This window comes from Prinia subflava, chromosome 22 (genome assembly GCF_021018805.1).
Source record: "Prinia subflava isolate CZ2003 ecotype Zambia chromosome 22, Cam_Psub_1.2, whole genome shotgun sequence".
NCBI classification, from domain to species: domain Eukaryota; kingdom Metazoa; phylum Chordata; class Aves; order Passeriformes; family Cisticolidae; genus Prinia; species Prinia subflava.
In genome coordinates this window covers 5,061,069-5,340,515 of record NC_086268.1, presented here as the reverse complement: position 1 = coordinate 5,340,515, position 279,447 = coordinate 5,061,069, and the positions used below count along the sequence as shown (strand labels likewise).

Here is a 279,447-nt window from a genome sequence, read left to right as displayed (position 1 = left end):
AATGGGATGGCATGGCATGGCATGGCATGGCATGGCATGGCATGGCATGGCATGGCATGGCATGGGGTAGGATGCCTCAAGATGAGATAGGATGTTATGGGACAGAACAAGATAGGATGGAAGAGATGAAATGGGACAAAACAGGATGGGACAAGACAGGATGGGACAAGATGGGACAACCCCCTTTGTCTCCCATGTTGTCCCCACACGTACTTCTTGGAGGGTTTCCAGCAGGCACAAACTGTCACCAGGGTGACAAGAAGGAAGATGCCGCCCGTGGACAGGATGATGTAGAGAGAGCTCCGGCCTGCATGAGAGGAATGAGAGGGGACAACCCCCCAGAAATGTTAGCTGAAAGCATCTGCAAGGAATGGCCAAACCTGGGAGTGAAGGAGGGGCAAAGGAGTGGCTTACGGTAAACAGTGAGCTTCACGGGGATACTGCGGCCATGGCTGATGGGGTTCTCCACCAAGCAACTGTAGACGTCATCGTCAGCCATGAGAACACGGGTGATGGTGAGGATCTTCTGGTCAGGGGAGAGGAGCAGGCGGGAGTCGTTGCTCAGCGGCCGCCCATCCTTCAGCCACGTGTAGGTGGGCTTGGTGCCATTCTCATGTGAGCAGTTGAGGGTGAAGAACTCACTGAGCTCCAGCACCGTTGAGGAAGCCACCAGCACTTGTGGCTTTGAGATGGGAACTGTGGGCAAATAGAGGAACCACAGTGATGCCATGTCTCAGGGGACAGGAAGAGAGACATCAAAACCCCACCAACTTGGCTACATAAGGTGGTTGAAACCCCCCAAACCACCTCCCAGTTGGAGAAAGCCCTCCCAGTATGTGGTCAGGGAAGACATCCCGTGGATAGCCCAGTCTCCACTGGATGTCCTTGTTGCCCTTACTGTCCACGGTGAGGTTGATGGTCTTCTCGCCGGTGAAAGTGTCGTCGGTGATGGACACCTCCACCTCGTACGCGCCCTCATCAGCCAGCTGCAGGGGGCTGATGAGCAGGGAGCCGTTCTCCAGCACGCGGATGCGGTCGCGGTAGTCGGGCCGTAGGTTGCCGATGATCTCGGTGCCGATGGACTGGACCACGGTGACGGGTTTGTCCCTCTTCAGCTGCCACTTGACCACCGGCTTGTCGGCGCTGGCGCTGGCGTAGCGCACCGACAGCAGCGCCGCCTTCCCCGCCGTGCCGCGGACCAGGGGCGTGGGGCTGGTGATGTTCACCCCTGCCAGCAGACCTTGGGGCGTGGGGAGAGACAGTGGGGTGCCGAGCGTGGAGAGAACAGGGAAACCCCAAGCTGGAGCTGTGCTGAGCACCCCCAAGGTGCCCAGCTTGGTTCCACAACCTTTGCAAAGATGCACGCATGACCCCAAAAGTGCATGAGGGATAGGAGCCTTCCTGCACTCAGATCGATGCAACGTGTGGTAAAAATCAAGGAATCGCCCCCCAGATTGCTTTGGGCATGGGAGGTGGGTCAATGCAACCCCCTGCAAAGATGCATTATCACCCCCAAAGCTGCATTGGGGGTGGGGTGCTCCTGCAGCCAGGTCAATGTAACCAACTCTTTGCAAAAATGCATGCATCACCCCAAATATGCAAGGAGGAGGTGTGGACAGCATACCGCCTCTTCCTGGGTTCTGCAAAAATGCATGTGGTGCCCCCAAAATGTGCAGGGCTTGGGCAGGAGCTCTCCTGCACCTGGGTCAATGCAACGCTTTATGGAAATTCATCTATCACCCTCAAAAATGCAGGGGGAGTGCTCCTGCAGCCAGGTCCTTGCAACCCTGTGCAAAAATGCACACATCACTCGTAAAAATGCAGGGGGTGGGAGGCAACCCTTGGCAAAGTTGTATCATTGCCCTGCAAAAGCTGCCTGGGGAGTGAGAGGTGCCAGTGCTCGGATCAGTGCAATGCTTTGCAAAGATACCTTAATTACCCCCAAAATGGTGGGGGGGAGTGTTTTGTATCCCACCTCCATCTCCACTGGATGCTCCTGTCCAGACAAAGCCCCCTCAGATGCAAAACTGCATCACGGGAGTCTGTGCACGTGCATTGCTCCTCATCATTGGTTTTAAGCCAAAAAAGGCAGGGAAAAAAGTAAAAACATGATTTTCTGGGGGAGGAGACTCCCCAAAACATTCTCCCTCCCCAAAATACCTCAGCATCCCCCACCTGACATCCCAGAGGTCCCATCCGTGAGCCCCTCATACGGATACCATCATCGACAGCAAACAAACCCCATATTGAAGAGGAGGGGAGAGTGGGAAAACCAGCTGGGCAGGGTGAGGCAGGAGCAAGAAAGGCCTTAAACAAGCCTGGAAAGTCATGGGACCTATTGGTATGCAGCATCCGTCCGTCCGTCCTCCCCGGCAGCGCCGCGCGCAGCCCCACAAACATGCCCTGACTCGCCAAATTTGGGGGAACCCTCACTTTAGGAAAGCCAAGGCATGGGATGGGGATGTGGCCTTCAATGCATCCTTGCCCCCTCCCTGAATCGCCGCTCTTTAACTCTTTCTTTCCTTTCTTTAACCCTATTCTTAATTTTTTTCTCCACTCTGGATGAAAAAAATTTGGGAGTTCATTAATAAATCAGGAAACGTTCCGTTTTCCTACAGCGTATTTGGATGGAGATCTCCCAGCCCTTTTCAATGGCTTTTGTTGAAAAAAGCCCACCAAAAATCCTCATGTTCACACTGTTTTGTAGCACAAATCCCCCCCCCCCTTTTTTTTTTTAAAGCCCTGCAGTATTTTTGGGGTGTCCTTGCCATAGCCCTGGCTGGTTTTAGGGTCTAAATCAAAGCCAGTTGGTTTTGTTTTTCATCCATCCTCCTCATCTGAAGGGAAATAGGGCCTCCCCAGGGCTGCTTTTGGGTGCAAACTTTGGTAAAACGGAACAAAATTGTTGAACAAAATTTTCTGTGTTGCCGGAACTGGGGTGGGGTGGTTTGGGGCTCATTGAATTCCAAAATGTGAGAATTTAGAGAAAAAAAGATGGAGAAAACCAGGGTTGCAGTGGGATGAGGCAAGCCCAGAAATGCGATGAAAAACGGCTTTTTAAGGGAAGCTAAGGAATGGGTAAGAGAAAATATTTGGAGATGCTAAAAAATTAGGAAAAAATGGGGTTCAAGAAAGAAAAAAAAAAACTGGGGAGAAGCTCAGGGTGGGGGCGGTGCCAAATCCTCCCCCACATCAGGAGTTGCTTGGCTCCAGAAAAGTGTTTTCCCCAGTTTTCGTTTCCAATTTTACCCCCTTTTTTCCCAGCTCCCAAGCAGAGGGTAACGCTCGACAGCGCAACAACCCTCCCTCCAACCCCCCCATAGGGTATCACCACCCTCATCACCCCCCCGGCCTTCATCCTCCCTCTGGATATCCCCAAAACCCGCGGAAAAAAACGGGAAAACCGTGGAAAAACGGGAAATCTCCCTACCTGCATGCAGCGCCAGCAGCCAGGTCACCGGCAGCAGGCAGGGGGGAGCGGGGTGGCCCCGCGGGGCAGCCGGCGCTCCCCACATTTCGGGCAGGCTCGCCCCCCGAATTGCTCCGCTTCCCCACTCTGGGCACGTCCCTCGGAGCTCCCGGCTTGGCGCTTCGCCCGGCTAATTTATTTTTTTCCCTTTTTTTTTTTCTTTTTTTTTTTTTTGTTCTGTCCTTTCTCAATGGAGCCCTGTGTCCTGGTGGCTTTCGCCTCCTCGGCGGCCTCGAGCTGACATTTATTTGAGGGAAAACCACTCAGATTTGCAATTTTTCCCGGGTTACGGACCCCCAGTTCCATGTTTTCCCAGTCCCCGGGACACACTTGGGGTGGGGCGCATCACCCCATCGAGCCCAACCGAGGTTTGCCATCCCCTCCGCGGACAATTCAATGGGATCTTGAGCTCTGAACACTGCACTAATTTAATCTGGGGCTCTCATTAGAAGGGCTATTTTGCAAAACTGAACCCCCACCCCAAAGGAGCTCCCCCTGCTTTTTTTTTTTTTTTTCCCTCCTCTTCCCAGGCTCTAAATCGAGGCCCGGTGGCATCCAGGCTTCATTCCAACTCCATGCCAATTAGCGCTAGTTCCCCGGCATCGCTGAATAGGGCAGCGGGATGTGAGGCAGGATGCCCGGAGCCATTTCCCACCCCCCTCCCGAGACCTGCCAAGCTCACCATCCCAGGGACCCATCGCCCACCCCCCCGGAGGTTTCCTGGCCCCCAAAAGGGGTCGATGCCTCCAAACATTCGGACCCAGAGGGAGGGAGATGCTTTGGGGGAGACGCGTTTTGGGGAGATGGTACCGGGGAGGGGTTCGGGGCACTTTTGGGGAGGACGCTACAGGAAGGTGCTACCGGGAGGGCTGTGGGGGATGGCACAGAAAGAGGCTTTGAGGGAGTTTTGGGGCGACCTTAAGCGGGAGCAGACTTGTGAGGCAGATGCTTTGGGGTCACACTATGGGGAGGTGCTTTGGGGGGGGCCTTTGGGAAGATGCTGTGTGGAGATGTATGGGGGTACTCGGGATACAGGGATGCCATGGGGGGACACTATAAGGATATTTGGGAGCGACTTGCACGGGCATGCTCTGTGTGGGGTGTTTTGGGATGCTCAGGGGGCAGTTTCGGGGATACCCTGAGGCAGCCACGGTTCCTCCACCCCCGTTCTACCGGAGGCGGGACTCGAACCGGGGACCTCAAAACCCTTAAGGCGCTGGGGGCGGCCTGGAGTTGGCTATGGAGGGGCGGGGCTTGAGCGAGGAGGGGCGAGATGGGCGTGTCCGTCTATCTTGGGGGCGTGGCCCGGACCCTTGGGGGTGTGACCAAGGCACGGTCGGGGCGTGGCCGGGGCTCCAGGGGCGTGGCCGGGGCGCGGCCGTGCGGCGGAAGTGGCGCCAGGATTCAAAGCGCCGGTGGCGGCGGAAGTGGCGGTTGGTGCGGCCTGAGGGCGCTCCGGGGGCCCGGGGCCGGCGAGCGGGGTTACGGGCAGTGAGGGTGCAGAGCCTACGGAGGCGGTTCTGCGGGGGGATACGGGAGGATACGGGAGGATGGGCTCGAGGCCGTGGAGCAGGGCCCAGGGGTGGGTGAGAGGATGAGGGTACGGGGGCACAGGGGAGTCCCCAGGGGGTGGGGGCGATGAGGTGCTTGGGGAGGGGCTGGTTGGGGTGGGGGGCTGTAGTGGGGGGGGTACAGGGAGATCTGAGCACGAAGGGCTGAGGGCCCCGGGGGGAGCGGGGAGCCGAAGGCGGGGTGCCGTGGGTTGGGTGGCGGGGCAGTGGGGCGGGAGGGGGCAGTGATGGGGGTGGAGGGGGCATTCGGCCACGAAGGGCTGGGGGTCCCCTCAGAGGGGGGAGCTGCTGGTGGGGTGCGCGGGGGCTGGAGAGCTGGGCGGGCACTGCGGTGCCCCGCGGCTGAGGGCAGGGGATGGGGCAGGGTGCGGGTTGGGGTGCCCGGGAGTGACACCCTCACCTCTGCTCGCCGTCCCCAGGGCCGGGCCCGCGGCCGTGCCGCGATGGTGCTCCTCTCGAAGGAACAGCGCCGGGGGGCCGAGCAGCCCCCGGGGAGGCTCCAGGCCAGACCCCTGCAGCGCCGATGGCGGGTTCTGGCCGAGAGGAACCAGAGCGTGGCCCCCGTGGGCGCCTGGGTGGAGAGTGCGCCAGGGCAGCAAAGCCCGGCCTTTGTGAGTGCACCGAGGGCACCATCTGCCGGGGCAGCTCCAACCCTTCAGCCTGCCAGTAAAACTCCCGGGGGGGTCAGAGCCAAAAGTGATCTTTTTCACAGCCTGAGGGCAGCCAGGAACATGGCTCCTAAAGATAATAATTTGTTTTAATGTGGTTTAGCGGGGTCAGAAGACGCTGTTATGTCCATGTAGTCTGGCCTGTCCTTTGCACAAACCCACAGCATCTCTGTGAGTTGATCCCCCTCCAACAAACTGTTTTTGAGGAGAAATGCATCAATTTTAAACACCAGTCAGGTGGGGAACCCAGCCAGTGCTGCTTCTCACTTTCCTACTCATCCCTAAAGGATGTCAGGGAGTCGAGATTTTATTCTGTGTCGCTGATTAAAAAAAAATTAGGCTGAGTGTTTCAGGGTCTGGAGCAAATCTCCACTGCACCCCTTTACAAACACTTAAGGAAATCTTCATGGATGCTTATCTCAGGGATTTCTGTTTTGAGGGTTATTCTAAGAGGACTAAAAGTGCATTAAATGTTGGATGATGAGTTCAGTCCCCTGTAATTAATGTCTGAACATTATAGAAGCTCCTGCCCTTCTGAGATGATTTATTTCTATATTGTAATTTAAATCTTGAAAGGTTGAGATAATTGATGGAAATCAATCATCTCCATATTCCACAGGACTTCCATCTTGGCACTATGAAACTTCTGGGGGAGCTGAACTTTTCCTGGCAGCTTCAGGGGGCCTGGATGCTCCTGGGGGCCCCCATGTGAGGCTTCCAGAGGTGAATGAAGCTGCCCAGGGTTATCTGAGCTTATTTAATACACTTCTAATTAATCCATAGTAATGCCTCATGCATCAGAGTAGCTGCTGAGGTGGGCAGTGGGTGAGCTGGCACTGGGCTGTTCCCTGGAGCACTGTCTTGGTTTCATCCCTAGCAGGGTGGATTTCTCCCCAGTTTGGAGCTTTGTTGGGCTGTGCTGACCCTGCTGTTCCACGTTCATCTTTGGCCTCACCCCTTTCCTCCATCCCTCCAGTCTCTGGTTTCTCTTGCTGTGTTGGCAGCCAGGAGAGCAGTGCTGTTTTAATTTAAACCATGGTGGTGCTGCTGAGTTGCTTGGCAGAATTGAAAGGAGAATAAAATGGGATTTTTGGGATTTTCACATCATTGCTCTTAATCTTTCACTTCGGATGGTGGAAGACATTCCTGAGCAGTGCTGTGCTCTGTGAACTGCTTCCCTGGTGTGCTTCCAGCCTTGCAGAACCCAGAACAGTAACAGGACGAGGGGCTGGCCTGTTCCTTTGGATCCAGGCTTTGGATATTTGGGCGTCCTTTCATGGGAGCAGGAGCTCCGTGGGTCTCCTTTTCTTCCCTTCCCTGTGTGTTGCAGAGAGGCAAAGGCAGAAGTGTGCATGCTCTGTATCTCATTCCAGCCCATAATAAGCCAGTCGATGTTATCCAAGCTGTTACTCCACTTATTTTGAAACAAAACATGAAGTTTGCTCTGGATGCTGCTTGTCTCCCTCCAGACGGGAGAAACAGGAATACAGGGCTACAGGCTGCTCTAATGCTACAGTGTAGCAGAACCCCGGTGAAATCTGCTTCCACCTCTGGCAGGCTGCAGCGTTCCGCGTGGAGGAGGAGCTGAGGGAGCAGCAGCGGAGGAAGGCAGCCAGGCTGAGGAGATTCCAGGGCGAGGTGAGGCAGCGGGTGAACCGGCAGGTCAGGCTGCGCCGCGGGCACGAGCTGCAGAAGGCCCTTGAAGCAGTAAGTGAGGCTCTGTCAGGAGAAACTCCTCCAAACCCAACATCAAATGGGAAGAATCCAATCACTGAAGCATAAGCCAACACCTGAAGTCCAGGTGTTAATGAGAAAAAAAGAGAAAATCTGAGGTTCCAGGCCCTGTGGTGACAAACGATGTCAGTGTGACTCTTTGGCTGGTGCTGGAGGTGCTTTGAAGCCTCCCCAGGGAAAGGTTACTGACTCCCTCAGGCAACAGCAGAACACGATTCTGGAGCTCTCTGCGGAATTGCCTGGAGTAAAAAAACAGCCAGGCAGGAGTTGGGGATAATATGGATGTGTCCTGGCTGCATTTGAAGCAAAGCAGTTTTTCTGTCTCTTTTCTGATCCCTCTTCCAGAGCAGCCAAGTAGTTTTCAAACAACACTTTCCCTCTGTCTCCACGTTCCCTTTTCCCCCATGGGCTTGTTTTGGATTATCCTTTGAATATATTTAATTCTTTCTATTCTCAAGTGCTGGGGAGACTTGCCAGGATCTGACTGTGGCAGAAAAGAGAATGCACTGACATGTCACCAGCTTTGGCCACCCTTGGGGTGTTTGGGCTGTTTCCATGGCTGACTAGGGATGTCCTCATGTAGCTCTGCCAGCTCCAAGCTGGAAGCCCGCAAATGCCCTCAGCCCCAAAGAGCCTGATGGTTCTTTGTATTCTCCCAGCATGGAGAGCCAAAACCTCCCTCCCAACAGATTTCACCCATGGCTGGTGAAATGTCACCACGGTTGACATCTTGCCGGGTCGTGGAGATCCCACTGGCTCTTTCCTGGCAGGCGGAGAGGGAGAGCTGTGTGGCTGCGCAGTGCTCGGCCCCCTGGAAGAACACGTGCCTGTTCCAGAGTCTCCCTGCTCCCATCATCTGTGGGCCCCGTGCTGGCTCCGGCCCAGCCCAGCCGCAGGAGGAGCCTGGGGAGCCGTTCCAGCAGCAGGCTGCCGAGGTGAGCCTGCCCCTCCTGCTGCTCTGGCATTCTGGAGGTGTCTGAAATGGGGAACGGGCCGTGTTGTCTTTTTTTGTTCTACAGCATATCCCTAATATTTGGGTTTGATATTGAATGAAGCCTTAGCACTGTCACCCTGTGTTGTTCTCAGAGCATCCAGCTGGGTGCTGCTTGTGCTGGCAGGGACAGCGTTTCCCAGCCCTGTCCTGGCGCAGAGGTGGCACTAGGTGGTGCCAGCTCATTGCAGCATGTCTCGTGTAGACCAAAATCTGGGAAAACCTGCCTTCAGGAGGCAGGTTTAAACTTTTTTTCTTTTCCTTAATGGTGATGTTTATGGTGCATTTGGTGGTTTAGAAAGCCTGTGTGCTCACCTAGGAGCTGGAGTTATTCCAGTTGAAGCACCATGGGATGCATTCCAGTTGAGCTACCTTGGGGTGGAAAATCACTTCTGGCTGGTTACCAAGGAAGAAAATTTGAGATCTGGCATCTCAGCAACATGCTTTGGGAGCAGATGAGTTGCCTGGATCAGGATTTCAGTACCTTGGGGCAGCTCTGAAAGACCCTTTGCTGATTGTGTGTTGGGTGGTGCTGCCTTGTTGGAGCTCCTTGGCCGGAGCAGACTGGCTGGGAGATGTCTCAGTGCATGAACCTGTCCTGTGTTTTCTCTGCCTCTCCTCTGGGTGCAGCTCAGCAGGGCTGTGCAGCAGGTGCGGCGCAGGCTGGCGGCCTGCAGGACCGTGTGCCCCGGCGCCTGGAGGCAGGAGGTGAGTGAGGGCTGCCTGGGCTGAGGGCAGAGAAATCACCCTGCAAACTGCTCTGAAGGTTTGGCTCTAATTAGCAAATCCAAAGCATAACTCAGGAAGTTTCTCCAGCAGGAATGAAATAAACTGTGCTTTCCTGACATCACGTGGGTAACCCATTTCAGAGAAGGCAGCAGGATAGAGTGTGTGAAAACATCTCTGAGATGAACTCAAGAATGCAAAAAAGACTTTTAAAGGTTGAGATTGTGATCTGGGTGTCTGGGAGGAATGTGATGACCAGCCCTCCCTTCAGGTGCCTTCATTTCTTCAAACCTCAACAGCTCTTTCCATTGCATCAATCCCTTGTTTTGTGTGGGTGGCAAAGATCTGGAGGGTTTTTCCTTACCTGGGGCTGGCTTCTGCTAGAGAATGATTGGCATGCAGCTGCTTTCCTCAAAGCAGTGCATGGAAGGTCAGTCCCACCTTTTGTTCTGCTGCATTTCATCCTGCTTTTGCTCCTTCTGCTCTCAGGAACACCTTTGTGTTGTAGCTATTTTCCTGGTCTCTGTGCCAAGACCTTTCTTAAACTGATGTACTTTGGAGAACACCAGCAGCAATCCAGCCTGTTGTTGTGTGTTATCGGCTCTGGAGCCAGTTTCCTGCCCATCCTGTAAATCTTCATTCCCTTTTCTTTCTCAGGTTCACCAGAGGTGAAGTAGAGCTTTGCTGATTATCTAGAAACTACCCTTTCTAGAAGGGCTGGTCTGGCTCTTCCTCTTCTTTGTACCCTTGGATTTCTGATGAGTTCTGATGGATTTCAGCTCTGCAAATAAGACTCAGAGAAACACAATAATTATGGTCTCAAAACCCTTGTTACCTGTTTCCAACAGCAAACATCCTTCTTGTTTGAGCCATTTGTGCTTTCAGTGAGATAAGTTGATTCATGACCTCAGATAATAAAGCCACTGCCCAGGTGAGCCAGAGGGTTACAGGAGATCCGTGGGAGTCCTGAGCAAGAGAAACACTGGGAGGGGTTTGGGGCCATCCTCCCTTCCCAGCCTCACTGCAGCTACTGTTAATCTACATAAGGAAGTTTAACAGCTTCCTTGATTTATTCTGGGAGGAATATATTGATTTATTGCATTGCCCTGTTTTATTACTCCGAGATATATGAGGAGAAAAAAGCTCCCATATTAATCTGGCTCTCTCCCTGTGTGAAGGTTTGGCATGTTCCCAGCCTGGCAGGACAGCAGCATGTTCCCTTCTCTTCAGGTGCAAAAGGCTGCTGCAGACATATCCATGGACTTAACCCCCTTGTAGTGCTGCCTCTGCTTTTGTGCTCCCTGGATTTCTCTGTGCTTTGTATTGTAGCCTGTTTCTTCAGTTTGAACCCAAGGGTTTTTCACCCAATACTTCTACAATGCAAGTGGGGTCAGTAGCTTAATCAAGATGCTTCTTTCTTTCTTCATCCAGGCTGATAATCAAATCCAAGAGCAGAACCCACCTAGTTCTTACCCTATTTCTGTGCAGTGAACTCCTGAGACCAAATCTGGGCCATGTTTTTAATCAGTTTTGAGCATCCCACATCAGACTTCCATCTAACAGGTTTTGCTTTACCCCAGTGTTGAATTAGGCCACGTCAAAAGCTCAGCTGAACCCCAGAGTCTTCTGCTGCTCTTTGCCTGAGGCCTTTTCCTTCTATTGTAGGAGACATTCAGCTTAGCCTGACCTGAGTCACTCTTGACAAATTTATGCTGGTTTCTGCTTATCTTGTTTTCTCCTGGCTTACAGACAGTTTGCAAGGTGATTTCCTCTTGTTTTTTTCAAAAGTCACAGTTAAACTCTTGAGGCTGAAATCTTCTATTTGGTATTTCCTTTTCCTCTCCTTTAAAGAAAGAAAGACACTCATTGTGCCCTTTTCTGATAATCTGGACCTCCTTAGATTTCAGGGAGCTGTTTGCACTTTAGGTGCTGCTCCTGGCAGCAGCCCAGGGCAGGTCCATCCTCCTTAAAAGCTTCAGCTTTAGTAATAACCTGACTTTTTCTTCCCAATAATAGATCTTCCCAGCATTTTTGTCCCTGCTGCTAACTCAAAGGAAGTCTTTGACTGATTTTTTTTTTCCTTCAGTCCTATTTTCTGCATTTTTCTTCTTCTTTTTCCTTTCTCCCTGTAAAGTGTTGTATTCCCTGTGATCAATAATCCATGTTCCTAAAGCTGTTGCTCTTTCTCTCCCTCCAAGACTTCTGAGGTTAAAAGCATACAAATTAGTGGATGCATTTAATTGCCTGCTTTCCTAAGCAGATACCAGCATGGTAATTGGCTGGAAATGACCTGTCCAGTGTTCCAGCTCATCTTGTTACTGAGTCTTTGCCTTCAGGCTTTGGTGGACATCTGTAGCTCCCCAGCATGGCAGCACCCAAATTCTTTTTCCCAGTGTCTCATTCCACCAAGTTGGTGGTGTTTTTCCACAGTTTAACGTCTTTCTACCTTCAGTGCTCCAGAGCAACCTTCCAAAGCAATAACCCTTCCCCTCTATTCCCTTATCCTTACCAAAGCAGCTGTTCTGTCATAATGAGGTTGATGGAGTCATTCCTGTGCCTATCAAATAATTGCATGTTCATACTGACTCCAGACTATTCTCTGTCCTTCCCAAATAGTGGCAGAGCCTATCAAGGAATTCTTGGCATCACGTTTTCTCCTACTGATCCCTCCTTTCCCTCTGTCAGCAGTCCTGTGCTTACTTTCCCACCGTGCTGAAGGAAAAAAAGAAAGCAGGGGAAAAAAATTTATCCTGGCTTCAAGCTTGCGTTTGGCATTTTGATTCTTTAGTTTGTAGGAAACAATCTGCTGCCTCTCAAAATATTGTGGATTGCCTCTGGGGAGCCTGCCCACTTCCCATCTGAGGGAGTGTGCTCTGTACTTGGGTGTCGCTCAGATCCCCTGCCACTGTGAAATAGTGCCTGGAGAGGTTTTTGCCTTGCCCTCCCTTCACCCCACACGTCTGTCCTGCTGTCTCTGCAGTTGGGGAGGGCACAGTCACAGTCACCCTGCTACATTTGTGTTTCCCAGCTCTGGTGGCCCGTGGTGCTGCCAGATCACATCCAAGTGACAGCACACACAGCCTCCTGTGTGCTAAAGCTGCTCCAAGGGTGTTCAGCTTTCCCTTGGCACCAAAGCAGCCAGATTTCAATTCCATGTTTACACCCATGTCCTCCCTTCTCCAGAAACCAGACCCTTGCCTGGCAGCTGCAGTGCCCGTGGAGGAGAGTGAGGAGCTGCTGCTGGCAGGACACCACGATCTGCCTGCTGAGCTGCTGGGGCAGAGCACAGCCGCAAATGGCGCTGAGCAGGATGATGACTTCTACATCAAGATTGAATTTAAAAAAGTAAGACTCGTGCAAGGTTGGTCTTAGGAGGTCTGGATCATTAGATTTATTTTAGTGCCTGGAAGAGCCTGCTCTTGGAGTAGAGCAGTTGCTCCCTCAGGCCTGCTTAACTCTTGAGCCTAGTGTCCAGTTCTGGGCCCTCAGTTTAGGAAGGATGTTGAGGTGCTTGAGCGCATCCAGAGGAGGCAACAAGGCTAGTGAGGGGCTTGGAACACAAAACACAAAGTGAGGGAGCTGGGGTTGTTTAGCCTGGAGAAAAGAAGACTTAGAGGTGACCTAATCACTCTCTACAAGTCCCTGAAAGGTTGCTGTGGTCAGGTGGGGGTCGGTCGCTTTCTCCAGGCAACAGCTGACAGAAAGGGAGGACACAGCCTCAAGCTGCACCAAGGGAAATATAAGTTGGATATTACAAAGAAGTTTTTCACAGAGAGAATGATAAAGTGCTGGAATGGCCTGCCTGGGGAGGTGGTGGAGTCACCATCCCTGGATGTGTTTAAGGAAAGACTGGATGTGGCACTGGTGCCATGGTTTAGTTGAGGTGGTGTTAGGGCATGGGTTAGATTCGATGATCTTGGAGGTCTCTTCCAACCTGGTGATTCTGTCCTCCAAGCGGGCTCAGGAGCAGTACTGGAGCTCAGTGAGGTCATCACTGCTGTTCCCTGCTTTCATGTGCAGTTGTGGCCTTGGATTCCTGCCTGCCTGTGATGGCACTTGGCAGCTGCCCAGGCACAAGCTGAAACCGAGGGCGTGCAGTCACATCATACCCAGAGCCGTGCTCAGACCAGGATGTAAGACAGAGGGTGGAAGAGATCAAATCAGTCAGAAACCTCCTTGAAAAGGGGAAAAAAAAGAAAAAAGCTTTGTATCAGGTGAAGGAGATGGCTGTGGCAATCCTGGTGCCTGGGGGTGGCAGGCCCTGCCCTAGGAGGGGTTGAGGAGGGCTTGATGTACTTATCCTTCCTCTTTTGTTTTCAGGCACCTTTTTTTGAGCATCTTGGGGGTGGAAATGGTTCATCCTGATTACCTGGGGTGGTTGGCAAAGGCTTTATGGCTGTGGCACTGTTTGCCCAGCCTTGGCTGGGGATTAGTCTAGCTTGGAGCAGAAATACTGGCTGGGCAGATAGGGACACAGTGGAAATTCACCCTGAGGTTTACACTGAGGTTTTGGGAGATGTTAGCTGTGGAATTCCCCTTATATTTAGTTATTTTTTTCACACTTCAAGAATTTCATAATAGAAGTTTGGGATGGGGAGATGTGCATCCAAATTTAAACTAAACCAGAACCCTCCTCCAAGGATATCTTCAGGGGTGTTTTGACAAAGCTTTGGTGCTCAGACTCCTATGTTGAGATGTGGTACGTCTCTCCTGTTCATGGCCAACCTGTACCCAGATAAAGCCCATTTCCAGGGTGGGTCATCCCATTGAGGTCTGGAGGGATCACCCAGAGGCCCTACCTCCAAATAAGGAGCATTTTTCTGGGGGAAGATGAGAAAGAGCTGTGGTGATGCTGATGCTACTCCCTTCCATTGTCTCTCAGGTCTGTGATGGGTTGGTGAAGGACTCGAGCCTGCCTGGGCCTCCTGGGAGGCCACACAGTGAATGCCAACCTGCCCTCAAACTCTGGGCTGGTGTTGACCAAGAGGAAACCAGGAAGCAGGTCTGTCCAGGGGAGCCAAGCCCTCGTGGTTTTGTTTCACAGGGGTTGGGTGTTGGGAACACTGCTGGCTCAAATAAGAAGCCTCAGAGGAGCTTTGATGTATGAAACCCCTCCTGGGTTTAGTTTTTTTGTTTCTGTGGTGTCTCAGGTCTTGAGTGAAGCTACCAGGTTATTTTTTAAAATCTGTTGTGACTAAGTGCAGCTGTTACCTACTCCTCCTAAAAAATCTGGGATTTCAATAACAGCAGAGATTTGAAGGAAAAATAGGCTTCTTTCATTCTGCCTGGCAAAACCAAGGGGTGTGCTTGCTGTAGTTGCAGGAAGCCCAAGAAGCTGCCAAAAATGCTTAAAAAAGAAAAAAAGAAAAAAAAAAGGAAGAACAAAGCCAACTCTATCTTGTTTAAATACAAGGCTGGAATATAAAGGTTTCTCTGATTTTGGGAATAGCCTCAAGCCCAGCCTGCAGGCCAAGTGGATGATTTCACAGTGAGGGCTTACAGCCTGTGTCCTGGACAGTTTGGCTCATGCTAATCTGGGTGATAGAGAGGGATGATGTTTGTCTTGGATGCCTAAAGCCAATGACTTTTATTTTCCTGGTTCCTCCTGCCATGAAGGGGAAAATTTCTCTCTTTTGTCGCCTTTCTTGCAGCTTGCAGTATAAAATTCTGAACAATTTGCAGATTTTTTGTTTCTTCAAGTGTTTTCCAACCAACTGATCCCAAATATGGTTGTGGTTTCTTGCCAGTGTGACAACAGCTGGGGCTTCTCAGGTTGCTCCTCCTAACCCTGCTGTTCCCTTTCCCCTTGCTTTTAATCTCCTTGGCTCTGATCCATCCGAGATAACTGGTTTTGCAGCACTCTGCCTGGGGTTTTTCCATCCGGTTTTCTTCACTGGCAGCCTGGTGATCTCTTCTCCTCCTCCTTTATCTCCAGCTGTGCTGGGCTCTCTCTGCCAAGTGGGGTGGATGAACTCAGCCCAAAGGTTTTGGCGTTCATGAGGAAAAAATCTATGCATTAAACTTTTGGGAATCATGGAGCTCAAACTATCTCTGTACCACACAGCAGGAGGATTTTTGATGTGAGCTTTAGCCAGGAGGTTTCCCTGCTGGATCTGTGGGATGAGCCAAAGCCCAGACACTAAACATTCAGTATCCATATGGGGGTTCTTCCCTGCAGGGCCTCTGGATTTGTCTCAGCAGTGGTTTTGCCACCTCTGTGGTTCTCCTGCTCGTAGAGAATCCAGCCTGGTGTCATATGTTCATCTTTTGGAGGAGATAGAGGATTCCAGTGCACTGCAGGGGAGCACCAGTGTCCAGGTGGATCCAAATTCAAGCAGGCTGAAGTTGGAATTGGCTCTTTTCCCCTCAGCAGAGTGAGAGTTTAGGAATTTGCCAGGTGGCAGAACTCCATCCGTAAGCAGCTTCAGTGGAGGGGTGCCAGTACGGAGCTGTGCAATGCTTCGAGATGATTTGGTCTTTCCTACCTAAGTGCCATCTCTCCAACTTCCCAGTCCTGGGTCAGAGATGTTTGAGAGCCTTTTGGGGAACCAGCAAGGTTCCATCCTCCAGAAATGAAGCTGAGCACTGCTATGGCTCGGTGTTTATCCCAGACATCCCTCCCAGCTGTCCTTGTCCTGTTCTCCGCAGCGGCAGAGGGAGTTCCTGCGGTGCCGGCGCCTGTTCATGGCCGTGGAGCGGGAGCGAGCGCGGGAGCGGCAGCGGCAGCGAGAGAGGCAGCACAGAGTTGCCCAGTGAGTCTGTGGGGTCACCTCCTCCATCAGGGTCCTTCAAAAGGTTGCAAAAGTCTTGTGAGCTTGTCTGGTGTAAGCCAGGCACTGATGTGTAACCCATGATGAGTCCTTTAGCACTTCTCTATCTAGTTTTGAAGTCCCTGTGCAGCTTTTTTAGCAGTTGGGAGCCAAATCATGGGGCTGGGAGAGGTGCAGTGTCCCAAACCATAACTCTGGGAACCTAAGCCTGTGTTTAGAAACTTTGGGGTGAGGTTAAATCATTGTGCTTAAGCTGTGACTATCCCTGGCATTTTTAGTATCAGACCCTTCACCCTCACAGCCATAAAAACTTATACAGTGTAATAAAATTATTTCCAGGCATTTGTCCCAGAGTTGAACGCTTGGTATCTGTGTAAAAGTATCAGTTGTGCTGGAGTTTCTCACCTTCTCCTGTGAAGGGATTCACTGAGGAGAAGCTCTGCAAATTCACAGCCAAACAGGAAAGATCCTCTAATTTTTGTTTTTTCTGTGGCTTTCCTTTGAATGAACTGACCTAAATCTGACTGTCCTGGCTCTTCTGTGATCAGGCTTTGGGGGAGTGGGACTGGCACCACAGGGCAGGATTTTCATGGGCATTTTTTGGGGAAAAACTGCCAGTCTAAAGCTCCTTGAGCCACATCCTGACATTCCAATGGCACTTGGGAGCTTGGGAGAGCTTGTCCTACCCTGTGAATGCTGGCAAGGCCCCAGGGACTTCCTAGTTAGTGTGATACCTTTTTATTATTATTTTTTCCCTTGAAGTGTGTGCAAAGAGGAGCTGGGTTTGTAATTACGGGGTGTAAAGCCCCGAGCTGGCCTTGGCCTCAGTTTCTGGAGCAGATTTATGGTGCTGTATTTAAGGTTCTACATTTCATTTTAAAAACATTTCCAAGTTTATAACTCAACCAGAGAAGTTCGACTTTAGCACTTTCCTTCTGGATGTAAAGGTTTGACCCCCTACATGAAGTAAGGTCCAAAATGTCTTGTCCTGGTTTCTTCCCAGCCTTGATTTTGGTTTTAATGTCCCCTAGTGAGGAGTGACCTGGGACACATTGTTGCATTTGGGAATGAGATGTCAGATGCTTTGGTGTAAAGTCTTTGTGCTTTGTAATTTCTGCTTGTCAGGGGAATGGGTGTTGTGTTTGGTGGGAATTACACAGCCCAGGTCCCACTAAAGGGCTGGAGGGCCACGTAGGTGATAGGGAGACTGAGGAGATAGTGGAAAACTTGGTTAAAAGTACATCCTAAAGCCTGTTTGGGAGTGAAGAGTGGGATCCTGGAATGTCTCTGTTGTACCCAGCCCTGTCACGCTGCCCTGTCCTGGAAGGTGCTTACAGAACAATCCAAGCTGCCTCATAGTCAGAGGCAGTGGGAAGTGGGGAATGGGCAATGGGAAGGTGTTGGTCCTTTCTGGGGGGTATTAAAGAGCCCAGCCTACATGCTTTTTTTAAGGACAGAAGTGCAGCTTTGGGGAGCTGTGGGTGAGAGGAGCACGTGTGGATGTGATGCAAGAAGGAGCTGGAAGAGGAAGTCCGTGATGGTGAGAAAACAGGCAGGCAGGCAGGGTTTGAGGGCAGGAGAGCATTCACAGGCTGGTGTTGCTGTGTGGGGGGAAGAATGGAGGCTCAGGGAGGTTTTTTGACCATTCTATGTTTAAAGCCAATATATTTGTTTAGATTTATTTATATTTAATGCTGTGATTAGTGCAGAATTACTTTTGCCTTTGAAAGCAGCAGCAGCATCACCCAAATTCCTGTGCCCTGACCTCACAGCCGGGGACCAGGCAGGAATGGAGGCTGGGATGGGGAAGCTCCTTCTCTAAGCATGTGTGTTCCTGCAGGATCAAGAGGCAGAAGGAGAACCAGCGCTGGGCAGAGGAGCAGAGGATGAGAGACACGGCTGAGCAGCGAGAGTCCTCCCTGGCAGAGGGAGCCTGGGAAGCCCTGGCCCAGCTCCACCTGGAGGAGAGGAGAGTGAGGGACAGACAGCAGCGGGATAAGGAGCACACGAGGTACAGGCAGCCTGCACTCCTCGTGCAGAGCCAGGTGTCACTGGCAGAGGTGAATGTTTGGTCCCTTGCAGGTATGTCGAAGCTCTGAGAGCCCAGATGAGAGAGAAAGTCAAATTCTGTAACATCGACCTGCCCCCATTGTGTTCCTGTGGGTCTGACTTCTGGGATTCCCACCCGGATACCTGTGCCAATAACTGCGTCTTCTACAAAAACCACAAAGGTAGGAGCTTCTGCTTTCAGAGAGGAGACATCTGGGCCTGATTATACAGGGAGAAATTAAACCAGGGTAGGAGTTTCCATGCTCCTGGGCTGCTGTGCAGAGATGCTCCTCCAAATATGCTCCAGAGAGGGCAAGTCAGGGGCTTGGCTGCTTGACCCAACCTCTGTCCCTTAAGGGAGTGCAGTGGCAGCCTCAGCAAGGCACCAGGCCCTACAGTGTGTTAAATAACACAGCTGTGACACAGCTACATGTGGTTATGGACACAGCCGTGAGGAAAATGCTGCAAAGCATCTCATTAGGGACACAGAGCCCTCTGCCTTAAATGCTGAATCTTCTGCTGGGAGGATGCACGAAGGTGTGCTAAGGGCCTTCCTTAGGTGGTGGAGTGCTCTGACATTAAACACAACTTGGAGGAATACCTGGCTGGGCAACTGTGAGTCATCTGGGAGGGAAAACAGAAATTTGGGTTCATAAAATAATCTTTGGCTTGTGTACTGCTTGATGTTCGGGAGCATGCAGAGTGTGCAAACGAGCGTGTGTGGAAAACTCCAGGCATATCAATTTACCTTAACCCCCAGTGTGGTGTGTGTGCTGTGGTGAAAGGCTAGAGCCAAGCCCAGTTTGGGGCCATGGGTGCAGTTCCCGTGCCCTGACGGTGTTTGTGTCCCCCTCCCGCTCAGCCTACAGCCAGGCCCTGCACTCGGTGATCTCCTCCTGTGCCGCAGCCGCGCCGCCCCTCCGCGACCCGGCCGCTCTCTGTGCCCGTGCAGGGAGGAGACGTCTGTGACCAAGGCAGCGCCGTGTCCCGGCGAGCCGGGAGCGGGGCTGCGCCGTGTCCCGGCGAGCGGGGAGCGGGGCTGCGCCGTGTCCCGGCGAGCGGGGAGCGGGGCTGCACCGTGTCCTGGCGAGCGGGGAGCGGGGCTGCACCGTGTCCCGGCGAGCCGGGAGCGGGGCTGTGCCGTGTCCCGGCGAGCAGGGAGCGGGGCTGTGCCGTGTCCCGGGGAGCGGAGCTGTGCCGTGTCCCGGCGAGCGGGGCTGTGCCGTGTCCCGGGGAGCGGAGCTGTGCCGTGTCCCGGCGAGCGGGGCTGTGCCGTGTCCCGGGGAGCGGGGCTGCACCGTGTCCCGGCGAGCGGGGAGCGGGGCTGCACCGTGTCCCGGCGAGCGGGGAGCGGGGCTGCGCCGTGTCCCGGGGAGCGGGGCTGCGCCGTGTCCTGGCGAGCAGGGAGCGGGGCAGTGCCGTGTCCCGGGGAGCGGGGCAGCGCCGTGTCCTGGCGAGCGGGGAGCGGGGGCAGTGCCGTGTCCCGGCGAGCGGGGAGCGGGGCAGTGCCGTGTCCTGGCGAGCGGGGAGCGGGGCTGTGCCGTGTCCTGGCGAGCAGGGAGCGGGGCTGTGCCGTGTCCTGGCGAGCAGGGAGCAGGGCTGTGCCGTGTCCTGCCTGCGCCTCCACTCCACTGCCACACCGCTGTCACCTTTGCTCTCCCGGTTTGTGCCGTGCCTCTCCCACTGCTCCGGGTGTGCAGCTGGTCGGGGTGAAGGGGGCAATTGCTCTGTGGGGTTGGTTTATGGCAGGCACTTGCATTCCAGCATTTGACTGTGAAATAAACTGTTTTCAAGGATTGTTTGTCTTATTTGAAGTGTGAAAGGAGGAGAAATGAGGTGCCAGGGGTCAGTATCTCTTAGGGGAGGATTTCTAACCTTTCCCTGCTCCCTTCTTGCCCTTTTCCTAGGGGTTCTGCCAGCCCCTGCCACTTGGTTCACCTTCCAGAGCAAGATATTTATTGTTCCCTCTTCCTTTTCTGTGTGAAGACCTCTCTTCCAGTAACACCCTCACAGCTTCCTACCTGAACCATGCTCCCATAGCCTCTACTTTGTTCCTGAAAGGAAGGAGCATTTTTCTAGTAAAAAAAAAATCTGCAGGTCTTTGCAGGAGTGACTGGAGCAAGATGGGGTTTTCCCAAAACTGCCTGTGCTGAGGTTACGTGGTCCTGGGCAGAGGTTACTCCATACCCTGTCATTAATATTTACTCCTTGCCCTCTCCAATATTAACCATGGCAGGAAGGATGGGTGGCCGAGCGTGCCGGATCATTTCTTTTCCCTGTTCCCATCCCATTGGGCACAAAGCAAACCCACCCCTGGTCCAGAGGTAGCACAGAGGCACAGAGCCAGGGCCTGCTCCTCGGTTCCCCCTGGAGAATCATTCACTGAGGGATCCGTGGTGGCTGATGCTGTTTATTAACAGCCGCTTGCGTCAGGGGAAGGTGCTGCAGCCCTAATTCAGGGTGTTGGAGTGGGTTTGGAAAGGGCAGGGTCTGCCCCGTGAGGGGCCAAGGAAGCAAAGGGCTAAAGCTGCAAATGGGTTTTTTGTAACTGATTTCAGCTCTAGGGCAGCTGAGGACAAGCAGTTCCTTGGCAAGTCTCCAAGGAACTCGCTCAGGCCCTGGGAACCCCTGTTCCAACCTCTCTGGAGTGATCCCCAAAGGGGCTGGGGCTGAATCGGGGCTTAGTCAAAGGAATAAATAAAGCTGTTGCTGCTCCTCATCCTCAATCTGCCCCTAGCAGGATGAATGGGATACTTTGAAAGGGGGTGGGGGGGAGAGGAGGACTCCCAAAATCCCTGGCAAGAACCCCAAAGCATGTCTGGGGTAGCTCAGTCACCATCAGGGCAGTGAAGCCTGTTCGGGAGTTGCTGGGAATGGGAGTGGAAAAGTTAAATCCACTTTTTTCTGCTCACAGAGCCCCGGGGGCTATGAAAAGGGCTGGCCGCTCCCTTCGGGGCTCTGCCGCCTCCCACTGCCCGGCGCGGCTGTTCCCTCGTTCCAGCCGGATTGGAAGTGGATTTTTGCTTTAGAAGGAGCGAGGACAGCCTCGCTCACCCCTCGCGGCCGAGGAACCGGGGCTGTGCCCGGGCAGGGCCGGGGCGGGACCGGGGCTGGCGGGGCGGGAGCGGCGGCCCCGGGGGCGGTGAAAAGGAGCCGGGGGTGCCCGAGTGCCGCCGCCGCCGCCGCCCGCCATGAGGGCAGCGCTCGCCCCCGGGGTTCGCCTGCTCCGCGCCCTCCCCCGGGACAGCCGGTGAGCGGGAGCGGGGAGCGGGACGGGGGAACAGCGATCGGGAGTGGCTCTGGACATAGGGACCGGGATCGGGACTGGCTCTGGACGTAGGGACCGGGACCGGGATCGGGACTGGCTCTGGACATGGGCACCGGGATCGGGACTGGCTCTGGACGTAGGGACCGGGATCGGGACTGGCTCTGGACATGGGCACCGGGATCGGGACTGGCTCTGGACGTAGGGACTGGGATCGGGTTCGGGACTGGACCTGGACATGGGGACCAGCATCGGGATCGGGACTGGACCTCGACATATGGACCGGGAGTGGGACTGGACCTCGGCATATGGACCAGGATCGGGACTGGACCTGGACATAGGGACCAGCACCGGGATCGGGACTGGAACTGGGATAGGGACTGGCACCAGGCAGGGAGGGTATCGGCACCGGGATAGGGACGGTCTCTGGAACAGAGCTCGCTCTTTCGTGGACCAGCACTGGAATGGAGACTGGCCCTGGACACAGGAGCCTGCACCAGGATAGGGACCAGAACCAGTGCAGGGGTCAGCCCTGGGTTAGAGACTGGCCCTGGGCACAGGGACTGGCCCTGGGATGGAGACTGACCCCAGACTGATGCACTGGGACCGGCACCGGACAGAAGACCACTTGACTGGTCTGGGGACTGACACTGGGACAAGGACACTGCGGTGGGGACATGGATTAGTGGTCACTGTGCCAGGGCCCAGCATTGCCCTCAGGCACTGGAGCCCCTGTGAGATGGGACCAGCCCACACCGGCTGCAGCCCAGGGCTTTATGGAGCAGGGGGGAACCTCGAGATGGGCAGCAGCACCCAGCAGCCTCCAGATGTCCCAGGCCCTCATACTCAAAACTTGGTGGGACGTGGCCAGCACAGAGACTTCTGCTGCCTTCTCTTTTAACATGACGGGACTGCTGCCCATTTAATTTCAATTAATATTTGGATTTTTTGGAAGCCCCTTGCCAGACACTCCCCCTGCTTTTCCGTCTGCTGGAATTTTCTCTGCCAGAACATGTAGGGTAAAAAGAAAAAACCCGACACCCAAGTGTCTGGCCCAGAGGGGCACTGCATATGAAGTTTATCTTTCCCTTCCCTACTGTGGCCTCTCTGCTCCTCTTGGATCAGCCCTGCATTCACTAGCAGTGATTTTGGGTGGTTTATTTCATTTTCTGAGGTGGGGAGCAACAGTTTCTCAACCACAGTGCAGCCTTGGAGCCAACACCACAGCACAGAGGGTTGCCTGGATTTGTGGGGTATCCATCATTGCTGCAGCTCCAGGGAGAAGTGAAACTGCAGAGAGGAGCAGAATGGCCCAAACCACAAAAAAAATATTGGTTTTTTTCTAAACTTGGAGCAACCCTGTGACATGTCTGTGTGCTACAGCTGCCTCTGACCACTTGCATCCTCTGTACTGCCATAAACCCCTTCCTGAAGGCAAGATAGCTCCCTCAGAGACACTCATCTTGCTCCAGAGAGTGCTAGATCGACTTGGGATTCTCCAGGCTTTGTCTGTCAGCTCTGATGGGTGCAGCATCCCCATTTCCTGACCCCAGACTCCCCCAATTCCCTGTGTTTTATCCAAGCAAAGAGGATGAAATGGCTTTTTGGTGGAGGAAGGGGAGCTGGTATTGCCTAGGGCATCCTGCCCCCTGTTTTTTTTTCCAGCTTATCTTTGATTAACCCTGGGACTGAGGATGAATCAGCGCAGTTTCCACTCGTGACACCAGGAGGGCACTTGCTCACCCTGTGTTTTGGTGGGATATAACTGCTCGGGGAGATGGAAACACTGCTTGATGCTCCCCACAAAACTCAGCTGATCTTTTAAAGCCACATCCTGGGCTTTTTGGGGTGGTCTCATCACTTCCTGACCAGCTCAGCTGAGCTGATTCAGGTCACCAATCCAGCAGAGGAGTCCCATTGCGTGCTGAGGCAACCCATCCCTGTCCCACAAACCCTGACCTCTCTGCTTCCTTCCTCCCACAGCTATCGGGGACTGACTCTGGTACTGACCTTCCTCTCCTACACCAGCTACCACCTCTCCCGAAAACCCATCAGCATTGTCAAGGTGAGCTCCGGCCTCACCACTGCTGTGGGGACAGGGAACCTGGAGAGAGCACGTGGGGAGGGGGCTGCAGACAGCACCTCGATTTCACCCCTCTCTCTCTCCCTGCAGAGCCAACTGCACCCCAACTGCTCGGCCTTGGGCCCAAACCCCCACAATGACTCCAACAGCTCCACATGGTGCAGCTGGGCCCCCTTTGGTAAGGCTGAGCCCCCCGAGGCACCCCAAACCCCACACTCCTGGCAGCCGAGCTGGGCTCCCCCCATTCCCTGAAAGCAGGTGGTGGCCAGGGTTTGGCAAAGGGCCAGCCACTCATTAAGCACCCGGAGGTAATTACTGATAAATAGCTGTCCCATGCCCCTGGGCCGAAGGGCAGCAGTGGGTGGTGAAGTCCGGGACAGGACAGGACCAGGTCCCAGTGCTGGTGGCACCCGGCCATGCCCCCAGAGGCTCCCATGGAGACCAGGCTTTCAGGAATGGGGGACAAGACTGAGCCAGCAGCCACGGGGAGGGGGCACAAGGTGGGGACCAGGCTGAGGTGGCCCTAATGTTTGTTTTCCAGATGGAGACAACTACAAGGAACTTTTTGGGGCGCTGGATAACGCCTTCCTGGTGGCCTACGCCATCGGGATGTTTATCAGGTACCCACGGCCTTTCCCTCCACTCACCAGTCTGGCGGAAGCTGGTTTCCATCAGGATGGGGTCATGCTGACAGGAAAGCAGCCAGGGAAATGCTCAGGATTCGGGTACAGGCTCAGTGTGATAATGCCCATTGCTGGCATCACCCCTGACAGCCTCTGTCGTGCTCTTCCCTCTCTGCAGCGGCATTTTTGGGGAGCGCCTCCCTCTGCGCTATTACCTGTCAGGGGGAATGGTGCTGAGCGGGCTCTTCACCGCCCTTTTTGGCCTCGGCTACTTCTGGAACATCCACGTGCTCTGGTACTTCATCGTCGTGCAGGTGTGTTGTGCTGGAGGACACCCAGGCTTTATCACCGTGGCCCCATCCCAGTTTTCCAGTGGCCTTCAGGGACAGGGGTGGCCCAGTTTCTGAGCAGGGGAGCACTGAACGTTTCCACTCCCCGCAAAACCTGGCTGTGCGTGGCGTGGGCGTCGAAACCTCCGGGTGTGCCCATCTCTGAGCAGTGCAGGCAGCTGGTTTGGCAACACCAGCCACTCCCAGGTTAGCCATGGGAGCGATGCAAACGGCTCCAGGATTGCCCCAGCAGGGAAAAAACCAAACAAACCAAGTGCTTTCTTAACAGCTTTGGAATAGGGGGGGCTCGTTTTGAGTGCAGGGGCTGCATGGCTGTGGTCGCTGCTTGCTGGGTGATGCTCCCCATCTCTTGCCAGGTCTGCAATGGGCTGGTGCAGACGACTGGCTGGCCTGCTGTCGTGGCATGTGTTGGAAACTGGTTTGGCAAAGGAAAGTGAGTTTTTCTCCTGTGTCCCATGCCAGTCCTGGTCCCTGTAGAGCCTGGCAGCCACCCCAGTGGCACTGACCCGGCGGTGTCCCCACAGGAGAGGTTTGATCATGGGCATCTGGAACTCGCACACCTCCGTTGGAAACATCTTAGGGTCGCTCATCGCCGGTGCCTGGGTTTCCTCTGCCTGGGGCCTGTCCTTTGTCGTGCCTGGCATCATCATCACCATCGTGGGCATCATCTGCTTCTTCTTCCTTGTGGAGTGTGAGTGTTGTGATCTGGGGTACAGCAGACAACCAGTGTATTATATACATTTTCCATCTTGCCCATCTCCAAGCATTTTTGGCAATCCCTAATCTTATTTCCAACCTGTGGCTAGCAGGGATGTGTATCTGACCACCAGCATCACTGAGGTTGTCCAGGCAGGCTCACTCCCCATACAGTCACTTGTTTGAGCCTGTCTTTCTAGGAAATGCCAGGGAAGTCCTTTGGGTTTTTACTGGGGAAGAGGGTACCCAGAGATGCAGCCTAGACCTGAGGGTTCCCAGCCCCTGTGAGATGCTGGAGGGAGAGCAGGTGCGGTGGGGTTGGTCCAGGCTCTCCTCACAGGGTGTTCTTTCTCCCTGCAGATCCTGAGGATGTTGACTGCAGTCCACCTCTGCATCACGTGAGTCACACCAATTCCCAGTGGGCCTGTCCTGGGCTGGGTGTTGCTCAGGACACAGTGAAACCACTGGGTCATCAGGTTGTAACGGCAGGAATTAGAGCAATGCTCAGTTGTTGCAGGGGGTGGTTGTTGCTCTTCCACTGGGAGCATTGTCTGGGTCATGCCCCAGCAGCAGAGCCGATGTTTCAGCCTTCTCCAACCATGAGAGCCACATCTGCTGCTTTTGGCTTGATTTTAGATGGCCTCCAATGAGGATCCTGGAGGAGTGACCACCAGTGAGAAGGATCCTGAAGCAGTCACCCCCAACGAGGGCCCACTCAGCCTCTCAGGCCAGAGCAGTGTGGATCACTCCAACAGCCCCAAGGAGCCAGCTGAGCAGCCTGAAGCCATCAGCTTCCTTGGGGCACTTCGGATACCTGTGAGTGCTGGGGTGGAGCAAAGAGCAAAGCCAGAGCAGCTCAGAGCATCCACAGGGCAGAAAATGGGGAAAACCCACCATCCAGTGGAGGCTGAGGGAAGGAGGCTCCTCTGATGTCCCCTCCTCTCCTCCCAGGGCGTGGTGGAGTTCTCCCTGTGCTTGCTCTTTGCCAAGCTGGTGAGCTACACCTTCCTGTACTGGCTGCCCCTCTACATTGTCAATGTTGGTGAGTTTTGGGGACAGCGAGGCGGGAGTGAGCCTTGCAAGGGAAGCATCTCCTCACCCCTCTCCTCTCCTCCACAGCTCATTTTGGTGCCAAGGAAGCTGGGGACCTGTCGACCCTCTTTGATGTCGGGGGTATTTTAGGTTCGTCAACATACCAGGGTGGAGGGGGTGGATCAGGAATGATTTAGGGGCAATTCTGGCCTTGACCAGCCTTGGCTGGTCCTCCCCACAGGCAACACCATCTCTTTCACCCGAGAGATTTATTCAGTCTTCACAGCACTCAGCAGGCAGCAAACACCCCTCCATTTTATTTTGGCATCCATTTGTTTTGATGACCATCACAACCTCTTTCCTCAGGTCTCGCTTGCTCAGGCCCTCTTTTTCCTACAGTTTGCAAGCATGGAAGAGACCAGAGCAGAATGAAAGTGCTGAGAAACCATCTGCAGGGAGGGAGTGGGAGGGATAAATCAAAGCTCTTCACTCTGATATTATTACATTTAACCTTGGGGGCGTACTGGTCAGAAGATGGGGGCTGGAAGAGCATCACATTGGATTTCAGGCTGGGCCAGGGCAGAGCTCTGCGGGGTGCTGTGACTGACACCTGCCACTCTTGCAGGGGGGATCTTGGCCGGCCTCATCTCTGACTACACCGGCGGCAGGGCCACCACGTGCTGCGTGATGCTGGTGGTGGCTGCTCCCATGGTGAGCTGTCACAAGGGCTCCAAGCCCATCACGAGGGTTCCCTCTGCTCCGGCTCCTTTGAGTCACGGCCGCCTTCCCCTCCCCAAGTGCCCGGGATAGGCTGGTCACACGCTCGGCTGGGATGAGAGCTGGGATTGATTCACGTGCCCAGATGTTCCCGGGAAGGATGTCCAGCTCTAGGGGCTGGGAAGGGATTGCAGAGAGCTTGACAACTGAAAAAAAAACCCTGTAGGTTTTTCCGTCCTGCCATAACTCTGCTCAAAGCCTTTGGGGTCCCACTGAGCTGGTCCAGCTTTTGTCTCTCTGATTTTCATCCCAAAAGCCCCCATGCTAACAGCCTCATGCTCTGCTGGAGCTTGGCTTGGACATCCTTCCCAAGCACCTGCACAGAGCTCATTTGGCTTGGCTTCCACAACACGGCTAATTAGCTGTAATCCAATCCTGGCTGGCTCTGGGGTGGGAGCCTCTCCTGCACGCTGGGAAGCAGAGGGGCTGCGTCACGTCTGCGGCCCCCAGAGCACCGTTGGGGCAAATTATGTCTGGCTGCAGCCGTGGGAGGAGCAGAGCCTCACTGGCCATAAATCGTGGCAGCACCTCTGTTTGCCAGCTGCCAGGTATTTCATCATGCCAGTGGGATGCAGAGGTCAGGGGTGCACTCAGCCCCCATCCCAGCCGGTGCTTGGCACGAGCAGTAATTCGGGTCACCACGTTCTCCATCCAATCCCCAGGGTACTGCTGCCAGGAGAACACTTGTAAAACATCTGCAGTAGCCATAACTGGTTCACCTTGTGTCTCTTTTCCAGCTGTTCCTGTATAACCATGTGGGTCAGAATGGCATTGGCACATCAATAGGTAAGGAACTCCATGGTGCAGCCTGGTCCTGTCACTGAAGTGGTGATGGAAGACACTGTGGATTCACCTCCCTTTATTCGACCAGGCTCCCAGGCTGAATTTTGGGGGAGGGTGGTATTGGATGGGTGTTCACTGCCTGCTGGGTGGGATCTCCATGGGAGAATGGAGATGCACAGGAGATGAATGTGTGGGACAGCAATGTCCACACACAGGCTGGGGATGATGGATGCAATGTCCTGCTAAAGATTTAATCTCTTCCCCGGTGCCTCTGCAGCGATGCTGATCATCTGTGGTGGTCTGGTGAACGGGCCCTACGCGCTCATCACAACGGCAGTGTCGGCAGATCTGGTAAGAGGTCACCTCAGACCCCGCCACGCTGCCCTTGCACATCCTTGAAATACTCCCCCTGCAGCCCCCCAGAGTTCCTGTGCTAGCTCAGATCCTGGAGGGCTTTGGAGGAATATTTCAGGGACACGGCAAAAGATTCCAAAAGAGGCTCTAACTCCCAGATGTAGTCCAAGACGTTTATTCCAGATGGTTTCCAGGGGGGAAAGAGAAAGAATGAGGAGGAACAGGGCCTTATCTAGTCTCCTGCTAAGGAGAGATAGTTGGAACTCAGCCAGTAGGGTCAGAAAGGGAAGGAAGGGTTAAACAACATGGTTACAGACTCCAGGGGTCTCTGGGGAGGGAAAAACCATTCCCCAGGGAAATACAACACATCGTGAGGCTGTTCCCTCTATCCCAGAGGCATGTTTTTCTGGGATTTTTGCACTTTACCTTTGTTTTCCAATGCCTCCGAAGTCCAGTGGAGAAGGGCAGAGCTGTCACACCTGGTCCTGTGCTCTCTACCCTCCCTTAAACACAGGGTGTTTTCCTGTTGCTTTTTCACCTTGGCCACATGGCTGTGTTTCAGCTTTGCTGCATCTCCCTCTGAGCACAAGCAGAGTGGAAATATTTGGTGGCAAATCCCCTGGGAATTTCTGCCCACTGTTGGCCATCCAGGTTTTGCCATGGTTTGGCTGCAGGCAGCATTTGAGTTTGGTCTCTCTGTCCATGGCTGGGTCTGACACACAGAAATTGCTGCCTGAGACATCAGCCTCACTCTGGGGTGTGCTGGCCATGCACCCCAAAGCTGCTTTTGCTCCTTATGTTTTACTCCTCCATCCTTACAGGGAACCCATGAATCTCTCAAAGGAAATGCCAAAGCTCTTTCGACTGTCACGGCCATCATCGACGGCACAGGATCTGTTGGTGTGTATGGCTGGGGTCTGAGGTGTCCTGGGCCCTCTCCTGTGTGAACAGGGCCTGATGTTCCTCGTGTGCCCCCGCAGGTGCTGCGCTGGGGCCGCTGCTCGCAGGGCTCATCTCTCCCACGGGCTGGAATAACGTCTTTTACATGTTGATAGCAGCTGATGTCCTGGCTTGTCTGGTAGGTCTCTCCTTGGCAGGACTCCTTTCCCTACCCTGGGCTGTCACAGACTCCCTTTTAGTGCCTGCTCGCTGCTGGAGGACACTGATGGTTCTCAGAAGACAGCCAGGCACAGGGCAAACTGCAAAGGCCTCTATTGACTCCAAGCCTCTGCTTTCACTTGGCTTTTCCCAACCTCCTCCCCTCACAGGTTTAGTTCATATGATCTTTGCTAGGAAGAGCTGTAGAGCTGATCTCCCGCTGATGGAAACACTCCTGCCAAGGCTGGAGGCTGCAGTGCCACCAGCCTTGCAGCCACCCTCTGCCCTTCCTCTTGCAGCTCCTTGCTCGTGTGGTGGTCAAAGAGGCCCGTGGCTGGTGCGGCCCCATGGCGAGGCAGAGAGGGTACGTAGCTACCCCCCCGGGGCGGCCTCCGCCCCCGCAGTGCCCGAACACGGTGTTGGTGCTGCTGCACAAAGATGTTTGTTACCCCTTGCTGTCGCTGCTGCATCTTCGCGTGGGCATCGCGAGGCCGCCTGCCCGGCCTCTCGCTCCTGTGGCCGCAGAGACATTTCCACCTCCAGCCAAGGCAGCACCCGGGGGATTTTAGCCACCTGCGCCTCAAAAAAAATGCTCGGGGTGCTGAACACGGCGTCCTTGTGTCTTTGTAGCTCTAGTGTGCAGCTAACAGAGTCAGTGATGGATGGGAAGTAGCTCGGTGTAAGTATCTTCACTCGAGCCCTGAGGATTAAACGCAAACACAAGCCTGATTCCTTCTGATTCCGAGTTTCGCTTTGCAGGCTCAGCCTCGAAACAGCCACTCCCCCAATCATTTGGGGACGAGATCACGATTTGGGAATCAAAAGATCAATATGCAATGGATGGAGAAGAGTGTGGGAGGAAAGGGGAGAGGGGGATGTGGCTGGGCAGTGCATCCTTGTCTCCAGCTGACTTAGGAGATACTGGCCCAGATGCCAAATCGATTGGGATTGATTAATGCCCTTGAAACAACTGAATTTATAGGCTTTGCCCACCTGTGCTACTGAGCTTGATTACACACAGCCAGGGCTCGCTAATCAAATCTGTAGCTGAATCACTGCAGTGAGTGCATAAATAATCCCCAAATCAGCACTGGCCTGGTTCTGATTGCCACCAAGATCCGCGTGTGACACCCAGAGGAAGGGGCCACAGCCGGTCCTGGCAGAGGGGCTGCCAGACCCCGACCCCCTGCGAACGTTTGGTCCCTTATGTCTTGTGTTTGCAGGTGACAGACCAATAGTGTGGGCCTCGTGCTGCGGTAAGTGTGGCCCGAATCTCCTCTGGCTGCCGGTGGAGGGCTGCCAGGTTCTGCTCTCCTGTGCCGGGGCTGGTTAGGGTGCCCGCTGTCCTAGGGTTGACAGCAGCCGTGTTTGCACCAAATACTGGCTGGTTTCTGCTGGGGGAGGCAGCTGGCTCAGTTTGTGGCAGTCCTGCAACGTCTTGAGGGCTTTGGGGAGTTTCTCTGGAGCAGCCTGCAGACAAGAGGCACAAACGCTGCAGGATTTTTGGGGACATTTCAGCTTTGGCCGGACACAAAACAGTGGCTGGATCTCCTTGTGCCTGCTTCTCCTCCTCGTGGTGCGCATGGGGCTGGGCTTTCCCGGCAGAGCACTTTTCCCTTTCCATCTCTGGCAGCATCAGCTCCACCATCGATCCCAATCCCCGCGGGGCGATGCCCTCCCGTCCTGAGCCCTCGCTTCTCTCCCCGCAGGTTTAAGGAGTTTTGACGCGCCCCCTGCGAGCCGCCCCGAGCCCGGAGGGAGGAGAGGGGCTGGGGCACACCGGGAGCATCCCGGCAAAGCTGCAGCCCAGCCTCGGGCACTGCCCGCGGGCTCACTGCCACCATGGGTTCGCTTCCAGCGGAGGCGGGGGCGAGGAGGTGTCAAAGGGCCCTGGCCAAAAGATTTGCTGGGTCAATTCTTCACCATCGGCCGTTTTATTAATAAAAACATGTAAAATCCGTGTGGCCACTCCGTGCCATGTCCTGACGGGCCTCAGCCAAGTCTGTGAATATTTGGGGGCAGTGATCACAGCCCTCTTTTTGCTTTCCTCCGAGTGCAGTCTCTTTTTTGTGAGCCTGCCCCATGCAGACGCTTGGTATTCCAGGACCTGGATCAGGAGGATGATGCCAAATCACTTTAGGCACCGCCTCCTCAACAAAGCACCGCTTATTCTACACAGGGAACATCCCTGGGCTGAGCCCAAATTAAGCTGAGTTTACTCCTTGGCTCATCCCACTGCAAAAAAAGAGACTAAACCCAATGTTTTCCCTGATTATTAATATTCCAAAATCATGCCATTTAGCTCCAGAGGAAGGACACGCATCCACCCCCACGCGATGAACTGATCACACACACTGTGGCTGCTCTCGGTCCGGCGCGGGCAGCTGATGAGCTTAGTTAGACGCCTCCTAATTAGGAGGAGCCCCAGGAGGTGCCGCTGGCTGCCAGCCCTGCAGGCTCCACGGGCAGGGATGGGGCTCAGAAGCCCCCACGGTGTCAATTGACTGAGAGCAGGGCCAGCTGTGCAGCCAGCTGTGTGCTCCGGGGGGGACCCGGCTTTGATGTGCGCGGAGTCGGGGCGTTTGGAAGCCACGGGATGTGTTTGCAGTCCCCTGGGATGCGACTGCAGTCCCCTAGGTTGTGACTGCATCCCCTGGGATGTGACTGCATCCCCTGGGATGTATTTGCAGTCCCCTAGGTTGTGAATGCATCCCCTGGGATGTATTTGCAGTCCCCTAGGTTGTGACTGCATCCCCTGGGATGTGATTGCATCCCCTCCCCACCCGGGGATCGCTCCTGGGCAAGCTCAGGCACCCGGTGTCGGGGGCTCTTTGTATGCCTGGGATAAATTGCAACACTAATTGACTTCACCTCCTTGGATCTTGACCCGAGGAGAAAACATCTGGGCCTGATGTGATTTTATTAAGTGCTGATTTCATCAGCAAAGGGGGGGGGGAAAGGGTGGGGGAAAAGAAAGGAGGAAACTTGCTGGCCAGTTGGACCAGCTCGCTGTAAACCTCTGAAGGTGATGCAGTGGCACGGGGGATCAGGCAGCCTGGGAGTGGCAGCTGCAGCTTTGAGGTGACCAAACAGTGATGGCTTTCCATCCCCTGCACTCTGACTGGTGATGCTCAATGGGCCTTGGGAAAAAAAGCAGGAAAAATGATGGAGCAAGCAGAGAAAAACAAAATCCCCAATTGCCTTTTTTCACAGGAAAATATCAATCCTGTTGGGCTAAACGCTGATAGAGCCATAGGGAGAGGTGTCACAACAGGGCCTGTCCTCAGCAGAGCCCCAGGGCTGACCCTGCAGCCTCCCCAGGCCTCTGGCTCTCGGCTCATGTGGCCTCTGAGGGCACAAGGACCTTGGCACCAGCAGAGATCCATGAGCTGGGCTGAGAATGGCTCTGCCAGGGCACGTGTGATGCTTCATGACCATTCTCTTGTGGAGAGAGGGAGGGCTCAAAATACCTTTTTAAGCAAAAAATTCTTTAAGTCCTGACACACATGGGGGCTTATTGCAACGGCACATTGGTTTGGGGATTTCCCCTCCCCCTTCTTCCTTTTTTTTTTTTTTTTTTTTTGCCTTTCCCCCCTCCTGCCTGTCCTTTCAGCTGCTTACAATCTTTCCAGGACAAATTTAGGCCTGGGCCCCGTCCCACTTATGTTTGGAAAGTCTGAACAGCCTTGGCTCCGCTGCCAGGAGTGAGGAGAAAGGGCACACAGCCCATGGCAGTTTTAAACTTAAGAGCCAAATGCCAAAGAAAACTCCAGACCTCACTGAGCTTTGGAATTGAAGGATGAGGGGGAAGGCAGAGAGGGGATCCCCTGGGTTTGCCTTAACCAAAAAAACTGTTTAAATGGAGCTGAGCTCCTCTGGGAGGAGTCTGGGAGACAACATCCGTTGTTCGTCCTCTGCTGGGTAAGGAGCTGCTGCTTTTCCTCTGCCACGAGCCCCTTTGGCACTGAGAGCACGGACAGGTATCCACCTCTGTGCTGTGACAGGACAAATCCCACCTCAAACGGGCTCTTTAGGCTCTTAAGCAGCTCTGGTGTTTTTCTCTAGGTGTCCCAGAGCCCCACAGCAATGCTATTCACCAGGAGGCAGATTGGGAAGAGGCTGCCCAGATTTTGGAGGAATGCTGCTGGTCTGCTGGGAGAGTGGAGAGGTGGCTGGGGCACGGTCTGTAATTACCTATGCAAGGAGCAGCTGGCAAAGGCTGAAGGGCTTTTTAATTAGCAGCCAAAGGCAAATCAGGATCCAACAGCGGGGAAGCTGAAGTCAGCAAAGTCAAGGTGGAAGTCTGAGGGCAGTTTTTCCAGTGAGGGTAATTAAGTGCCAGCAGAGAGCAGCGTGAGACATGAGGAATTGCCGTCATTCAAGGACCTTAAATCAAGGAGAGGAGTTTCCCCTGCAGACACTCCTGCTCCTTCCACCTCTGCTTTGGCACTGCTCTCTGCCCTCCTCAGCAGGAGGGAGCAGCTGCCCCCAGGCTGGTGAGCCTGGCACTACCTGGGCACGCTGCAGGGGCATCCCTGCTCAGGCCTAACAAGGCAGGCAGAGAATTTAGGGAGAGAAGAGGGCCGGGTTTCCAGCTGCCCTGAATGCAGCCAGCCTGCCCTCATCCTGGCACACACGGGATCTTTTAGCACAGCGGCTTTCTTGTCTGATTTTGTGCCTGCCTGGGGCTTGCACCTCGGGACTCAGCAGATCTGCTTCTCTCATCCTGCAAGAGGAAGGCTGGATCAGTTTGGGCTGGAGCAGGGTTCCTTGGCTATAACATCCTCTGAGGTCCCAAAATCCTCGAGGTTGGTGTTTAAAAAACCTGCCCTCCTGTGGCACATTAATTCCAAAATAAAGGATCAGGCTGCTAGATGGAAGCAGATGTGCTAGCAAGAGGTTATCCTCCAGGAGCTGGAGCTTTGGGATGGGGATGGAAGCAAAAAATCACCTTTTGGGGCTGGTTGGGAAGCAGCTCTGGCTCATACCAATTCCTTGACGTGGTCTTTTCTTTTCCAAAAATAAACAGGATTCGTTTGGAAAGCCCCTTTTCAGGGAGGAGCAGAACTCCCCAGAATAAATAAATACACAGAGAGCCTGGGTTGAGTTCATCCAGCTGGTGGTTCCTCACTGCCAAGGGTTGCAAAGGATGAGGATGGAGCTCAAAATGTCTCAGTGGGGGTGAGAGCATGTGAGGCTCTTTCCCCAGTTAATGGGGTTTTTGGGAAAAGGCTGAAATGGCCTCCTTTAGGGAGCTGATGTCTCTCTTGAAGCATGGCTTTCTGCTCTCCCCAAAATAACTGCTGCACTCTCAGCCTTTTGACTCATTTTAGTCACAAACAGTTTAAGGGGGCAGAAAAAGCCCTTGTTTAATTACAATTACAGTGCGAACTGGGGAGAAGTTTCACATTTCTGCTTTTAGGGTTGTTTTTTTAGTGCCCCAGCTGCTTTTGCCGTGGTTTCCCTCCCATCTGCTGGACTGAAACACCACCATGGCCTCACTGAGGCTTCCCAAATCACCCCACAAACACAGGGATAACAACATAGAGCTGGAGCTGTCAGACAAACCCCATGTTCATAAATGTTATTAAGACGATGAATTAAATATGAAATTTGTTTCAAGCATAACATCAAAATCACCCAGAGACCCCAATGTGCTCGTGTTGCATAAATGCTCAGCATTTCCTCAGCACGCTCCTTGGGCTCCCTTGGACACGGGCATCAGGACAGGAGGGATTGAGCAGTTTGGAAAGCAGAGATGCCTCTTCTCTGCTTTTTTTGGGACTGTACTTTTATTTTTTAGCTGATTGAGTCAGTGCTCAGGGGCATTTTCTGCCGGGGAAGCATCACCTCCACGCCCACTGGCTCTGCCTTATCCATCTTTCATGTCCTGAAAGCCCTGCTGGGTGACTGACAGCTGTCAGGACAGGGCTGGGAAAAGCCACTTGGTTCTTTAATTTACTGTCTTCAGTTCAAAACAAAAAATAATTAAAAAAACCCCTAAAACAGGAAAAAAATTAAAAATCTGAGTTTCTTCACTCAAGTTTTTGGCTGTATTGACCCTGGCCACTGCTCAGGGCTGTCTCACTGGCTTTGACCTCACTGCAGTCCTTGCTGCTGCTCACCCACGGAATGCTGAGCAGCTCCATCCCTCTGGGGCTGGAGAACACGAGCCACAACAGAACCCACCTCACCCTGTGACCTGGGCACCTGCAGGAGCCTCTCCCCAGTGCAGCAGGGAGGGTAAAGGCTTCTTCCCTGCTACAAAACAGTCACAGGATGCTCCAGGCCACCAAAAATGCTTTTCTCCTGCAATTTAAAAGCCTTTTGAGATTTTTGCTGCCACTGAGGGCACAGAGCAGCAGTGGCTGTGCAGACAGCTCGTGCCACTGCTGCTCACAGCTTCACCTCAGCACAGGCTTGGCTCTGCTTCAGCAGGACTGTTCCAATGGCTTCCCCCAAAAATAGGGATGGAAATGGGATTCAACCCCATTGCTGCAAAACATGGAGCGTTTTCTCCTGCTAGAGGGGAAAAGGGAAGGTGCTGGAGTTGACCAGCAGCTCCAGCAGGATCCAGCTAGAATTGAGCAATGGTTTCAAGTTTTAGGGTGGCAGCAACTCTGAGCCTTTGGCAGCACCCAGGGTGACACTCGGGGCCTTCACAGGCAGGGAACACTCAGGTACCATCAGCAAGGGGCTTTTCATGGCTGGCAGAACTGCTCAGCACAAGGGAGGTCACACACAGCTTTTCCCTCACTCCTGGGGACGGCAGCTTTCCACGTTCCATTTGCTCTTCTGGCATCCCTTTGCATGTTATTCACTCCCCACTCCAAAACCCCCGATTTCCAGTCCAAGGGATCATCCCAAACAATCCACGGCCACACACTGATGTTTGTTTGGTTGGTTTTTTTCCAAACTCCCACATCTGCCCCAGTAAAAGGCAGTTCTCATGGGCACTGTCACCATGGTGTGGCCAAATGTGACATCCCCGTGGAATAAATAAAGCCCGAGTCGGGGATTTCTCAAAAAGTTTTATTAAACCACAGTGAAAAAGGAGCAGTAACAAAGCATCTCTTGTGGGTAACAGTAACAAACCACCTCGGTTCAGTTCAGTGCACTGAATCAGGAGCAGCACCAAGTGCCTGGATCTCAGCTCTGCTGTAAACGAGAGCAGGATTCAGAGGTTCACACACCTTTGCAGGTGCAGAGCCTTGAACCCCCAGGGGTGGAAGGGCCTCATGCTCAGACCAAACTTTGCTTTTTAAAATGAAGCAAAGACTTCACTTGCTTTGCTGGCTCTTTCTGAGCTCAGCAAGAGCATCGTGGTCACCTCCAGAACAGCCCCCTGGTGTCTCTGGCTGGTTTATTCCCGTGAAATCAGGATTTGCTCTTTGCAGAGATTGCTGTCTCTAGCTGCTGTGGAGCGGCTTGGCGTACACGGGCTCCATGAGGTGATAAACCAGGAACAGGAACAGGCACCCGAGGAACACCAGGCTCATCACAGCCAGGAGGATGAAGCGGCCGATGAGGAAGGTGTCCACAATCTGCAGGGAGGAGAAGCACAAAGATCCCTGCACGTCACAGCCCCAGTCTGCTCCAGGAGCCTGCAGGGAGCCCACCACGTCCTGGAAATAAGAACCTCTGGGGCTCCCCCACATTTCTCTACTTGCTTTTCATCCCTGGCCATGGGCACTCTCTGGGATGACAAATGAGAACAAGAATCCCTGCACAAAGCTATTGGGAATGTTAATGTGGAGCAGCACAGTCCTGAGCACAGCGAAGAGACAGCAGTCAAGCCCTGGAGCAGTTCTCCACAGCCACAAACCTCCAGCCCTGATTCCCTTTCAGAAGGGAGATAGTGAGAAAAGAATAAAAATATTACAAAAATAAAAAGCTATGGTAGCTAGGCAAGACACAAAGAGAAGCCCACAGCGAGGAGGCTGATCTGAAACCCCCTCTCTGCTCCCCAGACCCCCCAGAGCTCTGCTCAGCCCCGGCTCAGCTTCATCCATCGCATTAGCTCAGCCCTGGTGCTCCTGCAGAGAGTCTCTGGTGAGCCAAGCGCCGGCTCCTTCTGCACGTTTCACTTTTTAATTAGCCAATTAGCAGAGTTTTGGTGCAGAAAGCCCAGGTCATGTATTATTGATAGGCAGGGCAGGTCCAGTCCAATTGAAGATCCGTAAAAAAAATAAGCTTTCCAATTCCATTTGCCTCCCAGGCAACAAACACGCACTGGGCTGCCCTTCATCTCACTCCTAACCTTCACAGAGCAGGTCAGATGTGACACAGGCAGAAGAAAAGAACATTACAAGTATCTTTTAGTAGGGATTTACACAGAACAAGAAGCAGAAGAGCGATAATTAACATGCATTAATAATAGAACAGAGGAAAAGGCACCTGAAAGGCCACAAAACTTTGTGTATTCAAAGCCCAAAGAGCTCTGGGAGAGCTTGAGGTGGCAGCTCAGACAGCCTGATCCAAAAACTGGGAGAGATCGCTGTGCCTGACAACGCAGATGGTCTCATGCTCGGCAAGGACCTACAAGAGAGCTAAAGAGCTGTCACCGGGCTTTAATCAGAAAACAGAGCTGAGGGAAAAGTGAAAGGCTGCAGAACTGGAAGGAAAACGATAAGGGAATGGCAGAGAGGGAGCAGAGAGCACAGTCCCTGCACAGAGCCCCTGGGGACAGGAGGAGGGGAGCCAAACCCCGCGGGTAAAGGTGCTCCAGTGTGCAAATCAGGAATTTACTTAGAGAAATCAATAGTTCCCGGCTCCACCGGCGACACTTGCTGTGCCAGCAGAGACTGCCGGAGCCCCAGGTGACCAAAAAGGCGCCGCGGGGCAATCTCTGGGCACGGGGCAATCTCTGGGCACGGGGCAATCTCCGGGCACGGGGCAATCTCTGGGCACGGGGCAATCTTCCGGGCACGGGACAATCTCTGGGCACGGGGCAATCTCTGGGCACGGGGCAATCTCCCGGGCACGGGGCTATCGCTGCGCCCATTCCCGGGGCCGCAGGGCAGGGCACCCTGCCCGGGGTAAAGAACCATTCCCAGGGCTGCAGGGTGGCCGCTGGAGCCCATCCCCGGGTCAAAGACCCATCCGGGGCGATCCCCAAGGAAAGGGCCCATCCCCGGGGCCGTGCATCGCTGTCCGGACCATCCCGGGGCACCGCCCGGCCCCTCCCGCCCGGCCTCACCTCCTCAGCGCCGGCTGGGGCCGGGCTCTCGCCCTCCCGGGGGAAGAGCAGCAGCGCGGCCGTGAGCGCGGCGGCTGCGAGCGCCACCGGCACCGCGGCGACCCTGCGGGGACACGGGGAGAGCTCAGCGCCGCCGGGCCCGAAACCCGCGCTCACCGGGCTGGGACCGCCCCGTCCCCGCGCTCACCGGGCCCGGTCTCGCCCCGTCCCCGCGCTCACCGGGTCCCATCCCAGTCCCGCCCCATCCCCGCGCTCACCGGGTCCGATCCCGGTCCCGCCCCGTCCCCGCGCTCACCGGGCCCGGTCCCGCCCCATCCCCGGGCTCACCGGGCCCGGGCCCGGTCCTGCCCCGTCCCAGCGCTCACCGGGCGCGGCCGGCGCGGACCAGCCCCAGCACGAGCAGCAGCGCCATGGCCCAGAGCAGCAGCAGCGCCAGCACCCCCGGCCCTACGCCCAGCGCGCCCGCCATGCCGCGCCGCGCCGCCGCTTCTGCCTAGCAACCGCGCCGCTCCGGCCAATCAGCGCTGCCCGCAGCGCGGCTCGAGCTGTCTATTGGCTGAGGGGCGGAGCGCGGGGGCGGGGCCGCCGAGGTCCCTACCCCGCCTGGGGCTCTCCATTGGCTGAAGGTGGAGGAATGGGCGGGGCTTTCCGCGAGCCGCCGGAGGCGGGGGCGCGCCGGGGGCACCAGGGGCCCGATCCCCGTCGCGATCCCGGTCCCGATCCCGATCCCGATCCCGATCCCGATCCCGGTCCCGATCCCGGTCCTGATCCCGATCCCGATCCCGATCCCGGTCCCGATCCCGATCCCGATCCCGATCCCGGTCCCGGTCGCGATCCCGGTCCCCATCCCGGTCCCGGTCCCAGTCCTATTGAACCCCGGCCCTCCTGGCCCCGCGGAATCCCCAGGATCCCGCTCCAGCCGCTTCCCGTCCCGGAGCTCGCAGCTGCTCCCGGTGGAGCGGGAATCTCCCTCCCCTCCAGGGGCAGACGGGTCGGTGCCTCCTTACCTGGCGCCACCCAGCTCCTGCCCACCCTGCTGCAGGGAGCGCCTCTCAACACCTCTGAACACGCTTGCACCCCAAAACGCTAAAAATTGAGCTGTCCACACCCTCAATTATGTTCAGGGCCAAAATCAGGCAGATTTCGTTAATGCAGTAACGCTGACTAATGGGGACACAGCAGGGTTTGGAACAGCCGTGCTGGGGGTCCAGCCAAGCCAAAGCAGGGAGGTTTGTCAATGCTATAAGCATCTTCTGATATCAAGACTAGAGGAATTTCCATTTAAAAGAAATATTTCAGCCTGTTTATAAATCCTGTCTCTCCACCATCACATCTTGCCCATCAGCCCCAGGCCAATGTGGTTTGGTGAGCGACTTTATCATGAAATCTCAGAATTACACAATAGTTTGGGTTGGAAAGGACTCTAAAGACGATCTTGTTCCAACTCCAGGCACTCCAGGCTCACCCACCAGTTAACCCGAAAAAACCTAAACCTTGATATTTTCTGTCTCAACCGCTTGAAGTGTGCAGCACTTTGGCTGCATAAAATGTCACCTGAGTGGGCGTTTTCTGCCGCCTCTTTCAAGGGGAGGAATCAGGCAGCGGTTAATTATTCTGCCTTTCCCTGCGATGAAATCAGAGTCGCCAGCGTGACACCAAACGCTTCAGCAAGCAGAACACAAACTGTCTGCCACACCTGCCTTCCCTTGGCATGGAGTGCCAGCCGGCTGCCAGCACATTAAAAACGTATGTTGGAGAGCAAACTCCTTCCTGCTCCGCTCGGTGCTGTTAATCCCACCGGGCAGGGCTTTTCCCCCCTGCAATCCCCGCCTTGTTGATGTCCACCTCTGCTGTTCTTTCCCAGTCCTTCTCTTGTGTTGTTCCCTGGGCTTCCTGCTGCTGCTGGAGATGAGAAATTAAACATTTGTGCCCGTTGTTTGGGAATCTCCCTTTGCTTTTCTCTGTTTTCCCTTTTCTTCACATTTTTTTTGGAACCCGGTAGTTTCTAAAACTCCAAATTTCTTATCCATAATGCTGTTTGGAACTGCAGCTTTCTCCTTCTGACATTCCTTTTGCATCCTTTGGCTTTTCATCTAGAAGTTAGAATTTTTATTCATCAGCCAATAATTTTCCTTGGCTTCTTTTTCTCTTGTACCTTTTATCCACAGCTTCTCCAATGGCCTCATTAACCTCTTCCCATATTGATTGGGTTTTTATTTCTCATCTCCACATCTCAGTGCTGCCTGGTAGTTTCTTGATTCTAGCAACAGCAATGTTAAGCCAGTTTAAAGAGTTTGAAGCAGAGAGATTGAATCATCCAGCTATTGATCCTGCTGGTGCAGCACACCACAGCCCAGATATGTGACCAGAAGTTGAAGAATAAATGCAATATACAGCCCAGCAAGTGTGTTGCATATATTACATTTATATACACATCCAATGGCCAGCTCTGGGCCATGCTGCTTGTTGGTTTTTAACCCCACCATGGCAGTAGGGCTGATGGTAACTCAAGCACAACTTTGGAGTTTAAATGATGCCCAAACCTTTCCAAAACACTTATATATTTATCCTTTAATATTAAATGTATTCAATACTTAATAATACATAGAATATAGATTATATTACCTATGATACATAATATTTAATAATATTTATTTGCACAGCCCATATGGTATCACAGCAAGGCTGCAGGTTCCTCTGAGCACAAATAAATCCACAGATAAGGAAAAGTGGGAAAACCAACCCCATTGGTGTGATATTTCCAAAATAAAAACCTTCACCAGAAATTTCTTGAACTCATCTGCAACAAAGCTCATCATCCTAAACACATCCCCACATCCCTCCTCTGCAGCTCAGCCTGCTCCCAGCATCAGAAATGCCTTGCTGGGGATTTGCCTTGCAGACTGCTCTGTCAGCCCATCAGTCGAATGCAAAAATCTGAGTTTATTGCCAAAGAATCAGTTATTGGTGGCCTAAAATGACTTTTCCTTCCAGCTTTTACCTGCTGGGATTTGGTCCCATTTATTGCTTGTGTCAGAGATGCATTGCACCTGGAAAAAAGAAATGACAGAAAGGCAATGCTGGGTATAAAAGGTGAATTAAAAAACATGAGAGAGCGGCAAATATTGAGGATTTTTGTGTTGTTTGCATGACTCTGGGAGAAGTTTCACATTTGTGGTGTTTTTTTCCAGGATAACTGCTGATGTAGGGAAGTTTGCTGGTGTCACACATTCAGATTTCTCCAAGACTTTTGATTTGCACCACGTGGCATTTGCACCCAAACCCTTGTGCTGGGGACAGGACACATCAAAGTGATGACAAACGATGTGGTGGTGATTAATTCCAGCTCCAATATGTTTGATATCCATAATATAGGTATCATAAAACCTTTCCTGGCAAGGCTCTCAAGCAATAATCTGCATTAAATAAGGAAAAGTGGAGTCCTACAGATGCTGTTGGATGCTCGTGGCCTAGAAAACCTGATTCAAAGGATTTATTTGGGCACAAATAATTCAGTGTTGTCCAGTGGATGGGCACTGCTGTCCTGCCAAGGAAAAGGAATGATTTGAAGGATGTGTCATCACCATGGATAGTTTTCCCCAAGGAGGAGATCAGGGAATTGTGGCATTTCTTAGCAAAGGCGTGACAAAGATCCTGAGGCTGGCATTGGGTGAAACAGGCTTGGCAGAGAGATGCAATTAGTGCTGAGGCTAATTAAATGCTTGGCACAGGAGGACGGAGAGGTCACCTTCCTTCAAGGCCTGCAAGACAGGATCACATGTGTCAAAGCTCTTTTGTGAGAGGAGCAGCCCCTGGAAACGAGGCAGGTTTGGGTTAAGACTGCTCCTTTTGGGTTAAAACCTGCAAATCCACCACGCCCAGCTCATCCTGGTGGCCGAAATAACCAACATGGCCCAGTGTCAAACGATAATAAATGATCAAACTCTTGGTGGCAGAGCTGGAAGCGCTGAGGGAACTGATTTAAAACTGCTCGCGCAGTCGTGAGACTCCAGTTTTACGGCTGGAGCTCCCCGGTGCTCCGACATTAGAATTAAAAAAGAAACGGGCGTTGATGCAAGAAAGAAAATATTCTGCTCCTGATTTAAAGACTAGCGAATTGCTAAATATTTTTATTAGTGGCAAATTTGCAGCTTGCTGGAACTAATTTCACGCCCGGTAGATATGGAGCTTAAGCTGGGAATGGCGTTAAATTACTCTCTTGTAAGGGTGTTTAAGCCTTGTGGTGGGGATCTGTTGGATGGTAGGGACCTGTCTGGGGACCCCTTTTTTGGGGAGATTCCTTGTGGGTTGGGAGCCTGGAGATGGTGTTTGGGGAAAAGAGTGTCAGTACACACACAACATTTCATCCTGGGTGTGCTAGGAACCACCAGTCCCCCTCATTTGCATAAATTTGCCTATGGGGTTTTGCTGCAAACCAGCTTGGTCATGAGGCCCCAAGATGCTTCAGCCTGGAAAGATGTTATTTCTATTTTAGGGATATTTTGGAGATCATTCAGGATATCCAGCATTTGGTTGATTTTGTTAATTTTAAAATTTATTTAGTCAATTGTAAAAACGTATTGAATTGATTTAGAATAAAGTTACTTAATTTATTTTAATTGATTCTTTTTTTATTATTTAGAATATTCCAGGTTTAGTTGATTCAAGAGGTGGATAAAGGTTGGAACTGCTGTATCCCTGAGCGCCACTTGCCCTCTGGACTAATTTTTTCCATGTTTTCTTTGTCAGCCAGATGTTTTACAGCTTGCCAATGGTTTTCCAGCCCAAATCCCTCCCTCCTCCTCCTGCAAAGTCTCTGAGTGCACTGGGAACCACCCAGCTCAATGCTGGGGAAAAACCCATCCCGTTTCAGCTGCCCAGATACAAACTGGGACAGGTGCAGGTGGGGGGTGAGAGGATGTGGAGCTGGAGAAAGCAAAGCGAAGGCGCCAGGAGGATCCAATTACTTCTCTAAAAATACTGCCAGGAGGGTGGCAGTGGTAAACAGGAGCTATTTAAACCCCTCAGTCCACTTTCTGTGATGGGGAAAATGAGGTTAAAAAGTTCTTCCTGACATACCTGGAGGATGCTTATGGCTGAGAAGCACTGAGTTGTCTTTTTCCAAAGAGACAACCCCCCAAAAAACAAAGTTAAAATAATAGGAGAGGGTTAGTAATGTCTCCAGTGGGGATAGAGCTCTCTCTCACAGGAACCCACTTCAGGTTATCTTTTTCTAGCTGATGGCGGAAATCAATTTTAATCATCCTGACAGGAAATGAGGATGTAAGACTTCAAACAGAATAAATCCTGCAACATTCAGAAATAATAAAATGGAATATGAAGCCACTTTTCAAATGGAAAAGAAAACAGAAAATCCCATCCCAGCAAGTGGAAATGCCTCTAAAAGGCCCTGGTTGGTGGAGGGAGAGAAAATCTTTCCCACTATAGGACAAGACTGACCCCAGCCCAGAAGAAGGTGGATGGAGGAAGAGAGGATGTCTTTGTCATCACCTTATGATTCCTCTTGTGGTTCACATCACTCCCAAGTGGGAGGAGGTTGTAATTATTTGGGTTTGGTGACTTGTTGTAGTAAATGCAACTTTAGTTCAGGCCAGTGAATGAACAGATTGGTGCAAAAAGGGTTTTGATACTTGGTTCTCTGAAGTTCAAGCAACTGCTGCAATTTGCCTAAAAACCCTACAAAAAGAAAGTTCCTGTAGTTGTCTCCTGGGGATGTTTTAATGCCATCATGCCCACATGGGATGACAAATCCCCATGGAGTCAACATGGGTTGATATTGTGGCAAAATCTGTTCCAACCAACGAGAAGAAGAAGGAGAGAAATGACCTGAGAGACTGAAATTTGGCTATAGAGACCTCCATTAGTGCTGCAAGGGATGGAGAAGAGGCAAAGCTAAAGGAAGGAGGTAAAGAATTCATGGAAAATGAGTATAAGAAGATTGAGGGGAAAAAAAAGACAAAAACAGAGTTTGGGGAGATGGTAACAATTAAAATTTGTTTTTCTAATGGCATTCCCAAAGGCTCTAAAGCCCACAGACAAATGTTTTTCTAGGAAACTTCTATTTCCCACACATTTCCCCAAGAAATGCTATTTCCCACCAATTTTACCTTTAAAGAGCACCTGTGTGGGTCCTCCTTGCATCATCACTGTGGAATCCTTGCCCTTTACCTGTGTAAACCTCCTCTTCCTTTTCACCAAAAGCTTTCGGGTGAGAAGCCAAGGAGCCACTGATAACGAAACCCACAACTCCTCATCTGAAGTGGCTCATCCTCATTAGTTCTCATGGTATTCTTCAAATGGCATCAATCACTGGCCACTCATTAGACTTTAATGTGCCTGTAATAATCATCTGTCATAATTCCATTGCAATTGAGCAGTCAATAATGTCTCAAAACTGGAAGGGGTTGAGCGATGGCAGCACCTGCCCATGGTGGGATTTTGAGTGGCTGAAACCAACCAACAACTGCTGAAATGGCCCAAATTTATTGGTGAGACCCGCAGGACTTTCAGGCAGGTGGATTTTTTGGCAGTCAAACCTGTTTGCAGTTTTCATTTGGGTTTTATTCTTGGCTCCTTGTAACACCTTTGTTCTCCCCCTTCTTCATTTGACACACTGATTTTTTTTTTCCGCTGTTTCCTGGGTTGCAGCTTGGAAACGACGTGGGGTTTTTGTTGCTGTTTTTTTTTCTTTAAATTTAATTTCCTTCCCTTTTTGTGTGTGACAGTAGGGAAATTAATCATGATGGGACCTGGCTGGGCCTAGATCTACGAGGCTGAAGCAGTTAACTTCAAATATCGCAGTGTTGTCCTTAAGTTCACCTCTCCCTGACTCCTGAGCACGTGGGATGTGATTTTTACACCTCCAGATAAAATTTTAAATTTTCACACACCTCAGGGTTGTTGGTAAAAAGGATGTTCTTGTGTATCTGACCCCCATGGTCTTCAACCAACTCATGGCTTCATCTGAGCACCTGTGGACAACTGAAGGATGGAGACCACCCTCCTCCCAGAGGCTTCCCCAGCCTGCACCAACCTCTCTGTTGTTTCTCCTCATTTCCAAACTAATTTTTTAATTGCTGGTGGATGGAAAAAAAAAAAAAGAAAAAAAAAAAAAAGAAAAAGAAAAGAAAAGAAAAGAAGAAAAAAGGAGATGAATCCTTCCTGCTGCATTATGACTTTGTGGTCGTTCCAAAACCCCACCCCAGCTGGCCTGTGTTCTGCAAGGGCACTATTTTATTTCAGCCCAGGGGTTTTGGTCTCAGATCTCAGAGGTTTTCCATCCCAAAGGATGCATAAAGCTAATTTTGCTTTTCTTTGCCTGCAGAGAAGATATTGTGTAGTGGTTTGGTTTTCTCAGGTCCACTGGCAGCTCCCTGAGACAACTCTGGCAGCCAAGGATATGAATCACAGAGATGGTATTTAAGATCCTTCAGGTAACCTGCACAAGAAAAAAAATTTAAAAGGCAGCTAATCAAATTGCTTTGAGGGCTGTAAAAAAGCAGAATTCAATCCCTGCAAACTTTCCAAGATGTAATTTCAGAAGACATCAAAGATGACATGAACTTAAGAAAGTAAAACTACTCAAAATTCAAAGTTTATAGTCCATCTGTCTCTTTGCTTCAGGGACCTGGTATTAAATTTATTGCTAAATAAAACAAATAAGCCTAGGAAAAGTCAGCGTTGAAATCTGCATACTCGTAAGAGAATTAGCAGAGCTCTCTTGTTATGATGGCTGCTTCTCAATTTGCATCTTTAAAGAGTTGTGACCATCTCTCCGCTTCTCCCTCCAGCAGCTCCCGGGAAGCCGGGCTGGGGCTGGCAGAGCTCAGTGAGGAGATGCTGCGGGTGAAGGTTGAGCTCCCACCAGGGCTGAACCTCAAAGAGGAAGAGGAACGAGCGCCAAACCCAGCCAAGGTGCAGAAACATCTCAGGTGGAGTCAAAAATTTAAAAGGGCAGGATCAGCATCCCCACGTCTCCTGTGCTGACTGTCAGGTACTGCAGACATCCAAGGGAAACACAAATCTGAGGGGGCTCAGCCTACTGACCAAGCCTGGCTTGGTTTTTGCAGTATTTGCACAAGGTGTAGTTTTACAATCATTTAGAATTTTTGTTTCCCCCCACTGGTATCCCTCCGGCCCAGCTCTATCTCAATCAGCTGATCCTGCCTCTGGAAAATAGACTCCAAAGCTTGTCTGAGTGATGGAGGTAAGTCCCTTTAAACATCCACAGCTTTCTTTTTTTTTATTATTATTATTTTAAATTTATCCCTGGAAATGCTTGGGAAAGGATCAGTCAGTCAGATGCTTTCAGTAACTTTGCACAGGAGAGCCCAAAGGAGCAGCAAAAACCAGCCGAGGACTTATTATGCCTTGAAATTAAACATTTAAGAGGAGCAAGTTGGCAGCAGGGATTTTCTAATCAAAATATATATAACCTGCCATTTATTCATCACTTGCCCTCTGGAAGGACCCCAAAACGCTTTCCTGGCTCAACAAGCCATCATTAACCCCCACTTAACCAGTGTGAGGAGGGGAGAAATCCCATTTTTTAGATGTTTTCCCACTCAGTCCCAGCTGCTTGGTGGATTTTTGCCCATCAGTTGGGAAAAATCCTTTGTTTTGGCTTTAGCTTTCTTTATTATCAATCCATCAACCTCTCACAAGAAATAAACCTAATCTTATTTAATCTTGCATAGGGAAACCTCTGGGAATGTAGAACCATCCTGGCACTGATCATTTATTCTTAATATATCCTCCTTGTCCCTATGGGTTATTGATAAACCCTTTAATTATATTCTCCCATGTATTTATCCATTAGTTCTTGTGAAATTACATGCTTATTTGTGTGGCTGAGATTATTTAAAATGCGTGGTGGCTTCAAAAATAACATTGTTTTCTTGGTGTTTTAAATCTTTGGGGTTGAGTCTCTTATTATTCCCAGGAAAATCATGTGACAGGGAAAAAGAGGAGTTGTCCTGTGAGTAAGTGAAGTACCAAAAATGGAGAGAAAATCAAGTTATATAGAAATCTTCCATGAGCTAAACAGTTAAAATTTGGGGAGTCCTTTAATTTCATCCCACATTTGGCCCAAGCACTGTTGGGTTTGGACAGACAAATCTCTGTGGGGATGGTCCCTGCGTTGCTTTTAAGGCTGCATTAGTTGATGCTGAATTTTCTCCTCACTTCTTGAAAGTCATTACTGGAGACAGTTTGGAAAGGTGTAGCAAAATATTCATGTCCTTAAATATCTCCTAAAATTCCAGCACAATTTTTAATGAGTGATTTGGGTGCAGCTCCAAATGCTGTGTCAGAGCCAGAGGGGTGAAGGGCTGGTGGGTACCTCTGGGACAGTTTGGAGAAACACCCTGCCTGAAACAAGTCCTAAATTGTTTTTAGGGGTTCCTTTGTAGCATCTTTTAACTCCTGAGGGGTTGGACACCCTCCCTGTAATTCGGAAGGGACATTACACCCCTCCAACCTGCTGCACTGCTTAAGCCAGGCTCAGCCTCAAGGAAATGTCCTAAAACCCAGTCTTGTTTTTAATATCTATCATTGAATAATTTACTGGCTTTTGCTCTTATGCATCTTGTGGAGAATCCCGTTACAGTTTTTCTTAGAGAAATCTGACACGAGCAATAATGCAATCTTGGAAAGAGAATTGAATTATTTATGGAGGAGCAGTGAAATGATGGAGACTAAACCTCTATATTTTATGTAATTTGTTTTCTCCTGAAGCCTGTTATGTAAAAATGTAAATATTGCTGGTTATGTATGTCGCTGCTCTTGCCAAATGTTTAATATTTTATCAAAACCTGTCTCTTTTGGAAAGGACCCGTCCATGTCCTCTGGAATAAGTGCCAGTGAGTTTTTGGCAATTATATATTTACAACACTGACTTCACATGTGCAAAAAAAAATCTCCCTGAGGTTCAGTTTGGGGCATGGAAATGGCACAACCCCCAGAATCTGGGGGAATTTTAAGTGAAGGGGGTTTATTTCAGGGAGGTTTTCCAGCAATCTGGATTGGGATAGGGATGAAAAAGGTGTCTGAAGGAAGGTTTCTTGTTTTTGGGGGTTGGACATCCCTTCCAGCTGCAGTCTAGGGTGGAAAGAAGGAGGCTCAGGGTTTGTAGGATGGGACCTGACCAAAAAAAAGAAATCACTCAGTACTGACCTGTTGCAAGAGAAAGATGCTTTTTCTGGGGGAGAAGAATGATGAGATTGAGTGCGAGAGAATTTTAATTTATCACCAAAAAAAACCTCCAACAAGCTGGATGATGAAGTGGCCAATCCAACTGGGAAATGTATTTTTTAACCAGGGATGATAATTGATGATAATTAACCTCTGGAAAAAACTCTCCTGGGAAGAAGCAGCTTTTGCCTTTGTGAAGGAAAAATCTGGGCCTGGCTACTTCCCCTAGAGTTTAAAAGTGAGATTCCAAACCAGTGCAGGAATTGCTTTGGTGATTGGTAACAAATTGGGGAAGACAAATGAGAGATGCCCAAGGAGTGAATGTGGGATATTAAAGGATCAAATGTGGGATGCTTGAGGAACGAATTTGGGATGCTTGAGGAATGAATTTGGGATGCTTGAGGAATGAATTTGGGATGCTTGAGGAACAAACTTGGGATGATTGGTGAATGAATGTGAGGAGCTTGTTGCTGCTGGCTCCATAAGAAATATCCCTGTACCATGAGAACCCTGAAATTTGGAGCTCTTGGATATTTTTGGCAATGATGTACCTTAAAATATGCCCCACATGTGCCTGCTCTTTTACATCCCTGTTTTCCAAGATGAGATACGGGAAAGATGAGATGCCAAGTGTGGATGATCCAGTGGTCCTTTGATATCATGATGATGGCTTTTCCATCTGCCTCCCCTTCTCTCTCCTTTTCCAATTCTCCAGCTTCTGCAAAATCCGAAATATTTTCTGTCTGGCATCCCCAGCTGGTTGAAACAACCGGCGACAGCTTTATGGCTCCTCATCTTTGCTCGCTTCTGTGGAATAGTAATAAGGGAGGGGAAAAACGTCCCGCTGGCTGATTTACAAGGCAAGAAATTCCTATAAATCATTCCAACATCTCCGAAGGACTGGGGGGATGCTCTGAGTTCCTGCTGGTTTTCTCAGTGATGCAATGCAGTGATTTTTTCTTTCTTTTTTTTTTTTGGAGGGGGGTGGGATTCATCCCAACCACCCACTGCATCTCTCTGTTGTTTTATTGATGGGTTCCAAGCGGGAGCCATCTATTTTCCCTTGCTCTTCATTGGCCAACCCAAAGGACATCAGTGTGTGTTGGAGCCTGCTCCTGAGTAGGAAGTACAAACAGTAGAACAAATATTTTCTGGATGGGCTTATTTTGGGGAGAAACTAGAAGGAGGGATTTAGGAATGCTGAGTTTTCAACAGGCCATTTGTTTGGGAAAACTGAAGAGGAAAAATTAAATTATTTTGGGTTCCTGGCCTGAAATTTAATTTGTTTGTCCACCTTTCCCATTGCATCCCTGACCCCATGGCCATCCCTTACACACCATTTAGTGCCCCTGGCTCGTACATCCCTCTGAAACTTTCCGGAGTCAGTTTTAACCTATTCCTTAACCTATTAGCCTTAACCTATTCCAAAGGAATTCTGGGGCTCTTTTGAGTGACTCCATCCCCCACACATCTTTAGGAAATGGGCAGAAATTCAGCATTTCTTGTTAAAGCCGTTCTTGATGGTAGTTTTCATTAGGGAAGGGGATGGAAAATTGGGAGAAAAAAACTGTGGCCAGACTGATCCAGAAAAATTCTGTCCCTGTGGCTTTTGCAACAAAATGTGGGAAAATTCGGCGGTAGGACCCAGTGCTCCTAATGAATGTGATTCCAGGAAAACTTCATCTTTGGGAGAGAGAAGGGCAGTTGATGTCTCATGCAGACCAAAATTTGGGTAGGGGGAGCTCGGTCAGAAGCCCGCTCCCCCAATTAACAATAATTAATAAATATTTCAAAAATAAGAGTGTTTGGCCTGGGATAATACCACAGGAGGAGTTTGGGGTGGGATTTCACTGGGTGTCCGAAATTTGAAGGTTGTGCTGGGGGGTGGAAGGGTTTGGCAGCTCCCCCCGGGGGATCCTGATGGAGGGGGGACACCGAGGTTGGAGTCAGTGGAGCCCAAGGCCAGCAAGGCTGGCTCTGAATCTGTCTGGGATGGCAAAAGCACTCGGGGGGGAGGAGTGCAGGAAATGTGGAGGGGAGCGGATGCTGCTGGAGGGGCAGTAAGTGTTGGGGGTAACACGGGTGCGGGGCAGTACATTCGGGGAATAAAGAGGGGATGGATGCTGCTGGGGGAGGCGGATGTGGTGCGGGCAGTCTGGCTGAGGGGAGCAGGGGCAGGGGTGGCGGGGGAGGGTCGGGGCGCTGTCCCGGGGACACCGGGGGGGTCCGGAGGGGCGGCTCCGTTTGGGGCGGGGGGCGCAGGACGGGGAGCGGCGCCGGCCAGCAGGGGGCGCTGAGGGCAGCGCCGAGGGGGCGTGGCCGGGGCGTGGCCCCGCGGCGGGAAGGGCCCACAGGGGGCGTGGCCCGGCGTGGGGGGCGTGTCGCTGCGGGCGGTGGGCGGGGCCTGTCGGCGGCGGCGCGGCGGGGCCGGGCGGGCGGGCGGGCGGCGAGCGGCGGCCGCGCTGTCAGGCCGGTGTCGGTGTGATGAAGATTGGCGGGCAGGTAGGGCTGTCACTCACGGCGGGGCCGCCGCGCGGGGGCGGGCGGAGCCGCGGAGCCCGGCGGACAAAGCGGCGCGGGCGGCGGGGCACGTGCGGCGACGGCGGGGACACCCCCCCCCCCCCACCCGCCATCCCCTCCGGTGTGGGAAGTAACTTGCCGTTCCCGCCGTCTCCCCGGCGGTGCGGGGCCGGGGCAGCGCGGGTGTCCGTCCCCGGTGTCCGATTCCCCCTGCGGGCTGACCTCGGGCCGGCCGTGCCACTGCGGTTCTCCGCCGTGACCCCCTCGGCCGGGCGCGGTAATTTTGGGGGGATGCCGCCGCCGGGGCGGGGTGCACCCCCTCCTGCCCACCCCCCGGCCGGCCGCAGCGATCCCGGGGGGGTGTCCGGTGATTGCGGCTTGGGCACCCCCCGAGCGCTCACAGAGCCCCCAAAAAGGTTGCGGCCCCCCCTGACAAGTTGCGGCCGCCGCTGCCCGGCTGCGGAGCCCCGGGAGGGTCGCGGGGCTTTTCGGGGGGTCGCACCCCACGGCTGCCCGCAGCCCCCCGTGCCCGCCACCCGCAGCCCCCTTGCGGTGCCTTCAGGGGGGTTGCGACCCCCGGCCGGCTCCAGACCCCCCCTCCCCTCCCCTGGCCGTGCCCCCGGGGGTCGCAGCCCCCCGTGCTGGCCGCAGGGGCCGCGGGCTGCCCGCGGAGCCCGAGCGCTCCCGCGGCGGGGCCGCTCCAGCCCCCCCGGCCGCTCGTGGTGCCCTCCCTGGGGGCTGCAGCCCCCCCCGGCCGGTCGCGATCCCCCCGGGCTGCTTGCAGCCCTCTCCCAGGGATGCCAGCCCCCCTCAGCCGGCCGCAGCTCCCCCGAGGAGGGCTGGCAGTGCCCCCCAGCTGGCCACGACCCCCGGGGAGGGCTGGAGCCCCCCAGCTCCTGGCGCTTGGTGGCCGCGAAGTTGCCCCCCGGGCAGCCTGGGTGGGGGGCGCTTTATCTGCAGCATCCCCGCGCTGCGGAGCGCCCGGGGGGCTCGGGGTGCCCTCCCGGTACCCCCGGGACACCCACGGGGGCCGGGGAACAGCAGTGCCACCTCGCAGGGCCTCATGCGGGCTGGCCGCCAGTGCCCGAGCGTGGCCCTGGCGGGAATGCCGCATCCCGCCGCCTCTCCCGGGACGAGCCCTCCGTGCACCCCGCTGTCCCCCGGGTGCCACCTTCTCCTGGCGCCCCTCGTGTCCCCCAGGGCACCCCTTCCCCCTGGGACACTGCGCGACCCCCTGGCAGCTCCTCCCCATCCCACAGGGCTGGATGAACACTCCAGAAATCCCCTTTAGTGCCTCTGCAGCAATGCAGAGAGGGCTTCTTCTTAATAATAATAATAATTATTATTATAATTAGAAATTTATCCTCGATTTTTTTGTCGCTTTTCCCTCTGCGGGAGGGCGGCTCCGCCGGTGGCATTGTGCAACTCGGGAAGTTTTGCCGAGGCTTTGGGGTGTCCCTCCTCCGCTCCATCCCAGTCCTCGCCAGGTGTCCAAGCTCAACTTGGGCTCCGGCTCTTTGTCTGGGCTCTTCCCGGTTTTTCTCGCTCCCAAGGATCTTTTTTCCCACTATCTCGCCGCCCACCGGGTAACGGGAAACCCTAAACCCGGCAGGATATTTTCAAACTCCCAGCCGGGGAGATTAGATTGAGGAAAGGGGGGGGATGGATTATTTTTGGCTGGGATGCGGGACAGCTGTCTGCCGGGGAGAAGCAGAAAATAGGAGAGGAAATGGCTTAATTTGGCTTTTTTCGACTGATTTTGCCTTTAAATCCTGCGAGGTTTTGGGGTTGGAGTGGGGAAAAGCGATGTGTGGCTCAGTGGATGTGGCTTGGATGAAACTTTTGGACACCATGCCTCCAAAAGTGCTGACTCGGTGTGGCTGGCATCATCTCCTCGTGGAAAAGCGTGTGCTCCCTGGAAAAAAAACACCCCAAAATCTTTGGGGTCTGATGTTTCGGGGGCTCTTTCCAGCCTCATGTGGATGGGGAGAGGGATTTGAGTGAATCAGTTGGATTTTGGGAGATTTAAGTGAAAAAATAGCTTCTTGTTTTGGGTTTAAGCGATATGGAGCAGGCAGATGATGGGATCAGGATTCCCCCCTATTTTTTTTCCCCTCCTCCCTCCCTATTTTCTTTAACTCCCTGCACTGAGATTCCTTCGTTAGGAGCAAAAGTTAATTGCTTGAGGCTAATTACAGGAGAGGTTAATAGGGGAGCTGGCGGTGTCAGGAAGAGGAGGAGATGCTGGGTTCCTTAGCATCCCAAAATTGGGGTTTTTAAGGCACTTTGCAGCCCTTGCTCCCCAAAGCCAGCCCATAAACCCCTTCATTTTAACCTGAGATCTTTATAATATTAGATATTTATTTACAAATTACATTAAACACTCTCTGATATTGTGGGGCCAGGGATAAAACAGGGAGAAAAGTGATGCTGAGCTTCCCCACCGAGCTTGCAGGAACATATTCCATTTTCCCTCCATTTCTTTTGGGAGGGAGAAATAAAGAGAATCTCATTTTGTATGGAAATCTGACTTTCTTTAAGGAAATTGCCTTTTTTAAAAAGTTACTCCTTTTTTAAGTGAAACTTTTTTTTTTAGGAAATAATTTTTTTTAAAGGAAGTAATTTTTTTTTTTTTTTTAAGGAAATCTCATCTTTTTTCCTAAGGTGTTTTTTTTTAAGGAAATCTCTTCTTTTGGATTAAATGCATGAAGTTTTGTTGGGAGAAGAGTGTTTTACCCCTCTGGCACATCAGGAATACCTGCTTTTCCAACTCGAGGATAAAACAAAACCCTCGTGGGGCAGCTTTGGATTTCAGGTGATTTTGGCTTTTCCAGTGAACTTCTGAATTCTTGTCTTTTTTTCCAAATTGATGGACAGCATCTCTAAATCTCTGAGTGATAACAGGGTTTTTTTGTCCTCCCACAAAATTTAAATATTGGCTTGTTCGTGCTGGGAAGAGCATCCTTGACCCGTCCATCCTCATCCTCAGGGATGCACCTCTGGGTACCACCCACGTCCTGATTGGGTTTGTGTGATGGATTTTTGGGAGATTTCCTGAAAATTTTGGGAATTTCCTGGAGAAAATTAACCTGGGATGTTGGGACACCCCAGCTGGGCACAGTTTATTTTCCTGGGAGCTGCTGTGGCTGGAAGGAATCAGTGAAATGAGGCAGAGGGGTGGGATGGGGCAGGGGAGGGATGCAAGGAGCAACAGCCCACACTTCCTGAAGTCAGGAGGGAACTTTTGCCACAATTAGGGATAAATTAAGGAAGATTTGGCATTGCAATCCTGGTGGGAAAGCCAGATGGAGCATCAGGATCATCTTTATTTTAGGTCATGGGTACTGCTGATGCATCCCAACATTCTGTCCCTGGTTATTCCCCATCCTTGCTTCCCTCCAGCATGTGGAAATCTGCTTTTTGGGGGTGTTAGTGGGATAATTTACTGGATCCAGACAATTCCCAGATGCATTTAATATCCCATGCACTGTCGAATAACTTGATTCCCAAATAATTTTCGCCACCACCAAAGAGGGTGTTAACAAATGCCCTCTAATTAGCCCAAAAATAAATTAATTCCCAGCATCATTAGTCAGATCATTAAGATGCCGGGTCCAAATAATAATCCGGAAGGATGGGAATTAATCCTCAATTAAATTTAAACTCGGGTTTATCTCTGCCTGCAGCCTTGGAAGGGCTGAGGTGGTGCTGCAGGTGATCCCTGTGGGCAGGGGTGGGATGGAGCCGTGTCCCAGTGGGAGGAGGTTGCCTTTGCCCAGCTGTGCTTTGCAGCTGTATAAATAAGGTGGGAATTTGGCCTCAGCGCTCCCTGCTTGGTTCTATCCTCTTTTTTTTGGCTTTTCCTCTTCCAAGCAGGAACACAAGCCCTGGGTACTCCCAACTCTGGTTAGCTGAGTTGCAAAAGACCTTCCAGACCATTGGGTCCAGCTGTGAAATCCACACTAAACCACTTCCCACAGCACCATGGCTACAATTTTTAAGAATTGTTATTTATTACTTATTTTTATTGTAACTTAGTTTTAATTTCACATTATTTAGTGTTTTTTTTTTGGTTTATTTTCTTTTTATTTTAGGTTATCTGGTTTAGTTTTGTTTTTATTCTTGTTTTATTTTTTATCTTTTTTTTTTTTTTTAATTTTTATTTCATTTTTTCTGCTTTAGCACTATTTGATTTTTTTTTACTTTGGCTTTCATTTTCCGGGCCATGCTTCCCCCACCTTTCAGCATCCTGTGCCACCTGTCCCATCCTACAAAGTATAATCCCAAATATCCAGGTAGCCTCACGAAAACCCCTCAGATTTAGATATGCAGCACCACTGATGCTCCCCAAAAATCCAGATTATTTTGGTGCAGGTGGAGGAGAAAGTGAAACCCAGCTTGTGTCAAGAGGGAAAAAATTCCCCATGAATGTTCAATCCGGAGCTTTTGGCTTTAACAAGGTGTTACAAAAACGATGAAAAATGTTATTACTGAACCCACAGTTCCTGGCCAGGTTTTCCCTTCCCTGGCTGTGCCGGCTGCCTGGATCCCTGCCAGAAATCTCAGAAAGCCAATTAAAAATAATCCCAATTTTGGATCAGTTATGGGAAGCTTCTATTTTATTTCTGCCCCCATTTCATGTTTTCTTGGAGATGAGTTTGGGAATGGGAAAATCCCCTCAGCCCTGCAGGACCTAGGAGCTCCTGCAGCCTTGGGTTGGAGCTTGAACCCCTTGGAATTTTTTCCATGTCAGGAAAAGCTGATTTTGTTTTCCTTTTCCCCCTAATTTTCCTCCTTTTTTCCCCCTTCCTTCTCCCCTTTCCTCCTTTTTTCCCCCCTCTTTTCTACCTTTTCTCCTTTTTTTTCTTACATTTTTCCTTTGTATTCTTTCCCCCATCTTTTCTTTTTTCTCCTTTCATTTCCCTTTCTCTGTCTTCCCTTTTTTGTTTCCTCCCTTATTTTCTTTCATTTTTTCCTTCTTTTAAGATCTTTCCCTTTTTCTGTTTTATTTGCCCCTTGATTTTCCTTATTTTTCTTTTTAAAATTTTTTTCTCTTCTAATTTTTCCTTTGTTTTCCTTTCTTTTTTTTTCTCCTTTTTCCCCCCTTAAAAAAGGGGGAATATTTTTTCCCTTTTCCCCTCTGTCTTTCTGACTCCTATTTTCCCCCTTTTCTGCCCTTTTAAATTTTCTTTTTTGACTTTTCCTCTTTCCCCTTTTTCTTCTTCATTTTTTTTTAACTTCTATTTTTTTCTTTACTATTTTGCCTTTTTTCCCTCTTTTTTCCCCCTTTTCCCCCCTTGTTTTTGGCAGCCCAACCCTGTCCAAGCAGCAAACCCAACCCAGACTCTCTGTTGTGCCACGTGCTCTGCCCCCAGCCCAGCAGCCAGGCAAAACTTCACCAAATAATAGGAAAAAAATTGACAATATTGAATTGTAGCAGTTTCTTTGCCCATTACCAGCAGTGTGTTAGTCCCAGGATTATTTGGAGGAGGCAGGACCACCCTTTCCCAGCTCTGTCACTCCCAGGTACATCGAGGCCACTTTATGGCTTTATAAAAACCCTTCAAATGTTGTTTTTTTTTAAACACTACTTGAAGCTTCCGAGGCAAGTTTGAGAATAGCAATTACCAGCTCCCGGATCCCTGGGCGAATTCCCATGGCGCTGGTGGATGTAAACCACTTTAGACATTTTTAATGCTCCTGAGCAATAAATTTAAAAGGGAATTTATTGTTCCAAGCTGCTAATTTCTCCATCCGAATGCCGCTGCCTGTTGCCGGTGCTGGGAGCCTGAGTGGAGATTTTGATGCTATCCCAGAAGAAAAAGTCTTTTGCCTGCTTGATTTTTCTCCTTTTTCCCCTCATATTTTCTATTTTTACCCTATTTCCACTGTTTTCCTGCTGCCTCTTTCCAAAGGGAGGGATCCTGATGAGTGAGCTGAGCCCTCTCCAGGTCTTGTGTTTTATTGTCCCCTTCATCAGCTCATAATTAATAATTATAAATAATTATAAATAATTGGCTCAGGTGTGGTGGGTGGAGGTTTCCCTTCCAGACCATCCTGCATCCCGTGCTCTCCATCCCTCCTCTTGCATCCTGCACCCCCTCCCTGACCTTGCTCACCCTACTGACACCCAAATCAGATAGAATTATTCAAAAAAGCCCCCAAAATCTGGATTCTGAGGAGATGAACTTTGCTGGAGGAGTTAAAAAAAAAAGAAGAAATAAATTCTTATTAATTTTTATCTCAATCCCAGGAAAATCCCATTTATATAAAATGCCTGCAAAGATCTTTTAATGCATTTATGTGCAGAAATTGGTTTCTTTATATCTTGCTGCCAGATCCAACATCTCATAACTCCAGCAATTAATTAATTGCTCTAAAACAAAAATAATGAAGTGGGGCACTTTGTCAGTGGGATGGTAAAGAACAAACTTAACTATCATAAAAAACAAACAATAAAAAATAAATAGTAATACATACTCACTAGCCAATAAAAAGAAATAGTAAATAATTAAAGATAATAACATGAATTAAATACTAAATGTTATCAATGGGTTATTTCCCTATAAGGTGATTTTTAGATTTAGATTTTTTTAGATCTTTATCCAACTTCAGGGATGCTGGTGCCAGTTGTAGGAATGCCAGGGCAATTTTCATAGATGCAGTTTTAGTGATGCTCCTGCAGTTTTAGGGATGCTGCTGCAATTTTAGGGATGCTCATCTACCTTCAGTGATGCTGATCTAATTTCAATGATGCTGCTGCAGTTTTAGGGATGCTGGGGCAGTTTTAGGGATGCTGCTCCAACTTTAGGGGTACTGAGGCAGTTTTAGGGATGCTTATCCATTTTTAGTGTTGCTCATCTGGTTTTAGCAATGCTGCTACAGTTTAGTGGATGCCAAATTTGGGGCTCCTTGTGCAGTTCCAGGGATCCTGATGCATTTTTTACCAGCACTTGTCTTTTCTGGTGATGCTCCTCCAGCTCCTGGCTGTGACTCCCCAGAGCAGGAGCCCTCGTGGGCGGATTCCCCATTCCTGCTATTTTCCCCCATACAAACCTGACCTCACCCCCCCAAACCCCACTGTCTCAACCATCACTTTTTATCAAGTTGCTTTTCACTCTTTTTGTGATTTCAGTGTTTTCTCCCCATACCAGGAGCCACCTCTTGCTGTTGGGGAGCTTTTCCTTCTTTTCAACGTGACCTTTGCCACCTTAATCCCAGCCTGTACCATGCTAAATCATTCCTCCTTGCCTAAACAACCTCCAAAAGGCTTTTTTTTTCCTCTTCCTTCCCTTTTAAATTTAACACCCCAAACAGTGGAGCTGAATGTCCTGGTGAGAATATTTATGCTAAAACCACTAAATAAAGCGATTTAGTAGCATCTTTAATAGCTGAGTACCTGGCAAGTGGCCAAGGTTATCTCAAGGTAGAGACATCGGGGGGGTTATTTTCCCTGCAAGCATTTATCCAGGGATTTGGCTCAACAGGGGAAAAGCCAGAGAAATTCCCGGTGCTGTTATCCCTGCAGGAATGACTGGGAGCATTTTCACCCTGAGTTAATTGTGCCTGGAGAGGGGCTCAGTGCAGCAGGGCTGGGATAAGTTGGGAAGGGCTCAAGGATTGGGAAGGGCTCAGGGATTGGGAAGGGCTCAGGGATTGGGAAGGGCTCAAGGATTGGGAAGGGCTCGGGGATTGGGAAGTGGCTGAATTGGTGTTCCAGCCCCTGGTTTGGGTGCCCTGAGTGCCAATCTGGGAGGCTGAGACCCTCTGTGAGGTGGGATTTAATTCCCTCGGTGACATTCCCGTCACCCGGCTGCTCCAGCCCATCCACCCCACACCCCAGCCCTGCTCTGGGGAGCTGCTCCCCCGTGCCCTGGCAGGGCTGGTGTGGGGTGGGGGCACCCCCTGAGCCCCCTGAGCCCAGCAGACAGAATTCCACCCTTTGTTTCCTGTCGGCCGCCTCCGCTCCGGGAGGCTGGAGCGCTCAACAAGCCCCTCTTTGTGCTAATTTAATTAACAGCCGGGGCTGAGGGCAGTGGGGATGAGACACGGGGGCTGTAAATACCTGGGGGGGGGCCGCCAGCCCAGCAGCAACTGAACCAGGAGCTCATTAATTCCGATTGAATTCAAATCGACTCGGAGCCAAACCCGATGGATTGATTGATTTGTGCTCCAAAGCCAAGGGTTGATTGGGTTCTAATGGCAAATTATCGATGGATCAGCTCGTAAGAGAAAGTCGTGGGTTGGTTTGCTTGTAATAAAAATTTATGGGCTGATGTGGGGTAGAAAATCGTGGGTTGATTGATTTATAGTGGGAAATTGTTGATTGGCTCGTCATAGAAAATAGTGGGTTGATTAATAGTAAAAAATTATGGATTGCTTTATACTAGAAAATTATTGATGGATTTATAATAGAAAGTAATGGATTGATCGGGTTATAACAGAAAATCATTGATTTATAATAAAAATATTGGTTGATTTCTAATTGAAAATTATCAATGAATTGATTGATAAATGGGAATTATTGTGCAGCAGAGCAGCGTGAGTGCTGGGCAGTTTTAGGGGCAGGAAAATCTTGTCCCCCATAGCAAAGTGCAGCTGGTGATCAACCTGTTTGTGTATTCCTAAAGGAAAATAACTTTTCTGATGCAAACTAAACATTCCAGTGGTGATTTCCAGGGGAAAACACCACTTGGATACACGTGCACACACTCCTGGTGTGCCTCCTGCCAGTGTTTGGGTGCATGAGCTTGGTGGATTTTCAGTTTCCTGGAAAATTCCTTGTCCCTGTGATGGTTTTTTCTGTTACAACCCGAATTTCAAACTTTACATTCCATTTGCAAGCGAGGAAGGGGAATAACACAGGAATGAGTTCTCTAAAGCTGCAGCAACGGAGCCTAAAAGAAATTTGAAACTTGCTGCTGAGTGAGTTTTAGCTGCCAAAAGTGATGTTGATCTTCCACAGGAGATGCAGATGATTTTTGCAGCCAATAAACGATAGTTTTCAATGAAGAGATTGGGATATGTTAGCAAACTTTTATCATGTAGCATAAAATATAAAATATAAAATGTAAAATACAAAATTGTATATAGTATATAGTATGCATTATATAGTATATTATATAGTATACAGAATATATTATATATAACACATACGATATTTATATAACATCTAGAATATGTAATAATAAATACAATTAATACAATTAATAGAAATATGTACAATATAAAGTTCTTTGAATGTACAAGGAAATTAAGCAGTGATATGGCTGCAAGAATGGGGATAGTCCTAAATCTGAGATTTTTGGCCCCAAACAGCAAAAATCCCCATTCGACTCTGCACAGTAGGGAAAAAAAACCCAGTGAATAACAATTTTCATCCACATTTTTGCTATTTTGGCACATGGAGCATCACATCTTTCTGCTGCTCTGGGTAAGGAACCCTGAGCATGTCACTAGCAGGGACCAAGTGCAAAGTTTTTATTTATTTGTTTTTAATGTCCACGGGAAAACTCTCCAAACGCAATATAAACATCCACTAAATCCCTCTGATCCAAGCTCTGGATCTCAGCTGCATCTTTGTGTCCACTGTACCATTAATTAACAACATTTCCAAATATTTGCTGAAATCCAAAGTGCATTTCGCCCCCGGTGTGCATTTATTTATTCTCCTTCCTAGAAATAAAATAAGGCAGATCATTAACACAAATTATTTGGGTGCCTGTTATTTCGTTTAAGATTTCTGTTTCCATTCCCTTTAAGAGGGGTGCAGTCCCCGTTTATTTTAGGGCTGCTGTCACATGAAACTGGGGGGAATTATTGGTGAAATGATATCCCCGTCCTAAAATAGCGCCACAGTCCCTCGGGGGATGCTGCAACCCGAGCCCGGGGCACGGCTGGGCCAGCGCCTCCCCCGGTGCCACCCCGGCCTTATTTACATGGGCTCGCTCCTCCTTTTGCTGTCAGGGCATCAAAACAGCTCGAGCCTCTAAGCCTGGCTTAGTTTTCCACATGAACAGCCTGAACCCTTGCGGGAGAAATCTGGGAATTGAGTAGATCTGTAGTGGGTGCCTGATTTTTCTCCTTGTGTGCAGGGAGCTGGAGCATCCCTGGTCCAGCATGGGATGATCCTTGCATCCTTGATCATAAGGAGCTAGAGTATTCCTGGTCCAGCCTGGGATGATCCCTGCATCCTTGCTCACTTGTGCACAGGGAGCTGAAGCATCCCTGAGCATTCCTGATCCAGTCAGGGTGATCCTGATCCCTGTATCCTTGCTCACAGGGAGCTGGAACATCCCTGCGTGTTCCTGATCCAGTCAGGGTGATCCCTGCATCCTTGCTCACTTGTGCACATGGAGCTGGAGCATTCCTGAGCATCCCTGATCCAGTCAGGATGATCCTGATCCCTGTATTCTTGCTCACAGGGAGCTGGAGCATCCCTGGTCCAGCCTGGAATGATCCCTTTATCTTTGCTTGGTGCCCCAAGCACAGAGAGCTGGAACATCCCTGAGCATCCCTGATCCAGTCAGGGTGATCCTGATCCCTGTATCCTTGATCACATGGAGTATCTCTGAGCATCCCTGATCCAGTCAGAGATGATCCCTGTATCCTTGCTCACTGTGTGCACAAGGAGCTGGAGTATGCCTGAGCGTCCTTGTTCCAATCAGGGTGATCCCTGTATCCTTGCTCACATGGAACTGGAGTATCTCTGAGCATCACTGGTACAGCCCAGGGTGATCCCTGTACCCTTGTTCACAGGGAGCTGCAGTATCCCTGAGCATCCCTGGCCCAGTCAGGGTGATCCCTGCATCCCTGATCACTGTGTGCACAGGGAGCTGGAGCATCCCTGAGATTCCTGGTCCAGCCCAGGGTGATCCCTGTATCCTTGCTTGGTACCCCAAGCACAGAGAGCTGGAACATCCCTGGTCCAGCCTGCGATAATCCATCATTCCCATCCTCTCCAGTCCTGAGTGGCTCCTCAACAATAGGAGCATTTTAAAACAATTATTCCCTCTTCTTGGCATTTTCAGGAGAAAAAAAATGGGATTTTTCCCATAGGAAAAAGCTTTCCAGCCTCCTCCAGTGGGGTTTGGGGTTGTTGGAGGGAACCATCCCAAACAGGAGCTGGGAGTGGAGTCTGGCTGTGGGATGCTGGCAGAGCAGCTCTGCTCTCACTCCCAGTATGATTTGGGGCATTAATACAAACCATGGGGTTTTATTGGGATTTTACTGGGATTTTTTGGCTCCTGGGTGGGGCAGTTTGATTGGAAAATACAGATAATTTGAATTTTTCCAAGTATTGGTGACGTCCACTCTCATCTGTGTTTGCACACCTTTACAGAAATAGTTCGCATCCACTTTTAATCCCAGTTTTCCCAGAATGAAAACCTTTGTTCCTACCCAGATTTATGGGCAGAAGTTTTTTGTGTTGCTCTTTTTTTTGTTTGTTTGTTTGTTTTTATTTTTAATGCAAAAGGAAAGTTTGGGATGAGTCTTTTCTCCATCCTTTTAGGAACAGGGATGTTTGTGCTCTGGATTTTTGTTCCAGGGCAAGCAAAAATCACAAAGTAATTAAATTTCTACTGGGATAAAGAGGGCTGGGGAAAAAGTTGGATGGGACAAAGTGAAAATAGGGATTGGGAATCCCGGGATGGTTTCCCACACCAACATCCCTGTCTTGCTGGATTAGAGGTTTGGGTGGGTTTTCCCTGCTTTGTGATGTGGAAATTGTTTTTCTATGGGAAAATAAAAAAGAAAAAAGAAAATTGGTTAAAAAAAAAAGGAAGTAAAGAAGGAAGAATGATAATGAAAAACAAGAAACTGTGGAAAAACAAAAAACTGGAGAAAAAAAAGAAAATAGAAGTAAAAAAAATGAAACTTGATAAAAAATGAAAAAGGTGTGAAAAAAGGGGAAGAAATAAAAAGAAAAGGGAAAATGAAAAAAAATAGTTAAAAAACCTAACAAAGCAAAACTGGAAAAATAAAAGGATTAAAAACAAAAAGAAAAATGGGGAAATATAATAGGAAAAGAAAATTAAATAGAAAAATAATAGGTAAAGAAAATTAAATAGAAAAATAATAGATAAAGAAATTGTAAAGAAAAAGAAAGATCAGTAAAAGAAAATCCAATTGGACAAAATAGAAAAATATTAAATGAGAAAATTGGAAAAAAGAAAAAAAAGGAAAAATGGAAAAGAAAAGGGGTAAAAAGCAGCTATCCCCCAACTGAAGGCAGAGTCCCATCACGGTGTTTTCCAGCAGCGTTCCTCTCCATTCTGCCTTCCCCTGCTGCCTGCAGCATTCCAGGCACTGGGGAGATGCTGCTGCTCTTTCCTCTCACCTCCCCAAACTCTCCTGCAGCTCCGGCTGCCCAGGAGTGACCTCGGGATGCAGCAACCCCCCCCCGGTGTTCCCAGATTCTATTAGAGTTCCAAAGCTGGGATTAAGTGGACATGATTTCTTCCCACAGCCCATTAATTTTGGTTTATTGCTGGCCTGATGGCCATTACCCTTTTTTTTCCCCCCCGCCAGCTCCTTCCCCCATTAGGTTTGTACAATTAGCAAAATACGAGCCATTAACGCGGCGCGGGGGTTGCGGATGGGATTTTGGGATGCTCCGATGCCAGCGAGGCATCCCAGGAGCTGCCCCGGACCCCGCAGGGATGTGCATGACCTGCTCCTGGCAGGATTGTGGGATGCAGAACTGAGGGAGGGATGCAGCCGCGTCCTGCCCTGCGCTGGGCTCGCCCCCGGCGCGTCCCAGAGCGAGGCAGCAGCGCTGTCACCTCTGCCGTGTCTCCTTGTGTCACCTGCTGCTCGTGACCTGGACAGCAAAGGTGTGGGAAATGGAGTTGTAGAGAATTGCAAATATGACTGAATACTTTGGAGAAACAGAACTATGGAACGTGCGTTGTAGTAGGAGCCACGAGGGGTAATTTGAGATGATTGGCTTTAAGGCATCAACAGCATTGTGTGGCAAAAGCTGTGTGCTGGTTTGAAAGCAAAACCAGTGAGACTCCAAGTCAGAAATACAATTTAATAGAGAGAGAACAAACAATAAGGAAGATAAAATAAAAATAAAATAAGATAAATGCAATAGTGCAAAGGAGCATTGACAGAGTCAGAAAGCAAACCTGACACGCTGTTGGTCAGGGTGTTGGAAGCAGCCCGCAGTGAGTCCTCCCACAGTGACAGATGTGGCTCCGTTGGAGTAGAGATGATCCTCAGGAAAGGGTCCAGTCATCCTCTGGGAATCCAGTGGGAACGGCTCCCTTGGTGTTTGGGATTGCTGTTTTATCCCGTGGAAAGGCTTTGGCTCCTCCCGCTGGGTGCAGCATCTCCCAATGGGATGAGGTGATGTTATCAGTCCTGTGAGAGCCTTCAATGGCCCATTCACAGGGGATGTCCCTCGGAGGAGGGTGGGTGGAGGAAGAGATAAGAAGGCCCTGCCTGATCTGGTGTTATCAGGTGTCCCATTAACAGAAGGCATCACCCTCTTTCCCCCCTAGAGTTACAAGAGATAAAGAACAATATCTCCCAACCAACTTCAACAGATGAAAATAGAATACACATTTTTAGTTACATTTTTCAACCCAAGACAAGCTGATAGGTCAAGAAACATTTATAATGTGTTGTAATTAGGAAATAGTTTGGTTTCTGATTGTGATGGCGTGAATTGTGACATCTGTACCGCCTCACCCTTCTCATGAGACTGAAAATGGAATAAAAGTCTTTAAAACCTCTCATTGCCCCATCTCTGGGTCAGAAAAGGACATGATCCGATGAAACGGTGCCACAAGGCACCTGAGACCCCTTCAGGGCACCTGGGGTGGCAGGGGGCATGGGATGGACCCTGACGGGCACAGACCCTCACAGGGCACCCTCATTAGCAAAGATGCTCATAGGGCACAAAAAAATAAAGATGCCAAGCAGGCACCCAAATCAGGAAAGGTCATTACAGGGCCTTGTAATTAGCAGAGAGCGTGGTGTGGCACCTGCAGGGACAGGGATGGTGGCACAGGACCCGAATTAGTGAAGGCGCTCTCAGGGTGGACGGGTGAGTCAAGGTCCTTGCAGGGTACCCAAATTAATGACCTCGACAGAGTGCCCCAATCAGCAGAGCTCCTTACAGAGCACCCTAATTAGCAAAGATCCTGGCACCCTAATTAGCAAAGACTGAGTTGGTACCCCAGTCATCAAGGGTGCTTGCAGGGCACCCAAATTAAGGACTCCAGCCAGGCCCCCTAATTAACAAAGCTGAATTAAAGCCTCCCAGCAAAGTCCATGTAGAGCACCTGAATTCCAGCCCCGTTCTCACTTTTAGCATGGAAATTCCCCAAAACTCATCCAAAAGGAAATTCCCCAAAACTCCACAAGTGTCAAACATCCTGTGCTGCCGGGCTGGTCGCTCCCATCTCATCCCAAAATGGATTTTAGCACATCTGATGCCCACGGTCTGAAATTCCCATCCAAGTTTTCCTTAAAAATAGAACTTTTCACCTTCAGGTGCAACCAGTTTTTAAATAAAACCACTTTTTTCGGTTTTTTTCTTTTGTGCCCTGAGAGTGGGATCTGGTAAGGATCTTTAAAGGATAAATCCCTTTTGCCTGACAAAAATTGAGTGGATTTTGCTCAAAAATCATAGCAAATTGTAGCAGAAGTTGGGCAACAGTAAGTTGAGCTCAAGATGTAGAAAAAACTGATGCACTTTGCAAAACAATTCAAATAATTGTGTTTATTGCAGCCTCTGAAACAATTTTCAGTTAAGGGCAGTGCAAATAACATAGTGTCTATATATATATATGTGTGTATATATATTTATTTATTTATAGGGGAATATAAAATATATAATGTTGAGGAATATATTTAGGAATAGAAAATATTGGGAAATATTACATATATTGAAGAAAATTAGATAGTATATTCCTTGTATATATATTGGGAAATACAATGTTTTATACATCTATATGTATATAAATACAGGATATTGGAGAATATAGTGGAAGAACATATTTGGGAATGTAATATATGGAGAATATATGGAGATATATACATATCCTGGGTCCTGCCAGCTGGGATTTAATTGGTATTTCTCAATTACCTGCTACCCTGTGTGGCATGAGGGGGGTCATTCCTTCAGTATCCATCATCACCCTGCTCCACCATCTCGCTCCCCCTGGAACCTGGTGCGTCCCTGGGGGGTTTTCAGTGAGCTCATCTTCACCCTGCATCTAAAAACTCCCAAATTTCCCATTTTTTTAGGCAGTGATGGCAATATTGCGTCCTTCCTCCGGACTTGGGAACTGGTGGGGGTGGGAATCCTCATTTTAGGGGTGCTCAAACTTGGAGCTGGAGGCTGCTCCTGGGGTGAATCCCTAGGGATTCCTCTTGAACCTGAGATTTATAATTATAGATATAAAATCCATGAGTGTTCTCTGTGCACCAATTTTATGAGGGGTTTTTTTGGGTTTTCTCTCCCATTTTTTAAGACATCCTGCAGGACTTCCTGGCAAAAGAAAGGCTTCTCTTGCCCTGGATGGATGATTTTTACAGGGGGCTCTGGGATAACCTACTAAAATGGGAGGTTAAAAGAACAGCAGGTCCCTTCCCACTCCTCTGGCTGTGTCATCACCTCCGAGGTTCAGTCCCGGGCAATTCTGAATTAGCCCAGCTCGTGCTCTCAGCTCTTTTAGGTTTCCCTGCAGTTCTGAGCTGCCTGAGCAATGCCCTTGGTGTTGTGGCACGTGGTGCTCCCAGGCTTCATTAGGGACCAGTGTGAAAACACCCACAGCTTTAGGGTGAAAACCCCTCCTGTAAGAGCTGGAGATAATGACAAAAATACCTTAAAATAACTTTAAAAACGGCATTTGCATCCCTCAGTGCGCAGTGGTGGGATGCAGGCACATTATCCAGTGGGGACCACTCTGACCCCTCTCAAATTTTGGGGGTTGCTGCGCCAGCACCTCCAAATTTTTAATTTTTTTTTTTCTGTTTTCTGGGGTGATGAAACGAAAAGCTAATTGCAATTTGCATGATGCAATCAAGGTGAGCTGATGAGATGCTCAAGGGCTTTAGAGGCACAGAGGGGTGGGGGTGTGGTGTCCCCCCCATCCTGGAGCTGCCTGTTGGAGCTCTGCTCTCGATTAATGGCTCTGGTTAATCACCCCCCTGTCCAGAGCTGGATTGTCTTACGGATAATTTCGTTTGCCTAACGAGATTTTCACTAATTAAATCTCCTTTCGGTTGGTGAGGTTCTCCCTGCTGGATAAGGGGAAATGTTTGTGAAGCCAGCGCCGCTCCCGGCTAAATAAACCTTTCCACTTGGCTACTGAAAATTTCCCACTGGGAATGTGGGATGCAAACACTGCTTTGGCAAATTAATTAATTCTTGCAACCCTGAAAATGCTTTTCCATCCCCCCCAAAATTTAGAGGAGTTGCTCCCTGCAACATCTTTGTGGTCACACGTTGGGATTCTCATGCATCAAAAAATAGATGGATTTCTAGTGCAAAGTACCAAATTCCTGAGGGTTTTGGATTACCTGGGATTGGCTGATCTGGAAAAGGCAGAGTGGGGTTTTGAGTGCTCAAAAGCAGCCCCAAAATCATCATTGGTGCCCTGTGGTGTTGCAACAAAAGTGGATTTGTTGAAGAGTAAATCGGATTTTCTCAAAAGAGCCCCAATGCCAGGATAGCAGAATCCTGCAGAATCAGGAAATTCAGGAAAATCAGGAAATTCAGGAAGGAAATTCTTGCCAGTCCTGGAAAGTCCTGTCCTCTCCCAAGTTGTGCATCTGTGTGTCAAGGTGTTGGGTTTTCTCCTAAAGATTCCTATTTCTGCCAGCCTCCATGGGAATCTCTGAGCAAATTCACTTTGGATTAAATAGAATGGAATGGACTAGAATAGATCCTTGTCAGTGAGATATTCCCAAATACCTCAAATTATTATTATTTCTCGATATACCTCTGAGATCCAGAGTGGAGATGAGTTCCTTCTCGGGTGTTACATTCCACATTGCTCTCCAATGGGAAGTGATCCTTCAGGTTTTGGATTTTGTTTTTCAGGGTGTCTTTAGGGGCTGAACTGTGGGTTGGGACTTAAAATACATGTATTTTATATAAAATAGGGGCTGAACCATGGGTTTTCCATGCATTACATATCATGCATGTATTTATATAATTATATGATATGACATACAATGTAGTATAAAATATTTGTGATACAGGATATAATAAATATGTGAGATATTGTGGATTGTAAAATATATATAAAATATCTAATATAGCTTTAGAATATAATTAATATGTATGGGAGTTACTGGAATAGATAATACAGACTATAGAAGATAAAAGACAAAATATAATATAGACTGTATAGAATATAGAATATGTCTATTACATGTATTTACATATTATTACATATAGGAAAAGTTTTTTAATTACATTTATTACATTATTACATAAGTATTATTACATATAGGCAAAGCGATGTTATCTCTGTATTTGTTTTATGTGATAATATAGATAATTATATAGTGTGTGTATATAAAAATAAACTATTAATTCTGCATACTATTTATAATATATAGTTGAACATATAGGTAATACATAATATATATAATATAAATACACAGTTATATATATGTAATATTTATGTCTGTAAATTAAAATATAAGATATTATTGTTTTATTTTAGTATTGAGAGAAAAAAGTGAATTTCAGGAAATCTAATGGGATTTTAATGAGTGGGAAGGTGGGGCATGCTCCCAGCTCCCATGCACAGTCCATGCACAGTCCCATGCACACTCCATGCACACTGCCATGCACACTCCATGCACACTGCCATGCACACTCCATGCACACTCCATGCACACTCCATGCACATTGCCCTGCACATTGCCCTGCACACTGCCCTGCACACTGCCATGCACACTCCATACACACTCCATGCACACTCCATGCACAGTCCCATGCACACTGCCATGCACACTCCATGCACACTGCCATGCACACTGCCATGCACACTCCATGCACACTGCCATGCACACTGCCATGCACACTGCCATGCACACTCCATGCACACTCCATGCACACTGCCCTGCACACTGCCATGCACACTCCATGCACACTCCATGCACACTGCCCTGCACACTGCCATGCACACTGCCCTGCACACTCCATGCACACTGCCATGCACACTCCATGCACACTGCCATGCACACTGCCATGCACACTGCCATGCACACTCCATGCACACTCCATGCACACTGCCCTGCACACTGCCATGCACACTCCATGCACACTCCATGCACACTGCCCTGCACACTGCCATGCACACTCCATGCACACTGCCATGCACACTGCCATGCACACTCCATGCACACTCCATGCACACTGCCATGCACACTGCCATGCACACTCCATGCACACTCCATGCACCCTGCCATGCACACTCCATGCACACTGCCATGCACACTGCCATGCACACTCCATGCACACTCCATGCACCCTGCCATGCACACTCCATGCACACTGCCATGCACACTCCATGCACACTCCATGCACCCTGCCATGCACACTCCATGCACACTGCCATGCACACTCCATGCAGACTCCATGCACACTGCCATGCACACTCCATGCACACTCCATGCACCCTGCCATGCACACTCCATGCACACTGCCATGCACACTCCATGCACACTCCATGCACACTCCATGCACGCTGCCATGCACACTGCCATGCACACTGCCATGCACACTCCATGCACACTCCATGCACCCTGCCATGCACACTCCATGCACACTGCCATGCACACTGCCATGCACACTCCATGCACACTCCATGCACACTCCATGCACCCTGCCATGCACACTCCATGCACACTGCCATGCACACTCCATGCACGCTGCCATGTACACTGCCATGCACACTCCATGCACACTCCATGCACACTCCATGCACACTGCCATGCACACTCCATGCACACTCCATGCACACTCCATGCACGCTGCCATGTACACTGCCATGCACACTCCATGCACACTCCATGCACACTCCATGCACCCTGCCATGCACACTGCCATGCACAGTCCCATGCACACTCCATGCACGCTGCCATGTACACTGCCATGCACACTCCATGCACACTCCATGCACGCTGCCATGCACACTGCCATGCACACTGCCCTGCACACTCCATGCACACTCCATGCACACTGCCATGCACACTGCCATGCACACTCCATGCACACTCCATGCACGCTGCCATGTACACTGCCATGCACACTGCCCTGCACACTCCATGCACACTCCATGCACACTGCCATGCACACTGCCATGCACACTCCATGCACACTCCATGCACAGTCCCATGCACACTGCCATGCACACTCCATGCACACTCCATGCACACTGCCATGCACACTGCCCTGCACACTCCATGCACACTGCCATGCACACTCCATGCACACTCCATGCACACTCCATGCACACTCCATGCACACTCCATGCACACTCCATGCACACTGCCCTGCACACTGCCATGCACACTGCCCTGCACACTCCATGCACACTGCCCTGTACACTGCCATGCACACTCCATGCACACTCCATGCACACTGCCATGCACCCTGCCATGCACCCTGCCATGCACAGTCCCATGTACATTCTCATGCACACTGCCCTGCACACTCCATGCACACTGCCATGCACACTGCCATGCACACTCCATGCACACTCCATGCACACTGCCATGCACACTCCATGCACACTCCATGCACACTCCATGCACACTCCATGCACACTCCATGCACACTCCCAGCTCCCATGTGCTCCCTGCTCACTCCTTGCTCACTCTGTGCACATTCCATGCTCACTCCTTGCTCACTCCCTGCTCTCACTCTGTGCTCTCTGTGCTCACTCCCTGCACACTCTGTGCTCACTCCCTACTCACTCCCTACTCACTCCCTACTCACTCCCTACTCACTCCCTACTCACTCCCTGCTCCCTCCATGCTCAGTCCCTGCTCACTCCCTGCTCTCACTCTGTGCTCTCTGTGCTCACTCTGACCTTACTCCGTGCTCCCTCCGTGCTCATTCCCTGCTCACTCCGTGCTCCCTCCATGCTCACTCCTTGTTCACTCTGTACTCACTCTGTGCTCACTCTGTGCTCACTCGGTGCTCATTCTTTGCTTACTCTCTGCTCACTCTCTGCTCCCTCCCTGCTCATTCCCTGCTCACTCCCTGCTCACTCTGTGCTCATTCCCTGCTCACTCCCTGCTCACTCTGTGCTCATTCCCTGCTCACTCCCTGCTCACTGTGACCTCACTCTGTGCTCATTCCCTGCTCACTCTCTGCTCCCTCCTCACTCCGTGTGGTGCCTTGGAGTGGCCACGTAGAACAGAGGCCAGAGAGAGTAAAGAGAATAAAGTGGGGATTTATTAAAGGCCTTTACCAGGTACACCTTGGGCACTCAGAGCCTCCCAGAGGCTGCACCCAGGGTGGACAATGGTCAGGAGTTTTTCACACAGTTATAAGTTTGGTCTATTTGCATATCAGGGGTTAATCCTCCAATTACAGCTTCAGGTAATGAAGTAATAATGAAGTAAATTTACCCCCAGTTTGCTCCTCCCCAGTTCACTTTTGTTTGTACTTTTTGGGGCTGTGATGATGACCTTGGCTCTCAGGTCTGGAAGGATTGTTTTGTCTGACCAAACTCTGAGGAGAGCTCGCTAACACTCTCTGGAGTTCAGAATTATATCCTAATAGGATATAATTTATAACATATATTGATATAACAGGACCTGAAAAATATAAAAGCTAAAACTGAAATTAATCACGTGCACGCTCCCTGCTCACTCCTTGCACACTTCCTTGCACAACTCCCTCTTTTCCTCTCACACCCCTGCCCACACAGGCTCTCACCACACTCCAAACTCCCTCTTGTCCACCAGCAGTGGGCTAAAAAGCTCCAAAATAGCCCAATTTTCCCCCAATTCTCCCCAGCTTTGCCCACTCTCTTCCCTGCAGGATTCATCTGCCGGTACCCACTGGAGCATCCCAGCTTGGTGGTAGAGGCATTTCACAGCCCCTAAATATTTGTGTGGATGGCTTTGCAGAATATTTAGTAAGATCTAGTAATATTTTATACTATTCAATAACATTTAATGTACTTTAAATGATTTTACATAATTTAAAATAATTTAATATTATTTAATAACACATTATTGTGGCATGAGCATCACCTGTGGCTTATGGGAGGCACCAAGGCTAAAAAAGTCACTGGGAGAATTGTAATAATCCCTTTGGGAGCAAAATAATTGGTGACTGAGGAGAAATATGGAAAAGTAAAATAAAGTAAAATAAATTAACAAAAAACCTATGTATTAACGAAACATTAACTCCCAACATGAGCTGACTTCCATGAGAGCTGGGAGTGGGGGATGCTCTGCTAAAAAATCCCACTAGAAGGTAAAGAAAAGAAAATAAAAATGTTTTATCTCTGCTCCCATTCTGTGATAATGATCTTAACGGAGTTGGGAACTGGCAAGGAAAAAAACGTGTGTGGTTTTTAAATGAAAGTCGCCTTTGCTCCAGAGGGCTGGGGCAGAGGTTTGGACTATTTGACCATTTGGGGGATATTTTATTAATTATTCCATAGACTTTATTATTTGGGGAGTATTTTAGTATTTTTGAGTGTAGTTTGTTATTTATTTGGAGTCTTTGTTATTTATTAGGCATATTTTATAATTTAATTTGGGTATTTTATTAGTTTGGGGATATTTTGTTATTTATTTGGGGTATTCTATTATTTTGGGGGTATTTTGTTATTTATTTGGGGTATTATTTTGGGGATATTTTGTTACTTACTTTGAATATTTTATTATTTTGGGGGTATTTGGTTATTTATTTGGAGCATTTCATTTTTTCTATATTTTATCATTTATTTGGAGTATTTTTAATTTTAATTTTTTAATATATGTGGAGGTATTTTATTCTAGTTTGTGATATTTTTGTCTTTGGGAAGGATATTTTATGAATTTTGGGGCCTCTTTTTATTATTTTGATGGGTATTTTATATTTGGGGCGATCCTGGTCAGGGTTTGGGATTGCTCCCAGCATTGTTGGCTTTTCTCACCTCCCCCAGCAGGACTGCAGAGACTCCGAGTAGAACTGAAATTATAACCAGAAATAGAATTCCCCTTGCAGTATTTTTTGTGGGTTTGGGAAAGCCCTGGCTGTGATGGGACATGAATCTATTGCAGCCCTTGGGAATGCTGCCAGGAGCTGGATTTTGTAGCAGATACTGCAGAGGAGAGAGGTCCTGGGGAAGTTTTTTTGTGAAACCACCTGAGCTGAGCCCTTTTTTAGGTGCAAACACCTGACTGAAAATCCTTTGTCTATAAACTCTTATTTAAAGTGGTTTTTGCTGCTGTTTGTGAGACTTTTTTGATGCAGACACCCATTGAAAACACATTTTATGGTACAAGGACTGTTGTTGATAAAAACCCTTTATTTTAAGGGTGCTATTCTGGGGCAAACCCTTTTTTGTGGGAGGTTTTTTTTGGGTACAAACCCCTTTTGGACACCTTTAGTGAAGGACTTTATTTCTGCACAGCTCTGCTTTAAGGACTTGTTTTTTGCTGAAAACCCCTCTAAAAGTGCATTTTTGGGTGCAAGCTCCTATTTTAAAGGCTTTTTGGGGTACAGTTCCCTGCCTGAAAGATCTTTTTTCTGCAAACCATTGCTTTAATGGATTTTTGGGTGCAAACCCCCAGTTTTAAGGGCTTTTTATTCTGCAAACTGTTTTTGAGGAGCTGCTAAAGCAGCACTGGGTTGGGATGAGGACCCACAGAGTGTGGATGGTTTTGCAGGGGATTATTTGGTGGAAAGAGAATTTGGGATTTTAGGAGCAAAGAAAGAACCCACCAACAGCTGCTTGGGTTGGGTTTTGGGTATGATTTCACCCTTTTCCCCCAAATCCACGTCCTTGATGCTCTCTGCTCTTAAAGTTAACGTAAAGAATACAGATTTTGCAAAAATAATTGTATTTTCCATGCTAAACCTCCCTCCTCCCCACGCAATGAGGAGAAATTCCTGTTACCCAGTGATGCTCCTCGATGACGTCCTGTGAGCAAAACCATCTCACCCTTAAGCTTTTTATTTTGGCTTTAATTCCAGCCTGGAACAGGTGATGGAGGAGCATCCCTGTGGACAGCATCTCCCATTCCAGCCACGTTTTTCCTCCTGATAGCTGCGTACAGGTGGGGGAAGCCTTTCCCCTGCTGGTTTTTGAGTAAAAAACCAAAGTTTTCTCCACTTTCCCCCCCTGCTCCTCCATGCCGAGCGCTCGCCACCCCGCTGTCTGTTTTTCCTCACCGAGGTTCAGTTCTAATTATGTTGATTTTCTCCAGCCCACCCCCCTCCTGGCAAGCTTATTAGGGGGAATATTTTTATTTATTATCATTTCGCCCAACTCCTGCCAGCATTTCCAATTACTCTCGCCGCTTCCTTGTAATTGTCTTTCCGTAATGGCTGCGAAACAATTGCGCTAAATGAGGTGGCTCCGGCAAGATGAGGGTTTCACTTCATTAAAGGCTAATGGATTCCCAGCTCCAGCTCTGTGGGCAAAAAAAAAGCAAAAAAGATTAAAAAAAGGAGAGATTTAAACAACTTCTTTTATCTTATTGGGATGGCTTGCCCCGTTGTGCTGGGGTTTTTTGGGTGACCTGGATGTTCGCGGCGTCGCTCGGGTGTTAAGTGGGTTTTCCCCAAAATCTTTTGGGGGTTTGGGAGGTTTTTAAAAATGTTCTTTCCCTAAATTGCTGCTAATTTGCAAAACCTGTCTTCCTTCTTATTTTTCTTTGCTATGTATATAATGATAAAATTTATTTATTGCCATAAATATTATTATAGAAATGTATGATACACAGCAATATAATAACACTGGTATATAACCTGCAATGAGTGACTATAATACACAAATATTTATAAATAATTAAATAACGACATGGCATAATCCTATGTTATAGGAAATGATTAGGATCTATTCACGTTGATATATTTATTTATAATGCTTGATATATAGTGATGTACTGATTATAGAATATGTATTAGGTTGCTATATAATGCTTGATATAATCAGGAATTATTATCTTGCTGTATATTATGGTGCATATATTATTTATAATAGCATTAAGTAGAAATACTGTATATCTAGCTATATTATTTCTCAATATCATCTATTTATTGCTATAAAATATCCATTTCTACTGCCAGAAATTGGCCCCACAGGCAGGGGTAGAGACAAAGCTTTTGGAGATTTTGGTTGAATTTTGGAGTCTCACTGGGTATTAGTTTTGTTCTTCAAGCAGATATTGTATCAGTGTTATTTTTATTTCTAAAAACCTTTGGGTTTTGAAATTTTTCACATTTTTTCCCATCCTTCCTCTTCATTTTCCCTTCTTTTGCTGGATATAGATACTTTGGGTGTTGGGTTGACCTGGGATCCATGTGGGGATGGGTGTCACAGCTCAGGAAAATGCTTTTTTTTAAATATTAAACAAAAATCACCCCCTCACACCTTTATTTTTGATTTTTGGGGGGGTTTTTTGTTTTGAAAAGCAAAATCAAACCCCTGGCTATTGCTCAGGGCTCAGACATGGGAGTGGGGCTTCATGGCAAAGGAAAATTCAGCTGATAACTCAGGGAAAACCCTTCAGAAAAGCAAAATTCACAGTGGGGTGAAATACTCAGAGCCAGAGCCACCCCCACAATTATCAGGTGCTTGTGTGGATGTCAGAAAATTCAGAAAAGCTGGTTACAGTGACCAGTTTGTTTCCTGCAGTGTCACATCTGCTGCCTTTCCAGAAATAGATATTTTTGGCAGCAAGGTGCACCCCAAAATGCAGGGGGAATGCTTTAATGTGGGGATTGCTCATCAGAGGAAAATGCTGATTTTCACCAGTGTGTGGGAGGAGAGAAAGCCAAAAGCTTGAGAAAAGTTGGGGTTTTTTGTGGAAGTTTGGCAAATAAATGAACAGCAGCAGCAGAAGGGGTTAATGCTTATGGAGGTCAGATATATTTAATAAATCTACAGGTTATAGTAGCTCAATTCCATTGTATCCAGCCATTCGATCCATTATATTGGATATTATATATAAATATAAATGTTGGATACACATTAAGTGTGTTGGATATATTACATTATATCCATCTATTGGATGATTATTTTGAATAATATATAAAAATGATATTATTTTGAATTTTTCATTAATAATGTCTATATATATAAATATGAAGGATATATATATATATGTATATGTTGGGTACACATTGAGTGTATTGGATATATTACATTATATCCAGCCACTGAAAATATTATCTGAAGGTACTGCATAAATTATATCCTTATAGCCACACTATTATATTAATTTAATATTATATCCATAGGAAATATAAAGTATAATATAGCCAATATATTAATCCAATATATACATCTCTTTTTCTATATATTCTCTTTATCCTTTCCCCCTCTAATATCCTCTCTGTATGTATAGGATGGGTATATAAATGTTCTTTTAAAGTGTATATATAAATATATATATAAAATTACCCAATTATCCTTATCTTGGATGCTGCTCTTCGCATATTCATCATGCCAGAGAACTCCAACTCTTCTGGGTGTTAAACCACTGGAATATGGATTTGCCCACCAAACCAGGGGAGCAAATCTTGTATTATCTCAGGAAAAGCCCTTTATTTTATTTAAAAATGCCTCTGAACACCTCTTGACTGGCACTGCATCCTTCACTGATTGTTGTATCCCATGGTTTCCTATAGCTCTGCCTTGCACACGTCTGGTGTGTGCATCTCCCCCAAAACTGTCTGTGGTCCGTGAGGAAAAAATAGTAAAAAAGAGAAAATAATAAATTTGGACATAGGAACAAGGATGCCTCAATGTAAATACATTGTTTTCCTGGTAGAAATGGAAATATTGAGCTACACATCCTTCCAGGAGCCATGGGAGATTCCCACGTGCCACTCCCACCCACGTGCTGCTCACCCTTACTCCCCCTAAGAGATAAAAGGAAAGAAAATTCATTTAAAAACCTGCAAATTGTGTCTTTTTGAGACACTACCTCACCTCCAAGCCTTACCTTCCAGCACAGTGTGTGTGTGTGCATTTTTCCTAGAAAAATGGCATTTTTAGGCATTGAAGCTGTCTAAAGGCAGTGACTGCCTTTGCCAAACTGGGGTGACTCCTGATGGGGAGACCTCACGTCTAATTTAATGAACTGGAGCTGCCACGAGAGGCTGAGAAAGCAGAAAAGCACCTAAAACTGGGATGGCAAAACTGGGGGGCAGCTTGGGCTGAACAATGCTTGCAGCCGTGTGTTTCACATCTCATTTGGGGCAAAACCGCGGCTTTTTTGCCAAAGCGGCCGCCAGCTGCTGCTGCAGAGCTCCATTAACCCAGCGCTGGCGCCGCCAGGTCTCGGGGACTTGATTGCTCTTGCAGTCATTGTCACCCTGTCCTTTTGGGGCTCCTGTCACCTGGCACCCGGCCAGGGTGGATGTGCACCGTCGCCTTCATCTTTATTTTCCTGGCATCCTCATCCTCGTATTTAATAGAGGGGTCACATCCCTCCAAGCTTTCAACCTTCCCTATTTCCCAAGGTTTTAAGAGCATCCATATCTTTGCGTGTGCTTTCCTTTCTCTGGGAGTGCAAGCACCATCTTAATCACTGGAATAATTCAGGGTATAATTTTATTATTAATTGGGATCATTTCGGTGGAGAGCCTTGATGGTGCCGGGCTGGTGCAACCCAATGAGCCAAAATCCTTAATTATTGCAGGCGTGACCTTGCTGGGATGAGTGACCAGACGGCCAGGGATGCTCACTTCCCAAAAAAACCCAGGACAGACTTGGTGCAGGGTCTCCTGACGAAGTCAGTGCTTCCCAATTTTAATTAGGCGCCCCTCATTAAGCACGAAGCTCATAGAGCTGTGGCCCAAACTTCCCCAGTGCTGGACTGTGACATTCCAGCACTTTAAATGCATGGAAAAAGAGGCTGGAGGGGTTGCAGAGCATCACATCTCACCCTGCCAGAGCTGCATCCTTCTTAAAGTAATTAGAAAACCGTTTTGCAATTAATACTTTTTTAGGATGCAGCATTGAATGGGGCTTTAGCAACGCTTAGATCTTAATTTATCTTCATCCCAGGCCAGAAAGAGGTTGTAATGTGGGTTCCTTGTATTGAAAGCTGAACAGAGGAATGAATTGCTGCCCAGTTTGGAAACTGGGTGTGATTGGGGTGGGTGGTTGGGGACTGGGTTTTTCCTCCAGCTGTTGCATTGCTATTGGGTTTGCAGGAAATCCACGATTTTTTTGCAGCTTTCTCTTTCCTAGTGTTACTTCTGAGGCTTAAATCTAGCTCAGGTGTGCCAAGGGAGTGGTGAAAAATTTTATGTTTCTAGGAAAAATCACCTGGTTTTTAAAATACAGAAGAATAAAAGCAGGGAACTAAATTTCAAATCATGAGGCTTTTTTAAAATTTTATTTTTGAAGCTGGGTAGGGACTGGATTACTCTTCACTTCGGATGTCTGATTTACCAATACAGACAGTGTCAAAAAACTCCCCAAACCACACAAAAATCTTGAGATTTTCTGATGACTCAAGAGCGAAATACAGAGTTTTGGGCAGGTTTTGGTTGGTTTGGGGTTGCTGGAAACCTTAGTTGAAAGCTGAATATCCCTTGAAAAGAAGCATCAGCATTTAACAACCAAACTCCGTGCTGGGTGCAGAAGTTATTAGCAGTGTGTTTTGCAAGAAATTTTCGATGAAAAGCATTTTTTGACCAAAAATACCACAGAATTTATGTGCTCAAGCTGTGTCACGAGTTAAATGGCAGCAACAAATGATTTTAGCAGGAAAAAACACGCCATGGGTAGAAATAGCCCGTGGGCTTGGGGGGAGTTGAGGTGACTTCCAGGCATCCCTGCACCGTGCAGACAGCCCCAGGAGCCGGCTGGACCTTTTGTGATCCAAACTGTGCCAGAAAATGTCTCTGTTTTTCCCAGCTAGTTCAGTCAGGTTCATAAAAAACCCATTGCTGCCTCGCCGGCGGAGCTGTGGAGAGGTGCAGGACCTTGCCAGGCTGTTGGCAGCCTGGGAGACATCAAAATTAGCATTTTTTAAAAAGTTGGATGGAAATGGGGAGTTGTTGAGCTTTGCTTTAGGCCAGTGGCTTTGCTTTGGTCCTGGCTACATCTTCAGTTTGCTCTGCGAGTGGCCTTGGCTGGTTCCAGGCCAGCATCCCTGGATGGATCCCAGCTGACATCCCTGGTTTGGGCCCAGACAGGATTTTGGTTTAATTTTAACTGTCACAGAATCCCAAAATGGTTTGGGTTGGAAGGAACCTTAAAGCTCATCCAGTTCCACCTCCCTCCCAGGGGCAGGGACTTCTTCCACCAGCCCAGGCTGCTCCAAGCCCTGTCCAGCCTGGCCTTGGACACTCCCAGGGATCCAGGGGCAGCCACAGCTGCTCTGGGCACCCTGTGCCAGGGCCTGCCCACCCTCACAGGGAACAATTCCTGCCCAATCTCCCATCCAGCCCTGCCCTCTGGCAGTGGAAGCCATTCCCTGTGTCCTGTCCCTCCATCCCTTGTCCCCAGTCCCTCTCCAGCTCTCCTGGAGCCCCTTTAGGCCCTGGCAGGGGCTCTGAGCTCTCCCTGGAGCCTTCTCCTCTCCAGGTGAGCACTCCCATCTCTCCCAGCCTGGCTGCAGAGCAGAGGGGCTCCAGCCCTTGGACATCTCTGTGGCCTCCTCTGCACTGGCTCCAGCAGCTCCAGCTCCTTCCTGTGCTGGGACCCCCGAGCTGGAGGCAGCTCTGCAGGGGGGTCTCACCAGAGCGGGGCAGAGGGGCAGAATCCCCCCTCCCCTGCTGCCCACGCTGGGGGATCAGCCCAGCACAGGGGGGTTCTGGGCCAGGGCCTGTCCAGCTCTCACCCACCAGCACCCCCAAGTTCTCCTGGTTTTATTTCCCCATTTCCATTCCATTTCCATTCCTTGCAGACTTCTCAAATATGGTGAGTAGTGGCTCAGCCACGTTCCCTCAGGAAATACATCCAATAGGTGCATCTTGCCAGGTTCCATGGATTTATGCGCCCTCAGGTTGCATAATGGATGCGTTGGATGTTCTTGAACATGACCTGCAGGTGTCGTAGGTGTGGTCTTTGCATCCTCATTTTGTGTTTAGCTGGAAGTTTTAGTTTGATAAGAGCCAACATCCATGGACTGATTCTTGTATCCTTGAGCTAACCCTACCCAGCATCCTTGATTTGGTCCTTTCCAGCATCCCTGGCTTGATACCATTCCCATGCTTTGGTTTCAAACATCATTTCTCTTCTCACCAGCATCCTCAGTTTAAATTAACACAATTTCCAGCTTATATCTGTAAATATAAATATATATGATCTATAAATGGGTTTTTTTTCTGCCCATTCCCATTTTTTGCAGCAGTTTTTCATGGAAGAGCATCCTGGTGAGAGGGGGTACCACTTCCCCAGCTGGTGTTAATGCAGGTGGTCACGTATGCAGTGAGACCCGACCAGGTCAAGCCTAGAGTTTGCTCCTCTTAAAAAAATGAGCAAAACATCACCAACAAGTTGTGTTTTAGTGAGCTGGATAAGAAGTCAGGATGAGCATCCCCAATCCCACATCAGCTCTGCTGTTTTCAGTCCTTGACTGAAAATTCAAGCAGAACTTTGCCAAAGGAGTCTTTTTTCCTGCCTTTTTGGGGATGCTGCAGCTTCGGCGTGGGGATGCCGGCACCTCTCAGCTCCCACATCCCTGGAAAACCGCGGCAGCCGGTTGCATACTCGGGTTGTAAAGATAATTAAGTTGCATTTCTGTGCGTTGTTTACTGTTCCTCTGATCCAACTGTTCCCCTGAGACTTCAGCTCGGGGCTCGTTTTTGTTTTGCAAACCTCCTCGCGAGTGTGCCCTTCACTCTGCTTCGGGAACGATTTTAATTTTACTATTATTAAACCATCCCAGACGTTGCCTTATTATGTGCCTCGGAGCTGAAATTCCTGCAGGAGGGGGGTGAACACCGCTCGCATCTGGGCTTGTTCTGCAGATGTTTGCTCTGCTCTAGGAAGGAGCAGACTTTAAAGCCTCACGCTGCAGTGATTTTGCCCCGGGATGGGTTTGCACAGGTCGGCAGAGGGTGGAAATGGCTTTGGCACAAAGAAGAGCTCCAAAACTTAATTCGTCCAGGGAGGGAGATGGGTGTGAAAAAGATCTTGTCTTGGCTGCTTCGGAATGAGATTAATAATTTTTTTTATCCTGAAAAGAATTATTTCAAAAGAGAACAAGAATTAAAAATTAATTAAATAAGTGGAACGGATAGGAAGGATCCGCACCTGGGGAGCCAAAACCTGAAATTTTGGCACGGCTTCACCATCAAACCCTGTTTTGCACTTTTTAAACTCTGCAGTGGGATCCAAGATCCCCCCAGCCATGCAGGAGTGCAGGGGGTGCAGGGTCTGGCATTCTGGGGTGCAGCAAGGACGCACCTTGCAGTGTTGCTGCGGGTGTGCTGGCCTGTGCATTTGCAGATTTGCATGTGTGTTCGCACATGCGTGTCCATGCGTGTTTGCATTTGTTCCTCGGGCGTTCCTGTGCTCACGTGCATGCTGCCACGTGCACTGGCCTGTTCACAGACGTGCATTGGCCTCTCTGCCTGCACGTGTGCGTGCCCATCCCCACGTGCATTTCCAGCTGCACGCTTGCACACCACGCACACCTCCCCGCTTCCCCCATTGCACATTTGCAATGCACGTGGATATTTGCATATATGCAAACACACACGGGCACATCAATCTGCATAGCAAAAACCCCATTTTTGCCCTCCAAGACCTGGGGAAGCAGGGCTGTGTGCACTGAGCTGGCCGCACGCGTGGCCGTGCCCACATCAGCTCTCCTGATTTACACACCCTCAGTAACTTTCTTCCCATTATGCCTAACCCATAGACTCGGGGAAGTTTAATTTCTTCTCTCTAGTAATCACCATTAAATAGAAATTGTCTTTTTCTGTGTAAACACGTCATTAGCGAAGCTGCTTTCTGCGGGGTCCAGATTTCATTTTTATTAAAATGAAACATTTTTTCGGCTCCTCACTGTGTCCGGAGATGAAGAGGATAATTTTAACCCGTTGGGTTGGCCACAGATAATTGCACCAGCGTTTGATTGGGGCGATTAGGGAAATATCTCCTTTTCATGCAGAATTTGCATTTCTCCCTCTTCCTTCTCTGGAGCAGAATCGCGCTTTCCTACCCAGCCAGTTTTAATGATTGTTATCAATCCTAATAAATAGCTTTTCATCTTCCCTTTATTGACTTCTTTTTTAGCTGGGATGGGCTGAAAACCAGGTCCAGGTAAGAACTCAGGGTGGGGAAAGGCACCAAATTTCAGCTCCTTTTTGTGAGGTTGATGCCCAATAAGGGGATTTTTTTTTTTTAGCACTGAAAGCATCCCTGAAATGATGGAATGGAGTTTTGCAGGGGGAGAGAGGTGGGTTCAGAGCCAGGGGGTGCTAACAGCTGTCAGCATCTTCCCTTGCCACATGTGCAGGGGCCACATCCCCCCAAATCCCTGCTCTGCAGTGCTTTTCCAGTGGCCTCAGGTCCAGCAGGGAAAAGATCTTTTCCCCACTAAATACCCAAGAAAATCCTGAAGCTCACACATAAATAAATCCATCTATTTGATACATCTCACCTCAAATAATAGATGGGAATGATAGATAATATACATTCAAATAATACATAATATATGTTATTCCCATGACATCATAGATATATATCCATGTAAGGAAATATTAGAGACTAAATAATTTATTGATCCCATATTTTATAATAGGTATCATATGATATAAAATAGATTAATGTATAATCTATTATTGGAATATAACTAATACATATTACTCTAATATATTATGTAATAAATATATAAAAAGTAATTCTGGAGAACATTTAAACTTCTATAAATGTAATCTATAACATAAAACATATATAATGTGGTATGTGATATATAATATAAGATACATAGTGGCATTAGGTGATGTGGTGGCCTCCTCCCTCTCCCTCTGCCATAATTGTGCCTTGAATTTCTGCCTGGATTACTAAAAACTCCAAATTAATTCTGAATATACCTATATATGCCATATACAATCCATATATCCATTTATCTCAGGAGCTTTTTTAAAAAAAAAAGATGTAGAAATGGGATTTGTATCTCTTGGCCCTGGCTGATCAACTCCTTGCCCTGATTCCAGGAATTATCCTTTGCCTTTGAAAACCAAGTTCACCTTCCCTGCGCTACCTGGAAAATCACATTTTCAGACAACGTGGGAGAAACAGCTTCCCCCAAATCCACCTTTCAGCACCCTCCCAACGCAGATCCCCTGCCGGGACGGGGGTCCAGCCTCTCCCCCTGCCCCTGGCTGCTGCAGTTTCCCGTATTTATTTAAAATCCCAGCCCAGGAGCGTGGCCAGAGCCGGCCGCTCCGATGGTGTTTGCTCAAGCCCACTGGGGGCCAGCGAGGGATTCTGGGGCGATGGGAAAGCTGCGAGCTGCTCCCAACCTCCTTTTTCCCAAACTGCACCAACGAGCCTGCCTTTTGCTGCCTGCTTTTATTCTCCTTTCCTTGCTTTTCCTTTTTTTTTTTTTTGTTTTGTTTTGCTTTTCCTCCCCCTTTTTCATGCTTTTCTTCCCTTTTGCTTTTTCATGGTGGGTTTTTTTTTTTTTTTTTCTTTTAATGTGGAGGCATGCAAGCAGCCAGGCCTCTTCTCCCAGCTAGGAATTCGTGGTGAAAAACCCCTTTTTTGGGCCCACAGGCTTGTTTTCCCCCCAGTTTTTGGGGTTTGGGGGGATATTGCTGCCAAAGGAAGGCGTCACCTGGGTAAGTAAATTCCCGCGGTCGCTTCTACACCCGACGGGGTGTCCCACTAACATCCACAATGTCCCACTACCATCCACAGTGCCCCAAAATGGAGAATTTTCTCAAAATGTAGCAGGATTGTGGCTTGGTCCTCTAGAGAAACGAAATTGTGCAGCATCCCCCCTTGTTCTGGGAGAACAGACAGTGGAAATTGTTGTTTGTGGCAGCACCAGCGTGCCACGTTGTCTGTGTCACCTGAAGTTTTGCAGCTGGGACTGGGGGGAGTCCAGAGCCTGAATTGTGTTTTAAGGAAATTTAACCCTTGTTACGGAGGTGGTGGAAGTGATTCAGCTCTTCCAAAGCTCCAAACACTTGGGGTGGTGTTGGAAAAACATCCAACAATCCCACAGCACCCCATGGCAAACCCTTCCAGCCCTCAGCACTCCTCTGATGCCTGTATAAAGTAATTTTATTGTTTTAATCGCAGTAACTCTGTGTTTTACTGGGAGTGGATTCCCTCTTCCATTTTTCCTTTGGAAACTCAGGTTTAATGACTGGAATCTTCCTTTGTGATGAGGAATATTGATGTCCCCTTCTCACTCATGATCCTTTTATTGTCATTCAGCTTTCCCTAGCTGACCAATTCCTGTGCCTGTGATCCCAAATTTACTCTTTATTAATGAGTAAAACAAGATTTATTTTTCCTTTTCCCTATTTGGGCTGAGCAATTTCACTCAACACCAACTCCAAAAGTTGCATTAAACCCGTTTGAAGCTCTTTGTGCCACTGAACAGGGGATTCTCTGAGCATCATTAGCGCTGGGGCCTGATTATTATCATTATTATTTAATATTTCTTAACTGATTGCAGTGTATTTTAAGCAAATAAAATTTATCTCAGAAGCTTTTTTTTTTAAAAAAGATGCAGAAATGGGATTTGTATCTATTGGCCCTGGATGATCAGCTCCTTGCCCTGATTCCAGGAATTATCCATGGGGCAGATTCCAAGGCTGGACCGTGAGAGGTGATTCCACAAGCTGGGGCTAATCCTTGTTTTTAATTTAAAAGTCACCTGGATTATTGAGTTAGAGAATAATGTATCTTATTAAATTATGAAATTGCTATTAAATTAGAAAATAATTTATATTTTAAATTTAAGTCTGAATTTAAATTTTAAAATTTATAAATTTATTCCTGGATGCACCCAGCTGCGGGACACTATCTGTAAGGATACTAAACCCTGGCAGAGAAGGTTTGAAATTTAGATTTTTTTTGCTCCAAACCCCTCAAACCCACCAAAACACAGATGCAAAAACAGGGATTTAAGGATCAAAATTAGTGTAAGGTTTAATTCTGGTATTTTCAAACTCCAGAGTTTATGTTCCCATGGCAACCGGTATTTTTATCCTCCTGGTTCAGCGCTTGTAAGATGGATCTGTTGGGAAATATTTTCCCTCCTGGGACCCATGAAGATGTTGGGGTTGGGTCAGAAGAAAAACAGAAATAAATCTCCATCAGCCAATGAGAAGAATATGCAGGAATGTGGAGGTTGTTCCTCTCTAAACAAGCCAGACAAAGACAATTTTGGGGATGCTTCAACCCAACAGTCAATGGGTCCTTGTGTCACTCTCCAAAATACACCAAAACCCCAAAACTTGTGCTGGAAAATCTCATTTTTCTTGCTCTGTATCGCTGTTCGATTCTCTGCTTTGGGATGAGTTTTATGGGCTGAGTTGGAACTGCAGGAATTGAAAAAAGTGAGGAAAAATATCCCAAATTTTAAATGCAGTTACATTCTCTAGACCCAAAAGAGTCTTTTTCTCTGGAAAATTATTTATATTGAGCTGCTTTTGCTCAGTCAAATCTCATAACCACTTATTACCTGACATTGTTCGCTGCCCTGGTGTGTGTTACAACAATTTCTCAAGGTTTTCAGATCTGTTATGCATTGTAATTTTATTTCCCCCACTGGAGATGAGCTACTTGTGGAATTCCTCAAAAAAACAGTAAAAATGGAAAAAAATTGAGATTTTCTGACTTTTCCAGAATTGGACTTGTTGGTAGGAACTGATACCTGTGGATTGTGTTGGCAAGATGAAATGGAGCGGGAGAGAGAAATGCAGATTTTAAGATGGAAAGGACCTTAAAGCTGTAGGATTTTGCTCCTAAACCCCCAAATGAGGGGAATTACACTGAAAAAACAATTCCAGAAATTTAGTCAAAATCTAAATTGGTCAAGGTTACTGCCCTCTTCCCTTCATATTCAAATCCCAGATATTAATTAATTTTTAATGTTATTTTTTTCCCGTGACCAGGGTGTTTCTAGCATCAACTGGCTCTTAACTGTGGGTGAAAACACTGAATTAAGGAAAAATTACAGATTATTGTGCTGTATTTTTTTCTCTTGCCTGACTCAAACAATGCTGTTGGCATAGAAACAGCCTTATGTGGAAAGGTCACCTGTGAGGAGGGTGGTTGAGGTGTAATTCAAGGAGATTACAGGGGATTAGGCTGCACTTATATATATATTTTATTTTATAGAGATAGGATGTGTGCATTTCTTACTGCCCATAGATTCATGGACACCTGCACAGCTACATATATAGATATTTATATATATATATATTTTAATGTGATAAAGGAGCAACATCCAGGAAGGTTTGCTAAATTAAAAAGTCTATGATGAAAGGGGTGGGTTTTATTCCTATTTTTTTTTCTCTATGTGTTTTTTTTCCCCCCGTTTTTTCCCCCTCTCCCTGCCACATGTGGTGGGGCGATATCAGAACCCCGCGCTGCTCCTCTGTGTTTTTCTCTTGGCTTTAATTAAACCTCAGGCAGAGCTGGAAAAATGTGGCGAGACGAGATAATTGCGCTTATTCCCCGCGCGGGGCTGTAGCCTGGGCTCAGGAAAAAAAAAGAGAAAAATAGAAATTTGGAGGAGATGTAAAGGTGATGGAGGGTGGCTGAGCTGTGCCGTCGAGGATGATGGAGCTTTGAGATTCAGAATGAGAAACTTGGCTGATAAAAACTACCAAAACTACCAATTTTCATCCCATTTTCAAACACTGTGTGTTTACACCCTGCCCCTGGAACCAGAAAAACAAGCAAAATTCTGGTTTTTTTTACTGCCCTGGAGTGCTTGGATTCTATTTGCTTTCTTTTCCTATTTTTTTTTTCCGTTTGTTTTTTTGGTAATGCATGGGCAAGGTAGGAATTTAAAAGGTTAGATCACTGGATAATTGCATTTACATTGGATAAACCCCCCACACCCTGTGCACGTGTTCCCTGCAGCCAGCACGAGTGTGGTAAAAACCTCCCAGTTCCTTTTCCTCCCCAGTTCCCCCGAACTGGTGTCATCAGTGCAAAATACAGGGAAAATCCGCCCCAAATTAAAATCCCACCCAAATTAAAATCCCACCCCAGCTCTCCTTTTTTAGAGGAGAAAAACCATCATTTTTTGAGGCTATTTTTCCTGCTGTTAAGGAAAATCGGTGCATTGGAAATGGCTCTGTGTGGTGGAAGGAGCTTCCTGCACCCTGGAAATAATTGGCAAAAAAAGAGTTCAGAGAGGCTACAATATCAAACCTCTCTTCCCATTCAGCTACAACAGACCGTGGTAGCAAAAATTTGGCTCAGAATGCTTTTTGGTGATTACAGCTTGTCAGAAAATATTGTTTGCATCCTAGAGGAAATATTATATTTTAACTTTGTTTTCATTCCAAGAAGTCAAAATATTGATTTATATGTATATATATAAAATTTATATATATATAAATTTTTTTTCTTTCCATGGTAAAATTCCAAAAGCGTTTTCTGTTTGGACACATGGAAGCAAAAAACTATCAGCACCGTCTGCAGACGTGAAATGTTTTGACATTTTAAAATGTTAGTTTCCAATTGACATTTCAGCGTAAAATAGCATTAAAATGGCACCGAGTGAAGCTGTTGATTCAAACCAAAAATTAAATTTCATTGAGGCATTTCAAAACTGAATGTTTTTCTCCATTCTGAGCTAGCACTTTGGGTAAAGGAGCATTTGTTGCTGAAGAAATAAAATATTTCTGCCCAGTTTTTGGTGTTAAATAGTCCTGACCCACTTGGCTGTAGGATGGTGGTCACTGCATTGGTTCACCCTCAGCTTCACACTTTGGTAGGGATGAGACAGCAAAGAGGGGATTTTTCCATCTAAATGCAGTTTTGGATAAATCACCACATACTCCTTACTAAAAAAAAAAAAAATCCCCAAATAATTCACATCAGCTGATAAAAAAACCCCAAACTTGCATTTATTCCCGCATTGGTTGATATCCAATGGCCTTGGAGGTGGGATGTGTCTGTTCAGCGGGGAGCAGCTGTGGAGGAGATCAGCCAATAGCGTCTCATCAGAGAGCTGAAAAGCTGCAGCAACCCTCAAAATCTCTTTTATTTCTCTCAGTCCTTGCAGCTCCCATTTCATGGGAAACCAATGGGGGCAAACTTGGAGCTCTGATAAACCGGCCATGAGTTGATTGTGCGGCGTGTTGACTTCAGGAGCTCCCAATTTATTAATTAACTCCTTTTCTCGTTGGATTTCAGTTATTTGTGTGGCAGGTCGTGATTTTGAGCAGGTTTTGGACATCTTGGAGGATCCTCTGGGGAAAGCAGACATTGGGGAGGGGAAGGCAGGCAGGGATTTGCAAGGTGGGGTGATTTTGGTGTTTTCTCTGATGCTGATGGAGAGGTTGGAGGAAGGTGCTTTCCTCTCACTCCTCTGTCTTGGAAGTGGTGGGGAAGAGTTTTCCAGGGAGGGTTTTGGTTGGAGAATCAACATTTCTGAGTGCCCAAAAGGTGGTGACCACCTGCAGCTGGGGAAGATGGAAGAAGGTCTCACACCTTCTCATGGTTCTTCTTTCACCACCCCAACAAAGAAGAACAAACCCCTCCTGGTTTTTAGGGTTTGGGTCCTCCGGTGGTGCCAGTCAGCATCTCCAGCAGAAATCCTCACTTTTTTTTTCCCTGAGATGTTTTTACCCTCTGACATTTTCTCACAGACTGCTCCTCCTGGAATAGACCTCGCAGCCTCTTTCCACAAGTTAGAACTAAGAAATATTTAATAAAGAGGCAATTTAAGCTTGGGGAAAAATTCCATATGAGAAATTGCCGTTTCCACTGGGTCACACAATGGCTCTTTAGAAAGATCTCAAGTTTGACCAGAATTGATGGCCAAGGCTACAACTGCAGAGTGAGCTTTCCACCCAAATTGCCAAACGAGGTTATAATTAATCTCTGGAGATTTTTTTACAATATCTGAAATCACTTAATAGTAGCATTTGATTTTTATGGCAGTCTTTAGGCAGTTGGCTTGAGTCCTGCTTCTCCACAGCGTAGCCATCAATGCAGGGCTGGGTCTTTGTAGGATCAACAGTTTTCTCATTGCCTTTGTAGTCATTAACTCAGGACTGGGTCTTTGAAGGGTTAATTAATATGTTACCTGGTTAATTAATATGTTGCAACAGTTGCTGCTGTTGTAGCCATCAATGCAGAGCTGGGTGTTCTCTGAAGGATCAATGTTACTCATTGATGTCTAATAACAACTCAAAATGTGTCAGTAAAGGCTTTGCAGCCACAGTTTCTGGGGGAAGTAGAGCATCTGTTTTCAAATTCTTTCCACAATTTGCCCATTTCTTGCTTGGAATTTGACTAAAAATAAGGAAATTCCAAATTGCATTGGAAAAAAAGAATCGCAAAATGATGATCCAGGAATGTCGTAATGTTGAATTCTTGGGCATGAACTTTGTGGCTTCCTTTTGTTTTCTTTCAGTATTTACCAAAGTGTTGATACCACACCAATGCTCCACAGAGTAAATGCCACATCCATTCTTGCTCTTAAACTGCCAGCTTTCATTTTGATGGGAAAAATCCCCCAAACATGCATCTTTCCACGAGAAAACATCTGATTTCCTGGCACTGCATTTTTCATGCAAGACCTCTGATTTTTTTGATGTGCACAGAGCACGGACCTTGGCAGCAACACCTTGTACCAAGGGGTACAGATCACATGCAGCTCAAATCCATCACAGCCTTACTGCAGGCTATTAATACTTTATTAACTCCATTTAAACTCTGCCTTAATGCTCCTGGTGTGACAAGTGTCTCTGCGCAGAAATTATTAAGAAAAGGCGGTTTTTAATCGAATTATGGAGTGGTGCTGGGACACGTGTGCAACCCACACTGTGCCCTGCATAGCCACATTTCTGAGAATGTTTTTTATATATATATATAATATAAAAATATAAAATAAATATGAAATGAATAAAAAAATTAAAATAAAAAATAAAAATAAAAATAAAAATAAAAATAAAAATAAAAATAAAAATAAATATAAATATAAATATAAATATAAACTATTGGGTCTGGGTGGATATGTTCCCAAACTATCCCTGGAAAAGAAGTGCTTCTCAGGAGGTTGTTTCCAGCTGAGCCAACCCAAAGCCTGGGATTTTGCATGAGCAGCCAAAAAAGGACTGAATTTTGCAGGGGTGAATATTTGAAGCTGATAATCTTGGAGTAACTGTGGTAAGGGGAAGGCCCTGAGTTTTAGAACCCTATCCCCACAGGAAGAGAAGAGGTTTTTTGGCCTGTTCCTACCTGTAGGGGAAACTCAAAGTTTGAGGAAGGGCGTAGGGATGGTGAAAAATTTTGCACTGTGGTTGATTTATGCCTGAGAGATGGGAACTTACATTTGCTCTTGTTGCTGCTCCCCTCATTTAATCTCAAGCACTCCCTTCCTGCCCAAACACAGAAAAATACTTCTAAACTTCATTTTCCACTCCTCTTTTCACTTTGCTGTGATTTTTTTTCTTTTTTTTTGTCTCTCATTGGTCCCTGCATATGGAGAGCCAAGCTGGGACATTAATATTGATGCTGACCTCGGTTATTAGGAGCTGCATTTCCGAGTGTGCCGGCAGCACATAAATACTGGTACCGGGTAATTAGTGAGCCTCAAGCTGAGGTTGGGTTGAGCAGGGCTCCATGTCCTACTTTTGGGGTTTTTTTTGTGTTGGGCTGGTGGGGTTTTGCCCCAAGAAGGAGCCAGAGAAATGGAAATGCCAGCTCAGGAGCACCTGGATGCTCAGTGAAACAGAAAGAAGCAAAACAGAGAGGAAAAAATGGATGAAAAAAAATCTTCCAAGGCTTTTCCTTTTTTGAGAACCTCCTGTATTTGAAATACAAAATTATAATTTTTGAGTTTCCTATTAATTTTTCTTATTTTTTCCCTCTCTAGTTGTTTCTATCCTTTCTTGCTGGATTTCTTGGTTTGCAATTTCTCTTCCCATGCCCCACTTTAATTTTACTCTTCTGGTGCTATAAAAGTTTGGAGAAGCTTCAGTGTTGCCAAAGGGCGAATGCAACCAGGATTCTCTGGTGGGATGCACCTGAAAAATGGATCCTCCTTGCATTCCTCACTCTCCAGCCCTTTCTGGATACAGAAAACACTTCTTTTTTTTAAATTGTCTCCCCCATTCACTTCTCCCCAATAAATTCAAGAAGGGTTTTTCCATGCTGACAGAGATGGGGAGACATCCCCAGGGTCACCAGATCCTTCCCTTTACTCCATAGTGCTGCTTTGATTGAAACACCATGTGAATAATTTAGGGGTGCTTTGCATCTTTTATACCTCTGAACTTCCACTAAAAGGGGTTTTGAGTTGCTGCTGCTGGCGAAATAGCGTCTGAAGGTGAACAACCCCTCAATTTTGCATGAGCTAAAAGGGCTGTGAATGGGGAGCTGGGCTTTGCCTCTGAGCTCAGGTAGGTTTAACACATGAATTTCATGGATTAACGGGAGGAAAGCAGTGGCTCCCTGCTTTGGGGGTAAATCACTGCTGTTCACTGGGCCTCGGGGGATCCCTGCAGGGTTTGGCATTACTGCACCTCACTGCACTCAGGGTTGCAGCCCTAACTTCTTGCACTGTGTTGCTGTCCCCCCTTCCTTTTTTAATTGCAGCTCAGTTGCTGGCTTTCCCTCTGAATGGAGATGTTTTGGGTCGAATCATCCCATTTTCAGACCTCCTCACTGGCTGAGGTTTCTCATAGTTTTGCTAGGAGGAGGCACAGCCCCGTCAGTGGCTCTCCAGTGGGAGCATGGCTGCATCCCCCTGCTTTTGGGGGCTTGCAGAGCACCTTAATGGCACTGAACTGAAAGAGAGGAGGTTCAGATATCAGAAAGGAATTGTTCCCTGGGAGGGTGGGCAGGCCCTGGCACAGGGTGCCCAGAGCAGCTGTGACTGCCCCTGGATCCCTGGAAGTGTCCAAGGCCAGGCTGGACAAAGCCAGGGCTTGGAGCAGCCTGGGATGGTGGAAGGTTTCTTTGCCAATCACAGAGAATTGGAAGAAGCTTTAAGGTCCCTTCCAACCCAAACCATTCTGGGATTCTCTGATTTTCTGACTTCTCCTTTCGGGGCTGACTGCCTCCCGGGGCTGTGTGAGCATCAACATGTGGGCTTGACAGGGTGCCTGTGTCAAGCTGCTGGAAAGATTTTAAATTCCCGAATAATTTCTTGGCAAAACAAATGAATCTTCAGAAGGGCCTTTCCTCACAGTTGCTAAGCCATTTAATTTATCTGAGTCATTTACAATTTGTGATGGGCCTGTTAATAGCCTGATGTGGGGATCAACATCACTTAGATGTGGGGGTAATTTTCTTTCTTTTTTTCTTTTTCTTTCTTTTTTTTTTTTTTGGCCTTTTGGGTTTTAATTTCTGGCTGGATTTGCCCCCAGAGGCACAAAGCTGTGTTTGGAAAACGTCAGCTCTGTCTCCCCAGCCCCTTTGTCACGCCGGCGCAGCTCGGGCTGAAAGCGCAAACCGCAGCCCACCCATGGGGACGTGCTGCCCTGCTACCACTTAACTGCTTCAAAGTACCTGTCTGTGATATGAAACATGCCATAAAATGAATATATTCCAGATGTCCCAGGCAATTCCCCTCAGCTCCGCGGTCCACCTGAAGGCAGTCCGCACAGCGAGGTTCCTCGCTCGTCGCTGCCAAAGGGAGCACAGTGTGGCTCATTTGGGGTTCCAGTTTGGGAGGTGGCCAGTGCCAGACCAGGGTGATGAGCCCAGGCTCTGCTCCATGCAGCCTGGGGTGAAGACTTCAGTCACTGATGTCCCAGGGGTGATTGCCCTCCATGGGATTGGGGGAGGTGGGGTTTGCATCCTTAGGTTTGGGGAGTCTTTGTCCTGGAGGGGATTTCTCTCTCCATTCTTGGCTTGGGGGATCTCCATCCTTGGGGTCTGCAGAATCTCTGTCCTCAGGGTTGTGAAGGTTCTTGGGTTTTGAGGCTCTACATCATCAGGGTTGGTGGATCCCCATACTCAGGTGTAGGCGCTCTGTCCTTGGAGTTTGTGACTCTCCACCCTTGGGCTTTGGAGATCTCCATCTGCAGGGTTGGGAGATCCCCTTGTGGTTGGGGGAATTCCCAATCTCTGGGTTAGGTGGATTCTTCCTTGTGTTTTGTGGAGCTCCATCCCTGAGGCTTGAGCATCTTCACCTTCAGAGTTGGGAGTGTATCTCCATTTTTGGGATATGGGGATCTTCTTCCTTGGGTTTGGAGGAAAATTTTCATCCTTGGGGCTGGCAGATACATCTGGGGTTGGCGGACCTCCATCCCTGAAGGTTCTCCACCCCCGTGTTTGGGTGATCCCCACCCATGTCTGTCCATGGAGCGAGGACCTCTGTCCATCCTGGATGAAGCCATGAGCCACAACCTCCTCCAAACCACAGCATCCACCTTGCTCAGGGACTGCCCTTGGACAGGCTCATACCCTTGGGCAGCTGCTGGTTTGGGATGCTGGGCACCTCTGTGAGCAGAGCAGGTTCCCAACCTTCCAGCCAGCTCAGCAAATACGAAATAAATACTTAATTTATTTAAAAGCTTCAGAGAGAACATGTTGGGGTGTGTGTGTGTTTGCTGTTGAATTTGGTATTTCCAGGAGACACAGCCAATAATTTCCTTGGTATGCTCTGTGTAGGTCCTGGCTGGCTGGGAGGACCATGGAAAAGCTGGAATAACAACCATGTAGAAGGCAATGAAGTAGGTACAAAAGCTAAAATTACTATTCATCGCTAATACGTTGCATGGCACTAATTAATTTTTAAACAGCCTCGCTGGGGACCTCATTGCTAAAACATGATGTTTTTTCCTCCGGAACTATAACTGTTAACTCCAAACAAAGCAGGGGAAAGTCAGGAAGGATGAGGAACCGCAGGTCCATTAGGCTGCCTCTGAGTTGCCTGCCCTGCTGGCCAGGTCTGATGGCCACTGTGCCTGGGGGATGCTCTGGTACACCCCTCTGAAGGGATTTTTTTGGGCTGGGGAGTCAAATCCACCTTCCTGGGAGTGCAGAATTGTTGTCTGAGCTGCAAGCATGCAGGGTGGAAAGGGAAAACTACTTTGATTCTTCTCTCACCTGTCTCACTTTACCCCAGCGTGGTTTTCCCTGAATATTTTTAACAGTGTTTTATTACTGGTCTCACAAGCCTCAGACTGGGGGATTGCTGTCATTGCACTCACACACATGTAAGTTATTTAATTCAGTCTTTGTGAGTGTTGAGAAAAGGCTTTCCTCAACATTTTCATTGCTGCTGACATCTAGATCAACACCCAAATTTATTTATTTGACATTTCCCATTTCCAATTAGTCTGTGAAGTATTCCTCCTAAAATGGTCTGAGTTGGTAATGCTTTATCTCCCATTTAATGATTAATTATTCTTTAATTATTTGGACACTTTTCTCATCACCACTTCAAGCCCACCTATTAATTCCATCCTTTTAAATTTCATCATCTCCAAAAGAAGGGAAATTCAGCAAGCTCCTGCTAGTTTATTTTGAAAAATCTGTCAAGTTCAGTAGTTTTACTTACACCTCCCTGTTTACTTCTTTATTTTAAAATTAGGAAACGTGGTGGCTTGGGGCGAATCTTTTTTTTTTTTGATGTTGTCTGGGTCTGATGGTACCAGATTGCAGCCTGAGCCAGGCTGGGTGTAGAAAATGACAATTGCACCATTGAAATGGTGTTTTTTTGCTGTTGGAGGGAGCCTTTGCTGAGCGCCAGTAGCAGCCCTGGGGTCACGGAGGGCTGTGATGAGGGGAGCACAGGCCCCCCCAGACGGGGCGATTTCTGTTTCCATATGGAAAAGGGATGTGGCATCTGGTTTCACTCCCGGCAGCTGGCAGCTTGAAGCCTGTGTTTTGCATGGTGTGGAGTAAAGAGAAAATAAAGTGTCGAATTGTTTGGCATTATCAAGGATTTCTGCTCCCCAGGACTCCTGCATAAAGAGATGGAAATTTTAGCTGCTGGAGCCAAGAAACACACAGAAGTATATGAATTTATTACATTTTATCTCATTCCCTTGCAAACAGCGCTGGAAATGTCAAAAGATCATCTATTGTTTCATCATTTAGAAAGAATTTTTGTTTTCTAGTTGTAATTTCCTTGATGCCTGGCTGTGGGGAAGGAAGAGAAATTGGAGCAGGAGCTGGCAGGGCTGCGGCAGGTTGAACATGCAGGTTTGTCTGGCCATGGAGCTACATGCATTTAAATTTCTCACATCCCAGGTTTTTAATTTAACAAATGTAATTAAGGCTGGGGTAGGTACTCGGATTATTCATTTACTCCAGATGGAAAAAATTAAATTGAATGCAAATTCCGTAATCAGACATGAAGTTGAGGATGTCGGACGTGATGGGGAAGTGTCAGCACATTAATCGGACTGCTTTCCCTAAACAGCACCCAAATCTAAGAGCCAGGGATTATTTGAATAATTGAGGTGGCATTTGATAAGATATCTGATTGCTGATATCTCCTTAAGACGGAGCCCTAATTGTAATTCTCCATCAAGAAGGATTAATCTGTGCAACAGAATGCTCTGGGAGCAGTGTGGTGTCAGCCTCCCTCCCTCGAGTTTTGGTTTTTTATCAAGGGCTGCCATGCCCAGGGAAGGTGCCAAAGTGATTTATCGCTGCTCCTGGTGCTTTATCCATGTGCCAGGAGGTCGTCAGGTAGCACAGCCTGGCACTGGGGATCTGGGCATCCGAGGCTGCCTGAGTCCCACAGCCCCAGGGCTGGCTCTGTGTTTTGGAGGTGCCTCCCACCGTTGGAGAAGGATGCATCTCTGCATCTTAATGTCCCTTCTTCGTGTCCTCAGGGACCCTTTTTTTTTCTCTGGGAAAAGGAGATAAAATGGAGCCAAACTGTCCCAACTTCAGCAGAAGCCCATGCTGCAGGACCACGACCCCATCCACCATTCCAGACATCTGATAGGACCCAGTCCTGATGCTCTTGGGAGACTTTTGGGGGTTGGTGGACACTGACTCCCAGCTCAGTCTTGGAATGGTTTAGGAATGATCCCCCCAATTTAGTGCTTCTACTGAGACTCTACAAACCACTGGATCCCCTTTCCCCTCCCCTTCTCCTCCTGGAGAGGAGAATTAGAGGCATGAAAGGCAAAGATCACCATCAAAAATATGGGTTGAGATAAGAACAATTTACTGGAAAGTGGAATGAGAAAATAAACAGTAACAGCAACAGTATTAACAAAAAAAAAGGGTACAAAAAAAGAGTGATTCACATAAAAAATGCTCACCTTAAGCTAGAGCTGCTCCAGCTGGGAAGAGAGTCCCTTTCCTGCCCCTCCCCCCCAAAAATGATGTGGAGTGGTATAGAATAACCAGGTCCTGGCAGTGCAGCCTCCCAGCTACTGTGGACATTAACCCTCTCCTGGCTGGAACCAGGACAGGCAGCAAGAGGAGTTTCCATTTCCACTCAATCTGGCAACAGACACTTGGTCATAATCATAGAAATCTTTTCTTGTGGAGTCTGTTTCACTGCCAGCACCACGGGCTCCTCTTAAAACCAGGCATGGAAGGGTGGGGAGAGAGGGGTGGACTTTCCTCCTTGAATCCCACATCCTGAGTGAGATTAGAAAGGATTTAAATTGCTGAAATGACAGTTTTAAAAATAATTGATATATCCATGTCGAAGATCCAGTCTTGTAAACAAATTATCATCGTAGTCTTTCCTTCTCCCTTCGTCTATCTAGCAGCAAATGGAAAAAAGAAAAGAGAAAAAGATGAAAGAGGGCAAAGGGAGAAAGCTTGAAAGAGTTTGCTGGTGGGTTTTTTTTGTCTTTTTGAGAGCTTGAATATTTTGAAACAAACTGTAAATGGAAATTCTTCCCTGTGAGGGTGGTGAGGGGCTGGCACAGGTTGCCCCATCCCTGAAAATGTCCAAGGCCAGGCTGGATGGGGATTTAGATCAACCTGGGATAGTGAGAGGTGTCCCTGCCTGTGGCAGGGAGTTGGAACAAGATGAGTTTTAAGGTCCCTTCCAACCCAAACCATTCTGGGATTCCCTGATTCTATATAATTAAAAAAAGAGGGTGCTGGGAAGAAAATAATCCTTAGCTCTTCTGCAGTCAGTAGTTTGCCCAGCAGTGATGAGGATATATTACATTTTTCCTGTCTCTAAAGCAAAGCGAAATGCAGAAATTTTTTATTTTTTCTCTTTGTCCTACCATCCCAGCTCCTCCTGTGGCCATGTGCCAATGGCCACTCCTGATAGACTGGGTGCATTAAGTGATTTTAGCCAGGCTCTGGACAGTGCATTCACAACCAGAAAGGTGTTATATACCCAAAAAAACCAGACCCAAAACCCCAGAAAAACCACTAACCCCCTCCTCCCCAACCAACCAACCAAAAAAATTCCCAATTTAAATCACTTGAGATAAGTTGGGTGTTATCTTAAGGTTTCAAATTGCTTGTTTGCTTCTCCAGCTGGAGCTGTTAATTCAGAACAATTAACACACCGTTTAAAACCCAGACAAAGCATATGGAGGCAGTCCTTGGGAAAAGAGCCTGCTTGGGACAGAGTGCCTCAATGTGAAATCAGGATAACTCCAGTTTGTCTTTCCCCTTAGATCCTGGCAGGTGTTGGGGGAAATGACACAAATACCAGGGAGTTTAGCCCCCAAAACCCTTGTTGGATGCTGGGTTGAGTGATGCTCAAAGCAAAAGCCAGCTGGGTCTGTGGACCCAAAAGAAATCAAGTCTTGACATTCATTGTTAGGATGAATTTACCACTAAGAGAGTGCCTTCACCCTCCTGCTCGTCCTTCAAAAATTTCTTCCTGATGAAGAAATAATGAATCCTAGAGTGTATCCTAAAATAATGCCTGAATTTTTTATTGCAATGCCATGAAACACCTCCCTGGCTTCACTTTAGGCCTTTTGTGGCATCATTTTGGATGCCCACCATTTATTTTCTCAGGCTCCCTTTTGATTTTTGATGCAGGTGAAGAACAAAAGCCCAAATCTGGAAAGAAACCCCGAAACACAGCAGTTCAACCTTCTTAAAATACTGATGTGAGCTCAACCTGCTTAAAATATCCCTGGGTCAAGGAGCAAGGAGGTGAGCTCATTGCTTTTCCGCAAGGACATAAACTGCTGGTAGACTTTTATGGGATGCTGTAGGAAATACTGCAGCAGTTGTTGCATTTTTGCAGCCCAGTGGAGGCTTAAGGGATGACCCATCCTTTCTTCCAGCCTTGCCTCCACGTATCCACGTGTCTTTTCACTGTGTGTGTTCACCCATGCACCTGTGCATCCTTGCATCCATGAATCCATGTGTCCATCCACCATTTTTGCTCTTACACTTCTGACCAGAACGGCACACAAATTTTATAAAGGGCACCTAAGATTTCTTTTTTTCACGTGAAAAAAAATCCCACAAATCCAAATGTTCTCCTCAGAAACTTTACAGGAATTGGCGTGGCTGAATGGGCAGCAGCTTTTAGCATCCCCTACAAATGATGGGAGAAGAAGCTTTTCCATCTCAAAGATTTGGGGGTTGGGGACCCCTGTAACGTGAGCTCCCCCAACTCTTCATCCACCCTGAGCTGTGAAAGCCAAGCAGGTCATCTTTAAGAGCTTTTTCTGCAAACCCTTTCCTGTTACTCCCCCGTCTGAGGATGGATGTAGGCAGCATCGGCAAATCTGAATAACTAATCAGAGTCCTCATTAACCCCCCACTGAGATGCTCAAACATTCACTTTGCTGTTTGTGAAGCAGGGAGGGAAAAAAAAAAAAAAAAGGAAAAGGGAAAAAACTGCACAAGCCACCCTGCATTAAAATTGATGTGTTATTAATCCCACTGTTCCAGACCTCATGGGTACCGAATTTTCCTCCGTCTCGCCCGAGGCCGAACAGTATGGTGCTGCTTCTGCAGGGCACTTTGCCTTTCCATTATTTATCAGCACGGTGGAGAGAGGCTGCTTTTGTTCCCTGGATCCAGATGTGTTCTCATGCACACGTCTGGGGTGGGGAGGTCCAATATTTCTCTACATGCCCCATTTGGATAAATGTGGGTCCCCTACAGCAGGGCTGTGCCACCAGACGTGTCTCTTCCAACTGTGTTTTGCCTCAAAGCAGCTTTGCTTTTGCAGAAATACAAAAATATTTGGGTGTGTGGGCATGTCTCAAATCTTTCACTCTCTCTGAGAAAGGGTGGGATTTGTGGATTGCCAATTTAACTTCTGAAATGAAAATACCATATTCTTCTTTGGCCCTTTGGGCATCCCCAGCACCTGGCCCCAGCTCTTATCCAGAGAAATTGCACTGTAGAGGGAAAAGCCCAACACTTTTTATCACAAAAGTCCTCCTGGCAGATGGCAGCAGGTGTTGCCAAGGTGTTTGGAGAGTCACGATCATCCCTTGGAGCTCCTTAAAGGGTTAACAAAACTTGAGCTTTGATTTCTGCATTTGTACTGTTTTTATGATGTACAGGGTTTCTTTGGTTGTCCCCATGGGTGTGGAGTTCGGGGCCAGCAGAGCTTGCTTCTGGGCATAGTGTGGAATATAAAAATAATTCAACAAAACCCAGCATTACTGGGGATTTCACCATTTGTGGTTTCCCTCTAGGTCAGAGGAGCTGGCATTAAATTGATTAAAATGTGATAGTCACAATTAACCATCGTTGACGTGATGAGCTTGGAAGCTCCACGGCCTGCTCACATCGGAAGAAACAAAGTGACATGCCGGGAAAAGCCTTCCTGCTTTAAAATCTTACACTTTTTTGCAAAAATCTTGAATTTTGTTTTGCTAAATTCCAGCTTTATTAGCATTCCCTTACACTTCATTAACGAGGGATGCCCTTGGCTTTTTGCAGCTGGGGTAGAGGCTGCTGTCCCAGGATACTGGGCTCCCATCTCTGCTCTTGGCTGCTATTCAGGTCAGCTGGATCAGGATTTAGGGCATTTGTGGGGATTGATGACTTGTCAGGAATGGTGTCTCTCATTTGTGACCCTCGGGCAGCTGCTGAACACAACCATGGGCGCCTGGGACACCGTGGATCCCTGCATTGCCTGTGGTGGAGCATCCTGAAGAAGGCATCTCCTCCACTCCCTCTCGCGTCGGGAGGACTTCAAAGGCCTTTGCTCAACTTCAAAGGATGCCTTTTGAAGTTGCTAAAAGTGCGCGCCAGCTCAGAAAGGCTTCTCTCTCTCCCTCTGCAGGGGTGTTCAGGGAGATGTCCCTGGTGGGGTTGGCTCTTTGTGTTCCTTGTGATGGGGACAAAAATGGCACCGTTTCTGCAAAAGTTGCAGATGTTTTTGTCCTAAATGCATGCAGTACCCAAGACCCCAGGCCTGGTCAGCTCCAAGGGTGAAAATCAGTCTACCAACCTGTCTTGTAACACTGACAGAGCCTTATTTCTGCTCCTTTTCCTCCAGCCCTCACATTTTGTTCACACAGCGAGCCCAGATGACAAAAGTCTTTCCTGTGGGATAGAAAAAAGTCTTTATCGGGATGGAGGGCTGGTGGAAAACATGAACTTTTCCATCATGATGTCAGGACAAATCCAATGAAAATCAAGTCTCAATATGTATTTGGCATCAGCCCATTTGTGCTCCTCCAAGGCATTAATTTTTTACCATAAATAACCTTAATATTTCACCTGCTGTTGTGGTGGAAGAGTTTTGGACTCTTCTGAGCAGATTAGATCTCTACATCTCTCAGCAGGACCTACACTGGCCTGAGAAGTCAAGAGTCACTTTGACCTTTTGTCTCTTGCACCAAATTTTCCATGTTTGGAGGTTTCTGGTGTGTTTTGCCCTGCAATGACCCAGTTGCTTCCTTGACCTTAGGCCAGATTTCCAGAAATGGCACTTCCCATGCAAGCTTCCCCATAAATTCCTTTGGCCCATGTTCCTGGGTGAGATGATGGACGCCTGCTGTGAAGGCACAAGGCCACACGTGGTTTATTGCCAGGGGCTTGGGATGGAGTTAAAACCAGGGGAAACAGTTCTCATGGACCTCCTGTCTGGCCTCACCACGGCAGACATGGCTCTCTGCTGGTGATGTGCAGCAGAGACGCATCCCTGGGGTGTGTTGTGGGCATCTGAGGAGCTCTTTGGAGGTTCAGTACATGTTGGTGGGCATCTCAGGTGTATGTTGGGCATCTGAAGAGCTCTCCAGAGGTTCTGTACATGTTGGTGGGCATCTCAGGTGTACATTGGGCATCTGAGGAGCTCTCCAGAGGTTCTGTGTAGGTTAGTAGGTATCTCAGGTGTACACTGGGCATCTGAAGATCTCTCCAGAGGTTCTGTGCATGTTGGTGGATATCTCAGCTGTGTATTGGACATCTGAGGAGCTCTTTGGAGGTTCTTTTCCTGTTGACAAGCATCTCAGGTGTATGTTTGGCATCTGAGGAGCTCTCCAGAGGTTCTGTGCAGGTTGGTGGATATCTTAGGTGTATATTTGGCATCTGAGGAGCTCTCCAGAGGTTCTTCTCATGTTGGTAGATATCTCAGGTGTATACTGGGCATCTGAGGAGCTCTTTGGAGGTGGTGGCACGTATCAGGTGTACATTCAGACCAGCAGTTCAGCACATTGAGGTGCACACACACCTGTCGGTGTTGGACATTTGTCAGCGATCCGAGGAGCTCTGTAACGGGTTACCTGTATCAGGGTAGGTGTTTCAGATGTATGTTGAAATCTGAGGGCTCTCTGGAGGTGACATGGATCAAGGAACATCCATCAGAGCTCTGAGGAGCTCCCTGAAGATGATGTGTGCCACGTTGGGTGTGCTGGAGTCATAACAGAGATTTGAGGAGCTCCAGCCAGGTGCTGTTTGTCAGAGATGTTCCTGTCAGCTCTGCATGGGTGAGGAACTGTCCAGGGCTGGTTTGTGTCGAGGTGATTCATCAGGGGCAGCCTGAGAGGAGCTTGGCAGAGGTTGTGTGTACCAAGGGACGTATATTGGACTATATATATATAATATACATATATTTATACTGGAGATCTGAGGAGCTCTTTACCAGGAGATATATATCAAAGTAGATGCATCAGACATATATATTGGAGATCTCAGGTGATGTTTATGGATGTAGAGGCAATATCTGGAGGTGATGGATATTGAGGGACATTCATCAGATGGATGTTGAAGGTCTGAGGGCTCACTAGAGGAGATATATGTGGGAGATCTGGTGAATTTTATCTCTTGTATTCCTTTTTTTTTTTGCAGTCAAACACAAAACATCCCTGTGTCAGTGGCTGTGCTGGTCCTTGCTCAGCCCATCTTCGTTTTTCCTCTGAAACTGCTGAGATGGGCCTAGAAATCCCAGTGCCATAAAGGCCAGATTCTTGGCAGTTACCAAATCATCTCCAGCACATGGATGGACTTTTCTTATGAAGCAGAGTCTGGGGGCTGCCCCATTTTGGAGGTAGTGGCCTTTCCCCAGTTCACTCTGTCTGAGCCCAAGTATAAAAACACATTTACACTCAAGGAAATATTATAATTAACCAGGGAAATGGCAACTGCCAGCATGAAATGAGGGCACAGTGCTGTTTCATTCCTTTTTTCCCTTTTTTCTCCTCTTCAGACCTGGATTGCACCAGTGACCCTCAGAGTGATCCCGTGAGGAGCTTTCAGCACCCACCAGGAGTGAAAGGACGGGGCAGGACGAGGTTGACCTCCCTCCTCTGTGGGCAGACCAGCAACGAGCACGCCTTCAATTCCTGGACAAATCTCGGTTCGACCTCCAAAAATCTCATTTATTTTGCCCTTTTTTTGGAGATGTTCAAACCTGCTGGGGAAAACCCCTGATCTAGCTCAGACATCAGTCCTGCTTTCATCCCCAGGGGATATTCCCACCTAAGTTTTCCTTGATTCCTCTCATTTTCCCCATCAAACTTCAGAAAAAATGCATTAAAAGCAACTTACCATCCATGGCTTCACTGAAACTGCCAGGATACTTTTCTTAGTGCAGACTTTCATCCTTTGCTCAATATTTTACTTTCTTTTTTCATCATTTTCTCTCAATATTCAAATATTTAATTTTTGCTTTCCCAGGCTGTGATCCCTACCCAGTTTTCGGGGCAGTGGGAAGACACTTCCAGGGCAGTGGCTCCCTGAGCACCCCCTAACAGTAAGGCTGCTTTGCTTTATATTAATTAGGCAATTACATATATTAATTGTGCAATTAATTGTACATTAATTGAGCAGGATGTGGGGAGTCCTGACCTTGGTGTGGCTTTATTTGGACGAATTTCTGCTGTTTTCTGTTGCACTGGAATTGTATCAACCCTTCCCTAAATGCAGTGAGCATTTCAGAGCAGAATTAATTTTTTTTTTAAAAGAAATCAGTCTGTGCAGGGAATCTTGTTTTAAAGCTCAAGTGTAGATAACATATTGTTAAGAGCCCTACGAGGCACAAGCAGCCTGGAGGAAAACACAGATATATTTTTGTGAAAATACTCTGAAATATAGGCTGTTATCACTGCAAAATTTTGGCACAGCCAGCAGTAGGGTGCAGAGAAATGGTCACCAACTAAAAATAAATGAAATGCAGAGCTTAAGATAAGATATAAATGAAACCAAGGGTTTCACAGCCCTTTACTCAACCCTGGTCACTAAAATTAGGGCTTGACAGAGTGACAAATGTGCCTGATCCGTGCCAAAACCAGGGCACCCGGCAGGTGACACAGAAAATAAAACCCTGCTGGCTACAACCTCCCTCCTGTAGGAGCAAAGAGCAATCCTTGGTCATCAAAAATGGGAGTGGCACCTTCAACTTCCATAAATATTCTGCAAAAGTGCTTGATTTCTTCTTAAACTGGTTATATTTAGGTAGGGGGTTCTGAGGGAAAAACCCCAAACCTTCATTTGGTCCATTTAGACCCAGGAGTGGAAGGGATATGAAGGAAGTTTGCAGATGATGCAAACCTGGGATGATCTGGCAGGGAGGCCTCAGAGAGACCCTGGCAAAGCAGAGGCCTGGGCCATCCCCATGGAGCTCAGCAAGGGAAAGTGTTGGATTCTGCCCCTGGGATGTGCAGACAGACAGGAGTGAGGTCCTGGGAAGCAGCTCTGTGGAAGGGACCTGGGGCTCCTGCTCGATGGAAATTTGAGTCAGCAGTGCCCAGGAGGGACATCCTTGTCCTTCAGGTCCAGCATCACGAGCTGGGTGAGGGAGGGGATTGTCCTGCTCTGCTCTGACCTGGGCTGGCCTCACCTGCAGTCCTGTGGGCAGTTTTGGGCACCACGGGATGAGAACAATATCAGAGAGCATCCTCAGGAGGGCAACAAAGATGGGAAAGGGTCTTGAGGAGGGAAAGCTCGAGGAGGAGCAGCTGAGGGCACTTGGTCTTGGAGGAGATTGAGGGGAGACTCATTGCAGGCTACAACTTCCCTGGGAGGGGAGGCGGAGGGGCAGACACTGCTGCTTTGTGGTGCCCAGAGGCAGGAGCCAAAGGAATGGCCTGAAGTTGTGTCAGGGGAGGCTTGGGTTGGATTTTAGGGAAAGGTTCCTCACCCAGAGGGTGCTTGGGCTCAGGAGCAGGCTCCCAGGGCAGTGGGCATGGCCCCAGAGCTCAGGAAGCATTTGGACAATGCTCTCAGATGTGTGGTGTGACCCTGGGGGCTGGTCCTGAGCAGGGCCAGGAGCTGGACTTGATGATCCTTGTGGGTCCTGTCCAGCTCAGATTATTCTGTGATTCTGTGCCCTTCTCGCTGCCAGTGTGGGTTTGGATCTGGCATTTGCAGGATGGAAATGTGGGTGCTGAGTGATTCCTGACTCATGGAATTCACAGGTTGCAGTGGAGAATGAAGAGCACAAGCCAAGGTTTGAAAGCATCGGGCAAGGCTTTAGACTTTGGACATAAATTGTTCAGAGGTAATTGCTCTCAGAGGAGAGCTGTGAAAGCATTCATCTGCTCCCTATTTTTTACAAGGCAACCAGAACATTTTTTTTGGACATTTCATGTCTGCATTTTTGGGGTTCCTGAGCTACACTTCACTTCAAAGCTTTTTGATTTGCTGAAAAAAAAATCCCAACTTGCTCTTTTGGGAACTTTTCTTGGGCAGAGGGCTGGGTTGCACAAAATTCAAGTATTCTCAGGTTACTTTGAAGAAGCTTCTTTGATGTTTCCCTGTGTCAGTTTGTTTTGGAAGGTGCTTTAATGGTCTTCCCCTATAAAAATAACACTTTAAAATGTATGTAGGTATCTCAGCTCTCCACTTAAAAAAATGAGCAAAGTTGTTTAATGCTGCTGTTCAAGGTACATTAACCTGGTCTACTAAAGCTCTGACTGGCTCTTGCAGGTTTTATTCTCATGTTTATGTTGCAGAGATATCCCTGGAGCCTTTCAGAGATGGGTATCTTTGGAGATGAGAGAAATATTTAGCAGTAATTGTTGTTCTCATCAGAAATCCACTGAAGCAGCCCCATCCTTTCTGTGGAGCTGAAGTTGGGAGGAGGATTGGAAAATATTAATTAAATAAATCCAAATAACAAATAAATACATGTAAATATTAAACAACAACAAAAAAAATTAAATACTTAAGTGAAAACATTGAATAAATAAATTCCTCTTTTCCTGGTGCTCAGGACCCATCCACTGACATTCCAAAGCGGAGTTTGGCAAGAGTTTTTTTGGCATTGTCCAACATGGTGTTTCCCTCTCCCTTTTATCCCAGAGCTTATGAATCGATCAACTGCTTTTTCAGGAGAAAAATAGAAAAGGGATTTGCTCTGGTCTAGACTTTGTCCTACAGAATGTCAAATCACTGCTTTAACCCATGCTTGTAGCAGAAGCACAGACCCAGTTTCTCCTTTTTTACCAGGTAATAATTAGTAACAGGATGCTGGGAGGGTATGGAGGTCAGCTTTTAGTAAAACCAGCATCCTGGGTGAGAGCAAAAGATGCTCCCAGTGCAAGAAAACCTCCTGGGATTGGATTGAGGAAATTTGGCTATGATACCTTCTTAAAAAAAATAAATCTGTTTGATGGCACAGTGGCATCTTTGCACAAATGTTCCTGATCTCTCCTCATAAACCTGTTTGGAAGCACCTTGAACATGGAGGAATGGCCAGGAATGGGTAACGTCTTGAAAAATTGGATTCTTCTTGGTTTTGATCATTTAATAGCACTTGGTTTATTTTTAACAAGCTCAATGTGGCACATTCTTGTAATGGCATGAAAGCCTGGCATTCATCTTTCAGGGTAACGCGTGAGTTTTGGTAAAAACAGGCAAAAAAGGTGCAGATTTGTTGATAGAAACGAGACACTCAAGAGGAGAGGGTCACTCTTAGTTTGCTTTATGGCCAATCGAGAGTTGGCATCACCCGCTTGTCCTTGTGGTTCTGAGGGAGATGGATTGTCCTCTGGAGGACCCTCTCCACCCCTCCTCTGCTGTATTTCTTCATTTTAACTCAGCTCAGTGCATATATCATAAACTGCACAAGCCCTCTGTGAAGGTGGTGACATAAAAATCTCGAGCCTGCTGTGGAGAGAGCGTGACTGACACGGCGTCGTTGGGAATCTCGCAGCATTCCTCCCTCAAAAAAATCCCTGTTAGAAAAGGCAATCTTCCCTTAATACAGAAAAATATCTTCCATGGCTTGAAAAAAAACCAACCCATACTCAGGTATCTCTGATAATTTTGATGCTTCAGGTGGAGAAGAAAAAAAGCCTGCAAAGTTGATTTTCTGATTTTTCGTGTTGAATCCTCCGTTATCAATTGCGTGTGTTGCTGTGGGGCAGAAGCTTCTCAGTGAGGTAGAAAAAGTGATCCCCTTTTTCCCATTGGTTCAGAAACAAGAGTTGGGCTTTACAGATTGAATATTAGCATTTTGCTTTGAAACCAGTGATGTAGTGTGCATAAAAGGGATTTTTTTTTCATTCAGCTCCAATTCTGGCAAGCCCTAACCACTCTAATATGGGGCTTATGGCTGTTTTATTAATCAAGGAGGTCATATTCCCCTGGAGGATGGGGGTGACTGACAATACTTTGGTTTTTTAAGTGTTTTAAGGCATCATAGAAAAAAAAAAACCCTAACTTTTCAACTTAGTGTTTAATTATTTTTACTTGAAAAAGGATGTAATATATTGCTGGCAAAAAATCCAGCCTATAAATCTGAGAGTCTTTTAGATAGGCACAAGCTCTTCGGGAAATACATTTCCAACGTAATGGCAACATCTCCGTGGTAGCTGAAATAATTTTATTTCATAAGGAAATTTAGGATACTTTGATCTCAAGTCACTGCCAAAATGTGAAGTACCGCTGCTCCCGGAAATGAAAGAGCCTTTATGGGTTTTTATTGCTCACCATTTCTTTCTTCTGTGCAAATCCCCCAGGAGCTGGCTGCAATTCCTGCCCTCCTTGATCTCCATATCCCCAGAATTCACTCTTCACCCAAGATTTGAACATTTCCTTGAGGTGGGCTCGAAGGGGTTGGTGATGCTCTGCTCCCTCCAATATCTTGATCAAGAGCTCACGCAGACAATTTAAGAAGTGGGGGAAAGAAAGAAAAGAGATTAATGTATAAAACAAAAAAATACCAAAAATAAGAAAGGGTTAATGCAAGTAATGGCAGCTTTCAACCCTTCCCTGCGCTGGCTGCTGATAAATCCATGGGGCTGACAGCTCTGCCCTGTGATCCTGAGATTCATGGCTGGCTTTCCCATGTGAAACACCTGTCCAGCTTTTCCTGTGGGCACCAGAGACTTTCCCGGATATTTACGGTGCCTGAGTGCGTTTGTTTCCCCCAAGATAAATATACTGCAATTGCCAACAGCTGTCTCCCACTTTTATCCTCTCTGCTTTTTTTTTTCACCCCACATTTAGCTGTCAGTCCTATTCTCCAAACAAATCAGCACCCATAAACCTCAATGAACGGCTTGATTTGAGCAGCTTTGGTATTATTCAGCAATTAAATGGGGCTCTGGGCTGCCACCTTCTGGGAATAGGCTCACCCTAAAAGCTCCCACCCCACAGAAAATCACCACGTGCCGGTTGTAGGATTGCTCTCGGCAGGAACAATAGATGCCAAGCAGGGGATTTTTCCCAGAATAGCAATGTCTTTTTATTTTAGCTTCCCACCCAGATGTCCAGACTGTCACAGTGCTAAATTCTGCTTTTCTCCAGCTGAAGCTGTTTCTGGTGAGGAGGTTTTTCCCTCGGCGTTACCCCCTGAGGACACGGATATTTGTGTGCCTGCAGCTGCGAGCTGAGTTTTGACATTGGACATCAAAGATTTTAAGCTGTGGGTTCACTCAGGAGCAGATAATTTTGCCTCCTGCTATTTTGCTGTGGGGAGGAGAAAGATGAAAAGCACCATTTTAATCCCATAAATGCAATATCCTCACTGCTAGGGGTCTGTGTCATGCAAGAACCCTGATCTACCTTCACAATGCGCAGGATTTCGGGTGTGATTTCTTAGCATTCAATTCATGGGTTACCCATATTCGTGCAAAGTGTAAGAGAGAAAAACCTCATTTATTCATGCAAAATAAAAAAGTGTCGTTGATGCTCATCCCACGCACGCAGCACTTGGCTTTCCTTTTGGATGTGGTGCATTTGTGAACTTAGTGCCTGGCAAAGCCTGAAGCCTCGAGAAAATCAGAATATTGCACCTCTTCCCCCAAACAACCTCATGGAGAGGACTAAATTTTTTGAACAGATCCCCAAATGTGCCTCAGTTTTGACTGAGCTCTGAGTGCCTCTGTTCCTCTTCCCTGCACCTTCCTGCCTGTCACCATTTCGTGGTGACACTGGTTTTTGGTTATGTTCCCCCACAAAATGAGGGGACTCCCCATAACTTTCTGCATTTCCTCATGGGGTGGTGCCATGGCTCTGCTCCAGATGGGAACCCCAGGGGAAAGTCAGAGCGTCACAACGAGGAGATGCCTTGGGGGGATGTCATCCCTTACAAAAAGGAGGAATTGCAAGAGGAAATGCAGCTTTGGAGGACCCAGGAGGATTTGCTGGGGGACCTTGTGAGTCGGCCCAAAACAGAGCTCTGAGCCACAGAGAGGACAGGACAGAGGTTTTTAAAGAATTTAGGCAAGGTTATTGGCTTTTCTTTCTAAAGCAACCACACAGCTGCAGTGAAATAGTGGGAGAGGAGGTATTTTCAGGGCCAAAAATTGCTTTTGGGCCTCATCTACCTTCAGTCTATTTGTCAGGGACTTTTCCCCGCCAAGTGCTCCGTTACAAATTTGTCCCTTTCTGGTGCCCCGCTCTTTTCTCCATCTCCTTTGGACCTGAATTAAAAAAAAAAATCAGCCTGTTTTCCTCCCAGATAATTGCATTTTGGAGAAAGCAGCAGCTTCCAGAGAGGTTGGAGGTGGTGTGAGGACCCTCTCCTCTGTTTCTGGGCTGTGCAAAATCCAGGTTTGCTCCCTGGTTCAAATCAAACAGGAGTTTCCACATTTCTGTGCATTTGGGGTCAGTCACCTCAACATAGGAGACAGCTGGGTTGGACAACACAACATAGGAATGTTAAATAAATTAATAAATAAATTAATAAATAAATATATTAAATGTATTGGTGAATCTCCACATTGGATTCTCAATGTCCCTTCAGAACTGAGCATGAGGATGTGACTCTGTGGTGGCCAAAGGCAAAGAGACACATCATTTTGGGAGAGTTCAGTGTATAATATGAAAAATGGCAGGTTTTGCATTTATGGTTTGTCTTTCTGCTTCCAGAAAAGAGGAATAGCTGGAAAGGGGATGGAAATTCCCATTTAGGCACTGTGGTTAGGCATGAGGGTGGAAAGAAAATGCCCTGTGTGTGCCAGGGTTCACAGGGGAGAAAATACCATGAGTTTCACTGATGGCACCATCATCTCCAAGAGCTCTCCAGTGAAGATCTCCCTGCCAGTGACCTGATTCTCCTCCCCCCCAGTGCATTCCTAATCCAAAATCCCCAAATCTCAAAAAATCATCAAATCACAATGAGGGTCATCAAACCATCTTGAGTTTCTTCCAGGGGCTGTGTGGCAGCACACAGTGCCTGTGTGAGGAATGCCACCCCTCCTTTCTGTCTTTCCTTTTCCCTGCCCTTTCTGTGGGTTTTTCCTGTGGGCAGGGATCCCTGGTGCCCCAGCAGCTCTGTTCTCCTGCCCGCAGGGTCTCGATGTGATCCCAAGCAGGATGCACCATGTCTCCCCTGCACCAGCTCTGACCATGATGGCCACGCAGACTGTGCCTCCTCCTCCCTACCAAGACACCCCGCAGGTGAGTGACCTCCAGAGCCCTCAGCACCCCAAATCCTGCACTGCGCACCTTGATTTCCTAAACAATGGCACCCCAAATCCTGCACTGCTCACCTTCATTTCCTAAACAATGGCACCCCAAATCCTGCACTGCTCACCTTCATTTCCTAAACAATGGCACCCCAAATCCTGCATTGCTCACCTTCATTTCCTAAACAATGGCACCCCAAATCCTGCATTGCTCACCTTCATTTCCTAAACAATGGCACCCCAAATCCTGCATTGCTCACCTTCATTTCCTAAACAATGGCACCCCAAATCCTGCACTGCTCACCTTCATTTCCTAAACAATGGCACCCCAAATCCTGCACTGCTCACCTTGATTTCCTAAACAATGGCACCCCAAATCCTGCACTGCTCACCTTCATTTCCTAAACAATGGCACCCCAAATCCTGCACTGCTCACCTTCATTTCCTAAACAATGGCACCCCAAATCCTGCACTGCTCACCTTCATTTCCTAAACAATGGCCATTACAAAATATTTCACCCCAGAGCGTTTGTCTCAGAGACTGGCAGAGTTAAAACCCGCTGGAAGGTTTTGGGTAAAACTGGGGGGTTTTTCACTTTTAGTCTTATATCTTAAGCTGTGCTAAGGGAAGTTTAGGGTGGATGTTAGCAAAAAGTTTTTTACTGAAAGAGGGATAAAGTGCTGGCATGGCCTGCCTGGGGAGGTGGTGGAGTCACCATCCCTGGATGTGTTTAAGGAAAGACGGGATGTGGCACTGGGGCCATGGTTTAGTTGAGGTGTTGGGGCATGGGTTGGACTTGATGATCTTGGAGGTTCTCTTCCAACCTGGTGATTCTGTGATTCTGTGATTTTGGGGTATCTGGGTCTTCTTGCAAAGCTGACATGGTGGCATAATTGTAACCAGCAGGTTAATTAGCTGGAAAGGTGAAAGGTTTGATTAAACCAGGCCATGTTTAGTCATAGGAATGGCCTTTGATTTACTTCAGTGCCATCTTTTAATAACCTGTGGCAGGGGAGAGAAAAGATTTCATCTTCAGTGGTGCTCTAAGGGGTCAAATAATTTTTCCAAGCATCGTTATGGAGTCAAGTTATTATAAGAAGAGGAGTTTGTCTGAGAGAAGCTTTTCTGGAGCATCCTAGTGGGCTGAACTTGGGACTTAAGGATGGATTTTGGAGATGGTCCTGCCCCTTGAAGCCCATCCTGAGATTTTTTAGATGTAAATTTATATCTCATTTTCGCTTTTCCAGCTACAATGACTGAACAGGGCTGTTCTGTATTGTGCACCAAGCAGCTCCATGCTCAAAGTAGCTCCTTTTTTTTTTTTGTTCATATGGAAGATTTCAAGGTTTTCTTAATTTACCACATTTCTCATCTGCAGAAGCAGAAAAATCTCCCCCCGTTCCAAAAAAAAAACCCAAACCAAAAAACCTCTCAAACTAATCAAACAAAAAGACCCCCAAAAAACCAAAATAAAAAACCCCAAACGTCTAAGCCTGTCCTCTGCAAGCTAAAATAAATAAATTGACTTTTACACCCCCCCTTGGAGCCACCCGTGTCTCCTTTCTCCTCATTTCCTTCGGTGGGAAAAGGTCACTCCTCACAAACGACACCTCGGTGGGGTTTTATGGCTCCTCCAACTTCTGTGTCATCATTTACTCGCTTCGCTGCTCTGCCTCCAGTAGGGCTTTTTCTTTTTTTTTTTGCTTTCCAAATTTTTTTTCCCCTTTTCTCGCTTACACAGCGGGGAGCCACGGCTCCGTTTGAGTCCTAATGGGCAATTTAAGGACTTTTAAAATAGCCGACATTTTCTGTAGCATCCTTTGGAGACGTCCCCTCTCCCTTCCCCATCCCTGTCCCTTATCTGCCCCCCTCTTTTAATACTTTGAATTTTGGGGACCCTCAGGAGCACTGCTGACCAAATCCTTCCTTTTTTCACCTTATCAAGGGGGTTGCTCAAGCGTTTCTTTTTCTGTGTAGCGGGTCTGGAGGAAAAGCTGCAGCCAAGAATTGATTTTTTTTTGACTCGTCTGCGACTGCTGTGAACTTTTCACCTGAAAATTTGGGATTTCTAGGGATTGGAAAAGCAAATTACACAAATTTCCTCTTCCCAAAAGTGAGGAGGGCTGGTGATAAATGGAAAAATTATTGATTATCAGAGTTACAATGAGCTCCTCCTCATCAAGGGAACCACTTTGGGGAGAAGAGTGATAAAAAAATGGGATTTGGGGAGTTTTGCTTTCAGGTTTTACAGCTGAGGCTGTCACTGTCAGAAACAGGCAAAAACGAAGCTGAAATGATGGGAAAAAGGATTTCCTGCCTTTTGGAAGGAAAAAAAAGCTTAATTAATCTGGAATCTGCTAAAGGAGTGGAACATGGAGCATCTTTTACACCAAGAACAGTCACACTCCTTGAGTTCTCTACCTGTTGAAAATTAAAATCTGCATTAAAATCAGTTTTCTGTAATTAATGAGAACAAAAAGCTGAGGAAGTCTTCAGCCATTTCATTGGCTACAAGAGGTTGCTTTAAAAATAAGTATTTTTAGCATAAAAAGTGGCGAAAGCAGCTTTGCTCTACCAAAAAAATGCTTTTTAGGTGGTCACAAGAGGAACAAAAAAGGGAGGAAGCAGGATTAATTAATTAATTAATTATAAAAATATATTTAAGAAAAAAAGTGTTATTAAAAATTGGTTTAATTTTTCATAAATTTCAACACAGAAAGTGCTCCCCAAGTGGTTACAATAGTGACAAAATGATAAATAAATAAATGGGAAACTTATTCCATAAATATATTTTGAAAAAAAATTTAAAAATTGGATGGAGAAGTTAATTTTTCATAATTTTCAACACAGAAAACTGTCCTCCCCCTAAAATGTGATTTTATGGGGTTATAACAGGAACAAAAATTTAAAAATTATGAATACAGTTCTATATTTTTAATGTAAAAGCAACAATTTTTTTTTTTTAAAAAGTTACAGGTTAAAATTTGGGTGGTGATTGTGATTTTTCAGTAGGAGCCACAAACCCCACCAATTCCTGGTGTCCACAGCAGGTTTTTGGGCTCAGAACTGCTGTGTACAACATCCCACTATGGAATAGGGTAAATGACATTTTTCTATATTTTAAATCAAATTTTTAACATCTTTATAAAACATTTTTGATTTTCACATCTTTGAACACATTTGTAATTTTAAAATTAAAAACTTTAAAACTTGACTTTTCCAATAATTTTGTAAGCACATTTTGAACATATCTGAAATGTATTTTAACAAATTTTTGATAGTTTATGTAATTATTGCCATCATTATAATTTTTCTTTACTTTTTTTGTTGCTTTTAAAACATAACTTTTTGTGCTGGTTTTTTTCCTTTTTTTGTTTACCTTTTTTTTTCTCCCTTCTGCAACTATTTTTGGCCATTTTCCAGAGGGGAAAAAAAACCAAACCAAAACCCATTTGCGTTTTTTTATCAAAATTTCAACTCTTACACCCAAATGCTTCCTCCTATTTCCCATTTTCCCCCTACCAGGAACCTTTCCCTCCCCACCTGCTCCCTCAAATTCCATTTTTTGCTCCATTTTTTGCTCCATTTTTTGCCTTCCTCCCTATTCAGCTGCAAATCCTCCCCATCCCAGCATCCTCTCACCTCTTTTTCCATAGACTTGGAATTATTTTTGCTTTTTTTTTGGTTCTTTTCTTTAGTCCAAGGTGAGGTAATGGCTTCGGAGCAGCCCCAAAGGAAGCTCTTTTTTTTTTTGGGTAATAGCTCAATTAGTTGCAGACTTGGCTGGAAATATTCAACTTGGCAGGATGCAAAAAGGGCTTTGGAATCCTGGTAAATAAGTGTGATGAGGGAGGGAAAAAAGGGGAAAGGTTGGGGGGAAAAAGCCATTTTTCCCTGCATAAGTGAATTTTTCCACGGAGATAAGAGGGAGAAAAAAAGGGGAAAAGGGAAGGAGGGTGAGGAGATATTCAGTGATGTGGCTGGAGCAGCCCAAAATCTCCATTTTGGTTTTAAATGGAAAACGGGGAGGGGAAAGGAGAAATCCCAACTCCATCAGGAGGGGGATGTGAAACCCAAATTTCACTCATTTCACTCATTTCTGTGAGCACAGGGGAAGAGGGACAGAGATTGAACCTGTTGGGAGAGTTGGAAATTAAATAGAGCCAAGTGAATTTGCAGGTGCTGGAGCCCAACTTTGGAGTTATGAACAATAAAGGAGATTGAAAAGGAGAAAAAAAAAAAGGAAAAAAAGCGACAGCAAAAGGTCAGGCAGGAGATATTAAAGGCAAACATTTTAAAAGCAAAAGGTATCGTGGTTTTGGTCCAGCTTGGGTTTATAAAGTTTTACATATTTGTGTATAAATAGACATATATATACATTTACACTAATTAATGACATGATAATTTATGTATATGTATATGAATATTTTTATATATTAACAACCACACATAAATTTAAAGGCGTACTAGATAAATAAATAAAAATATGTATAAGCCCGTTTCTAGATAAACACAAATAAATATGAAAGAGTATCAGACAAATAAATAATACATATTATATCAAAACACAGACAGGAAGAAACATTGTATAGACATAGATGGTATATAATTATATACAAAATTAAGTGTATTAGACAAATAATTATATATATAATGTTTAGCAAGAACCAGAGCTTCCTTTTGCTCCGTGCCTCAAGGGAGGACTGAACATTTACAGGTAAAAACAGGCAAATACTCATTTTTTCACAAATTTCAGCAGAGAGGCCAAAATTGCAATATTTCAATATTGCAGTATAACCACTTTGCAATAATTTTCCACTGAGATTTTAGGCTGAAACCGCTGGATTTGGGGTGCTGCTGATGCATTTGAACCTCAATTGTTTCAAGTTTTCCCGGATTTTTTTTTTTAACGGAGTCTTTTGATGATAACACAAAGACCATGTTCGTCTGAAGTCTGACAGCACATAATGGTCTTCATGTTTGAACTGTGACAGCAAGTAATTCAGATTTTTTTAAAAGGATTTGATAGTTTTAAGTGAAAATGCCCATAAATTGGTGTTACCCTGCTCCAGAGGGCGGCAGTTTTGGGTGGTGCTGGAAGGATTCTCAGGGATTTGCAATGGCACAATCACATCTCCTGTCTTCAAGATTCCTTTTTACCTAAAATCACTGCAGTTTTTAAAATAAGCACAATGTTTGTTGTCAGGGTGATTTATTGTGATTTTATTTTATTTTATTTTATTTATTGTGATTTAATGTGATTTATTGCACATCACATTCCCATGATGGCAGCATCAAGGCTCAAGTTGAGTGATTTGGACACGGGCACCAAGAAAAGTTTGGTTTTTTTTTGGCTGTGTTCTCACAGCTCCGAGGTGACTCATGGGCTTGGCGAGCTGGAAGAGGCTCGCCTAATTTGGGGATAAAATTAAAAATGGCTGTGTCTAGACAGCAATACCTGCTTTGAAAGAGCTCTTGGCAAACCACGGGGTTGCGGCCGATTTAATCTGGGGCTTGTGTGAAACATCCCTTCCCAAATTACCCCACACAATAAAGACGGGGGGACTTTTTCCTGTATTTTCCTCTGATGAAAAGTGGAAAAAAGTGGGGGGAAATGTGGTAAAAACCTAAACCTCCAGTTTCCAGGCAAAGATGAAATGCCTGTGCATGTTTTAGCCCCACCAGAGCGCTGCATCGCCAAAATTCCGTGCAGAACGCCGCGAAACCTGCCGGGAAAGCACAACAAACCCTATTTTTATTTAATTTTACCCTCTTTTTTCCTTTTTCCCCCCCTTTTCCTTTATTCCCTGCCCTCCCCAGATGACAGCCACAGCCCAGCAGCCCACCAAAGCCCAGCCCGTGCATCTCACCACGCCGGCGGCGGCCGCCACCGCGGCGGTGCCGGCAGCGGGCGGCGACCCCCAGGCGCAGCTGGAGGCCGACAAGAGGGCTGTCTACAGGTGAGGCAAGATAATTGCGTTCATTAAGGCCTTTTAATTAACGGCTTCATTGTCGTAGTGCGGGGTGGTTGCATTGGTTCGGTGATGCATTAATTAATGCATCGGTTACCGGATCGGTTGCATTCGTTGTTGTTGTGCATTATTAATCTGCTGTTCTTCCAATGCATTCATTAACACACGGGAAGGGGGGAATTAGCAATTAGCTCCTTTTTGGCAATAATAACCATTGATTGTAATGCGTGGTGATGGAGCTCCTTCGTGGACTTTGTTCTGCAGCATCTCTGCCTCTTCAAAATATTCAGAAAACTCCCCCCAAATTAACCTTTTTTGGGGGCAAAGCCGTGGGATTTGGGGCTGAACAAGGAGTGAGGTCACACATTAACCTGAAATGTGCAGTTCCTGCATCTCTACAGGATGTGGGCAGGGATGGGCAAGGGCTGGGTGGCTCCTCCAACCCCTTTTTTATCATTTTGGGCATAATAATATATTATATTTTAATGTATGCAGTAATGTTATTGCATAACTACTATAAGTAATATCCTAATTATGTAAATAGTATAATGATATAAGTAATACGTAATTATACAGGTGATATGTGATAATTTACAATATTAGAACGTAAAGCAGTGGTATAAGAGTAGCAATATTGTAATATAATTAGGATTAAAGTTTAAGGTTTAGGATTAACCTATCAATGGCCAGGGCTGTGGGGGCTCGTGAACCAAAAAATTACAGCTCGGACTTGAAGGAATTAAAATGTTTTTCCTCCAAATATTCAAATATTACAAGGCTGAATGGTCTGAAAAGGTGGATGAAAGTGTGGAATAAACTCACTCTTTCCCAAGAAAACACAAAGGATTATTCACTGCAGGTCTCCCAGTGGTGGAAATCATTTCCTCAAAGCAAAAGAAGCCATTTGAGGACACACCCACCTTTTTTTTGCCCTTCCATGAGGAGTTCTGCAACATTTGTGGGATAAAGGGAAAAAAACCAGCTCCCTCCTTGGAGTTTTCACAGCCTTAATTGGAAGGTCGAAGACATGCAAAAAACACCTTATGGGAGGAATTCCCCCTAGAAGAGTGGGGGGAAATTTGTTGTCCAGTTCAATGTGTGCACTTATTGCCCAAAACTGGATGCTTAGCCAAAACAACCCCACAAATATATTTCCATATAAAACAAATATATGCTACTATATATTTATGCTAAACATTATCTATTTACATAAAATTAACTTTTTTTTTGTTGAATACCCCCCTATCCAGTTGCCAAAATGCATGGTGTACACGTCATTGGGTATCAAATGCACACAAGGGTTTTTTTAGCCCTCCCAGGTCCGTTCCCCTCTGCCCAAAACAATGGATTTTTGTTAATTTTCAATAATTGCACCAAGGCAGAAGGCATCGGCCGTGAGCGCCGGTCGATCAAGCTGGAGGGAAATTGCTGGGAAAATGTGATGGGAAATATAAAAAGCGACGGACAAGTCACCCCCGCCGGGTTTTATGCCCTAGCAGGAGGTTTATCACCCATTAAAAAAATAGAAAAAAAGAGAAAAAAAAGAAGAAATCTTTTTTTCCCACACCCTCCTTGGTGTGGGAGCAGCTTGGCAGGGACTGGTCCAGCAGTGTCACTTCCCAGCTGCAATTCTCTCCCAGCTAAAGTGTTTTCTTGACTTTATGCAACAGCGGGGCTGGGACTTCCCAATGGATTTTGGACCAGAAAAGATGATGCTCCTGAAGGGAAATGACGCTTAAACCACCCGAGCACCACAAACTGGATTTTTCCAAGTGGGAAACGGCTGGATTTCTTTGCATTAAGTTTGGTTGGGGGGCTTTTTGTGGTGTTTTTTTGTTGGTTTGGGATTTTTTTGGTGTTGTTTGGGGTTTTTTTTAGGGGAAAAGGGGTGAAAAAATAGAAAATTCCTGTTGTGACGTGCCCACTGTGCTGCTGGCTCTGCTGAAGGTGGGAAATTAGGCCATTAGAGGAATTCATTCCTCTTTATTAGCCCGTGTCGAATCCTTTTTATTAGTGGCTGCAAACGACCTCTCTCCTGCAGGAAAATGTCAGGGCTGGTTCAGCCTTTTCATTTGGAGGATTCCCTGGCAAAAAAAAAAAACAAACCCAAGTAAACAAAACAGGTTTTTTTTGCAAAACCATAATCAGCAAAAGCAGGTTTTCTACCCCAAAACTCTCCTTCATGCCACGGGGGTGGTTTTCACATCAGTGAAAACTCACAGTGGGGAAAATCCTTCTGATTCCCCTCTGCATCCTGGATATCCATCTATTCCCCCACTGCAAATTTCACAGCAGAGAGGGGGTCCAGCTCTCAGTTTTTATGCCACAGCCTCCACCTGCCGTGGTGGGCCGTCCTTTCCTTTGCGTGGTGTGGCCATGGAAAGGCTGGAAATGAAGAAAACAGTGGTTAGGTTGGGTTTTTAGCCATGCAGAAATGAAAAAAACCCCACAAATTCCACGACAATTCAACATAAAGCTCATGGCAAACTCCCAAATTCCAACAGTCCTTGAGACTGCACTCAGAGGGTGCCCTTGGTGGCCTCCTTTAACCCATCCCTGGGGGTCTTGGCCCCCTATGTTCCCCTTGTATTTTTTTTAATAGATTTTTTTTGTTTTGTTTGTTTGATGCAATTTAATGTTATTTTATTTTGTTAGGGTTTTTTTTCATTTTATTATTTTGTTTCATTTAATTTTATTTTTATTTACTGGTGGATTGGATCAGATCGGATTCCACTTTGGCTTTTTTTTTTTTTTTTTTTAATTTTATCTCAGATTTTAAATTTTATTTTCAGCTGAACAGCAAACCATTCTCCCCTCAGCCATGTTTCTTCCTCCTCCTGCTCCCTGCCAGCCCCAAAACCTTCCTGGGTGCCTGCCCAGGGCAGCACTGCCCACGTTAGCAATACTGAGGAACACGGGGTGATGCTGCCACCGGCCTTAATGCAATGCAACCCCTCAAAGAAAAGGGGTTACAAATTTCTCAGGAGCTGTGACCCCTTTCTCCTCTCCCCAAACCCTCATCCTTGGGGTCATTCCCTGCCTCTGCCCCTAACTGATGGAGTGGTTCTGGGAATGGCAGCAGGCACCTGGTTCATAAGTCCCAATAATTCAACCTTCCGCCTGGAATTTGCCTTTCATATCCCCCGGCTAAGCTGCGGCGGGGCTGCTGAAATTATGAAATGATTTCCCCCCCTCGCCACTCTCTGCTCCAGCCTCGGTGAATCTTGCATTAAACCGGGATCAGGACAGATTAAACTATAATATGCTGTGGTATTAGCGGCTGCAAATGAAGACTTAGCCAAGGGGTTTAACCCCTTCGCCTGACTCCGACTCAAAAAGGCTGTGAGGAAGTGATTCATAATCGTTTTTTGGGCCATCTTTTGGAGATAAAATGGTGGAGCCCATCCCATTGTGCTCAGATAACTGGAGTGCTGTGGGAGACCATTCCTGCAGGAGCATTTTGCATTTCTGCCTGGAAAGACGCCATAAAACGTTTTGGATTTGGATTTGCACAGCTGGAGAGGCTCATTGAGGCTTGGCCTAAGCCGTGGTCCTCACCCTGGTGTTGTCCACGTGCTTTGGTGCTGTTTGTGTATTTGCATTTTATATTGCATCAACTTAGCGTCATCACTGGAGAGATTTGAATTTCAAGAAGAACTATAAATCTTTGTTTTCAAGACCATCTCATGGTAGGAAAGAAGTGGGATTTGACCCATCTTTGTGGACTTGCCAGAGGTGCAAAGAGACCTCTTGGTGGAGGAGCAGCCCAAGCTTGGTCCACAGGGTGCTGGAGGCAGATAAAAATCGCCATCCATCATCTCCAGAGGCATTTTGGGGTTAAACGTTACCATGGCTGAGCAGGTGCTGATGTCCATCCTTGAAAGGAAAAGCCACTTGGACAGCAGATGGCTCCAGGACATCTTGGCTATGTGCAAGAACAAAGCCTTTTTGCCTTTTAGGAAATGCTGACTTTGGTGCAATGATGGAAAAAACAAAGACATTGGAACAAGCCTGATGGAGGAGATAGTGAATTTTTCAATTTTTGACTTTTTTTTATTGCTGAAAGAGATCTAGGGGGAGCACTTCCAGTGTGGCTTGGGAGTGAGGTTTGCACCACCAGACTGAGAGGGGATGGATGGATGGGTGGATGGATGGATGGATGGATGGATGATGGAGGGATGGATGGATGGATGGATGGATGGATGGATGGATGGATGGATGGATGGATGATGGATGGATGGATGGATGGATGGATGGATGGATGGATGATGGATGGATGGATGGATGGATGGATGGATGGATGGATGGATGGATGATGGAGGGATGGATGGATGGATGGATGGATGGATGGACAGATGGATGGGTGGATGGATGGATGGATGATGGATGGATGGATGGATGGACAGATGGATGGATGGATGGATGATGGATGGATGGATGGATGGATGGATGGACAGATGGATGGATGGATGGATGGATGGGTGGATGGATGGATGGATGGATGGATGGATGATGGATGGATGGATGGATGGATGGATGGATGGATGGATGGATGGAGGGATGGATGGATGGACAGATGGATGGATGGATGGATAAATGAGGTGGGTAAAGATGGACATGGGATCTAAAGCCGTGGGTGTTATGGGTGGTCTCCTTTGTCCTCTGCAGGCATCCGCTGTTCCCTCTGCTGACGTTGCTCTTCGAGAAGTGTGAGCAGGCGACGCAGGGCTCTGAGTGCATCACCTCAGCCAGCTTCGACGTCGACATTGAGAACTTTGTCCACCAGCAGGAGCAGGAGCACAAGCCCTTCTTCAGTGATGACCCTGAGCTGGACAACCTGGTATAGGCAGCTGGGGCTTGGCAGATGATTTTTGGGGGGTGTTGAAAAGGTAGGGGGTCAGGAACAAACGAAGATCTACCACTGTGTCTTTGGGCTCCAGTGTTGGTTGTCTTGGCAATGTTTTCCACAGACCTTATGAGACCTTCCCCAAGACATTTTCCAGAAGATTCCACGTAAGAAAAGCCTCTCTGCCCCCTTTTGGCTCGTTGTCCCACACAACCCCCATAGGATCAATGAGGTTGCTGAAGACAGCTGGGATCACTGGCTGGTTTGTGCCCCAAAACTTCCAATCTCTGTAGTGTCAGCATTCTCATCTGGTTTGAAGTGTCATGGCCAGCTCATGTCCTAGAACCAGGGCAAAATAGTTACTTTTTCCATAACGTAATGGACATCAAGAGTTTGGAACACATGGTCTGGTTTTGGTGGATTCCCTGCCACATCAACTCAGATTTCTTACTGCTCCCATTGCTGCTGGAAGGTGCCTTAGAAGACTCTGCTTGGGGTTTCTCTCATGGTGACTTCAGGAAATATCCCCAAATCCTGTTATTTTGTCCGGAAAGCATCCAGATGTGGTCTCCATGGCAAATGTGGGTAGAAAAGTTCATCAAAGTCTTGATGCTCCACAAGCAAATATTTGAGGTCTGAAGAGGCAATTCTGTGCACTTCTCATGATGCAAACAGCAAAATACCTTCCCTGGGGGTGTTATGTGTGCCCTGGGACTTGTAGCAGAGGGATTTCCATCCCAGAAAAGAAGCAAAATCAGGCAATTCACAGGCTCCTTTTTCTAAGTATTACAGATACCAAGGAGGTGATTTTGAATGATGATGTATCACGAAGGGAAGAACTAGGAAAACTTGTCTAGGTGCAAGAACTACAGGGTTTTTTTTTAAAGCAAGAGAGGATTTCAAGGTGAAATAAAATCCCACATGTTTGTGCCCAATTTCAGCTTGTGGAGGAGAGTTTTTTGACATCCCTAAACCAAGAGTCTGCAGAATGCCCTCCAAAAACTTTGCAGACCAGGCAAAGCCCCTTTTGAATATTGCTAAAACCCTTTTGCAGTAACTTGTAGTCAAAATGCAAGTTACTGCATTCTGAGAAAAACAATGAAAAAAAAACCAACAAACCCCTGATGTTTTGGATTATTTCAATTTTTGGACTAAACAAATGCTGAGGTGCACCAACAAACCCCCATTGCATAAATTACATAAAAATGGGTGTAATGGTCTAGCAGGAAGAGACAAATGGAGCCAGGGGAAGAAAACAATCCAAAATTTTGGGAAAGGAAAACCTATTTCTGTACATATCGAGATGAAACATCCCCAGCAAATAGTCAGTGTAGAAAATGTATCCACACTGGCTATTTTCAGGTTTTTTTGTGGTTTCTAAAACACACCAGTTTGGATTTTAGGCATACTCTGAAGCAACTCTTCCTGCCAAGATGAGATTTGGCCGTGAGCAGTTGGATTGATCCCATGTATAACCTTGCAGCACTTGGTACATTCATGTTCATATCTTTCTATATCTATTTCTGTGTCTTTCTGTGTATCTGTATCTCTGTTTATGTGGGTTTACCCCAGTTCTAGCACATGGCTGGATGTATATTTTCTATCCAATGCCCAGAACTCCTCCATAGGAGGAGGAGCCATCCACCTCAGCGTGGGTAACCTGCATCAGGATAGAGGAGCTGGTTGATGTGATGCTGGAAAAGCACATTCCTGTTGGTGGGAGGCACGAGTTGAAGGGAAATTTGGGTTAGAAAATCTTGTAGTGTTCAAAACTCAATATTTGAACCTATTCTTGAGCTGACACTTTTCCTCTATTTACACTGTCCCTTTGTTGTTGTTGTTGTTGTTTTTTGGGCGTCGTTTTTTCCATTTCTTTAACCCCACCCGTTTGCCAGCAATCGGCGATGGCACAGCGGGGCTGAAAAGGCCAGTGGCATTAGCTATCATTAGAATAAGAGTCATGTATTTCCTCGCTGCCAAGATGCACATAATTACAAATTAGAAAAAGGTCAGATCTCACCATTATCAACTCAATCAGCTGCCGAGTGCCACACAGTCAATTAATTCAGCATCTGTATTTTTTACAACCCCGCGCACGTACGCCGTCGGACTGTAACTCTTTTTCCGGACAGATATACGACGCAGCGGAGCAGGGACATAAAATGAGACCCTAAGCAAATGAGCTGAGATAATTGAGAGATTTATTTTTTTACATATATGTGTCAGGTCTTCTTGCCTTTGCCCTTGAATATTGACTTTCATGGCCGGTGAGCCCTGGGAGGATGCGGAAATCCTGGGCACGACACCTCCACCTTGTGCTTTGCCTGCGTCAGCTGCAGAGGAGAAAGAAGAAACCAACCAGAAAAAAAGCAAAAAAAAAAAAAAAAAGCACTAAATAAAAGATTTTTTCCAGCCTCAACACATCATCCCTGTTGTTCACCAACCAAAAATTCCCTTCCTCCGTCGTGGAGCTGCCGCTGGAGTTTGGCCCTGGGTTTTTCAGGATGTTTCCCAACCATGGCAACTTGCAGTTTGTAAAGATGACCACTAAAATTTGCAAGTTAAAAACACTCTTTGAAATGCAAAGACGCTTTGTTACATAAAACCGGATTTATTGCCCCGCAGTGAATAGCTGAAATTTTATATATTATGCAAGATTTCAAACAGCGGCTGTAAAACTTAAGGTTTCAGCTCGGTGAGAGGAATGTTTTATGTGTAAATTTTTTAAGGTTTATGGGGTACGTTTTAATGAGGCCCAGGCTTTGCACCAGCAACAGCTCACGGCTGAGTTGCAGCCCCATAATCTTGTTAGAAGAAGTGGTCTCCAGAGAATAACCAAACACTTTTCAACAACGAGGGGTTTGGGCTTGTACTTATTTTGGGCGTGGGGAGGAATTCCCATGAAGGCCGTGGTGAATTTGGTGAATTTTTTCCTCTTGGATCTCAGGGTTATGATTGACGGGCAAGGAAAAGGCATGCAAGGGATGAGCTCTGGGATGGGTTTTGGGCAAGAATATTCATTTTTGTGTGTGTTGGGAAAGGAAACGGATTTCATTCTGCTGTAGGGAATCATACTATGTTAAATTTTGGGGAGAATACTGATTTTATCTTTGTGCCCTTGCGTAGATGGTGAAGGCGATCCAGGTGCTGCGCATCCACCTCCTGGAGCTGGAGAAGGTCAACGAGCTGTGCAAGGACTTCTGCAACCGCTACATCACCTGCCTCAAAACCAAGATGCACAGCGACAACCTACTCAGGAACGACCTGGGGGGGCCCTACTCCCCCAACCCCTCCTCCATCAGCCTCCACCCCCAGGTAAGGCCTTGAAATCCCTCTCCAACAACCACTGTTGCACTTTGGCCAACAGGGAGTTGGGCCAGCCAGGTTTCAGACTTGCTCTGCAGGAGTTGTGGCCTCCTGAAAAGTCATCAGAGTCCATCCCTAAGAATTAAAAAAAAAATTCTGTACCTTCCTCACAGAGTGCAATAAATGATGTTGTGGTGGCTTTTTTTTCTTTATTTTAAATTTCTTCATGTCCTTTTTTTTTCATGGGTTGGCAGAGCTGCAACCCCAATGTTTGTGGCTCTACAAGAGAGAGAGTGAAGGACTCCTAAATTCTAATGTTGCAGCAATTAAATGTGAGGGCAAGGGAGCCGTGCAAGTGTATGGGAATATAAACAAGAAAGTTGCAAATTTTTAATGAAAAAAATGCTATTTATTGGCAGGAAGGACAGAAACATCAGGATTTTCTTCACTGCTTCTCACTTTTTGTTTCAAGGATTTTTGGGTCTCATATAACCCTTTCTGGCTTCACTGCTCCTTTCTGTGTCTCAGCAGATCTTGCAGTCCTCCCCCAGCATGATCAACATTCCCTTGACTTCTTCTTTTGCGTAATTTGGATTTTTAGATGGGAGAAGACATTTGGTGCCTCAAGCATAGTGGAAGAGTACAAGGAAAGGCCTGAGAAGTGCAGAAATATCAGCTGCAGTAGCCAAACCAAGCTGAACCTTGGTGGCTTTTGGGGCAAAATAAGGGACTTTTACTCAATATTCAGAAAAGAAGCTGCCCATGGGTTGGGGTTTCATGTGCATCTGCAGTGGAGGGAATAAATCTTGCCTGGTTGCATCCCAAAAAACATGATGCTGTATTGTGTTCCCCAGGGCATTTCTCCCTCTGAGACACTTGCATTTTTGGGGTAGAAAAATGGAATTTAGGGTTGCACAATCTCACCAGAAATAACTGCAGTGAACCCAAAATAACCCAGGCAGCTCCTGGGGCTCTCCCTAAAAAGGAGGCAGGGTGGTAGGGCCTTCTTAGGGCTTTTGGGGCATTTTTAAGGTGTTGGAAAGGAAAAAAATGCCATTTTTAACAGCTTGGCTCCAGGTGCTGCAGACTTTGAAGCTCCCAACATGATGAGGGAAAAGCCCCCCAGAAAAGTTCTGTTTCTTATTTGGGTTCCCTGAAAGCACCAAACCACTTAATCATTGATCTGAGAAACCCCATATTCTCTATATTCTAATAATCTCCAGAAATAGACTTATTATCCCTTCGCTGCTTTATGGAAGCATTCCTTATGATCAAAATTAGCAAGACACATGCATAAAAGAGAACAATAATTGCTCAACGAGCATCTCGTTTGTAATTTATTAGTTTCTATTATTGTGCATTGCCATGGCAACAGCTCACATCCCGGGTGATGAGAGAGATGTTAGATATGAGCCGACAAAGCTCCCGGTCCCAGCAAATGGAGATGCACGTTTTTTATCAGTAATTTTCATGAAAATAATAAGTGAGGGAGTTAATGAGATGGAAAGCCGTCCTGTGGCTATTGTGAATTTTTTTCTCCCTCCCTCCTTCCTTTTTTTTTTTTTTTTTTAAGTGTTGATCTAATTAGAATGCATCGGTCAGGAAAAGTAATGAGGATTTAGTGGCTCACAAAGAGGTGGGGATCATATCAGAAAATTAGCACGAGCCTTTGGAAAATAATCAGGCCCATGGAGAGGGACCAAGTGCTTCTGATTCCTGGAAACCCAGAGCTGCTGACATTTCCCTTCTGGGCCAGACTTGAAAGTTGAGGAATTCAAGTGAGGATTTGAAGGCAGTTGTGAAATAAATGGGAGCACACCCAGGAAAGACCCAACTGGAGGGGAAATGTTGGCTCAGCCACCAGGGGATTTTCAGCAGCTGGAGCTGAAATATTTGTGGTGATGGACCACGAAAGAGCCACCATCTCATCTGGTCATGGGATAAGGATGGCAGACCCGTGACAACACAATGGCAAATATTTTCTGTGTCCAACTACACAGTGTCAAGTGCTTGAGTACTTCAACACATTGAGTGTACTTGGTTTACGTGGATAAAAAAGGGTGGAAATACTCTATATCCATCAGCTGGGCTTTAGAGGCTGAGGATGCTCCAGAGTGCTGAAAAATCAAGGGATTGGTGCTTTAAAAATGGCAAGTGGAATGATTTCTCTCATTATCAGCCTGTTGGTTTCATGCTGAGGGGAGGTGCAAGAGCAAATGGGCTGTTAATTTAGGATTTCAAAGTAATCTAAATAATGAAATAAAATTAGTGTCAGTGAAGGAGGTTTCTCAGCAAAAAGGTTTTCTTAGGATTTGGAAGAAGCATCAATCATTCTGTGAGGAGATAAACCAAGTTTGTCATGAAAATGAAATATTTCAGGTTTTGGCTAAGTTTTTTACCACAGGGCATGTTTAAAAAATTATGGACACACAATAACAAAGATATCAACCAAAACTGGGAAAACAATGTCTGGACCTGTGAAAATTACATCACAGGACAATCTGTTGGATTTCCCTGATGTATCCAAAAAGGATGGTCCTCACCTGCTGTAATTTCTGCTTTCTAAGATGGAAAATGCAAGAATTTTTGGAGATGCAAAATGCCTGAGCTGATGGGAAGATGAGAGAACACTCAGACAAGGTGTTTTGACTGTTGCTGAAATATTCTCATGTTGCCAGATCCAGAGATGATTCCTGGTGTTGGCCAAGTTTTGGATACCAAGTACGGGGTTTTCCCACCTGATGGGTCTTCCCTGAACTTTCATTGCCTTACAAAGATTTTTGCCCCCTCTTTTCCCCATTGCTTCCTCATTTTGTGCTTTGCTTTGTGTTGTGATTGAGTCGTTGCCTCTCTGTCCTGCAAGTCCACCAAGCCATTCCTCTTCTGTTTTTGTTGGTTGCTTTTCACTTGGCTTCATTCCTCTACCTCAAGTCCTCATTGTGCCCTTTTTAGCCCCCTCCCTTTATTTAATGAATATTTTTTTAGTTTTTTCTGACCAGGATGGGAGAGGGGAGATCCTTCTTTCATGGAAGAGGGAGGAAACCAATTTAAATCAATGCTTAACTTCAACTTTCCTTCAGCACCAAAGGGGTCCTCACTGCTCTCCACTTGCAAGAAAAAACCAGTTGCAGAATCAATCACACTGGGAACCACAGCACTGCTGGGGACGTTTAAATGGAATCAAATTTTGGATTTTCCAGCTCTTGTTTCAGGTTGGCAGTGCTTGAATGGGCATTTTCAGGACAGCATTTCTTCTTCTTGGATTGCTTCTCCACAGACTCACAGAGTGGTGTGGGTTGGAGGGAACCTTGAAGCCCATCCTGTTCCAACACCCTGCCGTGGGCAGGGACTCCTTCACTGGTGGCTGGAGGTGGACACTTGGTGTGGTGGAACTCACTGCAGTGCTTCTCTGTGAAGATCTTCATTTATCCAAGTTTGCCCTTTATTTATCCAATTTATCCAAGATCAACCCTTTTCTCTTTATTTAAAGCCAACTTTTTCCTCGTCTCCATCCACCCATCCATTCACAAAGGAGCCTTATGAATTATCTTACATGGCTTTGGATTTCTCCAGCTCTTTCTTGGCAAACCCATAGGTTTCCTTTTTTTTTTCCTCCAATTAAGCCCAATTTCCCCCAGCACACGTAATTTTCAGAGTTAGGATGAGACAGACATTTTGGCATACTGTGTACCACCCAAAAATGAATGTCTGTGTCATAAAGCACAAGGGCAAGGACAAGCAGCTCAAGTAGCACTGAATTTTAGCACTTTCTTACAATTTGGTACTTGGACATTTTCCTTATTGTAAGAAAATGTTTTTTTAATATCGTGTCCCAGATCTTTTCCTTCATTGAAGTGACTTTTAATTCAGGGAAATAATGTTTTGCTGTTGATCAGTGCCAACATGTGGGTCTGCAGAGACACCTAGTGATGCAGTTTTCTTCACACTCAGATTTCAAAATTGCCAAAAGCATTTCAGCTTGAGTGTGGGCAGGCCCTGGCACAGGGTGCCCAGAGCAGCTGTGGCTGCCCCTGGATCCCTGGCAGTGCCCAAGGCCAGGCTGGACAGGGCTTGGAGCAGCCTGGGACTGTGGGAGGTGTCCCTGCCATGGCTGGGGGTGGAACAAGATGAGCTTTAAGGTCCCTTCTAACCCAAACCATTCTGTGATTCTATGAACTTCTTTGAGTCTCAAAATATAAAATATAAAATATTTTCCACTGCAGCAAAACTGCCAAGCCTAACAGCATTTGGCTGACATTTGCAATCTGAGGCAATTGGTATGCAAAATATATATATTTTTTAATCTTCTTGGAGATATCTCTATATTTATTTGAAGGTGGAGCCTCCACTTCCATTGGGTCATTTTGGTTTCACAGTTCTGTTGCAGAAAGACCATTAATTCCTTTTACAGCTCTTTTTAATGATTACCAATATTCTGCCTTTTTGGACACCAATGAAATGATGTTTTGGGAGAGTTTTCCTCTACACCACAAAAACAAAGGCCACGTTTTTCACCACAAAATGCTGTTAAAAATGGCTTTGACCACTGTACATAGAAACAGCAATTCCCATTTTCTGATATTCCAAATTGCTTCTTCCCAATGCACTTCCAGAAATGGTGTTCTGGGTGTCCTTCTTCAGGAAGAATCATGGAAAAACAAGGCAGAGGAGGAAAGCTGGAGGTCTTCAAGCTGCTCCAAGCTTCTGGTCATATCCAGCTGCTTTTTGGTGTTCTCCTGGACCACATTTGATTTTTTATGAACATTTCCACCGTGTTTATCAGCCAGATCCTTTGCCAGAGCTAAATCCAAGAGTGTGCAAAAGAGACTGATTTTTGCTCTCTACATCCTGAGAAATTCTCATTTCTCAAACTGGGAACTACATCCCCCAGAAGACTGGAGGTGGGGAAGGAATGCTAAAAAAAAGTACAAGTATTTTACAGTCATATTTGCATTTTTTTAATTAATTCAGCTATGGAAAGGAATGTCTGGGAATGAAAAATTCACAGCAATTGCAGCAAAATTTCCAGATAAGAAAAATAACAAAAGTGGCAGAGGCATTGGGTCCAGCATTTTGGAATTGGCATCACAGGAGGGGAAAGTGCCATAAGGGGGTTTTAATAGGAAAAGCAGGAAATTTATTGACTATAATGGGCACAGTGGTGATTGATGATGGGGGAAAATTGCCTGAATGTGATGGGGAGAAAGGGAAAAAAGGAACAGAGCTCAGGTTTCCCCCAGCAGCAATGGGAAATGAATCGATGGGGACACAGAGCAGCCCAGCCAGGGTTTGGTCATTCAGATTCCATCTCTGGATTCTGTCTGGGCAGTGGGAGCTGCAGCTTTTCCCACCCTGATCACACTTGCATGGTTGCCTTTCCCAGTGTCATTGCACTAATCCAGGGAAGTTCTCTTTTCTTAACTGAAATAATAAGATTCATGAAGAAATGCCTCAAAATCTAGGAAAAATGAGTTGAAAGGTGAAAAAAAATTCCCTTTATGTTCAGCACTCGAGAGCCAGCTGGACACCAGGGAACTGATGCAGACTGAGAAAGCCAGCAGAAAGGGACAAAAAAAAAAAAAGTGCAGCTTTATTTCCATTTCAGCTGGGTGAATTAGAGAGATGCAGGTATCTTAGGTTTATTTTAAAATGATAATTTTATCAATATTACCAACATTATTTGCAAAATCCTGCCCATGTGGAAGTTTGGGGTACATTACCCCACATTCCCCCCATATCCTCAGTAGTGGGACTCCTCCCTTCCCAAAATGTCACATTAAATACTCAAATAGTCATTTAAATATTAAAATAAACAATCACATAATCATCCCTTTTGAGGTCTTTTGGTGGTTACTCCAGAAATGGGAGTTAAAGTAAAATTGCAGCTCGTGGCTCAAAAAATTGCCCTTTTTTGTGAGAAATTAGCTTAAAGCTGCAAGGAATGATATCAGTGGTGTTATATTATTATTAACTTCATTATTTCACTCTAAGGGAAACTGTGCTGCTCACCCTGTGTTTTAGCAAAGGCTGCATCATCCAGTCCCAATCAAAGCAGCAAAAAATTAGAAATGTTTAGAAAGAAAAAGATAAAAGAAATTCCTTTTGGTCCCTCGTGATCTTTTATTTTTTCCCTGTCATTTTTTTAATGGAGAAGAGTGACTGCACAAAGAAAACAAGTTTGGGGAAGATGCTAAATGGGGGCTTTACAGAGCATAAATCCTTTTATTTCCATCTCTTCTTTTTGCAATTGCAGCTAACTGGGAAAATCAGATTTTTCTGTGATTTCTCCTGTCGAACCACCAAAATAAAAAAAAACTGGGGGGAGGAGGGGGAATAAAACCCTCATGCTGAAACTCACACGATGTTTTTCATAATTTTTCCCTTTGATATTTTTTCCTGTTGATATCTTGGACGTTTCCTTTGGTGCAGGAGATGCTGCAGAGCTCCCCGGCGGCGCTGCCGCCCGCGTCCAACCCTCCGCCGGGCATCGTGGTGCCCGCGGCCACGCTGCCCCCGGGCAACCTGGCCATGGGCACCGGCAGCAGCTCGCCCTCCATGCCAGGTAGGCACCTCGGGGGAGGTGGGGACACCTGGAAATTTGGGGTTTTGGTGTCCCCACGTGTGGTTTTGGTGGTTTTTCCACAGGTGGAGCGTTGTACCAGCCGGTGACGATGGTGACGTCGCAGGGCCAGGTGCTGGCCCAGGCCATCACCCCTGGTGCCCTGCAGATCCCCAATGCCCAGGTGAGGCACTCCCACCTCAAATTTAGCCAGGACTTGGCACTGCAGAGAGAACCCCCCCATTTCTCCATGAATTCAATCCTGGAAGCATCTTAAATTTTTAATTAGCAAGAGACGTTGATTAAACCCATCTGCCAGGTGACTTTGGGGTACCTAACAAATTATAGCAGTGACCTAAGGAGTATAACAATGCTTATATTATTGTTATAAAATATTACAACATATAAATTAACATACATAATATTATTTTGTGCAATATACAATGTGTAACAATATCTGTTATTTGTAATGTGTGATAGAACATATTTTATTCTGTATGCTTTATTATATATTGTGTATTGTACATATTGCATGTTCTATACTCTATATTGGAGAGGAGAGGAGAGGAGAGGAGAGGAGAGGAGAGGAGAGGAGAGGAGAGGAGAGGAGAGGAGAGGAGAGGAGAGGAGAGGAGAGGAGAGGAGAGGAGAGGAGAGGAGAGGAGAGGAGAGGAGAGGAGAGGAGAGGAGAGGAGAGGAGAGGAGAGGAGAGGAGAGGAGAGGAGAGGAGAGGAGAGGAGAGGAGAGGAGAGGAGAGGAGAGGAGAGGAGAGGAGAGGAGACGAGATCTATTGTTGATGTATTACAGATCTTGGATCACTGGCATTGCCTGACCAGCACAGCAATCATGGCACTTGTGGGAAAGGCTCATTTTTAGGTCTTCCTTTCTGAATTTGGGGATATTTTTCAGCCATTTGCTCTGGTTTTATTGCTTTTTTTTTCCCTGACATTGCAATGAGTTATGCAATGATCCCTGCATTCTTGCAGTGAGACAATGATTTGGAGCAGAGCTGGATTTATTAGCACAACTTGTCCATGAGCTCTTCCCAACCCCTATTCCCCAGGAGTTTGGAAAAAAAAAATACATCAATTTCTGTAACACTGCTTCCTAGGGGCAGAGCAGCAGGCAGTCACCCCCATTATTTCTGAAATGCCCCATTTTAATTGCAGGAGCTTCCTATAAAACAATCAAACAGCATTTTGGAAAAGAGTGGCAACTCCCTGGCAGGTTTTTTTTTGCCTGTGCAACGCTTAAAATTTTTCTTTCTATAATATCTCTCCACTGCAGGTTTAAATCTTGCAGCAAAACCCTCTGTGGTGGGAAAAAACGTGCACAGGGAATATTGGGGCAGGGAGAGAGCCTGGACAAGCACCTCTGGATGCTCTTCCTGTGCCACTGGCATGATTTATTCAGCTGGAACCCAGGGGAATCACAGGGACCTGCTGGCCTGATGTTTAATTCATCCAGGAGAAGTGTTTTGATGAAGACTTGAGGAAAAAAAAAATCCCTTTTTAACTCAAGTGCTTAGATTTCAGTTTGGTTCCTGAATCCTCATTAAAACTTCTCCTGCAGCAAGATGCTTCTTTTTAATTTCTGGGGGGCAATAAGCAAATTTTGGCTCAATGGGCATCTCCCTCCTTGTGGTGGAAATCAGCTGGGTGAGGAACATGAGTTTGCAAGGGGTTGGTGAGTGGCAGGAGGTTTTTAACTTTCAGTTGAGAAAAATCATCTTTTTATGAGGTTTGGGGTAATTTTTTACTCTATTTTTTCACGTGAAAATGTTTTCCTCCTGAGGCACACACTGAAATTGGTCATGGCATCATCACCACATTCCCCAGCAGTGCCATTACCGCTTGGAAAGTATTAACAAAAAAAAATTGAAATAAAAGATACAGATCCTGGAGAAAAATCTGCATTTATGCAGATTTGGTGGAGCAGGAAATGGGGTTTGGATGCTCCTATAAGCACCAGGTTTTTCTCACTCATCCCACTCCCATTTCAGGTTGGTTTTGCTCATTTTTTGGGCTGCCCATCACCATTTTCAAACAATTCTCTTCCCATTCCTTTCCCCCTGAAGGTGAACCTGGATCTCACCTCCCTCCTCGATGGTGAGGACAAGAAGTCCAAGAACAAGCGGGGGGTCCTGCCCAAACACGCCACCAACATCATGCGCTCATGGCTCTTCCAGCATCTCATGGTGAGCACCAGGGCCACCAAAACACCCTGCAGGATGGAAAAAACGGGACAAAAAGCCCAGGAATTCTCAAATCCGGGTGGTGGTTTGTCCAAATTTGTGTTTGGAGGTGCAAAGTGGTTTCATATTTTGGGATTATTTTGGGAATGGCCGTTGTCACTGAAGGTGGGGAAAAAAGTTCCCTTTAGGCAAGAAGAAGCACACAAATCTAGAAGGGAACACCCATGGCTTTTTGAAGATGGATAAATGAGCTTTTTTTTTTGCAGTTAACAGCTCCAAAATATCCTTTTCTAGCAGGCTGGAATGTGAGAGCTGCTCACAGGTAGGGTTGTAGCACATCAGCCACCAGTCAAAACACAGAACTGCAAAATCGCCCCATTTTGGGGGATTGGAGATGGAAGGCAGAGGGAGCTTAGATGCAAACTGGATATTTTCGTGCATGAAGAGTTCTCTCTCGCCAGCAGGGCTGGGAGAAGAGCAAAAAGCCAAAAATCCCACATTTTTCCTGCATAATTCAGGCAAGGAATCACTTGGAAACTGGTTGCAAAGACTGGCTCTCCATGAGGACGGAGTGGTGGGAGATCCCCAAGGCATCAGTAACGCAGAAGAGAAAAGCTCCAAGGAGTAACTTGTGGAAAATATCAGCCAGGACATGAGGCAGCAGCAGGTTGGGAACTTCCCAGCCTTTTTTTTTAATGGAAAAATCTGAATTTATTGCAATGAGGACAAGAGCGTTGCTGTGTCATCCATCTCCCTGTTTCTGCAGGGCACAACTGCAGATTTGCAGGCACAAAAAAGACCAGAAAGTGCAAAGTAATATTTTTGCCAGGTGCCAGGAGAACCCCATAGCTCAAGATTTCCAAACCTGAATTGAAAAACCAAAGGAAATTCTTCTGCTGGATGGTTGGAACTTTGATCTCAGCCTGGTCCTCGTGGTCAGAAGGAATTTGGGCTGCCCCATGAGACTTTTCCATCTGCTGTCAGAGATGATGTGGTTTTTAACCAAAAGTTCTCATCATTTTACTGGAAGTTGTGGAGCAACAGCAGGAAGAAAGAATGTTGGAAATAATATACCAAAAAATGGGATTTTTTTCCCAAAAAAAGTGCCATTTGTAACCACTGAGGCCCCAGTAGGAAGTGAGTCCCCAGTGTTGACTTTGGGTGGTTTGGTCAGGAAAATCACAATTTTGGGGGCCAACAGCTGAAAAACAAATCATGGTAATTGTCACTGGCTTGGGGCTCCAAAACATCCATGTGGGGCTGGTTTGATACTAATTTCATTTCTGGGGCTGGAAAAGAGCATTTTAGCACAGTGGGAAGGAGGTTGCTGAAGCTCTCAGTGCTGGTGGTTCCCAGTGCAGATGTTTGAGGTGTTTTATTGATGCCTCTGGCAATAAGTGTTGTGGGTGTTGAAGCCCAAATCCTGTGTTTACCAACAACCATCACTGGAAAATTGCTAGAGTTAAAAAAACCCAAAAACCCAAGAACATTTTCCTTCAAGGAGAGAATTTGATGGAAAGCCTTGGAAAAACCCTAAAGGCACCTGAGGAAATCTTGGTGCTCTTGATTGCCACTCTTCAATCTTGCATTCAGCAAATGCGAGAAGCCACCAAATTTAGGGTGAGAAAAAAAAAAAAAAAAAAAAAAAAAAAAAAAAAAAAAAAAAAAAAAAAAAAAAAGGAAAGAAAGAAAAAGAGGCAGGTTTTATTCTTTTTCCCTCAGGGAGGATGTCCTGCATGCAGGGATGTAATCTTGCTACCCCATCTCTCTTTTTTTCCAGCACCCCTACCCCACAGAGGATGAGAAGAGGCAAATTGCTGCCCAAACCAACCTGACCCTCTTGCAAGTCAACAACTGGTGAGCAGATACTGGTGGCCCACACAATCATTTTGCTGGCTTTAGGACCTTTTTCTCCCCATTTTGGTGCTGTATAATGCTTTTTTTGGGGGGTAACTGGGGTGGTTAAGGCTGATTTTTGGGGTGTCCTGCACAGGGCCAGGAGCTGGACTCAGTGATCCTGGTGCGTCCCTCAAACTCAGCACATTCTGTGGTTTAGTGACTCTGGGATTTCTGGGAGATGAGCTCGGGTTTGTTTAGTGTCAGTTTTGGAAGGTCTCAGTGCCCTCTCCTGGCAAATCCAGCGTGCAGTGTTCTCCCAGCTCAGCAGGAAAAATCAATGCAGAGCTACAATACAGGCAAATAAAAACCCCCCCAGCTTTCTGAACCACGGGGCTGCTTTCCCAAATCATGATTATTATATTGCACTCATGGACTGGCTGTGATGTCGGTGTAACAACCCTTCCTCACTCCAGTGCTCCCTCTTTCCCACGGGCAGGTTCATAAACGCCCGGCGGCGCATCCTGCAGCCGATGCTGGACGCCAGCAACCCCGACCCAGCGCCCAAAGCCAAGAAGATCAAATCCCAGCACCGGCCCACGCAGCGGTTCTGGCCCAACTCCATCGCCGCCGGCGTCCTGCAGCAGCAGGGGGGCAATGCAGGGACAAATCCCGACGGTAAGGACCGGCCCCGGCCGCCCCTGCTCCTCCAGGGGCGTTAATTGATTGGGAATTTCTAGAGCCCTTCATTGAGCACAGGAGGTGCAGGAAGGTCCTTCCAGTTGGCACCGCAGTGAGGGTGACCCACTGTGGGGCACGGCTTGGGTCATGTCCTGGGGAGCTGGGGAGGGAGGGGAGACGTGGGAAGAGGGAGATGAGAAGACACACTGAGACAAGATGGGAAGAGAGAAGATGAAGAGAGAAATTAGGTGATGGAAATGAAGAGAAAATAGAGAAGATGATGACGATGAGATGCTGAACAAAGAACAGATGAGGAAAATGAAGAGAGAAGATGAAGAGAAGGTGAAGAGACCAGACAAGAGGAAGAGAAGGAAAGGTAGGACTTGAGAGAAGATGAAGAGAAGATCTGCCCAACCAATTCGGGCATCTGCTTGCTCAAAACTAAGCTTTCTTGTTATTTAATGATGCATTAGCTAAAAAAATTAAGGATTGGACCTTGGGGAGTGACTGGGGTAGGTGGGACACCCTATGGGTGAAGCTCTCCAAGCTTTTCACTTGAATTATTTTTGGTTCGTGCACTTCTTTGGTCCTTTCTGTGTTAGCTGGGGAGTCTCCTTATTTCTGTGCTTCTAATTCCAGGCTCTCTCAGCATGGACAACCTCCAACCCCTCTCATCAGCCACTGCCACCATGGCCATGCAGCAGGCGATGCTGGCAGCCCACGACGACTCCCTGGATGGCACCGAGGAGGAGGAGGAGGATGAGGAGGACGAGGACGAGATGGAGGAGGAGGAGGAAGAGGAGGAAGAGCTGGAGGAAGAGCCTGGTGGCCTCCCAGCAGCACCTGGTGCTGACCTTGGTTTGGACCACAGTGACTCACTGGAATAGCTCCTCCTGCACCCTCCCAAATCATTGACAGCACCAGATACAAAATTCCCCCTGAAATGCAAAAAATAAAAAGGCAAGAGGAAGAAATTAGTGAGAAAAAAGCAAACTGGCAGCGCTGGCAGAGGCCCTGCTGCCCACAGGAGCGCGGGCACCACCACGGCAGCGCGCGGAAGCGAAGGACACACGTTTACAAGGCACATATTGTGGCCAGATTAATCCTTTATTTCAGGTTTTATTTTTCTTTTTTCCCTTCATTTTTTTGGTAAGCAAAAGCATTTTTAGGGAGAAGTGTTTTCCCCACGGGGGCAGTGGCGGGTGGGCCACGGCGTCCATCCCTTGGATCTCTCGGTGCAAAGAAAAGCCAAACCAACCCCAGGACTTGATGCTTTTTGGATTTTTCCCCCAGAAAGGTCATTCACAGAAATTCTGGCATGGATGGGGAAGGAAAACAATCAATGAGTGCAAATTCTGCTATATCTAAGGAGGGTTTGGTGCTCGACTCATGGGATTGCCCAAACCTCCCAACTTTGGCCCCGATGCTGCGGCTTTTTGGTGACTCTGGACACAACTTTCTGGAAAGGGGAGGAAATTCCTCCAAATCCTTTAATTTATGTGCTAAAACCTCTGCTGAATCTGGAAAAAAAAACAAAAAACCAACTCACCCCCGTTCTCGTCCTTAAGGGCCGAGATTGGACACAGAGTTGGGGCAAAGGCTGCCGAAAGTCAAACTTTTCCAAGGCATTTTGGCACAGAGTTAGTTAAAAATGGGGAAAAGAACAGTTTAAGAAAATGCAAGATTTCACCCAAAACTGACTGGCGATCGCCACGACTCGCCTGGGTGGAAGGAAACTCAGTATTGTTGCTTCAAAGATGATTTCTCCCTGGTATTGTCCCTCCACATGGGAAAATGGTGGAGCTTGAGCCCTGTGGGGAAGGGCAACTGCCAAAACCCCTGTATTTTGGGGTTTTTTATTTTAAATGCTAGCAAAAAGGGTGCATTCGCCTTAAAATGTGGCATGGGAGGAAATGCAGAAGCAAACCAGGGCAAAAATAAAGGAATTGTCTTCTGCAGGTTCCTGCTCTAAATGTGAGATTCTAGGAGAAGGATCATTTTCTTGGAGGCTTTTTGCCCATATTGTCCTTTTTTTTTTCTTGGCTCTTGAAGAGTTGATAGAAGAACCTGAACAAGAGCTGGGATAAAAGCCACAAGTGATGCAATGGGCAGAAATGCCTATTTTTGGATACTGATCTGGCGTGAATGTAATCTGTAATTTCATAAAGGATTCATTGTAATTTAGTATTAATTCCTGGCCATTTATTATAAAGTGCTACAAGATGAGGGGTCGCACCTGTATTTTCTTGGCAGCTTCTTCCTTTGAGTGGAGAAGACCCAAAATGCAGGAATAACCCCCCAAAATGGGCAAAACTCCCCTCATAAAATTATTTTACCCCCAAAGTGGGTGGAGGGACCCAAATTGGTAATTGATTGATGTGGAGAAAATTCGATTTATATTTCCAAAAATGATGGTCCACCAAAAATGAAAATTTTCATCCTCAAACAAGCTGCAATGGGATTTTGCCCACTAATGAATCAAACACCCCCCAAAGCAGTGATGGACACCCTAAAATGAGCTGTGTTCTCCAAAATTAATTATGAGTTATTCCCCCACCAGAAGCTGCCCCAAAGTGTTACAGACAACCCCAAAATGGGTGATGCTCACCCCAAAATGAGTTTCCTAAAACGAGGGATGCTCCTCAGAATCAAATGATGACCCAAAAGGGGCTAAGCTCCCCCTGAAATGAGTGAGGCTCTCCCAAAATGGGTGCTCACCCCAAAAGGAATTGCATTCTCCAAAAATTCTCCCCCAAAATGAGGGACATGTCCCCAAAGGATGCTGTCCCAAACTGGTCCTTCTGGAAATGAGTGACTCTTCTTAAAATAAGTGACTTCCCCCAAAATGACTGAATTTGCCCCCAAATTGACAACCCTCTCCAAAAATAACCCCCAAATTAGGCATTCTTCCCCAGAATAAGTGACCCTAACCCAATTCTCCCCCAAATGGAACTGATTGAAGCCCTCCATCCCTTAAGGAGCCATTCCTTAATAATGGGTTGATTTTTTAGGGGGGAAAAGGTGATGTTTGCACAAGTTTTAGCAGAAAATCAGGCTGCAGAAAAGTGACAAAATGGGAAAAATCCCTGAGAATGGAATTTAATCTGAATTTTGCCCCTCTGACGGTGGCAGCTGCAGCTGCCTCTGAGCAGCCAGCAGCTCGTTAGCCAGAAGTTTGTGTTTTTTATAGATCCCAGAATATTCGTGAGCACTACAGCTAAGTCTGGGGTGGGATTTTTTGCTAAAAAACCTCATTTTCCTACCAGAAAATTGCAAAGCGCCGCCACGAGCGAGGGGGGACACATCCACTGGACACCAGTTGCTTAATTAATGTAAGGAATTCTTTATTTCCAGCTGTGCAAAGGGGGAAGTGCGGGGTGGGGCAGCCACGGGTGGGTGACCCTTTTTCCTCGGGTTTGGCCCCGTTTTGGAGGCCACGGGCTGGGAGTGTGGGGGCAGCACCGCGTCAGGTTGGGCAGAGCACTGCAGAGAGAGAGAGAGACAGAGGGTGGGGGCACCCTAGAGGGATGCAGCGAGGCAGCAGCATGCACAGGCATGCACAGGGGTGTGGGGGGAGGCAGGAGGGTGCATTGGAATGCATGAGGATGCACAGGGATGCAGGAGGAGGCACTGTGGTCCATGAGGATGCACAGGGATGCAGGAGGATGCCCAAGTGTGCATGGAGATGCACTGTGATGCATGAGGATGCATTGGGATGCAGAAGGCTGCACAAGGATGCACAGGAATGCCCGAGGATGCACTGGGATCCATGAGGCTGCTCAGGGATGTAGAAGGATGCAGGAGGATGCACAAGTGTGCATGGAGATGCACTGTGATGCATGAGGATGCACAGGGATGCAGGAGGATGCACAGGGATGCAGGAGGATGCACAGGGATGCAGGAGGATGCACAGGGATGCACAGGAATGCCCGATGATGCATTGGGATGCAGGAGGCTGCACAGGGATGTACAAGGATGCAGAAGGATGCACTGCAATGCAGGAGGATGCACTACGATCCATGAACATGCAAGGGATGTGAAAGGATGCAGGAGGATGCACAAGTGTGCATGGAGATGGATTATGATCCATGAGGATGCACAGGAATGCACAGGGGTGCAGGAGGCTGCACAGGGATGTACAAGGATGCAGGAGGATGCACAAATGTCCATGAGCGTGCATAGGGATATACAAGGATGCAGGAGGATGCACAAATGTGCATGGGGATGCACTGTGATCCATGAGGATGCACATGGACACACAAGGATGCCTGAGGATGCACAGGGATGCAGGAGGCTGCACAGGGATGTACAAGGATGCATTGGAATGCAGGAGACTGCACAGGGATGCATATGGTTGCCTGAGGATGCATTGGATTGCAGGAGGATGCACTGGGATGCAGGAGGATGCACTATGATCCATGAGCAAGTACAGGGATGTGGAAGGATGCAGGAGGATGCACAAGAATGCAGAATGCAATGCTGCACGAGGTGCACAGTGACACAGGCCTGCACTGGGCTGCAGGTGGATGGACAGCAGTGCCTGAGGGTGCCTGGGGGTCACACAAGGACACAAGGGTGTGCACAGGGACAGCACAAGGGTGCATGAGTGTGCACAGGGACAGCCAGGTGTGCAAAGTGTGCATGAGTGTGCCCCACATGCACAAGGGCCCAGGAGCAGAAAGGCTGCACAAGTGTGAACGAGGCACCTGGGCACACGAGGATGCACAAGTGCTGCACGAGGCTGCACACAGGAGGCAGGAGGGACATGAAAGGGATGCACAAGGAATGCACACAGTGCACAGAAAGAGCACGGAGGACACGGCAGGACTGAGGAGGATGCACAGATGGACAGGAGGGGTGTGGGACATGCACAGGGATGCACAGGGATGCCTGGGAGACGCAAAAAGATGGATGGGGATGCCCAAGGGAGGCAGAGGAGGGTGCCTGAGGGGGCATGGGGGTGACAGAGGGCGCTCAGAGGGTGATGAGGCTGTGGGGATGAAGCAGGTGGGCCCCAGGATGAGGCAGGAAGCTGCACAGGGACCTGCAGAGGTGTGGCAGGACAGGAGAGCTGTACAAAGAAAGCCTGAGGGATGTGCAGGAGATGCAGCCAGGATTCCTGCAGGATGTGTGGGGATGCACAAAGGATGCACAGGAGATGCACAGGGGAAGCAGCAGGAGTGATGCAGGATGTATCCGGGACTCTCCGAGGATGCACAGGAGATGCAAAAGGCACAGATGCAGTTGTGGGAGGGATGGACAAGGGGTGCACAAAGGATGCAATGGAGAGGCAGAGGAAGCAGAAGGGATCTGTGAAGGCACAAGAGCTGCAGGGAAGCTGCGTGTGAAGGATGCACGAGGGGTGCCCGGGGCAGGCAGGAGGGGAGCAGGTACCTTTGAGGATGTAATCCGTGAGCAGGGTGGGCACCTTCTCATTGCCCTCCTTCATGGCAAACAGGACTGTGAGGGGGAACAAAGCTGTGAGCCTGGCCCTGCTGCCCCCCAAATGTCCCTTTTCCCCCCAGACCAGCCCCACAGTTGCTGTACAATTTCCCCATACAATTTATGCAGCAGGCCTGGGAACATAAAAAGGACTTTCATCCCCAATTAGCCGATCTGTGGCAGTGCAGAATGGGTGATTTACCCCCAAATCAACCCTGGTGAAAGCAGCATAAACTGGGGGGAGGTGTTGCCTGGCAACCAGCTGTGCTGCAGTGATGCAAACCAGGGCTGTTCCCCCTCCAGGTGGGTTTGTTGCATTGATGATGTAACGTGGGTAGCACCTAAAATTGCCCATGCTGCAATGATGCAAAAAAATCCCCCAAACCAGCTGTACTGCAATGATACCCCAAACTGCAGCCACTGAAGCAAAGCAAAATGTGCCTTTGTGTCCCCAAAACATGTGATGTTGACCCAAACTGAATGAATACTCACTGTTGGTGAGCATCTGCAGGTCCTCAACGGAGGGTGGTGAGCCCTTCTTCTCGTAGGGAATCACCGTGTTCAGGTACTGCAAAAACAAAAGCAACCCCGAAAAAACACCCAGATGGCACAAAATCACCTGGGTTTTGCACTGCCTTGAGACAAATCACCCCAAATCTGTGCAAAAATAGAGTATTTCTGCAAAGTTCCTGCAGTTGCATTTAATTTGCAGGTATTTTGATGAGTACTGAACTAATTGGGTGCTACAAATCCACCCAAATCTATCCCTCCTCAGGGAGGACTTTTAGGGGTGAAAACAGGTGATTTTTCTAAGAGGGATTAGCAGAGTGTAAGGGATAGAGCAGTGTTGTAAAATTAAACATTTTAACAGGAGGTTGGGGGATGCAGGGGAATGGGGAGTGCAGGGAGGAGGAGTGAAAACAAACAGATTTGGGCAGTATTTTCTGGGAAAAAAGGGCACCTGCTTCTCGTTGGTGGTAGGACCAAAAGTCTGGCGCAGGCCGGAGTGCAGGATGCTGGAGATGCCCTCCATGCTGAAGCGCTGGGGGGACAACCCTGTCACCACCTCCCAGGGACAGTGACATCACCCGTGGCACCAGCACCCCCCACAGCTCCCTGACTCCCATAGCCACACCCTGCCCAGACCCCATCACCCTGCTCCATACCCCCATCCCATATCCCCTTGTCCCCCTGCTCCAAGTCCCCCTGTACCACATTCCCTGTCCCTGCTCCATGATCCCATCCTGTGTCCTTCCCATGCCCTCTGCCCTGTCCTGTCACTGTTCCCATCATATGGAATCCCATCAAATCCCATGGAATCCCATCCCTCATCCCCTTGTCCCCACATTCCTCTGCCTCACCCTGTCACTATTCCCATTCCATCCCTTCTCCCATCCCTTCTCCCATCCCTTCTCCCATCCCTTCTCCCATCCCATCCCATCCCATCCCATCCCATCCCATCCCATCCCATCCCATCCCATCCCATCCCATCCCATCCCATCCCATCCCATCCCATCCCATCCCTCATTCCCTTGCCCCCATGTCCCTCTGCCTCACCCTGTCACTATTCCCATCCCACCCCTCATCTCCCTGCCCTGTCCTGTCCCCTGTCCCCAGAGCTCCGTGCCCGGTGCCGCCCGCTCCCACCTTGCGGGGCATGTTGTTGCTGCCGCGCTCGGAGCGCGCCCCTTGCACGCCCAGCCCCTTGTCCCTGCGGCGGCGCCGGGCGGCCTCTCGCTGCTCCCGCTGCTCGCCCTGCACGGCCAGCAGGGCCCCGATGAACGCCGTCTTCACCTCCTTCTCGAAGGCCAGCTCGTCCCGCCGCGCCAGCTGCGCCACCAGCTCCGCCGACAGCGCCCGGCTCGCCGCCTCCGCCCGGCCCGCGGCCGCCAGCAGCTCCCGCGCCGACAGCTGCCCCAGCCCTGCCCCGCGGAGAGAGCTCGGGTACCGGGGACATCCCGGACAGCGCCGGGAAGGGACTCACAGCCCTTCGATCCCTTCCACCGCCCCAGGCTGCTCCAAGCCCCGTCCAGCCTGGCCTTGGACACTGCCAGGGATCCAGGGGCAGCCACAGCTGCTCTGGGCACCCTGTGCCAGGGCCTGCCCACCCTCCCAGGGAACAATTCCTGCCCAGTATCCCATCCAGCCCTGCCCTCTGGCAGTGGAAGCCATTCCCTGTGTCCTGTCCCTCCACCCCTTGTCCCCAGTCCCTCTCCAGCTCTCCTGGAGCCCCTTTAGGTCCTGGAAGGGCTCTGAGCTCTCCCTGGAGCCTTCTCCTCTCCAGGTGAGCACCCCCAGCCTGTCACCACAGCAGAGGTGCCCCGGCCTTTGGGGCACCACTGTGGCCTCCTCTGGACTCGCTGCAGCCAGCACCATGCACGGGGAAACGAGGGAAATGCAACCAGTGACACCCCCAGTGCAGTCAGTGAAACACACACTGCAACCATTAAAATGCACCTCGTGCTGAGCGAGATGTGCTCTGCATTTTCTGAGACACCAAGAGATAGACCCGTTGTGCAATTCCTGATATGCTCAGCGCCAGAAACGACGTGCCCAGAGCAATTAAGGAACTTCCTGGCACGATTAGTGACATGCAAGGTGCACTCAGTGATGTTCACAGTGCAATTAGTGACAGGCAGGGTGTGATTAGTGGCGTGTGTGGTGCAGTTATTGACATGCATGGTGCAACCAGTGACATGTATGGCGTGATTATTGACATGCATCGTGCAATTAGTGACATGCACAGTGCAATTAGTGACATGGTGTGATTAGTAACCTGCACAGTGTGATAAAGAGCAGAGCAATTAGTGAAGTGCCTGGGCTTGTTGGTGGCACAGCCCACGCCACTAGTGACAAATGTGACATGCATGGAACACCCCATGCACAACAGCAAGGCTCCAGGTGAACCCCACGTGCCTTTCCACACCAAAAGCCAGATCCCCGTGTTCTTCACAGTTTTTGCCAAGAACCCTTCTGGCCAAGTCCCAGAGCCAGCCAGCACTGAGGCCTGGAGAGACTCAGTTGTCCAATTTGGTTGGAATTGTCCCCGAAAAGTGACTGGCCTGGGCTTTGCTGGCCATACCTTCGTGGGAGCAGTTGTTGTTGAAGGCAGGGGAGAAAGCATGCAGCTCCCGCAGCAGGATGGGCTCTGTGCCCCTGCCACCACCTTTGCCTTCAGCATCAGCCTTGGTTTCTTCCTCCTCCTCCTCATCCTCCTCCTCCTCCTCTTCCTCCTCACCCTCGGGGTCAGCCTCAGGGTCAGGTGAACTCTGCATGAGCTCCTCCAGCTCCTCGATGACCTGCGGGGCATCAGTGACCTCCATGTGCACCTGCACCCCCACATCCTGCACCCACACCTGCAACTCTCCTGCTCCCTGCACTCCTGCCCTGCACCACAGCTGCAACTGTCCTGCACCTGCATCCTACATCTCCATCCTTATTAGTATTCTGCATCCTGCATCTGCATTTACATCCATCTCTACCCTGGGTCCTTTATTTGCATCCTGCATTTGTAACCCACATTCCCACCTACATCCAAATCCCTCATTCCATGGACACTGAGGACCTGCATCCACATCTAAACCTGCATCCTGCACCTGTCTGCGTCCTGCTCTCTGCACCCACATCCTCCTCCTGCATCCTGTACTTGCACCTGTACCTGCATTCTCCATCCTGCACCCCACATGTGCACCCTGCCTCCACACCTGCATGCTGCAGCTGCATGCCACCTCTGCCCCCACACTTTGATCCTTCCCCCCACCACCCATTCTGCCCAGCAGCATCCTCAGCCACCTTCCCACGTGCACCCAAGTCCCACACGGGCACCCACAACCCACACTTCTGTCTACATCCCAGGATGATGGGATTTGGCTTTTTCTTGTGCTTTCAGCTCGTGGTCATGGGGCCAAGCCCGGCTTTTGGAGGACATGCAGGGCTCCAGATGCCCATGGGGTACCTGCTCTGCTGTCAGCAGCGGCTCCTCGTTGATCCCAGAGTCCTGCTCACTCCTCTCAGTGAGCTCCTCCTCCTCTTCCTCCTCCTCCTCCTTCCCGAGCTGCAGGAGACACAGGCTGGGCAGCCTCGGTGGCACAGCGGGCCTGGCCTGGTGTGGGCATGGCCCCAGCATGGACACAGCCACAGCCACAGCCCTGGCACGGGGAGAGCCACCAGGGTGGCTCAGGGGGACGTGGGGGTGGCATGGGGACGAGTTGGACTGAGGGTGTTGCATGGAGCTGCAGGATGGGGGTGCCGGATGGAGCTCCAGGGACACTGGGGACAATGAACAGGGAGGGGCAGGTGTTGCCAGAAGATGGATGGAGATGTTGGACGGGGAGATTCTGGATGGAGAGCTGTAGAATGGAGCCATGGACTGGGAAGAAGACAGGGAGAAGTCCAGGTCTGTTGGATGGACAGTGGTGTTGGACATGCTCGGGGGAGATCCAGGGGATGCTGGATGGGAGAGGTCTGATGGAGACACAGGGTGGGGACACCAGGTGGGGACATGGCAGAAGGGAACACCACCAGGGATGGAGATGCTGGGTGAGGAGGCATCTTCTTTTTTCCCACCTTTCACTATCTTTTTCACCTTTTTAGCAGAAAATAACCCAAGGAAGTTCTCTTCTTTTCCCCCTTTAGCAACAGGCCCTTACATCCAAACGGGTTCAATTCCGTGGATATTGGGACATTTTTATAACCCCAAAGCAGCACAAACTCACTACAAATGGAAACACATTTCCTACCCCCAAAAACACCCACCCCACCCGTGACATGGGGGCAAACTGGCAAAGACCAGATACTAAAATGACCATTTTTGGGTAGTTTGCAGTGCCATGGTTGCTGCTGAGCCCTGGGGCTGAGTGACAGCTGCCAGTCCCTGTCAGGGGATCCTTTGGGGACAGGGGTGTCACAGCCATACCTGGGGCTCGGTGCCATCAAGGGCCTCAGTGCCAGGGAGCTGCCACGGCCGGGGGGAGCTCCGGGGGGCAAAGCCATCAGTCAGAGCATCCCAGACCCTGCAGGGAGGCGGGTGGTGAGTGCTGATCCCAAAATGTTACATCTCAGAGACATCCCAAAAACAGCAGGCCAAGGTGCCACAAAACATCCCAAAATGCAGCCAAAAAACATCCTGAAATGACCTCCAAATACCCCAAAATGCAGCCCAGAAACATCCTGAAATGACCTCAAAAAATCCCAAAATGCAGCCCAGAAACATCCTGAAATGACCTCCAAACATCCCAAAATGCAGCCCAGAAAAAATCCCAAAATACAGCCAAGAAACATCCTGAAATGACCTCCAAAAATCCCAAAACACCACTGAGATGTCTGAAACATCCCCAAACACCCCAAATAATATCCTAGAAAACCTCAAATGCTGTCCTAGAAGACCCCAAAGCTTCTCATAATGGCATCATGAAATACTGCCCTGAAATACCCCAAAGTACTCAAAAACACTGCCCCAGCACCTGAGATGCCCCCTAAATGTCATTTTGAAATGCTGCCATCAAAATATTACAAAAGGCCACAGCAGTGTCACAAAATGTCTCTAGATGTCCCCAAATGCCACTCAAAAACATCAGCATGATCCCTGAAGTGGCTCAAAACATTCTCTTAAAGCAGGCTCAAAGCTCCAAGACTCTGAAAGGCCCCAAAACACCTCAAAATGCTGCTCTGGAACATTCCAAACCGTCCCCAAATGTTCTGAAATATCCTCCAAATGCCCCTAAAGGTCCCAAAGGTCCAAAATGTCACCCTGCCATGCTCCAACCACCCAACCTCCTCACTGGAATACCCCAGAGATCCCAAAATGGCATTTTTCAGCACCCAAAAAAAGCCTAAAATGCCTTCCCGAAATACTGACCAAAAGAGGAGAAAATAGAGAAGGGAAAAAGAGGAAGGAGGGAAAAAAAGGAAAAGGGGAAAAACAGAAAATAGGGGTAAAGAAGAAGATGGAAAAAATGCAAAAAGGGGGGAAAGGGGAAGAAGTGGGGAAGGAAAATTTGGGTAAAAGGGGGGAAATGGAAGAAAAAATGAGAAAGAGGGGAAAGAAGGAAAATGGTGGGAAGTGGAGAAAGAGGGAAAAAGGGAAGAAAGGGAAAGAGGAGAAAATAGGGAATAGGAAAAGGAGGAAAAGGGCCAAAGGAGGGAAAAAGGAAAAATCAGATGAAAAGGGAAATAGGGAAGAAGAGGAAATCATAAGAAAAAAAGGAGAATGAGGGGGGAAATGGAGAAAAGGGCAGGGAAAGTGGAGAAAAGGGAAGAAATGAGAAGGAGAAAATGGGAAAAAAGAGCTGAAAATTGGCAACATTGAGAAAAAGGTCAAAAATGGAAGAAAGGCACAGAAAGAGATTAGAAATTTTCTCCCCATCTCAGGTAACCCCTCTCGTTTTCCCACCAGAAATTTTAGGTTTAGCTCAAATCCTGAAAATCACCCCAAAACCACTTGCCCCCTTTCCAAACCCCAAATTGCTCATTTTTGAGATTTATTGTATTTCCCTCCTCACCAGGGCTGAATTCCCCACAGAATTACAGATTTCACACATTACCATACAAAAATGTGCGTGCCGAATCTTAAATACTTATTTTTTAACAAAGCACAGCAAATTAGTAATTTATAATAAATTCAATATTAATTTAATATAAATTCAATTATTTATAAATTAAATATAAATTAGGAATTATCCCCTCAAATTTGCCTTTTTTTTTCTCTTCTCTTAAAGGACCAGCACCCCACAGGCGCAGGCCAAGACCAGCAGTGATTTCTGAGTTAATTATGGCAAGAAATGGTTAAAAACTCTGGAAATCCAATGCCTGTGAGACCATGGCCCCTCCCCCAGCCTGCACACAGGGCTCATTCAAAGAAGACTGAAAAAAAAGCCCTGTTTTGCCCAAAGTGACCCAAAAAAGACACAATAAGTGGCACAAAGCGGCGACAGCCTCGGCGTGCAGCCAAGCTGCGTTTTGCTGGGAAAAACCATGAATTCCACCAATTGCAAAAATCAATTCAGCCTCAGTGGGTTTGGGGGAAGGAAAGCCAAACACAAACCAACAAAACCAGCAGATTTGGGGCTTTTTGGGTTGAAAGCAACCCCTTTGCGTGGTGAAAATAAGGGTTAGGAATTTTGGAATCATCTCAATTAAACACACAAAAAATCTGCTAGAAATGGGATGGTGTGTAATCATCATGAAGAAAAGGCCCAAGGATTTGCAGGAAAAAATGGCATTTTGTAACAAAAGAAGGTTTTTAATGAAACTGTAGAATTTAAGACAAAAGACACAATAATAACTGGGGGAGCCTAGCGGGGAATTTGACCCTGGGGAATTTGGCCATCCCCTAGCATGGTACAGAGGGGTGGCCAATCTCTACTCAGACCTTACTCAAGGTTTATGCTCAGCCCCTGGGGCTTTCCTTGCACAGACAGAGCTGCAGCCCCCTGCAATGTGGCATGGGACACGCTGCTCTTCCTCCTCATAGGCTGCTACTCCAGGGGCCTCACACAGCTACTACAGGATTCCACACAGCTACTCCAAGGTGCTGTATGATCACAGCACCATCCAGGTGCTGATTTGCAGGGGATGGGCCCATAGGAGAGTGCACAGAGGAGCAGCAGGCCCCAGAGGGGGCGTTACTCATAAGATACTACACCACTACTCTGAAGTGCTACGCAATCATGCTGAGAGCAGGATTGCACTCTGGGAAAGGGGGGCATTTCATCACCATGACAGGATGCACGCAGGCATGAGGGTGGCCTACTTAAAGGATGCTACACAGCTACTCCAAAGATACTACACAGCTATTCCACGCTGCTGCACGGCTGTGCTATGATGCAAGGGGCCGAGCTGCACGTGGGCTGTACCGTGCTAGCATGCAAGGTGCCACGCAGACCCCTCCTCACAGGATACTCCAGCGCTGCTCCTGACACGTGGCCGTGCTGCAGAGCTGCGAGTTATCCTGCACAGTGGGGGGCTCAGGGGTGTGAAGGGGGGGCCTTACTCACTCCTCATCCTGCAGGCGCTCCTCCTCCTCCTGCGCCTGCAGCCGCCCCCGCACGGGGGCCAGGCCCTCGGTGGCGGCGTCGTAGTTGCGGAAGCACACGGTGAGCTTCTCGTCGAACTCCTGCACCAGGTCCTCCATGGACTTGAAGCTCATCATCTCGGCCGAGAAGCTCTCCAGCTCGGCCAGCGCCGGGTCCGCGGGGCGCTGCGGGGACCCCCCATCCTCCCCGGGCCCCTCCTCGAACTCCTCCTCCAGGCTCACCAGGGGCGCCTCCATCCTCCTCAACACCGAGCTGCTGCCTTAGCTGCAGGGACAGCGTGCCCGTCAGGCACCGGGCTACTAACAGGTTACAACACCCAGCTCCCTGCTGTGCTCACTGACACCCCACTGCCAGGGCTCTTACACAACCAGCACTATCTCTGTAGTATCCTGGCAGTATCCCACCAGGATGGACTACCTGCAGAAGAAATACTCTGATATCGTGGCACTATTCTAGTAGCAATTTACAAGTTGCAGCAAAGTGCTGATAGTGGTCCAAGCTGCTTAGTGCTACCCTGATAGTATATAAAAACGTCATACCTCTATCTATTTCCTTAAGTGGTAGTATCTTAGTTGTATCCTTATACTATATCACTGCTAAGCAAGTGGCATGAAAGTATCAGCAGTGTGCTGACAGTATCCCAAAAATGGGAGTGTTGCCCTGATGGCATCCCAGAATTATCTTACCAAGATCTTTTCTAGTGCCCTTGTGGCATCTTGGAAGTATCCTACAGATAACTGCATTTTTATCATGCTAGGACTAGGATAAACAGGATAAATACTGTCCTGAAATACCCCAAAGTACCCAAAAACGCTGCCCCAGCAACTGAGATGCCCCCTAAATGTCATTTTGAAATGCTGCCATCAAAATATTACAAAAGGCCACAGCAGTGTCACAAAATGTCTCTAGATGTCCCCAAATGCCACTCAAAAACATCAGCATGATCCCTGAAGTGGCTCAAAACATTCTCTTAGTAGGATAAACCTCAGCAGGAGAGCGTCCTTCTGAAAACTGCCTCCTGTCCTGACAGCACCTTGGCAGCTTTGTGATAATATCCTGGCACTATCAGAGTAGTACCAGTAATGTTGTATCCTAGTAATGACCTGTAGTATCTCGGTAGAGCCTCATTAGCAATGTGAACACTCTGGAGTATCCAGGATGTTATCCTATTAACATCTTAGCAGTATCCTCATAGTACCTTTGTGCTACACTGAGAGTAACCTAGTAGCAGCCATTGAGTACTCAGCATTGTTCTGATGTTGTACTAGCACAGGCAGGAATATCCTGATTCTGTCAGGAGCATCCCAACAGCATCCTGGTGCCCTGATAGTATCACAGTAGTAGGTGACAAGTATCCTGATAGTATCCTGATCGTGGTGTAAGGGGATACAGCTGTTATCCTCACAGGGTGCTGGTGGTACTTGGGTAGTGCAAAGAATTATCCAGGTATTTCCTTCCTGCCACGTAACTATGCTGAAAGCAACCTGAACATATCCTGGGAGGAACCTTGTGAGAGCTGCTCCAGTGGTACCTTCCTACGAGTACCTCAGCACCAGCTCCATAAATATCTTAGTAGCAGCCTGATAGTATCTTAGTGGAGCTCTTGGAGCACCCCAGTACCATCCACAGAGTATCCTGAAAGTATCTTAGTGCCACTCTGGCAGTGCCCTACTGCTGTCTGCAGAGTAGCCTGTCCACACTCTAGTAAGCTCATAGCATCTCAGTAGTATCCCAGCAGCATCCTGAGAGCATCTCAGCTGTGTCTTGATAGTATTTCAGTATTCCCTCAGGAGATTACTGAGAATACCTCAGCAGCATCCTAGCAGTAGCCTCAGAGGAAGCAATGAGTAACTTAGTAGTAAGCCAGGAGCAGCCCAGTACAGGTGTCAGTAGCCCAGCTCATCCCCCAGCCCTGGTGATGCTTCTCTGGGGAGGGGAGCACAAACCTCACAGCTCTGGGGGAAAACCTGCCCTGCCCGGGCTTTGGAGCAGCCCCTGCACCCCCATGCAGCACAGCTGCACCCCATGCACGTGTGCCCCACCCTCCACGTGTACTGGGGGCAGGTGAGCCCATCCCTGCACACACCTGCAGCACGTGTGTGCACTCACACACACAGGACAGTGCCACATGCTCTGTGCCCCCCCTGAGCACGCATGCCATGCACAGAGGGATGCAAAGCACACACAGGAGCAGCACACGTGGGCACAGGGCGTCTGCAAACAGATGCACGCGTGCTGCAGTGTTGCACGTGTGCTGGGCTGCACACACTGCACACACATTCACCCCCTCGCACCCCAGTGGATGCACCTCCTGTCCCATGCAAGTGTGCATGCATGCACAGCTTTGCACTCACGCATCCCCACAGTGTGCATGCATGCTCACCTTAGCAAGCATGCATCCCCACAGAGTGTCTGTGTGCACACCCGTGCACTCATGCATCCCCACATGCAGGGCCGTGCACACACACACTGTGCACCCCTGCATCCCCCCACACATGTTGTGCACAGCTCTGCACTTGTGCATTCCCACCCATGCACCGCAGATCCCACCATGCCCACAGCATCCAGCTGCAGGCCCCGCAAACTGCAGCACCACACTGCATGTGCACACCTGCACACGCACCCGCACATGCCTGCATGTGTGCCCCTGCAGCTGCACACCCACACCTTCACATGCACACACATGTCTGCATGCACACGCATGTGCACACACAGCCCTGCACACACATCTGCATCCCTTGCACACAAATGCATCCCCTGCATACATACAAGCATCCCTTGCACACACACATCCCTTGCATACACAGACACCACTTGCACAAACACACATCCCTTGCACACACATACATGCATCTCTTGCACACACATATATGCATCCCTTGAACACTCAAACATGCATCCCTTGCACACACACAGCCCCTTGCACACACATATACATCCCTTGCACACACATCTCTTGCACACTCACACATCCCTTGCACACGCACATCCCTTGCACACGCATACATGCATCCCTTGCACACACATACGTACACCCCTTGCACACACACATCCCTTGCACACCCGCACACACTCGGACACGCCCTCGCCGCCCTCCCTCCGCCGCTCCCCCCAGGCGCTCTCCGCGCCCCCGGGACCCCCCGAACGCCCCCGCGGGGCGCGAGCCCCTCCCCCGCCCCCGCCCGGCCCCACCGGCCCCGGCAGCACCGCGGCCCCGGCCCCGCTGCACCCCCGAACCCGACACCCCTCGCACACCCTCGGCCCCCGCTGCCACCCGCACCCCGTGCGACCCCCGCCCCGCCGGCAAGGACAGCATCGCCCCTCTCTCCCCCCGAACCCCGCACCCTTCATCGCCCCCCCAACCCCGCACCACTCACTGCCCCCACCCCGAGCCCCCAGCCCCCCTGCAGCCCCCAGCCCCGCACCCACCGACAGCCCCGCACTCACCGACAGCCCCGCACCCCTCACCATCTCCCCCGGGCCCCAGCCCCACCTGCAGCCCCCAGCTCGACACCCCTCGCCGACCCCCGGAGCCCTCAGCCTCCCCTGAGCCCCCAGCCCCACCTGCAGCCCCCAGCCCCGCACCCCTCATCACCTCCCCGAGCCCTCAGCCGCCCCTGAGCCCCCGCTGAGCCCCCAGCCCCGCACCCACCGGCAGCCCCGCACCCCTCATCACCTCCCCCGGGCCTCAGCCCCACCTGCAGCCCCCAGCCCCGCACCCATCTGCAGCCCCGCACCCCTCGCCGCCCCCCTCGCCCCCAGCCCCCTGCAGCCCCCGGCCCCCGCCCCGCACCCACCTGCAGCCCCGCATCCTCCGCGCCGCGCCGGGGGGTGCTGCGCGCGCACTGCGCAGGCGCGGGGGAGGACTGGTGACGTCACCGGGAGGGGGATGCGGACGGTGATCAAGGCAGCCGTGACGTCATCCCTCACCCGGGGGGGCTCCGTCCTTTTTTGGGTCCCTAAAAATCTCTGGGACCCCCCCACCGTGTCCGTCTGGTCATTCCTACACGCGGGTCTGCTCCTATCCTTTATCGAGGGAGAAAGGGACAAAAAAAAAAGAATTGAAACCATGGCAATGACAATAGACATTTATAGATAGGAAATACAAAAAAAAGATGACCTAAAAGTCAAGTCATCTATCCAAATTTTTTTTCTTTTTTACAATAAAGCAATTAAAAATCATATAAATAAAGGGAATTACAAAATAAAAAAGTCCTTTACTATAACAAAAAAAAAAAAACAAAAAAAACAAAAAAAAAGAAGAACCATAAGAAATTAGTAGCTTTTTACAATATTTTTTCAGCTTTTTAAAAAATTTATTAACATCTTAATCAATTGCTTTGGATGAATGTTGTAGGCTGTGGTGGTTTTTTTCTTTCTTTCTTTTTGAAATCTGGGTTTACTTCAGAGCCCAGTGGAATATCTGGGCTTAAGCTCAGTTTCCCAGATCTCAATGGGCTCTGCTGCCTGCAGCTGCCTGCTCCCTCTCCGTGCTGGTTTTCCATGCAGCAGGATGGGAGCAGGGTTTCTCCTCTGGCACATGGCTTCAAGTTGCTCATATTAAGGAAAAATCCTCAAAAGAATCTGTGAAATGGTTGCTGTTAAGTTAAATGAAATTTTGCCAAGTCCTGGCTGGAGCATCCCATGCTTTGGCACAGTGCCAAAGAAATCCTCGAATCCCAGAACAGTTTGGGCTGGAAAGGACCCTAAAGCTCATTTTGTTCTCATCAAACCTGGATTTGAACACTTCAAGGGATGGAGAAGCCACAGCTTCTATGGGACTCATGTGCCAGGGCCTCACCACCCTCACAGGCAGGGATTTCTTCCCACTGTCCTGTCTAACCCTGCCTCTGTCGTGTCCCTTGTCCTGTCCCTCCAGCTCCTGCTGCTGGCCTGTCCTCTGGGCCATCCCCTCTTCCTCTTGCCCATCTCCTGCTGCTCGGATGTTGGGATGCAAATCCCTCAGGTCCCAGAAGTGCTCAGAAATGTGAGGGCTGAAGTAAAACCTTCAGAGAAACTAAAATGTATAAATCCATGCAGACATGAGGTAGAAATGTAAGTTTAGTTTTAAATAAGCAGAGAATATATTAAGTGCCTTGAGCAAATGAGAGACTGTATTAGTTAGTAAGACAAAGCCCTAAAGCCAAGTTTAAAGTGCAGCACCATCACCTTTTACTGTTTAACTAGTTAGCAGGTAAGTTTCTATAAGTTCTAGAAACAATGAAAATATAATGTGGCCTTGCTAGCATTCCTAGATGAACAGATGGAGTCATGCATGTAGAATTTGTGTGAGAAATTACCACCACTTTTGCAGTCAATGTTAGGTTTGGATAGGTCCAGCAAGACAGTGGTAGGGTCATGTTTGAATCTAAACATAGAATAAAAATGCACTGCTTTGAGAATGCTACAGATCTCTGAGAGATCTCACAGGAGGCTGCTGCTGCCACTTCTGTTGGGACCTGGGGACTCTGTGCTGGAAGGCTTTCTGCATAATGGCACAGACTGTGACAACTCTGCCTTCAGGAGGCTGATTAGCCATGCAATAAATGACTTTTACAGTTACCCAGCTTCTTTAGTCTTCACAGAAGACCCCCACAACCTCAGCACTCCCCCAGTTCCTTCAGCTCCTGGTTAATGTCCACAGCAGGTGGGAGCACGGGCAGGCTGGGTGTCCATGGAAGGTGTCCCTCACCCCAAAAACTTTGCAACCCCACTGGAGTTCGGGGCCTGAGGTGACAGATGGGGACCTGACCCAACAGGGTCAGCGTGTGGAGGGGTCTGCTCCAGCCCAGGGGAGCTGCTCAGAGGGGCCTTGCTCTCCATCTCCAGGATCATCATTCCCAGTCTGTCACCCCAACGTGGGGCTCCAATCACCCAGATGTCCTCTGAGACAGCAGCACAGCAGGCTGGGAGCAGCCCAGGAGATCCTGGGGTGTGTCGAGGACAATTTCCAGGTGTTGAATGAACCAGGCAGAGAACTGTTCTTGGTCCTGGAGCTCCCCAGTGCAGATGAGCTCATCAGAGAGGTGAAGAGTGGAGGCATTTGGGCTGCAGCATCGCTGTGCTCCACGTCCTGAGTCCTGGGAGCTCTTCCCAGCCCCGCAGGGAGTTCCTGAGGGGAACAAAAATGCCCCAAAATGCCTTAAACTTCATGGGGAAAGTGTTAAAAAAATAAAAAAAATCAAAGCTCTGTAAATATGGGTGTGACGAGTTGAAATAGAGAAAAAAATTCTCCTTTTTACACATATTGAATATATATATGGATAGAAATTTATTTCAAACTAAGAAGATGTATATAATACATAACACAAAGGACTTTATGATAGAAGAAGCTGAGACGCTGAGAAGCTACACAGAGATAATGGGATTGCATTCAAACAGATAACTAAATAAATGTAAAAAGTAGATTTTTATGTAAAAATAGAGACCATGGGTGCCCCTGATGCGTTTTCCTGGGGAAACCCCTTGTGTCCCTTCCGTGTCCCCTCTGTGCACCCCCGTGTCTCCCCTGTGTCCCCTCCGTGTCCCCTCTGTGTGCCCCCCTGTGTCCCTCTGTGTCCCCTTTGTGCCCCCGTGTCCCTCTGTGTCCCCCCTGTCTCCTCTGTGCCCCCCGTGTCCCTCTGTGTCCCCTCCGTGTCCCCACCCCCTGCGTGTCCCCTCTGTGTCCCCACCCCCTGCGTGTCGCCTCTGTGTCCCCGTGTCCCCCCACTTGTTCCCCGTGTCCCTCTGTATCCCCCCTGTCTCCTCTGTGCCCTCCGTGTCCTTCTGTGTCCTCTCTGTGTCCCCTCTGTCCCCATGTGTCCCCTCTGTCCCCCCGTGTCCCCTCTGTCCCCTCCCGGGGCTCTCCCGCCGGGTCCCCCAGAGCCCTGGGCCGTTCCCACGCTCGCGGCTGCCACCGAGCGGCCACAGCGCGGAACTGCAGCTCAGTGCCCCCGCCGGCGGTACCGGCAGCGCGGCCGGGCACCGGGAGAGGCCGGGCTGAGCACCGGGAGAGACCCGGCCGGGCACCGGGAGAGGCCGGGCTGAGCGCCGGGAACGGCCGGGCTGAGCACCGGGAGAGACCCGGCCGGGCACCGGGACCAGCCTGGCCGAGCCCCGGGAGCGGCCTGGCAGCGGCGGCAGCAGCGGGTACCGGCGGCGGTCCCGGCGCTGGTGGGACGAGCGGCCCTCGGCGCTGTCCCCGCAGGGCCGCAGCACACCCGGCACGGCCGGGGCTGGGGCAGGCGGACAGCCCGGGGCTGGGGCAGGCGGACAGCCCGGGGATGGAGCGGGCGGACAGCCCGGGGCTGGGGCAGGCGAACAGCCCGGGGATGGAGCGGGCGGACAGCCCGGAGCTGGAGCGGGCGGACAGCCCGGGGCTGGGGCAGGCGGACAGCCCGGGGCTGGAGCGGGCGGACAGCCCGGGGCTGGAGCGGGCGGACAGCCCGGGGCTGGGGCGGGCGAACAGCCCGGGGCTGGGGCAGGCGGACAGCCCGGGGCTGGAGCGGGCGGACAGCCCGGGGCTGGGGCAGGCGGACAGCCCGGGGCTGGAGCGGGCGGACAGCCCGGGGCTGGAGCGGGCGGACAGCCCGGGGATGGGGCGGGCGAACAGCCCGGGGATGGGGCAGGCGAACAGCCCGGGGATGGAGCGGGCGGACAGCCCGGGGATGGGACAGGCGGACACCCCGGGGCTGGGGCAGGCGGACAGCCCGGGGATGGAGCGGGCGGACAGCCCGGGGATGGAGCGGGCGGACAGCCCGGGGCTGGGGCAGGTGGACACCCCGGGGATGGGGCGGGCGGACACCCCGGGGATGCCGGTGGGCGCTTCCCCGTCTCTCCGGAGCTGCCTTGGGCTGTGGTGGAGGCTCCGTGCCCGGAGGCTCGGTCCGCCGCCGCTGTGCGACAGCCGCGTGTGCTCGGGGCACGGGGAGCGCTGGAGCTGCAGCGGGGAAAGAGCGCCCGGACTCGTTTAAGGAGCACCGAAACCGAGAGCTGCGGGCCGAGACCGGCCCCGGGGCGCTGCTGCCTTTTCTGTGGCCTTTTCCCTCCCCTTTCCCGCACCGCTGCATTTTCTCTTTTCTCTCCTGTACCTGCTTTTTCCATTTAGCCCTGACCAGCTCCTGGTCTCCATCTTGCAGGTCCCCCCTCGATCTGCCCGTGGCTATTTTCTCATTTGCCATGTTTTGCTGTCTAGATCTCAGATACCATTTTTGCATTTTTCCTTGTCTGTCCTGTAGCCCCTTGGTATTTCTGTTTTCTCTCTCTGTCTGGTATCTTGTCACTTTTGATCCAGGTCTTCCTTCTGGACCCTGGAGCATCTCTCTCACAAAGGTATTTCTTTCACCATCTTTCCTTATCCTCTCACTTTGAGTTGCTCCTCCTCTGCTCTGTCACCCGTAGCTGTTGACTGTGCAAAGAGAAGTCCGAACGTTTCTCTTGGACTTTCATGTGGAAAAACACTTGAAAATCAAGGGGAAAACTAGGAAATTAAGGGAGCAGAAAACTTAGAGACAAAGTGGAGAAATGTGGAAATGAAGGGGCAAAACTTGAAAGAGAAAAAAACTGAAATAAAAGGAACCTTGGAAAAAAAAGTAGAAAATCTTGGAAATAAAGTAGAGGTCTTGGAAATAAAAAAGGGAAAGCTAAGAAAGTGGAACACTAGAAAATAAGGGGCAAAGCTGGGAAGGAAGGTATAAAATTTGGAAATCAAGGGGGAAATGGGAATTAGAGGGGAAAAATGGAAAATGAAGGAGGAGAAAAACGGACTACAAACTTTACAGGGAAAGTAAAGTAGAAAACCTTGTAAACAAAGTGGAAAAACCTGGAAACAAAGAGCACTGCCAGGAAAGCCAGCTCCTCACGTGAAGGGGCTGCTGGAGGGCACAAGGACCCCCCGAGTTCCCAGCAGAAATAGGGACAGGAACGCTGAAGAAGGTTTTCCTCTCCTCAGGGCCAGTGATCTGTTTAAACTCAAGCCTTAACACTAAATAATCTCACTGTGGCTTCCTAGGGCACTTTGCATCAGGAGTTTATTAAAAATAAGACACGAAAGGGTCCCGTGTCCCCCATTTTGGCTCCAGGCCCCAGAGGCTTTCACCGTGCCACAGCTCCATTCCCACAGCCTTGGCCGTGCTGCTGTGCTGGGCTGCTGCTGCTCCGGGCTGCTGGTGGCCGCAGGGTGACAGGGTGGCAGAGGAGGGGTGGCCAGTGGCTTTGTGGGCTGGTGGCTCCAGCCCGTGGCCACTGCCCGGGACACAGGAGGGGAGCAGGGCGAGCGTGGTGGGGCCCGGCTGCTTCAGCTGCAGGATGATCCTCTGTGGCACCTGCAGAGGGGAAAAACAACCAGAAAATGAAAATGTGCCCCAAATCCGGAGCTTTTCAAACAGCTTGAGGTTGGTGTGGGTGCAGGAGGAGGGAGGGATTCCCTGGCCCCGCCACAGAGGGTACGAGGAAGGACAAGAAGGGTCAGATTTGAGGATCTTGGAGGGTTTTCCAAGCTTAAGGACTCCAGGACTTGATAAAGGTGGTGCGGAGCTGCCACTCTAAGGGTGTGAACCCCAGAAATGGGGGTGTGTGCCCCAAACCCACAAACAGGCTGTCTACAGAGGGACGAGAAAATTCAGCCAAATAAAGCTCAAGTAGTGGGATCTTTGTCCTCATTCCTCTTCCCAGATGGAAGAACTGGAGAAACAGGACTAAAATAACGGAGTTAAAAGGAATAAAAACCAAAAGGTGCAAAACTAAAAGAATTAGCAAAATTAAAACCCATAGGGATTTAAAGAAACGGAAACGGGGCTAAAAGAACTAAAAATCAAAACAAAACAAAACAAAAACTAAAAAAACCCCAAAAACAAAACAAACCTCCCCCCCAAAAAAAGCAAAAAAAACCCAAAACCAAAACAAAAAAAAAAACCCAAAAAACCACAACAAAACAAAACAAAACAAAAAACAAAAACAAAACAAAACAAAACAAACACCAAAAAAACCCCACCAAAAACCAACAAAAAACTAAACCCAGAACTTCAAACCCAAGGAGTACCAAAGCGTGTCCGGAGAGGATGGAAGATGAGAATTTCAAGATTTTACGCCTTTTTTCCAGGATGAAGTGTCCGCCCTCACCTGCTGCAGGAGCACGACGTGCGGCGCTGGCAGGGCCGCGGCCGCCGCCTGCCGCCCCCCGGGCTGAGGCGGCCCCGGGAAGGGCCCGAGGGGCTGCCCCAAGGGCTGCAGGAGCGGCTGCCGGCCCCGCACCTGCCGGGGATCCGCGGAGGGCTGGAAGGAGCCCGGGTCCCGCCTGGCCTCGGCCTCCAGCAGCTGCTCGGTGATGCCCGCGGCCCACAGGCACTGCTGCAGCAGGTCCCGGGCCGGGCTCCCCTCAGGCGCCGCCCCGGGGCCCGGGCAGGGCTCCCGCACCTGGGGAAGCGATGAGAAACACACCCAGGGATTGCAGGCGGAACAAATGAGTGCTAAATTGTAACTTTATATACATTTAATATTAATAGGTTAGCGTTAAATTGTAACTTTACATTTAATAGATATTAGCAAAATTAGTAAAACTAACTTCTGATAAAGGCACGGTGTTAGAAGAGCCCCCCCCCCGAAGAGCCCCTCCCCACCCCCTTTTTTTTCCCTTGATATCATGAGATATCATGAGATATATCATGAGATATATCATGAGAAACTAAGAAGCAGGATGTACCTTCTGTTAGGAGGGATGAATAGTGTCCTCGAAGATGCTAAAAACAGGTTTGGGATGAGTCCAGGAAAACAGAGATAAGTCCAGCTGTTCCTTTCTTTTTAAAGACTTTTGGCCTTATCTAATGGAACTTAACTATTTAGTTATATAACACTAGCTTGGCACACATGTATAACTTGCAAGGTCAAGCAAAGGACACACAAGGAAGAGGAGTAGCCTTCATCCCAGTGACCACAAAAAGAGTCGGATGACCCTCATAAAACTGGAGCATGTGCCATGAAGAAAGGGATGAAAACTTCAAGAATGAAAACTGGGAGGAAACAACTGAAGATGGGAGGAGATGGGGTGTTAATTATAAAACTAGAGATGGAATAGGCTTTAATTTGTACATGGGGTAGGGTCTTGAATCCTGCACATGTACCCTGGCTCGGCCTGCCTTTTGCTCATGCTTTATTGAATCAGACCCATTCACAGCCAAATTACTTTTATAAAGAACGGAATACATTTTTATTTGAATGTATCCTTTTATTTAATTATATTCATCTCAATTAAAAACCGCTGCTAAATTTCAACTTGGATGTTTCTGGGACCTTTTCATTTATAACAGAGGTGATGACAATGAAAGGCTCTCCGAGGAGGGATTTAGGAAAGGTTTACTCCAGCACCTTCAAAAAGAGGCACTGGCCCTGTGAGTGAGAGGCACTGTGATGCCTCTTCGGGGCTACATAAAAACAGAGGCCAGACAAAATTAAGGGAATAAAAAGTGGTTATATTTATTGAAGGGCCTTCAGGTACATTTCTGGAGAAAAGGAGGCTCAGAGGTGACCTTCTCACTCTCTGCAATCTCCTGAAAGCTTGCTGTGCTCAGGTGGGGTTGGGCTCTTTCCCCAGGCAGCACTGACAGAAGGAGAGGACACAGCCTCAAGCTGTGCCAAGGGAAATACAAGTTGGATATGAGGAAAAAGTTTTTCATGGAAAGAGTAATAAAGTACTGGAATGATCTGCCTGGGGAGGTGGTGGAGTTACCATTCCTGGATGTGTTTAAAAGCCTGGATGTGGCACTTGGTGCCGTGGTTTTGTTGAGGTGTTGGGGCTGGGTTGGACTCGATGATCTTGAAGGTCTCTTCCAACCTGGTGACTCTGTGATTCTGGGATTTTGGGCAAGTGAAGCCAACGGGGGCTGCACCCAAAATGGACAATGGTCACGGGTTTGCACACTTTGATCAGTTTGGTCCATTTGCAGATTGGGGCTTCATCTTCCCATTACAGCTCCAGGTAATGAAGTCATTGACCCCAAGTTTGCTGCCCCAACTCACTTTTGTTTCCATCTCTCGGGCCTGAGGCAGTGAGGTGTCCTTGATTGCCAGGCCTGGAGAGGAATTGTTGTGTCTGCCCAAAATGGGGAGGCAGCAGCAGCTCACACTGTGTGTGGAGTTTAGGGTTCTACACTAAAGAATTGCAGGGTTACAAATATATGAAAAATATAAAAGCTAAAATCCTAAGGCATCATCTGCATTCTCTGTGCTGAGAGAGCAGCATGGTCAGTCTGGACTTACAAACATTTATTTGGTGCAGAATTTAAAAAAATGGGGGAACAAAAAGAGGGTGCAGCAGTGAGGGGCAGCCCCAGAAAGCGCCAGGCTCTCCCAGCAGCTGAGCAGCAGCTCTGCCTGTTCAAGTTTTGGCTCAAAACACCCCAAAATCTCTGCTGGCTGTACTACATGAGCAGCATCAGGAGCTTAGACCTGAAAAAATCTTTACCTTTGGGGAGGTTTGATGTAAAAATCCAGTTTTTCTTTAAAGAAAATGTTTGTGTTACAGAAGTTGTGTGGGTTTGGGGAGGGGGCTGAGTTGTCACTCACCTTTCTGGATCCAGGCAAAAAATTGTTCAAGGCCTGAGGATAGCTGCAAAAAACAGAAAAAGGTTTAAAGAGGCAGTGCCAACACCTAATTAACAAATTAATGTTAATAAATGTTACAACTAGTGATCCAAGATCCATGTATGGTCCAAGAATTATGTTTTATGACCAATTTAAATGATCAAGTGGGTTCTCAGAGGCCAATTTTTGCCTCCTATATCACTCACACCCTTTATCTCCTTTCCCCCATAATGGTACAAATCAATAATTATCGATAGTTTAATGATCAGAACAAGAAATGAACCATTTGGCAAAATATTTTCTGGGCAGCAAATAGAGCCCTGAATGCCATAGCTCTGGGTAAAATATCTGAAAAATGGGGTTTATTCCCATTCCATCATTATTCTCTGTATTATTGGGGTGTTTCCAGACTTGGAGGACGTTTCCCACCCACTTCAGGACTTTTGGAGAACACCTGTGGTGGGTTTTGGCTCAGGGAGACCCAGCCCAGCACCAGAGAAGCCCTGGTGGAGATTGAGGGTGGTGGAATCCCCTTTCCCACCCCAAACGTGTGGGACTTACTAAAGCACAGCTGGGCACCTCTGTCAACTGCAAAGAACAGGGAGAGAATGTTATGTCAGCAGAGCAGGGGGCTGATGAGGATGAGGATGATGAGGATGAGGATGATGATGATGATGATGGTGACCAGACCAGCAGACACCTCAAGTGGAGGCTGCACCACTCCAGGGGGCATCAACCTGCAACCAGGAACCTGGAGGAGTTCTAGGATGGTTCCTCATCTGTCCACTGGATGGATTTCACTGTGAGTTCTCCCAGCAGGAGCTCACGTTTCACTCTGAAACCCAAACCAGCAGGTTTTTGGCTCATTTTCAGCTCCCCAGGGGGCACTGGTGCCTTGCTGGCTGTGCCTGCTCCTGGGGATCCTGAACAACAGGGGCACCTGAAGCCACATGCTGGAAAGCTTGGTAAGAACTCACCTTTAACATCATTAATTTATGCATTTTTATCCCTAAAATTCCACTGTGGCAAAACGGATTTGGAAGGATTTGAGGATTTTCTGATGATAACCTGGAATCAGCACCAGGCTCCTCCTAAACCCCTTTTGATGAGCAGATCTAGGAAATTGTGTTTTTGGGGTTTTCCCTCTTTTCCTCAGACCTGAGCTGGATTTGGAGATGCAGTGCTATGAAACTACTAACAAAAATTAAGGAAAACAGTAAAGAAAACATCCACTATGTCAGCAAATTCTAAAGATAAAAATACCTTGGGCTGTCATCCCCCAGAATGATTTTTATGGAGATTTCCCCCCTTGTCATTCCTCAGTGGGGGGGATATGTGCATTAAGATATTTTGCAGCTACTTGGAACCCTGTGATAGGGCTTGACTGAATTAAAGCCATGAGGGATGGCAGCCCCTGACCTCGGGGGTGCTCCATGGGGGCTCAGGAATCACACTGGGCAGCACAAGGGTGAAATACCCTTGAATTAGACCCCAAATATTCCATATTATTTTCCCTGATTCCAAAGGAGCACAGTTCTCACTAATTAAGGTGCACGAGCGGACACCAGGCCCTGAAAATAACCTTGAAAATCACCATTAATAACCCCCTGCAGGGACTGGAGTTCTCCCTGTGGATATAAATAGATATTCCTTAGATAAAAGTGCTTACTTTGGTCTGGGGGGTTCAGGGAATAAAGGATGCTGCAAGGGCGGCACCTGGCCATGGCTGAGGGCTGGAATTCCCTCACTGGCACGTGGCCATTCCCAAGGGCCACCTGGGATGTCACAGAGCTGCACTGGCAGGGCTGGGGGCCAAGTTCTGTTGTTGGCAACAGGACTGAGGGCAACATTCCCTCGTGGCCACCCCGTGGTGTCCAGGGCTGTGTTCTGTTGCCATGGGAGAGGAGCAGCAGTGGTGCCCTGTGCCCCCGCTGGGAGCAGGGGGATGCGAATGAAACGGCTTCAGAGCCCACCAGAATTTGAAGGATAAGAGATTTGATGTGTTTTCCCTGTTGTCAATGCAGAACAAAACCAAAACACAACAATAACACCCCACGGAGTGATGAAATGCTGCCTCAAATGGCCCCTTCTCACCCCCTTCTAACCCAAAGAATTTTTTGGATCATTTTCAGTCAAAACAGCAACTCCCAGAGCCACAGTGAGTGTCCCTCATCTTACAGCTTCCCTGCAGAGAGGCCAGCACCCTCCCTCCACCTCCAGCACTCAGAATTTAGTACCTTTTAATGAAATTTTCCCTAAAAACCACAATTTACAGGGTGACAAGAGTTTGGAGATTAAATTATTGGGAGAGTTAAAACTCTTCCTGAGGTGGGAAGTGGAGGAAAAATGTTTTTAACTTCATGGTGCAATGAAAAAATGGGCATTTTAATGATTTTGCTTCATAAGATCTCAATGAAATACCTTCTTTTACAAAAATGTGGATTGTCCTGGGCCTCTGCAGAGGACTTTATGTTTTTGAAACACTTTAATCCTCGTGTTGTTCTATGAGAAGTGTCATGAAGCTGAAAACCTGTGAGCTGAGAGTCACTTGGGGGTATAAAATAACTTGAAAAAAAATGAAATAAAAGTCAAATGAAGCCCTTCCAACTGACTTCCATGGCCAAACCACATTCATAAGGTGATTTCCACACTGGAGCCCTGTCCAAGAGGGATATTTTGGAATATTTGGTTTTGAGATGAGGAAACAGTGGGATTCAGCCAAGGGGTCACGTGAGAATGATGCCAAAATCCTGGATTTATTGCCACAGCTGGCCTTCAGTGGCACTTCTTAAATTAAAACCTGGTCACTGGAGCACTTGGGAAAGACATTGGGATCCACAGGGAAACATCCTTGGAGAAACCATCTTAATGCAGCTTGTTAAAATTACCACCCTTAAACCCATATCCATACATATAAAGCATGACAGTGCTGTTTAATTACTTAATTGCAATAAATATTCAGAAATTTTCAGCCTGCTCGGGTGTTTTGAACAAATCCTGTCCTGATTCTTGTCCCCAAGTTTATTTGCAGTCTTTCATGCCATGATTTGAAGGATTTGGGCCCATCTCAACACATCTGAGGTGACCCTGGTAGATTTGGGATATTTCAGAGTTCTGAACACAGGAAGGGAAAGGCAGGGAAAATAAAAAAAAAAAGGAGGGAGAAAAGGGAATGGGTGAAGCAAAAGGAAATAGGGGCAAGGAAGGGAGTGGGAAGGGAAGGATGGAAAAGGCAAGGGGAGAAAATGGAAGAGGAAGAAAAGCAAAGGGGGGGTCTGTACAGATGTTTAGATTTATGATATTTCTTTTTACTTGTTGTTTTCATTCTATTTTGCTGTTTAGGGAGTGATGTTGAAGAACTGAGGAGATATTTGTGCAGTTTTACCTTTTTCATGCAAAGGTTGTTGACAAATTAGAAAAAAAAAAGGAGAAAGAAAAATTAAAAAAAAAAAAAAGGAGAAAAAAACTCTTTTGCCTCCTTGTTTCACTCCAGCCTCTGCCCTGGAGCAGGGGAGATCTCCCCAGTCCCACCCTGCTTGTACACCCAGCTCCTGGACACGGGAACTCTCACCTTTCCCAGCCCCTGAGCATCTCCAGGGACAGAGATCTCCCTCCACAGCCTGGAGGGTTCCTGGGGTTGTCTGGGGCTGCTTCAGCTCTGAGCTTTTCCTCCCCAGCCCTTGGCCGTCACGTCTGCTCTCAGTCCCCTTGGGCAGGGAGTAGGTTTCACTCTGGGCTCTGTTAAAGCTCTTGGGATGCTGGGGGTGGAAATAGGATTTCTTTTTAGTGGAAGCCTATGGCTGTAAACTTTGGAGTGAAATAAAGGCAGAACCCACCCTTTGATTTAGAGCTCTGCCAGCCCCACTTCAGCTTTGCCCTCCTCTCTGTGGGCGCCTCAGGGGCCAGAAGTGGGATGGGCCCATGGGTAGGAGAAGAGGGGCTGAGGAATTAAAATGAACAATTAAATCCCCTTTTGCCCATGCCAGTCCCACTGCCACCTGCCCCTGGAGAGGTCACTGCCACGGTGTCCTTGCCCAGCTGATGCCCAACCTGGCACTGCAGGCCCTTCATCCTCTGCTTTCAGAGCTCACACCCAGCACAAGGTACTGGGACTGCTGAGACATCAACAAAACCAGCACAAATTCCCTGTTGCTGATTTCATTGACTCTGTTTGAAGCATTTTTTAGTCAAACACGCCTCAAATTTTACAGAATTGAGGCCACACTGAGGTGACGCCCACAGGGATGCATTTCCTTGTGAATCAGGTGTCACAGACTCCTCCAGAACAGCTCCCGCTCTGCTCCACAGAACTTATTTATGGTGTTGTCACATGAATGGACATGGAAGAGCAGCCACTGGCACTGAGAGGGACAGAGGAGCACGGTCTGGCTTGGGATCAGAGGCTGAGCTCACAGACAGCTCTGCTCTGTGCAAACAGCAGAGATCAAGCATGGCATGTCCCTGATCCAGGGCACGTGGATGGCTCTTGCCTTTTCAGCAGCAGAGGAAACAGATGGCTTCTAGAACCCAAAATATCTCCATTCACCATTATTTCATCACGAGTAGGTCCCAGTGTGCTATGGTGAGGTGAGAGTGCTCATCCTTCCTCCTCGGTGATGCTGTGGGTGTTGCCTTTTTTTAGCCTGGAAATGCAACTCGAGATAATTTTGGTAGGGAGGTAATATAAAAGTGGATCTTTATTTCAAGGCCTTCAGGGGCAGATATGGAAAGATGTCCACAAAAGCCCACCCCAGCAGGGCTGAGGACATTTTTAAAGGTTTTAGGAAATTAGTATAATTGATAAAAAGCACCAATTAGGAGGACAAGTGGTGATGCAATTCCCCCCCAGGTCAAGCTCTTTCTCTGAAGTCTCCCCCTCGGCACTGGCTGTACTTTGTCCATCAAATGTATCTCCAAGAGTTGTTCTCAACCTTGGTAGCCTGGAAGAACCAGGACAGCACAGGGGCCTTGTACCCCTGGGGCTTGGAGCCCTGGAATTTGTTTTGTCTTTCTGCCTAGGGAAAGGCCATGGAAAATTACTGGGAAAACCCCTAATACAATGGGTTACAGAGCTCCAAATAAGTGTGTGAAAATACAGAGAACACAGAAAAGAAAAAGAAGCAAAACCTCAAACGGCATCAGGGGTGTCCCATGTTACACTGGGAAGAACAGCAGCTCCATCAGTCCAGCTCTGTGGCTCCAACAGCTTCCTGGGCAAGCTGATGTATTCCTACCCCAGCTGGGACCCTGGAGATGCAGAGCTGCAGGTTTTAATGTTCTGCAGCACAGCTGTGCCATGCTTTTGTATTCTCCAATTCAGTATTTCTGCTAAAACCACGTGCTGCTTCCCCTCCTCCTCTATCTCCAGCTGGAGGCACAAAAGGCAAAGATGATGGGTTGAGAAAAGAACAATTTACTGGAAACAGCAATGAGATCAGAAAACCAACAGCAACAGCAACACCATAAATAGCAAAAGGTATGAGAAAAGAAGGATGCACATGGAAAGCCTGTCACAATCATCAATACCACTTTTTCTTGATCAGAAGGAACCCCTTGTCCTGGAAGAGATTCCCTTCACCCCTGCCCCAGCAATGCTGAGAGGTGATATAAAATAACCTCTGGGTCCTGGCCATGCTTTCTTCCAGTTACAAAAAAATTTATCTCCTGCCTTGGCCAGAGCCAGGCCAGGCTGTCACAGCTGTACCAGTGTGAGGCAAACCAGGACTCTTGGGACAGGAGGATCCCACCCTCATGATGCCAGCATCACCCAGGAGATGCAGGGCACCCACAGCTACCACAGGAGCGTTGCCAGGACCCACCAGTGCAGTGTGGAGGGGCCGGGGCTCAGCACTGCAGCCTTTTCTGGGTGTCCCCATCCAGGGCTGGGGACAGCAAGGACACTCCTGCCAGTGTCCCACAGTGCAGGGGAGCTGGAGGATTAAGAGGTGGCAGACACAAAGTGCAGCCTGGTTTTCCTTGGCTTTCTAGAGGGAACAGAATGCCCCATCTGGGACATGGAGGGGGGTACATCCAACAGCAGCTCTTGCTGCCAAGGTGGGACAGCACCTCGGGTGGAGGAGGATTCCCAGAGAAGTGGGGAGTGCCCCTGGCCCAGGAGCAGAGCCTGCAGTCCTGCTGACCCTCCTCAGGAAGCAGGAACCACCTCCAAATGCCTCACTCTTCCTTCAGGAGCTCCAAAACTGAGTATGTGCAGGGATTGCTCCCACACAAAAGGTGCCAGGACAGAAGGCTGTCACTGGCCTTCACCTGTGCTGGGCAAAGCTTTGTTTCTTGGGGCTGGAGAGGAACCAGTAGGTTCACTTTTTTTTCTTTCCAGGGCCCAAAGAGTAATTTGTATTATCTCACTTTTTTTAGGGTCCACAGTGTAATTTCTATGGTCCTTGTTTGGGCACAAACCCTCATTTCTAAGTTGCGAGCCCTCCTCTTAAGCTCCCAAGGCTCATCAGAAGCACACAGAGTGTAATTTTGGAAGCCCCAAGTTTTATTTGGAAGGTCCAAAGTTTCATTTGTAGAATCCAAAGTCTCGGGTTCGGGCCCAAACTCTTTTTTTTAATCTCCCAAAGCCCATCTATGAAGGACCAAACCCTCCTCTTTATGATTCAGTCTGCAATTTGGCTGGCTCAACACCTTCTTTTAAGCCTCTAAAGATCTATTTATGTTACCAAAACATCTTTTGAGGGTCCAAAACTTAACTTCAGGGTCCAAACCCTTCTTTTCCCTTCCAAAGATCCATTTTTAGAACTCAGTGCTTAGTTTAAGACCTAAGTCCTCCTTTGGAGAGCCCAAAGTCCTCTTTTACTGCTTGAAGCTTCCATTGCAGTGCCCAAAGCCCCCTTAGTCAGGACCAAAGATTTATTTCTTGGGGCAGAGAGGAATGAGAACTGAGCACAGTGAGTAGCAGGCAGTTCCTGAGAGCAGCCAGACTGCCCCAGGTGGTTTTGGTTGGACACAGAAAAATGTCTTTTGGTTCTTCTCTGCCTCTGTTCACAAGACTTTGAAAAAGAACATTGCTTATAAAAATGAGTGTGCACAAACATGGATGGTTTGGATTCAAACAAGAAGGATCTGCACCTTAAAAATGGAACTGTTGGTCCTAAAAAAAGGCTGTGGGAATTAAAAGACAGGCTTGGAATTTACTAATGAGTCTTCTGGCCTTCAAAATGAGACTTTATACCCTCAAAATCAGTTTTTATACCTTCAAAAAGAGGCTTTAGACATGAAGAACACGAGGCTTTAAGCTCTCAGTGAGGAGCTTGCACCCTAAAAGGAAGATTTGGAGCCTAACATATTCTCCTGAGAGGTGGATTCCAAAGCATCCTAGTGCTAAAAAGCCATCCATGATCACTTTTGGGAGCTCCAGGGTGAAAGCAGCTGGGTGGGAGCCTGGTAGGCAGCTAAAGTCTGCCCTGTGCCATCACTGAAGATGTCTCCTTGGTAGTGCCAGGTCAGGGTCAGCCTGAGGCTTACACTGAGGGCAGAGAAAATTCCTCGAAAATGAACTGTAAGAACCCAATTGGCACAGTCCAATACCTGGAAAGAACGGGACAGAAACCTGCAGCATCCCAAGTGTGCCAGCCAGAGCTCTGCCCAGGCTCAGTCACAGCCCTGAGCAGGCTTTTCTCTGGCTGCTGCAGGTCCTGCAAGCAGCAGCAGCTCTGTTGGCCCATGAACAACCCTTCAGCATCAGCACCTGGGCGGTTCCAGCTGCCAGAGGTGTAGGATGTGGTGGCCACAGTGCCCACAGTGTGTGGTGGCCACAGTGCCCACAGTGTGTGCTGTGTCACAGAAGGGACACTGTGGAACCTGTGACTGGTGATTGTGAGCTCACTGTCCAGTTCTTGGTATCCTGAGGGGTGGGCCAGCAAAAGCTCTTTTGGACTCAGCTGGCCATTGGGATAACTTGGCTCTTTCCCTTTGCATATCTGCCTTTTCCCAAGTATTCTTTGTCTTTGGCAGCAGCCAAACAAAACGTTTCTGACAGCTGAAGGTGCTTTTTGGGTAACATTTGGGGATTTTAAAATCATTTTTTTGAGCTACAAATATTTCCTTTCCTAACAGGGGATCTTTCTGGAGGAGGTCCTGATATCCTTTGTCACCCAAAGCTTTTCACTCTGTACCTGAGAGGAGCAATGGCTACAACAAGGAATGACTTCTTTGAGTAATATTTTCACCAGCTGGCTTGGACTTTGTGAATGCCCACGGACCACGGACATGGCCACTGCTGCATCCCGAAGTGTTGATGTGCTGCCAGCCTGGAGTGAATCCTGGGGCATTCCCTGAGAACAGCCAGACCCAGGTATTGCTTGTTTTCATCACCTTGCAATCAGGAAAAGGGAAGATCTGATAATCTGAGGCTCTAGAGGGAAAGGAAGGCAGCCTGAGGCTCAGAAATCAGTGTGGATTTGTTGGACTTTGGGCAGATTAAGCAGGGGAACTGCCTGTTTTCCTGAAGTGTTTCCCTGTCAGTAGGTGTCAACAGTTAGGCTTCCCCTGATGTTTCTGGGTTGGGTGTTAGAGCTGTTGTCCTTGGTGTCATATAGTGAGCTCAGCATTGAAATATTCACGTACAGAATGACAGAGTCAATTAGGTTGGAAAAGACCTCTAAGGTCACCAAGTCCAACCTTTGACCAAACACCACCATATCAACCAGACCACGGCACTGAGCACCACGTCCAGTCTTTTCTTAAATACCTCAGGGGTGGTGACTCCATCCCCCCTGGGCAGCCCATTCCAGTATCTAATCACTCTTTCTGTGAAGAAATTCCGCATGATGTCCAAGCTGAACCTCCCCCGGGAGGGCTCCAGGCTCTATATCCTCTTGTCCTATTGGTTGTTGCCTGGGAAAAGAGGCCAAGCCTCACCTGGCTACAACCTCCTTTCAGGTAGTTTAGAGAGTGATGAAGTCACCTCTGAGCCTCCTTTTCTTCAGGATAAAAACATCCCAGTTCCCTTAGCTGCTCCTCATAGGATTGACCCTCTAGACCCTTCCCCAGCTTCACTGCCCTTCTCTGGACATGCTCCAGCACATCCATGCCTGTCTGAACTGAGGAGCCCTCAACTGGACACAGCACTCGAGGTGTGGCCTCACCAAGTACAGACGGACAATCACTTCTGGCCACACCATTCCTGATACAAGCCAGGATGCTGTTGGCCTTCTTGGCCACGTGGGCACTGCTGGTTCATGTTCAGTCACTGCTGACCAGCACCCCCTGGTCTTTCCAGCCTGGGCCACTTCCCAACCACTCTGCCCCAGCCTGGAGCACTGCGTGGGGTTATCGTGACTGAAGTGTGGGACCTGGCACCTGCTCTTGTTGAACCTCACACTGTTGGTCTCATTCCATTCCTCCAGCCTGTCCAGAGCTCTCTGCAGAGCCTTCCTACCCTCCAGCAGACCCACACACCAAATTTGGTGTGGTCTGTGAATTTTCAGAGGGTGCACTTGATCAACACATCCAAATCATCAGTAAAGATATTAAACAGGAACTGGGCTCAACACTAATCCCTGGGGGACACTCCTAGTGACCAGAAGTCCACTGGTCACTGCACCATCCACCACCACTTTCTGGCCCCTGCCTGACCATTACCCAGGGAAAAATGCACCTATCCCCCATTGTCCCCCATTGTCCCCCGTTGTTCCTCATTTTCCCCTGCTGCCCCTGACCTCAACTCACCATCTCTCCCACCTATTGTCTCATCTCTTTTCAAATGTTGTTTGCCCGCAGTCATTGGCAAGGGAATGAATCCACCACAAAAGATCCTTTTTCCCCCAGAGAAGATTTGCATGGACTGGCGGCAAAAACGGAGACCTGGAGCAGGACTTTACAACCTTGGTAGCACTTGCTACCTCAACGTCGTCCTGCAATGCCTGACATACACACCCCCTCTGGCTAATTACCTGCTTTCTCGTCAGCACAGCCGGTTCTGTGAGTACTTCTAGGAATTTCTCCTTTTAAATCTCTTGGGCACATCCCAAAGATTCCCAGAAGCTGCAGTTGGATTTAGAACAGCAGCCCTTCTTTGTGAGCCCCAGGAGCTTATGTTCCTCAAACACTCAAACTAAAAGCCACTTGTCCTAGCAAGGTGCATTCATCTTTAGAGAGGCACCTCTTCCTCTGTCCCTTTGAGCTGAACCCACCTGGCTTATTGCACACAAAACTTGTGCCAGTTTAGCCTCCCTGTGAAGAATATTTTCCATGCACTAAAATGTCCTGGGCTTGTCAGGACATTGGCACCTCGGGAGGAGCAGAGAGTCTTTGCAGCTTCAAGACCTCCAGGAGGTTTTCCACCTGGGATTTGTTCTGCTAACCTGACAGCTTCCCTCCTCTCTCAGGCCGTCAGCAAGGTTTCTGCATGATGTGCACCATGGAAGATCACGTTTGCAAGGTCCTGTACTCCTCAGCCAGTGCCATCCGCCCTAGGGCTGTCATCAGAGACCTCAAATGTAAGCAATTTCAGGTTCTTTGACAGGTTTTTTTCCTTTTTTGAGGGGAGAACTACTGACTTCTTTCTTAGTTATAGGAGAATTTAAGGCTGACATCCCGGGAGATGCCTACGAGTTCTTAAGGTGCACTCTCAGTGCCATGCAGACAGCTTGTCTGAGTGGAACCAGCAAGTAAGCACTAGAAAATTCTCTTTTCAATGTGCCTGGATCTGTTGGGCTCCTTGAAGTGCTCCCATCAAGGAAAACCTACACTCAGGGCTTTCAATGCTAAACTCTTGGAGGAGGTAACTCTGCCTTGCCTTTTATTTCCAGCGTGGACGCCTCTTCCGAAGAAACTACCATCATCCATCAAATATTTGGGGGCTTTCTGAGATCCAGAGGTATGCTTCACAGCCACTGCCCTTCCTGGCATTTTCTGTGCCCTTGTGTGCCTGTGACATGCAGCTGGTCCTGTGATGACTGGCGTAGGAGGACCCATGAGCATAAACTGACACCATCAATTAACTTCCCTCAGCATTTTGATTTTCCTTCCAGTCAGATGCCTGAGCTGCAAAAGAGTTTATGATTTCTTCAAGGTCTTCCTGGATGTCCTTCTGAAAATCAAGGTAAGAGATTTGCAATTGTGCTTCAAGAGGTCCCAAGGCCCCTGTAGCTTTCCAGAACCAAAGCATCTGTCTTGAAAATCTCTTTTGCAAGCACAAGGGGTCTTGGTGGTGAGTGGGAAGTAGAACGGACAGTGTCCTCTGCAAAGGCTGTGGCCCTGTCTCTCCGTGGTGCTGGGTTTAAGTAGCATTATCCCCCCTGCACCCTTGATGTACTCTCCTCCCTCTTCCCTTTGCCCTCCCCCAACACCCACCTGGCCCCCAGGCTGATGGGTTGGGTCAGTTTTCACTCCGGTGCCCCTGCACACCATCAGTGGCTGAACTGAGCAGTGGCACTGAGAGGGAGCCCTGATGGCCACAGGAACCCCTGGAGCACAGGGAAATGTTCAGTATCACACCCTCTTTCTGTCTCCAAGCACTGCTGGCAGGGTCGTGGTGGGTCTCCTCAGCACCAGCTCCCTGGGCCTTCCTGTCAGCTCCTGGGAAATGTTTGGGTGAGGGCGTTTCCCACAGCTCAGCGGTTCCTTTCACACTTCTTCAGGGAGCTTTATCCCTCACCACAGCTCTGGAGGACTTTGTGGCACCCAAGCACTTGGAAGGGAAAAAGGCATTCAAATGTAGCAAGTAAGATGTTTTCTTAGGATATATTAACACCAGATTCTGCATGAGGGGCTGTGTGAAATCAGGCAGAATCAGTTTCTCAAGTTTAATGCACAATAATGGGAGTCAGCTTTTTTTATTGTGGCCTCACAGCCTCAGAATAGCCTTCAAGTTAGTGCCAGGGTGTGAGAAAAGGGAAAGGGAAAGGGAAAGGGAAAGGGAAAGGGAAAGGGAAAGGGAAAGGGAAAGGGAAAGGGAAAGGAAAGGGAAAGGGAGAAGGGAAAGGGAAAGGGAAAGGGAAAGGGAAAGGGAAAGGGAAGGGGAAAGGAAGGGGCAAGGGCAAGGGCAAGGGCAAGGGGAAAGGAAAGGAAAGGAAAGGAAAGGAAAGGAAAGGAAGGAAAGGAAAGGAAAGGAAAGGAAAGGAAAGGAAAGGAAAGGAAAGGAAAGGAAAGGATAGGAAAGGAAAGGAAAGGAAAGGAAAGGAAAGGAAAGGAAAGGAAAGGAAAGGAAGAAAGGAAAGGAAAGGAAAGGAAAGGAAAGGAAAGGAAAGGAAAGGAAAGGAAAGGAAAGGAAAGGAAAGGAAAGGAAAGGAAAGGAAAGGAAAGGAAAGGAAAGGAAAGGAAAGGAAAGGAAAGGAAAGAAAGGAAAGGTTGTCTGGCACTCTTGAGGTAAGGTCAGCATCATTTCAGCCCTCAGCTCTGTGCTTGGGTTCCAGGTGTAAGAAGAGGGTTGCAGCCTCAAGGTGGTCACAATCCATCATGCGCCCAGGGTCCTCACGGTGTGTCTGGGAAGGGCTGATGACCGGACCAGCAGGAAGCTCAGCCAGGGTGTGTATCAGCCAGAGTGCAGCTTCCTCTTTGGAGCAGCAGATTCCCCAAGGGCTCTGTCACAAGCTGCTCATGTTGGGCTTTCCCCTGTTCCCGAGGGAGAGGAGACTTCCCATGGGAAGAGCAGCCTGGGCTCTGCTCTGGCAGAGAACAGTTTCCTCCCACCCAAACCATTACATGCTAAAGGCTGTTTCATGTGATAGCTCAGGAACATTTCTGAGCCATCTTGGTCTCTCTGTAGGTTGTGATATATCCTGAGTATTTGAATCTTCGGCCATACATGTCTGAGCCAGCTGGAGAGGCCTTCTCTACACCTTGTATGCCGTTGTGGTGCACACCGGTCCGAGCTGTCTTGGTGGACACTTTTTATGCTACACAAGGTGAGGGGCAACTTCCCTCCTGACAGGGAAGAATGTGTGTTGGGAAGTCAAAGGATCCTGGCAGTGTTACTGGCAGCCAAGGCTATGGGAGAGCTCCTGCTCTGGGGCTGGATGGGACTGTGCTCTTTGGTTTGGCAGTTTTCTGTGCAGAAATGCTGCCCTTCCCCTCCAGAGGTGGATGCCTTCCTTTGCAGGCCAGCAATGACCAGTGGTACAAGATGAATGACGTGTCTGTGGAAAGCTGTGACATCCACACGGTTCTGGAGCAGCAAGCCTATTTGCTGTTCTATGCCAGGTAATACCAGCGTGACCTGCTCAGAATTTGTTTCCTTTTCCTGGCTTTGCTGTTTGTCTTATCCTCCTGAGTGTTTCTGGCACAGGAGACAATTCCTCCCTGCATCCTTCAGTGCTGGCAGTTCTGAACTATCCCACAGCAGTTCTTCTCTTCCCTTGCTGTCCTGTGTAAGCTGCTCCCTGTCTGCTCTTTGAAGCTGGTGAATGCAGAGAAGAGCACTTAAAGGGGTGTCCAGGAAAGATGGGGAGGGGCTCTTTATCAGGGAGTGTCTGACAGGACAAGGGGTAACAATTTTAAAGGGAAAGAGGGAAGATTTAGATTAGATGCAAGGAAGAAATTCTTCCCTGTGAGGGTGGGGAGGCCCTGGCTCAGGTTGCCCAGAGCAGCTGCGGCTGCCCCATCCCTGGAAGAGTCCAAGGTTGGATGGGGCTTGGAGCAACCTGGGATTGTGGAAGGTGTCCCTGCCCATGGCAGGGGGGTTGGAATGAGATGAGCTTTAAGGTCCCTTCCAACCCAACCCATTCTGTGATTCTGTGGGATGGAGGCTGTAGGGGCTATGAAGACAAAGACCTCCTGTGACAGGGACAGGCCTGGTAAGAAGATCCCAGGTGTCTGAATTTCCCATTGGTGACCTTGGTTCTGTTATAGAAACCACTCCAAAAAGATGACTGAATCCCAGGTAAGCCTGCAAGAAATGCCCTAAACAGAGATCCCTCTTTTTATCTTCAGGTATTGCCCAGACGATTCACAAATTGAAGAAACCTCAGCTTCTACATCGTCCCATTCCTTCTTCAGTGAGAGGGAGGCCAGCAGCCAGGCAGGCCCTGCAGAACCACAGGATCTGCCTGGTAAGGTGAGGGTGCCAAACAGCCAGAGGAACAGCACCTGGGAGAAGCAGAGGAGCAGGTCCCCACTGCGGGGCAGTGAAAGTCGCAGCTGGCTGGTGAACAGCACCACCAGCACCAACCCCGCACGGAGGAGGAGGATGAAGATGAAGATGAGTGCTCCGGGTCGTGACAACACTCACAGGGATGCCACAGCTCCAGGGCCCTCCAACAGGAGCTCCCAGCATGTTCCAGCTCCCAGGGCTGCTTGGGAACAGCCTGTGCCAAGGCAGGGCCAGCAGAGCAGAGCCTCACGGTCCGGCTATGGTCTCTGCAGACGATTTATGAAGCTCGGGGACTGCCGCCAGTCAGAAAGGAAAAGAAGGAAACACTCCTTTGGAACCTACAAGCCAAAGCCATAATTAAAACCCCTTCTTGGCCTTTCATGACTATTTCATAGGGTGTTTCTTGCTCTTTGGGGCAGTTGGTGGAAACACGCAGTGAGGGATGTTGGTGTAATGGGATTTTGAAAGCTGCGGGCTTGCATGTGCCCACTGGCAATTTCATTTTTTAAAATATGAAATTCAATTCATATTTAAACTCAAAGGAACATGGGCTGCAGGAGCCAACAATGACCAGGACTGAAACAGGATGGACAGCTGGGCCCCAGGGTTGCTGCTCAGCAGCACAAGTCTAGTGTGGAGCCAGGGACGAGCAGTGTCTCCCAGGAATCAGCCCTGGCACCTATCCTGTTTAACATTTTCCTTAACTAATGGTCTGCAAGCTGGGGCAGAGGGCACCCTCAGCAAGTTGGCAGATAACATCAAAAAGGTGGTGCTTAGGCCAGGTGCTGCATGCACTTGTGCTCTCTCACTGAACCCAGCTCCATAATTTTAATCTGGAAACAAGAGGAGAAAACTGTTGCTGGGTTTCACATTGACTTTGAAGGATAACAACAACATTATGCAAACCAGAGCTATGAGCTTCCCTTTCAAACTCAGTGTCCTATCACATTCTTTCAGTCTTGCAGAGCTGCTGAAACTAAACTAACTGTATCAAATGTAAATGTTGGTCACAAAAGGTTCCAGCTCAGCAAGGTGTTGCTGTCTCCACATTTAACTTGCATCCTGGGAAAAGCAGCACATCTTCTGGAGCTTGGCACTTTCCTGCTCAGCTGCAGGTCCCATCACATTCTTCCACTCTTGCAGAGCTCAGCTTCAAAATTTAATATATCCAGCAACTGCTCCCACACCAGAGATCCTAGAACAAAGAGTAAGTGCTGGCCTTCACTTCTCCTGAAGTGCAGCACACACAGCTCTGTGTGCTCGGCTCAGTGGAACCTCATACACTTTCACAGAGTCCAGCTCCAAAACTAAGAACATTCAGCAGCTGAAAACATTCAGCACAGGAAAGGTTCTGGAAGAAAGAGACAGTGCTAGAATTCACTTTTCATTTGCACACTATGAACTGCACAGTCAATGATGAGATGATTCTTCTTCCTTCCCAGGAATTTGCAGCATCCCTTTCTGTCAGCCTCGGAGAGCCAGGATCCACAAGGAGCCCCGGCATTGCACTCAGTGTTCTCACACTGGCGGTGCACTGACTTTCACCTGAGCTTATGAGCTTTATGAGAGCTGAGCCAGAGGTCAGCGCTCATAAAACACCACACAATGGCGCTGTGGGCTTGCGAAAGAAGCCAATGGTCCGTGCCCATCTCTAAACCACCGGAGGGCAGATCCGAGTTGAAAACGTCACTGCTCTCAGATAAATTCTGTCAGGACAAAAAGATTTCACGGACCTTCCCCTTCCAAGTACAAAATCTTACATGCACCACACTCAAACGGCAACACGAAATCCTTTCTGCAAGTAACTATTGTCCCTATCAAAGAGTTCAGCTACAAACTCAGAAACATCCAGCAAAAGCAGAGCTCACTAAAGTGCCAGCTGCAAAACTTTGCTGGCTCTGACCTGAACTGCACCACACCCTTGGTATCTGCACTTCCCCTCTCAGCTCTGGGCACCATCATAATCCGGCCTCACAGTCAGGAGCCAAACTGAACACAGGGACTGCTCACATGCTAAAGGTACCAGCACAAAACTCTCACCAGCATCCCCCCAGTAATGGCTCAACAGCTCTAACAGACAGAACTGTGTACTAGAAAAAGCAATTAAATCCACCTAGACCACCCAATGTGTGGATCCCAGACTGGTTTCTTTGCCAAAGAGAGGAACTATGACCCCCATCTCAAAAGAAATGGGATCCCCTCCTCCAAAACAGCAAACATCTGGGGACCGGTCCCATATAAGGAGTGCCAGAGCACTGTTAGTGGGTGTTACCTGCCCTGGGCACGGTACCAGCTGCACACCAAGACTGAGCTGCTTCCCTTGCTGAGAAGAAAGGTACTGCCAGAAACTTCAGATCACCACCTCTGAAAGATGGAAATGATTTGCCAAACTGAATCTTTCAGGACACTGCCTGCAAAATATGGATACCAACCCCCATAATTGTACAAGCTGGGGGAATGGTCCCACACAAAATATGCCAGGACAGAAAGTTGCTGCTGCCTTCAGCCTCCACTTAGGCAGCTTCTTATCTGCACCTCAAACACTGGGGAACATGGAAAAGCATTGCCACCCTGGGTCAGGAACTGCCAGCTGCAGGTTGGATACCACCTCCAGTACTGAATACACCCAAGAACTGCTCTTACACAAGAGGTGTCAGGGCAATAATGTCCCCTGGAATTTAACCCCTTATGGTGTCTCACAAGGTGATCTGCCAGCAGTGGGGGTACATCCTCTGCTTCTCAGGCAAAGCCACTCTCAGGTACTTGGGCTTGCCTTGCCTTCAGTCCCATTGCCCAGCTTTGCCTAGGCTACCATTGCTTTGTCTTGCCTTGCCCACATCTCCCTTGCCTTACCTAGCCTAGCCTAGCCTAGCCTTGCCTTGCCTCACTTTGGCTAGTCTAGCCTAGCCTAGCCTTGCCTAGCCTAGCCTAGCCTAGCCTAGCCTAGCATTGCCTTGCCTGCAGGCAAAGACGTAGGGAAGGCAAGGCAAGAGCTGTGAGGGGAAAGCAGAGCAAGGCAAGGCGAGGGAATGCCCAGACATTGTAGGCAAGGCCGAGGCAGGGAAAGGCCAGTCCAGTGATGGGCAGGCCAGGCTAGAGGGCAGAGAGCGCCAGGCAAGGAAATCCTAGGCAGGAAAGGGGCAGCAAGGCAAGGGAGGGAATGGTTAAGCAAGGCAGTGCCAGGCGGGAACACAGAGGGGTTGGACAGGCAAGGTAAGGCAAAGGAGAGGAAGGCAAGGCCTGGGGAGAAGGGAATGTGCAGGTTAAGGCAGGGGATGGGTGTGAAAGGCAATTCAAGGCAAGGAGGGGCAGGCAAGTGAAGGCCGGGCAGCTGCATGCAAGGCAGGGCAGGGGAGAGTAAATGCAGTGATGCAGAGACAAGACAGAGACAGGGAGGGGTGAGCAAGGCAAGGCAGAGATATGGAGGGATAGACAAGGCAAGGCCATGCAGGACAGGGGGGGCAATGCCAAGGTGGGCAGTGGGTGGGCAAGGCAAGGGCACAGGAAGGAAACAGAGTGGAAGGCAAGGCAAGAACACAGAGAGGTCAGCAAGGCAAGGCAAGGCAAGGTAAGGGAGTGTAGGAAAGGCAAGGCAAGTAAAGGAGAGGAACACAAAGCATGGCAAAGCCTGGGGAGAAAGGAGCAGGCAGGACAAGGTAGGGGATGGGTATGAGAGGAAATGCAAGGGAAGGACAGGCAGGGCAAGGTGAAGCAAGGAGTGGATTTGCAAGGCAAAGCAGGTGAGAGATAGGCAAGGCAAGGCAAGTCATAGGAGGAGAAGGCAATGCCAGGCAAAGGAGTGGTGGGAAGGGCAAGGGAAGGACACAGAGGAGTCAATAAGGCAGTGCAAAGTTGGGGCTTGTAAGGCAGGAGCAGCCAAGGCAAGGTAGGGGTTAAGGTTTGGGATTAGGAGGTTATGGTTATGGTAAGGGTTATATTTAGAGTTATGATTAGGGTGCTAGAGTTAGGGTTCAAGTTAGGGTTAGGAGTCAGGGTTAGTTAGGATCAGGTTAGGGTTTGAGGTAGGGTTATGTAAGGGTTAGGTTAAGTTTGGGTTTAGTTTGTTATGGTCTAGATTAATGTTTAGATTTTGGGTTTGGCTGTAGGGATAATGGTAGGGTCAGGGCTGGTGGCTGATAGTGCTGCTCAGGGCAGGTTTTATGTTTGGAGTTTTTGGTGGTTTTGTGGCTGTTTGGGCTCCCTTGTGTCAGTGTTAGCATTTTGTTTTTTTGGTGAAGCTTGGTGTTTATGGTTAGGTTACACGCAGGGTTAGAGGCTGGTTATAGTTAGGCTTAGTGCTCGAGCTAGGGTTAACCTAATGTTTAGGGTTAGGATTAGTTTTAGGGATAAGGTTATGCTTATGTTTAGGATTAAACATTAAGTTTCAGTTTTGTTTTAACCCCAATATCCTGGAGTGCCCTGCCCAGGCCAGAACAAGGCACAGCATCAAGTTTCACACAAGAGACTCAGGCTGGCTGAAATTTCATCTCATATCACACCAGGAACATATCAGAATATTCTCTGTATTCACCATCATGCCAGGCAGTCGCCAGTGCAACACCAAACACGCAGAAACACCTCTAACCTGTTTACTGTCTCATCTTTCTTAAACTTCAGGAGGTTCCAGATTCTTCCCAAAGCTTCCCACGGGATCCTCCTTCTGCTCACACTCCTAGGTGTTGCTGAGAAGGATTGTTCAGCAGACACTGTTTGAACAGGATCCATCCAGGAGAGGTTATTTCCTGAATGGAAACGAAACTCCTTTATATGGGCTGGATTAGGGAGTCAGTGGCCAAACTGCTCCCCTCAGACCTTATTTTCCTTGGACCTTAAGCATACCCCACATGAGACATCTGGCACAGAGTTTACAGGATACAGTTTGCTTTGGCACTGGCCAGATTTTGGAGCTTGCAGTGTTTAAAAAGGAGTTTATGAACTGAAGATCTCACTCTCTTCTGTAATGCTTCAAATTAAGGTTTCCACATATGCCTTTAATAGAGATTCATTAAGACACTTATTGTATGTTAAATAAACATCACTCAGTGAAATAGAACTCCCTCATGAGGATTAACAAACACACAGTTCAGTCAGGGTCCTGCAGCAGTAAAACCTCAAATACAACTTCAGTGTCACTATCAGTCTTTTAATTAAGATAATAGTTGCCCTGTTAATGCTAATTAAAAGACTAATGCCTTTCTGTGGCACTGGTCACCCCAAGGCACAGAGCACCATTCCCTGCCCATCCCCAGGGCAGCTCACAGGACAGTCAGAGCTGCTCCCTGTGCACTGCTCCAGATGAGCTCCCAGAGAGGTGTTAGACAAGTGTGATGTGCATTTCAGGAGACTGAGGGCGGGGTGTACAAAAACCCTGATGTGCTCCTGGAAAATGCTGGGCAGGTTAGTTAATGCAGAGGTTTTCCCAGGTAAGCAGGGCAGAACAGCAAGTCCTGGCCCCTTCCAAGCGACAGAGCCAGCAAAGTAGGAAGGGACTGCTGCCCTAACCACAACAGCTCCTTCCACCCACACATCACGCCAAGAACACCTCAGCAGGGCCCTGCTGGGAGGGCTGGGGAAGCCCAGTGCTCTGCTGGGAGCCATTCCAGCCATCCAGGAGCCAGGAGGGAATGGAGGAGCCTGGATCTCTGCCTACACGACCTCACAAGCTGATGTGTTCCCCCAGGAGCACCTCGAGCACGCAGACTCCCAGCTCCAGACGCATCTGTCCGGCCCCGAGAGCCCCTGGTGCACAGGCAGGAGCAGATTCCTCTGCCTGGCTGTTGGGACTGACCTTCCAGCAGGAGATGGAGCAGATGTTCCAGCCCAGGCTCCAAGGGGGCTCACGAGCCAGAGCTGTGCTGTAACACTTGGCTGTCTCTGCACAGAGATTCCCCTGCCCCTCATTCCTGGGGTTTTGGCAATGATTATTACTAGAAAGGTTGAACAGAGAGAAAGCAACGGTGGATTCCTTGCACCCTCATAATTTTAATTGGATTTATCTTCCTTAAATGGTAAATATAATTGGCCTCATTTCAAAAGAGGCCCAGAGGAGCATGTTATCCTTCCCCATGGGACAGTCACCTTCCCTGCAGCTCAGAGCTTCAGCCTGTTAATATGGCTCCCAGTTGTTAGTCTATAAAATAACCCATCACCAAGGCCTACAACAGACTGCACATTTAGATCTTGATCAATTGTTAAGGCATCTCTGAAATGTTCTCTGTTAAAAGGGAAATGACCTTATATTTCCTTTGAGACTCGTCACCTTCCTCCTCCAAGGATTCCTATAGCATGACTTGCTGCATTCCCTGCCATCCCCTTGCTGCATGGGACTCTTGCATGGCTTGCATGAGCCCTTTTTCAGAGCTCAGTTTCCTCTCCAAAGCAACAAAAACCCCTTAAAGAGACTCTTTGTTAACCTGCTCCCCCCTCACTCAAGCTTCCTCTTCTGTAAAGAAAGAGAAAAGGCACTGAAAGGTGGGAAAAAGATTCAGACCAAAAGGTTTGTGCAGTCTGACCTCTGTTGTTCAGGTCCCTTTAGAATTTGCCACTCTAGTTTGATACTAAAAACAAGACTGAGAGAAAAGAGAGCTGGGCTGACCCCTGGGGGATTTTCTGTGGGAGGCACTGCCTGTACTGAGCCCCTGAGCCGGGGCTGGCCTGGTGAAGACAGAACCCACCCAGATACCCCAAACTCAGGGCTGCACCCCTCAATAAGCCCCCAGATGGCTTCATTTCAATCACCTCTTTCCTGTTCTGAAGGATCACTAAGGAGACAGGAGCACCAAAGGCTCCAAAGACACCCAAGCACACAAATATCACCCCAGTGTGACAGAGCAGCACATTTGAAATCCAAGGTGCTTGGATCAGAGCGTGATCTCAACAGGAGGGAAATGCTGAGTGCTGCTCCAAGCCCAAGGCTCCAGAGAAGACATCTGGCAAGATCAGGAAAGGGAGGCAGGTAACCATGACAACCACTCATTTCTTAGCATCAGACAACAAAAATGACTCCTGCAGCCACAGGCCCCATGACCAGCACGTCCCTGGGTGCTGGAACCCTAAGGCTGAGAATTTCAGGGTTTCTGTGCTAAAAGGCACTGACCCTCAAGCAAGCATCACATTTGACTTGAGGCCGTGGAACAGGCTTCCAAAATTGAGTGATGGCACTGGGGTTGTGGGTGTGTAGTTTGAATAGAATTGTGTGATCTCACAGGGTGAAAAACTTAGAATTTGGAGTTTTAATGTATAGTAATATATGTAAAGCAATATGGAGGATCTAGGGCGTTGTTTAAGTCTTTCTTCTTCACCTTCCTCTTCATGGTTTTGGGTGGTTTTTCCTGATTGGGTGGAAAAGTCTGCATTGCAGATCTTGGGTGGTCATTGCTGGGTTAAAAGTATAAACAATGTAGGTGTCATCTCATTATTGGGTGATTAGTGCTTAAATAACCTTGAAAAGAGTTGGAGACAGAGCCATTTTCTACCTTGTTAGCTGGGACTCACCACTCATGAGACTGTAAGATAGATAAGAATTAATAAACATCAAAATCTGAACCCAAATCCATGATTCCTGAGTATTAATCCTGGCTCTAATGGAAGATGACAAACCCCCAGCTGGGGAGGGCAGAACGACGCTGGGAATATTCCACAGGATCCCCCAAATTCAGAGACCCCCGATATCACCCCTCTGCTCAGCACAGACAGGGGAACCTGCCCAGTTCCATACTCCAAGCTCCCAATCTTCCCTGTTTCACAGGGCACAGGGGCCAGGCAGGCACCTCCAAGCACTTTATTCCCAAAAACCTGAGAGAAACAAATGGAAAAGCATTATGAAAATTAACATGGGTGCTAAGAAACAGCCAAAGCTTGAGGAAATCCACCATTTCATGGCAGAGCTTCATCTTTCTAGAACAGCAGGAACAACTCCAAAATGTGCAGCTGAGCTATCATTGTTATTCACTGTACACTTCAGGTGGGAAACTTTCATCTCCACTGGGCACCCACATCGCTGATTTTATGAGCTGTGCACACACATAAAGTTAGGAATCCAATTGAACTGGTTCAGACCTTGGCATTGACACGTTAATGCTGCAAAAGGCACTGGACTGAGCAGCCCCTCACCCTCCCAGCCCACCTCCCTGGCACCTGGAGCAGAATCCCAGAGGATTCTGCCTTGGGAGGGACCCACACAGGAGTTCTCACTCCCACCTCTCACTGCCTTCCTGCTGCATCTTCCCAGCACTTGGAGCACCTCTGGTCGTGTTGTCCTCCCCAAGTGCTCATCCAGACACGAAACAGAGCTGGGCCCATCAAAGCTCTTCAAGGCAGACATTTGTGGTTTTCTGCCTCTGCTATAGGTGAGAAAAAGGCTTTGAGATCCCTGACCACCCAAGGACGGGATCCAGCAGCCACGTGTGCTGAAAATGGAAAGTGAAGAGTAGGGTGAGACCCTGCATTACTTTTGCAAGTTTCTCAGAGCTTGGTATCAATTTTTTTTTTAATGACCTTTGCTGTCTCAATGAGGTTTTTTTTTTAAAAAAAGCTAAAACACCTTGCCTGCTCTCCCAGCAGCATTCCCGATCTCTCCACTCCCCTGAGAGTGATCAGACAGAAATATAATCACTGCACAGTTTTACCCCACCCCAATTCACACAGTATTTGTGCTCAAGCATTATGTGGTACCTCTGACATCCCACCTTGCTCTTCCAGCATGCTGGATCCTCACAGCTGCCCAGCTCAGTCTGCTGAAGCTGAGAAGGAGGATTTTCAGTCAGGCTCTCCAACATGCATCTCTTGCAAAACCGCATTTTCCAGTATAAGATATTTTCTTTTTCCTTCACATTCCCCAGTATAAGATCCTTGCCTTTTACTTCAACCTTTTCCCTTCCCAGGAAAGGCTGGAGAAGCTCCTGGAGCAGAAGGCAGGGTGAGCCAGCCCTCCTCCCCCAGGAGCAGGATTAAAGCTCAGCCACGTTCTTGTCTTTAGCTCAACTGGAAGATTTGGGTTGAGCTGGCCCTAACCCAAGCCTGACCTTAAGCAAACCCACCCCAATCAACACCCACCCAACAGAGCTGCTCCATGCCAATAAAGGGACCCCATGGAGCTGCTCCCAATTAGGTATCCAAACTGGGAGTCACTAAACCAGCCCATGAACCTGTATTTTCCTAGCTAAGAATTTTTTAAATTATTATTATTATTATTATTCTAAAGCTTCCTTATCCTTGAGCACCTGCTTTCCTGGCCTGAGTTCAGTGCAAGGCACTCTGTGCACTGCACCCAGCCCAGAGAGGAGCCAGGAGTGTTTCAGTGCCAGCACCTCCAGCTGCTGTGTTGGTTTTGAGAGCACCAATGTGTCCAGTGAAGCAGAGAGGCTGACATGACTCTGTCACTGCTCAGAAATGCTCACAAAGCGTGGAGGTTCAAGGAGCCAGCACACAGAAACCCCGTGTGAAAATGCGCTGAATTAAACACACAAAAGGAGAAGAATGGAAACAAAACACACAGGATTTCAAAGCTGACATCGAGTGAGCCTTGCAGAATGAGCTTTTAATGAAGCAATATTAGAGGCCCCTTTTCCAGGAAAAAGAAAAAAAAAGAGAAGGGCTTAAAGCTGTTGTTTTCTTTAATAAGTTTTGTAAAGTGGCCCTTCTCAGGAGATGGAGGCTGCTGAGGGAAGAGTTTTGATTTGGGGAACACAGGTACCACCCTGCCTTTGGCAAGAGCAGCTAGAAAGAGAGGAAAAAGATGATTCTGGCCTGGGACACAATCTGGGTGATCCAGTTCAATTGCTTCCTTTCATACACAGTCTAAAACACTCAAAAACAGAGACTGGGGAGGGCTCAGGGTGGTGTTTTGGACAGGAGAGTCAAAGGTTTGCTTTAGCCACAGCACAGGGGTCTCATGGGGGCCTCTGTCTGGAGAGAGATGCACACGTGCAGATTGGGAAATGAAGAGGGAGAAGATATGGCAGGGCCAGGAAAGGGGAAAGGTGAATTTGGTCTGCAGCTGTATGGTATTTTGAGCCAAAAATTCAAAATACAGTACAATACTAGGCTGTAAGGTTCACCTCCTTGACTCCCCAAATGCTTCTTACCCAGGTGCTGTGCAGCAGGGAGGGAGGTGCTGTGAGAACACAGGGCCTTAATGTTGCCAGAGAGCTTTTCAGTTGTTAAAAAATGCAGAAAATAAAATTTTAATGGATTCCCCCCGACAAAAAAAAAAAAAAAAAACCAACAACAACAAAACCAAAAAAAACCCCACCAAAACACACAACAAAACAAAACAAACCAAAAAACAAACAAACAAAACAAACCCCACCCCACAAACAAACAAAAAACCCCCACCAGAACAGCAAACAAATTAACAAAAAACCAAAGAGGGAAGAAAAATCAGGAAAAAACCCCTGCTGCTGGACTAAATAATGAAATGAATTCCCCTAATTACCACAAGATGCTCCCCAAGTCTGACAGTATCTCTTGGAGCAGATGTGTTCAAATAAGATTTCCTCATCCCCCAGCCTGCATGGGCAGATTCCAGCAGCAGGCACTGATGTTAAGAAGTGCCTAATGAACATCGACATTTAAGAGCCTGCCTTGGCTTTTGGTGTCTGTATTTTTCCCATCTTCCAGGCCAAGTTACAAAAGTTTTGCTGGGATTATTCACATCAGAAAGTGCTTGATTGAAATAAAACCCAAACCACTGAAATCTGGATTCGTGGAAGCAGTTGCTAGAAAGGAAGGACTGGAGGCCTTGAAGTTTTTTGTAGACAGAGCGAGTGCAAAGGGGCAGGTCTGAGCTTTTTCCAGCAGTGACAGCAAACGCTGCCTCCCTTGCTGGGAAGCCCCTGCAGATGTTATTTAGGGATGAAGGATTATACACACTCACACACAGATCCCAAGCAGGTTTTTCTCATGGCTTTCCCTTGTGATGTTCTGGTCTCAGCCTGCTGCAGAGCCCTGGAGGTTCTTGGAGTGATGTCCTCACTAAACACCAGGCAAGCTGGCAGCTGCAAGAATGCAGATGATAAAATGATGCCAATTTTTTTCTCCACAGTCCTTCCCTTGCTGCTTGGGAATGGACTGTCCAAAGAGCTCAGAGATTTTGAAGCAGGCCCAAGAACAAATGTTCTGAATTCTGCCATCTGTTGCCTCCCCTCTATCACTGGTGTTCCATAGCTGCTCTACAAATGTTTACGTGGAGAGCATTGTGACAGTTTGTGAATAACATCTTCAGTAGAGTCTCTTTTCCATTTCCATTTCCATTTCCATTTCCCTCTCCCTTTCCCCGTTCCTGTGTTCAGAGCAACCTCTCCTCTCCTCTCCTCTCCTCTCCTCTCCTCTCCTCTCCTCTCCTCTCCTCTCCTCTCCTCTCCTCTCCTCTCCTCTCCTCTCCTCTCCTCTCCTCTCCTCTCCTCTCCTCTCCTCTCCTCTCCTCTCCTCTCCTCTCCTCTCCTCTCCTCTCCTCTCCTCTCCTCTCCTCTCCTCTCCTCTCCTCTCCTCTCCTCTCCTCTCCTCTCCTCTCCTCTCCATTTACACTCAGAAATCAGCTGATTTAATTAACAGTGATTTAATTAGCAGTGATTGCTTTGAACAGAAAAAGGGAAACTGAAATGAGGGAACTTTGGGGAACCCTCCTTGGGCAGGGGTGGCCCCCTGAGCCCTCCTCAGAGCAGAGCCCTGCGTGTCCCTCGCAGCAGCCCGTGAGGACAGAGGTGGGAGAGCTGCTTGAAGAGCTGGAAATTAAGAAATGTGACATGAACCTGCGCCAGTTCATCGTTCCAGGGGTGAGGGGTGGGTTCCTGGCAGCAGGTTCCTCCTCTGAGCTGGGTTTCAGAACCCAGGCTCTTGTCCTGCTCAGGGCCCCTCTCTCTACCCCCACTCTCGATCCTCATTTCTGAACCAGCTCCAGGGTTGATTTCCTGCATGTTTGAATAGGACCAGCTTGACACAGCCTGCCTTAGGATGAAATCACCAACTTGGCTTGCCTTCTGTCTGAAAAACAAATCCTTCTGCAGGGCTTTCATCTAGAAAAAAGGAGAAGGATTCTGAAATGCAGGCAGGCCTCTGCCAAGTCCCTGTGAACTGAGTAAAGCTCGTGTTTTCTGTGTTAGCTTATCTTTAATAAAGGCAGCCTACCTGAGGTTTTACCCTAAAAATCATCAATGGATCTCTTCCTGTTCACTCCCTTAGGGACTCCAAACAAGGAAGGAGGAACAGGGGGAAGTGAGGTTATGGGTGCTTGCAGGAACTCGCTGTTTCCACAGAGGAATGGGAAATCCCAATCCCTGTGGGAGCAAAGACTGGGGCAAGCACAGAAAGGGAAACTAAGACACCAAGCTCAGACTGAGAGGACCTAATTCCATGTCCCAATCTTGCCAGGTATTTAGGTTTTTACAGCAATATCATCTTCTGCACACCTGGGCTGTTCTCTCACTCTGCAGAAAATGATGATGGTGATGGTGATAACTCTGGCGGAGCTGAGGGCTCTGCAGACATTTATTTTGTGTGCAAGCAGCACCATGCAAGGGCAAAGGGGTCTGACAGGCACCAGGGCCTGCTGCACACTGTGGCCCCTGCACTGCTCTTGGGACACTCCTCAAATCTGCCAAGCAGGTGATGGGCTGTTCCAGCCACGGATGGCTGGCAGTGTTTGCATCCTCAGTGAGTAAGATGCTGAAATGATGAGGTACCAGCTCCTCTCCTCTCTGGAGGAGTTTGGTTTCCCCCAAACCTTGAAATCATCCCAAGGCCTGTCTCTGCCTTTGTCCAGCCCCTCTGATTTTCTCTTCCAGAACAGAAAATGTGCTCAGATGAAGAGGAGTGGAGATGAGCAGTACAGCAAAGGGCTGGAGAGATAAAATGGGAGTTGGGCTCAGTGATGAGTTTGTTACAGGGGGTTCCTGCACTCCAGCACAGTCCTCCCTTGCTCAGGAGATGCTGAGCCCCAAACCAAGGTCCTACAGCCCCAGCCTTCCTGTGGGAAGGTGATTTCTGGGCACAGGCGAGGCTGGGTTATCTATTTACTCTGCACTGTCTCCTGCTAACCCTTGTCCTTGCTGGAGAGCTGGGATCTGAAGGCCTCCATCTGGTTATCATTGGTACCAGAGCAGCATGTGGCCAGGACACGTGTAACTCACATTTTCCTCTGGACCACACTCAGCCTGCACTCACTTATTGTGGGGGAGGGACTGGAAAAACCATTGACTCACTGACAGGAACAAAACATTCAAAATCCTGAAAATGAGTCTTTTTAACAAAGCTTTTCTGCTGGTGCAGAGGAAAGGGAACAAGTGTTGACTAGGAAAGTCTGGGGGCTGCATGGAGTTTTCCTTCCGTGAGGAGTGGGGGGGATACACTGAAGGGACAATTCTTTCTGTCTTTAATCAGTGTCAGATTTCTACCCTGGCCTTGCTCTGGTCTGTACCTGGTTGAATACAGAAAAATTTAGAGCCACACTACCTCTGTTCCTGAAATCCTGTCTGGTTTAGAAATGTCTCCATCAGAAATGGAACCCAGGTGGGGACCCTGTAGCTCAAACGCACCTGTCCAGCTCTGGTCTGTACCTCAGACCAAAAGGCACTCTGCCAATGGCCAAAATGCAGTGAGCTGGGAGGGCATCAAAGGTTCAACCTGGAATTCAGGCACAGCACAGCTCTGCTAACACCCCCTGGCATTTTTGCCCGTGCTGTTGTGCAGCTTCGTGCCTCAGGTTCCCCACACTGATGGGTCAAAGCCTGCAGTGCATCAGTCATCCTAAAAGCTGATCTGCAGAGAAAGGAGAAAATAAATCTGTAGAAAAACCAAAGACAGAAAATGCCCATGGGCAAAAAGGCCTCAAATGTGGGCACCCTCCCCTGTGCCCTGTGCCACAGCTGAATTAACTTGTGTCTGCTTCAGTGAGGCTGAAATGCCTCCTGACAAAGCTCCTGCAGCTCTCAGGAGGCTCTGCTGGGCCTAACATCTGAGCCAAGCTTAAGGCTGGGTTCTGTTGCATCCAGCTCCATTTGCCACCGTGGATCCATTTGCCTCCTGAGCACAGATGATGTCCAGTTCCACTTCTCAGCTCTCTTCCTCCTCCTCCTGCTGCTGAAAACACACGGATAATGGAGATCAGCCAGAGCTCGAAGGCCTTTCAAGTATTTTCCACAGAGCACGAAACCTCTGTCTCTGTTTCTTCCAAAGGCATTTCTCCCCCCACCCCACTCGCTCTCCCAGACATCTGAGAACAGAGAGCGTCTCACATCGCTGAGGAGGGCTCCCGTCCTGAAATCCAACAAACAATGAGGTGGCTGAACATCTGCAAGGAACAGATGCTCCTCAAATCCCGGATGGCGCAATTCAGAGCGTGCCTGATGCCACCAGGGCTGCCTGCCCCTGGAGAAGGGACGTGGCTCCTTGGCAGAGCAGAGCTGTGACTCAGAGCTGCTGGTGCCCCGTGCTGGCGCTGTGCAGCTGGTGCCTCGTGCAGAGAACAGCCTGAACAGCCCCAAACACCTGAAATCTCAGAACACACAGCAAACAGGGAGGCATCCATGGCCCATGGGGGTAGGAAAGACCGGGAATAACTGGAAGTAAGGCACGGGTGAGGATTGGGCACACACTGAGCTGAGCCCAACCACCCCAGGGCTCCTCTCAGAAAGCCTTATCCCAGCTCCCAGCAGGGTGTGCAGCAGAAATGACCTGCTGGGTCATTTCCAACCAGAAAATCTGACACCTCTTGCAGGTAAACTACAGGGCCTAACCCCACAACCATCAGCTGTCAAGAACGACCCCTTTTTGCAGCCAGTACTGAAGCAGAAGCCTCCAAGAATGGACAGGAGCAGAATCCACCTGTCCTGCAGCCACAGTGTGGGAGTGCCTCCATCAGGTGTCCTGTTCCTGTGCTCAGCGCCCAGGGAAGCAGGAGCAGGTGGTTTGTTCTGGCAGTGTGAGGCTGCCAAGCCAAGGCTCTGTGGGAAGGACACTTTGAAGACAGCTCCTGTGCTATTTTCACAGCCCAGCCTTTCATGGTCTGACTCCTGGAGATGGATGGGTGAGCTCATACCTGCCAGGTGAGAAAGGGAAGAGCTGTGCTTGCAAGTCCCACCTACAGCACCCGGAAAGGGAGATGAGGATGTTGCAAGCTGCCACAGCTTTAGTCTGCACTCAGCTAAGCTGAGCCCTCCAAATCCAAACCCACAAAAGTTTACAGTTGAAATCCACGGGGTATTAATCTAGTTGTGTCCCTTCCAACACCGTCACCGAGCTGCCAAGCAGCAGCATTGGGTGTTACACAGAAATAATCCCAGCCTGAGCTTCTTATGGCATCATAAATTGCCTGTGTCGTCAGTCAGCAGAAACCTGAGATGAAATTCCTTCATTTGCAGTTAATTATTTCCCAGGCTTTGCAGCCTTAGCAGAACTGGTGAAAGGTGCTGAACTGACAGCCCTGCAGAGACAGGCTCTCCATGTGTCCACAGGGCTGGCAGAGGGGAGGCAGCAGCAAGAGCTTCAGCCTGCTCTGCCAGGCTTGGACTGCTCCCCCTCCCTCTGCTCCTCCTGAGCAGCTCTGCCTGCCCGGCCCTGCAAAACCACAGCCCCAGACTGATGGAGCTCCTTCCCAGGGCCAAACCCAACGTGACTTTTAGCCTGTGTGTCTGGGAGGGTGAAGCAGCCTCCTCCAGCCCTGTGCTGACGTTTATCATGGCCAGGTGCAAATCTTCTTGCGCTGGCCCAGCGCCATGAGACCAGCATGTTTTTCAGAGTTTCACCCTCCTCCCAGACAGTGTTTTTCAATATTTTGCATTAAATCTTCTGCTGTATTTGATTAGCCTGCAGCAGCTGTTTTCCACTCTCACAACAAATCATAAATCTATAAGCTTATGTGTGAGAGACTGTCTGTGCCTGGGAATGCTGGTGTCTGAGCAGGCTGCACAGCTGGGAGTGAGGCTGCACCTGAACACGGGCTGGGGAGAGACAGCAAAGCAGCAACGCTGCCAGAACCCACTGAGCATCTCTGGATTAAACAAGGTGGCTTTATGTATGTTTATGGTGGCTTTATGTATGTGTGTGAATCCCATGACAGAATTTCTGCATGGACACAAAGGAATTTGTGTGATCCCTTAAATGAGTTGTTCCACACCGAAGGCATGAGAATAATGCTGATAAACACCTGATTGCACCAGGTATGTGCACCTCTCTGTGAAGGGAGGTGAGTTTTAGCCCAAACAGGCACAACACATGATCCTGGGGATGTCAGAACACAGGTAAGAAAGGGTAACAGATCCCTGGCACGCCCAGCCCAGCCCACAGAAACACAGGTCCATGTGCAATCTGCTTTTTGGCTGAGTGTACTCAGCCAGGAACTGCTCCTGGTGAAGCCAAGACCTCCTGTCCCACGGCCAATTCAGACAAGGACAGCAAATGGCTGAAAGAGAAGGGAGGGAAGCTGCTACGTATATTTGAAAAAAAGGTGTTATTCAAAGACTATAAAAGGCAAAAGTTTGGATGAAGGAGAAGACAGAGGGTTGCCAAGTCATTGCAATAAAAAAAAAATAAAAAGGAGGAGGCTGCTGCCAGGTCTTGGCACGTGTGGTTTTACTTGTATAAATCAGTCACTCTAGACCTATGGTAGTTCTTGCTGACAAGCTGTCAAGCTCCTTGGCTGGGAGAACAGGGCATGTGCTTTACATGCACTTACAGAATAGTAAACTGTTATTAAAAACGGGAAAGAACTCCGGGCTGATTTACTTGTGGTTTTGCCTGCTCAGCTGTATCATCACAGAACAGACCCACTCGTGCATGGAGCAGGCTGGATCCGTGGAAAACTCCAGGCTGACCCCCCCTGGAAGTACTTGACCCCTGAAGGGGAAGGGCACAAACAAAACGTCTCCATAAGACAGAGAAAGAGGCCAAAGCCACAGCAATGCTGGGTGGATTTCAGGCAGCCCAGAGCTCCTGGTGGGGATGTGGCACCTGTGAATGTCCCAGCCTGCCTGGGGAAAGGGGGAAGGCACCTCTGGGCAGGCTGAGCTCAGCCCTGGGAGCTGCGGCTGTGGCAGAGCCAGCAGGGTTAGCTGGGCTCAGAGCACAGAAACTGCCTGGAATCCTGGCAGCCACCAGCCCTGGGCTGCCCGGGGCCAGGGCAGCAGCAGGAGGAGGAGGAGGAGGCTGGAGTCTGTGCTGATGACAGGAGACAGCAGCTTTGTCTGAGGCGCTGGGAGCACTGGCAGGGCTGGGCTGCAGCCAGCAGAGGACAGGAGGGATGGATGTCCTGCTCCAGGGAGGAGAGGAGAATTAAAAGCAGAAAATCCAGCAAAGGATTTAGAGGGAATCTATTCGGTCATCCGAAGAGAATAAATAGATAATTGTCTGAGGAGAACCTAACCAGACTGGTTCTCTCTGTGTTGTCTCTGCAGCTCAGGACAGCCCCATGGAGGCGGCCCCCGCCTTGTCCCTGTCCCTGTCCCTGTCCCTGTCCCTGTCCCTGTCCCTGTCCCTGTCCCTGTCCCTGTCCCTGTCCCTGTCCCTGTCCCTGTCCCGGGGCTGCAGCAGGACCCTGCACACATCAGAGGGACACTGTGCCCACCAAACACCCATCCCAACTCACCCACATCCCATCAGCCTTCCCCAGACAGGCTCTGCTGCCCCCAGAACACACTGACTCATTTTGGACAGCACTGCAGCATTCCTGGGCTCAGCTCACACACCAGATTTTTATTATTTTATTTTATTTTATTTTATTTGAAACATCCTTGTCAGGACATTCAAACCTGTAAGAATTAAAAGTGAAACCCGACACAGATATGAAATTTCATGGTGCTGTTTGTAGCAATTCTTCCAAAACTAGCTTTGGCTGGAGCACAGAGAGCTGGATTTGCTGATCCAGGAGCCACAAGAATCACAGAACACTGGTATTGGAAGAGATGGAGATTTTCTGTGTCTTCTACTGCATTCCTCTGATTGTAAACCCACAGCTCTGCTGTAACGTGTTCTGACAGTCCCAAGGGCTGAGTCCTCCTCTACAGCACTTTTTTGCCACTCTGAGTTTTATTCCTTATTTGTTGTAGTTATATTTGGAGGAAAATAAAATAAAAATTTTGTTTGTAAGACAAAAACTATTTTAAAAAATAACTGTCTGCTAACAAAACCAAACACAACAACAGCAAGAGCCTAAATTTCAAATCAAGAGCTTGTTTGAGCCTGCAAGCAGACAAAATTCCAGTAATAATCCTACCACTAATTCTCAGGGAGTACGAGTTCATCAGGGCACAGACCATGGATATGATGGCAAAAAAATGGAGAAAATGAGATGTTTGTGTGCATCTGCAAAGCAAGGCTGTGGCCAAATCGAGCACTCAGGGTTTCCAAATCCCGGCTCCTGGCCCCAGCTGAGGATTCTGCCTCAGGACCTCCACACGGATCCAGAGCATGGGGTGCTCTGCCATGGCCTGTGCTGGGGGCTCGGGGTGGGCTCTGTGGGGAGGGTCTGGCTCTACAGGGCTCATGTGGTGAGGCAGGGACTGAGCCAAGGCCTCCACTGCAGGTGAAGAACCTCAGTGATGGCCTCAGCATCTTTGGTATCCAACTGTCCTGACAGGAGTGGCAGGGAAGCTCTGCTGCCAGGGATGGAGCTGGGGCAGCACCAGCCCTGAGCTGGAGCTGCAGCAACTCCCAGCACCTCGATGTGTTCAGGAGCAGAGAGCAGTGGGCACGAGGGGGCTCTGCAGGTGCTCAGCACCCACCTGAGGGAGGGGATTCTGCCCCTCTGCCCCGCTCAGGTGAGACCCCCCTGCAGAGCTGCCTCCAGCTCAGGGGTCCCAGCACGGGAAGGAGCTGGAGCTGCTGGAGCCAGTGCAGAGGAGGCAGCAAACTGGGAGCAGCTCCCCTGTGAGGAGGCAGCAGAGGGATGGAGCAGCTCCCCTGTGAGGAAAGGCTGAGAAAATTGGGGAGCCCAGAGAGGAGAAGCTTCAGCTCAGCTTAACTGGGGCTTTCAGTGCCTAATGGGGCTGACAAGAAAGATGGGGAGAGACTTCTCACAGGTGCCTGGGGGAACAGGACAAGGGAGAATGTCTTCAAAGTGATAGAGAGTAGATTGAGGTTAGAAATATGGAAGAAATTCTTCCCTGTGAGGGTGGGCAGGCCCTGGTACAGGGTGCCCAGAGAAGCTGTGGCTGCCTCACCCCTCGAGGTGTCCAAGGCCAGGCTGGACAGGGCTTGGAGCACCCTGGGATGGTGGAAGGTGTCCCTGCCCATGGCTCTGGTGGGACTGGATGAGCTTTAAGGTCCCTTTCACCAAACCATTCTGGGATTCTCTGTCACACAGGGTCACCTGCCCACGCAGCAGAGAAATGCCACTGACACCATCACAAAACACACGAGCTCTGACTTTTGGGACAACCCCAGCCCAACAAACCCAAGACAAACACCTCAGCCCTTCAGCCCATAGTTATGTCAGGGAGTTCACTTTGGTCTTCTTTAGAAGGTGTGGCTGTGAATGAGTCAGGAGGCACAGGGGATTAAAGGAAGGGGAGTAAAAGGTTAATTGGATTCTATTTGGAGAGGGATTTAGGTTGGCTGAGTTTTTTCAGTCAGCAGCACATAGTGGAACATGTCACTTGTAATTGAGCTAATGAAACACCTCTGGAGATAAAAAAACACAAGCTAAATTCAGACTTGGCTTTAGAGACTTGCTGTTCATTCACCACAAGGTTATGCAGAGATGGAACTGCTCTGTTTGAGCACAGGGGCCTGGAGAGGTAAGAGCAGGACTGGCTTTACTCTGCAAAATCTGCTTTTTGTCACTCAGGGCTGCTGGACCTTGGGGTAATTAAGCCGACTCTTGTGTCATGGACACTCTTCCAGGCCAGGAACCCACACTCTGCCAATATGCTAATGCAATTTTCTGAGTCCAGCCTCTCTCCTGCTCTAATGCTATTAGATTTGTTTTCTATAAATAGATATTTTGCTCCATGGCTATTGCTGGGCAACTACACATGGCTGAGCTGAAGGAGGGCTGCCAATACCTGCCCTTTTCCATGCACCTTTTGGTGACTCTCACCACAGTCCTTTTGGTTTTCTCAAGGGTAATTAAGGGTTTGTTTTCAGTCCTCAAAACTGTGACAAAAGCACCTCTGTCCCAAAGCCAAACTACCAAAAATGACTTGAATGCAAGAAGGGGAGTGTTGCCTTCCTGAGCCTGCCCAAAGGCCAGGCCAGAGCTCCCTTTGTGAGAGATTTTAATGACCTGAAATTACCTTGTCTTCCAAGTCAAGAAGAAAACCTTTTAAAACAAGTTTTTAAATTTTTTTTAATGTTAAAAAATAAAAGGGAGAGATTTTCTGGAGGCTTTTTTAAAATCATAGAGGTATTTTGTACAAAACCACCACCTCCATTTTTTCAGAATGAACTGATTCTGAATGAAAGTCACTTCCTAAATTAAAAAGTTGCAGCAAAAATTAGTTTCCAATTTTGCAGGTTTTATATTCTTGCTTTGGGGATAATTACAATAATCCAGTAATTTTCTTTCAAGACACTTTCAGTAAACGAAAACTCCACTCCTTCATTCCCTCTGTCTCCCTTCAGGAATTAAAAAATAAAGTTAGTTTTAATGAACAAAATGATTGTGCTTGACACCCCTGATAAAAGAAACGAAAACCAACACAGTAATGAATTTTATGCAGTTGCATAAAAAAATATCAGGGCACGAGGGCCTCAGTTCCTCCACGTCTGTGCCAATTTCAGAACACAGGAAACCCTGGAATGATGCAGCTGCACTCTGCCAGAGGAAACCACAACTGCACAAAGCAGTGAGAAGAGGAAGTGCAGACTTGCACCCACGGCCCTGCACGGATCTAGAGGGCAAGGACAGGCTGGGCTTTATGTCCTGGTGCCACTTGTTCAGCAGGAACTGCCTCTTGCTCTTCGCTTTCTCCTGCTGTGGTTGGATTCGTCCCTCTTCCTGCAGGGCTTTGATTCCTCCCTCTCTGGCTTTAGGCGAGGAGACAGGGGAGCAGCTGCCTGAGCTACCAGCAGGTACCTGGAAAATTGAAAGTCTCAGGTTAATTAAGGGATCAAAACATCCAGAGTGCTGCAGGAGAGGAAAATGTGCCCTGGTCAGGGCTGTCACAGCCTTTGTCCCTCCCAGCACCCATCTCAGAGCCTGTGCTGGCCAGCACACAGAGAGGCTTCCTCAGAACAGGGGTCCTGCAAATCCCCTCTGAGGTGGGAATTTGCTGCAGGATTTCTGGCACCATCACCAGCAACAAAGACAAGAGCACTTGGTGCCAGTCACAGCTCTGCAGCTGCTTCAGGGCATTTGCACAAATGGCAATGATGGGGAAAGGCCCTGTTACCACCCGAGTTCAGCTCCCAAAGAAAGGGGTCCCCTCCCCTCCCCTCACAGCTCCTACAGTGCTGGGACAAAGAGGGCCAAAGCCAGCAGCCAAAAACTACTGAAGACACGGCAGGCAGCGACAGGGATCATCTCCATGGAATGGTTTTATTGCAGCGAGGCCTCCCTTGATGAGAGCCACACTCCAAAGGCAATCTGGCCTGGATTAGAAACTCTGTAATATCTGAGGAGCCAGGGGCTTGCAGTTTCCCATTAAGTGGTATTAATTGCTCTGGTTATCGTGTTCTGCAGTTTGACCTAACCTTCTGATTCTCCTTCCTCTCCTGCTGCAGGACATCCATCACTTTTTAAAGGGTTCCACAAAGCTACAGGGAGGGCTCTGGTTTGTGTCAGCTTGATTGCCCTGGACTGTAACAAAGCGCCCATCACAGCTGCCCAGCCACACTATAGATCAAGGTCCTCTAATCTTTCCATGTCTCCAGAGGGGAAGGCAAGGCAAATCATCAGATTTAACCTCTCAGGGCTTTAATTCTGGCGTGGAGGATGTCAGAGGCCATGGGAGCTTTCCCTTTTTCCTTGTTCCCTTAGAACCCACAGCAGCAGACAGGAGGAGAGCAGGAAAGGCAAGGGAGAACAACAGAAACTGCACTTTTCATGCCACTGAGCAGCCCAGGGCCACATGCAATGCTCAGTTCCTGGCCCAAGAAACCCAGGTGTGAACAAGAGGCCTTGGGAACTCAGCAGCCAAGGCTTTTATGGAGATCTGCTTTCCTCCCGAGCAACGAGGCTGCTGGGGATGAAGCCACATGTCCAACACCTGCTCGTGGCAAAGCTGGTGGGGAATCCAGCACAGAAGCTCATGGCAGGTGTGGATGGTCAGTGTTTGCCATCCTGCAGGTTTCCCTCAGCACTGTTCTGACTGACCCTGTGCTGTGCAGGGCAGTGAATTCCCAGGGTGACTCAGTAACCAGCACATGGCAGTGCGATGTAGCAAACTCATCTCGTGGAGAGTCCTCCAAAATCTGCTCCTCCTCTCCCTCTGGAAGCAAAGAGCTCAGGGCTCTTCTGCTTCCTGCTCCTCAGGGTGAAAAAGGTGAGGAGGAGCAAAGAAACAACAGGTTTAATTCCTGTCCCCCATCTCTCCCTCGGCGTTTTATTCCCTGAATCAACAGGAGAAATTCCTGGAATCCCAGAGTGGTTTGGGTGGGAAGAGACCTTTAAGATCATCTGGTTCCAACCCCCTGCCCTGGGAGGGAAACCTTGCACGGGACCAGTTCTGGAGAAACAGAAAATTCACAGTATTTCAGTAAGAGACCCACCCTGGCACGGTTTGATACACCCACCTCTGAATGGCAAATGAATTCCAGGAGTTTGGCTCATGTGTGCACAAACCCATTGCTGTATGAACGGGAACTGCATCCTGCCTCATCAGAGACATCTCCGGGAACGAGCCAGGAACAGCTCCCGTCAATGCAGGCAGGGCTCTGACTCAGGATTTTCCAGTTAGACTCTGGGTTTTCCCAGGTTTTCTTTCCATGAATCCAAGCCCTATCAAAGAGTGTTCACCCCAAGGAAGGATTCCTGCCCAGGCTGCTCCACTCACAAATCCCAGATGGAGAGTGGAGGGGATGATGTGGTGCACACGTGAACGTGGGCTGCTCCTCTGGGGGTGTGACTCAGCCACGCTGCAATCACAAACCCAGTGATGCTCTGCTAAATGGTTTTTAAAAAGGAGACTTAAAGGAACTCGAGCAAAATTAAGATATTGAACTAGCTAGTCAGATAAAAAAAATGAGCTGTAAGCATTAGAAGAGAAACACAATTTTGCCTCTAACACAAAGAGAATTTTGGAGAGCAATTCACTCTGTTCTTCAAGGAGGTATTTCAGCCTGGGCTTAGGCTCACTTTTTCAAAAGAGGCTGACCTGAGCATTTTTTTATTTCTTTCAAACATAACAATCCAATCCAAAGCTATTTCTTTTTGCCTGGCTCCTTCCTTTCTCTGTATTAATTTCAATTCAATCAACGAGGCAGTTGCATAACTGTTGTTTGTAATTGCTGTCACGTCAACCCTGAAACCGATCACTGCAACACTGAAGTTATATAAAGGGTTTTGTTAGGATTTTTGTTATTTTTCTCGTTTAAATTGTGGGAAGATGAAGTCCTACCCTGGAGAGATGTTTTGGTTTTCTGAGCTCTGTTGTCTATTAGTCTTGTGCTTTGGTGTCTTTTCTCCCCAGTTTTGTTTTACACAGTGCAAGGGTCTGTTTATGCAGAGAAACTCCAAAAACCGTTCTGTGCACCCCATTAATACACAGGCTATAAAATAAACTCTGCTGAGTCAGAGGAGCTACTGGCAAAAGTAAAGTTCACAAAATGGGTAAGCTCCTAAGGAGCAATTGAAATTTCTGGCAAGGCAGATTATTTAAATGCTTCAGTGGCTGAGATTGTAATTTACCTTGTTCTTCCCAAACCAGTGGACTGTTTCCCTGCAATGATGGAGTATCAAACCCATGGGATCACTTCTCCTTGTGTGAGTCTCTTCTCTCAAACACACAGAAATGCTCCTGGAATTGAGAGTCAGCTCCTCCAGCTCCTCACGGTGTCCTTGCTCCTCTTGAGCCCTCCTGGTCATCCCTTTGACCCAGGGGTGTGCTCCCCTGGGAGGGAGGCTTTTCCCTGCCCCCTGAGAATTAAAATGCTCCATTTCACAATTTGTTTTCTGTCTTTCTAGAGGCACAAATGCCAGGGCCATCCTCACAGATCCCCTGGGCACAAGGTAGTCTGAAAGCCATTCTGCACTGCAGACAGAAACGCTTCAAGCCAACAAATAATTAAGGACTTTATTTTGACATAAGTGAATTGTACTCAGTACTTACTCATTCCTTCATACTTAAAAGCAATCTGTTTGTAGCTGACATCGCTTTTTCTTTAAAGAAGTCTAGACAATGCCAGACTCTACAGAGAGAAAAAAACGAAAGTGAAAAATCTACTGAAGTACCACCAATGCTTACTTCCTCTTAAAAAAAAAAGAAAACCTTTCAAGACCAGAAAATGTATCTGCTTCTTACAGTGTCCTGTCCATAAGTCCTGTCTCCCTGGGGAGGAGAAGCTTGTTTAGAGATGGGCATGGCATGGCAGGAAGCCACATCTCTCACTTCCACTCCAAAATCAAAAGATTTTAAGGGCTAAAACAGCAAAGCAAGGTTCTTGCTGGAGATCTAAGCCTGGAACCATTTCACGTGAGCAGTAACCAGGAGACAGCAGTGCCAGCTCCTCCTGTGGGGAAGCAGCAAGGTTGAGTTGGTCAACTGATGTTTCCACATGGTCATTGTTCAAAATTCCTCTGAATGAGCACACGTGGATTGTGTGTGCACGTTCAGGGGAGCAGGCAGCACTCTGTGAGAAAAAACTGGGACCTTCTGAGCCAGGGGAGCTTTGCAAAACACAGATTTTCAAGGGGAGGCACAGGGGAGACTGGGAATGCAGCTCACCCAGATGCAGTGCATGCATTCCTGAAGACACTCCCACAGGAATCCTGCAGTGTTTGAAATGACAGGGATGTGTCTGTGATAGTCAGGGCACAGCCACTCAAATTAACACACAGGTACGCTGAATTTATTAACTTTATAATTTGGATAGAAGAGTTCAAACTTCAACAGCGAGGTACAGGTTCAAGTGAGATACATAAATAGATGCCCTGTGAGTTGTTCTCTTATCTTCACCTGAGACCTTGTGACTAAGAAAGGCAACTCATGCTCAAAGGCAATTAACTCAAGCCCTTCGAGTGGTTTTCAAACACACAGATCTCACTCTGGGTGTTTGTGGCCTATTTCTCAAGGATTTGTGAAAGGCAGCTTAGGAAATCAGGGCTACTGTCTAAATCTGCTACTCAGGCATGCTTGTGTGCTCTGAAAAACTCTTAACAGACCCCAACTCCACAAGGACAGCACCCCAATGCCTGGGCTGTGAGAAAGGCTCTGCCATGGGCACAGCTCCCCTGCTCTGCACGCTCAGGGTCTCACAGCAACCTCGGCTCTCACCGTGGTGATGTTACCTTGCTGCTCTGGAGATGCAGCTTGTGGAAAGCACTTTATGCATAACCTGAGCCAGGTTTCTCTCAGCAGCTTCATTTTCCTGGGGATATCAGCTGGGGAGGGATGGTGCAATCAGCCCTGGGAGAACTCCCGGCCCTGCTCTGCCACATTCTCAGTAGCTGAGTTTGGTCTTAGCTCAAACACTCTCCTCTAAGCAAAAGAAAGAATCCTTCCTTACTGTCAGGAATGAAATATTAATGCTCTAAGGAAGCCACAAAGAAAGCTTCAATAGTGTGCACATGCTTTGTTAAGGGTGGCTAAACGGTGTTTCACACAAAACATATGGTGGTGCCTGGAAAAACCTGCTCCAGTCACCAGCCCAGGGTTCACCATCACCCAGGGGTGCCCTGCCCTGCTCTGGGGTGCCCTGCTCATCTCTGGGGTGCTGTGTGTGCATTCACAGCTTCACCATCACCCAGGGGTGCCCTGCCCAGCTCTGGGGTGCCCTGCTCATCTCTGGGGTGCTGTGTGTGCATTCACAGCTTCACCATCACCCAGGGGTGCCCTGCCCAGCTCTGGGGTGCCCTGCCCTGCTCTGGGGTGCTGCGTGTGCCTTTGCAGTCAGCCAGAATTTAACTGGGGGCACTCAGCTAAGCATCACTGCAGACCCCAAATGGGGCCTGGCTTCAAAGAACCCAAATTTTTGCTTTCATGGGAGACCCAAACCTCTACCTCTCACACTGGAAGCTCTCCAGGGCCCTAAGCAGATAAGCTCCCTCCTCCAGGTATGCTTTTGGTTCAGACACTTGTCCCTACACGTGGTCCTCGGCAGGAGAACTCAGGATTTAGACTCCCAAACCTACCCAGGTTCATCGTGGCTCCACCTACCCTGCAGCAGGGGGTGTTTTCCATTTCGTGTCCCATCCTGTGGCAGTTTGAACACTTTGGCAGCTGTGTATAAACCCCTCCAGCCTGTTTGTTACTGAGCTGGTGCAGGGCAGAGCTGCCTCTCCAGCCAAGCACTTCCCAAGCTCCCATTTTCCCAGGCTGTGTTGATCCAGCAGGATTCCAGCTCGCTCAGACAGGTGGGTCTGTAGGAGGAAAGGGATTTCAATTGCAAGGCTTGGAGAAAGAGCAGAGATGGGTTTTATTCCCATCACTCTGGGCTATTTCACAATTACTTTGAAGCTCACAGCTGCCATTCAATGACTGCCTCCTGTCCTTTTTAAACACCTCCTGCTCTGGCTGATTTGATTGGGCTCCCCCTTGGCTTTCCATCAACATCACCCTGTGGAAAGCTGCCCCCACCACTGCAGAGCGAGGTCTAAGGAGAACACGAACAGAAGGCAAGCTAATATACAACAGAAAATGAAACAGAAATGTGTACTTTATTCTTAATACTCTTTACTCAAGTAACTTCTCCAACCATTTATTAATTTTGTTTTAAACTACCTTTCTCCCAGTGACAGCTTCAGCACCAGCGAGTTCTCAGATCACCTTTTTTGGGCCTTGTTATGAGCAAAGCTGTGAGAGAATGCAGCTCGAGGGACAGAGTTGCACCTTCTCACTGATCGTCCACATTACTCTGCTGTACTGCAAGGCAAATTCTGGCAGAGTTAAATAACGACACAAAGCAAAGATATACTCCATAAAACATTAATATTTTAATGAAAAATCTTAGCTTCATGTTTCTATCCAAAGACACTCAAAACTAGTTTTTCTCCCCCCTTAATTTTGACCTATAATGGGACCAGTTTGAAGATTTTTTTTTTTTTGTATTTTGGAACTTTTTTTTAAAGATTAAACAACCAGGCTAGCAAAAAGGTACCCAATACATACTTTTCTTATATCAAACAAGCTAGTATTTCAATACAATGTAACTATACAGAATATATACATTACACGTATGATCACAAAGCAAACACTACAGGCTCAGAACAGATTTGAAAAAACATGATATTCACATTGATTACAATAACTCTAAAAATGATTGTAACGTTGAAACGGCACTTAGTTTACAAAAAAAGTCACAAAAATATATATAGCCACCAAGAACTATGGTTCCTGAAAAATACTAATAGCCAGATAGTATTATATAAAATGTGAAGTGTATTTAAACATCGTATACATTAAAAAACAAAACCAAAACCCAAAACCAATTCTGTTAGGTCAATAAACATGCCAAGTAATCTAGCTGTGGCCAGCATCAACAAGAGAAGCTGTACTGTGGATGAGATGATGACTGGATATACGGCTGGTGACTGGAGACTGGCACAGTTAAGGGGGTTTCACTGTTACTAAAATGCACAAAGAAGCCCAACAATAATTTAATTCACATTTTTTTTTCCTCCAGCTTCCGCTTTTCCCTCTTGAGGGTTTCACCGTGGGGCAGCACCTCGAGTGAAGGCACTGCAGGAGCAGAGCAAGGAAGCTGTCCAAGGACTCGGTGTAGCCAGGGTTACAGGTCAGAATATCAAAAGCATGCATCAGCTAAATGAATGTGAAACAAAATCACTCTTCTGGGGACTTCAGCAACCCTCAGGAAGACTGTAGGTACAGTTGCCACACAGGCTGGCAGCACCAGATTCTACTTTTTTAGTGCAACCAGATTTGTAGCTGAGACCTGTGGGACAGGGAGTTACTGCGCTAGCACACACAGCGTGAACAAAAACCCAGAGCAGTAAGTACTGTTGCACTGAAAAAATTCACATTTGTTTCTTTTATGATACATTTCCTCCAGTACTTGGAACCCACTCTGTTCACCAGGTACCTCTGATGTGGCTGAGGTACTGTCTGGCCCTGAACCCTCTTACCTGCCATCGATGCTATGGGATTTGTTATGCTACAGTTGGAGGTGAGAACCCTCCAAAACAGGATTTCACCTTGTGAGCAAAACTCGAACGTAACCGGCCTGGATGAGAATCAGCTATTTTCCATTTCCTGATGGTGTGGAAGTTGCAATGGATGCAGGAGCAGCAGGTGCTCCCCATCGGAATCCTCTCAGCCCTGCAGGGTGCACAAGGCTCCTGCAGGGTTTGCATATTCAATGACAACGCTTCCTGGTTTGTCTCTGGGAGACCAGCACTCACCTCAGTGCTCCCACAGCCCGGGCTGCAGGGGGCAACCAGCCACCAAGAAGCGCCTGAAGCCCTCATATAAAAACCTTAAACCATAGCTTAAAAACAATAAAATTTCATCCCACAGGGGACATATAGGGATCATAGTCTTACAAAATATATTTGACTGCATTGGCAGCTATTACTTTTTTAAAAAGTTTAAATTCACACCTTTTAGACTCGGAATCCACGTGAACCCAGAACCATTTTCAATAAGCGAGTCCACTGATCTCTCAGTATGAGAGACTTGCCCGTGGTCTCTGTGAGCCTGACAACTGAACTCCAGCTGTGGGAACACCACTGGTGGCTGACCCTGCTTGCAGCACCAGGGTTGAACCACATCAACCCCAGCCCTTGTCAAGCAGACATAGAAATGCATACTAAATAATGGATTTTTTGGGGGGAGGAAAAATAAAAAGCCAAAGAAGAAATAAGAAAATGCATCCCAGAATTCAAAACTCTCTGATGATGTCTTGAAAGAAATTGATGTTTTAGGTTTAATCCCAAGTGTAGTTTAAGGCAAGTTTTTTCTATTTTAGTTATCTCTCTTGCTCTGTTTGGAATCCAAGTACATTAGAAACGTAAATTGTTTTAAGATGTCCTGTGTTTTTACATCGCTCTTGTGAAGAACATGAGTATTTCAAAGAACTGAACACTTCCAACAACTTGGAGAAGAGAAATAAAATGGTGTTTGCATTTAAACTGTATTCATTTCTATGGAGAAAAGAGATATTAACAAGAAACAATTGCAGACAGGAAAATTAACAAGTAAACCCAACCCTAAACCAACCAAACAAAATCCTTCAAGAACTCTATTGTTCCTCCAGTTTTATCAGACTGAAAAGTGAGAACTAAATTAAGATGTTACCCAGAGATAAGGAGGATGAAAAGATAATGTGTAACACACAATGCAGTGAATAATGAACCCCAGGCCTTGCCTTGTACCTCGGTGTTAATGATCCTTATTTCTTTTCAAGGAAGAACAGATCAGAGCTATAAAGTCTTTGTAACTTTCCCCCTTCTCTTTGGTATTCTGAAAGCAATTTTTGCCTTCTGACTCAAAATTTTAAGCCTTAAAAATCCAATATCCAGATATGCCTACAGTGTATTTGTACCTTCTCACCAATGAACTCTTTAGCAAAATACTTCAGGGATGAAAATGATCAGATTCCAATGATCAGATTATGTCCTCCACCTCATACCTGACCACCTTTGATTATTACACCTCTGCAGTCAGGAAATGTGGTTTGGGTGAAACACTTCTCAAAACATGAATCACAAAGGACTCTCATTTACCTGCATAACAGGTCAGGAAAAAGAGAAAATGCTGTATTTGAGTTCAGTGTCGTAGCCCTCTGGTTCAGAATAAAGCTCAAAAGGCATTGTCTTGTCTCACTGGCTTCTCAGAGAAATCACAAGTGGAGGAGAAATGGTCTCTAAATTCAGCTCATCAACAGGCACTGGGCTATTTCACAGTACAGCAGCCCAGAAAAAGAATTTCTCCTTCAAGCCCTTTTAAGAAGCCTCACAAAGGTGGATATAATCAAGACTGAATTGCAGCACAGAACTTCTTTGCAGCATGTTTCTAAAACACCCTTTGGATCTGGTGGAGAAACCTCATTCCAGCAACTTGGGAAGCACTTAAATCCCAACTGTTTTTGTTCTATTTAACTAAAATATGTGGGTTTTACCTAAAAAGAGAAAAATTGCTCAAGTCACTGAAACCCTTTAGACTCCTTCCAAAGGTCAATAAACTTTTTTCCTCACAAAAGCTGGCTATTAGTAGAAAGGATTCAGACCCAGAGAGTATCAGAGCTGCTTAGGCCGACTGAATACAAATTGATGTGCAATATAATACAACTTTTGTGTCTTCTGTTTCTTCATGAGCAACCTCTCTCTATTGGTTTCATTTCCTCCTCATGTTTGCATAAAACAAATCCGGCCAGAAAACAACAATTTCCAAAAAACAAGACTCAAAATTAATAAGGGAGTATATCATGCCTTTGGAATACTGAGATCAAGCAATACCTACTCACTCAGCACATCATCTGTGGGCCGTGGGCATTTGGCATCAAACACTGAGTTAACTTCAGAAGCTGTAAGAAAAATCACAAATCTCCTAATGTACTTCCTAATTTAGGTTTCAAAGCAGTACTTGAGCCCAAACAGCCTCGACCAAACAAGACTCACTGCTCTGAAAATCCCACACCCTCCGTTTGTAGCCTTTTCTAAATATGGAAAAATGAAATTGCAGATATTTTCAGTTTATTGCTTGCTTGAGCTGTGTGTGTAGCTGGAGTAATGGCCTTTAATAAACCGAGCTGGCAAGGATTGAAAGTGTTTTGAAACAGGAACAATTCATCACTGCTCTATAGGCTTTTTGTAAACAACCCCCCGTTGGTTAGAAAGTTGTCCTTAGAGAGAATAGATTGCTTGTTTTGTCCAAAACAGGCTAATAAAAATCTCTGAAACTATACATACATATGTATAAACAAAAAAATGTGCAATAATGCACAAAAGAGCTTATTTTTTCTGGTCTGTAAACTCCCTCTAGCTAGCTCTCAAATTAGTAAAAATACAGTGTGTATGTGAGGGGGCAATGATCAGAACTGCAAATAATCTGGCTGTGGTTTAAGAGTTTCAGTTTGGGAAAGCCTTCATTTGTGGTTCCCCATCTACACACAGACACAGGCAGGAGAGATTTGTCAGGCTTGCATGGCTAAACGTTTTTCCATCATCCCCAATTCCTGGTGCACTGTTGGAGTCAAGAGGATCCCTCTGACAGCCCTGGAGAATAAGGGGGCTGTACAGGGGGGTCTGGGATCTGTACAGGGGGGTCAGCTAGCCTCTCACAGAGCCCAGAAGGACTCTGATTCGAGCTTCTATCTATGGAAGTGAATGCTCACATGAAGAAAGAATCACAAATCCTAAGAATTTGAAATAAGTAGTAGATGGTTTGTTGTAGAATGTAAATATAGAAATTAGGATTCTTAGCATATGGGGCTGAAGAGACAAGATGGAGGAATTGGGGAGTGGCCCCTGTCTTCCTTGTTCTTGTTCTCATCTCCCATCTTGTGCTGAGTTGGGTTTTAGAGATTGGTTTAGAGTAGAACTGACATGTTAGTATAGGTAATAGGCATTGGCAAAATTTTGTAAATAAAAAATACGTCTCAGACAGTGGTTGGGTCAAGGGGACCGTACATAAGGTACGGGGCTCTCTGATCCGCCCAGTCTGCCGCGTGTCCTGCTCTGCTGAAGATGCCTTGCAGAGCTGAGAAAGAACTAAAATAAGGTACCCTGCCAGGGAGGCCTGGCAGAGCTGTAAAAAGACTGAGATAATGAAAAATAAACAACCTTGGAAATGGATACCGGCGGACTCAGTTTGTCGTCTCTGCCTCTGGCTTCAGTGTGTAACACCCAGGGCAAAGAGAAGACAGAAAACCTTATTACCTCTGAGAACAGCAACCCAGGGGAAACTCCCAAGGAACAGCAACCCTGGGACGACCCTTATTACCTTGTGGGCCAGCAACCCCAAGGAAAAATCTCAGGGAAAAAGCAACCTTGAGAGTGCACCTTTGGACTTTCCACGCCTAACCTCAGCTGGGCAGATCTGTTTAGGCTATTTGATCAAGCAGTTTCTAAAAGGACTGGAACAGAAGAAGTGGGAGTACCTGGCATTCATCTGGGCTGGACAGGGATGGTGTGTTTTGAAGAAGTGTGTGACTGCTCCTTTCAAAACCGCTCACCATTTCCAAGCACAGGGCACAGTAAGGGCTTTGAAAAACAGCAGGCACATATAGGAAGTGTCACTTCTTTATGCAAAAGATTAAAGCATCCACTCAAAACTAGTCAAAACTGTTCAATCGTGGTTTCCAATGCATCTTTTTGTTTATCATTTGAACAAGGTTTCCTCTGATTTCTTTCCCTTAACCAGAGGGCCTGCAGAAGCAAGAGAAACTTAATGAGCTGCTCTAACTGTGGAAGAAGGAATAGTTAAAGTGATCTGAATCAGTTGTTCTTCTTTAGAAGTGTATCACAGCTTCCATGATGTTCTGACAAGATCTTTTTTTGTGCAATCAGTCTTAAATATTTTCACAGAAGTGATCATTCAGTCATGAAAAATAATGTAACATCTGTCGCAGTTTTCAGTTTAAAGCGAAGCTTACAAAGTAAAAAGGGGAAAACCTCCCCACTTTTCGTTTAAAAAAATTAAATTAAAATGTACAGGACCAAACACAGGCACTTTCCAAAGAACAAAAATGAAACCAAACCATGAATTATTCGATAGTAATGGATGACAGCTCCTGTTTCGGAGGGTCACCCGCGGCTGCCTCAGCAGTGGCGTTAGTCTTTGGCTGCTCTGGCACATCTTCTTCCTTCTCTGCCAACCCCCCCAGAGACCCCAAGGGGAAAGTGCTTTCACAATTCTGAGTTGACGACACCTGTGAAATGACAGGCATTTGGACAGAAGAGTTGCTCTCAAAGCCATGCTCCCCTAGCTCATACTGCCCGAGGGTCTCCTCTTGCTCCTGGTTTAAGTAGTCCGGTACTAGGAAGTCACTGGAAGAGGGGTAAAGGACAGAAGAGAAATGTCATTGCTCACTCCGTGGGATCAGCTCCATCACACAAGCTACACACTGCATTGACAGAGAACAAAGGCACTCACTGCACACTGGCCAAGATCATGGCACTGACATCCTCCACTAAGCACCATAACCTGGTTCTCATTTCCACACACACACAGTTTATTCACTGGCATCTATTTCACATCCGTATTTCCTACACAGCAACTTCTTCTTATTAGATTGTATCACCTTGATGAGAATGCAAGTTAATGTCTGGAACACATTTGGCACTGAAAACCTCATTGAAAAAAAGGGAGCACTCAGGCTTTAAAAACAGAAATAAAAATGAGTTCAGCCTTGGCAAAATGTGGCTCTTTCTATGTCTGAGGTACAACAGCCCCAGAGCAGCAGCAGGGCTTCCCTCCGAGTGGGCAGGCTGAATCAGAGGCACAAGGTGAGGCAGCTGAAGGCAGAGGAAGCTGCCAGCTGCAGCAGGGATTGTGATCCTGACACGTATCACACTCCTGAGAAAAGAATGGAATTGCATTTCCTTCCCCTTTTAATCCTTTCTGCTTCTGCTGTGCACTCTTAACAGCTGAGGGCTGAGTGGGTCCAAAGAAAATCTATCAAAAACTCCAGTTGAATTTTCAGTGCATGAGGACATAATGAAAATAAATTTCTTTGCAAGTTTTCAGCACCAGACATGAAGTTTGTATTTGAGGCAAGTATATACATATATCACATTTGTATGCTTCGGTTCACCTGGAAATGCCTCAGTTAAATCCTTAAATGACAGCAGCACTCAGTGCTCCAACCCAAACTCACAGCCAGCTCTGCTAAACCTCGTGTTTGTCAAACCAGACTGAAGGAAGGGCTATAGGCAGCTGAACTCACACCCTCTGACATGACTTTAATTTGCTGACAACAATGCAGTGCTTACCACAGCCAGGGCATCACCCTGCAGAGTTTTCACTCTGCTTTCAGCACACGAGCCAAGAACAAGAACAGCGTAAGCCCACAGATATGAAGCACTTGTACTTTTAAACAATATTCTGCTGAAAGAACAGCAACTGGCTTTCCTGCTTTGTTTTTCAATTTTCTTCGTCCTACGTCATTTCTGAGTTAATCAACTAGAACAAAATACTCAAATGTTTTTTATGGGAAAAAGAATAATGTCTGGAAATCAGAGGGGTGGGACTGTGATGCTGTAACATTCAGAATTCAGTCTTTTGCACTGCTGAAGGCAGATGAATTACACACTCCAAGCTGCATTCTCTCTGTAGATTTAAGAGCTGGAAGAACTTTCTGTCTTCAGTTTCTCTCATCCAACTTTTGTATTTTCTATCTCAAATTCCAACAATTATATTTATATCAATGAGAGAATACAGTGCTTGTCTGATACCTCAGAACTCTTTTTAAGTCTTTAGCAGTGCATTTGTGAGATATGCCAAGTCTTTTGTGCCCTGATAAAAAATGTCCAACTGGCCCTTGCTATTTCCAAACCTATTAGCCTAATCATTTAGTAATGTTATCTAGAAAATGAGAAAGGAGAAGGTCTGGAGTCATGCAATTTTTTCACAGTGTTAAGCAAGTACTTAAAATGAAGTAGGAAGTCTGTGCCCAATGAAAGTGAACAGGCTACGCACAAGATTTTGGAAAGCAAATCAATATCAAATCACAGATACTGAAGGACAGAACACTATGGCTTTACACCATTGGCCTGGCCATAGACACTAGTGAAAAGAGAAATTCAGTAACCCAGAACCAGCCTCTGCATATCACTGGATTCTTCAGTAGCCTCCTGTATAGCTCCCATGCCTTAAGACAGACCAGATACAATAGAGAGTGGAGCAGGAATCAATCTGACTGAAATTAGCTGGCAACCTGATGAGAGGCACAGCAGGCTGCCCTGAAAGCAGGAAATAATGATCTAAGGAAAAAAAAGAAAAAAAAAAAAAAAAAAGAAGAAAAAAAGGCAAAAAAAAAGGCAAAAAAAAAAAAGAAAAAAGCAAGTTTCCCTGTTAGGTTTTTGCTGTGCACCTCACCTGCTCTGGAAGTAGTTTGCTAGCTCTGACGCTTCATGGTTCAAGCTCCTCAGGTGAACGATTAAATTTCCAGAGTTGGTGAACATGGCGCCGCATGTTTTGCACTCGTAAATCCGAGGCTTGCGGATAATGTGCCGGGAAACCCGCATGTGGTGTTTATATTCCCCGAAGGAAGTGAAAGTGGCACTACATATCTGGCACCGGAAACAGCGTTTACCTTCGTGCTTCAGGCGATGCATCTTGAGCGAGTAAGCTCGGGTGAACTTTTTCCCACAGCGGTCACACTGAAAGGGTTTAATGCCTGTGGAGAGAGCGCAAACATTCACCTTGTGTGAGCAGGGGACAGGGGCAAAATCCTCCCCGAGTGCCACAGCGCAGGGACAGCAGCTGCAGGCACAGCAAAGCCCTGCTTGAGGAAGATTCTCTGTTAACTTTAGAAAGGCAGCAACAATTAGAGCAGAGCTGCGTGCCCTCAGTAACAACCTGCAGGAAATCTCATCGCTGTGACCTGTCCCGAGGCCCCTTCCCCACGGTTTGAAGGGAACACAAGTGGATTAAAGATCCCCGGGCACAGCCAACAAGGACCTGATGCTGCAGTCATCCCCAGCGCCTTTGAACTCCTTTGATCTCGGCAGATTCTTGTGCCAGACTGGCTCCCAACAATGCAATTATCAGCCTACCCTTAATTGCAGTGTTTTTTTCTGGCTGCCTTTGGCCTCGGAGAAGTGTTCTGGCAAGGGGACCGTGCACGGGGACGCCCCTGTCATGCAGCAGGAATGGTGATAAAAGGGGCAGTAGGAGCCTTTATATTGCGTGGGAACCTTGCTGTACAAGACTTTTCGGCAACTCTGCATGACAGACAGCTCTCTAAGACAGCTGAGCTTCAGGCCTCTCATTTATTTCTTGTATTAATTTAGAAATTCAGTTCCTAGCTCATTTTTCATTTCTTACCCTAAAACACGCGAGCTCTGCAACATGTTGCAGTGGCTGAATGTGTAATCACACAAACACAACTGTTACAACATAAAAGTCTGAGTCACCAAAACCTTTGGATTTAATAAAAAGTCTGAACTCCAGAAAGTGGGAAAATCCAAACATGAGGCTGAGAATCTGGAATATGGAGCTCTGTTCATAATAGGGCTGTCAAGGAATAAAAAAGATTTTTTTCAGAAGGCTGAATGTGCATCAGCCCTGGCTATTAATTCCCCCAGTCTTTCACTCTGCTTTCCTTACTTTCAAAGCAGGAGGTGAACTTTTAATTGAGGGCTTTTAGGCAGAGAAAGCTGTAGTTAAGGTTACACTGAAATGCCCTGTTAAGCATGTGAAAACAAGTTAATAAACTGGAATATGGTCTGGTGGAGCCCAAACTTTTCATGCTTTCCTACTGTCCAAGGGCACCTATTTCCTCTGGTAGTTGGAGGGAAATCTCTTTACACATTTTGCTCATGTGAAAACACTTTCAACATTTACAAGCTTTGAGAGTTCTTTTACATGTTAATTATTCCAAACCAGCTATTCAAATCTCTCCAGGGGTTGTCAGTTGACAGGTTGGCCAGAGATGTTTTGCTGTCAGATTTTAACAACAAGCTTGGGATCATTTTGCACCTGATAGCCATAAGAATTTTCTTTTTCAAATATTAAACACATATCTGGTTATTTGGCTTGAAAGGATTCAACAAATAATTGTTGACAGGGAAAAAATTAGACCCTGTCAGTTGTGGCTGCTCTGTCCTAGAATGGTTCAGCCTCTGTGTGCAGGTAAGAGTCAGACTCAAACCAGGAGATGCTACACCATGAGGCTTAGTGCCCAAGTGCAATAACCCTTCAATATTCCATTTATTCCCTCAAATGTCAATGTTATCACCACATAATACTGACAGGTCTTGAAAACACCAATAGCAAAGATGTCAGGGAGTTCATGCTTGGTTAGGAATCAAAATGAATTTGGGGACCAAGGCCCAGAGGAGGCATTCATGCAAACCTTTGGCTGCCTGTGCTACCTGCAGGAGCTAAATTGATTATCAAACCAATTCAGTTGTCCTGCAATCCCTCCAAAAAGTCTGAGATCCAAAGGTGTGCCACCTTCTTCAGTGCAATGACACAGACAGATATCTGCTTATGGCTGCAGGTCTCCTCTAAAACACAGCAGAGAATTACACCATGGCAGAGAAAGAATTTCAATCTACTTCTTTAGTGCAATAAAAGGGCCAAGCATACTTTGTTTCATCTCAGCTCTTTTTCAGAAAAATGACTTATCCTGATGAGTTCCAGGCAATCAGGTTTTTTTCTAATCATCCATGAGCACAACTATCAGTCAGACTCCAGTGCTCAAAACAAGCGTTCGACGAGGCAAACCTCTGCCCAGTCTGTGTGAAATCAGCTCTTGGCAGGTGAGTGACAAAGCTGCATGACTGCAATCGCTGCAGAGCAGGCTGTGAGGCAGGGTTCTGGGGATGCTTTCTTACCTGAGTGGATGAGCATGTGTTGTTTCAGGTTCTGGATGCGGGTGAAGCGCACCCCGCACGTGGGACACTGAAAGGGTCTGTCGGGACCGTTTGGGCTGGGCCTCTCTGTGCTGCTGGTGGAAGGAGCAATGTAGAGTTGGTAGGGATACTGAACATTCTCCAGACTACAAAGAAAAAAGGCACTGATTTACAAAAAAGCCAGAGAAATGATCCAAGAAGCCTCATCTGTGAAAATCTGAACCTGGAGCACTTTTGAGGGACAAGGAAGGGACTGGCACGTGACATTTCTGCTGAAATCTTTATTTATTCTGGACATCTCTGGGTCTGCAGCAACGTGTCTGATCTGCACCCGAAGTGCTACAGTCACTAACTCTGCACATCTGAACACACCCAGGGAATAAGCTCGGAATTCTGTTTCTTTGGGCAATGGGCTTGAGCACAACTGCAAACTGTTATTTTCCAGGCGTGGGCATTTTCTCCAGCACATCAATGACTTTAAATCACTAAACAGTCCCCGAGGAAGAATTTACAGAGCTGAGCAAATGAAAAGCAAAGGAGTATTTTGCAGCTTCAGTGATATTTACAAATGAAATTAAAGCCAATTAATTTTTCATCTCAATCCAAGTTCCATCAACAAATACTAGTATGTACAATTGCAGATTTCTAAGTTTAAAATATTAATCTAAAGAAGCAATACTTGCTCCTTGTCTGATTCAAAGAGCTCCATGAGCAGAGCTCCAGTGCTGTGTTTAAAAAACAGCACACAGACTGCAATAAGGAACAATTTAACTTTCAAAGTAATTTATTTAAAACTGACTAATTGCTCCTCCATAGCCTCCAGCTGCAAACTGTTTAAGGGAACACTAATGCTTGAATCCGAGTCCTCTGGCAAGGAACTTGCTCAAGGGCACAGTGAAACCAGAACAAATCTGCTGGTACAAACATGGGAACAACAGGGTTTGCACTGAGCAGAGGTTGCCCTTCCCTGGGCATCAAGGTCTGTATTTTGGTGAAATTTCAGCTCCCCAGCCTGCTGGAACATCAGCCATCACTGGCACTGCTCTGACCCTGACTGTTCATCCCCTGGCCAGCACATTGCAGCTTTAGCTTTACTAAACTGAAATGTCTGAAATGTCCTGAGAGAAGATGCAATGATGTCTCCTCACAGTCAGAAAGTTTTCCTAACTGAGGAAATCCTGCTGCTGCTCTGCTTCCCCCTCAAGCCCAAAGGGCTGGCTTCAGGGCTATGCTGGATTTGGGGACCTCTAACACTCACACAAATGAAATGTGCACTTTGCACCAATACAGCTTCCTAGACATAATGCAAAAACCCACAGAGCAGTTGAGCACAGGAGGGCAGGAACTAGGATCATCTCTTTAAAATCAACACTTAAATTGTCTTCAACAACTGTGAGGACAGGGGGGATCTGAATTCTGAGTGCAGAATTCTCAGCAGCAAAAGTGCCAGTTGTAAAATTTATCTGGAGAGAGAGCACCAGGTATCTTTTGATACACACAAGGTTAAGAGTTTCCTGCAGGAGTTTAGTATTATTCAGTCTGTAAAACCCATCAGGATTTCTGATCTCACACGGCACTGCAGGAAGATTTGCACTAAAGAAGAAATTTTATTGCCCTTGACTTTTTATACACAGTCGGGTCCCAGAGCTGTGGAAAACAGAGATGCTGACAGAGGTGTTGATCTGTGATAAAATGAGTATTTACAAGAGCAAAGTCTCTAGCTCCTGGCCTGGGCCTGGCAGAATGGAGCTCTTTGCCATTTTGGGGCCTAGAAAAAGCCAACCGAGGCCAAGTGAGGGTATTTTAAACATAAGTTCTGATTTTTCTAACCAAATTCCTGACCAACTTTGGCACTCCACCTCCTTTTTTATACATGTAGTGTGCTCAAATAACATTTGGGTTTTGTGACAACAAAGAATTTCATCTACTGCCACGTTCCTTAGGTGCTGCCTCCCTCATTGCTGCGCTAGGGAGCTGTGAGGAGGCTCAGGCACGTTGTGCTGCTGGAGCTGTCTCTGAGACACTCAAAGTAGGGCAGGAATCGGGAGCCAGAGCTCTCTCTCCTTTTGTTTCCACTTTCTGGGGCTCACTCCCCTCCACACCTGTGCTGGTGCCACCTCCTCTGCTGAAGGAGAAGTGCTGTGGGCACATGTCCACGAAGAAATTGAAAATGAAGTTTTGTTTTTTTAATTTATCCATCTTTCATGATGGGGAGGGCTGATTAAAGCAGATCCAGTGGGATCATGAGGCTCTCCAGCCATCAGTGCCTGCCTTGTCTTTTCCCATGCTCACACTGCCAGCAGGGTGAAATATGAAATACCTCGTTGGTGACATAACTTAGCACCATGAAGGGATTACATTTGAAACACCACTAGGTTTTCTCTCCCCTGCTTCTTTTTCCCCTACATTTACTGGATTTTTCACGACTTGCAATTTGTGATCAATATGGCATTTAACAGTTGAGATTTGTCTGACATTTCCAAGAACTTCTGTACCAGCTACATAGAGAGGTTTCGAATGTTTTCACTGAAATATTCTATTTGCACTTTTTTCTTTTCACCCTGAGATTATTTACATATTTAACTATGTAGAACTAAACTCTGACCAACATGAATGCCAAAATGCCAGTGAACCTAGAAATGTTTGTTATTTGCAAATTACAATTATTTTGGAGAAGTGGAGGTTCTCATTCTCTTTGATCAGAGAGACCTTTTTTAACTTTTATTACTGAGCAACTCCTTTTTAAATGCAGCCACAAACTGCTACAGAGACCAACTGTTAAAGCAGGCAAGACTAGAAAAGTGTATAACAATCCAAATGTGAAATATCAGAGAGAGAACAGATCAGACTTCACTGTGGAACAGTAATTTTAATACTGAACAGATTTCTGTGTGCCTATTAAGCTGACAACAATTACATGTGACCTACTGTTTATGAAACACTGATTATGCAGGAGGCCAAATTAATGATGTTAATTATTTAAGACAGAAACTCAAGAGATAAGACATCTTAGTTTTTGAAATTTTTATGATTCTTTCCACAGTGACACAGATGTAATATTGAGAGACCTTTAGAGGGACTAGTCTTTTGCTTTGTTTTAGAAATAGAAATGTCATATATGCTTATTACAACATACATTTTTCAGTATTAATTTGCATTGGGCACACACAACTGATTTTGACATTTGAAGAATTTCTAGTAATAAAGAAACGTACAACATGGAATTAAAGGTGCATGAGACATTTAAACAGTTGGGGAGGGAAATTTCCTCCATCTGTACAATGTATTGATTGTTTTTTTCCCATTCAGCTAGAGAAACATGTTTTATTTTATTCAGAATTCTTATGCCCCCAAAAGTGTGTGCTCAAATTGCTGCACAGTGAACGACAGGCCGTATTTATGGGCTGCTGTGCCCATCCCATGCTCAAAATGGGAATTTAAGTCATGCTTGAAGGGCTGTCCCAGTGTATTTGAATGTATTGACAAGACAAATACACACACAGCCCTGAAAGGAAACTGCTTAGGTCTTGGAAGCACCATTTTACACATTTAACTGGTTCTTGGAATAAGAACATTCTTGACACTTTCATTTGAATTTATAAAATCAATCACTTGATAGAAGGTTTTAGTTCTGGAGCCTGAAATTCCCAGGACTCTTAGTTCACTTGTAGCTACTGAAACAAGAAGCAAATTCTAGTTCATTTTGCTGATACTTCTGTCACTCTGAGACTAATTATTTTCAAACTGGGGCATAAACTAAGGTAAATATTCTTTCCTTCTCTGCATGGAAGATATCTTTTAGTGGGAATTTCCACTGTGCTTAAAGAATTTTTTATCTTTTGGATTTTCTATGCAGTTTGTGCTGAAGCTCTGCAGTTTTATAGGAAATTTTTGAAATAAACCACTGCTGAAAATATATGTGCCACTTGACTTCAGAATTACAGGTTTAAAAGCCTGGATTAGTTCAAGTGCAACATGTGCTCCTACTATTAATTCAACCCTTAAGTACTGGGTGTTATTTTTATACTCAGGTTTGTTAGTAGATAAAATCTTCCATGTCATCCAAAAAGCCTTATCTAAGCAGTTATTTTTCCTCTTTAAGGGAAGTGGGACAGATTTTAGATGGAAATGACAGGAAAGATTTTATGAGCTATGGAAATGCAGCTCTTGGTTATTATCTCTATAGGGAGCTTCTCTTGACACACTTTCTGGAACAACTTCCAAAGGTTCACACTTCTTCCTCAGACCCACTTCTCTTACAAACCCCTGCAAAAACCAGTTTGGAAAAATATGCTTGGAGAGGGAATAGCTCCAAACTGGGAGTCAGAGCAGTTGTGAGCAGCCCGTGTGCCATGTGTGGGTACCTCACCAACAGAACTCTGATGTCTCTTTGACCAAACAGACTGGGTTTAGTTTGGTTTTCTCTGCCAGCCTTCCCTTATAAGGGAATCCTTTAATAAATCACTCAGCTCAGCACAGCAAAAGCCTGCTAAATATTTACAGCAAGTGCCACACAGCATCTTGGTAAGAAGCTACAGGCAGAAAGTTTGGAGGAGGAGATTTAGGGCTGCTCTGCCTCTCCTGTGGCTTGCAGTAGTGAGGTCTGGTGAAATCAGGGCTAGGTCCTTGTTTTCAGTTTGTTGCTTTAGTGTGCATGTCTCACATAGAGGTTTAATTAAAATTTATTAATAAAGAGCAATGATGAAGAAACAGCAAGAACAGGACTATCTTTCTTCACCAGTGCTGCCTGAAAACAGATAGGAAACAAAAAGCAACGAGTAAGCAGATTCTGACTTTCATCACCTACATTCCTCTAAAGCATCTGTCCCTCCAGGCACTGATTGTACTTTGATCAACACAGAGAACCAGATGTAGGAACAACTGAACATTGTGGGATTAAGGCTGGGGAGGTTAATTACAGCACAGCACTGGGTGCAGAACACTTTGCACAGGGTTGGTACATACCGATCGTCATCGTCTGCATGAGCGTTGGTGCCAGAGGTGCTCTGGAGTGTGGGCAATCCCTCTGTAACCCCCTCATCTATTGAGCCTAGGCAAAGAAAAAAGGGCAATTTAATGCAAAGAACTGTTCAAAAAGGGTTGGGGGGCAGGTAAATACACATCAAGCCTGCTTGTCCAAATCTCTGATAGACGCTGCTTCCTGGGTGATAAGATAATAAAAGTGCTTTGGGAAAATAATTTAGAACACCCAGAAGCAACTTGTTCCAAATCAGCTTCTCTCTGCACAGATTACCCAGTACACTGACAGCTCAATAAAGGGCACACATTTGGTACACCTAGAAAATGGAAATGTTAAATACAGCCAGTTTTCAGAACCCATCCAGTACCAGCACTGTAAAGCAGAAATGTTACATTCACCTAAAGGGCCTATTTTGAAAATTTTTCAAGACTTTCTGAGCAATAAGGAGTTCAAACCTGCTACACTAAATGGCTTCTGTGTTCCAAATCTTCCATAAATATATTACCTGATAATGACTTCATTTATTGATAAGCAGCTGAGACAGGAAGAGCCCTCTGGGAAATCAGAAATGCAACACAAAAAAAGACCAAACACCGTTTGAGAAATGTATAAACAAAACCAGTCCAGAGCTCTGCTCAGTTCACCAGCACTGGGGCGAATGTAGTTCAAGGGGTTTGGGGAAGAGAACCCAATGGAAAAGCAGCCCAAAACCACAGCCACACCTTCATGCACTGATGGGGCTGTTGCTCATCTTGACCTCCCCCATCACCACTGGTGTTTGGTCCCCACTGAATCCGTGGGACACGAGGACAGAGGGGAGATTTCTCTCCCTACACCTCCACCTCGAGGACAAGCAAAGCCTAGGACAGCACTGTGAGCTGCTCTTGCTGCTGGGGTAAAATAATTCTGCTTTCTAACAGAGGGGTAGACAAGCAGTTTGAATTTGGGGACCCTAAAGCTCACCAGGAAAATCAAGAAAAATTAGGTGTACACTGGCAAGTGTCAGAGAAAATGGAAAAACAAAGAGAGGGAACAAAGGTGTGAAAGGTGAAGCAGAAAAAGTGCATATTCTGTCAAAAAGAATGAAAGATCTTTCCTGAAGTGAGAGATTCTTGTCTTTATGTGATGCCATGTTGTGGGGCCAGTGACAAGAGGAAAATTGAATCTCTGGCAGCTTCACAATTAGTAAAATCAAGATTTTTGATTTTATTAAGAGGTGACAAACTATACTTGGGAAATTCATCAGCTAAGCAATCTATAGTTTACAGAAATTAGTCTCATTTTGATTTATCCTTCTTTCTCACAAAATACTTTAATGATAGTCTACTGAAAAATAAGCCCAACTGCTCTTAGGTTTAATTTCATACCTTCACCTCTCAAATGCCAGAAGTGCTAATGAGTTATGAGAGTATCTCCTCAGACACAGCGGTTTTGTAACCATAATGACTTATTTATCAAGTCCCTGCTCCACGTCTCCTTCCGTATTATCAAGTATTTCCAAATATAATAAATTGCAAATGAACAATTCTTAAATTTCCCAAAGAGTGAATAAGAGCTTTTTGCGATCTCAGAGAGAGAGGCAAGAACGCTTTTGTAAATGCACTATAAAACACTGAGATAAATATATGCAATTATAGGAGGAAAATATGTTCAGGGGAGAAAAAGCTGTACCTAAACATATCTTGCTGCCTCCATTTATTAATCTAACATTACTGCATAAAGTAATGCATTTTGGGGAGGAAAAAGTGCTTTCTAGCTGTATCATAACTGTGCTAAAAAGCAAGAACACTCTTTCCCTTTATAGCAAAACATGAATTAAAACCATTCTGAGGATGGTTAGAATAAAAACCATTCTGAGGATGGTTATTAGGCCAAGACCACTAAACATTAATTCAAACATATTCACAGACAAAGAGCAGATTTGTACTTTAAAGATTTTGCCCTGGCACATTTTTCTTCTCTCTGCAGCTGTTTTAAGGCAGAACATGCTGTACTAACAGCAATGACAGATATTTAAGTTTAAAAATGATCATCACCAAAGCCTGAGGTTCTCTACCCCATGCACACAAAACTACTCATCTGTGGCCGAGAGTTTATACCCAGTTTGTTTTTTAAGCTGCTTTGGTGTGATATTTATTTTTATATTTATGATATATATCACTTGATATGCTATTTTTAACTTTGCCTAATCATTATTGCCTCTTGTTCTATTTTGTCTGTGATGATATAATTACCTTGATGAAATAATTTGCATCTCTTATCATATGGCCCTGGCAAAGTCTTTCAGTTCTGACTGCAAGGGGTTAAAAACTGAATCAAACAAACCCTGTTTTTGAACAAGGACCACTTTTCCTGCTGGTTCCCCAGCAAACAAATCGTTTCTTTTAGTTTTGAATTTATGCACTATTTTGGCAAACTACATTTAAAGACTTAAACTATAAGACATTGAGTCTGTTCCTCAGCAAAGGTAAACATCCTTGTCTCCAATAAAGAAAACATTTTTATTTGGGAAAAGCATTACCATCTAAAATATCAACACGTGAGCTGTACAAGCTGGGGAACAATCCAACAGCAAAGGATGGCATAAATGGGAAATATTTTTATTTCTTTTCAGTATTACTTGAATAGTTTGGCATTGAATATCTACTGCTTTTCTGGAGGATCAGGCTGATCTCCTTTTCTCCAGAGAATCACAGTGTTGCCCTCACCAAACCAAACAATAATGGAGACTACAAGGCTACAACTCTTTACTTTGTTGGAGTTTATTTCATTAATAAACTCCAGCCTTTCACATTCACATTGTTTGAATGAGGCAGAGCAATCCATCTGCCATTCTTATAATCTTCAAACAGAGCAGGTGATATTAAAAATCTTTCAGTAAACAAACTCTGCTGAGCACAGGTCAAGCTGCTTGAGAGTAAAATAGCTGACTTGGGCAAAATTTTGATAATTAAACTAGAAATATTGCAAAAGCTCCATCTTCTGATTTACTAAAAGCCATTCAATGCATTCTGCATGGAGGATAAAAGGGATTGTTCCAGTAACCTTTAAGTATTAGCTCTTAATAAAGAACAGCCTGCTATAAGAACCCAAAACTGGTTTCAAATTGTCTTCAAATGGAAAAAAGATTTCTCTCAGCAACCAGCAGCATTTGAAGAAGCAACTTGAGAATCAAATCCCACAGAAATGGAAAGATTCTCAATATTATGACTGTGGTTTTATTTTTGTCTGGGGCATTAAGATGACAGTGTTTCACCACTTATTTTGCAAATCCTCTTACAAAGGCTCTCCGTCATGATTATATGAGATTTGATGCCTGATGCAAAGTACTATTCTAACCCTTTGTGGCTACAGGCACAAGCTTCTCAAATCTGATGTTGCAGCTCAGCTGAGATTGTGCCTTTTGGCACTAAGGAAAGCACAATCAAGTTTCCCCAGTCAGGCAACTAGAGGTAAAAAGCAGTTATCAACCTCTGCTGAATAAAGAGGGCTACCACAGGCTCGCCATTCTCAGCTGCCTTCTGCGAAGTTATTTAAAGAGCTCCAAGTTGATGTGTAACATTTGAAAAATCACCAAAGTAAAGCATGAAAACACACGAGGCAGATTTCCTCCAGCAAAATCCCCAGTGCTCATGTTCCAGCTGGGGAATGGAAGTGCAGAAATGGTCCTACCTATAGATGATGACTGAGGGCTGATGAGGAGATCCTCCTGCACTTGCTCGCTCCCCGGGACCGTCTGCTGGTCGCTCAGGGAGCTCTGGGACGCGCTCACGGGCTGCGACACCTCCTCGTGCACCTCCTCGTCACTCAGCCGCTCCACCTTGACGCGCACGTCCTCCTCGATCACCAGGGGAGAACTGGCTTTGGTGCTCTCACAAGTCACATAATCCCCCATCCTCCTGCTGGACTCGGAGGGCCCAGGCATTTCCAAAGTCCTCGAGTTCTCCCCCTGCTTCACCTTTTCCGACTGAAGTCTTCGATCGATTCCAAAAGGAAAAGTCCAGGGAAAAGCTAAGGATGAGTCCACGGGCTGATTTCTGGCCTCTGGGTAGGAAGTTGAAGGGTTGAGCACTTGTGGGGAGCTGGTTTGTGTGTTACACTTGAGGGGGCTCTCAGGAGACATGACGATGTAGCTTTTGCGCTTCCTCCGAGACTCCCGGCAAACGGGAATGGTTCTTTCCACCACGCTGCACTCGGAGGAGACGGGCGACAGGCTGCCGTCCCGGGAGGTGAAATTGCAGTTTGCACTGTTCTCCTGCCCCGCATCCAGCACCTTCTCCTGCTGGCTGTTGGGTGTATTCCACAGAATGCTGGACTTCATGAACTCCGAGCACGTGCTGGCCACGCTGAACATCTGCATGTAGCTGGCGGCGGCCAGCACGTCGATGATGTTCTCGGTGTTGATGGACAGCGTGGCCGTGTACGCGTACTCCAGGAGGGGGATGAACCCCGTCACCGTCACGTGGTGCAGGTCTAACACGCTCTTGCTCTCGTCCTCTGCTTGGCCGACGAGTTTGGAGCGGAAGAAGTCACTGCAGGCTGCCAGAACCACCTTGTGTGCCCTGAAGATCTTGTCCTGGACGCGGATGGTGATGTCACAGAAGTGGCCGTCGTTCCGCAGCATGTTCAGCTTCCCCAGCATCTCCTGGCTGTGAGCAGGGGAGTTATGAGTGAATGTTTTAACACCCATTTTTAGATGGTTCTCTTAGCGTTCTTCCCACATATGACAGATCAAAGGTATCCTGAAATAAAGAGGAAAACTGTCATTTTCATCTCTGAAAGTGAAAGTCAAGTGGGTTCATGATTGTAAGACTCTGTAAATTCATCTGAATCCTGTAAGGCCAGATTCTTCTAAGATCCAGACTGTGCAAGGGTCTAACTCTACAGGAATACAATTATTTGTAATTTTCATAATCACAGATTAAATTATTTGCAATCTATCCCCACCATCTTTCATACATCTATCTACATCTCCCTACACTTACAGGGGTATCTCTCCCTCTCTCTCTTTCTCCGCATTCCTGCTATGCCCACTCAAAACCAAATTCCCAACACAGTTCAAAAAAAAGTTTGTAATACTAAAATTAAAGCATTTAAAAACTGTTATCTGTGTAGAAACCTGTGTTTTTATTTTCTGGGCCCAGAAAACCATTGTTCACAGTTCTTAAACCTGACAGACTATTGAAGGTTTCTTTTAAGCAGAAAAGTCAGGCTGAGCCAACAACAAAGGTGCAGGAGTAAGCAAATCTCCCAGGGAAGGTATTTAATACCTGAAAAGCTTTAGAGAAACTACAGCATGAATTTTCAGAGGCCAGAGTTCAATCTAGTAAACATAAAACAACAGTTGCCAATAGGTCTGATTTCCTGCTGTAGTGCAGGTATTGATTACCTGAAGCTGCTTTTAATAGTTTTAAACTAGGATGAGAAGTTATTGAAAATTCCTTCACAAACACAATGCAATATAAACCTCAAAGGAAAGTTTAAGTTTAAATCAAATACACATAAACTGATTTTATGTATGTGATAAATAAAACAAGGAGGGCAACCTCTTTCCTCTGAAAAACACAAACCTGCCTTTCTGGGGACCAGTTCTCTCCATGTGGGAGTAAATGAATGTGTTTTGTGCAAGGTCCTGATGAGAATGGGATGTTTTACCTGTGGATTTCCCCCAAAATTTCAGAAACATTTCACTGTAAAGGGAATATAAACCACAGTGTTTCACCTGCTTCAGCCCCTTCCAAGTCTCCATGAAGTCTTCTGTGTTGTACATGCCTCATACAATTAACATGATTTAGAATTATCTCACTGGTTAAACATCAACAGTATTATTGTGTTTGATTGATTCCAGCTTCTGCACATCATCCTTCTTTCCCTTCCACATAGAAAAACATTCCATGCTTGCAAATGGCTCACGTGGAGCCTCACAGAGCAGCCACAAGTGTGGAACAACTTACCCCAAATGTGACACACTGAAACAGCAGCTGCCACAGCCCACCTGGTTCTACAGACATTTACACTTGGCTGCTTCTTGCTCCTGGGTTTTCACTTTTGATACTCAAACCCTTGCAGACAAACACTAACTGTTCAAGAGAACAGATTAACTAACACCTGATAATATATATAAAGTCTGGTGGAAACTATAGGGGCCTTTTGGGTTTAAAATGAAATTTCACACTGGTGCAGAGGAAGAAGTTAAGCACAAGCAAAACATTCCCTTCATGGAAAGAAAACGGATCGACCTCAAGAGGCATCTGAATATCCAGACTGTTTGTTCCCCAGCATGAATCAAATGAAAAGCATATTTCATTGATCTCACACCAACACACTACAGCAAAATCTTGTAACAGCATATTCAAAAATGGCCTTTGGATACCCTTCCTTCTGAAATCCCAGTCACTGCAGCTGCTCCTTGGCACATCAGAAGTCCACAAGTACTTCTGTCCAGCAGCTCGTACAAGAACAATACATTCACAAGGACTAGCCACGAATAATTTGGTATTTAGAAATAGTAGCAATACATTGTTATAAACGAGAAAAATCCCAGAGCAATCCTCCCAATTCCTACAGGCACAGAAGACAAGCCCATTTTCCTCTCTGTTCTTCTGAACAGGGAATGCTCAGCCCTCCAGTCCCACAGTGAGAGCTCAGCTCTGCTGCCCTGCTCTAAACCATTCCCTGTCCTGCTCCCCCCTTCCCACCACCTCTTCCCTCCTCTGGCTTCCTTTCCCCTTCTCCTTTCATCTTTTGCTTCCTTGACCTTGATCTGGTTACAGAATTTAAAATAAAACAGCGGAAGTCAGTGATGTGCAATAAATTGATTTAAATTTATTACAGGAGCAGTGTTCCTGCCACAAATGTGGGCTATTGCTCTGTTAAATCACTTCTGTAAAATGACTTTCACCCTCCTTGCACTGACACCTCCATTCAAACAAGTGGCTCCCACCCAGGCCTCAGTGGGAACAAGAAGCCTGCACACACACATGCTACTTGCAGGAAAATCCAAAGAGTCAGGCTGAGGAGGGGGAACAATATCAGTCCCTTACGGTTAATTATGTAGTAAAAACATCAAATATTTTTAGAAGGTAATTTAAACAGTTTGAAAGGATTTTCCACATGAAAAGATGAGCGTGGTAAAGCACAGCCAGGTTATAAAATGGTTCCACCCTCTTTCTAATATTTCACTGGCACAAGGCACTTTTATAGCTGCACTCAATTCAGTGGCCTGAGAGCGTAAAGGGCTGCAACATTCCAGCTTCTGCCCAAGTCCATCATCTCTGTATTATCACCATTTCAAAATAACACTTTGGCAGGTCTTATTTCCCATTCTGAGGCAGCAGCTCTTGGACCATGAGGTGCAGGATGCCACGTCCAAGAACTAAATATATCCACGCCCTTGGGAATGCTGGGGTGGGAACGTCAAGGTGCACACCTAAACTAAGTGGTAAGTGGGCTGGAGCTGGAAAAGCTGTTAATTTTGGAGCCACAAAACATCAGGGATTCCCTCGGCAGGGAGCAGGGATGGTGTCACAGAGAGTGGGGCTCCTCCCATTCCCCACACACACACCCTGGCCCACAACACACTTCAAACCTCAGGAGAAACACAACAAAATTCAAAAGACACTTTCACACGTTTTAAAAATATTCACAGTGAGACACTTCAGTCCATATTTAATGGGCTGTATTTAACTTTGCCACAGACATTGCAGTTGGAGAGAATGGTTTCTCCAGCATGAGCTCCTGCCCTGGAAATGTGAGGAATCACCATCACAGCATGAATCCCTGAACAAGGTGAGAATTCAAATGTGAGCACTTCAGGGCTAACACAGCAAGGACAGTTTTGTCCCCTATCAGCCAAAAGCCGTCTGAAGGGAAGTGCTCCTGTACCAAAGGCTTTGTACAATTAATTTGAAAATCAGTTGGGTTTTTTTTTTACTCCTAGGAGCACAAATGAAGACCTGACCTTTACGGAGTTTGGAATAACTCAGCTCATTCTCACTGATTCAAGCTACTGAAATGCAAGTTTTAGCAACAGCTACCACAGCACACAGACTGTTTTGGGATTAAGCAGGTGTCAAGTTTCCGAGCTTAGAAACAGCAAAGATGAAATTGTACACTGTAAGTGTAATGCTATAATGTAATGAAACTGTGAATGGAAAAGAAACTATATTGGAATTGAAAAATATTGCTTATGCGACCTACCTACTTCCATGTACACAAAATTTAGCTCCTTATTCACCTGCTGCCTAATGTTATGGCTCAAATCATTGGGTTTGAAACAGGGTATCTAATAATATTTCAGAAGAGTCAGTGAATCAAACTCAGGGCACTGTTTGCATTCAGTTTCTCACTTAGTCACATCATTTAAAAACAAAAGTAATTTTTAGCACCACAAAACCACCACCCTACCTTTAACCTCTATATTCTGACCCGTGGCAATTTACAGCATGAAAACAACCTTTTCTGAGCACTGATACCAACAGACTTTATATCACTTTGTAGCCATGTAAGTCCTCAAAACCAGTAGGAAATTCCCACCCTGGTGCTCACCAAGCCCTCAGACATGTTCATCCAACTGTGAGCCCATGGCATAAATCAGATCACTGGTTGTTTTTTTATATCAGTATTTATTTTTAATGCAGATCACTCCTTGGGCACTGGTTAGAGCAGCATTCCATCAACAGCAGCAATCAAGACACAGACAAATCTTCCACAGGGATAAACATGTGACCTGGAGCATTTTATCTCTGCAATCTCGCTGCAGTACACAGGTACCAGCACTCCCAACGCCCTCAAATTAACTGGTTAGTATAATTAAGTATAATTAAGTTCATAATTGAATCAGAACAACTGCTTCAATCAGAACAAACTTCAAGTCTGCTATTTCTATTTCTATTTCTATCTCAACACACATCTGTTTCCCAAACAGCAGCTAGCCTAATAAAAGGTACTATCTCCACTATGAATCGTGTCCTGGTTCCCTTCACAAAACTGCTGGCCAGAGCTACCACACTGTTCCAGTTTCAAACTAACCAACAGAACTTTCTAAACTTTATTTAAAATCATATTCTAACTCAGGTTAGTAAACCTAGTTTGACCTCAACCCAGCGCTGGAAACCTGGCAGTATTCATGTCAAAGAGTGGGACACGAGGTTTCTGTGATTCCCTTTGGAGCTCTGGAATCTCTGGAATGCAAACCTGTAACCTTTGGCTGCAGTGGGTGATGGACCAGGGAAATGACCCATTCTGGGCAGCTGGGCTTGAGAACTTCCATTTCCTCCAGGACAGCAGATTCCAATGCTGAGTGTACAAAGGAGCCAGTGTTAAGGAGTTACTGCATAGACACCGTTGTGTTAAACCTGAGAGAGATGCCAAACTCCAGCCTGTACTGGGAGTGAGGTGACGCCACAGCCTGCAGACAACGGGGAGCACTCAGTGCTGGGCCTGACTCTGTCCCTGGTCTCTCATTTCAGGAACCAGACTGACTCTCCAAACCATTTCACTGAAATATCCCAGGACACTGATTCTGCCCGTTTCTCTTTCCTCCCAGCTTCTCAGAAGAGGACAGTTTTCAAGCACTTTCTGTTTTAAAGAGTTTGGAGGTGTCTTGTTCTTGGGCAGGGCTCGAGCTGCACATTGATCCCCTGGGAGGATCTCTGTCTGCCCAGCCAAGAGTGGCTGATGACTCCAGGGGACTCCACTCGGGAGCTGCAATGGAAGAACAATTTCACCTAACAAACTGAGAGCTGAAAGGCTACAACCCACCTATTTATTGTTAGCAATTAATACTCCCCTTCACAGCAGAAGGCATCTAAAGAGTGTTGTGCTTTCCCAGTGCACTTGACCAGACCATACATTTTGTAAAGATCGGGGTTTCGGCACACCACTGTTCACAAGTTCTTGTGCCTGAGCTTTTGAGGCCACTGACTTCACGACCATTAGTGTCACTCACAGAGAGCATTTGTTGGGTGTTCTGTACTCACCTCCAGCCTGCTCCTTTGTTCCACACTTAATTTTTAATTTTTTCTACAAAAGCACTTTCTAAAGATCCTACAGTGCCAAATTGCTTCATAAGCAGCCACCTCTTCCTCTAAAAAACTCCTGGCAAAGAGACTTTCCAAGTTCTAGAATTTAGATCTTTTTAAATTTCAGGTATAGCCCAGCAGAAGCTGCTGCTGAAGGGTGGCAGGCAGAACCAGCCTTCAGCTCCATTGAGGGAGACTAAAACACTACCAGGAAGTAGCCATGGTTCAAGGTGATCCAGGTCAGTGTAAATAATCTACATAATTATCAGAGTCCCTGAATGTTTATCACACCCAGAAACTGCATCCTGACAATAAGCTACTCTCATCCCCCGATTTTAAATGAATTTGTAAACATTTAGGTAAGTTACTCCTGAGTGCTGTACGAGCTGAGGTTTACAAAGTCAATGCACCAAGGCTGCAACTCTTCACAAAAAATTGCTGAAAAATTTTGCACATCTGGAAATTCTGAGCTGTGACAGGGCCCACCACCATTTTTGGTAGCAACCAAGGTAAACCTCTTCAGGGCAGGAAGGATATAAGGGCAAAAACACACAATATTTCTTTACTGTAAATCCTCCAACAGACCAGGACCAGTGTTCATCTGCAAAGGACAAGGTGAAAAGCATCCAACAGCTCCTCTTCCAAAATAATCACTCAGGAAAAAGGCAGGCCCAGAGTGTGCATGAAATACACGTTTCGTATTCCTAACAGATCTCTTCAGTTTCCCCCAAATTAAACCCTGTAATAATAGAAAACAAAAGCTTTGACTGTACCATGCCACGAGAAGAAAGCAAATGTGTGCGGCCATGGCAAAGCCCCAGCTCGCAGTTCCAGCTCTGACTCACACTGTCACTGCTATCGAAAACATTAATCTTTCATGGGGATAGGAAAAAACTGACTCAGAGCATGGAAAAATGCATTTGCATGATGCAAATCTAGTAGGTGCATTTTAATTCTCAGGGCTGGGGAAGACATTGAGGCAAGTAGTGGGGTGCCAAACCCATCAATTTGCTGTACAAAATGGTTTTATTGTAAGTGGAGATGGGACGTCAGCTGCACCAGAACACTTCTGAAAGGATAAAATTAGAAAACATTTACATACACATTTTAAGGGAACAGCACCAACAGACGTTCCCCAAGCAGAGAGCACAGATTATCTCAGACTGGTGTCCATGAGTGCAGCTCCAGCTGGGTGTTGAATCCAGGAGCTGACACCTCTCCTCCTGGAGGTGCCAAGGCTCCCAGCCACTTATCACCCCTGCAATTTATCACTCAAAACCAGCCCCTGCTTTTGGCAACAATGCCTTAACCACTGTTAGCACTTTGAAAAAAAGTTTATCTAATTAACTTCCCAGTGCCTATTCCCATACAAGAGAGAGTAAAAAATCCTCCTGTTTTGGCATTTTGTTTTAATTCTTACCAGCAGCAATGTGAGATATGGTCAGACACTGCACCATCCTTGTGTTCCACTTCTACACCTTCCTGGTACTTGATTTAACTTCCCTTGCCAAAAGATGGACAACCAACACCTTAGCATGTACTTCCTGTTCCTCTGTGGTTTTGTAGAATTTTTGTATTTTTACACCATGGATATTAACCACAACAGCTGCTGTTAAACCAATATGGACCACGATAAATCAGAAATATTTGCTTAATTCAAAATATCTCAGTTGTCCTCATTCAAAACTATAAAACTCCAAGAAAATGTTTACAGTTTCCAAATTCAGATGATCAAAGTCTTCCTCATGGCACAAAACTGCCTGAGCATATAAAAGTCAAAAAAAAACCCCCAAAACATCTACTGTGATGAAAAAGAGGTATATACATGTCTACTGCTTTTATTTTTGATTATTAAAACCAACACAAAACATATCACAGAGCTGTTGCTCCTGTACTGTGAGGTCACAGCAAAGAAAAAGCTGAAAAACATTAGTTAAACCATCACTATTTTTCAGAAGTTGCTGTTTCTGCATTTAAGGTGAAGCACAACGTGTTTTAGGGATCTTTGTTTGTTTTCATGACTACTCATTTGCATGGGAATGAAGAAGCTGGATGTAAAAATTCAGCAGTTGTGCTCTGACAGTGTAAAAGGAGATATAAAGGAGAGCCTGTGCAGGCTGATGGAAGGCCAGCCTGCAGAGGGGAGCCCAGCACAGGGCACAGGATGGAAAAGTGTGCATCCAAACCAAGCCAAACCTGTCCATCTCAGGGACTCTACAAACCTTCAGAAACTTCCCAGTGACAGAACAGAACAAGGCACAGAATTTACCTGTTTGTCCTGAAGCATCTTCCAGAGTGTTTTTGCAGAATGTATCTGTGTGAAACCCCCAGGCATGTCCTGGAACTCAGAGTGGAGCTCTCCCATCTGGCAGAATTAAGCACTCATCTGCCTGACTGTAATAATTACAGATTCCAAGGCCACATTCATTAACTTCACCAGCAGCCACATACTTGCAGCAGACTCTCATGCAGCTCTGGCTTGCCATTTCCTCATGACAGTGACACTTCTAGATTTATTCTTGTCCCTGATCAACCCTTATATATGGTCTGCAGGAAGGGGCCTGCAAGACTTTCTCTTGTCTGATCTCAAATTGGCAGGAGAGTTCAATTCTACTTCAGTCCTCTCTTTTTAATTTTTATGACAGGAATTGCACACCAGTTATGTCTCAGGCCAATGAGAGTTGTGGTCTCTGCAGCTGATGGGCTCACAGCTGCCACGGAGCAGGTCTAGAGCGGAAAACCAAGCCACAGATAAATGGGGACATTATGAACTGCAGAAATGTCACAGGACTGGAATTTAAGTTGTCCGTAGTGAAGTTTCAACTGCTAAATGCTCCCGTTGGCTTCAGGGCAGTGGAAATTCATCTGCACAGCTCTGTGACCCTCCTGACTGATGGGAAAAGCTGTGACTTGGCAACAGCTTGGGATCCAAACGCTTGGGAATCCCTGAGAGCCAACCTGGAGCTCTGGACGCAGGCACTGAGTGTGCTGGATTAATGCAGCAAGATTAAAACATAGCTACAACTCCTGGCCCAGATAAAACTCACAGATTAAATGTCATGTTGTAGGTGTGTAAAACATGTTACCACCCCTTTCATTAGAAGCCAGTCTAAAAGTGTTTCCATCAGGCACTGCTGTGATTACACAGCCATACTTTCATTCCCAGGGAAAAGGTGTCAGAGTACCAGGAGAGGCAGGACTGTCTCATTTTGTGGTGCACACCTGCAAATAAGCTTGGCAACATTAGCACTATGATAATTTTGTCTCTCAAATATTTAGTGTACAAGGTCTGGGTATTAAAAAATAGAGAGATGTTTTCATCTCTCAAAGATACATGACTGCAGGTGTTTGTATACAAGTGCAGAAATCCAGCCAAAAGAAAACAAACTGAAGAAAAAAGAATGAAGAGTAAGAAAACAAACAGAAATTGGGATACCACCTGTGTTTGCTGAAGTCAAAGTGTCTCAAACTGAACTGATAATGTATTTTTCAGAAAAAGAGGAAATGCCAGCTATGAGAACTTCATTAAATGTTTGATTAACATGACAAATAGAGCTGGTAGTGAAAACAAGGAGATGAACAGACACACTGAAGGTAAAGAGCCAGCTGAAACAAATTCATGTACTTGGATAAGAGATTAAAGGATTCACCTATGAAGTGCCATAAAAACTTATTTCAGCAAAGATCTCCAAGAACTGGCTCAGAAAATGCTGATCAGAAGGTTAAGGTGTGTCATTAGCACAACTCACAAAACCGAATGATTGAGAGCTGGAGTCCCAGGAACAGAACAAAATCCACGGGAAATCCAACAGTGTGAATTTAACATTTGATGTGATACATTAGGGAGCTAGAACGGACTTGAGCTGTGAACTGGATGCTAATGAGTTAAAAATTACTTTGGAGTAAGATCTCCATACAGTTAAATTAAATTAACAGCTAAATTAAAGGCACACAGAGCATCAGCCTACTGCAATGCCTAATTTCTTGCCAGGTATTGATCAATATCTATTTTAACCTCCTGAAACTCTTGAGAAGGGGGTTTTGGTGTATTTTTCTTCTCTGTGCAGCTGTTCCTTAATGTGTCTGTAAAGTCAACTGTGCTTAGATCTTTTCAGAGCATCTTCCTTTACCAGGGCCACCGGAGCAGCCAGAGCTGACAGGGAACAACAATGCACCGAGGGCACTGAGCAGCACAGCAGCTCTTAATCTCAGTGTCTAATTAAAAGCAGAGATTACAATAATCAGGGCAGGACAGTAGTGCCTGCTGTATGTAAACTGATCTGATGCCACAGATTGCTTTTCTGCAACAGGAAGATGTTTCCTGAGACCGTTTACAGATAAAGAAAGTCTGTGTCCTTTTTTAAGACTCTCTAACTTTCAACATAACTGAAGTTTGCTGGCTCCAACAAAACCCATGTTTCATGCAACAGTGACACTCTGAAAAAAGATTTATCTGGGGAGAATTGTCTTGTTTTCCTCAGCCACGACAGCTTTTTGAGTTTCGGTGTGATCATTTGAAGTCATTGCTTCTGGAGAACAGAATGTTACCATTCACTACTTCAAAGGGCCCAGATTTAACTTGTTGCTTTTTTGAAGCTGCAGTGCAGAAAGTTTATGTGCCTAATATAGCTTTCACATGGTTGAATAAGCAAACCAGATAAATGCCACCTTCCCCAGCCTCTGGTGCTTTAAACTTTGAATTGTAGGAATCTCATGAGAGCATTCCATATAACACATAAAAGCAAATTTCCTGACAGCACTTACAACTGAGGCTTGTTTAACAATATGAACAATAACTGTGAAAAGGTCTTGTTCCACACTGAATTACCTTCATTCTCATAATAAAAATTAATGTGTGAACTTCACTACACAGAGTGTTTTGGGATATTTCACAGCAGATTCGCTACCCTGTACTTTTGATTTTCACCAATTCCCCAAACAACCACATGATCAAACTACTAACTGTGCCATCAACATATGAAACACATCTCCACTTTTTTTGGTTTTTGGGGTTTTTTTTTGGTAGAATAAAAGCAACAAGTGAATTGAGTCCTCCTCATATCCTTCTGCAGCCTCAGAATGTAATCAGCTTATAGTGAACGAACTGATGTGTTACAGCCCTAAGGCACACATTCAATGTAACCACGCTTTCCATGGCACTGTTCATGCATAATTTTTATGTGATCTCAGTAACTTTTTTATACTTTTGCTTCATGCAAATTCAGGTTAAGTTTTTCCCAAATTTCTTAGTGTGGAAAAGCTGGTAGATGACCATTTCCCACTCTGTAATAAAAAGAGAGGTTGCAGTTTTATAGTCCTTGGTCTTTAACAACAGTATAAAAAAACCCAATTGAATGTTACATACTTCTAAATACTGCAAATTGCCAAAAAATGTCCATATATTACTTTCATTTGCACGTGACAGCAATTGCAGCAACCTGCTAATTTCAACTAATTCCAGAAAGCTATTTTTTCTTGTTTTACCATGGCTACCCACAGCATTTGAGCCTTCACTTTCAGAAGCTCTGCAAACACATCAACACAAAGTCAGGAAAAATATACATGAAGAAGACTACTCAAGCCAGCCTCCCAAATTAGTCACAAAAGCAATCATCTCCAAGTCCCTTCTAGTGATGGCATGTGGAATAAATATCAGGAAAAATGGCACAGCAAAGCAGTATGGCTCAAGGTTTTCTTGGTAGCAGTACTCCTCTGGATCTCTGAAAGAGTCAAAAAGATAAAAATAACAAAACTCCCCTATCTGTGGGTCCCCATACATTATTTTTTTCCTTTCTTCCAAGGCAAAATCAGGGGTGCATTACACCAAAAGCAACGAAAGTTCAGAGTCCCTCCTCTCCACTATCCCCCAAGCCATGCCTCCCACCTCACTGGCACAGCACAACCAGGAGGTCTGTCACAAGCAAATCTGGCTAAGTGCTAGTTTTTACTAGTTCAGCACAAAGCTTACCTGTCAACCCAACGGTTGTTTGAAATATTCAAGTTTATTACACAAAATGACAGCTTTTCCCTCTCACTTTTATTCCAGGAAGCATTACACCCTAATGAAATCCACATTAACTACAATAAATGATTTTTTTCTGAAGGGCAATGCAAATCTGAACTCTCCCTTGAAGCACAGCAGCCCCATTAACACCCCCAGTGCTGGAAGCAACACTGAAAAAAAACCTGTGTAAAGAGCAGAAGGGAGAGATGAAGGCAAAGATCCGGGGAGGAGAAGAGGCACTGCTGCTGCAGACAGCAGGGCCTGCTGCCAGCCAGCCAGGGTGTCACAGACACACCAGCAACAGGCACCGAGCAGCCACAAAGAATCCTCAGCAAGTTCGAGCAAGGCAGGAATGTGGTTGTGTCATCACCCTTTCAGCACTACGAGTACCTTTATTTTCCTAATGACTCATTTATGCAGATAAATGCCTAAAAGGAGTTCTTCTTGGCTCCAAAACCTGCAAGGCCTTGTATTTATCCACAAATCATGTTATCAGGTGAGCAAAAACTCCACAGGCTGGAGCTGTCTGTCCTTGTATGGCCAAAGCTGGCCTGGCAGAAGCATATCCATGGTTTGTGCTGGGCATATGGAGAGTTTTGTGGGGTTTTTTAGTATTCACTAACATTCTCGAGAAACTTCTCACAGTAGGTATTTCAAAACAGGGGTATTTATCCACTTAAAAACAAAACCAAAACAAGATGTTGAAAGAAAACTGCAGCCACTGTCAGACCACAGAGCTTGTACACTGTCAGTGTCTGTCCCTAACCCGGGAGCAATGTGTCCCCTAACCCAGTTATTCCCAAATCCACATTTCTGGGACTCTCAGGTCTCCATAGGACAAGGCATCATCGCCTTCCAACAGACTTAACTCTGGCAAGTATCCACCACAACTGCAGTTCTTTTCCATAATGCCCTCTTGGTAATATCCAAATACAAAATGCCTTATCAACAGCCATCTGTGGCTGTATTTATAAACTGAGATCTTCCTCAGTATCTGTATTTCCACTACAATATCTCTCACTACGATACTGCGTTCATTTGTACTCTGAATGTAAAACATTACAAATAGTAAATTAAATGCCATGGAACAGGAACTACAAAGTACCCTTTTATTAGAAAGCACATCTCCCTTTATTCAGTCCTCTTGGGTAAAGCAGGCAAACAAATGTTGTGGTCAAATCACCTCAAAAAAATAGCAGAGCTCAAAGAAAAAAAACCCAGAGTGATGTAGAGCTGCCTCCACAGATAGAGGTACTAAACAGACTGGGACAATGCAGCCTGGAAAAGAAGAACCCAAAGAGAGAACATCGAGAACATGGAAACCTATAAAATCACAAATGAGTTGCTGATACAAAAAAGATTTTCTATTCTTTCACATACTACAAAAAGTAGGAGGGACTGAATGCAATTACAGTTTAAAAAGAAGGAAAAAAAAGCCCCAGAAGCCAGGTATTATTTTTGTCCAAGTTGAGAGATTCATCACAGGGTGTTCTGTGGAAGCTCCAGGTCTAAGCTTTTTCAAACGTTTAGGCAATTCCCTCAAGGACAGGTCCAGCAGGCACTGCCACCTCAGACCACCTCAAACCCTTCTCCACCAGGAGCTGGGGGTGATGACTGAGCTGCCTGGGGTTGCTGATTTACTTCTGGCCACTGGCACAGACCACATGCTGAGCCCAGCACACTTTTTGCAGCCCTCATTATCCCATCCTTCACGTACTCTGGTAAATCTGCTCACATAAAATAATTATTTCCCCAGCTCTGAAGTGGAACACATTAAGAACATGCTGTTTACAAATAATGCACAGTTTAAGTAGCTTCCTTTACTTGATAAAATGGAATGTAAGAATTGAACGAAATGCTGAGAATTTACATTTCCTGTCATCCCATTTTGTCAGGTTTGCAGCTTGTTTCCCACCACCACCATTTCATTTCAGCACCTTGCACAAAGTAGTCCCAGACCCCTGCTTTCACGCAGTAAAACCATCAGAAGAATCAATTTGCTCTCCAAGGCAAGGAGAGTGATGGACTCCTAAGTTTACTCAGCGATAAACCCACAACTATTTAATTAGATCTAGATGCTGCAAACTGCATCTTTGAGGCAACAGCCACAGAGAATGAAGCCTTTCAATTTGTTACATAAATCAATGTTTTCAGTAGATTTTTTTTCTGCTTGTAACTCCCATATGGAAATGCTGTCACAGGTAGAGGCACATCTCCCACCCCGTTTGGCTCCTGCACCCTCACACAACACTTCTTTAAAGAAACAAGCAATTAAGCTGCTGCCCCTTCTCAGCCACGCGCGATTCCAAGATTGATGTCGTATTTCAAGTGACAGACTGTGAACACGCTCTGCAACCATGGCATTTAATTTAGAAGTCAGCACTTGACACATTGAAGTATTTGGAATTCCTGAAGTCTGGCTGTCTGCACAGTTGCATAATTTGAGCAGGGATAACCTACTTATAACCGGGAGAGGGAGAAGAATGTCAACAGACAATCCCTTCTACGTCAGGGGACATCTCCTTCCTCGTCACACGCCAGCAAAAGCACCATTGCTTTGTCACAGGTTGCTTTCCTTTCTCTTTAAGCTAGTGGATTATAGCTCCTACAAGCAGTGAAGCTACATTTATCACCAGATGTTCTCCTAGGAATACACTCAGATGTCCTCAAAGCTCACTGAAAAACAAGTTCACTAGATATAATGCACGAGGCTGGTGAAATACTGATGTGAAATACCCCACACAAGTGTGAAGGACCCAGACTTGATGCTGGTCACACAAACACCTCACCAGGCACAAGCACCACACATCCATTCACAGAAATGCTGTAAAGACAAAATCTCCTTCCAGCAAGACAGGATACAACCAAACCCAACGTCTGGGTGGTTGTTCAGCCTCAGACAGGGGGAAGCTGTTCTGCTTTTCATTCTCTTGGCAAACAGCTGAGCAGCCCCTCGGAGCAGCACAGTTCTCTACTGACACTGCAGAATGAAACAACCCCTTTGGAAAGCGCCAGAGTTTATGATTAACCTCCTGTTGCAACAAACATGGCAAGGATTCAGTTTCACTCTCTGACTACTCCTCTTATGCAGTGCAGAAAGAATATGTAAGGACAGTCCCTCGTTTCCAAACCTCACAGCCACAGAGGCAGGAATTCTCTCACCCTGTACACAAAACCAGGGCAAACCCCCAGGCAGGATCCTCCCTCAGCATCCATGCATCATCCACCTGCAGAGACTGAAGTGGGGCTGGAAATTCCCTTCCCATGGACGAGGCTGCTCGGAGTGTCAGCACCAATGAAAGCTTCGGATTAAAACCAGCAGTTTAAATAGGAGTATTCCCAAGGGGGAGGCACTCAGAGCATTGTGACTGGTTCTGGAATAGACAGTTGGACATCAATGCAGGCATTGACCCTGGGAGAGCTCTGTCTGAGCTCCCAGGTTCAGCTCCACCTCCTCAAACAGCTGCTCTTAAACCCAGGCAAGGTCTGCAGGCTCATCACACCTCGGATCTGTGTCACATGGAGGCACCAAGCTGCAGCAGGAGACCTCAAGGGCAGAAGAAAAGCACACTGCACTCCCAGTTCCCTGAGAGACTCCCAGGTGCTGGTGTGTGACCTGCCTGCACAGGACTCACTCCCATCAGTGTCACCTCGCAGGGTCCACAGAGCAGTGCCACAGGTGTGTCCTGCCTGTGACAATAACCATCCTCTCATCTAGGGAAACATCCAGCTCGGAGCCAGGGATCAGCTCACGAGTGAACTGCGTGACCTCTGCCTGAGTAAGAGCTGCCATGTGGATACACCCCAAGAATAAATAAATAAAAAAATTTAATAAGGGAAAGGAAAAGCCTCCTTTCAGGCAGAAGCACAGAAAGAAAGCAGGGGCAAATGTGTAACTAGGAAAATGGAGAAACTCATGGGGGCATGGCAAACCCAGAGTATCATCTAAGGACAATTATGAAAGCAAGAGACTTCTAGAAACATCACAGAATGGTTTGGGTGGGAAGGGACCTTGAAGATCATGTCCAGCTCCCCTGCCACGGGCAGGGACACCTTCCAGTAGCTCAGGCTGCTCCAGGCCCTGTCCAGCCTGGGCTGGAATGTTCTCAGGGATGGGGCAGCCACAGCTTCTCTGGGCACCCTGTGCAGGGCCTCACCACCCTCAGAGGGAAGAATTTCTTCTCAGTATCCTGTCTAATCCTTCCCTCTGTCATTTGAAGCCATTCCCTCTTGTCCTGTCACTCCATGGCCTTGTCAAAAGTCTCTCTCCTGCTGTCCTGGAAATTCTTCAGGCACTGGAAGGGGCTCTAAGGTCTCAGAAAAAAATCCTGGAGTGGACAAATGATGCATATGACCAGAAAAAGAGAAAGTGATGGTATCTCAGGCCCATGGGATGTGCTGATACCTAGGAGGACACAGACTCCTTAATTTCACTCTGCTGGACTGCTCAGCAAAGGAAACCCCAAAGTCAAAGCAAAAACCAAGGCAGGCTCAACCTGAGAGTCTCCCACTGCAGGACAGCAGGGCCCAGGAAGGAAAAGGGCAGAAGTTTCAGCCATGGAAGATGTTCCAGGCAGCCAAGAAGGTGGGTACAGGGGTGACCCCTCTGGCACGTGCAGCAGGGAGGTGACAGGAGCAAGCACAGGAACAGCTGGCACTGGGCATCTGTGGGAAGAGCCAGGATGGGAAACAACCCACGGTGGAAACCTCCACATGCATCAGAGGCATGGAAACCTCCACAGGCATCAGAAGTGCCCCCACAGGCATCAGAAGAGCCTCCACAGGCATCAGAAGTGCCTCCACAGGCCTGCCTGCAGCAAGGCCGCTGGCCTGCTCCCTCCCTGAGGGGTGCCAACACACAGAGTGTGGGATGCGCTGGCTTTTGGCAGGAAATCAGTGGGATAACCCCGGCGAGTGCAGAGGAGGAGACACACATCCCTCATCAGTGGGCAGAACAGGCTCCACAGCACAGGGGATGGGCTGCAGGAGTCATCCCTCAGGCTTTGGAGGAGGAGGTGTCTCTGTGGATGGGGAAAAGCTCAGCAGCTCTTTGCAGACAGGCAGGAGCCCCCTGAGGTGTGGGATTTAACAGGTCAAGCACGGAGTTCATTCCACGTGTGCATGGAAACAGGTACAGCAGATTTTGGGAGGCAACAGTGTGTGTGTGTTAAAGGAGACAACAGGCTTTTGGCAAGCAAGAAACAGATTATACCCTCCCAGAATGTGCTGATTGTGTTTGTGTAGGAAAATGACTGTGGAGAGATGGAAGGAGAGCAGAAAACCACAAAGCAGTTCTTGGCAGATGAGCACTGTGACACCCTGATGGTGCATGGACACAGAGGCAGTGCAGCAGACCCTGGCAGATGGGCACTAAGGAATATGCAGAAGGGGCTGATGCAGAAGAAAACAAACAACAACAAAGGGACAGGAAGCTCTGCCTCACAGCTAGTGGGAATCCCTCTATTTCCTCCCATCAGCCGGCACTGGAGGCAGCAGGTATCCCGTTGGGATGCAGGAAACAACACAACTTTCCCCCCCACACTTCTTGGAACTCCAGGTTTGCTTGTGTTGCCCCAGGCTTCGCCAGCCAACGCGGCTCCCGCGGGGCACGGGACACCCCCGGAGGGCGAACACCGGCACAGGGGACACCCCCAAACACGGGGACACGAAGCAGGGGACACCTCTAAACAACGGAACACAGGGCAGGGGACATCCCAGAGGGAGGTGACACCCCCAAACACCAGCAAAAGGGGCAGGGAACACCCCCGGAGAAAGGTGATACCCTCAAACACCGGCACGGGAGACAACCCCCGCCCCGGGAACCCTCGGTGAGGCGCGGGGGCGACACGGCCCCGCGGGAGGGGACACACGGGCTGTGCACCGCGCAATGGGATCCCCCGGGGGGTGAGCGCAGCCCCAGGGCCCGGGCGGGAAACACGAGGGAAGGGACGGGATGGGTCTGAAAGGGGGGGAGAGGGGCCGGAGCCCGATCCCTCCCGCCCCCCGCCCCTGAGGGACACCAGCGGCCGCCGCGCCACCGACCGGCCCCCTCCCGCGCCAGGCCCGGCCGCGCTCCCCGGTTACCTGCGGGCGGTCGGTGAGGCCGGGCCGCTATCTGGGGGCCATGACGGCGGGGCCGGGAGGCGGCGGGACGAGCGGGATGTTGTCGGGGGAGGGGGGGCGGAGGCCGCCGCCTCCCCCTCAGGCGGCGCGCGGGAAACCCGGGGGAGGGGGGGGGCGGGGGGGGGGAACCGGGGGGCGCGCGACCCCCCCGCGCGAAGGGGCGTGAGGGGCGCGAGCGCTGCGCGTGCACGCGGGGGAAGGGGGGCGCGCGGGGGGGGGGCGGGGGGGGGGAGCGCGCGCGCCTCCGTCCGAGCTCCCGCGCGCGCCGCCCGGGCACTTTGTTTGTGTCCCACAATGCACCGCGAGCGGCGGCGGGGGCGGGGCCCCGCGCCTGCGCACTGCGCGCCCGGCGGCGCCGAGCGGAGCCGGGCACCCCGCGGGGGAGAGCGGGCCCGGCACCGGGGGAACGGGGACTTACCGCACACAGCGGGGTCCCGCTGCACCCGGCGGAGGGTAACGGGGTTCTAGTGTCCCCCAGCAGCGGGAAAACGCGGCCCTAGTGCCCCCTCAAAGGGGGAGCGGGGTCCGAGTGCCGCCCGGCGGAGGCTGAACAGGGCCCTGGTGCACCCCACCGGAGAGGGGCCGGGTCCTGGTGTCCCAGGGCCCGGGCAGGGAACAGGGTCCTAGTGCCGCCCTTCCCCTGGCCGCAGCGGGGCACCGGGGAACGACGGGCAGCGGGACAGGCAGCCAGCGGGGCCTGGGGAGGGTATCCCCCTGGGCGCATCCCGCCCCCCCGAGCACGGGCTGCCCCGGGGACCGGGATGCCCGAGCATCCCCGGGGCACTGAGGTGCTGCAGTGCTCCGGCCGTGCATCCCTCGGGCACCGGGATGCTCCAGCCGTGCATCCCCCGGACACCGGGATGCTCCAGCCGTGCATCCCCCGGACACCGGGATGCTCCAGCTGTGCATCCCTCGGCCACCGGGATGCTCCGGCTGTGCATCCCCTGGGCACCGGGATGCTCCAGCCGTGCATCCCCTGGGCACCGGGATGATCCGGCCGTGCATCCCCCGGACACCGGGATGCTCCGGCTGTGCATCCCCTGGGCACCGGGATGCTGCAGCCGTGCATCCCTCGGGCACCGGGATGCTGCAGGGCTCGCATTCTCCCCCAGCCCCGCCCGCGGTGTCTCGGTGCAGCGGGATGCTCTGCTCCTGCACCCTCCACCCGCGGGGTGCCAGGCCCTTGCATTCTGCCCTCCTCAAACGTGGGGTACCCCGGTGCATGCACCAGTTCCCAAAACTTCTCAAACCACCCACCAATTGCAACCAATCCCAATCAACTGTAAAGAGCCACTAATTAATCCGTGCCAATAATTTGGTCCAAATCTGCACTAATTTGGGTAAACACAGCTTTAATCCAACAGGATTAACGCAACCCTTTCCTCCGTGGATTGTTTTATGGCATGGTTTTTGTTGGTTTGGGTTTGTTGTCTTTGGTGATGAGCTCCTGGTGAACTGAAGCAGGAAACAGATTGAAGGGCCATGGTCCAAAAGTGTTAATCAACAGTAAAAAATTTAAAACCCATCCCTGGAAAAGCCACACTGCTCCATCAGCAAAAAGAAAAGGGCCAAACTCTCCCTGTGTCATTGCGAAAACTCAGGGATCCTTTTAAATGCTCCCTTGAAAAACTGGGGGAAGAACCAGAGCAAAGAGTTGGACTCTGCTTAAATCTTGTTTTACTTCCCCTTACATTGGTTTTGTATTCCCAGGGATCTCTTGCAACCCTGACACGTGCAGCCTCCCCTTGCAATCTACTCCTGTGTAAAGCAGGAGTAAAGTAGTGCCAATTCCAGCACATTACACATCTGCAGGTGTTGTTTCCACTTTAATGAGACATAATTTTCAAGGAAATCTGCTCCTGGCTACCCATGGTAACTCCTGAATCACAGAGGATTACAGAAGAAACCTCAGGCTGCCATCCTTTACCTTCAAAAAGCTCTGAAAAATCTCAATTGGGGGCTGTTTGGTGGTGAAATTGTGATTTTAGTCAACCCAGAGCCAGTGCTGTTTCCTGGAGATGCAGAATCTGATGTGCCTTTTCTTGCTGACTTCCTAGACGTGTTGTTGCAACTTTAAAATTGCTTCAAAATGCTGATTTGTAACAATTTCATGAATAAAGCGTCAGGTGAGCACAGCAGAGACATTCTGTGCTGTGGGTTGTCACACAGCTCTTACCAGGCTTGAAGCTTGCTCTGAGCAGGTCATGAGCTTTGCACAGGAGGGAAAATGAGTCTAAACAACACAAATTCGTGGCAGGAAGACAGGAAAATTAAGCATGGTCTGTGTCCTCACTGTGCTTCAGAAATAAATCAAGAGTCTTAAACCTGCTCCGTGCAACCTGGAAATAAGCCATAAAACTCCAAAATGAGAAACTACCTTGACTTTCTTTTGAAAGAATGAATTCAGAATTAACTAGTCATTCCTGTGTGCAGGAATCTGGCAGGTTTGGGGTACAGGGCACTCCACACATCGTCACTGTGCAGGGCACATCAGCCTGGCTCAGACCTCGGGTTCTTCTCCCTGCATCAGGAAGAGCTGTTTTATTAACAACATTTTATCAGCCCTGGATACCTGGAGAGGTTTTCCAGTGATTCCCAGCGCCAGGGAGAAGAAAAACCAGAGGAGGAGCTGCGTTGATTCACACCTGCTCAGGTTTCCTAAGCGACTGGGTTGTCCTTTATTACTCTGCTTTTTCCACGGGGTTGCAGTTTCCCAGTGAGAGGCTGAGAAATGCCAAATCCAGATTCCTGCTATTTGCCCAGTGATAGGATTCGCTTTTACATGCATTTTACAATATTCTGGGGTTGATTTATGGACACAGATGGAGTGACACCAAGATAAACCCTGAGTGATTCAGTGATAGAACTGCTCTGTGCATCTACTTCTCATTTATAGGGATATGGAGGGATCTCAGGAATTCCTGGGCTGAACCTCCTGGAATTTGATGGGTATAAAAGAGGAGAGAGCTTTCAATGGGATTCCTGTCTGCAGCATGAGGGCTGTGTCATGCCTTTAAAGCCTTCTTTGTCTGTCTAAGCAGAAATTCTGTTTTCCTGTACATTTAGAAAACACCCAGGTCTATCTCCCATCCATCCCTGGGATCTGCCACTGTTTATAATCCTCGAATCTCCCTTGCTTACCCCATTCAAGCACCCAGCAGGTGCCCTTTGTGGCTGGAAGCTGCCCACCCTCTCCTTGCAGCCTGTGGGATGTGTTTTCCTGTGCTTCAGCAGCTCTTGGAGCAACGCTGCACTCCCTGGAGCTGCTCCTGGCAGGATTCACCATCAACAACCAAAGCAAGTGACACCTTCTCTGCACAGCCCCGCTCTCACCTCCCTGACCCAGCAGCTCCTCTGGGAAAATGTCTTTGCTCCCACACCCAAGGACTTGTTGCCTACTCCTGAATTCACCACCGGAGTGCAGGAGCTGTTTCCTCTCCATCCTCCTGCCTGTTGTGTTCTCCAGGGCTCCAGTTAATCTGCTGTAACTCAATCCTGCTGACTTCTCTCTTTGAAAACTCCTGATTTTCTCCTGACATGGGGAGGATTTGGGGTTTATGTCCTCCCCAGACCTAGAAGTGCTTTTTCTTTTCCTTCAGTGAGTGTAGAGCTGAGGGTTAAAGCATCCTAGCTGGCAGGAGAGGAGGCTGAAGTAGGAATTCAGGAAAGAAACCTTTCTAAAATGCTCAGAATTGCAACAGCCCTTTGGAAATACCATTGCCAAGGAACCAGAGAGCTCCTTGGGCACCTGAGGATGGATTTATCAGGTATCTGTGTGGAGAAAGAGGGATCTAACAGAGGAGAGGGGTTGTAAGACACAGATGGATGAGCTGAGCAGAGGAGAATTGCAGAGAAGGGATGTTACGGTTCTAGGACACCGGAGGAAGGATGATTCCATCAGGAGTAAGGACAGATTTGTGGCTGAAGCACTCAGTGCTGGTGTGACCTTGCTGGGACACTGTGGTCCCTTCTGTCCGGGGATAATAAATTCAGAGATGGGGGGGGGGGGTGTTGAGGTGAGCCTTGCACAGTTTAGCAAAGGAAGGCTGGAAGAGATCAGACTCCTGTGCACAAACACGTGGGGAGGGAGGGATGGACCAGGAGAGAGGAAAACAGCTGAAATAAAGAAGGATAAGGACAAGGATTTAGCACAAGGATAAGGAGGAGTAACTATCCAGCAGTGGCTGGGGTTGGAGACCAGGAGAGCCCAGTCCTTGGAGGGAGAAGCTCTTGGGATCAAGGAGAAAACCACATTTCAACACATACCTGCTAATGTTCCTGCCTGGGGGAGAAGCCTGTGGCATCCTACATGCTTTGAAAGTGCCTTTCAAGAGAAAATACGCCCATAAAATATAATTACCCTGAGTGGGGAGCAGCATTATGTGCAGCACAGGCTGGGGAGGTTCAGCCATGGGCTGACCCCAGTGATTTCCCCTGGTGGGGCTGCAGGGATCCATCTCTGCCTGCTGCTCCCCATTGTGGTTTTGGTACCATCGTGGATACAGTGTAAGAAATGTTCCCATGACGTTTATTTCTTACCCCATGGTTTATTTTCTTATCCCACTATTTTTTTTAAGTTAAATCATGACGGTTACACTGATATCCTTAATGAAGGACTTTTCCCCTACCTGGTAATATCCCAAAGCCTTTGGCATTGTTTGAAATTTGTTGGAGTCTGGGGTGATGGCAACAAAACAAGGAAGTAAAAATGTGGGGGAAAAGCCAGGGCTGTCACCTTAAAGAGCTGCAAGGCAGGGCCTGTCCCTGTGCCAGGGGAAGTCTCTGATGAATGGCACACCCGGGTATAAACAGGGTGGCAGCAGTGCTGTGCCCATGGACGTGGGCACACGTCCTGTGCTGGCCTAGCCCGTGGCAGGGTGAACACAGGCAGCCTCTCTGCATCATTTCCTGCCTGCTTCAGTGCATGGGAATCCCCAAAATACAGACAATAATTATATAATGTAGAATGTTGTAATAGTAAAATTTAGTATAATATAATAATGTGATATAATGGTTATCATATAAATAATAGTAGCAGTGAAAATTAATATAATGTAATGTAATGTAATGTAATGTAATGATACAATATGATATAATATAAAACTATATAAAATTATATGATATAAAATGATATAATATAAAACTATATAAAATGATATGATATGATATGATATGATATGATATGATATGATATGATATGATATGATATGATATGATATGATATAATATAATATAATATAATATAATATGTGTTATAATGACTATAATAGTTTTATTAATTATATTAGTTATGTTATACTAATTTTATATATTATATATTTTATTTATTTTTTAATTTTATATTTTATTTAATTTTATATTTAGAAAATAAACCAGCGCTGCTGTTTGACGTCAGGGTGGGCTTTCACCCAGGACAGCTGGCAGGTATCCAGACTCCCCTGTGATGGGCCCAGGCTTATTCCAACGAGGTGGCTCCAAAATTCCCATCGGCATAAACCAAATTTAGCCCTCCAGTGTTCCAGGGAACCACACATCTAGAGAGCACCAAATTCCACTGCCTGTGGTTATCACACAGTTAAGTGAAGGAGTCAGAATCCCCTCTGGTTAAGCCCTGTTTAGGCTGTCTGTCCTAGTAAACAGCAGAATTATCTATTTATATGAGCAGATTTATATTCTGTATGTATATATAGATATACTGTGTCTGTATTATGTCTATATTGTGTGTATACAATATATATTATGTATATATAATACCCATTATGTATCTAAAGATACATTATCTATAATACAATTATAAATTATAATTATCTATTACATATTGTAAGAGTTATAAAAGTGTATGACAGTATATATGTATATATTATGTATATTTTATATATATAATAAATGACATATGTATATAAACATATAATGGAGTAATAGGATTCTATAATGTGTATATATCTATTAGATGATATATAGAGATATATAATACAATTCTGTGATACTGTGTGTATAATATGTATATTACACATATAGTATATATAATTATATATAAAATATATAACTATTATTTTAGATATAATTATAATTTTTATTACATGTTCTATTATGGTTGATATAATAGTTCATATATATTATATATATATGATATATGTCCATATGATATTGTTCTATACTATCATAGAACCATATAATTCTATAATATAAGTATATAATATAAATAGATATACTGTATATGTATAGAAAAGAGATATATGCTCATAAGGCATCTGCAAAACATTTCTGCAGAATAATTCTGGCTCTGTGGATTTTGTCTGTTCTCTCATGTAATATTTTGGTTCAGCATCTTAAAACAGAATGAACTATTTATAATCAATAAGATATGGAAATAGAGATTTAAAATCTCTCTGGGATGCAGATAATAATAGTGCTGAGATAAGTGCAAATAAAGACAAATGCAAAGAGATAAAAGGCAGGAAGTCCTTTATTGAAGGGCTAAAGGCAGAGCCACAAACAGACTGTTTTCAAAATTAAAAACAAATACAAACAAGACGCTAAAAATCAGAAAATTGTATTTTCCCCCCTCTCCTTAAGATGAATTCCAAAGCTTCGTTTTGGTTGGGTTTGTTATGCTTACACAGCTTGGTTGGTACACCAGGGAGGAGGGAAACACCAGTCAGATACCAGAGTGGATAAACAATGAGCAAAGACATCCCTTCCCCGAGCTCCCTGCAGCTTTCAGAGAGGGGATGTGGGAGCAGCACGTTAAAACACAGTCTTATTTAATCTCTTTTTTTTTTCCTTCTTTTTTTTCTCTCCTTTTCCAGACAGCTACTGTACAAAACCAAACAGGAATTTGTAATAAATACCTAACACAAGAGGCTCAGTACATTGCTACAATCCTTCACTGAAGGGAAACTTATATATATACATATATATATATATAGCCTAATATATAAAACCTCTTTGACTTAAATCAGCGTAAAGGCTACTTTTTTTTACAGAAGCCTGGGGCAGGAATTCCACTTTAGCATCAGCCACACCTCAACAGAGCATCACTGCCTCCGGTCCCCCACTACCAGGGGCATCCCCACCTTCCTCCTGGCTGGAAAAGCAGCAGGATTTGCCCTCAGCAAGGAGTTTTTACATCTAGGAAGCTCCAGCGAAGCAGCTGCAGAGTGATTATAAAAAACCTGGAACAGCCCCTTGGCGTGCACGACTCCTGTGTGATAAATACAGACATTTTCCTTGGCACTGTCTCACACTGATATTCCTGACCCATCCTAAATGCTGGTGGTGACACTGGAGAGGAAACACATGCTGGCTTTGAGTTAAAACCCTTGCAGATTCAGAGGGGAAAAAAAAAGAAAATAACCCCGCAAGGCTACATGACTTTAGCATCCAGCTATTCGTTAGAACTTAAATTCCTGGAGATTAATTAGCAGATGTAGAACATTGCCCAAAGGTAGGTCTGTACCACAGCCCAAACAACTCTGCATCCAAACTCTGCAGCTGGCCTTCAGCTCTTTTCCTTTCCTAAAAAAATAAAGGAGCCAAGCCCTCAATACCCTCAATCGAGTTCTGTAGCTCCTGTGGTTTTGATAAAAATCATATATGGGAGATAGAACAGGAATATTTCATGTTTTCAGGTGAATAGTGAGGTTTGGGTCTTCAGTGGAGCAGCTCATCCCATCATCCTGTTCCAAACCTGGCTGGACAGCCAGGAAAGGCTCTCACACGAGCTTGGCTCGCTCGGGCAAAAGGGACAAGGAAAAGGATTCATCCATAAATGTGAATGGGGAATCTGAAATATCAAAAATTCCAGCCCTCCTCCTCTTCCTATGAGAAAAAGGCAGATCCCACTGGAAATTCAAGATTTTGCTGCCAAAAAGGAAGCCAAGGCAGGGTATGAGAGGAGCCTGGAGATACTGAATTGCTCATCCAGCAACAGCAAAATCTTTCCAAATTCCAGCCCTGCTCCCCAGGCACTGGCTGCTGCTAGCACACGGCCAGCGAGTGCTTTGGAAAGGGCAAAGTTCAGGGTCTGAACAGCCATCTGTGCTGGAGCCAGGAGCAGCTGGGCTGGGGACAGGCCTGTGGCTGCTTCCCACTGGGAAAGAGCAGCTCCAGCCTTGCCAGGCTTGGTTTTGGACTGAGAATTGCTCAAGCAAGGCTGGAGCTGGCACCAGATCTGAGCATTTTCACATATCCCAGGAAAACAGGGGTGAAGAGCAGCACTGGTCACCTCTGGCATGAACTACAGATCCTGGGCTCCTGCTGCAAAGCAGGTTAGTGAATAATATCCAAAATTACAGCAGAGCTGAAAAAAATGAGCCCACAGGGGACTGAAAGCCAAGGATGGGAAAGGAAACGCTGGCACACCAGAGTGCCTGCTCCAGAGGGCAGCACAACAGGCATTTCACAGTCAGAGCACTGCAGAACTAGGAATTAATTAATCCTCACAGTGGCCCTGTAAGAGAGATCAGGTGTAATTAAGCCTTGGTTTTATAGCTGGGGAAAGAGAGGTGTGGGGTAACAGCTGTGGAAATAACTGCAGATGCTGGGGGTGTTTGGAGACCCAGGTTTGTCGCCTTGTAGTTTATAACTCCAGCAGAAACCACCTCTCACCTGTCCTCCTGCCTGATTCATGCTAGGATCTGGCTCTCAGCTTATTCCTTCTCCCATTCACACAAGCAATTTATCTCCCAAGTGAAACCCACAGCTGATAAAACACTCCTCATGCTCAAGGACACCCACGCTGCTGCAGGGAGGGGATGGCAACTATTCCATGCCTTCTGTGAAGAGATCCCAGTTCTATCAGCAAAGACACCCACCCTGGACCTCCCTGACCTGGGAGGGGGCGATGGCAAAGCCAGGCTCCACATTTTCTCCAGTGCCAAACCCCAGCAAACCTGACAAAAGCAATCTGCCACCACGTTCAGCGACAGCTCTTCAGAAACTCCCTACAGATACGCTTATTTTTCCCTTTAAGTTACAACCTGCCTGCGAGCAGCCAGCCAGAAAGAAAAGGATGAAAGAAAGGAAAAGAAGCGACTCCTCCCTGTTTTGCCACCGTTATTCTCCCCTCTGAGGTAGAAATCGATGTGGTGGGGATGAACCACTGCAGAGTGGTCATTTTGTCTGGTGAGTGAGCCCATGTCACCCTTGCTGTCCTGCTCCAGCCTGGTTGGAGGCTGTGGCACCCTTGCTGTCCTGCCCCAGCGTGGTGGAGGCTATGGCACCCTTGCTGCCCTGCCCCAGTGCAGTGGAGGCCGTGGCAGCCCTGGCCCCAGCAGCGCCGTGGGCTCAGCACTGCCGCAGCATGCAGGCCGCGGTGGCGGGAGGCGGCCCCGGCCGGCTGCATTTCTCCGGGGCAGTGATTTTACCGTCATAATCGATGCAGGAGGCGTTGCGCGTCCGCACGCCCTCGCCGCACGTTTGGGAGCAGGGGGACCAGGGACCCAGGCGCCACAGAGGGCAGGGCACGTCTCCGCAGGGCTTGATGTCCTCAGGCTTGAGGGATCTGTTGCAGGCAGAGGAGGTTTGACCCTCCACATCCCGGCAATCCACCGTCCGCCGCTGCCAGCCCGAGCCGCACGTCTTGGAGCACTCGGACCAGTCGCCCAGGACCCACTGCGAGGTCAGCATCGGTCGGATGACGTTGACAGACTTCTTCTCTTTGCCCTTCTGCTTGCTGAAAGGGACGTCCTTGGGGAGGAAGAAGGTGTACTTGACTTTCGGTGGGAAGAGCTCGCTGGCAATGGTCAGCAGCTGCACGGTCAGCGGCTCTGGGAGCCGTCGGAAGCTCTGCAGCCTCTCCAGAGTCGTCATGGAGCCGCTGTACTTCAGGATGGTGCCCTTAATGAGGATGTCCTGCTCCATGGCTGAGATGGCAAAGTCCCCGTTCAGCAGGTACCTGCCCTCCAGGGTCTTCAGGGCCAGGTAGTTCCCATCGTGCCAGACCCCTCGGTGGCTGCGCTGCTTGATGTCGATGTTGGTGGCTCCGGCGGGGATGGTGACAATGTCATTGTAGCCGTACCTGCACGGGGCAAAGGGACGGGGTTATTTTTCAAGACTTACCAAGAGCACACTCGTGTAAGGAACAGCACTCAGGATCCTGGCTCTGAAGCCATCCCTCTGTAACCCTGAGCACTCAAGAGATAGAAATATCGCAGATGTTCTAGGTGTGAGCTCAGCTGGAAGATTTCTCTGAATTACATATGAAAATGAGCGATGCAATCAAATGAACAGCCCTGCGATTGCCAGCCTAGGTGGGAAATTCCCCTTACTCCCTGTGTTTGGAAACTGTGAAGTGTTTGGGATTGACAGCCTGTCACTGGTGATGCTGAAGGGCGACATCACCTCTTGACAGAGATAATACAGAGATAATACAGATGTAGGTACAGATATACAGATATACAGATATAGATGTAGAGCAATAGAATAGGAGGGAGTCTCTGCACCCTCAACTCACTTTTTGAAGGGTTTTGCAGCCACCACTACAATGCAGAAGTAATCCCATTGGAGGATACAGAGGACATTCCCGTGCCAGGGAAACATTTTCCTGCAGAGCCAGCCAAGGCCCATCCCTGGAGCACCATGGCTCCCGGGACAGCACAAGGAAGGTTTCATTGGAGCCCTCAGCACCGTGACTCACACTGCGGGGCCAGCACAGGATTGTTTTCCATGGATCCCCATGGTGGATGCTGCGGTCAGTAATTAGGTTCAGAGTATTTTGGAAAAAAGCCTTTGAGTCAAACTCTGCTCTCCGTCACCCTGGCCTCCCTCACCCCGATCTTAATGGGATCTCTTCTTGGCTGTAGCTCCTATGCTAATCTCCCTTTAGTCAACCACAAACAACTCACAGGAGAGTGGAAGCCCCGTTTCAGCTGTTCCCTGGAAGGAAACCATTTAGGAAATATAATTTGACTGTGTGAGTCACCTCGCTGCATGGAAGTGGATGCTTGAGCTTTTGTTAGTTTTCCAACAAAAGCCTTAAATTCTGCTCTTCAGCAAAGCCACAGAGATGTTGGGTGAGGGAAGTGGCTGCCTCAGTGCCCTTGTCCCGGGATTCAAATTCACCCCCAAGCCCAGGGAAAAGTTATCAAACATTTATATCACATATCAGCCCTTGAATATGTGCCCAACTCACTGCACTGGCGTGAAATGCGTTTTGTAAACTCGTTGGGGCAGCAGATTTATTTGCAGTGGTGCACTGAGCCCATCACTCCAGTTATTATTTTAGGAAATAAGCTCTACTTGGCTTGTACAATTCTGCCCCAAAATAAACTGAGCCTAAGCCCCGGAGTCTGGGGAGGAGCCCAGGCTCTCACAATGCCAGTCAGCTGGCATTGTATCCTAATATATTCTTAGCCTACAACTTCAGTGATAGGAGAAGGGGAACGAGAGGGGATGCTGGTGTTTCTCCCACAGCCCATCCCTGCAGAAGCTTCCCCTGGAGCCTCACTTGGATCTGTTGAGCGAGCCGGATATTTTCCTGCAAGTGGAGCCGTTGCCACCGCACACCCCGCACTTGTCCAGCTTCTTGGAGGACCCAATGACGTGGTCACAGCCAGCCTTGATGCACTGCCCGTGGACGCAGACAGAGAGGGTCTCTGGGCCACACAGCGTCCCGTCGATCACCTGGGAAAGGGGCACGCAGAGGAGTAACTGGGGCATGAGTTCTGACATGGGGTAAACAGGAGGGATTCCCATCAGCAGGAATCTTGCTTTGGTGATTCCCATTACCAGGAACCTTGCTTTGGTGATTCCCCTCACCAGGGATTTTACTGTGGTGATTCCCATCACCAGGAATCTTACTTTGGCCTCAAAGACTTTGAACTCGCTCCTCCCTCGGGCTCGGCAGATGAGTTTGCATCTGTCTTGGGGGAACACTCCTGCATACTTGGGAACCCACTCCAAGTGATTCCCCTGCAGGTCAGTGAGGTTGTAGCTGTTGTACTTCTCACACTGCTGCTCCCGAAAGCTCTTCTCTGAAACGAAAGGTGAAACATGGCCCCAAATCCACGGGGAGCTGGTAGGAGCTGCTGTCCTTGGCCATCACAGAGATGTGATGGGAGCGAGCTAAGGACAGTGAGAGCACGTGGTGAGCGTGCAAGCAGAGGAGGAGTGTCATGAAGAAGGGATCCCACCCTCCTTCCATCAGCCACACAAAGTCACAGCCCCCAGCAGGAAGCTGTTGCTCCCCCAGACATGAATATCCACGGAGAGCAGAGCGACGCGCTCTGGAGGAGCAGCTGTGGAGCCGAGCAGGCAGTTGGGCACCATCATCCTCACCATTGGGCGGGCACTCCTGGGTGTGGCAGGACTGGTACTTGGTCCTCTGGCCCTGGCAGTAGCCGCCGCCGTGCCGGGGCCTGGGGCTGTCGCAGTGGCGGTGTGAGAACTGCACGCCTCCGCCGCAGCTCCGCGAGCAGGGCCCCCACGCGCCCCACGGGCCCCAGCCGCCGTCCACCGCCGGCTGCAAGAGGCAGAGAAGCTGCTGAATCCATCCCCGAGCCCGGCCACCCCCAGCTGCTCCCTCCCAGGGTGAGCTAAGGGCTGGAGCAATGCTAAAATCTCCCCCAGCCCTGATCCAGAAAAGCGTTTTGGCACATACTTCACACAAAGTTAATACTGACTTCCACTGGTCTGTTCACATGCTTAAAGTTAAGCTGGGCTTTGAGTGCTTTGCTGACTGACTCTGAAATCACTGCTGATTTCCCCAGCAGGGCAAAAAGTCATGATTTAATTGCAGATCCACACTGTTTTGGCTCAGACCAGCCCATGGCTCAGTAGCAGACTTTTGTCTATGAGCTGGACTTGCCAGTAATAAATATTAACAAAGGAGAAACATCCAGAAATAAATCAGCCCAATCCAGAGAGACAACGGGGTGGAACTAGAGATTTGGGAACCCAAAGGGTCAAGCCCCAGCCCAGCTGTATTGGGTTTGTGGAGGGGCTACAGGGGTGGCTTCTGTGAGCAGCTGTCAGAAGCTCCCCCCATGTCCAGGAGAGCCAACACCAGCTCCAGGATGGAGCCACCACTGGCCAAGGCTGAGCCCGGCAGAGGTGGTGTTGACCTTGGTGATAATGTATTTAAGAAGAAGAAGAAAAAGTTCTTGGGCAGATGTAATTGGGTGCACAGAAGAGAGGTGTGAGAATGTAAGAGGAACAGCTCTGCAGACACCCAGGGCAGTGCAGGAGGAAAGGCAAGGATTCCTCCAGGTACCGGAGCTGAGATTCCCCCAAAATTCTGTGGGGAAGACCACGGTGAGGCAGCTTTGGCCCTGCAGCCCATGGAGGGCATGGGGGTGCAGAGATCCACCTGCAGCCCCTGGAGTAACCCAGGCCAGAGCAGGGGGATGCCTGAAAGAGGCTGTGAGCCCGTGGGACACCTGAGCTGCTGCAGGATCCTGGCAGGGCCTATGGAGGGAGGAACCCACGCTGGAGCAGGTCTGCTGCACCCCTGTGGAAGACCCACACACTTGAAGGACTGACCCTGTGGAAGAGTGACCCACACTGCAACAGTTTGTGGAGAATGTGTCCTTGGGAAGGACTCATGTTGCAGAAATTCATGGAGAATTTTCTCTCATGGGAGGGACACCACGCAGGAGCAGGGGAAGGACTCTGACTCCTCTCACTGAGCAGCAACAGCCTGTGAGGAACTGACCATAACCCCCCTTCCTTGTCTCCCTGTGCTGCTGGAGAGAGAAGGGAGAACTGGGAAGGAGGGAGGTGTGGGGGGAAAGTGTTTTTAAGGCCTTACTTCTCATTGTTCTTATTTTGTTACTAATAAATTCAATTAACACCTGTTTTGCCCATGATGGTGACTGGTGAGTAATTTCTCACAGTCCTTATCTCAACTCACAAACCTTCTATTTTTCCCTTCCCTGTCCAGCTGCAGAGGGGAGTGAGAGGGAGGTTTTGGTGGGCACCTGGAGTGCAGCCAGCACACCCCCATTGCCCCGTGTCCCTTACCTGGGGTTTCAGGGCATCCCGCTGCACGCAGCGCCCGTCCCAGCACAGCCCCTGGGCTTTGCAGGGGGTTCCATCGGCCCACGGCAAGCTGCCATTCTTGGTGTGGCACAGGGGCTCCCCACTGCTCGTCCTGCACCACAGCTGGGAGCAAATGTCCTCCTCTGTGATGTTGGGGCAGTGCTGGAAGCCCTTGCCAAAGATCTGCTGGCACTGCTGGTCCAGGCTGTACAGGGCTCTTTGGCCGGGCAGCTCGGCAGGCAGGGGCAGGGGCTTGGCCGGGGCATCCAGCAGGCAGTCACCTGTGCAGGGTGCAGGAGTCAGGCTGGAGATGGAGCTTTCAGGGCTTGACACCACTGACTGCACCAAGCAGGGCACCCCACACCTCTGTCCATGGTCTGGTTTGACTCCCCCTTCACCCCACACACCCCTCCAGGCACGGCAAAGAGCCCAAGAAATTAAGAAAAAGGCAGTTTTGAGTGATCACAGAATCACCAGGTTGGAAGAGAACCTCCAAGATCATTGAGTCCAACCCAGCCCCAACACCTCAACTAAACCATGGCACCAGTGCCACATCCAGTCTTTCCTTAAACACATCCAGGGATGGTGACTCCACCACCTCTCCAGGCAGATCATCCCAGCACTTTATTATTCTTTCTGTGAAAACCTTTTTCCTAACACCCAACCTGTATTTCCTTTGACACAGCTTGAGGCTGTGTCCTCTCGTTCACGGCGCAGCTGCCTCGAGCCTTACCATGCCCTGCATCCAGGAACTCGGTGAGGTACATGGCACTGCAGGGAGACCAGGGCTGGCTCTTGTTCAGCTGGATGAAGAGAGGAGCCATCACATGGTGCTCGCCGAGGGGCCCGAAGAGCCGCTCGCAGTTCTTGGAGTTGTCGTGGGTCATGCTGAGCACGTGGCCTGGGGGGCACAGAGATGGCACAGCTGAGCTCCCCGGCCCAGCAGGAGCTGTGTGGGACCGCCTGTAAGGCACCCAGCAGCTCCTACTTCTGCCAAAGCTATTTGTTTCCATCAAGCAGAAGGCATAAACCCCTGCTGGCTCTGTCTCAGTGTTCAGTGCAGGGCAAAGCAGTGTGAATTCGCAGAAACCCAGAATGGTTTGGGATGGAAGGAGATTAAAGCTCATCCAGTTCCATCCCCTGCCATGGACAGGGACACCTTCCACTAGACCAGGTTACTCCATGTCCCATCCAACCTGACTTTGAATGTCCCCAGGGATGTGGCAGCCACAGGTTCTCTGGGCAAAAAATGAGTCAGTGCAGGAATGGCAAACCGAGGCATTGATCCAATGCCTGAGCTCATCACAACAGGTAAATCACAGAATCACTGAGGTTGGAAAAGAGCTCCAAGATCCTCAAGTCCAGCCTGTGACTGACCCCCACTTTTTCACCCAGCCCAGAGCACTGAGTGCCACATCCAGGCATTTCTTGAACACCTCCAGGGACAGGGACTCCACCACCTCCCTGGGCAGCCCCTTCCAATGCTCAACAACCCTTCCAGTGAAGAAATGCTTCCCAAATTGCTGCAAATCCACCAATTTACACCAATCTGGGTACTTCTAAGTGTTTCTGCTGGTGCAAACCAGCTTTTGTCAGTGCCAGAAGCTCCCCAAGGCTCACTGGGTGGGACCCAGCCAGGAGATGCTGGTGCTGGGCTGTGCCACAACCCCTCCCAGCAGACCTCCCCTTGGGAAGGGACGTGTTACCCAGTTCATGGGCCAGGGTGTAGGCTGCCTGCAGGCCCTCGTCCTCGATCACCGAGCAGCTCTTGTTGCGGTCGCACACGGTGCCGGTGTCTGCCACTCCCAGCGTGTCACAGCTCTGGTGGCCGCAGAAGTCCTGTTTGTGCCAGGCAGGAGGGGCAGTCAGCAGGGGGATGGGGCCCCACGTTCACCCCAACACCCCCCTGAGCAACCCACGGGGGCTCTGCACCCCAAATGAAACCACCTCCCCCAGCTGCCTGCTGCAAGCACGGTGAGGCATCGACCTCCCTGCTCATCCCCCTTCTCCCCGTCCTTGACCCCTTTCCTTTCTCCTGCAGGGCATTTCCAAGGCATTGTAGCCCTGATTTCATGTCTGAGATGTCTTGGTTTGTAAATTTTTTTTCCCAGGCGATTTGCTGTGAACAAAAAGAGACTAAAAAACTGTATCTACATTATTAATTTCTTTTAGAGGAGGGACTTCTTCATGGCCCTCCGGCTTAACCAATGTGGTTGAAGAGGTGTTAACTTTGCCCACCAATCATACTGGCCTCTGTAAATAGCACATAAAGAAATCGCATTTTGAATGAGCTGCTTGCTCGCTCTTCCTAGCCTTCTGAGAATTCACAGAATGTAACTGAATGTTTTAGCGATTGTGGGCATGATGTGTTGTGGAATGAGATCTGAGTTATTTTAAACTGGGCTTTAGATTTAGGATTGCTAGACTTTAGATTTTAGCTTGTGTAAAAGTAGATAAGTTTTGTGGTGCAGTTAAAAATTAAGTTAAAGTGTGTACATAAACTATATAAAACAATTAGACTGAAGACACAATAACTGTTTTAAACTGAAATAATTTACATATTTGTTTACGTTGAATGTTAATAAGAATACACTTACAACTGTAAATTATTTTGTACTGTACAAAACTAGCTATTTCAAAAATAAAAAAGAGAACGCATGTTGCAACCATATTAGTTGTATTGTGTGTTGTCCCTGTTCTAAAAAAGAGACCACATGTTGTAACCATATTAGTCGTATCGTGCATTGCTCTATTCCAGCTTCCATATAGAGACCCTAATTTCAACAGAGTCTGTGGCTCATTTGGTGCCCTGCAGGGACAGAGGCTGACCTGTCTGGTGAGGAGGATGGCGGTGTCGTAGTGCTCGGGGTGCCGGTCGCTCGGGGGGTTGAACCTCTCCTGCCAGTTGCAGAAGTTGCGCAGGGTGAGGCCGCCGTTGTCGGACACCTCCGGCCCCGCCGCCGCCTCCTCCACCACCAGCACCTTCACCACCACCAGGCTGACGGAGTTCCTCAGGCTGGGATGCTTGTAGATGAGAGCTGCCATGGACATCAGGGTCAGGACGTGGTTCTGTGGGGGGAGAGATGGGCAGCAGAGCCTGGGTAAAGCCTCTGCCATGGGGCAATTGGTTTTTGTTTGAAAAGAAAGAATCAGTCTCATTTATGAAGCTCTGTTGGAGTCCAGGGCATCCCTCTGGCTGCCCTGGATGGTCCAGGACCCTGGCAGAGGGGTCCAGACCCCGACATGGGGGTCTGAGACCCTGGCACCGGGCCCAAAGTGACCCTGTCTTTGATCTCAGCCCATGGGAAAAATTACCAACATTGCATGAAGACCCCAAGAATGTGATGTAAATAGTAGTTAGTTTATCACAGGGTGCTAATGGGGAAGGCAAGATGGAGGAGTCAGGGTGTGGCCCTGTTCTTCTTCCCTCTTGTCCTTGTCCTCCATCTCCTGCTGTGGTGGGTCACAGGGGATTGGTTTAGCACAGAAGGGACATGTCTAACAAAGGTGGTAGGTATTGGTGATAGACTGTAAATAAAAAATACATTGTGGACGATGGTTGGGTCAGAGAAAGGTACAAAAGGTCCAGCACTCCCGACCTGGGGGGGAGTCGCAGCAAGGACCTTTGCTGGGCACTGAAAGAACTGAGAGGTAAGAGACAATAAACAACCTTGAGAAACCTGGGCTGGTGAACTCCGACTCTTCCTTCTGCTTCTGGCACGGGCATTCAAGGAAAACAGACTCTAAACCAACATATCTCGGGAAAACCAACCCGACAAAGCCCATCACACCCAGACCGTGGGCTGATGGACTCAGTGCTGTCCTGTGTGTGATCCTTTACACCCTGTGGTGTAACACTTGCTGGTGGACAAGCCCTGCACCCCCTGCTCCAAACGCTGTGTCTCCTCTCCCATGAACCCCTTGCACACAGAAATCCTTCTGGAAGAAATTCCTTGGGGAAAACCTCAGTGTTCTGGAGAGTTCTCTGCATATTCCCAAAGCATTAACCCTGCCCTCGCTGCCACAGGACAGGAACCAACTCACACACATCTCGATGGAGCAAAACCACCCGGTGAAACTTCTGCCTGTGCTGGTCACAGGGTTTGAACCCTCGGTGACAGACTGGCACTAAAACATTTTAACAGCCAAGACTTTGCCCAGCAGCATCCCCTGCCTGGTGATGACCAGGGATTACTTCATATGTCAAAAGCGCCAGCGATGTTTAGGCTGATGTAAACATCTTATCAGAGCATCAGAATTCCTCCTCTGCTTGGCATCGCTCACGGCCCAGAGTCAGGAGAAAAAAATGCAGCTATTACACAATATAGTATTGGGAAAGAGAAAGTGGCTTCTCTGCTCCCCAGACAAATTACACCCTGCGGTCTCAATTCAGAGCCTAATTAAACTGGAAGGACTCGATGGGAGCCCTCTCCAATAGCCAAGTTTCACCCAAAATACATTTCCTGAGCAAAGCTGACTCTGAGTGCTCATCCATCATGGTACTGCCGGGACAAAGCCATTTTCTGAGACAGAAAATGCTGTTTTCTTAGCAAATGAGGGAGATGCTGAATGAGATACAGCACATTTGCTGCACCAAGAGCAGCTTGCCTGAGGCACTTGTGGCTATTTTAAATTATTCTGCCACATTTTATCCCATCACCGGCAGCTCCACGTAAACAGATGTTTTGTTTCAACAAGACACATCCCAAGTCCTCCCCAGCTCATTATCCAAGGGCAGGCCCCAGCAAGGCTGATAGGAGCAGGGAATAAACTGGTTTATTTAGACTGGCCAGATCTCCACGCCGTGACTCACATCCAGCCCGGAGTGTGCAACTCACGGAGGAGCCACCGCAGAGGCAAGAACCTGAGGTGAGATCCCCACCAGGGGTTGTGCCATGAATCCTGGGGGAATTGTTCACCCTGTGGGGAAAGTTCATTGGGAACTTTGCTAAAAATATCACAAAGCCTTCCTAAAATGATGCCCCTGGAGATCCAGAAGGATGCTCTGGGCTGGAGCTGCTCACCACGGCACCATCCCTCATTTCCAAGGCAATAAATCTGCATCCTTTTCTGACCCATCAGAGGCTTCTGTCCGTAACAGTAGATTTGACCTGGGAGATCTCAGGATCACAAATCCCCCAGGACACCAACTCTCACATCCTCAGGAGTACATCCAGCCAAAAACTTCTTTCAGCAGTAGGAACAGAGGGACTTGGAAAACATCTGTCCACCTTCCCTGTGTCTGGAGAGGGGAGATGGAAAGCAAACCGAACAAACAGCTATTTAGTGAAGATCAAGAGGTCAAATTCACTTCTTCCACCATCTGGTGTCTATTTATACCCATCCCTGGCCCTGGTGCAGGAGTGGGTTGGGTTTTGGATGGACCCTGGCTCCTCTGGGGGAACAGCAATCCACCTGCACTGCCTTGGGCTGGCCAAGGGCTTGAAGCCATAGCCAAAAGCAAATTACAGACCCTCAGGGCTCAGCAGAGGCCATCTGAGTGTTTCTGGCCAACAACTGGCTGGGGATGAGCTGAATCCTGCTGGTCCCATCCTCTCCCTGCCTTTGCAAACCGGCTCTGGCTTGACCATCCACCCAGGGGGGACCTGCCTTCTCCTGGGTTTCCCTCCCAGCACCCAGGCTGGGATGTGGGGACTGGAATCAGGTGCAGGGCAGTGCTTTGGGCTGGGCTTGAGGAGCCCAAGGCTGCAAACACACAAAGGTTTCTGCCTTCTTGCCAGGCGCTGCAGCCCTGCAGGCAGGAGGAGCTTCCCTGCCATGCCCAACCAGCATCCTGGGAGATCTGGCAGCATGTCTGGTAAACACAGCTGGGAACCTGCTCCAGGGGGAGGGAGGACACCAGTGTGAACCAGAGAGGGTCGTGGAGAGTCCCTTCTCTGACCCAGGCACTGCATTTATATCAAGGCACTGTGGAGGGTGATGCCCCACAAACCTCCTACCCCTTTTCCCCCCAGCTGCAATCCTGGGCTCTCTCTGCTCTCAGTATCAAATCCCACCCACTTCCCCTTAAAAATGAGGAGGGCTGACTTTTGTCTGCCACACCTGCATTCCAGCAGCTCCCAGATCCCTCCTGCCACAGCATCGCTGTGTCCGGGAGAGCCCTGCCCTGCGCCAGGCACTGCCTGACAGGAGCCCTGCAGCAGCAAACAGCACAGGCAGAGGGACAGGAAAAACAAACACAGATAAAAATAAATACAGAGCAAGGGGAACTGGAGGGGTTGTCTTTACCCTCATTGAAGGATTGAGTTTTCTGATACAGGCTCTTGCAAAGTCTCTGCTTACATTCCCTTTCATGGGAACCACTCAGAAGCTGAAGCCTGCAAAGATCCCCCAACGTTGGTGTTTATTTTTAATTATTATTATTTTGGTGGGTGAAACTGCTCTTACACAGACACTAACTATTACTGTGGTATGCATAGAATGATTTAATGTTGCTGGACCCACCCAGACCAGAGGGACAGCAGGGAGCACCCACAGAACACCCCAGCACAACCTGCCTCCCTCCAAAGCGTGGGGAGCAGTGTCCAGCCCAGCCTGGGGCTGTAGGATTGCTTGTTGGTTGGATTTGGTTGGGGTTTTTTTCCCTGCTTTCTTCCCTAGAAGGCAGCATTCCTGCAGAGGGGGAAAAAAGACAGAAATGCTGAGATTCTGGAGTGCAGGGAGATGGAAGGAAGCAAACCCAGGGTCACATGTAAGGGCTGCCCAGCTTTAAAAAATCAACTGGTAAGAACATCTCAGCTTGTCCCTTTCCCCCAAGGCATCATCTGTGAGCTCCTCCCGTGGCTTAGGTGCCCAGGGGCTGCTGCCTGCCCGGCCAACCTCCTCCTGTGGTTCCAAGAATTCCCTTGCAGAAATATGGGAGGCAGCCAAGGAAATGGGGGGCAAGCCAGGGGAGAGGGGTTCACCTTGCCAGCCTGCCCATGTGCCTGCCCAGCTCTCTGCCCATCCCTGTTCTGTTTGCCGTATGATCCTTCCCCCCCTTCTCTTTCCCTCTTTGGTGGATATTTGAGGCTGAACCACAAAAGCAGCAATTACCCTGTTCAAGGCAGGGGAAACTGAGGCACATCCAGACTGTCCCCACGTCCCCAGAGGCAGAGGTGGAATAAACCCCATCCTGAGAGCATCCCAGAGCGGGAGTGCTGCAGTTTGGGAGGCAGCACATTTCATCCCAAAGCCCTGAAATGCAGCAGCTGTTGAATATCCTGGTGTGAGGAGAGTGCACCAGCCAGAGGAATATTTAGGGAGGCTGCCTGGTCCTCCAGCCCCCTGCCCCAAGGCTCAGGGTCACACTCAGAGGACACATCCCAGAAGAAAAGCTGGTGGATGGCAGCACCACTCAGGTCTCCCTTAGCAAAAACTCCCTTTAATCCCACTCCTTTGGGATGGGTTTAGGAGGGGCTGGCTTCTTTTGTCAAGGGATTAAGTGAATTTATCCACTCACACTGTAAAATACCCTAAAGCAAGCCTAAGAGTGGGACACGAGGGGACCTGGGGCTCCAGGGTGGCTTTGGAATTACCTCCAGTCCATGTGGGTGTGGGAGAGCTGGCAGCAGGACCCTGGCAATGCCCTGCACTCCTGTCTGGTCTTAAAGGGAAGGGTTTGCAACAGCAATCCCCAAACCTCATCAATCTGTCTGAAAAAAACACAGAAGTCAGCAAGGAATCCCAGCTTTTCCAGACTGCTCTGATTCTGCTGTGGTCCTCAGTCATCACCAGGGAGCCAGGAACAGTGGATTCCTCCCTTGCAGGAGGAGGAGGGAAGGGGATCACAGCCGTCGTGCTTGTGGAGGAAAGCTTGGAAATGTGTCTCATCTGCACCCAAGAGACCAGAGAAATCCCACCACAGGAATCCCATTTGGCTGCCAACTGGCTGGGGATGCTGCAGCTGGGGTTTGGAGCTGCCTGGTGCTTTAGGTGTCTTGGCAAACGTTCCCCAGCCGTGCAGAGCATCCTCACAAGTGCAGCCCAGCTGCAGGTGCTCAGCCCTGCTGCACACGGGCAGGATTAGCCCCGTCTCCTGCCTCAGTTCCCCCTGCTCAAAACCCCACTTTGTTCTGTGAGTGATGCTCACAGTCCCTTCCTTTTAAAGCACTTGGGATCCTCTGCAAGGAAAATGCAAAAACTCCGTGCCCAGCCTGGAGCCTCCTCGGTCCCATCCCGACATCAGAGGGCTCCTCCCAGTCCCTGCAGGTTGAATCCTGCCCCATCCCCCCAGGGCTGTCCTGCTGCTGATGCCCCCCAGATACCCCATCCCCTGCAATCATCAAGCCCAAACAATGATTAACTCCCCAAATTTCAGGTCTAGCTCTGCTCTCACTTCACCACTCCCTCCTGGTTTACATAAAAGTATTGATGAAGGTAGAATAAGCTCTTATTGTCTAAATTAAGTTAACAGCTGAGCTGTGAGGCTCAAATTGATTGGAAATAAATCATTAACAGCATTTTCCCACCACAAGCATGGCACTGATTATAACTCTCAACGCTTGAGTGCATCTTAGGGTGACTCTTCTGCTCGAGCTGTTACAACTTATGCAAGAAAACAACTGGGAATACAAACAATGCTGGTGACCTTTAATAAATATTTGGTAATTAAAGTGTGGTTACGGGAAGAAAAGTCATTATATAAATATGGTTTGTTCTGACTCAACATTTCTACTCCCTGGGCATCTCTTTTAGTCTCTAAGATCTCACCAACACTTGCCACTACCTTTTTCACCCCACAAGAAAGGTATTTAGGGATGAAGCAAGATTGCTGTGCTGCTCCCTGCATTCTTGTTCCAGAGAACAAAAGACACAGAAACACAGCAGGTGGTTTTCTGCTTGTTTCTTTAGCTGCTACACCAGAGCTGGTGCAAGTTTTCTCCCAAATATTTTAACATGCCATTACTCTACTCATCCCAAACGAGACCTTTGAAGGTTTCCTTCCCATCCCTGAGAGGTGATGCAAAGATATTGCTCCAGGGGCAAGGAAATGATGGTAAAATGGGAGCCAACCAGGCAGCATCACCCAGCCCCGGCTGGAGCAGCCAAACCGGGGCAGGCTGCCCATGTTCCAGCCCCCTGCTTATGTGTAGGTGCCATTTCCTCTCCTGCTGCCTCCACGGATTTACCCACAGGGCTGCTGCTTTTTCCTCAGCTCAAGCTGGGCATTATCAGGATTTCCCTCAACCCAAATATATCCCCTTATTTCCAGCAATTTAGACACCCTTGGGTTTTGCTTTAAAACCAGGTGGGTGCAGAAGGTTCACTGTACTATTTTTTCCTGTCCTCTTGGGGAATCAGAGACCAACTTCACACTGTGGGGAGAGTAATTCCCACCACCATTTATAAGTCTGTTGTTTAAAAATCCCGCTTACTCTACTTCAAACTCTATTCTGAGCACTGTGAGCACTCGAGGTACCTCCAAGGGCATCACCCCACCCTCACTGATCCTTTGCCATCTGCTCCTGCCAGCCTGGCTTAGTGGCAAAACCCAGCAAGGGGCAAAACCAGAGTGAAGCTGAGCAGCTGAAATCAGCTGGAGCCCCAAGGTTTAGCCTTTCCCAAGGTCCAGCCTGGCCTGAGCAGGGCTGGAATTAAAACACGGCTTTGTTAGGAGCAGAGAAGCCCCCAGGGGAAGGATAAAGCCGGTAAAAGTGGCAAAGCCAGGCTGCCAAATTGCAGCCCCTGGTTTCAGCTCCCTGCTGAGCTCCAGCTTCGAGGACTCTTCTCCCAGCCCCGAGCCCGAACAACCCGAGAATGAGCAACTTCAAAGCACGATTAATTATCCCTTGCAAGGACCTCCGAGCATTTCCGACGGTGCAAACCTGAATTTGGAGCCGAACGACCCATCCCTGCAGGGCAGGGGTGCGGAGCTGGCTCTGCCAGAGGCATGAACAATGCCCCGGTGCTGATGAACGAGGCACAGCGACAGCCCTGGAGAAGGATGCGGGGGCTGGGGCACCTCGGGCTCTGCTGCTGGGGTCTCCCCAAAAGCCCGGGCGGGTGTTTCGGGAGGGGGAGGATTCCTGGCGCTGGTGGCTGAGGCAGGGCTGTTGGTCCATCTGCTCAGCTGCTAACAGGTGGCTCCGGAGCGGGACTGCGCCTTGCTCAGCCCCTGCTTCATTTCCCATCCGCCTCCCAGCCCGCAGGCAGCGAAGCCCATCGCGGCTCTTCGCTTGCAGGGAGGGCTTTAACCCGCCCTGTCCCCACCTTTGGGGACACCACAGCGCCCAATGACACCTGGCTGGGTCTGGGAAAGGGTCCCCAGAGTGAACCCCACAGATGAACGCTGCAGCTCTGCCGGGGGGTTTGCAGCCCCTACACAGCAAGGGAAGGTGGGGATCAAGGTCTCTCCCCTCGCTCGCTCGAAGTTGTCCCCGGTGTCCCGGGGCTCGGGGGGACCCGGCAGCGGCAGGACAGGAGGAGACGGAGAGGCGGTGGGGCCGGAGGAGCGCATTTGGGAGGAGGGGAGGCAGCGGGGATGGGGACAGGACAGAGCGGGATGAAGGGATGCACGGGTAGGGAGGGATGAAGGCGATAGGGAAGCAGTGGGAGCGCAGGAGCGGGGATGGGACGAGGCGGAGACGCAGCCGGGACGGAAGGATGGCGAGGCTGCGGGGACGGACGCGCTGAGACGGGCCAGCCACACGCGGGGCTGCGGGCGGGACGGCGGGCACGGCCAGCCCTTACCTCCACGTCCTCCCCGTAGAACCGCACCATGGACGCGTCAGCCACCAGCAGCGTCTCCACGTAGCGCGCCTGCGACACGAACCGCGGAGCCCTGCGCGGCCGCTCCGCGCTGCCCGCGGGGCGCGCTCCCAGTACCGGGGCTGCTCCCGGGGCTGCTCCCGGGGCCGCTGCCGGTACCGGAGCTGCTCCCGGGGCCGCCCGCCGCCGCAGCCGGTGCAGCCGCCTCCAGGGCGGCCCGGGCGCGGCCGGCCGCAGCGGCTGCAGCTCGTAGGCCGCCCCGTCCAGCAGGAAAGCGCCCCGGAGGCCGCCGCCGCCGCAGCTGCTGAGCACGGCGGGGGCATCGGGGCTCCCCTCGACGGCGCCCGCGTAGAAGCAGCCCCGGCGCGGCGGCGGCGGCGGGGGCGGGCGGCGGCTCCCCAGGCGCTGGAGGCGGAGGCGGGGGGCCAGGAACGCGGAGTCGGGGCGGAGGCGCAGGACCACGGCGCGGCCGAAGGCGGCCAGGCGCAGGGCCAGCTGCCCCGGGGGCGCGGGCAGGCGGGCGGGCAGCACGGGCTGCGCGTCCCGCGGCGGCGGCAGCGCCCAGGCGTGGCACAGCAGCAGCAGGTGGAGCGGGGCCCGGCCGGCCAGCAGCGCCCGCCGCCCCATCCCGGCACGGCACGGCCCCGCACCCCCCGGGCTCTTCCCCCGCAGCCTCCGCGCCGGCCGCCGAGCCCGCTGTATTTATACTTTCTCCCCCCGGCTTTGACATAAGAGGTTTATTTTTGATCTCTCGCTGTTCTCCCCACTCCCCTCCCCTGCCAGCCGGAGCCTGGGGGAGGAGGAGAAGTGAAAGAGAGAGAGAGAGGAGAAAAAAACAAAACAAAAAATCCCCACGCAACTGAAAAGAAAAAAAAAACCCAAACAAAAATCAAAAATGTCCCCCCCAAAAACCAGAGGGAAAAATAATAATAAAAAAGAAGAAGAAGAAGAGAAGGGAAAAAAAAAAAAAAGAAAGAGGGGAAAAAACCTAAAAAAACCCAAACCCCAACCCACTTTTGGATACGATTTGAGGCCAATCAGACGCCGGCAGCCCCGCCTGCCTCCAAGTGTCAACTGCAGCCTGTTGCTCTCTCAGTGTTAACCCCTTCTTCAGCCCCAGCGCTGCCCTCACGGGTCTGATCCTTCCCAGGCTCTGGGGGTCTTGCCCCCGGGAGAGGCGCTGGCACGCTTCCCCCTCCACTAGCATGGAAGGATTTGCTGCAGAGCGCTGATTCTCGGCATCCCTTCCCAGCTGGAAAGCAGCCGGCCCGTGCCAGCTGGAGAGCATCTCCTTTCAGAAGGTGCCTCGGGAGGTTCCCATGTCCTTCCCATAGCCAGGGACAGAGAGGGCTTTGGGCCCCAGGGAAAACTCCAAGAGGACACACGTACAAGGAGTTTCCATGCTCTGAACCGACAGCTGGATCCACATGGGGCTTCCTCCAGCTGGAATAAAACAACGGGCTAAATCAGACTTGTGGAAAATACCTATGAGAATATTACTATGCAGCCAGCCCCTCCTGTTGCTCTTTTGTTTGTTTCTCTGTGTGTGTTGTGTGTGACTTCATTTACAAACCCTTCATTCACCCCGTTTCAGACTGAGTGTGAATTCCCGGCTGAATTCCCTCGCAATGAGGAAAATCCCTGCAGCAGCACAAACGCCTCGGGCTGTAAATCCAGGTAGCTGCTGTGTGCTCGGCGTGGCGAGCACCAGGAGATGGGCAGAAACATTCTGTCCCTGGCTGGGAACCCACTCAGGAACAGGGAACAACCGGCTGTCACGGAGAAAGGGAAATCACCATGTATATATTACTCCTTCTTTCCTCCTGAGCCCTCCTTCTCCATTAGTTCAGGAAATTCCTGGCCTCCGGAGCGCCCTTTGTGCGGCACTGGAACATCCTGGGACGTCCTTGCTGCAGTTTGGGGGTGGTGGATCCTATCCTGCTCCCTGCCCTGGTTTTCTAAACCTTCTACAGGGAGTAGCCCACGCTCAGGACTTGGGCTGTGCTCCTTAACCTCGCTGGGAGTGCCAGCCCGAGGACCAGCTCCTCCACACTTGGGTTTTTCCTCCCTCAGCCTAATCTTAAAAAGAACTGAAAGAGCAAAGCAGCGTTTGTCACCTCAAGGTTCCTGGGAAACCAGAGTGTGGCCAGTGCTGAGTAATGAGGAGTGGGGTTAAGGGCTGCTCTCCCTTTGCTCCGGGATGTGTTTACACCTCCCTCTCTGTTATTATCTCTGCTTAAAAGCCACATCCCTACCTAGATAGTAAACACACAGCCCTGGCTCCAAACAGCAGCTGCCCTGGGGCCACTGCTCTGGTTACTCCTTTTTAAAGTGTGGGGTTTGCCACCGTAGCAGAGGAGGAAATAATAATTAAAAATAATTTTGGATGCTTGTGGTGGACAGTGACCCAGGTGTGGAAGAGAACACTTCCAATTCAGATGTTGGGTGGCCAGAAAACTGCAGGAAGGGAGGAAAGCAAACCCAGGTGGAGTTTGGTCTGGGACATGTCTCCATATGTGGTGGGGTTCTCCCAAAGCCAGAGCCTTGGCTGGTCTCCTCAGCAGCCCCCTCCTCTCCTGGCAGGGAGCTCAGTCTGCAGCTGCCTCTTTCCACTGACTCGGGTGGGTTTTCCTCCCTCTCCAGCTTCATCGGGCTGGGGGAAGTTTGTATTTTAACACCAGCAGGAAGGTGCAGAGCCAGGACCAGAAGCCAAAAGCGAGCCCCAACTGCCTCCTCCAAGCCCAAACCCCCTGAGGGTGCCGGCATCTCCCGGGCTTTGCCTTCCTGCGGGAGGGGAGGCGGTGCCCCTGCTCCGAGCTGGGACAGGTGAGGCTGCAGGCAGCAGGATGTCATTTATTCCCGGCTTTCCGCTCCCGGAGCTGCATCTTTGATCTGGCAGGACACGCCTGCATCTTAGCTTGGAGGCACCGCTGGTTCTCATTAGCGGCTCGCCCTGCGAACAGTAGCTGGAATTTCGTGTAGCCTCGCCGGGCTCGTTACAAACCAGCCCAAAGCCTGGAAAAGGGCAGAACCTCACCTGGCTGCCCCTCTGCAGCTCCTCCCAGCCACGGGTGAAGAGCCTCAAGACTTTTTTTGGGGTTTCTGCTTCTGAACCCCTCGCAGGATGCGCCGTCACCAAAGCTCGCCCTCCGCTCGCCTGTGCAGGGGCTGCCGGAGCATGTGAAAGCCATTAAAACCCCAGTCACTGTGATTTAAAGTCCCTTTTGATCAAACAGCCTGGAAACGTCTGCGCCGCTCCCCTCCGCCCGTCCCCAGCTCTGCAGAGCCGGGCAGCGGGCGGGACCCCCCTGCCCCTTCCCCAAGGGCTGCTCCTGCCCGGGACCCCGCTCCCGAGGGATTTTTGGCTCCCGGGATGAGCCCCACGTTGCTCTTGCTGCTCCTCCTCTGCAGCAGCACGTTCGCCCCGTTTCGGGGAGTCTGAGGTGCTTTGCTGTCCCTGCCTTGCTTTGCAAACGCGTCCACGTCCAAATGTGCAGCCCAGGCTGAGTTTTAATTATTCCTGTTCCCCTTCAGCGCAGAAAAAAAAACAAACAAAACACTTGGGGCAATTATTTGAGCTGCTAATGAGGCAGCTACAATACCCGAAATTGAGACCGCTAGATGTCAGTGCTGCCCTGCGCTGCGGTGGGAAACCCTAAATCCATCCCTGGGAATGTGCTGGGAAAGTGGGAGCGAAGGGGTCCTGCCGGCAGCTCAACCCCCACCCCACGGCAAAAGGAACAGATCCAGTGGTTTTCATTTAAAGTCGTCAGGTGGGCGGAAATGTCTACCAGAAAAGCAGCTGGGCTGTAAATCAGAGTCCTGCCGAGTTACCTTCGGTGAAACCATCCTGGCTGTGAAGGTTGGTGAGGGGGAGTCGGGGAATGGTTGTTCCTGTGAGGAAAGGGGAGATCTGGGCTTGGTTTGGAGCCGGAGAGTGAATTAAGCAGCGAAATGTGCCCGTGCGGATCCCTGCCTTGCCCTCCCCTTCCCCATGGCCACGGCCACGAGAGGGCCCTCCTGCCTCAAAAGTGGTGATTTAGGGTTTGGTGCCTCAAACCCTGAAAACCCCATTAAATAAAGGGTTTTCCTTCCCCTTAGTGCTGTGTTTGAAGGCCCCACGGTGCAGCAGCTCATCCCTGGAGATGATTTATCAGCAGCACCAGAGGGCTGGCTGCTGTGAGAGTGATTCTGGGCAAATGCTAATTCTCCTGGATCCCCTAAATGTGGGGAAAGAAGACTTTTAGGAGTCAGGGAAGGGCAGGGACATCCAGGCTGGGTCTTGGTTCATCAGCTGATGATGCTGCCTCTGAAATTTGGTGCCCTTGATGCTGGGCACAACAAGAGCCATGGCTGTGATCTGATGGTTTAATTTGATTTGATACAATTTGTAAGAATTCCATTTCTAAACCATCTTTAGGTGGTTTAGATGAATTTTTTTTCATATAATTTTCCCTATTTTCTGTATTTAGTCTCTATTTTTATTTGTATTTTGGTTTGTAACACTGTCATCCATTGACTTCATTCCATTTCAAACCTGGATTTCCAGAGCAAGGATGTGGCACCAGAGGTCAGCCTTGCCTCAGAGTGGGTTTGGAGCCCCAGCTGTGTCCAGGTGGAAGGGAAACAGGTTTGTGGCTTTCCAAAATCAAGGGTTAAATCCTGTTTCCAGCATTGCAGCCTCCTCCCTGGCGAGCTGCTTCTCTGCTTCCTACCTGGGTTTTGGGGCTCCCAAGGAGTCCTGAGCACATCAGTGAGAGGATCCTCCAAGGACTGTCTGGTCCTTCCTGAGACTCCAAAGCTGTGTCTGCTCTGGGGTTAAAACCCTCCAAAAACCTTTGGGGTTAAACCCTTTAACCTCTGGGGTTAAAGCCCTCCAGTCCTGCTGTAGGGCTGCTTTTCCTATGGAGCAGCTCACAAATTCTCTAAATAAATATGCTAGAATGAGAATACTCATTTCTTCTACTACTACTACTACTAATAGTAATCTCTCCTCTCTATCCACTCTCACATGGTTTATGGGTTGATGAAAATGAATGAACTTTTCCTGAGTGATGAGCACCCTTCAGAGCTGGCCTGTGGAATCCCAGTCACCCCAGGTTTGTTCCAGGTTTGTTCCCCATCACCCCAGGTTTGTTCCAGGTTTGTTCCAGGTTTGTTCCAGGTTTGTTCCCCATCACCCCAGGTTTATTCCAGGCTGTAGTGACCCCTCAGGCTCACCCCGACCTGCAGCCTCACCCTTGGACAGCTCAGTGGCTTTGTGCGCTTTTGGTGTCTGTGATCCTGACACCAGCATCCCAAAAAGGGAATTAATGAAGGATGGAGCTGCCCCGGGGGGAGCCGAGCAGTGCTGTGAGTCCTGGGTCAGTCTCCAGGCTGAAGGTAAAAAGAAACCCATGAGACTGGGTTCGGGATGTGTCATCTGCTCTCCTAAAGTTCCACACACTGTTTGAAAACACCATGGAAAAACCTGTCTCTTCCTCCAACAGGAGAAAGCCTTAAGCACCGAGGGGAGTGAGGAGAGGGGGGATTTTGGATGCTTTTAGAGGGAATGAATTCTCAGCACCCCTAGGACCTGCAATACCCGCTGGAAATGGTGCAAAACCAGGAGTTACATCGCTTTTTCCAGTGTACCATGGTGTTCCCATTGGGAGCCCTCCCAGATTCCAGAGGTGACATTAAGTGTCAGGGCATTGTGAGAGGGCAACAGGGATGAACAAGGCACAGGGGCCCTCCTCCCCTGCCTCCTGTGCACAGGGGGAGCAGCCTGGTTTGATTTTTGTTGTGGGACACAGAGATGTGTGCTTGAAGAGCTCCAAAGCATAGCTCCTCTTCTATCCCATCCCTGATGTGTAGGACGGTGTGGGGAGCCCCAGGAGGAGCACCCTGCCCACCTCCTGTCCTGCCATGCAGTCAGAATAAAGCTAATTAAATTCAGCATCTTCCTGGTCCGAGGATGGGGCAGTTTTAGGTTGCTGACTCCTCCACATGCTCAGGTTTCTTGTGTATCTCACCCTCAATCACCCACCTAGATGCAGCTAGATTTTTTTTCTCCAAGCCTTTATTTCCTGGAAAGCCAATTAACAGTGCACTAAAACTAAAATTGGGGTTTTAGACTCATCCTCAGTCCCTGGAGATGGTCTTCCTTCCTGCCCAGGTGATGGGGAGTTGGGAGAGCACAGCCTGGATTTTTGGGTGAGAGCCCAAGCCTCTGACATGCCAACATTTTAGCCAAAATCCAGTGCTTGAGGGGCAGTTTTCCCTGCCTGTACCACCTTTCTGCTCTATCTCTGGCCTAACATTCTCAGATGGTCTATTTAAAACAATTTCTTGTGTGAACTGGAACATCCAAGAGATATGTGAGGTTTGAGGTGGTTATTTTTTACTGTTTTTGTATTTTAAAATGAATACATTTGCATCGCAGTGAGGAATAAAAGAAACAAATTAATGTGGTACTTCCTGAAGATGCTTGGGATGAAGTAAGAGGGAGGTGGGAGAAGGAGGATCCGCACTGCAGACCAGCTCACACGGATGTTTCCAGGTCAGAGTGAGCAGTGGATTAATTCTGAGTGAGCTAGGCTTTACCTTAAAGTGATTTCTAGATCAAAATCAAAGTAGAAGCAGAATCCACCTTACATACCTTGATATATTTCACTATCTGTAGCTGCTCAGGGTGTTCCAAAGGCCTCCTCCATCTCCATGCCCTGCTTTCTGTGTGCTTTCCTTCCAAGTCCCACAAATTCATCCCATTTCCATCCAACCCAGACAGACTGCAGGGTGTGAGGAGCACCTGGAAGGATGTGAAGTGACACCAGGGTGTCACCTGGACCAGCTCCTTCCTTCAGGGGTGGGGTGCAGGCAGCTGCTGCTTTGTCCCCAGAGAGAAAAATCACATCACGTCCTCGAGCAAGAGGAAAACTAAAATAAAAATGTGCCTCCTTCTTTCATGGGGTGCTCTGAAATGTTCCTGTACCCTCTGGAGCTGCCTGGAAAGGGTGACCAGGACGTGCTCCTTGCAGCCCACAGCTTTCCCTGGGCAGGGGAGTGAAGCAGCAGACGGTTTGGTTTGCAAGCAGAGCAACCTGCCTTGGGGTTGGGGATTCTCAGCTGTTCAGAGGGAGGCTTGGGGAGGCTGGGATGGAGCATCCAGCTGATCCATCCTCGTGTTTCCAGCCCATGGCTGCTGGCACCCCCTCAGCACCACGGGACACGGCACGTCCCGTGCTGGGGGGGTCTGGCAGGTCCCAGCCCAAACCACTCACATGTCCTGCCTGCCTTTCCCCATCAGGAGGCAATCAAGTGTTCTCCAGGCTGGAGATAAAGTTCCTGCCAGCTTGGTTTGACTCATCCTCTTGATGAGAGGTCCCAGATGGAGGGGCTGAAGCTCAGGGCAGCAGTGACTAACTCTGGCTCGATGGCCTCTAGGCTGGTGGCAGCTCTGGGAGCCTGTGGCGTTCTGGATGCTGCTGTGGGCTGTGGAGAAACTCATCCTGCTGGGCAGAGCAAGGCCGTGGGAAGGGGAAATTCCCTCCTGGCACCTCGAGATGCTCAAGACTGTGTCCCTCTTCCCTTGCTCCTCCACTCCCTGGGCTGCCCATTACCAACATCACTGGGCACGTTGCACTTCTGCCAGCAGACAAAATTCCTGATTCCCTCAGCCCAGTGCAGTCAGATGGGGTTTTTTGGGTCACAAGTTCAGCTGCAAGGCACACGACTGAGCAAACCACAGCATGGGGATGCACTGAGAGCAGAACAAGCTGGGCTGTGGGCTGTGGGCTGTGGGCTGTGGGCTGTGGGCTGTGGGCTGTGGGCTGTGGGCTTAGGCAATAACCTTGGATTCTGTTCCATACATGCACACATCTTTCAGCTGTGCTTGGATTTCAAGGGATTTCAGCCTGTGCTGAAATCACATCAAAGCCAGCTTGTCCATGACAGACCTTAAATTTACCACTAAACCAAACTGTGGTTTGGTGCTGATCAATCTGTTCCTCAGTACAGGTTGTTGCTGAGGTCTCTTCACTGCTCTCCAAAACTCCCATCCACAGTGAGCTCTCTCTGCCTCCCAAGAGCAGCCCCAGTGTCCTCCCCAGGCTGTTCTGGTGATCCCTGTGTTTGGTGAGTATGGGGAATTCCCACGTGCTCCACACAGGTTGTGCTGTGTTCTCAGGAGAGAATACTGCAGATATTAACACCTCTGGAGTGCATTTTGGTGGTCAGGGATGAAGAGAGGCTGAGCTAGAAGTGGAAATTGCCTTTTGCCCCCCAGCTGGAGCCCCTGAATGAGGGTGGGGTGGAGTGGGGTGCCCGGGGAGCTGCTTTTCTGGGGAGCACAGGGATCCCCCTGGTGTGAGTGCAGGAATGGTTGGGGCAGTGTCACACTGGGGCGGCAGGTCTGGAGGTGCATGGAGGGGCACAGCCCAGATCTCAGTGCTAGACACCCCTGAGCTGTGGAAAACATCTTCCTGAATAAAGCTGGGAGCTCAGGCCTCAGCTGCCAAATAGCGGGTTCCCCACTCCACTGAACTGTCCCAAATACCAGCAGGGAGCAGAGAATGGAGGGCTGGAATAGCTGACCTTTAAAGTTCCCTTCCAACCCAAATTATTCCATGACTCAATGATTCTATGACCTTTTATCTTCCCTGCACACTCCTGTTGTAACCAGAGGCCCCCTCCCCTCGGGGTCACAGAGCTCCATGCCTTGGCTTAGAGCAGGATTCAGAAAAACTGGAGAGTGGCAGGAGGGAGCCTGGCAGATGGGAGCATCCCTGGGGGGCTGCAGGAATAAAAGTGAAGAGGATCTCTTCCCACTCCGTCCCATCTGACACCCCAATCCTATCCACCCACCCCCACACCCCACCTCATTCCATCCCAGCACCCATCCCATCCTGTCCCATCCCACCCCTTGTCCTGCCTCATCTCACCTCATCCCACCCCTTACTCCATCCTGTTCCAACCCCAGCATCCCGTTCCATCCTACACAATCCCATCCCACTCCTCAATCCCATCACATCCCATCCCATCTCATCCCATCCTCTATACAACCTCACCTCAAGCCCACATCCCATCCCATCCCACCCCATCTCAAACCCACGTCCCACCCCATCACTCCATCCCCATCCCACCCCATCACTCCATCCCCATCCCACCCCATCTCTCCATCCCCCCCCGTCCTCACGGCGGTGCCGCCCCCACCCCGCTCCGCCCCGGGGAGGCGGCGGCAGCCCCGGGCGGAGCGCGGTTCCCTCCCGGCTCCGCTCGGCTCCTCCGCCGGCCCCGCTCGGCCCCGCCGGGCTCCGGCCCCCGCCCCGGAGTGGCTGCGGCGGGGCCAAGCCGCGCCCCGCTCCCGCGCTATAAAAGCGCGGTGCGCCCCGCTCAGCAGGTACCGGCGGGGCCGCTGCGCTCCTCCAGCCTCCGCGGGTCCAGGAGGAGGAGGAGGAGGAGCAGGGAGGAAGGGGGGGGCCGGGTCCTGCTTTCTCCCCCCCGCGCCTCCCCCGAACCCCGATGCCGCCGGCCTGAGGCCGCCGAGACGATGCTGCCGCTGCTGCCGCTGCTGCTGCTGGGCGCCCCGGGGCTGAGCCTCACCTCGGGGGCACCCCCGGACCCCGACTCCGCGCTGGTCACCCCCCTGCGCCTGGACCCCGACATCAACGGGCCGGCTTATTTCAGGGGGGGCCCGGCCGAGCCCCCCCGGGGCGGGCAGGCGGTGGTGATCCAGCTCTCGGCGTTCGGGGAGGATTTCTACCTCCACCTCTCCCCCGACGCGCGTTTCATCGCGCCCGCCTTCGCCGCGCACTACCTGGGGGCGGCCGCCCGCCCGCTGCCCGCGCTCCGCCACTGCTTCTACTCGGGGGATGTCAACGCCGAGCGCGAGTCCTTCGCCGCCCTCAGCCTCTGCGGGGGGCTCCGGGGGGCTTTCGGCTACCGGGGAGCCGAGTACCTGATCAGCCCGCTGGCGGGGGCCGCGGCCGGGGGGCTCCATCGCCTGCAGCGCCGCAGCCCCGGCCGCCCCGTCGGGGCCGGAGCATCCCGCTGCGCCGTGGGCTCCGGGCTCACCCCCGGCGTGCTGCAGGCGCTAGACAAGTACCGGGGGCGTGCGGGGGGCAAAGGCGGTCGGGCCAAGCGCTTCGCCTCCGTCCCGCGGTACGTGGAGACCTTGGTGGTGGCCGACGAGTCGATGGTGAAGTTCCACGGGGATGACCTCGAGCACTACCTGCTCACCCTGATGGCCACGGCCGCCCGCCTCTACAAGCACCCCAGCATCCGCAACCCCATCCAGATCTCCGTGGTGAAGTTCCTCCTCATCGGGCAGGATGACAAGGGGCCCAAAGTCACCAGCAATGCCGCCCTCACCCTCCGCAACTTCTGCGCCTGGCAGAAGAAGTGGAACAAGGTCAGCGACAAGCACCCCGAGTACTGGGACACCGCCATCCTCTTCACCAAGCAGGTGGGTGCAGGGGGGTGGCCCAGAGGAGCTGTCCCCCCCTGTCACAGCCCTGCCCCGGGCTGAGGCGTTCTGCCACTGTGTGCATGGTGGGGGAGGTTGTGCCCGAGGCTGATCCCTCATTCCCAGGGAGCCTCCACTCTCAGGTGCTGGGGCGGGGGGTGCAAGGCATGGAGCAAGCCGGCTTGGGGCAGCCCTTGCTGTCCCCTGGGCAGGTTTTGGCCAGCAGCCTGGAAAAGTCCCTGCCATGGGGTGAGAGAGGCTGGGAGGTGTCTGAAGGCAGGTTGCCCCGCGGGCAGGGACCTGCTGCTCTGCCTCCTGCCGCCGTGCAGGGGCTTGGCAGCGAGTGCCCCGCGGCTCTGGCGTGCACCCTGAAGTGAGAGGTCTGAGCCCAGAAGAGGAGGAGCGTGGTCCCGCTTCCCCCTCCCCAGCTGGGAAGAGCTCACTGTGCCACCTGCCAAGAAATAAACCTCTCCCTGCTCGCTCTGACTCATGCACGAGAACCTCCTGAGAACCTGGACCTCTCCTCAGCACTGGCTGCGCTGCATGGACCCGGTTCAGGGCTGGCAGTGAAGCACCAGAGGTTCAGCCAGCGCTGCAGCCCTCGAGTGGGGGAGAGGGGAGAGCCACTGCCACCCCTGCCGTGGGCTGCCCGCATCCCTGTGGTGGGAGAGAGGCTTGGAGCTGCCTTTGGCATGGCTCCGGGGTGATGTGGGGTGAACTCTGCATCCTCCCACCCCCACAAACTGGGTGACACTGAAGCTCCCACAGCCTCTCCCCATTGTTCCTCCTTCCCCCTAGTCCTGTCTCAGTGTGGACATCAGTCCAGGGCCTGCATCCCAAAATCACTGATGGGATGGGAGGAGGATGAGCCCCCCTTGGAGGGGACAGTCACGTCCTATCCTGGCTGCAGCAGGCTTTGGCAGAAAAGGCTCCTTGCATTTTCTCCTTCCACTATCCCTGCCCAGATGTTTTTGGATTAGGGATAGGTGAGGAACTCCCCTCAGCGGCAGGGAGACCATTCCCCAAACATTTTTCCAGGTCCAGCACTTGTGGGTGGGAAGGATACAGCATCCAGCTCAGTTCAGCTGTCCCTGGCCTGGGCTGACAACAGCCTGGAGCAGGAATGATGCTGTGCAGGACGTGTGAGATCTTGTCCTGTGCGTCCTCTTGTCCCCCCACCCCGGGCCAGCTGTAAATCCTGTGGGAGCACAGACAGGATGGAAGCCCAGGCTGCTGGAGCAGCTCGAAGAGGAGGACACTGCTGACACCTCTGGTGGAAACCCAGTGAGGTCACTGGAGCTGCACGTGGGACAGAGTCGGTCCCAGCGATTCAAAAGATGTGGATCACGTCTGGGCTGCATTTTTTACACATTGCTAAACCATCCATTCCTGAAATCCCAAAGCAAGCTCCATGCAAAGGCACACGGTCAGGGAGACATCTGCCTTCCTTGAGTGCATCCATCTGTGGTCCCCTGACATCCCGAAGCTTATCTTCCTGCCAAAAAGCTGTTACATAAGCCCCCAACTTAAATTTCAGGCTGGTTGATAGGCAGTTTTCAGTTGTGTCAATGAGTTGCTGACGAATGGGGCTCTTTTACTGCTTGGATTTGCTCCCTTCCAACATCGTGATGGATTTGCCTTTGGGAAGCTCAGTCCTGATCAGCTGGTGGTGCAGATTCCCTTCCTGCCTGAGCCACTGCTTGTTGGAGGGTCCTGCAGAGCATCCAGCCTCCAGCTGTCCTCCTGCCTCCTGGAAATCTCCCTGCTCACCATGGCAAAGGGCTTGTCCATTCCTCCCACCCCTCCTGGACCTTGGTGTCACACTGCAAACGTTTGCTGCGCATCTTTGCTTTGCTGTAAAACCCAAGGGATGGTGCATGAAGGAACACTCGGCTGCAGCCAAGCACGTGGGGGGATTTGGAAACTGCAGCTCAAGCCTCAGCTTTTTGGGGTTGCTTTGGATGCACACAGGAAGCCTCCGTGGCAGGGAGAGTGCTTATGACTCTGAGCAGGTGAATTAATGCATGAGCCACAAGGATCCCCCTAACTGACCTGTGGAACGTCTTGAGAAGTTCACAAGGGATGAAGAAAAGCCTTGGAAGGTCCCATGTAGGAAGGTCAGGCTGGCAGGAGAGTGCTGATGCACTGAGCAGGTTGCTTGCAGCCCCTTGGGGGACCAAGCATCCTCCCTGTGTCTGTGCCAGCACGGGGGGATACCTGAGCAAAGGCAGAGCCGGCTCCTTGCACAGTGCTTCCCCACCCTAAACCTCTTCCTTTTCTCTCTGCTCCCCTCCTGAGCAGCCTCAACACCTGGCAGGGCTGTGGGAGGTGTTCAGGTGGGCGATCAGGACCTCTCATTAAAGCCCAGAGGTTCTGCCTGGCGTCCCCAGGCTGTGCTGGGGAGGGAGGGAAATCCCCCTGAGGAGGCGCTGGCTGTGTGTCCCAGCGAGGCTCAGAGCGAGAAGTGGGTCAGTGTGTCAGTGCAGGTGTTGGGCTGGCAGCCAAAGCTCGCTGTGCTGGCGAGGAAAGAGCTCTTCAAAGAGCAGGGAGCAGTGAGGGAGCTGCGAGTGTGAGGCTGTGACGTTCCTCCCCCTGCCCCATCCTCACCCCCAGGCCCCAGTGCTGCTCAGAGCACGGGCAGGGGGTCCTGGGCAAGCTGCACCCCTGGGCTGGCTCAGCCTGGCCATGGCACTGGGTCCTGGTTGTGTTTTGGGACTGGGACTCTGCACCTGGGTTTGCCAGCACCACTGATCAACCTGTGCCCATCAGTGCCAACACAACGGGGGGCTGGCAGCTCCTCTCCCTGCTGACACGGATGCACGATGGGATCAGGGATGCAGCAGGGTCCCAGCCGGTCAGGAAAACTGCAGAGCAAAGCGCTGAACCCAGTTCTTTGATGGGGTTTTCCACCACCAGTGCAGACCCAGACGTTTCTTCACGTCACCTCTCTGGAGATCCCGGTGCCTCCACGCTCCGTAGCCCCAGGTCTCCTGTTAAAGCCATCTCAGCCCTGGCTGGGGCTCTCTGAAGTCATCAGGACTGTTATTTACCCACGGCTGAACCTGCCTGCACGGGAATGCCTTCAGCTTGGAAACCTCGCTGGAAATATTGGCAGAGCAGCTCCTGCAGGATTTTGAGCAACCCAGGCGCTTTGGCCGGGCGAGTGCTGAGCATGAATCACACTTATTTATAGCATGGGAGTGCCCAGCGAGTCCCTCACTTTTCTTTTCATGTGGAAAACAGCTCCGTGCCCACTGAGTGGCCTCCCCTGCAGCTCCAGGGCAGCACCAGGGGAGGGGAGGAGGATGCTCCAGCCCTCCCAAACCAAAACCACACCCCTGCAGGGGAAGGGAGCTCCTGGAACAAGGTTACTGCCAGGCTGCAGCATCACTGTGTCTTAAATGGAGGATTTTCTAGCACGAGCACCTGGGGAAGGGCAGATCTGCCTCTGATGAGACCCTTCCCAGCCTCTCTGCTGGCAACATCTCCGTAGGATCTGGCTGTCCTCAGTTTGGGAATGGAAGCCTGGGCTGGTTCCTCCTTTGATCAGCTGGGCTTGGTTGCTCCTTGAGGCATGGCTGCTGAGTGTCTTAGAGAGGCAGGAGCACTTTCTTTAGCCTTGGAAACCTCTGGACCTGGTCCAGGGCTTTGTTGTTCCT

General features: G+C 48.5%; 10 protein-coding genes across 23 annotated transcripts in view; 4 read left to right on the top strand and 6 right to left on the bottom strand.

Annotated features, from left to right (window-relative positions):
- HEPACAM (hepatic and glial cell adhesion molecule) overlaps positions 1–2,567 on the bottom strand; it is a 6,014-nt gene extending 3,447 nt beyond the window's left edge. The window contains 3 exon segments of the mRNA XM_063417766.1: positions 214–307; positions 415–696; positions 899–2,567. Of these exon segments, the coding sequence (XP_063273836.1) occupies positions 214–307; positions 415–696; positions 899–1,622 (1,100 nt within the window). The 5' untranslated portion in view covers positions 1,623–2,567.
- A 2,441-nt stretch (positions 2,568–5,008) lies between these two features.
- Positions 5,009–19,767, top strand: CCDC15 (coiled-coil domain containing 15). The gene is made up of 11 exons (XM_063417765.1): positions 5,009–5,069; positions 5,460–5,651; positions 7,266–7,415; positions 8,213–8,377; positions 9,064–9,141; positions 12,343–12,504; positions 14,042–14,161; positions 15,808–15,911; positions 17,770–17,940; positions 18,012–18,160; positions 18,841–19,767. Exons 1-11 carry the CDS (start codon positions 5,064–5,066, stop codon positions 18,945–18,947), a joined length of 1,404 nt encoding a protein of 467 aa, XP_063273835.1. The 5' UTR covers positions 5,009–5,063; the 3' UTR covers positions 18,948–19,767.
- A 1,290-nt stretch (positions 19,768–21,057) lies between these two features.
- Positions 21,058–30,999, top strand: SLC37A2 (solute carrier family 37 member 2). Of its 4 annotated transcripts, XM_063417762.1 has the most exons (20): positions 21,058–21,228; positions 23,227–23,308; positions 23,417–23,504; positions 23,868–23,946; positions 24,128–24,263; positions 24,656–24,732; positions 24,824–24,990; positions 25,356–25,393; positions 25,632–25,811; positions 25,947–26,037; positions 26,115–26,177; positions 26,653–26,738; positions 27,542–27,590; positions 27,865–27,938; positions 28,763–28,841; positions 28,922–29,019; positions 29,339–29,403; positions 29,670–29,718; positions 30,263–30,295; positions 30,749–30,999. In XM_063417762.1, exons 1-18 carry the CDS (start codon positions 21,170–21,172, stop codon positions 29,710–29,712), a joined length of 1,554 nt encoding a protein of 517 aa, XP_063273832.1. In that variant the 5' UTR covers positions 21,058–21,169; the 3' UTR covers positions 29,713–29,718; positions 30,263–30,295; positions 30,749–30,999. The 4 variants fall into 4 exon arrangements, with proteins under 4 accessions (XP_063273832.1, XP_063273831.1, XP_063273834.1 ...); XM_063417764.1 differs by lacking the exon at positions 29,670–29,718 and having other exon boundaries at positions 21,060–21,228; XM_063417763.1 differs by lacking the exons at positions 29,670–29,718; positions 30,263–30,295 and having other exon boundaries at positions 21,060–21,228.
- Positions 31,000–36,057: 5,058 nt separating this feature from the next.
- TMEM218 (transmembrane protein 218) lies at positions 36,058–38,762 on the bottom strand. Its single transcript, XM_063417743.1, has 3 exons — positions 38,604–38,762; positions 38,239–38,341; positions 36,058–36,583 (listed from the first exon to the last, which is right to left on the bottom strand). Exons 1-3 carry the CDS (start codon positions 38,705–38,707, stop codon positions 36,449–36,451), a joined length of 342 nt encoding a protein of 113 aa, XP_063273813.1. The 5' UTR covers positions 38,708–38,762; the 3' UTR covers positions 36,058–36,448.
- Positions 38,763–50,862: 12,100 nt separating this feature from the next.
- Positions 50,863–138,062, top strand: PKNOX2 (PBX/knotted 1 homeobox 2). Of its 6 annotated transcripts, XM_063417928.1 has the most exons (16): positions 50,891–50,952; positions 93,921–93,982; positions 95,375–95,459; positions 98,241–98,357; positions 102,826–102,975; positions 103,296–103,371; positions 110,361–110,468; positions 116,298–116,437; positions 121,118–121,289; positions 124,422–124,610; positions 131,031–131,163; positions 131,247–131,344; positions 133,238–133,357; positions 135,135–135,211; positions 135,690–135,868; positions 136,511–138,062. In XM_063417928.1, the coding sequence occupies exons 7-16, from the start codon at positions 110,385–110,387 to the stop codon at positions 136,756–136,758; spliced, it is 1,440 nt and encodes a 479-aa protein (XP_063273998.1). In that variant the 5' UTR covers positions 50,891–50,952; positions 93,921–93,982; positions 95,375–95,459; positions 98,241–98,357; positions 102,826–102,975; positions 103,296–103,371; positions 110,361–110,384; the 3' UTR covers positions 136,759–138,062. The 6 variants fall into 6 exon arrangements, with proteins under 6 accessions (XP_063274000.1, XP_063274001.1, XP_063273996.1 ...); XM_063417931.1 differs by lacking the exons at positions 95,375–95,459; positions 98,241–98,357 and adding an exon at positions 108,372–108,489 and having other exon boundaries at positions 50,879–50,952; XM_063417927.1 differs by lacking the exon at positions 98,241–98,357.
- A 1,132-nt stretch (positions 138,063–139,194) lies between these two features.
- Positions 139,195–153,234, bottom strand: FEZ1 (fasciculation and elongation protein zeta 1). The gene is made up of 10 exons (XM_063417936.1): positions 153,144–153,234; positions 149,308–149,610; positions 146,229–146,325; positions 145,269–145,367; positions 144,396–144,612; positions 142,961–143,235; positions 142,275–142,355; positions 141,806–141,881; positions 141,266–141,331; positions 139,195–139,354 (listed from the first exon to the last, which is right to left on the bottom strand). Exons 2-10 carry the CDS (start codon positions 149,580–149,582, stop codon positions 139,338–139,340), a joined length of 1,203 nt encoding a protein of 400 aa, XP_063274006.1. The 5' UTR covers positions 149,583–149,610; positions 153,144–153,234; the 3' UTR covers positions 139,195–139,337.
- A 4,593-nt stretch (positions 153,235–157,827) lies between these two features.
- Positions 157,828–160,468, bottom strand: LOC134561048 (uncharacterized). The gene is made up of 3 exons (XM_063417637.1): positions 160,443–160,468; positions 159,445–159,802; positions 157,828–158,648 (listed from the first exon to the last, which is right to left on the bottom strand). The coding sequence occupies exons 1-3, from the start codon at positions 160,466–160,468 to the stop codon at positions 158,358–158,360; spliced, it is 675 nt and encodes a 224-aa protein (XP_063273707.1). The 3' UTR covers positions 157,828–158,357.
- A 35,915-nt stretch (positions 160,469–196,383) lies between these two features.
- ZBTB44 (zinc finger and BTB domain containing 44) lies at positions 196,384–240,713 on the bottom strand. 5 transcript variants are annotated; one of them, XM_063417688.1, is made up of 6 exons: positions 240,616–240,713; positions 222,178–223,247; positions 218,490–218,574; positions 213,507–213,670; positions 211,042–211,342; positions 196,384–196,964 (listed from the first exon to the last, which is right to left on the bottom strand). In XM_063417688.1, exons 2-6 carry the CDS (start codon positions 223,193–223,195, stop codon positions 196,826–196,828), a joined length of 1,707 nt encoding a protein of 568 aa, XP_063273758.1. In that variant the 5' UTR covers positions 223,196–223,247; positions 240,616–240,713; the 3' UTR covers positions 196,384–196,825. The 5 variants fall into 5 exon arrangements, with proteins under 5 accessions (XP_063273758.1, XP_063273759.1, XP_063273756.1 ...); XM_063417689.1 differs by having other exon boundaries at positions 196,820–196,964; positions 211,259–211,342; XM_063417686.1 differs by lacking the exon at positions 196,384–196,964 and adding an exon at positions 202,958–208,991.
- Positions 240,714–247,102: 6,389 nt separating this feature from the next.
- On the bottom strand, positions 247,103–266,257 carry ADAMTS8 (ADAM metallopeptidase with thrombospondin type 1 motif 8). 2 transcript variants are annotated; one of them, XM_063417705.1, is made up of 9 exons: positions 265,327–266,257; positions 257,464–257,703; positions 256,341–256,473; positions 255,368–255,535; positions 254,617–254,915; positions 252,934–253,117; positions 252,392–252,629; positions 252,104–252,361; positions 247,103–250,675 (listed from the first exon to the last, which is right to left on the bottom strand). In XM_063417705.1, exons 1-9 carry the CDS (start codon positions 265,969–265,971, stop codon positions 249,943–249,945), a joined length of 2,898 nt encoding a protein of 965 aa, XP_063273775.1. In that variant the 5' UTR covers positions 265,972–266,257; the 3' UTR covers positions 247,103–249,942. The 2 variants fall into 2 exon arrangements, with proteins under 2 accessions (XP_063273775.1, XP_063273776.1); XM_063417706.1 differs by having other exon boundaries at positions 247,453–250,675; positions 252,104–252,279; positions 252,457–252,629; positions 265,327–266,252.
- An 8,453-nt stretch (positions 266,258–274,710) lies between these two features.
- The window catches only part of ADAMTS15 (ADAM metallopeptidase with thrombospondin type 1 motif 15), a 13,202-nt gene continuing 8,465 nt past the window's right edge, over positions 274,711–279,447 (top strand). The window contains exon 1 of the mRNA XM_063417879.1: positions 274,711–275,788. Within this exon, the coding sequence (XP_063273949.1) occupies positions 274,874–275,788 (915 nt within the window). The 5' untranslated portion in view covers positions 274,711–274,873. The remainder of the gene's footprint in view (positions 275,789–279,447) is intronic.

Coding starts and splice junctions, on each gene's coding strand:
- CCDC15 (XM_063417765.1), top strand. Junction 8,378..9,063: donor TCCAGCAGCAGGCTGCCGAG/GTGAGCCTGCCC, acceptor CTCTGGGTGCAG/CTCAGCAGGGCTGTGCAGCA. Junction 18,161..18,840: donor CTTCTACAAAAACCACAAAG/GTAGGAGCTTCT, acceptor CCTCCCGCTCAG/CCTACAGCCAGGCCCTGCAC.
- SLC37A2 (XM_063417761.1), top strand. CDS start 21,170: ATGAGGGCAGCGCTCGCCCCCGGGGTTCGCCTGCTCCGCGCCCTCCCC. Junction 24,733..24,823: donor AACTGGTTTGGCAAAGGAAA/GTGAGTTTTTCT, acceptor GTGTCCCCACAG/GAGAGGTTTGATCATGGGCA. Junction 27,591..27,864: donor TGGCATTGGCACATCAATAG/GTAAGGAACTCC, acceptor GTGCCTCTGCAG/CGATGCTGATCATCTGTGGT.
- TMEM218 (XM_063417743.1), bottom strand. CDS start 38,707: ATGGCGGGCGCGCTGGGCGTAGGGCCGGGGGTGCTGGCGCTGCTGCTG. Junction 38,342..38,603: donor GTCCGCGCCGGCCGCGCCCG/GTGAGCGCTGGG, acceptor GTGTCCCCGCAG/GGTCGCCGCGGTGCCGGTGG. Junction 36,584..38,238: donor CCCCAGCCGGCGCTGAGGAG/GTGAGGCCGGGC, acceptor TCCTCCCTGCAG/ATTGTGGACACCTTCCTCAT.
- PKNOX2 (XM_063417930.1), top strand. CDS start 110,385: ATGCACCATGTCTCCCCTGCACCAGCTCTGACCATGATGGCCACGCAG. Junction 124,611..131,030: donor CCATCAGCCTCCACCCCCAG/GTAAGGCCTTGA, acceptor CCTTTGGTGCAG/GAGATGCTGCAGAGCTCCCC. Junction 135,869..136,510: donor TGCAGGGACAAATCCCGACG/GTAAGGACCGGC, acceptor TTCTAATTCCAG/GCTCTCTCAGCATGGACAAC.
- FEZ1 (XM_063417936.1), bottom strand. CDS start 149,582: ATGGAGGCGCCCCTGGTGAGCCTGGAGGAGGAGTTCGAGGAGGGGCCC. Junction 144,613..145,268: donor CGCTGCTGACAGCAGAGCAG/GTACCCCATGGG, acceptor GATGCCCCGCAG/GTCATCGAGGAGCTGGAGGA. Junction 141,882..142,274: donor CTACCACCAACGAGAAGCAG/GTGCCCTTTTTT, acceptor TTGTTTTTGCAG/TACCTGAACACGGTGATTCC.
- LOC134561048 (XM_063417637.1), bottom strand. CDS start 160,468: ATGAGCAAAAGGCAGGCCGAGCCAGG. Junction 159,803..160,442: donor AAAAGGCAGGCCGAGCCAGG/GTACATGTGCAG, acceptor ATGTATATAAAG/TTACAATTTAGCACTCATTT. Junction 158,649..159,444: donor ACGTCGTGCTCCTGCAGCAG/GTGAGGGCGGAC, acceptor TCCCCTCTGCAG/GTGCCACAGAGGATCATCCT.
- ZBTB44 (XM_063417686.1), bottom strand. CDS start 223,195: ATGGGTGTTAAAACATTCACTCATAACTCCCCTGCTCACAGCCAGGAG. Junction 213,671..218,489: donor CATGCAGACGATGACGATCG/GTATGTACCAAC, acceptor TTTTCTTTGTAG/TCTGGAGAATGTTCAGTATC. Junction 211,343..213,506: donor ACACATGCTCATCCACTCAG/GTAAGAAAGCAT, acceptor CTCTCTCCACAG/GCATTAAACCCTTTCAGTGT.
- ADAMTS8 (XM_063417705.1), bottom strand. CDS start 265,971: ATGGGGCGGCGGGCGCTGCTGGCCGGCCGGGCCCCGCTCCACCTGCTG. Junction 256,474..257,463: donor CCATCCTCCTCACCAGACAG/GTCAGCCTCTGT, acceptor TGGCACAAACAG/GACTTCTGCGGCCACCAGAG. Junction 252,630..252,933: donor CCAGGAGTGCCCGCCCAATG/GTGAGGATGATG, acceptor CTTTCGTTTCAG/AGAAGAGCTTTCGGGAGCAG.